A 276020-nucleotide genomic window follows, 5' to 3' on the forward strand; every position below is an offset into this window, starting at 1 on the left:
ACAGGAAGCATAATCTCTTTGAAGGCTGCCAGGTGGTGGTGGGTAGACAAGGGGAAGGACACCCCAGCAAAGACCCCCCAATAAGCATTTAAAGGGAACAGTAAGTGAATGAGATGAAGCCCTGCCCCCAAATGCCCACTTGGTAATCCCCAACCTGGAGCCCGCTCAGAGGACTAGGAAGTCCACAGGCATGACATTGCACCACTCCTGAGTCCTGCACCTCTTCTCGGTGATGGGAATCTAGGCTGTCTTTCCCTAGGGACCAGGCCTGGGAGGTTTCCTCAGCTCCCCAGAGCTCAACCAGAGTGGGTGGAACCTGCCCTTGCTTTAGGCCGGCTGCTCTGTTCTGCAGCCTTTGTCCACCCTTTTTTTTCTTTTGGTCAAGTGCTAGTCTCCTCCAGCATTGCTCTTTTGGCCCATCCACATGTGGGTTTGTCAGGCTAAGGAGGTGGAGGGAGGCAATGTTCAGCGATCCTCCGGTTGAGGTGCAATCCACTGGGTTTGAATCTTGCCTCCGCAATTATTTGCTGTGGATCTTGGATCTTGGGTAGTGATTTAACCTTTGTGTCTCAGATTCCTTCTTCAGACTAACTCCAAGGTAAGTATTGTATTGCCATCACCCCCAGAGTTGCCCTAGGGATTCAGGGCTGTGTCCCAGCAGCCTGAAGCAGGCTGGCAGGCAGGGGGTGGGGTGGACAGCGACTGCACAGTCCCCAGATTCCCAGGTTTACTTTGGTTTCCAAAGTTCAAGCCATGCCTGTGGCTCCCTCTCGCCTGAGATATGGGGACACTGCATGCACTAAAGCTCATTCTTGGGTTCCCCGGGCTCCTGCCACACAAACATAGGGCCTGAGGTCGCCCCATTAACCTTCCCATCCCAGGCCAGCTGCGTCCTCCCAGCCTGGCTCTGCGCCTGTCTCCAGCGCCTTTCAGCAATACCCAGGCACCGTGCTGGGGTCGTCTGTCCCTTTCTTGCCCACAACTGTGCCTTCCTCCAGGGCAAAGGGGGGTCCTCTTCATCCGGGCCTGGGCATCCGCAGTGCTGCTGGCGATCAAGGGCGTGCAAAACCCACGAGGACCCGCCCTCTGCGACTTCAGCGGCTCAAGCCAGCCTGTGCCCAGATACTGCCTCAAGGAAGTGGCCTTGTCAGAAAGGCCGCGGCATTCTCTGCCACCCGCGAGTAGAGGCGGAGAAGTTGCTGAGCATGGTGTGGACAAAGGCTGGAGGCAGCGGTGCGTCCTGTGTCCTTTGTTCTGCCCAGGCTCACAGCGACACTCTGCTGTGCCAATGCGACTCACAGTTGCCTCCGGAGGGAGGATGGGATTGCTGCCGCCTGTACAGTCCCCTCCTGGTCGCAAGGCCTCAGCAGAACTCCCTCCTCCCTCTGGCTGCACCCGGCGCCAGGAGACACAGGCGGCTTCTCCTGGTGGCTTTTGAACTGCTTCCTTCCCCTCACTCACACCCGAAGACTGACAGGTCTGAGGCTAACGTTGGGGCCTCTCTGTTCTGTGTGTTCCCAGTATCAGGTGCATCCTGTGAGCCTCTGGGGACATGGGTCACCCTATGTGGGGAAACCGAACCTTCACACAGGCTCTGGATTTTCTGTCCTGAGGCCTTGTCCTTGCAGTTAAGTTCCCACTCCCTCACAAGACCCGCACCTCCCCCCAAACCACCTTCGCGGGCCCTCCCTCAGGGCCACAGGGGGCCAGGACCTCTGCTGCCCAGCCCAGGCTGTGTGGCCATGTTGTGCTTGACTGGGTGTCTTCGCAGGGCCCCATTCTCTCCTGGCACCAGGCCTGGCTCCTGGTAATACACCAGGAAGGTTCTGAGGGTCCTGTTTGTGAGGAGGCCTTAGGCCTCCGTGTCAGCAGCTCCCCACGCAGAGCAAATGGCAGCGGCAGGCGGGAGGTTGGAAGAACCGGAGTCCCTCCCGGCACACAATCAGGCCTGGCATTATTTCACCCTGGGGGGTCACTGAAGCAAAGTTGGTGCCTCCCACCCACTGTCCTGGGTGCCTTTCCCCTTCCTTCTAGGCTATTCTGGCATGGAGAGGGGGCACAGCAGTGGGAAGAATGGGTCCCAAATCACAGGGGTAGGGGAGGAGAGCCTGGCCATTGCCCCTGAACTTGGTTCTCCATCCCTGTGAAATGAAGGCAGTAAGTAAGACCTACCCGGCAGAATTATCTTAGAGACTAAGCCAGGCATGGTGGCACACACTTGTAATCCCAGCCACCCCGGAGGCTGAGGCAGAAGGATCGCAGGTTCAAGGCCAGACTCAACAACATAGGACCTTGTCTCAAAATTAAAAAAACAAATGTTAGGGTCTGTAAACAAGTCAGGATGGCGCCTGGCATTTTGCAGAGGGAGTGGTTTGTGAAGTCACGCCAGCGAGCCATTAAGTGTGGAGATTCCTTATTGGTTGACTGCTGTATCGAGTTTATGTTAATGAAGATCAGCTGTGTGGAATGTATATCTACCCCTCCTGTCCTACAATAAACAGCTCCCACTCCTGCTGCATCAATCTACACAAGTTGCTTGTCACCCCCCCCCCTCCCGTTAGTTTGCTGCAGCCAGACTGCGGCAAATAAAAAGGACTGGAGATTTAGCCCAGCAGTAAAGCACCATGGATTCAATCTCCAATACTGTAAAAATAATAATAGTAATAAGGACTAGATAAACATGGCAAGGCCTGGCCCGCCCCTGGTGGGTGGCCGCTGCAGGAGCTCCTCCCCAGAGACTTTCCCTGTCTCCTCCCAATGCTACCCCACCCCAGCTCCTCAGGCAGGAAGGCAGGTGGTCCTTGCCATCCAGAAAACCCAGGGTGCTTTTGGACCCTGAAACCCTCCCCTGCCCTTTGCCATGCTCGGATGGAACCCAGGGCCTGGCATATGCTAGGCAAGCACCCTACCACCAGCTGCACCCCAGCCCTGAAGTCCTTTTCAAGGTGAAATTTATCCTGCTTCATGACCCTGAGGGGTGCCAGAGCTGCCAGGGTTTCCTCGGCTGTAGTTTCCGACTGCGGGGCTGTTTTGGGTGGGGAGGGGCCCAGCCCCTAAAGCTTGTGGCTCTTCCTCCTTCACCCCTGCCCTGAGCCTCTGGGCTCAGGTGGAATCTCAGCCCCAGCCTCCAGGCCACTGTGAGAGGGACTTTAACTGGTTCTGCGGCTGAGGCCCTGGGCACCTGTCATCACCCCTCGGGCTTGCTTCCCCACACCAGGGCCCTTCCTCGCTCACAGCCTTCTTTAGCCTCCAGTGCCCCTGAAGGCTGCCTGGGACACTCACTTCAGCCTGCTGATGGTGTGTGGTGTTGTGTTATTATTATTATTTACCACAGTTAACACCAGGCAAGTTCCAAAATGGCTCTAGGCTGCCTAGCCCACTCCCCAGCGGCACCTAGCCACGCCCCTGGGCTGTCTCTCCCCATCTTCAGCCTGACCCAGGGCCCCTCTTCCAGCCCTAGGCCTCTCCCTGGAGGCTTCTGCATCTACTTGGTCTGTGACTTTAACCCTGGGGGCCTCCCCCGCCTTCGCCTCGGGCATGCTCACTGGCCACCCCGTGCCCTCCTGCCTCTGCCCAGTCCCAGGCCTCCAAGGGCTGGTGAAAGCCGAGTGAGCCCAGAGAAGTTTCAGCTTGCATTTTAATAATTTAAGACTGACGCATGGCCACACACGGGCAGATCCCCAGCCCTTCTGGCCGTATCCAAGCCCAGCGTGGGAAGCACCCAGGTGGAATGGCCACGCCTGTTCTCTGCAGCCTCCCTGCTGCCTGCCTGCCCACCCACGGCTGCCACCAGGGAGGTCTGGATAGGGAGCTTGCAGCTGGGGGCAGGGGGACACCAGCTGCAGGCCTGTCTGCACGCTGGACAGGAGAACAAAGCCGCGGCCTTCCCGGCCTGGCTGCAGCAACTGGAGCAGAGGCGGGGGGCGGGGCGGACCCACGGGCCAGCTTCTGCCCATCTCAGCTGTACTTCCCTGAACTTGGCCTTGATTTCACTTTCCCCCTACATATCCCCTTACATATCATTAAAAAAAAATTCCTAGAAATTCTTAATGTTCTGGGTACCAGATAACATCTTCCAAATACTCTCACACCCTGACGGGGGGTGGAGTACTTCATCAGGCCACAGGTTTGAAGGTTTGGCTTGGGGTATCTGCTGGCTGGCTGGCTATTACTCCAGGATGCTGGGTCCCTTTCTGGATGAGGAGCAGAGGTGGTGAGTGGGAGCCAGGAGAGACACGGCTGATATGGCCTCCATCTTTGGTTCTGCAGTGTTGGGGACTAGGGGCACCTTTGAAGGGGAATGGGACCGGTTCTCAAGGGCCAATAAAGGACCCATGGAATCTCTCCAGTATGCCCCAACATGGGGCAAGTCAATGTTGCCATCACCTCGAGCATAAAAGGACATCAGGATTTTCTTTCCCCAGTTCTGCATAAATTAATAATCTTAAACAGATTTCTGGCCCTAGGGGAGTCAATCACAGAAGCCCTGCCATAGCCCGAGGGGCGACATGTCACCACCATCTGTGGTTTAAAACGGTCCACAGAGTATCTCTGCAGTGCATTCCAGCCATTCAATCCCGGGGCAGTTCAGAGCTTCCAGCTGCACTTCTGGGTCACCGTGGGACAGGCCTCTGCCGCAGGACACGTAGTGACAAACTCTCTGAGTGGGCCAGAAGCTCCTGGACGTGAGCCAGGCCTAGCCCAGCAACCTTGGCCCCATTCACCTCAAGGATCTCGTCCCCCACCCCGAGCAGCCCTGAGAACAGCTTGGCAGTGTCCAGGTCAGCCATCTCCTGCACGTAGAGCCCTGCAAAACAAGGCAGAATGCAGCAAGTGAGACCCGCGTCAGAGCTGGCAGCGCTGCAGGTGCTGTCCAAGCACAGGGGGAGAGGGCTGGTGTGGGGCACCGCCACTCGCACGCACAAGCGTGTGCACACACACGCACGCACACATGCACACACACCTGGTTCTATCTTGCAACAACTGGCTTTATACTGAGATAGAGTGTGTCTCTTCCACGGCATAAGCCCATTTCTCTGTCTCCTCTTTAAAAGTGAAAACACTTGAAGATGGTGTTGTTCATCCACACCCCAGTGTGACTGAATTAATCTTATCTTTTTTCCAAGATGTAACATAAAGAAGAAAATAATTTTTTTTAAATGCCTACTGGGTTCCTGGAACTCAGTGGGACTCATAAATAGATCCAGTTGCCACCCTGAGTGGCACAGGACCAGCACAATGGCCAGGGTGTTAGTGGAAATAGCTGAGGCCCAGTTGTTTGCCACATGGTACCTCCGGGACTGACCCGGCCTCTGTCCTACTCACATACAGTTCCTCACTTGGGATTTGGAGGCATCTGGGCAAAAGCCCAGGAAAAATACTTCAGAAGCCTTGATGGCTTACTCTTCTGTTTCACACACCCCCTCCCTTCCCCTCCATGTGACGAGGCCCCGCCTGGCCAGCATGATTATTGCCTGTGTCTAGAAGGTGCCCAGCAAGCACAGGGGACCGTGCTTCTCTGCCTATTGTCTGCCGCTGATTCTCAGGGAGCCCACATTGCTGAGGCAGGCCCTGCAAGACTTGGGCTGGCTTCCCCTGTCCTCTGCTGGCCAAGCAGCACAAAAGCATCCAGCTGGGGGCTGGACACCCTCTCAAATTCGCCATCAGCTGCTCCATCTGAGATTAAATGAGGCACAGCTTTTTCAGGGAAAGCTGGATCCCAGTACCCGTTTTCTGTACTGAGTGACCACAGGGGTCTAAGGGCCTAGCCCAACCTGCTGGAGGACTACAGGGGATGACCTTCAGGGACAACATTTGTGGAGCTGACCACACTGGAATTTGCTGGGCAGCCTAGCACAGCCTCCACCCCTCCCACTGCCAGCCCTGCCCAACTGGCTGCACATGGGAGACGTGAACAGCTGCCCACACACGGCCGTCTCCACTTCCTCTTCTAGAACCAGGTGCACAGCAAAAACCCGAAGGGGCATCTGGCTGGTTCTTCAGGGTCTGGTTTGAAACCATCTATGGCCCCTTGGATTAGTGGCCTGGAGGAGCCGGGTCCAGCTCGGCCTGAGTCTGGCTTTTCAGAGCCAGCCTCTGAGCCTGGGGTGTGTAGGAGCCCCTGCCCCTGTTCCTGCTCCGCACACAGGGCTCTGCACCCGTTCCCGGCCTGGGGTCTGGCGCTCCCTTTGGTTGCTTCTTGGACAGGCTGAACCTTCCCAGCAAGGCTCCCGTCTGCCCTCCTGGCTGCACGGGGCTTTCCGCCAGGCCTTGCCCTCTCTTTACTTCCTCTCTATGGCATCTGGGCAGCTGGCTTGCTCTTCTCCACACCTGTGGCATGGGGAGGGATGGGAGGGAACCCCAGTGACTCTGGGGAAGCGTCTGATGCACAGTGGGAGAAGCAGGTGGGGAGTAAGGATAGACCTCAAAAGAATGCTGACCGTACTCTGGCATTTGGGGGAGACGGGTAGGTGTCCCAACTCGGTCATAACCAACGTGACAGAGGCCGCTCTGGTAGGCTCTTGTTGTTCTCTGGAGGTGGCTTTAGTTGAGGATGCGGGTCTCTGTTACAGCAGTTATAAGCAGAGGCAGAGCCAGCTGTCCTCACGGGCTGGTGTAGAATGGGAGGTGACAGCCAGCAAGTTAACAGCGGCATCCTGACATTTTTAGCAAGGAGCCAGACCAGCCCCAGCTCACGGCCCTCTGAGGGAAGTAACTGCTGCTGGAGAAGGCCAGGAGCACCAGACCTGCCACGTTCCCTGTGCTCAGGGACCCCTGTGTGACACCAGGGGCCAACTGCAGCAGCAGGAGCAGGGCACACCTGGGAGGACCCGTGTGGTGAGGGGAGCAGGCCAGGGGGGCCCAAGGAGCCCTTGGTGGTTACAGACCCTGCCCATCACCGCTCAAGGACAGGAAGTGGGGGAAGGGCTCTCTCTACCTACAAAGGGGCCAAAGAGACTTTGGAGGGGGTAGGGGGGCATGCCCTTTTGTGGGTTCTCTGTTTCATGTTTGGTGCTGGGGATTGAGCCCAGGGGTACCCTATCACTGAGCCACATTCCAGTCCTTTTTATTAATTTCATTTTTGAGACAGGATCTCCCTCAGTTGCCCTGTCTGACCTTGAACTTAAAATCCCCCTGCCATAGCCCCCTGAGTGGCTGGGATTGCAGAGAGCCACCGGGCCCCGCTGTGTTTACCGTGGGCACATTGACAGCTGCATGCAGAGCATGCTGGTCCCTGTCTGGGGTTCTGTTCCCCAAATACACCTTCTCTTTCTGCAGAGGGAAGAGAAGAAGAGTGCTGGACACGTTCCTCCCAGCCTTACTGAATGCCCCTCGGACTCTTCCAGATTGGTTCTGTTATCCTCATCCCACCTGTTAGAGACCTGAGCTCAGAGGGGAAAGTTGCTTGCTCAAGGTCACCTCACAGCAGGGGCCCTGAAGTACACCCAGGCCAGGGCTCTCTGGCTCCGCAGGGCCTGCTGGGAGCCTTTCTGGGTTCATCTAAGGAGAGGGGGCACAGGGAAGGTGGAGCGGCCGACGGCTTGGGGAGGGCTGGATGAGGCTCAGTCTGTGCTCACAAATGCCATCGCCCCGTGAGGACTGGCTCCCCCCCGCCCCCAGGTCTAGAGTAGGGAGGACCTGTCTTCATGCTCATGTCCAATCCATCAGTGAACTTAGTCAAAACTACCTATAAGACTCCCAGAATCCACCCCTTGTAACCCTCTCGGTCTGGTGCCACCCCAGTCCGGGCCACCACCATCTCTGAAACTGGTTTCCAGGACGGCCTTTGTCCCACCAGACTCTATTCTCAACACAGTGGCTTTAGGCCCTTCTCAAGGGTCAATCTGAGAATTTTGCGCTTCTGCTTGAAGCCCCCCAGTGGCTCCCGTCTCACACAGTGGGAGAGCCAAAGTCACTCAGGGCAGCACTGCCACCACCTCTCTGAGCTGGGCCCCAGCCTGAGTCCCTGGCAGCTCCTCCAGCAGCCCACACTCCCCCTCCTCAGGACTTGGCACTTGCTGTTCTCTCTGCCCCGAATGCTTCTCCCCTGACACCAATGTGCTCCTCCTGTCTCTGCTCCGGTGTCATCTTTAAAAAGCGTGTCTATGCTACCTTACATTTTTCACTGAGGTACGCGAGGCCTGTAAGGTCACACACATACACATCCCACATCCGTGATTCTCAAGGCAGACCTTTTGTGAACACAGCCCAACTCCCTCCCTGGAATGTGAGCTCAGAGGCCGGGTTCTGTCTGCTCCACGTACTGCTGGAACCCGCCCTGGCAGGTGTTCAATATGTAGCTGCTCAAATAATGAAGGATGGGACAGGTGCCGGGGCTCGTGCCGTCTGCAGACTTGGGAGCAGGCAGATTTTTTTCCAGGCTAAACAACTTTGAGATAAAGCAAGCACTAACCCTCCCTGGCAGGGCCCCGTGACACAGGCCCTGAGAATGTCTTTCTGGGTCATGGCTCCCTCCCTCCCCTCCTTCCCCTTCCTCCGAGTACCTGTCCTCCTTCCCTCCTCACCTCGCCTGGGGAAGAGCTTTGAGCTTTCCCTTGCCTGGGCAGCACTCTGGGCCACAGACCTTGGGCAAAGGCCCACACGAATTGAGTTGCTCTGAAAGACTCCTGGATGGCTGGTACTGAGCAATGCCAGGGGAAGGTGAGGGCCAGGTCTCCCGACGGCCAGTGTGGCATCAAGACCCACAGGCCCCAGCCAGGAGTCTGGAGCCAGGGTCCACCTGACCATGACCCACAGAAGCCAGCCCCAAGGGAGGAACCTGGAGAGTGGCATGGGCAGGCGGGCGGGCAGGCGGGCAGGCTCCACATGCCCAGACAGACCCGGAGGGAGAGGGGAGCTGCTGAAATATCAACCACATCAAAGGGATAGCTGGGACCTGGCAAGTATGGGTGATTTCCCACCGCTCTCCTGTGAAAAGGTGTCCTTCCAGATTCTGATTTCAAGATGTCATTAGGTAGCAGCAGGGACAGCAAGTCAAACCTGGCAGCCCCACCCCCGGGCACTTCACCCCTCAGGGCTGTACAGCTGCCGGCAGGGTCTGCAGGTGCGGACTCCTGCGAACTCCAGTCCTGCAGATTTTGAATCTGCAAAGCTCCGCTGCTCAGCCAAAGGCCAGAAGCCACCCAACAGGAGCCAAGAGGCAAGACTGGGTTTGCTGAGGAAGGGGAGAGGCATACCTGAGTCCCGGCGCCCATCCCCAGAGGCCACACAGAAGCCAAAAGTGCCCTCCGAGGAGCGCTGCAGCTGCAGCTGGCTCGTGCCATCTGGGAACACCTCCACCACGCGGCCCACGGTGCGAGGCAGGCTGGGGGCACCCACGTCTTCCACACTGAGGGCCCGCCGGGGAGGGGCCTTGGCCAGCCTGCGAGGGGACCAGAGACACAGTGAGGACAAGGGCCCAGCCCTTCCCTGGCTCTAAGTTGACCAAGGCGTCTCAGACTTCAGAGTCCGGGACTGAAGGCTGGGGCCCCACTGACCGCAAGGGCAGAAAGAGCAGCCTGGGGTGGAGACCACGCCTGCCCCGGGCTCTCAGTGCCTCTGCGGAACCAGAAAGCTCCCCCACCCAGCGGTGGTGTCTGGACTTTTAGGTAGAGACTTCTGAGAAGCCGAGGAGCCGACGAAAGTTGTAATTTCCTATGACATTTCTAGGAGTTAACAGAGGGGGCACTGGGTGAGAGCACCTAGCCTACAGGGCCTCGGCAAAGAGGTACGTGTGGGTCAAGGGCCTCTCTGGGGGCCCCTGTCTCTGGAGGTTTAGTCAGATCTTTGCTAGGCTAAGAAAACTCTAGAACATCTGATTCCAAGATGTTGTCAGACAGCAGAAGGAGAGAGGAATCCAACCTGGCAGCTCACCCCTTCTGGAATCCCACACCTTCTCAGTGCCCCCTGCACAGGATGAAGGCAGAGGTGCTACTGCTCCACCTGGCCTCTCCAGACAGGGTTTGTTAACGGGGAGGCACAGGCAGCCTCTTAAAGGGACCATGATGCTGAGGCAGGAAGGAATTGAGCTTATAGCTCCACTGGCCATCTCAGAGTTTACTCTCTAGACCATCTGTGTCCACGCTTACCTGCCTCGTGCACTGGAATCTCCTGGCCCCTCTACCAGGTACAGGCTGGACCGGTCCCCCTTGCCGCTCAGCAGAGAATGGAGGTTCTGAAAGGAAGAAGCTTTCCGATGTTGGTGGGAGGGTGACACCTGGTGGAGAAGGCCCAATATTGCAGGTGAGAAAACCACCTGGGCAGGGGTTGACAGAGGATCGAGGTCCTCTTAAGAAAGTGATGTGCAAACTTTGCTCTCTACTTCCAAGCGCTCAGTAGGACCCACCAGAACTCACTCCTGCAGATGGGCCTACACTGAAGCATCAAGGTTGGTTATAACAACTGAAATAACAATTCAGTTTTATACCATTAGTTATCCCATTAAGACAATCTAATTTTCTCACTGATTAGCAACAAAGTGAAAGTTTAAAAATACAATTAAATCATATTTTAAGAGTTAAAGCCAAATATTTTGCGATTCTTTAGTATCCCTTTTATGATCACTTTTGTTCAAAAATTTGCTCTTTATGTACATTAAAACATGGTGCATAAAATGTCCAACAAGGCAATGATTCCTCAAGAGCCCACAAAATGTTGGGAGTGGGGATGAGACAGGTTGGAAGCTCTGGGTGTGTAGTGAGTGCAGGGTGCAAAGCAAGGGTGATGTGTAGGGAGTCAAGAGGGCTTCATCTTAGGGGTCTGGGGTCGCTGGGGGAGCTGGGAAGCAAGAGCTGTCCACGTAGAAAAAGGAATGAAAGGGCAGAAGATGGCTGCGGCTGGGGCGGCAGACACTCAGCTGATGCTCAGGGTTGGGCTGATCGAAAAGGACACAAATGGAGAAGTTCTGTGGGTGTGGTGTTACCCTTCCACGACAGCCACATTAAGGAATCTGCTGCTCAGAAAATGCTGTCTCACAGACGAAAACAAACTTCTCCATCCCTTTGTCTTTGGACAGTACAGGAGAACATGGTTTTATATCACAACAATTGACGTTCCAGATTCTTCAGTTTTGAAAAAGAATGTACCTGAAACATGGGAGTCCAGTTAAAATGATGGAGAGTTATATTGCAGTTCTTACCAAGGGGATCTGCCAGAGTGAAGAAAATGGCTCTTTCCTTAGCAAGGACTTTGATGCTCGAAAGGCATACCTTGCAGGCTCCATCAAAGACATTGTATCTCAATTTGGAATGGAAACTGTTATCTTACACACGGCATTGATGCTAAAAAAAAACGAATTGTTGTTTATCACCCTAAAATAGAAGCTGTACAGGAGTTTACCAGGACTCTGCCTGCCCTGGTGTGGCATCGACAGGATTGGACCATCCTGCATTCTTATGTGCACCTCAACACTGATGAGCTAGAAGCCCTGCAGATGTGCACAGGTTACATTGCTGGGTTCGTAGACCTGGAGGTGAGCAACAGACCAGATCTCTATGACGTGTTTGTGAATCTGGCAGATAGCGAGATCACCATTGCTCCACTTGCAAAAGAGTCCATGACAATGGGAAAACTGCACAAAGAAATCGGCCAGCTAATTGTTCAGTCTGCAGAGGATCCAGAGAAGTCAGACAGCCAGGTTATACAGGATATTGCCCTAAAAACAAAAGAAATCTTCACCAACCTAGCACCATTTTCTGAAGTTTCCGGTGATGGAGGAAAACGAGTCCTCAATTTGGAGGCGCTCAAGCAAAAAAGATTTCCACCAGCAACAGAGAATTTCCTTTACCACCTAGCAGCAGCCGAACAAATGCTGAAACTCTGACTGTGAGATAGGATGTGCGCTGGTGACCGCTGGAAAGCTCTCCTTCCACTCTGATTATCCATTGACTGTGGAAAATACTGGAGATAAGAGGAAATGCTATATTTTCAGTGATTTATCTGAAAGTATTGGGATTTGACCTGAAAAACACTGAAACACATGAAAACACTTTGTGATTTTCTTCCAGCTATTAGTTTCCTGCCTGCTGTCAGCGTCTGACAAAGTGCTGTCTGTAACTATTCCATGTGAGGAATGCCTCTGCCCAGTGTCCTGGAGTGAGGGGAAGCTCTGTCCTTGGGCAAATCACAGCTGATGCAAAACCCTTCATTATTAGTTCCCATGTGTCTCATCGTGTACCGTAAACTAACAGTTTGTTACCAGAAAGCTGCCTGAAATTTTGCTGTTGTAATTCTAGGAAGAACTTTCATTCCTCACAAGGAACTCTTCTTTCTGAGCCAAACTGCTAAGTTTTTTGCAGAACTGTCTAAAAGATCATTCAAGAGACCCTGCAGTTGCACTTTCTTATAAAAGAAAACATTTTTTCCCCTTGGCCTTTAAACATTTTGCCTATATTATGAGGGTTTTGCAGATTTTATACTTTAATAATCCATATTTATACTCCCACAGAAGTGACTGTTGGGCAGCTGAGCCATTAGACCTCTGCACCTAACCCTGTGCTAGCACTAGTCTTCAGAGGAGATGCCAGTCCTTATATGGTAGAGCAAATAACCCATCTTGAGTATTAGTGTCTTAGGACTGAAACAGTGATTTTTTTTTTTAATAGTCAGTAAAGGAATGTGAGAATCAGCTTCTTACAGGGGCCAAAACAAGAGAATGTCTCCAAATGACTTCAGTAAAAATAATTTGGCTACAGATCAAGGTGACCGTTCTTGTTCAGTTGTATACCTTCATAACTGGAGAACTTTAAATTGCCAAATAAGCCTAGAGGTCGAAATTATATACTTGTTATTTTGTTGTGTATATTCATATTAATTTTGAAAGATTACTTTTTACTCAAAACTGTTGTCCTTGAAATCTTATCTGGAAACATGTTTGCAAAACAGAAAAAAAAAAAAAAAAAAAAAAAGAAAAAGGAATGAAAGCCCCAGGAAGAAGAAAAATAGCATGAGTGAAGACATGGACAGACGTGAGCAAGCTTGGCAGGTTCTAGAACATATGTGTGGTCTGGGAGGGGAGGCCACAGAGTTTGTAGGAGATGGGCCAGAACACAGGCCAGCCCTGAAGGACCTCAACCACCCTGCTAAGGAATGGCAGCATGATGTTAAATAGAAGGAGATCAGATCTGCACTCTAGAAAATGACCCAGTGAGGCCCAGCACAGTGGCGCCTACCTGCAATCCCAGCGACTCAGGAGGCTAAGGCAGGAGGATGGTAAGTTCAAGACCAGCCTCATCAATTTGAGGCCTTAAGCGATTTAGCAAGATCTTGTCTCAAAATAAAAATAAAAAGGGATGGGGATGTGGCCCAGTGATAAAACGCCCCTGAGTTATATTCTCAGTACCCCCCCCAAACAAAAAAATACAACAAAAAGAAAGTGACACAATGAGGAGACCCTTCTGAAGGTGGGGGTGGGGCTGGGCTGATGGGGCCAGGCAGAGAAGCAGCCTTTTAAGTGAATGTCACACATGATTTATTACATTTGGAATCTCTGTTGCTAGGGTCTGAATGTCTGTGCTCCCTCCATTCACTTGGAAGGAGGCCTTAAGGAGGTGCCTGGGTTGTGAAGGCAGAACCTGGTGGGCCCCCAGACAGCCTTTGGGCTTTAGAGGGGGGAGTTTACAGTCACCCGAGAAAGCAGTTCTCCCTGTCACCCCCTGGGCCTCAGCCTTGACCTCAGACTCCCAGCCTCCAGAACAGCCTGGTCTATGGGATTTGTTGGAGCAGGCTGAATGGACTAAGTGATCTAAAGATGGCAGACCTATTATCCAGACGCCTAAGAGGCAGGCTCAAGGCCTCCTGGGAGGACAAGCAGACATTTCCTAGGGAACAGGGAGGAGGAAGGGAAGGTTTCCAGACACTAGCTCCAAGGGCCCTGAGAGGAGCCACAGCCCATCGGAGGGGTGGAAGCAGCTGGTGTGTTTGAGTATGAGGGCAGGCGACTGTCCACTCTGAGGCAAGAGAATCACAAGTTCAAGACCAGCCTCAGCAACTTGGGCTGGGAGGTAGCTTAGTGGGAGCGCTTGCCCAGCGTGTGCAGTGCCCTGGGTTCCATCCCCAGCACCACACAGAGAAGCAGCCACCACCCCACCACCGAACACGAGTGTGCCGGCCCAACACGCTAACTGGCGGTGTCTTCCCTGGAGATATGTCATAAATACTTCTGGGTGAGACAGACTCCTCTTTCCTCTCCTCTTTTCTTTTCTGGAATGTATCTTTCTCCTGCACTGTCCTCCTGCACTTCAGCCTGCTCTGTCCCCGCCAGGCTGCTTTCTGTTTGTGGGTTCGGCTTAAACCCCTCTATTTCACTAATGGTGTCATCGTTTCCCTTGAGGACTTTACAGAGATGGAAGCTCTGATGGCCGCTAATCTGGTCCCACAAATGAGTTTCTGAAGCACAAGGGCCCTGCGGTGGCCCTCTCCCCTGCTCGCCCTCTCTGCCTCTGATTGTCTGCCTTCCAGTCATTTGGCCAGCAGATATCTTCTGAGTGCCAACCGCGTACCTGGTACCGTCCTTGGTGAAAGAAAGCGGGTGGAATTCCCATTCAGCTGGCATCCTCTTCCCCTGCAGCCTGAGAAATGAAAGGCTCCCGTGCCCTGACCAAGCCACCCACCTGAGTCTGTCCAGGAGAGGTGGAGGTGAGAGGAGAAACAACACTGGACACTGCTAGGACAGGGCGGGTTCCAGAGCCTGGTCGGGAGCTAGTGAGCGGCGCGTGGCTGGCTAAGACCGTGGCACGGGGGAAGGCTGCCGTTAGCCACCCGAGTCCACCCCCTCAGCACGCGCTGAGGGCTGAGCTGTGTTTGCCATCATGAGAGGCCTCGGCCGTGCAAAGATCAAACGGTGTTTCCTCAATGCACTCAGCGAGGGGAGTGAGGGGAGAAAGCGGAACAGCCACGAAGGTGGCAGCACCCCGCAGAGGCCCTGCTCCGCCAGAGGACTGACCGTAATGGGAGATGGGCCTGAAGTACTGATGGGTGAGCTGCGTCAGCAGGTGGAGAAGGGGAGCCTCAGTTTAGGTGAAGACTCAATCCCTCCGTGTGTGATCTTACCACAGAAGTGCAAGGAGGTCTAGCATAACACGCCCCAGTGTAACTGGGGTTGAGCGTGGTAAGAGACGAAAGCAGACAGATCACAGAAACCCTCCGGCGACACAGAGCTGTCTCCACTTTATCTTGGGCATAAGTGATGAAGGACAGATGTTCAGAGGGGGTGGTGCGGTCTTTCCGATTTGCACATCTAAAAGACCATTTTTGGAAGCCATATGGAGAAGGGCCACAGCAAGGAGGCCAGTCAAGAGGCGTGAGGGAATCCAGGAGTGATTTGGGCCTGGATTAAGAGAGTCATTGTGGCCACAGAGAAGGTTCCAGAATAACCAGTGCACGCACTTCCAAAGACTTGTCAGAGTTAGCAAAGTTGAGGGAGAAGGAGAAGTCTAGGATGAGCCTAGGCCTGGGCAGAAGAACAGAACTTTGGGGTGATGCCTACCTGCCCCGTGCCCGGGGAGCCCAAGTCTCACGGATAGGCTGTGGGAAGCCAGTGGCCCCCCCTTCTCCGCGGTGGGCTCCCTGGGAGGCACCCTGGGCACATCTTTCTCCTTTCACCCTTCATTCCACCACCAGCCTCACAACCCCCGCCGAGGCCATGGACTCACCAGATGCAGGGACTGAAGCGACGGGGCTCTCTTCACTCTGGAGGTGCTGCTGTGGGAAGCTGGGCTAGGCACGGCGGGCTGCAGCTGCTCCACGCTGTAGCTCCGGGACTTGCTCAACTTGGGCCGGGAAGTCTGGCCGAGGACCGAGAGGAGCTTCTTCAGCCCCAGGGTGGAGGCCAGGCCGCTGCTCCTTTTCTTGTTGGCTCCAGAAGCAGCAGCTGGGGGCACCCTGGGCCCTGCACTGGCCTCTGGTGATGCTCTGAAACACAAGAGTGGACCTGAGGCGGGCTGCAGAGACCTGGGGGTGGAGTCAAGGCAGGCCGCAGCACCAACGCCTCATGAGGGGGACTGGCAATGAGTTGAGAAAGTAGACTGTGCCGGGTGCTCTGCCCCGGGGAAGGCGCCTAGGCCAGCCCCCGCCATAAAGGCAGCTAGGGTTCAGCCCCTGGTCCATTCCTTATTTCTGAGGACTTCCTTTGTGCCGGCCTCTTCCAGACCCTGGCTATGTGCTGTATAAGACAAACCAGGTCCTTCTCTCAGAGCTTATCAACAGCAGACCACTAAGCCAAGGGGAAAACCCTGAGTGACTGCTGAGTGCAGCAGAGTGGCCAGGTGTCTGGTTGAAACAGTGGCCAGGGAAGGTCTCTTTGAGAAGATGGCCTTTACCCTGCAATCTGAATGCCAAGCAGGAACCAGGCTGCCATGCTGGAGGTGCCTGGGCCAAGACGGGAAGAGGCGTGGGCTCAGGAACCACAGAGTCCAGGACACAGGGTGTGGGTGCAGGGAATGGGAGGAGGGCAGAGAGGCCAGGTGAGGTCAGGCAGGCAGGCCCAGGAGGATGACCTGGAGCACGGCCGGCCATGGTGAGGGGGTCTGAATTCTGTTCCAAGTGGGAGAAATAGCCATTTTAGGTTTTTAAATAGTAAAATAATGCCATTTAATAAAGGTTTTAAAAAGATGCTCCTGACTATCATGTGTGAAGAAGGAACCAGAAGGAACAAGAGAGAAGGTGGAGTAGGCCAGGGCTCCTGTAGATTCACAAAAAGGAGATCCCACAGCTGAGAGCAGGAGAAACGGCCAGGGGGATGTGGGAGGGGGAAGACTTGCTGCGGGTAGAGCAGATTTAGGGCTTGAGCCCGGTGGGGCAGGCAGCGTGGTAGTAGGCACTGGATGTTGAGTTCTTGGGACTGGCCAGATAGGCTGAGTTCTGGAGTGCACAGAAGGCTGGAGACGGGGAGCTGGAGACGGGGAGCTGGCTCGGGGTATGTGGGAGGCCTGGAGTTGCATGCAGTCAGTCACCAGGCAAGGTGTGTATGTGTGGCACAGGACAGAGGGCCCTGGCCAGAGCACCAGGCTCACTGCAGCTTTGAGGTCAGTCCACAGAGGTGCCCCAGGCAATGACTCAGACCCACAGCTGAAGAAGAGTAGAGAAACAGTTTCCCTCAGCATCCGGTTTCCAAGCCCGGGTCAGGAGCAAGTCCTTCCAGACAGCACCCAGAGGGCTGGGACTCCGTCAGCTGGGTCTGTGACCAGCTCAGTGGCTGGGGCTGGAGGCCATTCAGGGGATGTTCAGCAAATGAACAACAAGGTACATCAGACTAAAAAGAACTAAAAAGGAGTGTCAGGGCCGCCAGGCTAGGGCATGGTCTAGGGACTCCAAGGATCTGGGGGCAATGAGGCCAGTCATGCTACCATCCTGGGAGTCTCCTCCCCACCCAACACCCTCTCCTGCAATCAGGGCTCCTACTCCTGCCACTTACCCAGGTGGCATGTGCCCTCCAGAACTGGACTCTGTCCTCTGCAGACCTTCTTCCAGGTCCTGGCTGGACTCCAGCTCCTCTGAGGCCAGGGAGAGGGTAATGCCCATGGAGTTGACGACGGTGTCTGCCAAGCTGAGAGAGCCCTGGAGTCCTCCTGCAAAGGCCATAGCATCCCTCCTGTATCAGGCTGACCATTCCCCAGGCCAAGGTGGGGAGAGGACAGGCCCAGCCTCAGAGGCTGGAGAGCAGGAGGGCGGAAGAGGGGTGGGAGCCTCAGCAGAGCAGTGGAGGCAGTGGAGGGAGCAGCAGATGGAGGGGCCGGCTCTCGGAGGATTGGCCAGGGGAGTCATGGACGGGGTCCTGAGGCCTGCTATCAGCTCATCACCCAGGCCAGCTGCTGGTACACAGTAGATGATTAATAAGTGTTTAAGTGACGGTGTTGCTTGTGATAAGTCATGCCCCTTCTATATCATGGGACATAGTTGGAAATGGGGACATTTTATATTCCTGGGATAGAAAACAATTTGTCATCTACGATTTCTCACAGCTTTGACAACTGCCGCCATTTGGCGAGCATCTGTATGCAATAGGCAGTGCTGAGCCCCCTGGGGGTTCCTGGGAGGTTCCATTATTGTCCTTTACAGAGGAGCCTGGAGCATGGGGGAGTAGGTGACTTGCCCAGGTCTTGCAGCGAAGGCCTCCCCTGGCTCTCTGCTCCAGGCCTCGAAGGATGCCCAGAAAGGGCTCAAGATAGAAGCCCCTTGGGAAGTGGTCAGGAGCAAACCAGCCGCTAGCCTAGAGCCCCCTGAGGGAAGAGACGGCAACACCAAGGATTTGCCCCGGACGGGGGACCCCTCCCGAGGACAAAGAGGTGCTACCTACCCACTTCAGCAGCCTGCCCGCTGAAACCACCAGCCAGCCAGCCCAGCAGGGCCAGGGTCCTGGGGGACTCAGGCCAGAGGGCAGCCCTACCACACCCTACAGGAGCTCTGCCTGCTGGTCACGGTGCCCCCTGGGAAGCAGGTCTGACTGGCCACAGAAAGTCACAAGGGCAGGTCTCTTGTTGAAGCAGCTCACTTACATGTTCCCACAGCCCCTAGCACAGTGCTCAACACCGCTGAGTGACAGAGCCAGTGGGTGCGTGACGTGGAAGGTTTCTGCTCTGGGATTCCTGGGCACTGACTGCCCAAAGCCAATAGCAGATCCTGGAGCTGCTGCCCCTTCCTGCTTTATGGAGCCAGATTCCCATGAAGCCCAGCTGCCCGCAGCCATGGAGCTTGCTGCTGGGAACCACGGCCTCCCCATGGTCCTGCCTCCACTCTGGGCTAAGCTGAAGCCTGCCTCCAACCCCCAGGCCACCAGCTCCCCTGACACCTGCCGTCACTCTGAGGGGCTGCTGGGAGTGTGTGGCTGTGTTATCTGACCACTGAGAAGAAAAGCAAGTGAAGACTGAATGCCCAGAGTGTCCCCGAACTGGCCTGAGGCCGAGTCTGAGCAAGGGCAGTCTTACCGTCTCCGCTGCTCTCCAGGGGTAGATCCGGCTCCTGGCCACAGGGACCCCTGTCTGCCCTGCCGTGGTGGAGAGCTGCTCCCCAGGGCTCCTGCAGCCCCAGGGGGGAACAGTTGTTGCAGTTGTTGGTGGACAGGGCCAACAGTGGGTGCCTGACTTGGGGACTGCCGGGCCGAGCCAGCGCTGCCTTCCTGTGAGGCCCAGGGGAGGTGGTTTTCCTTGAAGTGGGAGGTGTTGGCACCCAGCCTTCAGGGCAGAGAGAAGCAGCTGGCTGCCGGGCTGGGCGGTGAGCAGAGGGCTCTGCATGGCTCTGCTGCAGGGAGGAAGTGCAGACAGTTTCGGGAGACTCGTGGCCTTCTATAACTTGGTCTGGTCTGCCTGGCCCCGAGGGCCCAAGCTTTGTGGAGGACGTGGTGACATAGGCTGTCCTGCAAGGAGCCCAGGAGTCCACAGGGTCCCAGTGACTTTTCAGTTCTTGTTCAGGTTGTTTCTCGGACCCAAGGGAAGACCTCTCAGGTTCCAGGGCAGGAGGCTTAGGGACAGCATCTTCTCTCAGAAACAGAGTCCCATCCGGTGTATGTCCCCTGCCTTCCTTCACCTCATCTCCCTCCTCCACATCGGGAACCCCATCCTGGGCCTCAGCTTTCTTGGACCACCTGTGGCCTCCTTGAGGCCTGGAGCCCTGCTGTCGGCGGCTGCTGCCTTGGGGCCGCCTGCCTGTCCTTCTGGGCTGAGAGGTCCCAGGTTCCTCACTGTCTGTCCGGCAGCTGTCTGAGGTGTCCGTGCTGTCCAGGGCAGAGTCCCCCTCCTCAGGGCACACAGTGGTGTCTCCAATGTGTGTTTCCCGGACCCATTCTGAGTGGAGCCCTGGCTCAGCAGGGAAGAGCTGGAATGGGGAGCTGGGGCCACAGGAGGTTTGGGGCTCCAGCATCACCCCCTCCACTCCACAGGCAGCCTGGAGTCCCTGGGCCACCCCAGGGCTGGGAGGCACCTTCCCCTCAGCAGGGCGTCCGTCCTGAAGACAGTGGCCACAGGCTCTGCACTTCCCCTCGCTGCCCCATGGGGCTGGGGGTGCCAGGAGGCCCCTGCGGTCTAGGCCACCCAGGGGCCTGGGGAACGTGCCCTCGCCCATGTCCCGGTTAATGTAGTGGGTGACATGGGGCTTGGAGCGCAGTGGCCCCTGGCCCGAGGCCGGTAGCGCTGTGCTCAGCACCTGGCGCTGGCGCTGCTGCAGCCGCTCCAGGTAGCGGGACTCAGCCTCACGGGCAGTCTCGTCCTGAAAGCGAACGTGCGAAGGGGACGTGCCCTGCTTAGGCCACTGCCCGCTGCTGGACTCCCCGCTGGAGGAGTCACTCACGTTCCCATTCTGGAGACTGTCTCTGCGGGCCAAGGTCATCCTGGGCTCCAGGGCTGGGCCTCTCTGGCCATCTCTAAAGAAGAGACAGGAGAGAGGTCACAGGTAGAAGGCTGGGTGTGGGGAAGATGGTTCCTCCCTGGGTACACCCTGGCCCGACCCTCACCACACAACCAGGGGAACAGTCTCCATGATGCTCTGGGATTGCTGTAACCCACAAAGTTACCCCAAATCAGCTTCCTGGGGCGTCAAGGCCAAGCCCTGTATCACAGGCCCATTCTGATTCTGATGCCCAGCACCAAACAGAAGCCCCATGTTCCCTCTGTGGCCTGGTTGGGCCTGAGCTGAGAGAAAATGTCATTAAACTCAGGACTGTATGGAAGGAAGACACCAAAGTCCTTCTGTGTGAGGTGTGTGTGTGTGTGTGTGTGTGTGTGTGTGTGTGTGTGTGTGTTCAGGAGAGGAAGTGGTCATCGTGCGATGCTGGTAGTGGTCAGCTGTGGAAATATGGACAACCAGTCCTCTATATTCACAGGCTCGAGTCTGTGGATCAACCAGCTGCATATCAAAAGCATTTGGAAAGAACACCTGCATCTCTACCGCACACGTAGAGATCTTTTTTCTTGTCACAACCCCCTAGATACTGTAACCCAACGACTTTTCACATCATATTAAGTGTTATAAGCAACCAACAGATGGTTGGAAGGAGTATGTGCACAAGTTATATGGGGTGTGTGTGTGTGTGTGTGTGTGTGTGTGTGTGTGTGTGGTGCTGGGGATCAAACCAGGATCTCCTGCATACCAGCTAAGTGCCCCACCACTGAGCAACATCCCAGCCCTAGATTATATCCAAATGCTACGCCATTTTACATCAGGGACTTGAGCATCGAGGTTTTGGTATCTGCGGGAGGTCCTGGAACCAATCCCCCATGGACACCCCAAGGGTACATTCACGGCACATGTGGTGGAGCCCTTATGGGGAAAGGGTGTTTTAAGTGCTGGGGAGAGTCGTCACAGCCATCAGCTTTGGCTTGGGAGGCACTGTGGCTGGGCTCGGCCCTCCCTGTCTCACCCCAGGCCCCAGGAGCCAGAGTTTCAGGCCACTGTGCAAGCGAGCCCAGACCCCTGGCTTTCCTCCTATCAGAGGCCCCTGTGAGGGCCACACTCTCCCTCCCCTTCCCAGCCTCCCGCCAATCCACTGCTGAGTGTGTGGGAGCCACTTCTCACACCTGGGTGGCCCCTTCTGGCCTCTCCACCTGCCTCCTGTCTGTGGCCCTCGGGAGCCCAGCTCTCTTCACACCCCACAGTAGGACACAGGTTCCAGCTCATGGTCTTTGAGGTGAAAATATGGTCCTCCTCTTCCTCCCGCCTTCTTCTCCAGTTCAATGGACCCCTCCCACTGGCAGGGCCTCCGGGCTCCTGCCCCTTCACCCCCACAATCCCCCTGCCATCGACCCTGGAGTCGTCCTTCTTAGCTGGCGTTGGGCTCCTACCTTTCTACATTTCTCTCTGCATACGAACCATGTGTGATGGTTAATTCAGTGTGTCAGTTGGCTGGGCCACAGTGCCCAGACACCTGGCCAAACACTATCCTCCGTGTTTCTGAGAAGACTAACATTTAAATCAAAGGACTTTGAATACAGCAGTGACCCTCCATAGTGTGGGTGGGCCTCACCCAACCAGCAAAAGGCCTTGAGAGAACAAAGACCAACCTCCCCTGAGCAAGGAGGATTCTGCCGGCTGCCTCTGGACACAGACGCAGCATGGCCCTGTCTCCAGCCTGCTGGCATCCCCTGCAGGTTTTGCAGGCTCCCACACAGGGAGGACAATTCCTTAAAATAACCCTCTCCGTATGCTTTGTCCTGTTGGTTTTGTTTCTCTGGAGAACCCTGATTAGAGACACCCCATACTGGTGTCTCCCTCCCCCGAACACCTGCACCCCTCATCTTCCCCCAGAGACTGAGAAGATGCTGAGGCTGAGAGTGACCGCTGAGAAACAGCAACCTCAGCCTCTAGAGAGAAGAGCCCCCCTACCCCCAGGACACAGGTGGACACCCTCCCCAGCCAGTCCACCTAACACAGGCCAGGCCCACGGGGGATCCTGGGCGTGGCTTGGGAAACCACCCCTGTACAGACCCCAGGGCCAAGGCCCTGCTCTGCTGAAGGAATGTGGACTGTAAACTCTGGCAAAAACGAAATAAGACCCCGGCTTTCCAGGCAGCACAGTCCTAACCCAACAAGGGAGCCCCCCATCAGGGCCCTTAACTTCTACACACAAGATGGCGAACGGAACTGTCCTAGGACTCACTCTACAGGGAGAAACATTTTTGTTTTAAAAGGAGGAGTGAGGCGAGTTGAGTCATATAGGGTGTTTTTCAAACCCAGAGTCCCCCACCCCAACGCAGTGGCAGCAGTAGTGTGAAAACGTGGGGAGAGGCCTTTAAGTACAGACAGCAGAAGGCACGCAGCAAGCAAATCCCACGGCAGCTGCCATCCCAGGTCGAGGCTGGCAGAGACCCCAGCAGCCATCCCTCCAGAACAGGCCTCTGCTGTAGCCCTGGAGTTGTGTGGCCTCCGTGGGGAGACCCTCTGGGGCAATTGCTATAATGATGCTGTCCTCGCCACACGAGCCATGTGTTGTGTCAAGCCCTACAGAGTCTTATGTAGCCACCATTTACAGGACAGCACAGTGTCACTATCCAGTGTGCCTTCTGCTGACATGTGCTGCCTTTTGGGATTAAGAACACCAATCTAGGTGCCTCTTCCAAGAATGGCAAGAGTTTTTGCTTCCAGGGGCTGCTTAATTTCTATGTCAATTTACTTCTAAAAAATGTAGCTGCTTCCCCGTCTTCACCTTCCAGAAAAGCCTGTGTGCTCATGCTCGCCCTGTGCCTCCAGCCAGACCCAGGATAAAAGCCTCCTGGAGACTGCTCTGGGCACCCCTCCTCTTCCAGCAATTCTCGCCAAGCTGCTCAGGGAAACAGCGATGCGCTGGGGCCGGGGCCAGGGCCTGCTACCTCTAGCTGAGGCCTGGGGTCTGTGCAGCATCCAGTGTTGAGTCTGCTGGCCCTCCAGGGCCCTCTGACAGAGCGTAACCTTTAGCAGCAGCCGTGGCAAGCCATCTGGCTCGGAGTTTGCAGCTATACCCTGGGAGGATTCCCCAGTGCTGCCAAGTCACAATCATTCTTTTCTGGACGCAGCAGCTGCTAAAGTGGGTCACCTTGCATTTCCATAGCATTTCCAGGGCTGGGGAAAAGGGAGCCTACTTTAGGTTAGGACTGGGGTCATCGTGAGGGGCTGGAGTCATCTGGAGAAGAGGGAGTGCCCAGGAGGATATGTGCGCAGGAAGTCAGCTTTACAGATAGTCTATTCTGTGGCTTTCCCATCCAGTATAATACCTGGGGAAAGCAGGACAGGAGAGGTCCTTGGAAGTCACAGGCTTCTCCCTACACATATGTGAAGAACAGGATGCCTCAAGGAAGCCATGCTAAGTACCCCCTGGCCAGAGGAAAAGGCATAAAATGTGGAAACAAAAGGGTAACCTGTTGGGCACATCTTATCAGGATTTAGGGCCTCCTGAGCCCTTCTCCTAGGAGCCACAGTGACACAATGACACTAAACACAGAGGATCTGCTCCCAGTGACCAATATTCCTTGAAGGTCCTTATTCTTGTTTTTCTTTTTTAGTGGTGGTAGTGGGGATTGAACCCAGAAGCATTTTACCACAGCTACATCTCCAACCTTTTTATTTTATTTTTGAAACAGTATCTTGCTAAGTTGCTGAGGCCTTGAACTTGGGATCCTCCTGCCTCAGCCTCCCAAGTTGCTGGAATTACAGGCGTATGCCACAGCACCCAGCTGGTCCTTAGCCTCTACTAAGCAGGTTCAGCACCCTGTCAAAGAATACATGGTCCAGGGCTGGGATGGTAGCTCAGTGGTAGAACACTTGCCTGGCATCTGTGAGGCACTGGGTTAAATCCTCAGCACTGCATATAAATAAATGAATAAAACAAAGGTTCATCAATATCTTAAAAAATATATTTAAAAGAAAGAATACATGGCCCAGTTTCACTAGAGTCCTCACTCGCTCTGATGTCACATATAATGGAGACAGACCCAGCGTGCCCACCATGCTATTGAAGTCACATGCCTGGTGGTTCTGCTTAGCCTGGCAAGATCTGGCATGGCCCACAGGAGGTTCAGGAGCCCTGCCAGGGCTGGTACTGGGTGCTGGAGAACTCCTTGAGGTATGAGCAGTTCTATAAGATGCTCCATACACAAAACAGGCACCGTGATGGAGGTGGGGCGTGTTGCTCAGGGGACAGACACTTGTGTCTGAAAGTTCCAGAACCTGCTCTTCTTCCATCTGTTCATCCCACATGAGGTCCTGTTCATGGCTCCAGCATCATGAAATGAGGGAAAATACTCAAGTTTCTCCTCTAAGTACCCTGTATGCAACTGCCTGGTGGACATAGTCAGCAGAGGCTCTAGGACCTGTCCTCCCAAGCCTGACCCTGCACCTGGGCATCAACCTGGCTGGATCTCACCAAATGCCTGGATGCAAGTCAGACTCTGGGCCATGTCCTGAATGCCTTCCACCCCCAGGTAATCAAATGATTGGCAGTCAGAGCTAACAGTCTTCTGGCACTCACTGCATGCCAGGCTCTGTTGTAAGCACATTTTGTATTTTAGCTCATATACCCCTCATGATGACCCTCATAAAGACAGGCACTATCATAACCCCTTCTTAAGGAAACCAAGGAACAGAGACTTCCCCAAAGGCACACAGCTAATAAGGCAGAGCCAGAATTCAAACCTGGCTAGTCTGGTTCTGATGTTACCTCTTCTCTGCTGCCTTATTTAGCCGGCTCACTCTGGTTTTGGGGGATTTCTGTGAGGCTTGCACACTCTCCTCCCCTGTACCTCCCACCAGGATCATGGCAACAGCCTCCTGTCGGCCCTCGTCCACCAGATCCAACACATCCCTGCAGCCAGCATGCATTACTGAGATGCAAATAAGACCATGCTCTCCACCTGCTCAAAGTCCTTCAGTGGCTCCTGGATATTACAGGAGAATCCAAGTTGTTTATTAGGCCTGGCGGCCTCACTAATAGACTCTGTGAGCTCTCTGGCCTCCCCACCAGGCATCCCGAGGGTCCCTGCTCCAGCCTAGCTGAACTCCTGAGCATGGTGCTTCCGCTTGTGGCTTCTGCCCTTAGGATGTTCACCCCTGCCTCCCTCATCTGCCCAGTGAACATCTGGACCTCTTTCAGGTCCTGAGAAGCCACCTCTTCTCAGAACCTCACCTGTCCTTTCTAGGTGGGGTTACAGGTTTCCAGCTGGGCACGCACATTTTTCCTCCCTACACCATAGTCCACAGAGCAGAGCCTCTGTTTGGCAGTCTTTCTCCCTGGAGACCTTAACCTCCACGCCCCCAGGAGCACAGGTCATGGTCATTCATCTTTGTGTCTCAATTCATGACACTCTAAGCCCTCAGTAAAGGGGTGTTGACTGGCCAAATGATCCCTACAAGTGCCTGATGTAGAAAACACACACACAGAAGGGAGGAGGCTTCCCCACCACGGTCCTCCCAGGCCAGCCTGGCTCCAGCCCCACTCACCGGCTGCCCTGAGCAATGGTGGGCACGATGTCATGGTTGGCACGGAGGGGCTGGGTCCTGGCCTTCATGCGGGCACGATGCAGCAGATGTTTGGCTTCCTCATGCCTGGCGCTCAGCATGGGCTCCGGCTTGGGACCAAAGGTCCTGCAGGGTGACACATAGGCCAGGGCAGGCCGAGGAGGGATTAGAAGAAAATAACACAGATTAGGAGGGGTTTAACAGTGTCAAGCACCAGCTCAGCCAGAAAAAGCCCTGCATGTGCGCCTCTCCCTCCAGCTCCCACCCAGGGGGAACCCAGCCTGGGGCCTGGGGCCTGGGGCCTAGGGAATGGCCCTGAGCAGCTCCAGACGAGGGATGGGGAGTTGGCCCAGCCTTGCACATCTGCTCAGGGGCTGGAGGCAAAGACCCAGGAGGATCTAGAAAAGGGTAGGGGAGTCTCCAGATTATTCTATTGTTCCTTCCCTGGGCAGACAGCAGGAGCTGTCTGGGGGAGGAGGGAGGAAAGGACCTGGGGTTGGGGGCTGGGCCTGTGCCCAGACAGATGGTCCTGACATGCACCACCTCCTGTCTCCTCTTGGCCTCGGTGCACACATGCACACCCACTCAAGCACACACAGCTCCGCCAGCTCCCACCGCAGACGCGGGACTCAGGCATCGCCCATCCCAGTTCTGGTCCTTTGGGGTAGTGACATTTTCACAAATCCTGCTATTTCCTTGCCTTCAACCTGATTCAAACCTGCACCACATCAGCCCAGGGCTCACAGGCTCCGAGCTGAGAGGGGTTCGGCTGGACTCAGACCAAGTCGGCAAATGGCTCCGTTTCCATAATAATAAGGGTCCTCTGGCAGCACAACCTACCAGATGTGCTGCTGCCCGGGCCAGTCCAGAGCTGCAGAAATGACAGCTGCCCTTTTCCAAAGCTGTCTCCCAGGTGGTGACATACCACCTGTGCTGGGTGACAGCAGTAACCGCAGCCCCTAGCCTCCTCCTGATAAGACTGTTTTCTCTGCAAAGCCCATTCCCCCAGGCAGGCTGGCCAAGGGCAGGTGTTCTCCCTGCTTGACAGATGAGGGTGTCCAGCACAGAGAGGACGCTGGCACATTGCTCAAGGTCGAGCATCCACTGAGAGCAAGCAGAGCAGAACAGAGGACAGCAGCCCCACTGCCTCCCGCGTCCTTCCTGCATCCTGTCCTCTCCCCTCCTTGAGTCCCCGGAGAGGTGGAGGATGTTTGTGGCTGAAGTCGGACACACTCTTTGATGTTAATTTCAGTGTTCTGTCACATATGCCCGGCTGTCCTCACAGGGAGGGGTTCACAGAGCAAGAACTCAGGCAGCTGGAGGCTCAGACAGGCCTGCGGCCCACACACCCGCCCCATATGCCATGTGGGTAAAGGGTCCTGGTCCTGACTGAGGGATGGAACCAGGCAGTTTCCTGATGACAGACGTGTGGGAACAAAGGCACGACTCTGGCCTCCAGGGAGAGGTGCTGCTCAGGCCATTCTTGGCAAGCTCAGGCAGACCACGAATTTCTTTTTCTTCTCTTCTCTCTCTCTTTTTTTTTTTTTTTTTTTTTTTTTTTTTTTTTTTGCATCTAACCCTGCTTTGGGGCCGTAGGGGGAGAGAATGGTGGCACAAAGGCACTGTCAGTGCTTGAGAACCCCGGCGGGGCCCAGGCACTGCTTCGGAAGGAGGAGGGCGGCACAGAAGCGATGTGAAAGTAAATCTCCAGGCCCGCTGCCCCAGGAGGCTTCCTTTGGCAGGAGAGGCCTCCCCTGCGCAGCTTCCAGAACAGGCGGCTGCTCCTCCATCGCGGCTGAGAGCAGCTGTGCTCCCTGGGGCTCCTGCTCCGCGGCAGAGATAATGAGGCTACCAGCCCGGAGAGGTGCCCCTGCAGCCGCGGGCCTCTGGCTGCCCGCCCGCACACTGGGAACCTTCCGGTGACAGCTGTGGTTCCCCGGCTGTCGGAGGGCATTTGTCACAAGGTCTGGTGGGCAGGCAGGAGGGCCCCTCGGCAGCTGGCCAGATGCTGCCGGGATCAGCCTGGCCCCCAGGTTTTTAAGCCATTTTCCAGCTTTGCTGTTTCCGTGCTGCTCCTCCATTTGAAGCTGGGTTCGCCCACCCCGCCCCCCTCAGCTGCTCGGCTGCAGTGTCTGGCAGACAAAGCTGGCTTCTCCACTGATTAGAAAAGCAGGCTTTCTAGGCGCCCGGAGGCATCATGCAGTAACACACTGAGCAGGGAGAGAGCGGCAGCCACCTTCACACTGAAGCCAAGGTCAGCAGAGCAGGCAACTCCCAGCCACCGTGCACCCTGGTGAGAGATCTGGTCTTCATCTGAGAAGCAGGGAGCAAGTGGGTGTGGTGTTTGGGGTGCTGAGCCTGTCCCTAACTGCCCACCTCCCACCATCACATCAAAGGAACACCAACCCTGCAGGAAGCCACATTCAGTCCTCCATTTTCTGACCCTGGCCTCTGCCCAGGGCACACAGCTGCCAAGCCAAACCCTTCTATTATGGACTATAGGAAACAATCAATCCCAGCTCTCACAGTTCCCCTGGCAATATCCTGAAGAGTGGGGCAGTCACAGTGCGTCCAGGCAAAGTCAACTCCCACCCAAGAATAGGCAGCTTTTGTTGCTGTCTTATAAGAGCCGAGACTTCTGAGCTCATTAGCTCTGCATAGGGCATGGGAACAGGTGGCTGAGAGTTGTTCTTCCCCGGGCCTCAGTTTTCCCTCTGTAACCAAGGGGATTAGAGATGGGAGGGGGCGCTCACTGCAAGCCTGTGAGTCTGGATCTTTGACCTTGTTGCCTATGGTTTGTGGTGGGAGGATCCTCTTCTGGGGTGCTCACGCCACAGAGTTTGGGCCCTCATGGAGCAGCAAGTCTACAAAGAGCTAATTGCGGGGGGAAAACTGGAGTTCCTCCAGTGTCCAGAGCCCTCCCTCTGCCCTCCTGTGTCTCCAGGACAAGGGCAGCATGTCTCCCCAGCTCTGGTTTCTGGTCTAGGCCAGGTTCCTGGAGGGACAGGCTTAGCCCTGCCTTTACCTCCCCTTGCAGCCAGGCAGGCAGGAGAACCACCACTCCTCTCCCAGCCAAAGAGGTCAAGGGGACAGAGCAGCCTTTTTCTATAGCCACCATAATCCTGGATTAAAATAAGAAGTTCCAGTGAGTCTGGGTTTAACCCTTCCATCTCAGGCATGTGAATCTGGAAATAATAGGAACTAGAAAGAGCACAAACTTCCCAGATTCCAGGGTGCAGCCAGTTCATGTATGCACAGACAGAGATCAACATTTTTCTTGGTGTGTGTTCCACTTTTGTATATTTTAAAGCTTTTGATGACCAAGGACAGAGCTTTCCTACTGTCATTTTGTGCAAGATGATCAGGTGTGCAGCAAATGGATTCGGGATGGCATGCTCCATAAGACCAGGGTCCTTGTCTTGAACTCACAATGTCATGCTTAGTGGCACAGGTGACTTCCTCCCAGGTATGCAGGACCCTGACAGAACAGAGCCTAGAGTAGTGATTGAGAGTGTGGCCCAGGGGTAACTGCCTGAGTGCCAAGCTCTGGACGATTACCCCCTACCTGTGCCACCCTGGCAGGCAACTTCAGGCGAAGCCCCACTTTGCTCACTTGCTAAATAAGGGCTCAGCTATGAAGACCATCACTTTTAACCCTAGCACCATTGTTTATAGATGGCTCTCACCCCTCCCTAAGCAATGGAATCCCTGAACATGAACTAAAGTCACCTGCCACCAAGATCACCTGCAGAGGAAAGGCATGTGTGGAAGAAACAGACATCTTGCAGCTGGAGAGGGCATTGTGGTTTTGCTCTGGATCTTCGAAAGCCTTTGACAGAGCAGCTTGGAAAGGTGATGTCTATGCAACAGGGAACAGGGGAAGTCAGAAGCTGCAGAAGGACCCCGGTGCCCAGAGGGGAAAGCTCTTCTCTCAACACAGAAGCGAGAGTGGATCCTCAAGATAGGCTGCTGGACAGAGCCACTTCATTTAGCATCTTTTTGAGACCTTGGTGGAGGCCTGCACTATTTCCTTAAGACTGTCACTTCTGGGGAGAGCAGAGCGGCCCTGCTCACTGTCCTGAAAGAGGCCAACGAATTCCAGGGCGCCCCTGCAGCCACACTGCCTGGGCTCAGGGTATGGGACATACAAGGCCCAGGTATCTGAGACACACCCCCTGCTGGGCTCTGGAAGGCCAGGGGAGGGGCTTCATTTTCTTGGATTTCAGCCTTGCTGCCCACCAGATGAGCGGCCTTAGGTAAATGAACTTCTTCTGGTAAAGATCGGCTTTGATGTGTGTGTGTGGTGAGCACGTGGCAGGCCAGCATCTGAGCATTCCAGGTGGCGCTGGCCTTGTACGGGGCTCCAGGGTCAGCTTCCCTGACCGCAGAGGCTCCAGAGTACCAGACACCAAGGCAGCAGGTTTTGTAGTAGAAACTGTTGAGCTGTTAAGCCTAATTATTTTTCTTTTTTGTTTTAATCTTGGTGGGACTGGATGGTAATGGATTCTCCTTTGTGCCAACCTGTCTGAGACCATGGGGCAGCACAGGAATGGCTGGGGGCTATGTAAGCAGGACAGGGAGGGCTCAGCCACTCTTTTAGTGACACCCTTGCCCTGGGGGGTCCTTAGTTATACCAGGAATCCTGGGGTAGGGCAGGAGTGTCTCTTCTCCCATGCTCACCCCAGGACTCATTATGACTCCCTGATACTAGGGCCTGGAAGATCTGGAACCTGACTAGTGCCTCAGAATGATCTCCAAACCCCCTCACCAGGCTCCCTGACACAGCACCAGACCCCAGGACACTGGGTCAGCCCACGCTCCAGGAGCTAAGATCACCCTGCTACTGGGGGGTGGGGGGGCGACATGAGCAAGATCCTTAAATGTCTCTACATTCCGATTAAAATAAAAATCCCACGGGTTCTCCATAAGTGGCCTCCACCCTACATCCTAATAGGGTCATCCACCACACATTCCACCTCAGACGCTCCCAGGCATTTCTGCAGGCCTCACCCGTCTGGAATGTCCTCTCCTGTTTCCACCCAGACCCTCGCAAGCCCACACAGGTCCAGCCCTCAGTGAGGCCTCACTCACTCCTTCCTGCCTGCCTCTGCCAGTTTTCTGAGCCTCCGTGCTGTAAGCAGCACAGTTCCTGCCCCCAGGAGCTCCAGGAGGAGAGTAAGAGCTACGGCTGCAGCGATGCAGGCAGTGGGCAGTGAGAGCAAAACACGGGCAGTTCCACCTGGGATCACACTGACATGCACACACAGTGCTCCACTCAAACAAGAGTCTCTGTGATATTATGATATACGAAATATACATTGGGTCATTGCCTCCGGTTCCCAGTACACAGCTCCTACAACCCTTGGAATCTCCAGAGTAATCAACTCGACTTTTGCAGGCAGAGGGCTTCCAAACAGAGACCTAGGCAGGATTAGAAGGTTGGGACTTGCAGCTCCACCTCCATGTCCCCAGGAGGGAAAGGGTGAGGGAGAGAAGGCTGAGCCAATCATAGTCAGCCAGTGATGTGATCAAGCCTGCCTACACGCTGAAGCCTCCATCAAACCCCAAAAGGACAAGGTTTGGAAAACTTCCGGACAGCTGAACGCACAGAGGTTCCTGGCAGGTGGTGCACCCAGAGGGGGTGAAAGTAAGGCGCCTCTTCCCACATACACACCTGGTCCTGCGCCTCTCTTCCAAAGATACTCATCTCTTCCCGTGGGGAGGGGAGGTGGGCACCTAGGAATTCTTCCCCTCCAGCACTCTAGCAGGAAAACAGCCCGACCCAGAGCTGCCTCCTCCCCACCTCCCCCTGGGCAGATCAATCATTAGAGCCCCTGCAGACTCTCTCTCTCTCTCTCTTACACACACACACACACACACACACACACACACACGGTCCAGACTTGAACCAGGGCAGCCTGGGCATGCAGCATGCCTCTCAGTGGAGACTGCCTGCTGGGGAGCCCCCCCCCCCCCCCCCCCCCGGCCACCCAGGCACTTGCATCAGCCAGACGCTCTGTGGCCTGGGGTCTGAAGCCAGCCCTGCATGGACTGCTGCTCCTCTGGTTTCACCGATTCCATTCCTGCTGATTCATGTGGGATCCTCAGGCACTCTGTAATCCCAGTGTGTCTCTCAGAGCCTCCGGGAAGGGACAGATGGAGATGGCTGTGGCCATTTTATAGAGAAGAACATTTTGGATCTAAGCCCTTGGATGCAAGTGACAGCACAGCCATCGGCTGCCAGGTGTGGATGATGGCAGAGGCTCCCCAAGCACAGCACCCATTCCCTGTTCTCCCACCTCTCTCCAGTGAGCCCTTTACACTCTCTGAGGCCCCAAGTCTCCCTGCATCCTCTCCCTCCCATCAAGACTCCAAGCCTGAACACCTCAGTGACACTCAGGAGACAACAAGCTTATTCCACGGAGACTCCTATACCTCAGTGCCCACACCCGAGGAGATTCAGGCTGGGGGACACACAAGATCCCCAGACCCCTAGCCCCAGGATGGCCTGTGGAGGGATGGGAAGGACAGTTGGTGGCCCTGAAACGTCGTGGTCTCTGTCAGTGACCCAGGAGCAGCACAAGGTCTGTCATTGGGATAAAGTGGAAGTGCAGGAACTTAGCACAGCACCTGTGCATAAGGCTGGAGAAGAGCAGCTGTGGGCCTGGCCTTTGGACTGGCCCCTGGGATGGTCCAGTCCTCTGGGGCTGAGCCTTCTCTTGCTTCCTAGTAGAACAGGACAACACTGAAGTTGGGGATGGAGGTCTCCTCCGCATCTGACCCTTTGCATTGAAGATTCTGGATCTTTGGATGGCTCATCTCAGCGGCTGATTCCCTAGGACTACCTCCCAGCAAACAGGGCCAGCCCACACCCCAAGTGCTAATTTGGGCTCTGTAGTCACCCTCATTTCATGAGCTTCTTGTCCCATTACCTTATAGAGCAGTAGGAAGTATGGACATAATGAAGTCCGTGGTGGGTTGCCTGGTCGTAATGGCTCTCTGGGTGGAGCAAGAAGCTGCAAGAATGTGGAGCTTGAGGAGGTGTGAGGAGGGCTGCTTATTCCTCAACCCTGAGAAGAGCTGAGGCTCTCACTCCTCCCTGAAAAGGCCCTGCCTTTTGCATGTCCCTGAATGTCCAGGACAATCAGCCATTCTCAGAGCACTTCTCTGCCAGGGGTCCTACACCACTTAGTATGGACACGAAGTCCAGGACCCTGACCTGGTGGTCCTCCAGGGTACAGAGCTGAGGGAAGCATGCCTTACCTCAAAGATCTCTTGTGAAGTCTGGCTCTACAGAAGTGATACCAGCAAACCACTTAAGGGGGAGACGGAGCCCTGTGGTGTCTTGGGGACACTTTCATGTCCACCCAGAAGGCTCAAGAATGGAGCCAGATATGGAGCCTCTCAGAGGGTCTGCCATGACATGACAGGACTTCTCCCTCCCTGAATCTGGCCATGTTTCCTGGCCCTTCAGCCTGGGTATCTGCCTAGGGGGAACGTGACTCTCATGCCAACTCTGTGTCCCTCTCTGCTAGGCATTTTTTTAAAAAAATATTTATTTTTTAGTTTTAAGTGGACACAACATCTTTATTTTACACTTATGTGGTGCTGAGGATCGAACCCAGTGCCTCACCCACACTAGGCGAGTGCTGTGCCTCTGAGCTACAACCCCAGCCCCTCTGCTAGGCATTTTAAGGGGATATTTTGTTAGTGTTGGAATGGGTCCTAAAGTTCACTAAGTCACCTCTCCTCCCCGATCCCTGACACACTTGCACCACCCATCATACACACACACACACACACACACACACACACACACACAAATCATGCAATACACATGTGCACAACCCTACGCAAACTCTAAAATGCAGCCCGTGGCTGCAGATGGCCTGGAAGGTTAGACATAGTCGGGAGCCCCCGACCTGAGGGGTCTAAACCAACACCACCTCCTCACAGGCCTGAGGGAAAGTCCCTCCCTACAGGGTCAAGGTCCTCCTTTAAAAGGAGAGGACTTTAGTAGCTGTGATCCAACGTGAAAGTCAGGAGCCCTGGCTTCTCTTTTCAACAGTCACCTCTGAGTGAAACTCCAGTGGCTGCACCTTTGCACCTTCCCCAGGGACTTTCTCCATCAAGGGCGGCGGGTGGGGGTGGGAGGGGCCGGGGTGCCACCTCCGCGGGACCCAGGTGCACCTGCCCAGGTCACCTCCTCTGAGGGCTCCACGGGGAAGGTGGGGCGGGGACAGAAGGAGGGCGGGGGAGTAGAGCATCCCCGAGGACCACAGTCCTTCCTGCAGTCACACTCCTCATGGCTGGCAGGGTCAGGTCAGGAGGAGACAAGAGGCTGACAACAATAGCCTCAGAGGTGGGAGAAGACTGAGAGGCCAGACATCCCTCTCTCCACCAGACCCTTCAGCAAGCAGAAGCCAAATCACCTGACTGGGCAGCCCCTGCTTTGTTACAGCAGAGTGCAGGACCAGGGGCTGCTCTGGTCCCCCCAACTTCGTATGTTGAATCCTAATCCCCAGTGTGATGTGATTAGGGAGGGAGGCCTTTGGGAGACAATTAGTGCCCTTGTAAAGGGGCCCCAGAGAGCATTCTGGCCTCCTTCTGCCATGTGAAAATATAGTGAGAAAGTGACATCTATGAGCCAGGAGACCTGCCTTCACCAGATACAGAATCTGTTGGCTCTTTGATCTTGGACTTCTGCCTGTGAGATACACATTTCTGTTGTTGTAAGCCACACAGCTGATGGCATTTTGTTACAGTGACCCAAATGGACTAAGACATTTGGACTAAGACAAATGGACTAAGAGAGGCCCTGCCCACATTTTCTGAAGGGCTGGTCAAACTAACAGAACTCATGCAGGGAGCGGCCGCTCGTGGGGCAGCAACAATGCTGACCTCTGCCCTCGGCAGAAACCACAAGACCCTGGAGAGGCTGACATCACTGTGCAGCTGGGGAAAAGGGAGCTGTTCCCAGCCCCACGGCCTCTCTTAGCCTCATGTGCCAAGAGTCCAGCAAAGATGGAGGCTGAGGCCAACCTCTGCACAGGCACAGCAGCAGCTCAGGCCTTCGGTGGCCCCTGCCACACTTTGTGCACACTCTTCTCTCCCTGCCTGGCTCAGGACACTGCCTGTGAAGGACGGGTGTCCCCAATTTCCCCATCACACTCCAGCACATCCAGATCCACAGAACACTGGTGGAGAGGCTAGGAAAAAAAGTCTGTAGACATCATAGTGAGGTTGGAGGTGAAGACTGACCCCAGCACATGCCCTTGATTAGGAAAAGAACAGGTGGAGTGAAAGCTTCGCATTCATGTACTTTCCCTACGACTGCCACAGCCATTATCGCATTTTTTAGTCTCACCATAACCCTGTGAAGTAACCCAACAACTACAATTCTCCCATTTCACTGATAAAGAGACAGGCCTGGGCAGGGGAAATGGCCCCAGGACACACAGCAGGCGAAGCTCTTTGCACACCTCTGTGCCTGGTGGTTTTGCCTAACTAGCAGGTAGGCAGCAGCCTGGGGAACTGGGAGCAACTGACACTTTTTATGGGGTCTCAGGGCTGATGATCCAGGGGCCCACTGTCCACCAGCATGGGGTTTGCTGTCTGGCTTTGCACAGTCTCCTAGTGTCCTGGTGCAGAGGAAATGGAGGGACAACAGTGAAGAAGGAAGGAGAGAAAATGCAGGCTCTGAACTCTTACCTGTTCTGGTCTGAGTCCTGCAGAGAGATGCCCGAGTCCCGGTCCACATCCCCTGAGGGTCGCTCTAGGGCCCAGAATAGAAGCAGAGATGAGAGAACAGAAGCAGAAATGGGGCTCTCAGCTGCCTCTAACTGACACCAAGGAGAGAGATTTCTCCAGTAATTTACCCCCAGATAAACCCAACAGCATGCCTGTGTCTCAGTCAAAGAAATGCAGGCACAGTCTGTCATGATGACTGTAGGTAGGCATGGTGTGGGCTGAGAGGACCACATGTGCCCTCAGGTGGGGGTGACACATGAGCTTATGAAGAAGGTGTCTGCTGGGTCAGAACCCTAGCACCTCCCTGCAGCTCCACTGCAGGAGCTGGGCCCAGCGGGTAGGACGCTCAGCCTCTTTGCTGGGAAGGTCTTCTACCACCTGGGAACACAGGGAGAATCTGACGTCTATGGTTCTTTGATCTTGGACTCCCAGCCTCCAGAACTGTGAGATACACATTTCTGCTTGCCCCAGAGGGTGATGTGGTCCACCAGGGGGTAAGGCATGTCACTGGAGCAAGTTCAAAAGGCCACCATGGGAAGGGGTAAAGACACAGGAAAGAAGTTATAGTAGCTTCTACCCCTAAGCCCAGAGGGTGGCTTCTCATTGATCTGGAGGGTCAGGGGGGGTTTTACCAGGCAGGGCTGCCTGTGAGCTGGTAAAGAACCTATGTCAAGGGCTGTGGCTCACTGGGAGAGTGCTTGTCTAGCATATGTGAGGCACTGGATTTGATCCTCAGCACCATATAAAAAATAAACAAATAAAATAAAGGCAGCCTGTCCATCTACAACTACCAAAAAATTTTTAAAAAGAAAAAAAAAAAAGAACCTATGTCAAAGCCAAGAGGACATTGATGATTTTGGTGACAGACAACTGTGCTCTCCTTCCTTCTCTGCTCCCAACCAAGCACCCCTTCCTTTTCCCTCTCACTGGACTCCCTTCGGCTGCCCCACCCAGACCTGCAGAATGAGCCTCACCTGGTGCAGCTGTATCCCAGGACGGAGTCCAGGCTGGAGTCTCCACCTTGGGAGGGCTCTGTCCTGAGACCTTCAGCATCTCCTGCAGCAGCAGGCGATTCCTTTCGACTCGATCAGACAGGGACAAGACACTGCCCCCAGTGCCCAGAGCCTCCAGGGCTCCAGGTCTCCAGAGCCCTGGCAGCAGGGCTGCCCTGGGGACAAAGTTCTCCTCAGAGGTCAGAGGAGTGCTGTCCAAGTCTCCCACTTCGACCAGACCATCTTGAAGGGCACATGGCCTTCCTTTCTTCAGGCTGGGCATGTGGGTGACTTTACAAGGACCAGGCCCCCCCAGGTGGCCAGGAGTAATTCTATGGGAGAGGCTCTCTTGCAAAGAGCCAGGCTCTGGTAGCAGACCCTTCTCACCATCAGGCAACATCCATGATGCTTCTGGAGACCACGGGCTCTGCCCATTCCAGCACTCCAGCCCAAGGGCAGGTGACCAGGGAGGCCTGGAGCCCCCATTTCTGGAGGGTTCCCCCTCATTGACACTGCGGTCCAGGGGCTCATTGGATGGGTTCTGAGCATGAGAGGCCACCATGCCCTCTGGTTGGGAACAGCCCTCTGGTGGGGCCTGAATCCCTCCAGCTTTGACTCGTCGGCATTTGGGTTTTTGGGGGGATGACTGTTCATGGGAGGTGGGGCCGGAGCTGGCCCCTTGTTTACTTGCTGTCATCTTCTCCTTCAAAGCCCTCACCTTGGACTCCAGCACAGAGGGGCCTTGGACCCGCACCCTCCATGTGCTGGGAGGCTTGGGGGCCATCAGGCTGGGTGTTCTGTCTTCCCGAGAGTTAGGCCAGGGTCTCAGGAGAGGTCCATTGTCTGGTTGTGGCTCAGGACCATTTCTCTCCACAGCCGAGGTCTCCTGCATGGCGTTGGCCGTTCTGCTTCCTGTGTTGGACCCTCTGGAGGAGAAAATAGACAGAGAGCCTGAGATTCAGCACCAGGATGGCTCCAACACACCCTCCCCCCAGTGTGTTGTCTAGAGTCCTATCCACACCAAGTAAGCTGGAGTCAGAGCAGGGTGGCCTCTGGACACTGTGAGAGCACTTTGAAAAGTGTAAATCATGGGAGGGTGAGTGAACTTTTACTTTCAACTCTGAGTAGTATTCTAGTATTTCTATCCCCATTCTACAAGTGGACATAATGAAGCTTCAAGCAGCAATTAACCCTATGCCGAATGTGGACCAGAGGGAAACCCAGGATGAGTCCCCAATCCCTGGCCTTCCTGCTTCACTGAAAGGTAGCCTCAGTGGGCATGTGGTGACTTTACACGGACCAGGACCCCCAGGCGGCCAGGAGTAATTCCATTAGCCAACATGCTCTTCCTTGTGGTTGAGGAAGCTCAGGGAGATGACAGGCTGGAGTTGCCTTTCAAACCACCCACCCGCAAGCCTCAGACCACAGCATGGGATTGATGAGGCTGTGCTCAAAGGGAAACCTTGATCAACCTTGAACTCCTATGGGGGCATCTGCCCTATGCTAGGCAGAATCCTTTGGAGTGCTTTCCACAGCACTCTCTCAAATAATTTGGACAGAATGCTGCCAGAATGATGTCATGACCCTCACTTGTACAGAGGGGGGAAACTGAGGCACAGATCACATCACACATGTGTTAAGAGGGGCCTGCCCAGTTTGGAATGCAAAAGTTTCTCATTCCAAGCCCAGGACTCTTCAAAAACACTTAGTGATCACAAGACCTCCTCCAGTTATTCTGCAGATGAGACCGTTCAGTCTACAAAGGTTAAGTGAGTTGCCGGCATTACACTGCTCCTCAGTGGCATGGCTAATGTTAACTGCTTCACAGGGAAAGAAAACATGCACCAGGATTTTATTCAAAGTGTTACCTGTGTGCATACATGCCACGAAGTCTTACTAGTTGCTCTGCTCTCTAGGAAAATGCTACTCAACATACATCTACATGTGTCCCACTTGAAGTAAACTTCATTTATGAAAATCCCTATGCGCATAAACTACAAATTAGGAGGAAATTATTCCCTTCACACATGGACTAAAAATTCACCACAAAATACTCTGAAGTAGCGATTCCCTCTATAGTTGCTTATTACAATTCAGCATATATACAACGTCTCAGGAATGTGTGTTTTGTACAGCAAAAGACACATATAATGCAAACTCTCGTATTATTTTTAAGCCAGTGAAGTTTGGGGACGGTCTTTAGGACAGAAACCATTTGCTGTACCGGTTAATCTAGAATGCTTCTCTTTCCGGCCCAGCCACCTCTTCCTCTCTTCTATGAGTCAATCCAGAAAACGGGATTAGAGTCTAATACAAGCAGTTTCGGTTAAATTAAAAGAACTTTCGAAGAGCCTTCCAGAGGCTCCTTGTCGGGAGACTAGGCTTAAAGAAGGGGCCCTCGCCATGAGGCACCTGGGCAGCCTTCCGGGAAGACGGTTCTGCCGCAGCCGTCTGATTCTATGACCCAAGCCTTGCATTTGCTCTAACTCAGAGAAGCTTAAATGGAGATGGACGTGAAGGGCCTCGGTTCGCGCTCGGTGGCGGCGGCGGCCGGGTCCCCACTCGGCGGCCCCCCGCCCCTCCCGCGCCTCACCTCTCCATACTCACTGAGGGCTGCCGCTGGCAGGTCTGGCCGCCGCCGCCTCCATCCCCTCCATCCCTCGGAGAGGCGAGGCCCTCCTCAGCCCTCTCTCCCTCCCAGGCCCGCTGCAGAACTCGGGGAGGGACTTCCAGCCCCGAATCCGAGCGGCGGGCTGGAGCGCGGCCCGCAGGCCTCGCCCCTCGGGGCGCGCACGACCCGGGGCCCCGGAGGACGAGGCCGGGCCTCTCCCGGGCTCCGCGGGAGCCCGGGGCCGGGTGGATGGGGCCGGAGCAGCCGCCCCGCGGGCCGCGGCCTGGGTCCAGGACGGGTCGGGCGGCGGCGGGCGCGGGCGGGGAAGGAAGCGCACCAGCCGCTAGTTCGTGGCTTCGCCTTGGAGGGGAAGGAGGCCAGGCCGGCGCCCGCCCGGCCGGGAAGAGAAGAGGGAGCAGGAGGGCAGAGAGGAGGGGCAGCGGAAGGGGCTGGAGGAGCCGGGACCTCGGCCTCCCCACCCCCAGCCGTCCCGGCCCCGGGCTCCGGCCAGGCCCCGGGAGCGCTGCTCCTCGCCGCGAGCCACAGCGCGGGCCTCCCGCACGTCAAGGGGGCGGAGGACACCGAGGGTGGCGCCCCGAGTTTGGGGACCATGGGGCCGGGCGCTCGGAGGGCCGCAGGGCCAGGGCACCCGACCGGACCCCTGCTCGGAGGGAACAGCGGTCCCGAGCCGGAGGCGCTCTCGGGGCGCTGGGTCCCCCAGCGCGAGGCTGGGGACGCGGCTCGACGCGGGCCGGAGCGGAGGAGCCACACGCTCCTGCACTCCGCAGCCGCCTGTAACTCTACACCAGGCTCTGCGCCGGGTGGACGCCGAGGAATGGCTTTTGTGTAGACAACTTTTTGGCTGACCTCTCGGTGGGGCCATCTCCGTGGTCTTAGGGCGCCCTTTCCTCCGAGGTCAAGGTCATTGTCTCCCGCCTTGTAGAGGAGCTAGAGTAACCCGCTGGGGACGTGGGTTCGATGGTCCGGTCTGCCAAGGCGAGAACTGGTACCTGCGTTGCCCGCTGCTTTGGGCGGGCATCGGTTCTCAGAATCCTGGGGACTCGTGAACAGACTTGTCACTTTCTCCATACCTGGGAGAAAGGAGCAGCAAAGGACTTAGCCTACAACTGTGATCCAAACTTGCGATGGACTTCTTTCTCTCTCCTGGAAGGAGGTGACCGAGTCTAAACTATTACTGGACCTATTTTTCCACAGAAGACAGAAACAGTAAGAGAGGATCCAGGAGATTCCAGAAATCTCTACAAAAAAGAAAGTGTTCCTTCATCCATCTTTCCTTTTCGTAAAAAGCTTCACTCTCAGGAATGGAGTACTTGAACCTGTGAACTGAGTCACCTCTCAATGGCAGGTATAGCAACAGGAAAGGCCATGGCAGTGTCAAGTGCATGAGCAGAGCATGGAAGGGGAGGTTCCCAGAGGGGCTGGCCTCGAGTAAGGAGGATTTCCCTGCAGAAGGTGGGGAGGGGCAGCTGGGCAGGCAGAGGCACCCAGGGCTGACAGCCACCATTGGGGAACTGCCAGTAGTTTACAGTTACTTGGCCTGGGGCCAATTTAGGAACCTAAGAGATTATCCAGGGTAAACCCTCTATGTAAAGGAACAGAGCCAGGGTCACATAGCTCTGTTATGGGTAGTCTTCAGGGTCTGTGACCACTTCCTCCATGTTTCTAGAGCTAGTGGTTCCTCAAACTGGGCATTTACTGCTCTGTTTATTAGTATTGATCCCATCACAATATAGTTATGGTACCATCTGTGGATGGTGTACCTTGCACCAAATGTATGGCTAAGCATTTTAATCCCATTGCAATCTTAAGTACTGTGGTCTCCCTTTCTTTAGATAAGGAAACTGAGTCTAGTTGAGTGTCCAAGGACATAGGACCAGTAAGTGGCAGGTCTTCTAGAGTTCAAAACCTTCAGACAACACACTGCACAGCACTGTCACCAGTATCCACAAGTTCAACATGGAAAGACAGAGTTTAAAAAAAAATCAAAGAATTTGTGAAAAAAAACATGAAGGGTTGTGATTCTAAAAACATGCTGCCCAGTGCTCTGGCCCGTCCTTTCTGGATTCTTTGATTTTTCCTTATTCTTGTAGTCCAGTGGTCAAATCCTGCACACCACAAGAGACCCCTTCTTTTCTTCTACAGGCAATGTCAAACCTAACAACATTGCTGTTACTATTACTGGGAACCTCCTATAAGCGAAGGCACTTCATAGAGGTTCTTCTAAATCTTTACAACAACCCTGTAAAATAAGAGTAATGGGTCTCCATTTTAGGGATAAGGAAACCTGGGACACAGAGAGATTGAGGGGCTTACCCAAATCCACACAGCTAACAGAGAGAGAATCTGGACCCAGTTTTGCCTGCTTCCAAGATTTTCAGAGAGGCTTCTCTGAACTCAGACTCCAAAAGGTAATTTCTCCATGACCCCTGCTCCCACCCTCCCCTAGAAGTTAATGATCTGTAAGGAATTTCTGAAAATTCCAGCGAAGGTTTAATGTTTAAAGGAAACCTGCCCCCCCCACCTTTGGGGATGCAAATAATCACCTTTGGTTTACTCATTAAATTTGTTATTTTGCAAGGAGAGGGATGGGGTATCACATCTATTCAGAGGCTATAAAAGTCACCCCTCCTAAAGATACCAATAAGCTTTGTAGGATGCTATCAGATTATCATGGCATCCACATTCAGAGGGCATTTCTGATTCATCTGTATTCTGCTTGGTTCAGCAGACATTTGTCGAACTCCTCCTGTGTCAGGGACTGGGGAACAACATGTAGCACCACAGATCCTGCCCTGGAATTCTGGTCAAATTGAGCAAGGCAGGGGCAGGGGCAGAGTAAGTGTAAGTGCTCCCACCCGGGTTAGCAAAGGGTGGCACAGGTAACTCTCAGGAACAGCTAGATTGAGGTGGGAAGGGTATGCTGGGTGGGATGGAGGTCAGGGAGAACTGGGTCTCAATGAGCAGATAGAGGGAAAGAGAGGGGTGGGAGAAGGCATTTCAAGCAGAGATTAGCATGTGCACCAACATGGAGGTATGCAGGCCTGATAAAAATGAAACCAGAAAATGCCCAGAAAGGACAGCATGAGACTGCGGGGCAGGGCTGGTGTGGGCCTGGTTGAGGCCTCAGGGACTCTTCAGGTTGAGAAGCTTGGTCTCCAGAGTCCTGTGAAGTGGGAGCCCTGGAGGGTGGTCTAGTCCACCCCCTCGCCTTAAGCTTGGTGCACTCTGGGCTGGGGCTGCTTATTTCCTTGTAGATCAGACTGTTTTGTTACTATCTTTTGGAGAGAAATCTAGAAGAAAAAACACATGGCAAATAGTGACCCTGTGCCCTCTTCCTTCATCTGAATGATCAGGGAAGGCCACCATCCCGAGAAGCCTCAGATAAAGCACAGCCTCCCCTCCTCCCCGCCTCCCCCAACATGCCTTGAACACTCAGCCTGAGCCAAGAGAAGCAGTGTAGCCGGTGAATTCAGGCCCCACATAGGATGAAGGGAGAGATGAGAGAGATGGCCTTCGAGGGCATGCAGTAAGGGCCCAGATGGGGTAGGAATGGGGTGGCAGGGACATCTCTGCCATGCCTCTACTGTACAGCATAAAGGAGTTTGTCCAACAGAAAACCCGAGTTTCACCGTCACTCACCTTAGCCATGGGCACGTGTTGCCATGAGAACAAGAAGGCTGGGCAGCCATTATTCACGGCTCCAGGGCCTTCAGCAGCCCCCATTAAGAGAAGTCAGGGCGGGTCAACCATGCACCTGCTTTGTCCCTGCTTGAAACCCTCCCTGGGCTCCCTCAGAATTCCAGGCTGGAGACTGCCCAGTTCCTGTGTATACTCTCTGGGGTGCTGCTTAAGGCTGATCCCAAGGTCTCACTCATGGAGATTCCAGTTCTGTAGGGTGGAGGAAAGCCCAGGAATCTGTTTTCCAATAAGCGTGCCAGGTGATTTGGAGGCCGTTAGTTTGGGGAGGAATAGGTCCTTGGGTCCTCAGCCTCATCTCTCACTGTCACCAACAGTGCTCTTGTATTCCCGCCATATTGAGTTGCCTCTGGTTCCCGACAGGCTCTGGTGGTGCTTGTATCCTTTCCTTTGTCCAGGCTTTCCTTCAGCCTGAAAGACCCTGCTTCATTCCCCACGATACACATCCTGCTATGACTGAATTATGCTCCCCTCATTCATAGATTGAGACCTAAGCTCAATCTTGGGTTCTTGGGAGTAAAGTGGGTCAAGAGGAAGGGGCCCCCATGATGGAATTAGTGGCTTTATTAAGAAGAGACACCAGGGAGCTTGCTCCCCACCTCCACCACTATGTGAGGGCACAGCAAAAAGGTGGACACTTGCCAGCCAGGAAGTGAACCCTCCTCAGAACCTGAGCAGGCTGGCACTCGATCTCTGAATTCCCACCTCCTGAGCTGTGAGAAACACATTTCTGTTGTTCAAATCCTCAAGTCTGTAATTTCTTATTGCAGCCCAAGCTGCCTAGCACACATCCCCATCCCAACTTGTCTATCTCCTGACCTTCCACATCCAAAGCTCCAATGTCCCCTCCTCAGGGAAGCCTACCCCCAACACACCCTTCAGTCTTAATACAGCACTCATTACATGGAGTTGTCCACACCTGGTGCTGTGTCCTCCATGATCCAGAGAGCTTCTTGGGTGAAGTATTGTGTCTGATCTTTATTGTGTCCCTGGTCCCTAACGTGTACTTGCCACACAAGTATTGAATAAATGACAGATGGCTTATTGAAGGAAAAAAAAATTCCCACTGGGTAAGGATGCTTAGCTAAGAGAATCGAGGCTACTTTCAATGGATTTGGTTTATCCATTCAGTGTGGCCACTCCTATCCCAGGCCCTGTGGCAAAAGTGACCACAGGCAGAGCCAGGACCAACCAGTACCTGGGCTTCCTGAACAACCCCCAAGTACACACTGATCACAGAGAGTGATGGGAGCTTTGCACTTTGATTCTGAGTGAGCCTGAAAATTTGGGGGTAAAAGAGCTCTCCGATGAGATGAGGGATGAGAGAGGAGATGACAATGAAAGAGAAGCACAAACAACAGGCTGGGAGAGAAGACCAAGATGAGTGCAGTCAGATGACATGACAACTGGACAGCCCCAGCCAGCAGCGCTATGTTTTCTTGCTGTGCCTCCCCAAGCACTCCAACACGCACACACACACACACACACACACACACACACACACCCCTCACTGAAACCACACCAGCCTGGATCCTCAGACCCAGAAGTATGGTTCTTACCTGGTCAGGGTCAGCCTTCTCCAGGCTGGCAGGAAGGAGCTCACTGTGAGGGGACAGGGACCTTCCCCAGGAACTTTAACTCCAGACCTTATTGCCTTTGACACCTGCTCACCCTGTAGGAAGCTGACTCTGCCAGGCATTGTTCCCTGGCCAGAACCCAGGCTGCAGCTTTTCATTTAATATCCTCATCCCAGGCAAAGGTCAGGATTGGGAAAGTATCGTAACACTCTCCCTCCTAGTTCACCATGCCTGTTCAGTGCAAGGTCATCATCAATATGAAGAGAGGACGTCTGAGTTGGACCTGTCAGTCACTATATCTTGGCCAAGTCAGTTTTCTCATCCATGACAGGGAGGAAGATCTTGTGGGATCACTGAGGTCTGATGGCATTTTTGTGACACCTTTTGCTCTTGAGAAAAGACAGAAAATGATCCATACCATACTAATGATTGGCTTGATACCCATGAGAGACTATGAAAAACTATATTAGTCAGATACTCATACCTACAGTTAAGTAAAAACAACAAATGCTTCAAGGGAAGCTGGAAGAATATTTGGCAAAATTCAATACTTGTACGGAGAGGTAGAAGCCTTTCTTAACCTGGTAAAAATGTCCTTCTCAAATCCAAAATGTAACAGCCAACATGTTACAAGATGGTACAACTCCAGGATAGGCCCATCTTAGTGAGAATGTTTCCCATCACCATATCCATCTATAGTGGTCTCTGAAATGTATCATTATTTAAAAGGAGTGGTAAAATCATACACTGTGGTTGATCTGATTGTTTACATGGAAGACTGAAGCAAACTGGACACAAGAAAAATGTTAAAATCTAGTTTCCCTAATACCAGCATTGATAAAGTAGAAGACAGAATTGAAAGAAAAAATACTCAGAAATATAATCCCCTATTTAGAAATAACCTTTATGCTAAGACATTTACAAAAATGTTAACAGTGACATTGCTCATAACATGAAAACCCTGAAGACAACTCAAATGACCATCAATGGTAGAAAGTATAGTTTTAGCATACATGAAAAATGAAATACAGTGCATCCATGGAAATGAAGAAACAGTAGCTATGCTGAAAACATGACTGATTCTTGCCAACATCTTGCTCAACAAACAAATGTAATGGATAGCATAAAAACAGACTCTAAACTTTGAGATATCTCTCTGATAAAAGGTATCTTTTAAAAAACATGAAGTTAATCTGATACTTTGGTGAGATTTTTGAACATTTCCCTAGTTCAGGTACAAGGAAAAGATGTTCTATTTCTATTTAATATTGTAACAGAGGTCTTCACCAGCATAATAAAGCTAGAAAGTATAAATGATGAAAGAAATAAAAGTGTGATTATTTGCAGATTACATGATTTTGTATGAAATCCAAAAGAATCTCCAAACTCTTAAAATTAAGAAGTAAACTATCAATTTTTCTGAATGCAAAGTCACAAAAAATCAATTATAATTCTATACACACTTGGCAACAAATAAATAGAAAATGAAATTTATAAAGCAATGCAATTGTCAGAAAACATCAAATACCTAGGGGTAACCTAACTAAAGGTTTTTAGCAAGACCTTTACAAAACTACATAACATTACTGAGAGAAATTAAAGGAGATAAACAAGGAGACAAATAAATGGAGGGATATCTCACATTCATGGATTAAAAGTACCATAAACTGCACGATTTAAACCACAGAAATTTATTGCCTCACAGTTCTGAAGGCTTGAAATCCAAAATCAAGATGTCAGCAGGACCACGTTCCCTCTAATGATGCCAGGGAGGGTTCATTGCAGGCCTTTCCCCTGGCTTCTGGTAGATGGTTATGGCAGCATGATTCCAATCTTCACGTGTCATTTTCCTGGTGTGCTGCTTGCCTGTATCCGAATTTCCCCTTTAGATAAGGACACAGTCATGTTGCATTAGGGTCCCACCCTACTCCCTTTATCTTAACCCACTACATCTACACAGATCCTGTTTCTAAACATCATCACATTCTAAGATACTGAGGGCTAGGTTTGTGACATATGAATTCTGGGAGGAAACAATTCAATCCATAAGAGTGTTAAATGTATTCCTGTGTTAGTCAGTTTTTTGTTGTGGTGACAAAAAATACTTGACACAAACAACTTGGAGGAGGAAATGTTTATTTTGGTTCACAGTTTCAGAGCCTGAGGCAAAGCAGAACATCATGGCAGAGGGCATGGTGGGGGACAGCTGCTCAACCAGGAAGGGTGGGGGAGACATAGTCCCCAAGGGTGTGTTCCCAGTCACCTGCTTCCTCCACTCAAGCCCCACCTGCTTATAGTTTCCACCACATCCCAGGAGTCCATTCAAAATATTAATCATCAAATAAATCGATCAACTGATAAGGTCCAGCTCTCCTGTTCCAAGCATTTTCTGAAAGCCCACCTCTAGACATTGCTGCACTGGGGACCACGCCTTCAACACATGAAGGGGGTGTGGGCAGAGGCACAAGTCTTCTTGAAGAAGTGAAATAGTTTTTACAGGCAAAGGGCAGAAGGGAGAATTCTCTGGAGAAATCAGCCTCATGCATGGAGGCAGGGAGAGATCTCTTTTTTCTTTGGTACTGGGGATTGAATCCAGAGACACTTTACCACTGAGCTGTACATCCCCAGTCCTATTTATTTATTTATTTATATTTTCAGACAGGGTTTAAGTTGCTTAGGGCCTAAATTGCTGAGGCTGAGTGATCCTCCTGCCTCACCCCCTGAGTGGCTGGGATTACAGGTGTGCACCACTGCACCAGGCTGGAGACATATCTTTCTTCAGGCTCATTTTGAGGGCAGACAAAGATGAGGTTGGGCCAGATCCCATCCTACACAATATAGGATTCATTGTAGCTAACATTTTAAATTACATAAAAGAGCAAAATTGAGCCTTTAGGTCAGAAGTATGTATTTTTGGCTTCTCACATCTCCTGGTACACCTATCAGTTGTGGCCCAGAAACTGCCCACAGCTGTAGAGGCTGGCTCATCTTGCTAACCTCCCCCTCCTAAGCTTCCCTCAGGAAGAGGAACCCCCAGAATCCTGGAGGAACTGCTGTTGAATACAGTAGACAAGGGAGCCACGTGGCTTAGAGTGAACTGAGGTGGACACAGCAGTGCACCGCCAGGTCGGAGGTCTGTCTTCAAGGAGGGCCTTGCTGGGGGGAGAGGAGCGCCATGAGCACACGGGCTCCACTGGCCACAGCCGCAGGGGCCGTCTCAGCAGACAGCCACTATGCCCCACACCATGCTACTTCTGGTGGCTATGCCCAAAAGGCACAAAGCCCAGCCATCTTGTCCCAGCACTTGACCCTTCCAAGGGGCAACACTGGGTTGGCTGAGGCTTCGTCGGATCTCAGTGCAGTTCAGTTTCTCCTTCTGCCCCACCCTGCTTCCTCCCCACCACTTCACAGGTGTTGTCCTCTAATAAACACTGCACACTGCACACCCCAAGCTCCTCTCAGTGCCTTCTGGGGAATCCAACCTGTGGGGCTAGGCCTCTTGCTTCTAATCCATCCTCCCACTAAAATCCAGAGTTTGTTTTTGAAAACACAACCATGTCATCTCCAGGCTCAACATGACATTTTTTTTCTACATCTATGTACCAGATATATTCCTCCTTTTTCTCATTGTGTAATAGCAGACCTGCCTTCTTCTAGTGATCAGGGCCAATTACCCTGCCAAAATGAAGTCACTGTCTGCCTGTGGTCCCTAGTCACGGGCAACCTAAAGGTCCTACCTCATAATGCAAAAGGCCCAGGAATTCCCACTCTGCAGCTCAAAGATAAAGGGACAGAAACAGAATTAGTGGCCATGACAGTGAGTTGGGCTACTTGGTCCACTTCATGCTACTTAGATCCAGGTGTCCGTCCTTGGGGGTATAGTAATGGAGTCCTTGATTCAGTGCATACACTGACTCTTGCAGAATGTCACTCATGCTCATGGAGTATTGTTCATGTCATCAGTATACCATTCGGTGCCTTTCAGATGGTGCATTATGTGCAAATCACTAAATCCCATTTTCATGGGCTCATTGTCACCTCACCTATGGCTGTCAAGTTGGTTCTCTGGTCTGAGGTGGTGTTATATGGAACCCCACAACAGTGGATCCAACATTCTCTAAGCCTTTGGAAGGTCCTTCAGGGTGAAGCTCTGATTAGGAAGAGCAAATGTTTGCCTGTTCTTGTGAGAATTAAGAACAAGCTGCTGGGCCTTCCAGGAGGGCAAGGTCTCATTTTGCTGATGAGACTTGGCTGGTTGGTTTTCTTGAGAAATTGTGTCATGTTGAGGACTTTGGTAGCAGCAGTAGACAAATTAGTGTCTTAGTAAATGACACTGTCTGCTGTTGCCTGTGAATAGTTACTCTGCCACCACAGCCACTTTGTTCATCTAACCATTGTGTCAACATTGGAGTGGCCAATGACAGAGGCTGGCTGAATCAGTGGGTTGAGGCACCACTTGGCTATTCAGTTTTTTGTCAGTGATAGCTGCATGACTTTTGGCAGGAAAAGAATCTTTTCCTGCTTCTGTAAGTCTGTCCATATACCTCTACCCCAGACTCCCTTCCCTGATCTACTTTTTCTGACCAGAAAGATGGGCCATTTGCCACTAATATGCAGACTTTAGGTCATTTCTTTTTCCGAGTGGAGGGGAGGTGCTCTATTCAAAGCTCTGACCACTGGGAGGATTGTTTTTTTAAGTTTTTTTTTTTTTTTTACTACCATCTGATTTCAGCTTGCAACACTCCCGTGGAGAGCTGACCCACCCATAAAACAAACTAAGGATTTTTTTCCTTTTCTTTCAGCAGGTCTTATAGGATCCCCCATAATGCCATCGGTGTGTCCTGAGGGAGGAGCTTTGGTGCAATAATTTGGCGGGTGACAGGGAGGTTTAGATATCTGCTTATGTCCTCTGATCCTGCTTGTGCTCAATCCTGGAGGTATCACTTCCATCTTATGGTGGATTGTGGCTGGATCTGCTGATGGGAAACAGCATTTGTTGGGAAGTTCTAGTCACTAGGTCCTTGGTGACCTATGATCAGACATTCTTTACCAGGTTAGGAGTTGTCTTTCAAAGGTATACAATTCTTCACTGCATGGCACAGTCTTGCTCTGAAGCCTGAGGGACTTGCAGTATGAGAGGCTTTCACTAGGGCTTGCCACAAACTCTATACTTTCCCACCATTTATACTTCCACAGGGTCTGTAGATCATAAGCTGCAGGATTGCTTGCATGAAAGCCTGGGCCAACTGCAGAGATCTTTCTTGTTCTCGATTCAAAGATGGGTCCCAGAACAAGAAAGAGCAAGGATGGTGTGCAATGTTAAGAACTTGAGGCTTATCTATGCTGTGCCACCTTCTTCATAGCAGGAGGTACAATTTAACAATTGCTTTGGGGATGATGTCTGATTACTAGACCCATGAAAACATTGACAGGTTTAATTTTCAACCCTCTGGCTCATGCATATCTTACTTGTCTCCAGCATGCTAGCCACCTCTTGCTCAACCCACCCAATTAACAGTGTCATTGATGTAATCAATGTGATATTCTGAGGATGTTCATCTGGTCCAGATCTCTTTGGACTTACCATGGCTTTTTGGAGCAAAACTATTAATGTATATTGTTATTTTCATGGAAATGTGAACCATTTCTGATTGTTTTGATTAGAAAAGAACACCACATCTGGTGCTGCATCTAATCACTCCCCCTAATTCATTCAGCTTCTTCAGGGACCAGATTTGTATAAGATGTGTGATCATTTCTATTCCTCTACCTCTTCCCGCACAATATGGCCCACCTCCCTTCCTGCACTGTTGCCACTTTCCTGACTGGAATTTCAACTTTGCTCAGCCCAGGCCATCACATTTTCCGTGCCTCCAGGGGCCACGTTAGTAGCAAGTTTGCACCAAATCCTGGGATCCTAGCTAGGGAGTTAAATTCTGTGTCTCAGGGGAACACTTCCATATAAAATACTGTCCTCTATCAAACCTGCTCTGCTCTAGTATTTGTTTCTTCATAAAGAAACTGCAATGGTTCATTAATCCCCATGAAACTTCAATGCTATCTATTTGGAAAATGTAAGACTACAGGCATTCAGTGTTGAGTATATTATCAAACTGTAGAAAGAGTGTTCAGTATCAAGTGATTCATATTCATAGCCTATCGTGACTTTGGCTTGGAATCTCCATATTAATTACATTATTGTTCAGCCTATGTAGAAATATAGGAAAAACAGAGCTTCTGGTATTAAAATAAAATAAAAAGTACCCCCCGCCCCTGCACTGGGGACTGAAACCAGGGGTGTTTTTTCATGAGCTACATCCCCAGCCCTCTAATTCTTTTGAGACAGGGTCTTGCAAACTTGCCCAGGCTGGCCTTGAACTTGTGATCCTTCTGCTTTGTGTGCCACTGCACCAGGCTCCTGAAAAGGCTTTAATGCTTTACAAATAAATTACTTTTCTCTTTTCATTTTTGGAATATTCATCTTATGGTCAGGTAATTTTATAATTTTTTCTAGACAGATCTTGGAAGTACTAATTAGTTGAGGAATTCAGCAGAAAATGCTATGCTCCCACATAGGGCACAGAAATGTTGTGACAAGTGTCCAGCTTTCCAAGATGTAATTAAACATATCATTTCACCTAATACTTGAGATTCTTTGTTTTGTGAGTTATTAAAAAAAAACCCACCAAATTTGTTGGATTAATCTCATTGCTTTAGAGTCATATCTCACGTAAAAGGCCCTTTAAAATTATTTTTTTAATTTAGTAAAATAGTTTTAAAAAAAATTTCACCATGGTAGTCTGTGTTCCCTAAACTTATATGCTAGTAAGTCCCAAGGGGAACCAAGTTCAAGAATTTAAAACTCTCAGGCCAGGCATCATGGCACATGCCTGTAATCCCAAAGGTTTGGGAGGCTGAGGCAGGAGGATCGTGAGTTCAAAGCCAGCCTCAGCAAAAGTGAGGCACTAAGCAACTCAGTGAGACCCTGTCTCTAATAAAATACAAAATGGGGCTGGGGATGTGGCTCGGTGGTCAAGTGCTCCTGAGTTCAATCCCTGGTACCAAAAAAAAAAAAAAAAAAAAAGACTCCCAGAGAGAAAAACACAGACGAACCATTCACTAGTGACAAAGGAGTCAGCAAACTATTGGAAAACAGAGAGCTTGTAATAATGAAAAAAGGACAAAGTTTTGTAACCAATCACTTATTTTCTTTTAAAAACACATAACCACATTAACTTTTGCTTTATACAACCATCTAGAAACTATAAAACAGTACCACATTGTGCATTTAACCTACTTATCAAGAAGGGAAATCCACATCTTAAGAATTCTACCCATATAAGAAGGAAAAAGGAGACAGCTAAGAGCACAGTCACAGATACATCATGGTCCAAGCAAGCATCAGTTCTTTGACGTCACCTTTTCCATTTACTAGAGTGGAGAGTAAGAAAGAAAGCAAGGGAGAAAAAAGAGAGAAAGAAGCACCCACAGAGGACTAATCACAATCCATAGTTACTTTGACAAGGGTAGTTCAGGGTTTCATAGTATCATTTACCACACAGCGTGGAGGAGGTTGGGTATGTGAAGGAAACAGAGGGAGAGGGTCTGAAAAGCAAAATACATTTTCCCACCCCATTCCTCTCCTAAATACTCTTCATTGATACAAGCTTCTGTGCTAATGCAGAAAATGGCAAGAAATTAATCTTTACAATCTGATAAAGCTTAGTTTTGTAGTAAATGAACTGAGTGGCTCACAATTTTACCGCACAGTTTGGAGCAATAAGTGTCATGAATAATTACTCTTCAGTGATTTCCCACAATTTCTCCCTGTTCCCACCATGCTGGTGTTGCTACAGACAATCAGGGAAATGCAGGCAGGGATCTGAGGTAACAATCAAGGAACAGTGAGGTGGAATCCTTGCTCCCTCTTAGAAGTCCACATCTATCTAGTAGTACTGCAGTCTGTCCTCTGATTTGCCATGGTATAGAGAAAAGGGAATAGAAGGCAAGTAACAACTGTTTTGAAGGTACACAAGGTGAAACTGTGTAGCTAGCAGACATACTGAATCCAAGGTAGACAATAGGTTATTTGATTGTCCTTCGGTTGATGGCACCGTACAAAAAAACTGAAGGTAGCATTGATTTAATAATAAATAGGCCAAAGTTTTGCTACAAGGAAACACACTTCAAAGGAAAATTAGCATAACGATTTTCCCCCCTTCAGGGAAAACTCTTGTCCCTCATGCTTCCTCTTCCACCCTAAGTAAGAAAGATTGTTCTGAAAGATTGTTTCTGAGGGGCAACTCAGTGCCAGAGTTTTGACAGTCGGTAAAAGAAAGGTTTCAGGAGCCATACCAATCAGCAGGTTCTTTCCCATTCCCAGGCAAGATCCTATGTTGCTTAACTTAAGCTTTTCCAAACCTAATGAGATGCTTTTACTTTTTCATATTTGTTGACTGGTGTGTGGTTAATGCTGGTTAGAAATTGTTGATCCGTAACACTGAACAGCAGACACTTCTTATGCTATAATACAATTAACTCTAACCCATATCACCATTGCCCTAACAAAAAGACTTGAAATACAATACAGAAAGTCAGGAGCTTTTAAGATTTAGTATCAAGACTGACATTTGAAATGCAGAAGTGTATGTATAAGTAATTGAGAAAACTTTAAAATGACGAGCAAAAAAAAATTTATATCAATGATGAAAAAAAAACTAAGCTGATGTAATTTATTTTTCTTTACCTTTTTCAAAAGTCCTACCAAAACTTCTATTTCACCTGGTCACTTTAGATATTATCTGTAATATACTGGTTTCTTGTTAGATTTGAGAAAAGTATGGTGATTTTGGTAGTTGAGAGAGCCACGGATTCAACATGATTTTGCTTTAACCTAAGAAGCTATTTTAATTTAAAAAATTCAATATGTTTTTTATAGTAAGAAGTACTTATTTTTTGAAAATTAGGCACCTTTTATGCAAACTGTTAAAATAACAATAACCTGAAACGTGTTTATCAAATATAGTGGTAATCATTTCCAAGAATCCCAAGTTTCTGAATAAAATAACACTATGGATAGAGTTATTTTTCTGAATTCTTTTCTTTAGAATAAGAAAATGTTCTAGTTACCTGCTTAGAACAATTTCGTGAATAATGCAAAGTAATGGAAAATAATGATAGGAGAGTAAAGGCAGCTCTTTCTGGGCAGCGTAACAACTATTGGTGAGGGATGGAGATTAACACCTACATACTAAGCTCACGTACCTCCCACGCCACCCTGCTTCTGCTGCCAAGGGCCAATATCCTCTTGTATTTTGCTATTTCCAAAATTAATTTACTCCTCTTCAACTAAAGGTCTGTTAATCTGCTGACTATTTGACTCAGTGACTTTCTTCTATTCTTATCTTGCCTTAGTTTATCACTTCAGAAATGGATGAATTGTTTTCTCTAATTGTGAATGTACTTCAGTCAAACCATGGTGCAAAGATACAACGTATCAACAAATTGCCATAGTAAGAGCTCAGTTAAATAGTAGAAATCTCACGTCTAGTATATTTAGGAATTGTGGATCCCCATTCTCCTTCCTTAAGGGTTTATACTGGTCTCTACTGGCATTCTCCTCCTACACCCTTGCTTCTGAATCTGAACTTAAGCAGTTTACTTAAGGAGTCTAACAACAAAGTACTGGAAAAGAAGGTTGCAGGTAAGGTTTCAACTTCTTTCCAAATTAAAAATGACCATCATGATTAATGATGACTTAATCTTTGACCATTTTATTCTCTCTATATGATATGAAATTGCCAATTATTTGTTATAATGGTATGGGCAGTCTTAAATATAGGCACTCATTTGTGCATAACAAATAAACCACTTTGCTGTTTTTCCATTTCTCTATGTACATCAATGCTTTCCATATTATCATAAAATAAAAAATGAATTTAAATTTTTTATTAAACACTTTCCTTTTCATTATTCTGGGGTAGGATTTTAACTGATATTAAAAATTGAGTGGCTCTCAAAAATAAAACTAGAATTTTAAACCTAAAATCAGATCGAGTTTCTTTCACCTTTGGTTAGACTGTAAAATGACTCTGTGACAGTTATTTTTAAGAAAGCCATTGAGAGTTTCAGTGTACAGGAGTCTCCAGTAAAATTTTAGGTAGGACAGAGCATTCACACTGCTTAGGCATATACAACTGAGGAGAGAAAAATGAATGTAGACTTTTTTGAAGGAAAAAATTTTAAATATATACTTTGTCTTCCAAAGTCTCTTGATGAGGGAAATTCCTTTTTTCTATTTATAGCTTTAAAAGGAATGTGGAGCTGTGTGTTTAAATACATATTTGAGCATCTGTCATGATAAGCTGAAAGTTACATATGCCTATTTTTGAGTAGACTATGCCAGTAGGACAAATGCAGCAGAGAATACATTTTATCATTGTATTTTATATTAAGAAGTAATGTGGATATGAGAGCCTAGAATCATAAGAGTTGGAGAAAGACCGAAACGGCTATAGGATACACTGAAGTAGAAACACTGGGGGATTGAAATACCAGAAGCTAAGTGTAAGATTGTGTGTGTGACATCATCTAAATTTACTAATAGAGAATGAAGCTGACAATTCAAATGTCTCTGGATACACATTAATATCACCAATTTTATTTGTATAAGAGATGACTGGTCATTGGACTTTCTCTATATCCTCAGGATAATTACTGCTATTGGTTGACAGACCAGTGATATCTCCCTCATAGTTTTAAGGTACAAAACCCAGAATAATCAGGGGGGGAAAATCCTAAATAGAAAAATGCAGTCTTTAATCCAACAAGGATCACTAAATTGGTACCACTGATTATTATCAAGGATTCAATTTATTTAACTTTTTTTTTTTTTTTTTTAAATAAGCACTTTCTCTTCAGTTTTGGGACAAGGGGCATACTTGGCAAAACAAACAAACAAACAAAAAAAAGCAATGGAGGCCACAAAATTGTATGATTTTTTTTCCAGAAAAAAAAAATCTTGATTCAGAAAGGGAACAAAGGGAAATTTTGGAGAGTTGTCAGAATAAAGATGGAAGAAACTCCTTTTAAAAGAAACTGTCAGTTAATTAGAATAATTTTGTTAATAACATTGACTTTAATGTAATCTACTGGAATTATGACAAGGGTTGAGTAAAGATTTATGATGCACACTAGAAGAGCTGGTGACAAAAGGGGTGAACTAAAGGGTAGTAGCCATTTGTTTTTAAGACAAAGCAAGTGACAACAGCTGCCTTCCTACTTATTTGTTCCTTTGACTTAAATGAAGCTGAAAATGACAGAAGTAAGTTCAAATTCAAGTCTATAGATGGTGACTCTGGAATCTTCACCTGTGTCTTGGAGGGGTAATTAAAACACACTTTACTTTTTCCTGGTATTTATGTTAATTTTGTTAGATAATGAAATGCTATTTTAAACTATTTTTGCCAGGCTGGAGACTGAGCCCAGGGTCCTGTGCATGCTAGGCAGACATTCTACCACTGAGCTACACTCCTCACCAGGCCTGAGATGATAGATTTAATGCTAATTATATTCAAGAAAGTAAAATGCCTTATAGTTTCAGGGCTTATTTGGGAAGAAAGGGAATAAATGAGACAAAAAAGTGAAAATGGGCACTGCATATAGACTATCATAGACTGAAATTTCTAAGAAATATATGTTTTATGTCTGACTAGTTTTAGGCCCTCAAAAATTTTAAAGCAGGCTTCTATCATGGGAGGGCATGAAATTCCTGCATTAACACTGCTGGGAGAAATGGCTGCCAAGATCTTCTGTATAAATGTAATATGAAGGAGGAAGGATAATTTGTTTAACATGCTCAAAAATATCCCATTAATGGACTTTTAATTTGATCAGACTCTGGCTTAAATGGGTGAGACCAGAGGAAAAACTGTCTAAAAAGGGAGTAAAATAGCCCTGCTTTCCAGAGTTAGTAAAGATTACACTACAATCACCCTACATGCTGAAGCATAATAAAGTGTAACTTCAGTTATTATGGTTGGAATATGAGTAAATATTCCTAAACGAAAATGTATCAGATTCTCTTATGTGAATTTCAATCAGTGGGGTAAAAGTGTGTGAAATACGTGCCTTGTTATGAGAGATACTCTACAGCAGCAACTTAAAATTTTAGTAATAAAACTTTGGCTTAAATTGAAAAGAAAAAAAAAAAAGTCAAACTGGTGCAAGTTGTCTCCCTAAAGAGGTATGTGGAACTGACCCTCATAAATGTCATCCACATTAGTTTCCCCCATCTTCTTTCACTGTTATCACTTTCATTGCACAGGAGTTATAGCATTCTTTTATGGTTAATTTCATAAATAATGAGAAAACTATATGTAACAAATACATCATATTTCCCACCCACCCAGCAACCCTTCCCAAATAAGAAAAGTTACATCAAATTAAAAAGTAGCTTCATGAATGAAGGTACTGCTCCAAGTTGCACTTTCCCTGCAAGTGCAGCCAGTGCCTTTGCGCTGGGTATGAAGGAAAGGAAAAAGATTCTCCACATAAACTGACAAAAAATTTAAAAACCAATGTCCGGTTTCAACCAGTCAAAACCGGGCCAAGCAGAAGCCAAGCTATCTCAGTACCATCCCATCAGAAGGTCCTTGCAGTGCCTGTTCTTCCTGATAGGTATCTGTGTCCTTGTGATTGTAAACAATCCATAAGGTACAATGTTTTTGTTCCTTAAAACGTCCTCTGATTGGCAAAATGAAGTAAATATTTGTTTTAAAAATAGAAAATTAAAATTAAACCAGAAGAAAAGAAAAGAAACACAGTGAGCTTGTTTGGAGTCCATAGGATCCGATCTGGAAGAGCTCGGAAAATGTGTTACGTGTTTTCTCCTGTTTTCAGCTGGAAAAAGGTACTAGAGGTTGCGTTGGTCGAGGAAAGAATTGTAGAGTAGGAAAACCAAGGATGTTAATCTAGACTTCAGAGAATTCAAGTGTTAGCTTCATCATCTGTGTCTTCTATCAATACCTTAGTGTCACGAGCCTTGGATCTGGTGGTAAAAAAGGGAAAGAAAAGCATTTAGTTCATTACTACATTATAAACACACTCACAATGTTAGGTACATTTCTAATCTCACCACCATTAATATATATCCTAAACAGGTACCATCTATTGCACAAGATGGTCTATTCCTGAAGTTATATGCTCAATTTCTGGCATTATTAGAAAAACACTAAGAGGATGTAATAAGAACAATAGCAGGACATGTTTAACAGAGAAGAAATTTGAAGAGGACCATCTGAGTTTGAGCACTGACTTTGATTTATGACATTAAATTCTTTTGAGTGCCCCTTTCCATATCTCTAAAGAAGGAATAAAAATAACTATTTCACTTAATATCCCTTTTACCTTATGTTCAGTATGCATATCAGGTGAGAAAATAGATGTAAAAATCAATAAAGCATAAACAAATAAATCAAAGACCTAAGGAAAGGCATGATAGCTGTTTGTCTTCAAATAGTTGGCAAAGCCTGATACAGAAGAGGGAGGAGACTCATGTGAGAGAGCCCAATGAGAATCAAACTGATGAAATCATAGTTTAATCATAAGGACATACATTTCAACCCAATATAATCTATCCACTGCTATAATTATCCAACAATAAAACCAGGTCCCTCAGATTATTATACAGTTCATTACCACTGTTGATTTTCAATCAGCATAAAATGATCATCTATTCATTTTATACAGAAGGGATTCCTAAACTGGCTGAAATATGGGATTAGGTAACATTAAAGTATTCTGGAACTTCTTAAGAGTCCATGAAGTCAAGTAGCAATTGGGGAAATAACAGTTAATATTCCTACTTGACAGAAGGGGAAATTTACATTCAAAAGGTTAAGGATGTGCTAAAGGTTGCATGAGTCATAAAGTCAGAACTAAGATCTTATTTTAGATTTCCTTCCCTCTCTCCATCACACATAACCTATTCCAATCTAAATGTCTTTCCTTGGTTGTAACCTAAATTCTCAACGTTTTCCCACTAAACACCTGAAATTGAATATTATTTTGCCAAAGGGTCTCTGTGTTTTTCAAACAGAAATAGTGTATGTTCAGATTGCCCTCTGCTGGTAACTAATAAGGATTAGACTTTCAAAATCAGGAGCTCAACAAGACTCTATATGCAGCATTTTCTTCCAGCCTGCTGTGCTACTTACCTTTCTTCTATGAAAAAAATGTGATTTTCCCCCATGTACGAGATCAAGCTTTTACTTTTTGATCTTTGATGATATTTCATCTAGTCAACTAAAATTTTCTCATTATAGTTCTGTCACATGGTTTTCCTTTCTGCCCCTTGTTTCTACCTTGATAGTCTTCACAGAGTCTCTAGCCTATTCAAACACTCCTTATCCATCTCCAAACTGCTGCTCATGCTTAAATCTCCTCCTTCATTTCATACTGTGCTATCCACTATCTCTAAACTTCAAATGCAGTCATCATATATCCTACATTTATTATTTCGGGAACATACAAAGTCAATGACTGATAAAAATATTGTAGGTATTTAATAAGATAAAATAGTCATTGCTTATATTTATTGGGGACTTTCTATGAAGGAACTGGAGTAAGTTCCATGTGATAATGAACTTAATCCTCTTAATCACTGTATGAACACAGGCTGTATTAGTCCCAATTTATAGAAGAGAGATAATATTAAGGAATTTAATCAAGGCTACAAAGATGACACGATTCCTACAGTTTATAACTGTATAAATTTTATACAAAACTACTGAAGAGTCAAGTAAATCCTTCCCCAACAATTTTGTCCCCAGTGTACCTTGTAATGTCCATTAGTGAACTAATAACATTTACTCTTTTTTAAGAAATATTTTTTAATTGTAGATGTACACAACACCTTTATTTTGTTTATTGTTAAATGGTACGGGATTGAATCCAGTGCCTCATGCATACTCAGTAAGTGCTCTACCCCTGAACTACAACCCGGCCCTATATGCGGCTAAGACATTCTGTAAGTTGGATCATATGAAACTGCTATTACTATTTTTTGTAGGTGAACAATGGTTAAATGCCTGTAATTTCATTCAGGCATTTAACCATTGTTAATTTGATAGCTTCTTAGTCTAATGTTACTTAATGCTAAAAAACAGAGGAATGCCTTACACCAGTAGCAGCTATACATACTGAGAAGCGAGGCGAGGCCGGCGCAGGGAGATGCTCTGGTTGTACTTCCATGACCGATTCTTCTGGCGGTTTCGTACCCCATCATCCTGATCCATCATCTGTTCTAGGAGTGTCTGATCATCTGCGTTCAGGGGGGCCACAGAGATGTCTCGCACAGCACGAAATTCACCACAGTTATTTAGATGTTCATTTTCCAAGCGGAAAAAGTTCCACACAAACCGCCTTAGCAAAATGGGGTAGAGCAAACACACTAATTATAAAAGTTGAATATACTACTACTATCTGGAAAGCTCCCAGAATATCAAGTTTTTACTGATGAAAACAAAACAAGGAATTAAGAGCTAGAATATTTAAATGAAATGGAGAAAGGCAGCATAGAGGTGGGAAAATAAGAGTGGACTATGCAAAAGGAAAGCAGTTTTAGACTACTCATTCTTTCACTTCATCCAACAAATATTTACTGAATGCCAACTGCAAGGGAGGAAAAGGCATTGAATGAGATAGATAAAACCTTTGTTCTTATTTTATGGTGAAGACAGATATAAAAATCAACTGATGAAAAGCTGGGGAAAGTAAAGCAAGAAAAGGGCACAAAGTGTGACATATGGCTGGTGAAGGAGAGTTGTATGCATCTAGCAAAAAATCTGAATATAAGTAAACAAGTCATGGAGAAAAATATCCTCATTGTGGGCCTACTCTTAAGAGTATACTGGGATCCCTGCTGCTTTCCTTCTCTTTCTCTGCCTTCCATCTGCCTGGAGGTGAACAGCTTTGCGCCATCACATGCACCTGCCCATGTTCTGCCTCGAATTCTGGCCTGGAAACCATAGAGTCAGGTGAGAGAAATCTCTGAACCATGAGCCAAAATAAATCTTTCCTGATTTAAGTTGGCTTTTGTCACAAGTGTGATAGCTTTAACTCCGGGAGACTGTCTAGATTCAAATCATGGTTCTGCCACTTACTAGCTATAATGATCTTGGATGAGTTTCTTAGCCTATGTTTCAGGGTCATTGGTAAAATGGGATAATGGAAGCTACTTCATAACATTGTTGTGAGGATTCAATAACTTATTAATTATAAAGAGCTTAGAACAGTGCCAGAGACATAACTGGTACTACATATAGTGTTTGCTCTATCATCATCATCATTAGTACAGTTATTAATAAAAATGGTATAGTTTGAATATTGGGAACAAATACTTGAATAGCAGATGATAAAAATGGAGAGAGAGAGAGAGGGAGTGGAGACAGGAAGTGTAGACATTTCTTGAAGAATTTTATTATAAAGAAGAACAGATAGATGGGCAAAGTTAGAGGGGGTAAGAAGATTCTAAAGTGTTTTGTTTTTGTTTTAAATGGGTGACAGAAAATTAAGCAAATGAGTTCTTTACATTTTTTTTAATTTTCTTTTTTATTGTTGCATTTGAATTATACAGAATTATAGGTTTCACTGTGGATATTCATACATGCAAATAACATACTTTGAACATATCCACCAAGCAAATGATTTCTTAAAGAAGACTACCAAGAATTTAAAAAAAACTTTAAAAAAAATTAAGATATATATTTTTTTAAATTTACAAAGTAGCATATGAAAAAAAGAAGTGGGTGGAAGAGATGGTGGCATGATGTAGGATTCAGGCCCTAGACCTAGATATTTGGGAGAGTCAAGAAGGGAAGGAAGGGGAAAAATGGTCTGGAGAGAACACTGACAGCTACAAGAACACTGATTCCAGAGTTATTTTATTCTTTAACTTTCAGGCTTTTAGTTTTATGTTTCCAGCTTTGATTACATTTTTATCAGGCAGTGTATGCCCACCCTGACTCAGAAATGTCATACACCTATCTGAGAATATCTTAGTATCATTTCATTTGTGAAAGATTCTCACTGGGTGAAGAGTTCTCATTTTCTTTTCCGCACACTGAAGATTTCATTTTAATGATTTCTGACTTTCATTGTTGCTGTTGAGAAGTCAGCTGTTAGTCTACTGCCACTCCTTTAAAGGTAATCTTTCTGGCTGCTTTTTTAAAAATAAGCATTTTTATTTTATATAATATACATATATAAAAGTTAGTAAATCATAAGTATGCAAGCTTAATTATCATCAAATGAAAATCTTATGTAATTAATATCTAGAAATATGAAATTTATTAATTACCATATAACTCACTGAAAGCTACCTTTAGAGCACCCTACTATGCTAACTTGATTTTGTACACAGTATACAGTAGAATTCAATATTCATTTTTTTCCATATGGATATCCAGTTGACTCATTTTTTTGAAGGGGTGGACTGGGGTTTGAACTCAGGGTGCTTTACCACTGAGATACATTCCCAAGCCCTTTTAAAACTTTTTTATATTTTAAGACAGGGTCTTGTTATGTTGCTTAGGGCCTCACTAAGTTGCCAAGTTTAGCCTTGAACTTGTGGTCCTCCTGCCTCAGCCTCCTGACTCCCTAGGATTACAGGTGTTAGTTGACTCATTTTTTAAAAAAGGTCTTTCTCCTATGTTATGTAGCTATTTGACATAAATCAGGCAGTGTCAATATATACATGGGTATAATGTCAATATATACAGTGTCAATATATACATGGGTCTAAATTCCCTGTTCTGTTTCAGTGGACTTTCCTTTCATCAACATAGTACACTATTTTATTCACTATAGTTACATGATCAGTTTGTATCTGAGAGTATAAATTTTTAATCTTGTTCTTTTCAGGATAGTTTTGGCTATTCTTGATGCTTTATGATTTCATATAAATTATCAATTTTTACACACATAAATTTTTCATTAGATTTATGTCTAGGTAATTGATATATTCTAATGTTATTCAAATGTATTCCTTGTATTGAGGGGTATGGAAAAATCTAATAATTTATTTGTAAATTCTTTTGAACTTTCTGTATATGTAATCATGTCAGTGAGTAGTTTTACTTTTTTCTTTCTAATCCTTATATTAACTTTTTTCCTCATTATACCAGCCATACTTAGAGCAAAATGTTAAATAGAAATGGTGATGGTAAATACCTGCCTCATTCCTAAGCTCAAGGGATATTTCTCATAGTGTTTTATGTGGAAATTTTTTTTTCATTAACAGGTGTTGAATATTGATTAAAATTTCTTTCTTTCTTTCTTTTTTCTTTTTTGAGACAGAGCCTTATTGTATTGCCCAGGCTCACCTTGAACTCCTAAGTGCAAGTCCTACCTCAGCCTCCCAAGTATCTGGGACGATAGTTGCACAGTCCCGGGCAGGTACTGATTTTTAACAATGGCCTTTTCTATATATAGAGAGGTTCTCTGCACCCTCCACCCTTTTATTCAGTTAAAGTAGTAAACTATATTAATTTTTGAATGTTAAGTATTATATTTCTAGATGAACCTAATATGCTGGATTCATTACCTAATATTTTATTAGAACTTTTGAGATTATATTGCGAAGACAATACAGTGGTTGAGATAGATTAGTATATTTTCTTAGAATATTTTTATAGGTTTAAGTAATAAAGTCACGCTTTTTCACAAAAACAAACTGGAAAGTGTTACCTTTTTTTGTCCTTTTTCTCTGAAGCATCTTCTTAGTAAAGAGTAATATTTCACCTTCAAATATTTGGAAGAATTCCCTGGGCCTGGAGTTTTTATTGTGGGAGGTACTTTAGTAAGAATTTTATTTCTTTAATATATTCAAGTTTACCAGCTTGTCTGTTTCTTCTTTATTGGTTTTGGTGAATTATGCTTTTTGAGGAATTTGGCCATTTTTGTTTAAATTTTAAAATTTAAGACATAAAGTTGCTTCTAATATCATCTTACTCTTTAAAAAGAAGTCTTTAGGATTTTTTAAATAATTTGTGCCTTTTTTCTTTATCCCATCAATTTCTATTTTTCATATTTTCTTCGTTTGACCTGCTGTTTTAGTATTTTTTTTTAAATTTCTTACACTATATATTTTTCCAATATACACACCCTCTAAGCCTGGCTTTAACTTCAGTTGACATTTTCCTTTTGTTATATTTTTAATTTCATTCTATTCAAGATATTCTGACATTTGCATTGCAATTTCAATTTTGATCCTCAGGTTATAAATTTCTAAATTTTTGGGAATTTTACCTTTCTGTGATTTGAATCATCTGAAATCTGTTGTGACTTCTTTTATTGCGCAATATGTGCTTAATTTTGGTAAGTGTCCTATATGCATTTAGAAAAATGTTTGTGTAGTAGTTTATGGATGCAATGTTCTATATATGTAAATCATGTTAACTACTTATTAATCTATATTAAAGGAAATACATTAAAATCTTCCATTAAAATTCATCTACCTATACTTTTTAGCAATGTCAACTTCTGCTTTATATATTTTCAACTTTTATTTTAATTATTTTCAAGATATGTTATTGCCAAATTTAAGTTGGCAATCACTCTGAATCCCAAAGCCATCAGATCTAGTAAATTTTTAGTAGTGCAAAAGTAGCTTTAGTGTTCTGTTTATCTTGGGGTTCCTATTTTCACTTAGATTTTGTGCTATTTTGGCAGATCACTGATACTTTCGGAAGACTTATTAAACCTTTTTTTTTTTAAATTTTTTTTGGTTGTAGATGGACACAATACCTTTATTTTATTTATTTATTTTATGTGATGCTGAGGATCAAACCTAGTGCCTTACACATGCTAGGCAAGCGCTCTACCACTAAACCACAACCACAGCCCCCATATTGAATCTTTTATCCAGCATTTTTGCCACTTTCAAGTGAGAAAGTTTGTCTGAATAACAGAGACTACCAAATTGCAAAATATAGTCCCAAATATTTAAATTTCTTTTTAACACCCAATTTTAATTTATCACTCTCAAATGAATTAAAAAAACTTTAAATCATCATCAATAATTATTTTAACTATAAGAATTAATCTCTGCTAGGTGTGGTGGTGCATGCCTGTAATCCCAGAGGCTCAGGAGGCTGAGGCAGGAGGATCGTGAGTTCAAAGCCAGCCTCAGCAAAAAGTGAGGTCCTCAGCAACTCTGTGAGATCCTGTCTCTAAATAAAATACAAAACAAGGCTGGGGATGTGACTCAGTGGTCAAGTGCCTTGAGTTCTATCCTCAGTACCAAAAAAGAAAAAAAATAAATAAAAAAAAAGAAAAAAGAATTAACCTCTAAGTCTTTTAGATAGGATTTTCCAACTCTGGGGCTGATGAGAAGTTTGAGAAAAGTTGGAAATTTAAACTTTTCAAGAATAAGTTATATTAAATTCTAATTTGTAAGTACTGGGAATCTTTTTGGTAGAAAGAATCTTTGATAAACTTTTCAATGGTTTGCTTACCGGAAAACCTCGAGAGGAGCAAAGACAGTAGCAATGATGTCCCCAGCATGAGGCAACAGAGTTGTAGAGGTAATTGAGATTTGGATAGTCCAAGCAAAGCGTAGTATCACATCCTCTATGATGGCACAGTAGTAGTAGGCCTAAGGAATAATAAACAAATTGAGTATGTTTTCTATTATCTTTCTCACAAAGAAGCATACCTACCAAAAGACTCAAGCATGTTCTACCAATAGGCATAGGTTCAAGAGGAAAAAGTTATATTCTATTTAATTTTGCATAAGTATATATTATATTTTAGGAAAAACTCATCAATTAGTTTTCTTCTTAAATGATGTGATATTCAAAACAAAATATTAATGAGTTTCAATAATCATTTAACAAATATATTTCATTCCCATATTATATACAAACTCTCTTCTAGGCTCCAGAAAGACAAGCTAGATGAGAAACTTGATCAATTGAGGTTACATTCTAGCAGCTACATGATAATGTCTTAACAGATAATATTAAGGATCATTAGCAGATTTACTAACTGTGCTTTTTGCATTTGTGTTTTCAAATTGCCTTACCTTGTATCTGAAGAAAGTTTTGCCTTGTTTTTTGCTCTAACAGCAAAAATGAAATTAAACTAGGATAAATTTTTTATTTGTTCTAATTAGTTTGGAAGAGTTTTTAAAATGATCTATTTTTTTACATGGAGAACATAGTACTCTACTAATACTTCCAGGTACTCAGCATGATTTAGGATTCTAGTTCTAGCTATACAAATGTCTTAAATATACAAAATGCCAACATATATTTCAGGGATTTGCTCATTATTAGTAAAAATTACCTCTTTAATACATTTATTTAAAGGTTGTGATATTTTGGGAACTAGAATTGCTATTTATTAAGATGTAATATTAATTTAATTTTAACAAAGTAATACTAGTCATTGTTAGGCTATTAACCAAAAATAAACAAAACAATTAACCTTGTTACCTTCCTTTTCCATTTCCTAGAGATGTTTTCAAAATTTGTAGTTACTCTACTAATTACCCTGTATATTTCTAAGTAATGCGTATATATGGTTTCATCTTGATTAATCAATTTTATACAATATCCATTTAATGCTGGTTATTTAGATATTATGAGGATTTTAACACATTCTCATCTCTCTGTATCCTTCCCCATCTTCTCTCTATAGTGATAATGCAATTTTTGGACAAATCCACATTCACTACATTCCTTCTAGACTTAAGCAAATAACTACAATTTCATGAACCTTTAAGAGTCAACTGATATGCTATCTATAGCTGAGTGCACTGTGAGCTTATGTTACCGAAAATGTGAGTTTTTGGGAGAAAACACAAAACTTGGGATAAAGAGACACAAAACTTAAGTTTGAATATGGAGATAACAAAAATGGTTCCTGGACCTGGGTGCTCAGTATGCACTGCTAATTTCTAGGAACTAATTAATTAATTTTTTTTTATTATTATTTTTTTATTGGTTGTTCACAACATTACAAAGCTCATGACATATCATATTTCATACATTAGATTGAAGTGGGTTATGAACTCCCAATTTTACCCCAAATGCAGATTGCAGAATCACGTCAGTTACACATCCACAATTTTACATAATGCCCAATTAGTAATTGTTGTATTCTGCTACTTTTCCTATCCCCTACTATCCCCCCTCCCCTCCCCTCCCATCTTCTCTCTCTACCCCATCTATAGTAATTCATTTCTCTCCTTGTTAATTTTCCCATTCCCCTCACAACCTCTTATATGTAATATTGTATAGCAATGAGGGTCTCCCTTCATTTCCATGCAATTTCCCTTTTCTCTCCCTTTCCCTCCCATCTCATGTCTCTGTTTAATGTTAATCTTTTCTTCCTGCTCTTCCTCCCTGCTCTGTTCATAGTTGCTCTCATTATATCAAAGAAGACATTTGGTATTTGTTTTTTAGGGATTGACTAGCTTCACTAAGCATAATCTGCTCTAGTGCCATCCATTTCCCTGCAAATTCTATGATTTTGTCATTTTTATTGCTGCATAGTATTCCATTGTGTATAGATGCCACATTTTTTTTATCCATTCATCTATTGAAGGGCATCTGGGTTGGTTCCACAATCTAGCTATTGTGAATTGTGCTGCTATGAACATCGATGTGGCAGCATCCCTGTAGCATGCTCTTTTAAGATCTTCAGGGAATAGTCCGAGAAGGGCAATAGCAGGGTCAAATGGTGGTTCCATTCCCAGCTTTCCCAGGAATCTCCAAACTGCTTTCCAAATTGGCCGCACCAATTTGCAGTCCCACCAGCAATGTACAAGAGTACCCTTTTCTCCACATCCTCGCCAGCACTTGTTGTTGTTTGACTTCATAGTGGCTGCCAATCTTACTGGAGTGAGATGGTATCTTAGGGTGGTTTTGATTTGCATTTCTCTGACTGTTAGAGATGGTGAGCATTTTTTCATGTACTTGTTGATTGATTGTATATCCTCCTCTGAGAAGTGTCTGTTCAGGTCCTTGGCCCATTTGTTGTAGGAACTAATTAATTTTTAATGAAGGTTCATTGAACTTCACAAATAGTTTCTTCACTTTTCAAGCTGGATGGATTTTTACCTCAATATTTTCCTTTTTAAAACTGAGAGGGATATGGTGATTTAACAGAACATTTTTCTTATAAATTTACAAACTAAAATACAGGAAAACATATTCTTTTATTTCCTAGCAACATGAAAATATATAATAACAAAGAAACTAAAAAGATTCTATTCATTTTTTAAAAAAATATTTATTCTTTAGTTTTAGGTGAACAGAAAATCTTTATTTTATTTTTATGTGGTGCTAAGGATTGAACCCAGTGCCTCATGCCTGCTAGGCGAGCACTCTACCACTGAGCCACAACATCAGCCCTATTCATTAATTTTATTACATAGAAACCAATGTCATAATTATTTGAAAAAATTAACATTTATTTAAAGATATAAATAGTTCATCTAAGCAATCATTATAGTGAAAAACAAATATAGCTCTAAGGCAAGAATAATATAAGCAGTAATAAAATACAACATTTTGTGTGCATAAAGGGCCAGTTTTATCTGAACTCATGCCTATTCTCTGATTACTGATTTTTTTTCAAATGAGATTTATAAAAATACGTCTGAGGTCTTGAGCATATGTAAATTTTTACATTGGGATTATTGCTATAGTTTTAGGTTTAAAAAAAAAAAAAGACCAACATCAATGAATGCCCACGCCCATCCCCTTCATTTGCTTATCTGAAGTTAACTTATATATACATCATTTATCTTTAGTTTCCTATCATTTATGTTTTAATCTTCAGGCTTGAAACAGCCCTCCCTACTTACCAATTGACACATTCACATACTTTTAAAAATATAATTTTGAGTGATTGAAGACATTTTGGTACAGTATAAAATATCTGTGGCCTAATCTATACTTTCTTACCATAGAGGAATTTCAGAACTGGAAATACCTAAAGAAATAATTTAATCTAACACTCTTACCTTTTAGAATCTTTTGTAGTCTGGATGCCCAATGAGACACAATTGGTTAGTCAGACAGCTGGGACCAGAATTCATGTGTCAGGATTCCCAATTCATTGTTTAATCTCTTTCAAGGTTACTAGAACATCTAAGTAAAGATACTTTTGGTCTTTTGACTTTTGAATTCAGCCTCTCTTGTCCTTATTTGTATGTAGGATTAAATAAATGAAAGGAGAGTTAGGCCCTCCCTTTCCTTTGAGTGTAGAGTTAGGCCCTCCCTTTCCTTTGAGTGTCCATAACACTGCTCCTTCAGGGATGTAAACATTCATTCATTGCATAAACACTAAGTGTACCACAGACCAGGAACTATGCTTGGCAGTGAGAAATAGAGATACCTAAATAGATAATTATAATACAATGTGATAATTGCTATAATAGAAGTTTATATAGGTCAAAAAGGACTAGTATAAATGGCTAAATATGCTAGGAAAAATAAAGGCTTTTTAGAGACAGTAACACTTAAACTGACTTAAAAAGGAGGAACAGGAATTTATAAAGCAAATAAAGAGGAGAAAGGGTACTTCAGGCAGAGGGAATTCTATCTTCAAAAACAAATCACAAACTGTAGTAAATAATTTATTCTTCTAGTCTTTATTTTACTGTACTGCAATCTATTTATCTGCTTAGATATAGCTTATGGCCTCCTGGAGAACCAAAATTTTGTTTTATTTTTATTTCTTATAGTGCCTATCATATAGTAAGCATTTGATACAATTTTGCTGACTGAAAAATTTAGGTAATTATTCTTCTACTGTATTAGTTTAGAATAATTAGGGACTGGGTCTATAATTTTGATGGGACTTAACTAATGATTATTTATTTTTTTAATTTTTAAATGAATACAAATACTTTGTACATACTTTTTGAGGGTATACAATCTCTTCTCGGAGGAAAGTGTTTTCTCCCGCATTCCTGTCAAAGAGACCCCAGTCCATCTTTAGATCCCAGATGAGGGTATAACAGGAACTAATGATATAAAAGACAATCCACAGGTAAAAGAATACCATGGTATCTGAGTGACCTCGTTCTGAAGAAGGAAAGGGGAAAAGGAGAAAAAGAGAATTACTAAAGTTAAACAAAATTCTTAACTAAATAAAACTATAATTAAACAGCTGATAATTTTTATAGTGCCCCATAAAGAAGTAAAACTTTAAATGAATCTCCTTAGTAGTATCACTGTTTAACAAAGGTTAATTAATACCATTTGTTCCCCTGTGGTCCAAAGTAATCATAAAATAATCAATGGGGCTGGGGATGTGGCTCAAGCGGTAGCTCGCTCGCCTGGCATTCGTGGGGCGCTGGGTTCAATCCTCAGTACCACATAAAAATAAAAGATGTTGTGTCCACAGAAAACTAAAAAATAAATATTAAAAAATTCTCTCTCTCTCTCTCTCTCTAAAAAAATAATAATCAATGAACATACAGAATTTGTACAATGTGAATTTGGAGTTTAGGAGGCTCTATACTGAATACATAAAAATCCAAATAACTGCAAAAGAGGTTTTAAAAATGTCATTTTAATTTTTACCATCAGGTGGCAGCTTAGGGTAAAAGATGAAAAAAAAAATTAGAAACAAAGAATGTGCTGCATTTGCTTTAAGCAAGTGTTGGGTTGTTTTTGCTTTAGAACATTTCCTTTGTACACTTACATCTTGTCAACACTTAATGTGGAAACAATCAAATAATCCTAGAATAAATGTCAGAAAGCAAATTTTAAGGACATATGAAAGTCAAATCACAAAGCAAAACATGATATTTTTATTTTATGGGTATTATTGATACAAACGCCTAATTTGGCTTTATCCCGGAAACATGATAAAATAACTTTGGCTTTATGCTGAGAACACTATCAAACACACTAAATCAGAATAAAAATATTTTTCAAATGTAGTTAATACAATTTAATTTTTTTTGGCTTTAAGTGTTTCACATATTCTCTAAAATATTTCTTTGGTAAGTTCTAGAGTCATCATGATGCTCTAAGTGTTCTTTAGATGCAGGATACAGGTATAAAAATACTAATTTGGTTCTGAATTACCAGAAAAAAAAAGATGTAAAACATCTAAATTTTAAAAAAAGTTTCAATTTTGATCAGTTTCTCAAAGGTAAAGAAAACAAAGTCTATATCATGCATTATCCATAATCTTTCCTATTTACCTAGATAAGCATTTATTAATCATTTTAAGGCTATTAATATTATGTACAGTATGATTTCAAAGGTAATTATTGTAAATTTGTAATCTAGTATGTGAAATAGACATGTTATTGATAATAAATTTGAGCTCAAAATGAAGCACACACAAAGTTCTGTGAGAACATCAAGAAGAACAGTGATATTTCCAACAGTAGGAAATGAGAGGAAGTAGCCTTTGAGTTATTTCTAGTAGAACAATACACAGTATTATAAAAGTCAGATGAGGTAAGATCATTCAAGAATGAAGGAAGATAAAGAGAAGGCATGGGACAGGAAAGCACAAATGTTTAAAAGGCTACAAGTAATCAACATCAAGTGAAGGTAACATACCGAGGATGTGAGAGAACTGGTATGATTTGAAATGAAAAGGAATTTGGGGTCTGACTGTGGAAGGCCTTCTTGGGTCTTAGGAAAGGGGGAAAGATCTGTATTTTGTAAAAATAACTGGTTGGTAGGTTACTTACATCTGTATTACTTAGTTGTTTTTAAAAAATAGATACCTCAGAGCTCTAATGTTATGTCAAAGTCAGTTTGTATCAGCTCATAAGAATGGATTTGCTGAATAAAAAGAAATTTTGGATGCTGGTTGTTAAATACAAAATTAAAAATCAAGTCACAGTGATTTATTATCAGCTATATTAAAAATAAAAGTAATAAATATAGTTCATCACTTCCTAATAGTACTAAATTTCACTATTATCTATTTTTTGAGGTTATATATATTTATTCTATTTGCATGATGGAAATACAGTGCTGTGTTCCTGTACACCTTTTCCTAACTCTATATTCAATGTTATTATTTTAGTGACCTAAAACTGGCTACAGTGGAAATATTTATACCATGGAAATCAGCAAACACTACAAATCAGTGCTCCCTATCACCACTCCCAACTAAGAGCTGGTTTGTTAAAGATATACTAGTATACATCACTGTTGAGCTTTTTCTCTTAGAAAGTTAGTGGTAGGGAAAAGCATCTGCTATTCAAAAAGTGGTTCACGAGTGATTCTTATGAACACCCCAGCTTGGATAAACATATTTTCAGGTTTAATTATTTCCATAAAAACTTTTCTTTATCAAAAGCATACTGGGAGTCTGGTGCAGTGATGCATGGATGTAATACCAGCAATTCAGCAGGGTGGCGCAAGAGGGTCACAGGTTCAAGGCCAGTCTCAATGAAATCCTGTCTCAAAAAACAAAACCAGCATGTTGCTGCACACATGTAATCCTTGTAGCTCTGGAGGATGAGGTAGGAGGATTCCAAATTCAAAGCCAGTCTCAGCAACTCAGTGAGGCCCTAAGCAACTTAGCCAGACCCTGTCTCAAAGTTAAAAAAAAAAAAAAAAGGGTGGGGGGTGGGAGCCGAGTTCAATCCCTGGAACCAAAAAATAAAATAAAAATAAAAACAACTAAAATATAGTTCAATGGTAGAGTGCCCCTGTGTTCGGTTCCTACTACCACATGCACGCGAACGCTCGCGCACCCACACAAATGTTGAATTGAATATCTATACGACATTGTATGTATGAATTATTAATTTAAAATGTCAAATTATTTATAACTAAATAGAGTTGGATGTATTCTGACACGTTTATTTCATTCTATACAGAAATACGGTCTTGCTGAGTAGAATCATTCAATCACTCCTATCATGGTTGTTTTAAAAAAGAATGCTATAATTCATATACAAAGGTTTGCAAAGAATAAAGTAAATTTAGCAACTTAATAAAATTCATTCTTCTCATGTTTCCACAAGATGAACACAAAGAGATGAAGACAAGCAACTTAACTATAAATTATACCAGCAACTTTTAAGCTGAATTCTTAGCATGTGCCACTTACTCTACAAATATTACTTTACTAACTTTTCCAACACAATGATACCATTTTGTCTGCTAGTACAAGTGAGGACATGAGAATAGAGTAATAGATACATTAGGTAGAAAATTACAAAATGACTATTTCTCAAATGAGCATATGCACTATCAAGTCCTACTAGTGAAAACTGATTCTTTCCTTCTTTACTAATTACTGAAGAAATAACTGAGTTTAATTTATCAAATAAAATGAGATTGTAGAAAAAGTGAAATAAAAACAATAGATAATGAAACTAAAAGCAATGTACTAATTTTTCAGTATTCCTAGATTTTTAATCCTATCCTTACAGTATAATTCTTAAAATGGCACAATGGGTCAGGTATTTCTCTTATTCAAGCCCATATTATTTCTGTGAAACTTTAATGAAATACACACGAGGAATGACTTTTAAATAAACATATATTCTTACAGAATATTTCACAGGAAGCAATATTTATCTTATGGACTTCCTCAACGATTAGCATATACTTGGTCTACATTTTAGTCTCATTTTAATTATTGCCCTCATTTGATCTTCCCCATTTCCCAAATGAAGACTGCCTCTCCCTGAAATCATCTGCCTTCATTGGTATTCAGAGGATATACTGAAAAGATATTATCACTTTAGGCAAGCAATTACATCTTATTCTCTCTTGGCTAACCCCAGTAGTCCACTTTAGTGATGTTCAGAATCACAGAAAATCAAGTCATTGCTATTCTACCCTAAGCTTATATCTATTACACACCTGCCACATTAGAAGCATAATTCATACTGAACATATTTATGGTAATAACATCTGCTGAATCAAAAACAAACAAAAATAAATTTCTTAGAGCTGTGTACCCACAGTCATTGTAGGAATGATAAAAGTGAAATAATGAGTCAGGAAAAGTGGTAATAGAGAAACCAGAATAATTACATACAGAAATCATTCTAAATCATGTTTCAGGAAAGAAATTTTGAAAAATGAAAAAAAGCAACACTCTGTCAAGAGAGAAAGTAAATAGTTTTCTTTTCACCTTATATCTTTCTGCTGTGGTAAGCTTATTAGTATTTAATCTGAAATTAAACACAAAAATGAGAGAGTAGACATAACTTTCAAAACCCCAGCCTATGATTGAGCTTTAATATCTGGCAAATCCTCAATCTATTCTTATAACCTAAACAAACAAAAAACTTGCTGAATTATAATTAGTGATGTTTTCTGAAAAATGAATTAATACACAATAGTTCCCAACTTATGATGGTTTGACTTCCAGTTTCTGACATTATAAGAGCGTGAAAGCCATATGCATTCAGAAGAAATCATTCTTTGGATTTTGATCTTTTCTTAGGCTACTGATGACAGGCAGCAGCAGTGAACACAGATATGGTAAACCATGAGACTGTGATTGTAAACAATTAACACTATATTATATTGTGTTTCTAAGCAATGATGTTTAGAAGGTTAGGTGTATTAAATGCATTTTTCACTTTGCAATAGTTTCTGTCTACAATGCGCTTATTGGGCTCCAAACATACAATAAGTTGTAAGCTAAGAACTCAGTAAATATTCTCCTGATCTTTACTGTGTTTTATTTAAAAGGGGAGATCACATGTAATTACTCCCTTGGTGATTACCATTTTTAGCCTGAGGGCATTATTATTCCCATTTTACAGTTTAAGAGTGTCAGTAAGTGGGAAGATAACTGAATTTGAAATCAGAGAAGACCTGGGTTTGAATCCAGACCCCAACTTTGTGATTATAGAAAATTTATACTCTTAAAATGATTGACACAAAAATGGAACTGATTAGGACTAAGTATAAAAGGGAGAACCAGAAATAGGAATCTTCATGCAAGAAGTGTTTTGTACTAGATGGTGTTGTTTCTCCATGTTCATCTTGACTTGAATACGAAAAAACAGTTTCACAAGACTATGAACATTAAAAACATTTCTAAGAGTACTGGGGGAATGGCTCAGAGGTCAAGTGCTTGTTTAGTATGCAAAAGGCTAGGTTTGATCTCTAGCATTGAAAAAAAAATTTAAGATAGTGTAGAAAAATTGAATTTAAAAGACAAGCACATGGGCTGAGGGTATATAATTCAATGATAGGGCACATGCTTAGCATGAGTGAAGCCTTGAATTCCATCCTTAGCACCAACCCACTTCATCCTGCCCCTCCAAGAAACCCGCAAAATCAAAACCCATACACAAACCCCCCAAACTATATATATATTATTATTTCACATTGTATGGAAAATTATGTCTATAGGAAAAGATAAAAGTGGTCATCCTAGATGAAGGATAAGATTAAAGGGTCTCTCTTTCTAAATTATTTGAAGTTTATAGTCATATATGTCTAACCATGTTTAATTGTATAATTAAAACTAAAAGAAACAGCTAAAGTTCAAGAAATAAAACCAAGAATTAATAAGTAGGATAGCAAAAATTAAAGTTTCTTCACAGCAAAGGAAACAAGAGCATGAATGGAGAGGCTAGAGTGAGACAAAACCTTTGCCAGTACTTTTCCAACAGGGATTAATATCCAGAATAAAGACTTCAAAAAACTTCACACACACACACACACACACACACACACACACACACACACACACACTCTCTCTCTCTCTCTCTCTCTCTCTTTCCCAAATAACCCAATCAAAAGACCTGTTTAGATATTTCTCAAAAGAAGAAATACAGATCACTAAAAAAATATAAAAAAATGCTTGACATCCTTGGCAATCCATGAGATTCAAATCAAAACTACACTGAGATTTTATCTCACTTCAATCAGAATGGTAACCATCAAGAATTTGACCATTTCTGATGAGGATGTGAAGGAAAAAGATAAACTTCTACATTGTTGGTGGGACTGCAAGTTGGTACAACCACTGTATTCCTGAAAACACTAGGAAATGGAACCACCATATAACCCAGCTATCCTACTCCTTGGTATTTATACTAAAGAACTAAAATCAGCATACCATAGCGATCAATGTTTATAGCAGTATAATTCACAATGGCCAAGTTATGCCTAAACAGCTTTTTTGTTTTTCTTTCCCTCTCACCTCCTCACCCATTCCTCTTCCTTTCTTCCTTCATGCCAGGCAACTGTTCTAACACTGACCCACATCTCTAGCTCCTATAATAGCCACATAATGGAACCAACCTCGGAGTCAATCAACAGATAAATGGATACAGAAAATGTGGTATATATACATACAATGGGCTTCACACTCTACTGCTGAGCCACAACCCCAGCCCTGATATATTGTTTTTTATAGTAAAAAACGGCATGTAGGTACTCCTTTATTAATCCAACAAAGGTTTACTGAGTGTCTACTATAAGCTGCTTTGTTTATCTATTTATTTTTGGTACTGGGGATTGAATCCAGGAGCTCTTTACCATTGAGCTATTATCACCAATTGTAAGGAAGAATTAAATTATGTCATTTGTTGGTAAATGGATGGAACTAGACAACATCATTGTAAGTGAAATAAGCCAGACACAGAAAGTTAAAGGTCAAGTCCAATGAACTTCTTCTTTTTTCCCCTCCTCTCCCTTCCTTAATGGATGTTAGCATCCGCATATCAGAGAGAACATTCAGCCTTTGGATTTTTTGGGATTGGCTTATTTCACTTAGCATGACAGTCTCTAGTTCCACCCATTTACCAGCAAATGCCATAATTTCATTCTTCTTTATGGCTGAGTAATATTTCATTGTGTACATATACCTCATTTTCTTTATTGACAAAGGGGAATGAAGGGAGGGGAGGAAGGAAGGGGATAGTAAAGACAGGAGAATGAATTGGACATAACTTTCCTACGTCCATAAATGAATATGACCAGGTAACTCCACATCATGTTCAACCATAGGAATGGGATCCTAATTAGAATAAATTATACTTCATGTATGTAGAATATGTCAAATACATTCTACTGTCATACAGAATGACAGTATATTTTAGATATACTGTCATGTATATCTAAAAAGAACAAATAAAAAATTAAAAAAAAAGAATGTTAAAGGTGGAATATTTTCTCTCATATGTAGAAGGGAGGGAGAGGAAGGAAGGAGGAGAAAGAGAGAGATAGAGAGGGAGGGAGGAAAGAAGGACACTGGGAACTACTGGGGTACAAAATCTACCAAATTATGCTATGTCTATGTATGAACATACTCCAATGAGTCTTGCATACATATATGAACATATACATATTTATAATCCATTAATGAATATATAACATGTATAGTACACTAACTAAAATAATAATAATAAAAGGGAGATTAGTGGATGAGGGAGAGGGAGGAGGGGAGAGAAAGTGAAGGTACTGTGGAATAAGGCTGATCAAATTATGCTATATATATGAATATGGCATAATGAATCCCAGTACTATGTATAATTATAATACACCAATAAAAAGAAAAAAGAAAAAGGAAGACAACGGACTAAAAGGAAACAGTTGTTATTAGGGTAGTTACATTAGTGATTTAAACAAGTCTTTAATATTGCTATATTGGTTTTTTCCCCTTCACCTTTACACCCATTGTATTGACACTGTTAAAAATAGCCAAAATGTGAAATCAGCCAAGGTGCTCAACCACATATGAACAGACTAAAGACTGTGTTATTGTGGTGAATAAATTGATATTACTTGTTGCTATACTGTTTTTTAAAAAAATATTTATTTTTTTAGTTGTAGCTGAACACAACACCTTTATTTATTTATTTATTTTTATGTGGTGCTGAGGATCAAACCCAGGGCCTCATATGTGCTAGGCAAGTACTCTACTGCTGAGCCACAACCTCAGCCTTGATATATTGTTTTTTATAGTAAAAAATGGCATGTAGGTACTCCTTTATTAATCCAACAAAGGTTTACTGAGTGTCTACTATAAGCTGCTTTGTTTATCTTATTTTTTTTAAAAGAGAGAGAGAGAATTTTTAATATTTATTTTTTAGTTTTTGGCGGACACAACATCTTTGTTTGTATGTGGTGCTGAGGATCGAACCCAGGCCGCACGCATGCCAGACGAGCACGCTACCACTTGAGCCACATCCCCAGCCCTTATTTGTCTATTTATTTTTGGTACTGGGGATTGAATCCAGGACCCCTTTACCATTGAGATATTATCACCAATTGTTTTTTATTTTTTATTTTGAGACAGGGTCTTGCTTAATTGCTGAAACTGGCCTTAAATTTGTGATTCTCTTGCCTCAGCCTCTAAGTTGCTGGGATTACAGGTGGTGTATGACTCCTGTTTCCTGTGATTTATTACCTAGATATAACACTTAAGATTAAATTTAAAGGAAAAATCTGCAACCTGGTATGTTCTGCAAACATTGGCTGAATGTCTACGGGGAAAGCAAGTATATTCTGGTGAATTAGGATGTACAGAAGAACCGTTAAGGGTTAAGCCTAAAAGAGGAGAGACAAAAACACAATGTTTAAATACAATTTTAGAACTATGCTTAGAGGATTTAGTTAGCCAGGCTTTTAGGAGGGAATATAGCTAGGAAAGGCTTCCTAAAAGATTTGTTACTTGAGCTGAACCCTGAAAGGACTTGAGTTAAACAGGTTTATGGAGCGGAGACCCATTTCCAGCAGAGTAGAAACCATTCATTCATTCAACAAATGGGCACCTGCTATATGTCAGGCACACAGTAGTGAATATTTTTCACAAAAGGGCAGACATATTCTCTGATTTACTGAGGCTCACTATTTATCATGGGTAGATAATCATCATATACACACACAAAAATCTAATATTTCAGAGAGCAGAAAGTATCATGATGAAAACAGAAGAAAGTGATATGATTGAGATGGGCAGAAGTGTTAAGGCACAGGCAGTGTTCAGGCAGAGAAGATCTTTTTTTTTTTTTTTTTTGATACCAGGGATTAAACTCAGGGGTACTCAACCACTGAGCTACATTCCTAGCCCCATTTTGTATTTTATTTAGGGACACTGTCTCACTGGTTTGCTTAGCACCTTGCTTACAGGAGTGCTCCACCATGCCCAGCAGAGAAGATTTTAAGTAGGGTCTTGAGGAAGAAAAAGGAGTCAGTTATATGAAAAACTGAAGCAAGAGTCATATATGTAATAATATATTTTTTTAGTGGCCATATTTGAAAAAGTAAAAAGAAACAGGTAAACTTAATTTTAATAATTTATTTTATTTAATTCAACATATTTAAAATGTTTTAATTTTAGTAAACATTTGATATACATTCAATGCAAAATTATTGAGATCTTTTACATTATCTTTTTTATACTAAGCCCTTGAAGTTGAGTTTGTACTTTATACTTACAGCATGTTTCAATTTAGACCAGGTACATTTTAGGGCAGGGGAGCTAGAACTGAGTGGTTGAGCATTTGCCTAGCATATATGGGGTTCTGTGTTTGACCCCACGCACTAGAAAAAAAGAAAAGAAAACTGATAGACTAAGCACATTTCAAGTGTTAATAGTTACATGTACTAGTAGTTATATCACCGAGCAGTACAGTTTAAGATATTGTAGGGGAGGGGCTGGGGTTGTGGCTTAGCAGTAGAGTGCTCGCCTTGCACACATGAAGCACTGGGTTCCATCCTCAACATCACATAAAACTAAATAAATAAAATAAAGGTATTGTGTCCATCTACAACTAAAAAATATTTTAAAAAAAAGATATTGTAGGGGAGATGAATTAGGGGGTAAAGACTGAAAGGGCCCTGCTAGGCAAATGCACTATCACTGAATTACATCCTAAGTACCCAAGAATGTTTTAATTATTATACTAATAAAGTTGTCAGTTCAGTGAGAGAAATGATGAGGACTAAAATTGAGCATGAGTATAAGGCACAAATATGGAAGGCAAAATCTGAAAAACATTTAGGAACTAAATGAAGGTGAGATAAAGGATGCTTCCTACTTTTTAACCTGGATAACTGAGTGGGATGGTACCATGAACTGAGAGACAGAATATGTCACCTAAAGCAAGCTTAGGAAAAAAAAATGAATTTTGTTATGAATATTTTGACTTTGAGGTATCTAAGGGACAACAAGGTGCAAGATGTCCAAAGATCAAATAGAAATAAAAATAAGAAGCTTAAAATACAATTTTGGGAGTCATACAGAGATTGTAACCATTTTGGAATTATCATAATAATTGATATTCTTTCAAGTTAACATTTCTGAGATAAATAAAAATTCAATAGTATAAGTTAGCAAAGGACAAAATGTAAATTTAGAAAGAATCTCTCATTCCTATGATATTCATTTTTGCACAGTACCTTATATTTCAACAAACATTTGGAGAAGGCAACAAAGATACTGAGCAGTCTACATATAATGTGTTCCTGAAAACGTGTATAAAATTAATGTGAAAAACACAATGAACAGACTTATATGTTACACAGAGATTGTTTCTCCAGAATTAAAAGGAAGTAACATAAGCTGAGCATGATGGCACATGTCTGTAATTCTGGTGACTCAGGAGGCTAGCAATGTTGATGTCAGTTTCAGAAATTTAATAAGACCCTGTCTCAAATTTTTAAAAAAGGAGGGGGTGCTGGGGATGTATCTCAGTGGTACAGTGCTTGCCTAGCATGAGCAAGATCCTGGGTTTAATCCCCAGTACTGTAAACCAACCAACAAACAAAAGTAATAACAAAATTTAATAATACTGGATAATACTAGGCTGGGGTTGTGACTCAGGGGTAGAGCGCTTGCCTAGCACGCATGAGGCACTGGGTTCAATTCTTAGCACAACATACAAATAAATAAAAAATAACAACTAAAAAAAATTAATACCACCATCCCTTGCCCTCTAGTACCATCTTTAATGAGATATTTCTAAAACTTTATATGCATTATTTGTTTTTCCCTTTACAACAAACTACTGTTGAACTTGAAATCCAATAAGTACCATATTGATAAAAAAAAATTTCAGATTTTTTAACGTCTTATAATTTACATCTTTGTTTTAATCGTGTTTATGATATTCTGTATACTAAGAATTCCCACGAATTTCAAGAAAAATGGACAAAATACAATAAATATTCAATTACATAAATTCATTAGTATTTGTGAAGAAGTGATGTTGCCAAAACTCACTAGTTGGCAGTTAGTCCTATGAAGCGAAAAAAAAAAAAAAAAAGAAAAAAAAATCTTAATCATAAGAGGTGTGTGTGTGTGTGTGTGTGTGTGTGTGTGTCTTTCTTTCACCCTCTTTCTAATCTCATAATACCCAAATGTCCAGGTTTCAACTGAAAATCATTAGTCACACCATTAACCAAGAAAGATCTCAAACTGGATGAAAAAAAAAAAACACAAATTAAAAGCTGTCAAAACTGAGATGCCAGTGATGTCGGGATTATTGGATAATGATTTTAAAGTAGTCATGATAAAGAAGAGCCAAATGGAAATACTAGAACTGAAAATGCAATAAACAATAAAATAAATAAAAAACCCAGAAACTCAGCAAAACAGAGGGGCTAAAGGAATAAATCAGCAAGTGGAAAGACAGAACAACAGTAATTACATAACTTGAATAACAGAGAGAAAACAAACTCCAAAACAAACAATGTGCCCCTGCAACTTGGGGATCAGTGAGAGCATAAAAAATGATCTAACATTTGTTTTATTAAGATCCTAGAAAGAGAGGAAAGAAAGGATGTGAAAAAGTATTTGAAGAAATAGTGACTGAAAATTCCACAAAATTGGGAAGAGATATAAACCTATATTTCAAGATGAGCAAACCCCAAATAGAATAAATCCAAAGAAATCCATGCCCGAACACATAACTGAACAATTGAACTTCTGAAAAGTAAAGACAAAACAATAACAACAAACAAACAAAAAAACCTCAAAGTAGCTTAGCACCCCCACCCCCATTGAGGAATAACCATTTGAATGACAGAAACCTTCTAGAGGCCAGAAGGAGGCAGCACAATATTTATCAAGTACTCAAACAAAAGTCCTGTCAACCAAGAATTTTATACCCAGTAAAAATATCCTTTAAAAAAAAGAAGGAAGCTAGGCGCGGTGGTGCACACCTATAATCCCCAAGTCTCAGGAGGCTGAGACAGGAGGATTGAGGGTTCAAAGCTAACCTCAGCAACAGTGAGGTGCTGAGCAACTCAGTGAGACCCTGTCTCTGAATAAATACAAAATAGGGCTGGGGATGTGGCTTAGTGGTGGAATACACCTGAGTTCAATCCCCAGGACCAGCCCCCCACCACTGCCCCCCAGCAAAAAGGAGAATTCCAGACATCTTCAAGATAAAGGAAAGCTAAGAGAGTATCACAGCAGCAGACATACTTAAACAAAACAAAACAAAACAAAAACTGTGGAAATTCTCCAAACAGAAAGGAAATACCAAGAGAAAGAACCTTAGGACATTAAGAAGGAAGAAGACAGTAAGCAAAAATATGGGTAAACACAATGGGCTTTTCTTATCCTAAATTCTACATTACACTTAACCATTGCAGCAAAAAATATAAACACTGTTTGATAGGGTTTTAATATGTGTAGAGAAGGCATTTAAAACCATTATAAATGGGCAGGGCCAAAGAGATCAAAGGGAGGTAAGATTTCTACCACCATTCAAACTGGTAAAATGATGGTTAACAGAACATTCAGTCATGTGTATTTAATGGAATACTTAGAACAACCTCTAGAAAAGCAACATGAAGAGGTATGCTAAAAAGTACTATACGTAAATCAAAATAGAATTATAAAACAGTATAAATAAAATCATAAATAAAAAATAAGAAAAAAAGAATATACTTCAACATCTAACATTCGATAATTACATTAAATGGCAATGATCTAAATACACCAATGTAAAGAGAGATAGGCTGAATGGATTAAAAAACATGATCCAACTATATTTTGTCTATAAAAGGTTGGATGTAAAAGAATGGAAAATACATATTATACAAACATTAATAAAAGGAAAGCAGAAGTGGCTGAATATATAAAACTATCAGATAATATAGACTTCAGAGCAAAGAAAATTACTAGACACAAAAAGGGACATTATGATACAAGAGTCAATCAACCAAGATGCAACAATCTCAGTTGTGTTTGTACCAAACAATAGAGCAACAAACTATATGAAGGAAAATCTGATAAAGAGAATTCAAAAAAGAAGCTGACAAATCCACAATTTTTTGAAATTTTGAAATTTGAAAAGTTTTGAAATTTCAACATTCCTCCTCAATAATCAATAGAACAAATATAGAAATAAACAAGGAAAACTCAACACCATCTACCAACAAGATCTAATCAATATTTGATACTAACTCACCCAATAAACAGAACATATTTTTCAAGTGCCCACAAAATATATACCATCATAGACCAAATCCAAAGCCATAAAACAAACCTTGACAAATCTAAAATAGTTCAAATCATACAGAGTCTCTTCTGTGATTATACAAGTTAACCTGAACTAGAAATCAATGAGAGAAAGAGAAGAGGATTTGAACCAGAAATTAGCAACAGACAGATGGTAGGAAAATCTCCAAACAGTTGAAAAGTAATCAGTATACTTTGAATTAATTCACATGCCAAGGAGGAAGTCCTAAGGGATATTTTAAAAATAAAGAATTGAATAAAAAGGGAAGTATGTAAACAGAATTTGTGGGGAACAGCTATAGTAATGCTGAGAAGAATTATTGCATTAAATAGATATATTAGAAGAGAGGGAAGTCTCCAGTCAAGAATCTAAGCTAAGCCCCTATCTGAAGAATCTAGGAGAATCTGCTTCCTGGTTGCCATGTCCTGAACTGCTTTCTTCCTCCATGTCCTTCTGCCATGATGTTCTGCCTCACCTTGGGCACAGAGCTACAGAGTTGCCCTATGGTTGGAGACTTCTGAAACCACTTGATTGCACCCAGTACAAAACAAATTAAAACACAAGAAGTCTGAAGAGTGGGATTTTTCCAGGAAGGCAAAACAGTATATGGATAAGAGTCCCATTTGCTCCCCGCCCTCCCAACTTACCTCTGGATCTTGTGCCCTATCCCGAAGCCAGGTCATCTCACAATTGTAAGACCATGGGTTCCCATGGACCAAAATCACTGGGCAATGACAATAATCACTATTGAAGATACACCCCAGAACAAGGAATGGAGCTCTGAACCATGCTGCTACATGGATGAACCTCAGAGACACTTGGAACTGAAGCCTGTCACATATTGATTAATTCCATTTATAGAAGATATCCAAAATAGTTAAATTCATAGAGACAGAAAACGCATTGGTGGTTTTGAGGAGGGGGAAGGGGAAACAACTCCTTATTAAGTACTGGGCTCCTCTGGGGATAATTAAAAATTTTGGACTAGATAGGTGGATGCACAACAGTATGAATATACTAAATGCCACTGAATTGTATATCTTAAGGGGTGAACTTCATGTTATCTGACATTGCCTTTAAAAAAAGCAATTTACAGATTAACTTTGTATGTGACTTCAGGATGTGGTTTGCTCTATAAACCAGTTCCAATGCTTTTGAAGATGGAGAAGTGAAAAGAAAAATAATGGTGGTGCTTGAATTTCCCTCAATTGAAATGGTACTTGGTGCAGAACATTCCTGACGTGAAAGCCACCAAGGATTTCCTCTATTTATTCAATGCCTATTACTTGGGTTTGGGGACTTCTTTTTTCCTTTGGTGCATTTCCATTAAAAAAGAAAAAAAAAAAGGTATCTAGGAAAAAAGAACAAACAAACCAAAAATAAACAAACAATAAGCAGAAGAAAGGAAACAATAAAGAGCATAAATTAGTAAAACTGAAAGTAGAAAAACAATTGAGGGGAAAAAAATCAATGAAATAAAGATCTGGTTCCTTGGAATGATAAAAATGACAACTTCTAGCAAGTCTGACAAGGAAAAAAAAAAGACACAAATGACCAATATCATAAATGAAACTGGAAATATCATTAAAGTCTCTGCAGAAATCAAAAGGATAGCAAGAAAATACTTAGAGCAACTCCATATACATAAATTTGGTGACTCAGATGGAATGGGATAATTCTTCCAAAAAACACATATAACAAATTAACAAATACTAAGTAGATTACCTGAAATAGCCTATTAAGAAAATCAAATATGTAATTTAAAAGACTCCCAACAACCAGTCTCCAGGCATGGATGATTTACCTTGAGTTTAACACTGTATCACTGGGAAAGGATCAGAAAATTCTATAAACTTAGAAAGCAGTATTGGGAGAACAAAAACAATCACAAGGTCTAGGTGTAAATTCCAGCTTTGACACCTACTTGCTATTTGATTTTGAAGCTATATTGTCTGCATCTAGATTGATATCCCAGGTTCTTCTACTTGTTAGCTGTATGAGTTAAGCAAATAACTTACCCATTCTGTTTTCAATTTCCTTGTCTGTAAAATGAAAATCAAGTGCTGACCTAAACTCTCTTTTACCTAAGTCTTACAAAGATTCTTTTTTACCTAACTCTAGTCAGACTTCTCTACCCTCTAGATCTCTACCCTGGCATCTTAGTGTCTGCATCAGCCAGTTGCATAAGAATCTTGCTAAGTCAGTTGAGAATCCTACCACACTGTTTTTCCACCCTAGGTATCTGATCACCATATACTGCCATCAGCAAGAATCCTGTCAAGTCAGTTTAGCCAGAAATCCCCCCAACCCTAATGTTTTCTTTTAGTGTTTCCCACCCAATGACCCTCACTCTGCTTCTTGGCTAGAAATCTCCACTTTTTAACGATACAGTTCTATGTGGAGACCATTTTTCTTCAAATGCAATAGTTCCTGAATAAAATGCCATTTTAAAGTTCTGTCCAATTCTGGTTTTAAGACCTCAGCTTTCTGTGAGCATTAAATGAATTAATACATGTTAATTACCTTAAAATAAAATATTCCATAAACATTAGATTTCAATAACATCACTATTCTTTATCTACCATTTGTACATGCTTTGCATTACTTTTTAACAGGCTACCAAATAATATTTCTGTTACTATAAATAAACTATTCTATTGCCGGACGCCTATTAGATGATTTCAGTTTTTCACTATATAATGCCATAGAGATACACTCATTTTTGCCAACTTTTTTACTTGCTTCTGGAGAAGTTATGGAATGGGAGTTACTAGGTCAGAAAGAATGAATGATTTTAAGACTCTTACCAGAATCTCCAAATTGCTTACCACTTTTTACTCTATCAATAGATTGAGGGTTCATCTCTCCATACCCTTGTCAAAAATGAGCATCAAAACGTCTTTGATTCAGTATTATTTTAACTTTCATTTCTTTGACTATTAGTGAAGTTTAATATTTTAAAAAAATTTTTAGTTATACGTGGACACAAGATCTTTATTTTGTTTATTTATTTTTATGTGGTGATGAGGATCAAACCTGGTGCCTCACATGTGCAAGGCAAGTGCTCTGCCACTGAACCACAACCCTAGCCCTATTTTTTATATTTATTAGATATATATATTCTGCAAAATGTTTATGTCCTTTGCCCACTGAAATCAGTTAAATTGTTTTCCACATAATAGTGGATTAGATTATTGCTAAAAAATAGCATCTGGACCACAGAAATATTCCACAAATGGGGGAAGATAGCAGATAAAGCAAGTACAGGTTTTAAATGTACTTGTGAAGTAGGACTTGTTTTTGTCAGTGACACTTGAGAAGCTTCCCTGGAAAAATGCTGTTGCTTTAGTTGGGGTTCCAGTATGAACACAGAACAGACCTGCAGTGAAGTGCCAAGTTCAGTTGAAAAAGAAGCTGGAAGCAGTGCTATCAAAATAAGCCCAATCTTGTTCAGTCAATTCCTAGCAGTCCTGAAGATGCCCAAACAGGAATAAATTATAGCTGTTTTAAGCTACTGAGTTTTGGGGTTGGTTTATTAGGTAAAAGTAGCAGATGAGCATACTTACCATATTAAACTATAAAACTCTGATGGAAAGAGATACATATATACTCGATTACTAAGTTCCCTAGAGTAACACATAATAGTTCTTAGCAGAAATTCAAGGCCTTATAGTACCTATTCCTTTGTTTCCTTTCTCTTTCTCTCTCTCTTTTATTTATTTATTTTTTTTGCTGAGAACACCTAGACACAATAACATCATTTGATGTTTATTCTGATCGCCAATAGCATTCTCATATAAAACTATGTATGATATAAAACAGTACATAATAAAAATTAAAATTCTGTTTTCAAGCAATGGTCTTCAAATGTCTTTCCAACTTTTAAACAACAAAATAGTATAATTTTTTGTGTATGAGTGTTTCAAAAGAACATAATTATACATGGAAATGCTAACTCTATCAGTTGTAAGAGCATTTAAGAAAACAAAGGTGACTAGAGAAAACACAACAAAATGGTAGCAGGGTGTAAGCATATGTGTCATTTTTTTTTAAGTCCTTTTTTAAAATGACAGAGCAGACACAAAGGGAATTTAATTTACTCAAAGCTATAATTTTTATTATACACACATATTTAAGCAGATTTTAAACATTTTTTAAAACATTTATTTTTCAATCATTTATAGAGAAACAATTTTAACTGATTTTAATCGGCAAAGGACATATATTTTATATATTTATTATTATTAATTTTTTTGTATGATTAAATCCAGCTTGAGCTACATTTCCAGCCCTTTTTTATTTTAATTTTGAGACAGGTTCTCACTAAGTTGCTTAGGGCTTCACCAAATTGCTGAGGCTGACCTTGAATTTGTGATCCTCCTGACTTAGTCTCCCAAGTCCTGGGATTACAGGCTTGTAATTAATACTTTAAAAGTTATTACTAGATATAATTATAACCATTTTAAAATTAGTACAATGCCAAGTAGATAAAACTTACTCAAAAAACATTTTTGAATTAAAATCAAAATAATCAGAAAAAAACAATTATCTTTTTTGGCTTTATGATGTCAGTAGGTCTCAAGCAATACTGTCAAGATGAATACTAAAACAATCCATTTCTTTTCTGCATTATTAGTCAGACTAGGACAATTACAGAAGAATATATCAAGTTCAGAAGCATTAAAAGTTTTGAGCTCCTTTCAATAATGAGGGAGAAATGGGAACATTTGTCCAAATGAGTTAAAAAAGTTTTTAAAAGCTAATGGAACAAAAATTTCCCTAGAGAATTAAAACAAAAAAATTACCATTTCTATTAAGACTAAAATTTGAAAATCTGGCATAGTAGCCTATTCCCAAGGGTAAAAAGAGGGTAACAAACTGACCATACCCCAGAGAAGAAGTACTTCTGGACTACGTGGATTCAATCAAACCAGTGAAATGGCTATTGCACTGAAGGCACTTGACTCCTGTAGAGGAATCCTTATTCGGTAGCACAAGACCCCTAGAGAATGTTAAACAAGAAGGGATCTAGAAGGGATTTGGACGCTAGAAAACAATCAACCTCTCAGATATAAATGAACCCGGAATGTGCACAGAACCTCTCTTTATTTTTAAGTATTTAAAAAAGTTTAATAGCAATGCCAACAACAAAAACAAACAAGAAGTCTATAGGAAAATATGTAGTATTTTTTAAAAGAAGGTCCCTTCACATAGTTAAAAAAATAGCAAAGAATTTAAAAATTAAGAATTTATAACTATTTGAGAATGTTAGGAACTAAATAAAAAACAGAAAATCCAAGAAGTGCTCTCCTTTAAAAACTGGTTAGAAGTAACAACATAATGGCCTTTTCTGTTATTGTACCTCCCACAGGCTTTTTCCTTGCCAAAGCCAAGAAACCTCAAGGACATTTAAAAAAATATTTAAAACAATTTCCTGTTTCCTCTAATCCCAATTCAACACTTGTGAGTTGGCTTCAAATTTAGCCATGTACTGAAATGTGAATTCTTAAATACAGAGACTGGCTGCTACCTAAATTCCTTTGCTTTTGAAACTCAGTGAAATATTTCAAATGTGCTTTCTTCTTAATATAACAAATGAGGACTGACTACAATATTATCATATTCAGTCCCTCTAAAATGGGTTGCCTAAACCTTTTCCTTCACTTTCTAAAAAATGATTCTAAGTGCAGAGCTAACTCTTATAACTCCATTAAAAAAAAAAAAAGTCATGCAGTATAACGTAAAATACAACCTTTGAAGCAATCTTGAAAATTCCCCTAATATAATGCTGTTACTATGGTAACTCTTGCAGGCTAGTTCTTTGACTAGATTGTTGAGTGTGAACAAGGTTACCTCACTATCTTTTATTCTATTCTTATGAAATTTTATCCTTTTAAATAGCACACACATTTAAAAGAAAAGTTATCTACCCAGTTAGCCATACTGAACCTATTCTTTTGATTCAATGCTTATTTCTAAAGTCTATGTTTTCTGATGACTTTTCTCCTTGAATACTATTCAAGAAAACAACAGAAATCAAATCTTAGTTGTGATCATCAATCAACGCCATATTTTCTGTTAGTCATCCCTCTGAGTTTTCTTTGTGACATTTTCCCATTCTAGGCTTTTTGTGTAGAAAATTTCAGTTATAAATATTAAATATGTAGCAATTCAAATTATTTTTTAAAATTTTGTTGTTGTTGATTGACCTTTATTTTATTCATTTATTTATATGCGGTGCTGAGAATTGAACCCAGTGCCTCACACATGCAAGGCAAGCACATTCTGTCAGTGAGCTACAAACAACCCAAGCCCTGAAAATATTTTTAAAAACATTAGGGATAGGATTAAGGTACATAACCAATGATTCCTTTTATTAAAAAGATTTAAAAAATTGATGGGTATGTGAATTGTGTTCAATGAGTAAACAGCTATATTACTTAGGCAAAATGCCAAAGACATTCCTAACTGATACTTACTTCCTCTGTGCAACCTCCCAACCCAGGGCAATCATGAGTTTCTCTTAAAAAGACTACAAAGGAAGACACTCATAAACCAGCTCTAGTCAGCAAAAGGAGCTATATTTCATTTTAGCCTAAATTCCACTGATGTAGTACATTATAGTCTATAAGGTAATTTCATGAGTACTCCCTTACTGAATCCCATGACCAATGTGTAAAGTATACAGGATAGGTACTATTACCTCCATTTTAAAGATGTGGCTTTGTGTGAAGCACCTCCCCTCCTCCCCCACTAAAAAAGCCCTAGCTGATGAACAGAAGTAGGAAACTATCACTTTTACAATGCACAAATCATATGGCTAGGTAGCTCCATGGCCAAGGATTGTCTAGCATACAGGAGGCTCTGAATTCAATCCCAAGTACTACCTATACACACACAAAAGACAAAATAAAAATCATGGCTTTGGGCAAAGCACATGATGAGATAATTAGAGTCCTCTTAATATAAACAATAGGATGTAGTTCTCACAGATGTTACCTTACATACATAGGTCTTCTCTAAACTTCCTGATTCTATGGCATACAGGGCTGGGTCAGAGACTTGTGTTATTGGCTCTTCTGGTATCTTGTTTCTTTCCCTGCATTCTATGTAAAGTTTTTTTTTTTAATATTTATTTTTTAGAAGTAGTTGGACACAATACCTTTATTTATTTATTTATTTTTATGTGATTTAAAAAAACAAAATTTACCATTTTAACAATTTCCATGTGTACAATTTGGTAGTGGTTAAGTATAGTCACATTGTACAACCAATTAATGCCTTTTCAGTTGTCTATTTTCCATTTTCCCCTGATAAATTATAATTCTTTTTTTTTTTTTGTAGTGCTGGGGATTGAACCCAGGCCTTGTGTATGCAAGGCAAGCACTCTACCAACTGAGCTATATCTCCAGCGCTAAATTATAATTCTTAAGGGAAGAACTATGCTATGTTTTTAGTGCATAGTACACCCTATTACACAGAATAGTCTTATATACTTCTGTGTGTGTGGGGGGTGGTACTCAGGATTGAACCCAGGGGTGCTCTATTTCTGAGCTTGACATTCCAAATCGTTTTTATTTAGTTAGTTTTAATTTTGAGACACAGTCTCACTAAATTTCCCAGGCTGGCCTCAAATTTGCAATCCTCCTGCCTCAGCCTCCTGTGTGGCTGGAATTACAGGCATGTGCCACCGTGCCCAGCTTAATAAATACTTTTTGAATACAAGTTTCTTTTGCATGTTTGTCTGTGTCTGTCTATCTATCCATTTACCTAATTCAGAATCAGAACTAAGGAATGAGGTATTTCCACAAAAATGATGCAAGTATGTTAACCAGAAGGAAAGACTTTTTTTGACTAGTTTCCCAATTAGGGTATGAAGAGAATTAGATTATGTCCCCCCAAATATGCCACCTTGTCTAAAGACTAAACTACAGCAACTGAAAAACAGCAGATGCAAGAGAATCTCTTTGCCCTCTTCTTTTCTGTCTAAAAGCAAGGCAACAGAAGTTTTCATTCAAAGTTGTCTCTCTCTCTTAATTATTACAGATGACTGGAGACACCACTTGAGTCTGCACAACAAACATTTTTAAAAAATCTTTTTCTTCCTTTAGTTTTCCCATAAATTTAACCTCCTACCATTTATATTCCCTAGAAACCCAATCACCTCACCCATGTCTACTTACTTTTCCACAACTTATTGCTCTCTGTAAAAATGATATATAAGCCCCTTGGTCTAACCACTTCTTTGGATCTTCATTTCTTTCCTATGAAGACTTCTTTATATATAATAACCTTTTCTCCTGTTAATGTATCTTCTGTCAATTTAATTTGCAGGATATCTGTCATTAATCTAAGTTTGGATCTGGAGTGTCCTCCAAAGTTTCATGTGTTAAAGGTTTGGTCACCAGTCTGTGGCACTAGTGGAAGGTGGTGGAAAGTTTAGGAGGTGGGGCCTAGTTGGAGAAAGTAGGTAATTGAGGCCATGCCCCTGAAAAGAAAAGAAAAACTTTTTTCTCCCCTTCAGGTAAATTGCAGATATTTTCATAAATTTGGATGAGTATAATCTGTAGTTTCAAGATTTTTCTCAAATATACATTTAAATAATGTGATAAAATCAAAGTAGTTTAGCAAACAGGTATTGATATTAACATGTTGCCAGGTATGGTGGCACACACCAGTTATCCCAGAGACTTGGAAAGCTGAGGCAGGAGGATTGCAAATTTGATGCCAGTTTCAGCAACTCAGCAAGACACTGTCTTAAAATAAAAAAGGCTGGGAATATAGTGCAGTAGTAGAGTGTCTCTGTCTTCAATGCCCAGTACTCCCACCCCTCCCTGCCAAATTAATATTTTAACTTTCCTATTATTTAAATATGTGGGGCTAAATAAGGATGGACTATTGTTGAGAAACTAAAAATGTTAATAACTAATGACTGGTTAACAGATCAATTTTTATTCAGTTTATGATCAATTCTTTGCTTTAATTTATTTCTAATTCTGTTTTCAATAAGGAAAACTTGCTTAGTATAATAATTCATAGACTATGTAATTTTGTTGGCATATAACTGAATTTGTTCAAACACCTAAGTGACATCTACAACATTCTCCTCTTCACAGCAATGTTAATAAGATTTTTCAGACTTTATCTAACTGAAAAAGGGAAAAGTAACATAAATTTATTTCATCAACAAATATTTATGTGCACCAGACACAGAGGCACATGCCTGTAATCCCAGCAATTAAAGTGGCTAAGGCAGGAGGATCACAAATGCAGGTCAACCTCAGCAACTTAGCAAGATCCAGTTTCAAAATAAAAAATAAAAGGGCCGTGGATATCCCTCAGTGGTAAAGCACCCCTTGTCAATCCCCAGTATAAAAGAAAAACAACAACAACAACAACAAAAACAAAAACAAAAACAAAAACAAAAACAAAAAAAAAAAAAGGAAGGAAGAGGAAAGAAAAGAAGGAAGTTTGGTTGACTTATGTACAATTTTTATTTTATTAAAACTTGTAATATATTTGTAAAGGTGCTTTCACTAACCATAGATAATAATCAGGATAAAAATAATTACAACCCAGAAAAGAAAACAATTAATCTTTAATCAGCACCTTATAAAGAAGTAAAGAATTTAATTTCAATTTATATACATACATAGATGACAAAAGTCATTAAAATATAAAAATGTATTACATTTGTTACATATAGTTTGGAACTGGAGTGTCCTCCAAAGTTTCATGTGTTAAAGGTTTGGTCACCATCCTGTGGCACTAGTGGAAGTGGTGGAAAGTTTAGGAGGTGGGGCCTAGTTGGAGAAAGTAGGTAATTGAGGCCATGCCCCTGAAGGATATATTGGGATCTCTCTCTCTCTCCCCCTCCCCTCTCCCCACTTCCTTCCCCCCATTTCTGGTTACCATGAGCTGACCAGCTTTGCTCTTCTGAACATTCCCTGCAATGATGTTTTGCCTGGTCACAGGTCCAAAATTGATGGGAACAAGCAACCATGGACAGAAACCTCTGGAATTCTAAACCTAAATAAATCCTCCTTTAAGTTGATTTTTTTTCCCCCAGGTATTTTGTCATGGTGATGGAAAGATGACTAACACAACATTAAAATAAAAATATATTACATTAAAATAAATGGGAAAGAGATAAACTTTCTATCGTAGACTGCTTCATTTTTTAATAAATTATGCTAAATATCAGACTTTTATTTAGGCAACCTGGATATATTTAGTAGAAATATTTAGCAGTTTTATTTTAAAATATGTTTTAAATGTACTAGTAATGACATATTTTGTATTTTTTAAAACTTCAGATGAAAAATTTCAGCTGTAAATTTAAAAATGTTCAAGAGATAATATAGTATATAAAATTAATTGTAGGGACTCATGAATGGCCAAAAATTTTTGTCTAAAGACCAGAAAACTATTAAAATTATTATTTTTCTAGCTTTGACTTTTTTAGATTCAGAGTGCCCCCCAATCTTACCTCCATACTAGGGATTTAACCTAGGGGCTCTCTACCACCGGGTCACAACTCCAGCCTCCTTTTAAATTTTGAGATAGGGTCTCACTAAATTACCCAGGCTGTCCTCAAACTTGGAATCCTCAGCCTGAGCATCTTAAGTAGCTGGGATTATAGAAGAATGCCACCGTGCCTGGCAGGACTTAAGAGTGCTTACAGACTTAAGGAATTCAGGTTTTTGGCTTCTTAATGAATGGTATTAGTATAGTCATAGCTACATTATGTTCTAAAATATTCAACCAAAAATACAATGTTTATTTTTACCTAGGAATGGGAGAATGGTTCTTAATAATTTAGTAAAAGGAATCATAAAACACCATGTATCAAATCAGCTGGCTAATTTATAAATTTATTATATCAACCTTCAAAATGATAATGTATTCCAACACTGAAAGATGGCATTTCTCAGCAAGAGTTAAAATTAAGGGAGCTATGGGGATGTGTTTCCTTCACTGAGGTCCTTAAATTATATCAGTTAACACGAGTACCTATTAGTAGTAAAATTACTGGCCACATTTATCACTACTACTCTAACCACAGAATCTATTGCAAAAAAATACAAGTATGTTATAATGTGTTCTGCTGGACCAAATCTCAAAGCTTACTAAAATAATGCCCTAATCTTTCATGACTATCAGACACTTTTGGTAAGTATTTTGTAGCATTGGCTAAGGCTCTTAAAATATAGACTCTCAATTAAAAAACAAAAATCACTGAAAAAATTTTACCCAAGTATTTAAAAATAACTACAATAATTTTAATTAGTTACAGTTCCTTTACCAACTACAGATGAGAAGCACAGTATCTAAGGTGTGGGCTAATACTGATTTAAATAGATAAAGAAGGAATGCATTTTAGTAAAAGGAAGTGAGATCGTTGATTGACATTTCTTGGAAAAAGGTTAAAAATTCAAAAGGAGTGACTGCATGTAGCTCAGAACTTAAAAGCTTTTTTCTCTTCCAAACAGAAGAGCAGGAGCAAGTAATAACGGGTTGCCATGGAGACAAAAAACTAGAGGGATCTAAGAACTCAATTTGCAGTTAAATGGGCTGGAAACAATCCTTACTACTTGGTGAAGGAAAGCGATTAAAAGTATACTTGATTGCCAGAGGGACTCTTTTTTACCTAGCCATTTCCCCACCTCATTAATGAGCAAGGAAGTCTAAAAAACCAAATGAAAACCGAAGGTATCCTTAGACTGAACCCATTAAACATAATTCAGGATTTCAAACATTATCACAATCCTTCCTATTCTAAGTGACTATATTACTTTTCAATGGTATTCATCAGTAAATATTAGAATGAGACTAAAATTACGTTTAAGAACAAACTGATATAAATGAAGGAACCATAATTGCAGTGAGAAAAAAGAACATGACCAATGGAAAAGTAACCAGAGTGAGAAATAGATTCAAAAAGTGAAAATTCAGACCCTGAAAAGACTCTTTAAGTCAATTATAGTATACCTTTGTGAGTGCTGTAAAGGGCTGCAAACGTCACCATGAAGAAAGTTGTGGAGTATTTGCCAGCATTAACTAAATGAGGAAAGGCCCTTCTTGTGTCACGGTATCGACGCAGGCACTGGATGAAGCGAAGCCAAGCAGGAATGCACTGAACAATGGCTCGCACACCATATGAATATTTATGGCAGATTTCTGGTTCTGTGAAGATTCCAAAAAAGAAAAAAATTACAACTAAAAAAAAAGCACGTTTACAACACTTAGTCATACAGGGTAACCATTAGCAAGTTCACAAAGGCAAAAGGCTTAGGGTTCAGAATTACTTCCTTCCTTGCAACTATTATATTCTCAAGCCTTTTAGTGGTAGTTAAACCAAGGAAAAGAGGTAAAAATCTATAGAGGGGACTAGAAGGAAAATCTGCTCTCAGATTTATGGATATGGGTTCTAGAATCACTTTCTTTGGAGTTTGACAGACCTTTAAGAAAATTTGAAAATGAGTACACTATAAAGAGGGGAAAACTAATTTGCTCTATAATTTGAAACATCTGGAAAACTAAAAAATGTCACATGTGACTTTAGATAATTCGATGAACTGCAAACAATCACAGCATAATACATCCAACAGTACATGCTCTTGTGCTAAAAACAAAACAAAACAAAACAAAAACCCCAACCAAGAATAAACGTTCTATTTTTAAATGAAAAGAAATAGTTAATAAATTGTTTCTTGAATTCTGGTTATATATTGTTGTGTGTTCAACATACAATAGGGTTGTGATCCACTGGAAATCACTGAAAATGTGTCTGGAACAGACTTTATCAAACTTTTACTAGTCAGATGTTACATAATCTATCTAGATGCTTGTCATGAACATAAAATTGAATTCCTGGCACAAAATAGGAGTGGGACAAAGAGCCAGAGAAAATCAAGGTCCCAAATAAGAATTAAAAGTCATTATCATGAATTACTTGAAGCACTTATTCTGATTCGATATAATCAGAATTTTTGATCGCTGGTATAACATTCTAAAGCATACTGTGATGACACTTCGTTGGCATTACAGTATTTGTGATATATTAGAGCTTTAAAAAATGGTTTTAGAATTCTTTAAGTATAACTTGTAAATCTCTTGGCAAACAGATGACTAAAATCATAGCACAATTTAAAAGCCAAATTATTTCAGATAAGGAATTGTTAACAGAGTGCCAAGTACATTTAGTTAAGTTTGTAATATTATTGGATGAGTTTTCACCATGACCTTAACTTTCTCAGTTATCATTCCCGATATTTCTTGGTTTACACTGGCAATTTTGTAGTGGGAATGCAAATTCATATCCTACCTTCTGAATCATTTGGCAACAGGCCCTTATTTTTATTCCATTCAAGCTCAAAACTGTAGAAGCAGATCATATATTCCAGGTCCATTAGAATCACTGACAGGCTGTTCAGCTGATCAGCCAGCCAGAAATCAGCAAAGCCTACCTTATGAAAGGGGGCAGTAAATACTCGAAACTGAGAAAAAGAAAGAAAAAAAAAATCAGAAAACACAGAAAGAAGAAAAGTCATATTAGATTTCTCTAATTCATGTCTGACTACTCAGCATTATTACTTTAGTTGATAAAATGAAAATCAGTGGACCAATCACAGACAAAGACAAGGACCAGGAAACTGGCTTGGTAGGGAAGGGAATGAATTCAAAGGACAACTAAGAAGGAAATGGGCGTGGAGGCAGGATTGTTACAGTTAAAAAACAAAGTGAAGAGGTAGGAAGAGTTGAAGCTGAAAGTGAAGAGTGGCAGATGGTATAAGTACTGAGAGGAAGTTTAATGTTAGGCTCTAATGGAAAATTTGCTGGACAGGTGAATATTTTGATCATTTCCAGAATGTTTTACTATCTTAGATAAATGAATACAAAGCTCTGTGCCTGCAAAGGACAGGTAGGAAGGAACACTATTTGAGGCACACTTTATTCTCTAACCAAAGTGAATTTCATTTCACTAATGTCATGGTAATAGTTGTGTTCACTTTGAAATCAGCCCTCTTCACACTGTTCTAAAAACAGTGATAAATGTATTGAACAAATTAAACATTAAGATAATAAGTTACAGGGCTTATGTGTGCTTTAACCCTCATAACAATTCTATAAGTTAGATACTACTCACGTTCTCATTTTCCAGAAGACCTACACAAACTTAGCCTGCCCTGTTCTGTGGAAGCCTGTTTACCATAGCAAAGGGGGGGATTAATGCAATCATCAGAAACAGGTTCAATCTGCACAGACTGCCTTGATAAGCCTGTGTGAAGTAAAGATGAGATGAAGGTAGCTTTATTCACTCTTGGACCTCTGCTATCTTACTACAACAGAAGAAATTGAACTCCTGAAACAAGGAATTCTGACAAGCAGCAGTTTTGAAAATGAGTAATTCTCTTGCTCCCTAGAAATCTAGCTATATATATTCTTTTAGTAAACAAAATCAACCTGGGAGTCTATGGCATTTCCCTTTCAGACTTTCTCCCCTAAATATTTCTCTTTATTATTTTAGGAGGATAAATAGCTATATATAAATGGCTATATTATGAATCAATCCTGGGTGTCAACTTTCTATGACAGATATTGCCTTGGATCCTTGGAGAATTGGAAGCTAGACCAGGTATTTGTGGGATACAAAGCGGGTTTTGAGATGTTATTTTTCTGGAGCTGATATATCTTGGTTCCATGACTCAGTCTCTTGATTACTCTGACACTTTTTCAGTGAATCTAATAAACCAGAGAGAAAAGTTATATTATTTGTGACCATAAGCTCCAGAAAATACAGAAAATTCTTTTGGATGGGTGTTGTAGGGTAGTGTGGGATGGTAGTTATCTATGCAAGTAGAGATTCTGGTGCCAGTTTTTATAATATTTTAAGAAACTCTAGGGTACAGGATAGACTTAAAGACCAAAGAGACAAAGACAGGAGGATAATTAAGGATATTAATGCCAAAAAAAAAAAAAAACCAGGAAGTTTACGCAATCTCTTTTTAAAAAATAAAAATATATTTTTAGTTGCTAACAGACCTATATTTTATTTATTTATATGTGGTGCTGAGAATCGAACCCAGTGTCTCACACATGCTAGGCAAGCGCTCTACCACTGAGCTACAACTCCAGCCCAAATTTACTCAATCTCTCTCTAGTTATAGACTTTAGTGAAATTCATAGCCTAGGGAAAATTCTTCTGACATAAAGACATTCTCTCACAATCTGTCAACCCCATCCTCAAAACATGGCTGATATAGAAAGTCTCCATAGGAGAAGCAGCAAAAGATAATGCATTAAACAAGAAGCCAAGGGATGGAGAGATAGCCTAGAAAAAAAGACTGGTATGAAAATTAAAATGAGAGGAAGGGAAATTTTACAGAAGATGAAAAGAGGAAGAAATGAGGGAGTAGTAAATGTTGGTTTAAGACAACTAATGAAGGAAAGAATGCAGTTTTAGTAATTAATGCATTTAACAAAGACTTATTAAGTATCTATGTCAGGCATTGTGGAGGTAGAGATAAATAAAACATAGTCTCTATCTTCAAAAACACACAGTCTAGGTGAGCAAATAAATACCCAGACATAAAATTATACCACCATATAGTAAGTGCTGTAATAGAGATAGACATATACTACCCTGGACATACAGAGAAGGGAACAAGTACATCTGTTAGAGGTAAGGTGACATAGAGAAAACAAATAGATAATACTTACTCTGACATTTACACATAGTCAAATTCATTTCAGATTTATCTGAACTCTCCTTCTGAGTGAGAATCTAGTAACTTGCCTTTCCTTTTTCTTGTTCTGGCTAAGGCCTTTCAATTTCTCCACTTCTACTTTGTGATTATGATAAAAAGGATAAAGATTTCTAGAGTAGTAGTAGTATGAAATTGAGAGTTCTGAATATCTGATGTTTTACTATATACATATAAAATACCAATAATAAATTAGTCTAAGATGAGTATTCCTTATGTGAAATGCTTGAGGGCCAAAAGTATTTCAGATTTTGGAATAGTTGTATAGATGTAATAAGATTATCTTGGGGATGGGACTCAGGTCTAAAGATGAGACTGAGATTCATTTATGTTTCATATATACCTTATACACATAGCCTGAAGGTAATTTTATATGACAGTTTTAGTGTGGCTGCATTCTGACTATGAAATGTAGAATTTTTTTCTAGTAGCTTAATGTTGGTGCTTGAAAAGTTTTGAGTTCTGAAGCATTTCAGCTTTTCAGATTTGAAATGTTCAGCCTATGCAAAGAATATGTTAACATGATCTTCTAAGTTAACATGAATAAACAGATAAGAAGACAAAGTTTTAATTTCTACTTTTTAGAGGTTTGTCAATAAATACAATACCTTTCCAAATTTGATTTTTATATTCCACTACTTTGATCCACTAGATCAAATAAAGTATTTTAGATAAAGTGACTAACAGGTCTAACTGCTAAATGTTAGTGTTCAATAGAACAGTTTATGGAGCCAGATGGCCGGGTTTCATATCCCATCTCCATTACTTACTATGTGATTTTAGGCAAGATGTTCAATTTTTCTGATATATAAAAAAATGGGGATTAATAGCAGCTCCAATCTTAGGGCTTATTAAAAAATTTAAATAAATTATTACATATAAAATGCTTTATTAACTAACAATACATCTCTATACACTTTTTTCAGTGCTGGGAAGGAACCCAGGACATTGGGTATGCCAGGCTAGTGCCCCACCATTGAAGTACATCCTGAGCCTTCTATTTTAATAGACATGTAAAAATTTTACTATAGAACTAAAGAAAATACTGTTAAAAACTGATTTCTAAATTATATAATAGAGAACTCTTAAGTTAAAAATGAATTAGCCTATTTTAAGTTCATGTTTTTGTTAGAAAATATGAGGCATTTTTTATGTTTTCTAATTGGATTTCTGATTGGGGCAAATACAGATTTAGAGAAAAGAATATATGATTTAATGGATGTAAATAATCTGCAAAAAAACCAACCTGCACTAAATTTGACATACAATATCAATATCAAAATAAGTCAGTATCTCAAAAAATTTTTCATCTTTTTTTGGGAGGTGGGGAAAGAATAGCATATATCAATTTCATAGACTCCATTATAAATATGAATATAATCCAGCTGCAGTGGTACATGCCTGTAATCCCAGTGACTGCGTGGCTAGGGCAAAAGGGATCACAAGTTTAAGAACAGCCTCAGAAACTTAGTGAGACGCAATTTCAAAATAAAATAAAATAAAATAAAAATAGGTTGGTGATAAAGCTCAGTGGTAGAGTGCTCCAGGTTCAATCACCAGTACTGGGGGAAAAATACACGCGCACACACACACACACACACACAGCACCAGTGCCTACCATTATGGTCAAGTGACAAATGGGTTTTTCCCACTAAAAATTAAAAGAGGGGGTAAAAAAGAGGAACTAATGAAATATAGTTTATTTTAGGATGAGGCTTTACAACATAACTAAAGTGAAAACATTCTTGTTAATTTACTAAAAATAAACCTGGATTTCTCAGTGAGATTTGAATTAAAATAAGTCAACAGGTCAATTGATATTAAATGACTTATACGTAATAACATTAATAACAATAATAATAACAAACCACAATGTTGCTTTCTGTATCTCACTGTTTTTTGAAGGAGCATTTTATTATTCTATTATTTCTTCTTATATCATCATTGCCAACCTGTTTCATAAACAAGTCCTCATTTATCAACAAACATACAGCAGATACATAAACAAATGTCTACTCAATGGGAAACCCTTCTCTAATAAGAGTAACTGGTCATGCATAAATCTCAGCTTGCTATTTAAACAAAGAAGAACGCAAGGGGGAATGTTCACTTCACACACAATGTACACAACTATATTATTATCTGTTGTTACAATGATGTAATTATAGAAACACCTGAGTTTTCTGAGTCTACTGAAATCTCGTTTTAAAATAATTTCCAGAGATTTCACATTGAGGCAAGAAACAATAGTGTTTATAATCTAAAAGATATTTCTCTGGAACTAGAATAATACTACATTTTTTGTGGAAATAACAGCTGAAAAATTCCAACTCTAATAATAAAATGACAGATCATCTGAAAGAAGAAAGGTAATCTAATATTAAACTGGCAATGACTTATTTTTTTGTACTATAAACCTCAAGACATAAAATAAAGGCTCAAATTTGTCTTCTATCTGCAAAAACAAACAAAACCACTGACAAAATGTATTAAAGAGAATGATTTTCTCATGACTGATCAAAATGCTTTTGTACAATTAATTTCCACAAGCAGAAGTCAAAGGTGGGTCTAGTGGTACTATTACACTTAAGGTTTATGCCCCACTCTCCAATGAAATGGGAGAAAATCCCAATTTGTAATAAAAATCTTGATGAAAGGTGAATAAATTCCTCCAAGAAACATAATAGAATTCAGTCAGCTTTGGAAAATAAAAGCCAAGGATCTGAGGTCCATTGCTTTGCTATAAACATTTACTTGTCTGTAACAGGGATTGGGCCCAGGGGTGCTTAACTGCCAGGCCACATCCCCAACCTTTTTTTGTTTTTTATTTTGAGACAGGGTCTCACTTGCTAAATTGCTGAGGCTGGCTTTGAACTTTCGATCCTCCTGCCTCAGCCTCCTTAATCAGTGGGATTTCAGGTGTGTACTTAACATGCTTGGCTTTTTTTTTTTTTTTTTTAAATCATAGACTGTTAAGGAGAAAACAAACAACAACAACAACAATAAAAAACACCACTACCAACTCCTCTGCTAACCCAGAGGGACATAAAAAAGGCAAACAAAACAAAATCCAAAAAACCCCTACATTTTTCAGGGAGTTATACTTGTGTGGTTAAAGAGAGAAGATAATTATGGCAATTCTAAAGTTTATATGGGGACTTGTCATTTTAATCACTAATTCTCACTCTTGCTGGTTACAGTTTACAATCTAAGAAGTAATTATATGGGCTGGGGTGGTGGCTCAGTGGCAGAGTGCTTGCCTAGCACGCATGAGGCACTGGATTCAATCCTCAGCAACACATAAAAAGAGATAAATAAAATAATGGTATTGTGTTCATTTTTTAAAAATTTAAAAAGAAGTAATTATATGACAGCATTCTTAACTGATTTTTAAACAGAGCTGGCCTAACTTAGGAGTAAGCAGAACAACTCTCCCAGAGCTACCTTTGTGCTACCACAAAACATACAGCTATCATTTTTGTGGACAACTTTATATGCTATTATTGAGAATAAATGATTTTGGAGACCATTAAGAAACAGGTAAAGTGGAAGAAATGATATTTATTACAAACAACAATCAAAGTTTGTTTCTCAAACTGAATGTGGTGATCTGATAAGAAATCTACCAGTTTTAGAAAACCAATCTTTCCTAAAATAAAGTACTGACTACTTGCATCAATAACAAGAAAGTCATAATAGTTTTAACAATTTTTTTAAAAGAAAGAAACTGACAAAGTCCTACATGTTATCACAGCTGGTTAAATAATCTGTATAATGAATTCATAAATCACTATAATTTGCAAAATCATTTCAATATCTGACCACTTTCCACTTCATTATAGGAAGAGGGGAAAAATGCATGAGCCCTTTTTCCAAGGGCTACCTTACTACACACCTTTGAGGAGTCTCTGCTACATACATTCTTTGCTTCTGAAGCTGAGGTGCCACTCACACAGACACAATGTGAATAGTGCCTCTGGAGTTGTACAACCACACAGCCTTAGTTTTATCTTAGAAGAATCCAATAACCAATATACTATTCTAAAAATACTACCAAGTTTCTGGACTTACCAGCAGTTTAAGCAGCCAAAATCGGGACTTATAATAGAAAGTTTTAGTGGGGTTGATAAGAAAGAAAACCATAAATCCATAAAGGGCAAGTGGATACACATATGTGGGGATGACACTAATTGGAGAAAAGAAGCATGCCAGAAGGCTCAGGCACCACAATATCCCCAGGAATCCAGCAATCTGGTAAAGGACAAGGAAGACAAAAAGAGAGAAAATTATTTCTATTTTTACCATTACTCAGAAATATCTCTAATAAACAAAAGTAAGAAAAATAATTAGTAATTAAGCCAATAATTCCTTTTAAGTAGAAGATGGATTTCAGTACTCTAATAAACTAGCTATACATATAAAGCAAACTACATTCAGGGGTCTAATGTCTTGCTTTGATTACCTCAAAGAGATGCTGATGAGACAAATTGTTTCTTGGATTAAGTTCAAAGATGAGCACATGATTTACTCCAGCCTGTCTCCAACCATACGTGTTGATGCCCAGTAGAAAAAGGAATTCGATCAGAAGAAAGCCACCCCGATAGATTCTTACCAAGGGCCATATACTTTGATTTGTTTCAAGTTTAAAAATAGCTGAAAGAATATTAATATATTAGTTAGTTATAAAACCCAAAAAGTCTCCTTTAGTTATTTTCTTCATTTTCAAAGACTCCGCTAGGAATTTTTCATAAATAAAACCCATACCTATGTTATTTCAAGAGCCTGATAAAGTTGCCTCCAGATTCTTTCCCTTCCTTATTTTACTCTGCAGAATATTATTACAATTTTTTTTTATTCCACTGGTTTCTTATATTAGAGTGAGGTATGGTGAAATAACTGAGAATCATAAGATCAGCTTTGTCAGTTGGGTATTTTGGGTATGCTACAAACTCTTTGGTTTTATTGTCTTAATGGTGAACTACAGTTGCACTAATGATGGGACTTCTTGATACCCATTCATACATGTACACATACAATATAATTGGGCCAATATCACTCCCCGGCATTTCTCCCCTCTTTCCCCACCTCTTACTCCCTGCTTCCTTTCCTCTACTGGTCTCCCTTTGATTTTCAAGAGATCCCTCCCTGCTTTTCTTTTCATTTTTCCTCTTTGGATTTGTTTTCTCCACCATCAAACTAGATAGAGTAATATCTACCTCACAGAGTTGCTGTATACAATAAATCTTTGCCCCCTGCACCTCAGATAGAGCATTAATCTCCAGGATATATAAACAAACTTAAAAAAAAAAGTTAACACCAAAAAAACCCCACAAATAACCTAATCAATAAATGGTCAAAGGAACTGAATAGGCATTTCACAGAAGAAGTAATACGATCAGTCAACAAATATATGAGAAAAAATTCAACATCTCTAGCAATTAGAGAAGTGAAAATTAAAACTACATTGAGATTTCATCTTACCCAAGTTAGAATGGCAATTATCAAGAATACAAGGAACAATAAATGTTGGTGAGTATATGGGAAAGATACACTCATACATTGCTGATGGGACTGTAAATTGGTGCAACCACTATGGAAAGCAGTATGGAGATTCCTTAGAAAACCTGGTATGGAACCAGCCAATGACCCAGTTACCCCACTCTTCTTCGGCATATACCCAAAGGACTTAAAATCAGCATACTATAGTGATGCGGCAACATCAATGTTTATAGCAGCTCAATTCACAATAGCCAAGCTATGGAACCAGCCTAGGCGCCCTTCAACAGATGAATGAATAAAGAAAATGTGGTATGTATGCACAATAGGATATTACTCAGCCATAAAGAAAAATGAAATTATGGCATTTGCTGGTAAATGGATGAAACTGAAGACTATCATTATAAATGAAATAAGCCAATCCCCACCAAAACAAAGGCTGAATATTCTCTCTGATATGTAGATGTTAACAAACAATAAGAGGGCATGAAAGGGAAGAATTGAAGTTCATTGGTTTAGACAAAGGGGAATGAAGGGAAAGGATAAAGATGGGAACAGGAAAGACAGTAGAATTAATCTGACATAACTATCCTATGTCATATATGAATACACAACCAGTGTAATTCCACATCACGTACAACCTCAAGAATGGGAAGTTATACTCCATGTATGTATAATATGTCAAAATACACTCTACTGTCACATATATCTAAAAAAGAACAACAACAAAAAAAAAAGATATGGAAAATACAAGTTTTGGTGAGAATATACAGAAATAGAAACTTTATAAATTGCTAGTGGAAATGGAAATGGTGTTGCTTCTACAGTTAAGAGTCTGGTGGGTCCTCAGAATGTTAAAAATGTACTCAAATCTAGTTAGATCCATGTTTGCAGCAGTATCATTCACAAAAGCCAAAAGGTAGAACTAACCCAAATATCTGTATATAAACAAATTGTGGTATGGAACTTTTTTCAGCCACAAAAGGAATGAAGTACTGACACATGCTAATGGATCCTGAAAACATATTTAGTGAAATAAGCCATAGAAAAATACCACATATTATATGATTCTAGTTATATAAAATATCCAGAATAGTTAAATTTATAGAGACAGAAATAAGATTGGTAGTTGTTAGCAGCTGTGAGGAGAGAAATTCAGGAGTGAGGTTTCTTTTTAGGGTGATGAAAATGTTTAGTTAGATTGCAAAAGAATGTCAATGTACTCAATGCCACTAAACTGTTCATTTTAAAATGATTAATTTCATATTACATGAATTTCATCCCAATAAATAAAAATAATTGCAGAGGGAAAAGTAATAGATACAGCTGAAGATGACATTACTAACTCCAATGCTAGGCACATGCTCTGAACTAGTAGTTGTGATAGATTATGATTCAAAATTTTCTAACTGTATCTAGTTCGCATCTGTGGTCATGGATAAAAAAAAGCTAAATAGCTTACTCAAGTATTTATAGCCCTAATAGCTGGAGTGTTGTGCTCCACATATGAAGGAAATTTCCATGAACAGGAAAATATAATACATATTTATAAAACCTAAATGCAGTCTGGCACAGGATGCACACCTATAATCCCAGCAGCTCAGGACACTGAGGCAGGAGGATTGAGAGTTCAAAGTCAGCCTCAGCAAAAGCAAGGCACTAAGTAACTCAGTGAGACTCTGTCTCTTAACAAAATGCAAAATAGGGCTGGGGATGTGGCTTAGTGGTTGTGCACTCCTGGGTTCAATCCTCGGTAACCTCCCCACCCTAAAAAAACCCTATTAAGTTCTACTTAATAGTATAAAAACTGGAAAATCTCTAAAGCTTTTAGTAACTATGATCTTGAATAAAATAATATCCTTGAATTCCACAATTGGTAAGAAAGTTAGTAAAACAAAACAAACAGCAACAAAATACTAAGGATTATTTGTAAAATAATAAATTTAAAAGATAAAGCCTTCTGAATGAAAATATAAAACTACATCTTGTAAATGAACTGATTTAGTTTCAAAATACACATCACAATCTTAATGATTCATAGTCAAGTTATTAATCAAAGACCAGAAACTTCAAATTGCTCAAAATATAAAATCTGAGAATATAGATTAACTTCTTTCTGAAGCAACATTTTGTAAAGGTACTGGAGATTAAACCACAAAAATTCTTGCTAGGATAATAATAGATAATCTGGGAAATTCCAATATATTAAAAAACAGAATGAATTAGCATCATTCTTTTAAGAATAAGGATATCATCTCTGTGATTCATTGTTCCACAAAATAAAACATATATATTGCTCCATTTCAAACTCTCCATGGCTTTATGAATTTTTAATTAAAAAACCCTAAAATTCATAAAGCATTTATTCTGGGCTAAGCAATGTGCTCAGTGTAGTACATGAATAATTTCATTAATTCTCACAGCAACACTCTAAATTGGTTTTCCTTAGCAGATACATGAAGAAACTGAGGCTTAGTTAAATTAGGTTCCTTGCCTAGGGCCACAAGGATATAATATTGGCAATGTGGCTCCAAAGCCTGCACTTTTAATAATAGGGTTATACGGTATAGAAAGTAATATGTGCTTACAAAAAAACAAAATAAAACAGAGGCTTATCCTAAAACTTTTTAAAAAACTAGTCTTCTCTTTACTGTACCAAGTTGCCAAATCAGTTTTCTTTAAAAGAACATTAAAAAATTTTTGAACAATTTTAAAATTAATTTTTTTTGTATTTCAGAAAAGGCTCCTCAAATCATTAGAAAGGAGATAAGAAGCCTCTTCTTGCTCTAGGTCCTATTCCCCTTTCCTGGAGGTTAACAATTTTGTTTATTATCTTCCAAGAAATTCTTAATGTACAGAGAAATACTCACTGAATAACTTTAAAAACAAAACAACTCTGGGCTGGGGATGTGGCTCAAACGGTAGCGCGCTCGCTTGGCATGCGTGCGGCCCGGGTTCGATCCTCAGCACCACATACAAACAAAGATGTTGTGTCCGCCGAAAACTAAAAAATAAATATTAAAAATTCTCATTCTCTCTCTCTCTCTCTCTCTCTCTCTCTCTCAAAAAAAAAAAAAAAAAAAAAAAAACTCACCAGATACAATAGGAAGCATGCTACACATGTTCTAAAACTTGCTTTATTCACTTATATTCTGGAATGACCGTATCAGTACATAAATTCCTTTCTAATGTAAAGTTCAAGTGTTACATGCATGTAGAAAAATGGATAAACCATAAGTACACAGTATAATGAAAAATGGGAAAATATATTAGGAACCAGAAGAAAAAACAGTACAGTACACTGTAGCATTCCAAGGCCCACTGTATATCCTCTTTCATGGTGCTATCCATTCCAAGGGTAAACATAATCCTTTCTAACATTGAACCAGAAATTGCACCCAGGGGCCTTACACATCCTAGGCAAGTACTCTACCACTGAACTATATAGCCCAATCCTTTTTTTTTTTGGGTGGTGCTACGGATTGAACCCAGAGCCCTTCTTAGTTTATTTTTCAGACAGTATCTTGCTAAGCTGCCCAAGTTGGTCTCAAACTTGTGCTCCTCCTGCCTTAGCCTCCCAAGTCGAGATGGAATTACTGGTGTGTACCACCATGCCCATATGTGTCTGGCTTCTTTTGCTCAATATCTGAGATTCATCCATGTTCTTATATGTAGTTAAATTTAATTATTCTCACCACTATATACTATTCCACTGGGCACAGATGTACTATAATTTATCCATTCTATGGCTGATGAAATTAGGCCTGTTTCCAGTTTGGGGATAATTATAAACAGTAGTGTTATTAATGTTCTCATACGTGTCCTTTGGTGAAAATATGTAGGCATTTCTATTATTAGAGCTGGATCATAGGTTACTATATGTTCAGTTTTGGTAAACAGTGCCAAAGCGTTCTCCAAAGTGCTATGTCCATTTTCACTTCTACCACTATCTCCTTTATTTTAATATCTCCATTGTATTTCATTGTACAGGGACAATATAATTCATTTAAACAGTTCATGACTGAAAGATATGTAAGTGGTTTCTAGGACTTTGCTATTATAAATAAAATGGCAGTGAATACCCTCCTTGGATATATTTTTTTGCAACCAAGTACAACTATTTCTGTGGGTTAAATTTCTAGAAATAAAATTACTTAACTGTATTTAAACTTTTTACATAGACTACCAAATCACCCTCTAAAAAGATCACAATTAACATCATTACCACTAGTATACAAGTGCCTACTTCACACCCTTGTATCTACCATAAATGGTCATACTAATAAGTGAAATATGGTATATTGTTATTACATGAAATTAAGGTTACTAGGAATCTGTAAGAGAGAGAAGTTTTTAAAAATTTATATGGAAAACTTATAATTTCCAAGAAACTAAATTCTGGAATATGTGATTTTTCAGACAAATTATCAAACACCAGATCATCTCCCCTTGAGAAACCATAGCAATTATGCACATAATTTTTTTGATGTGAGTGCTGAAAAAAAAAACAAAACTCATGCTTGTACATGCATTATTACTGCTGTGTTTCTTTGAGACTCTCCACACTTATCTTCTGAGCACCAGCTGTGAGACAAATAAGGATTGACAGCTGGTTTTCACAATATTTATCCCGCCCCCCCCCAGCAAGACACAAACAGAGATAGGTTCTGAGGTGAGAAAATACAATGCACAACACTAAATGCATAAATCACATACATTTAAAAAAAACACAAAATTGTATCACAAAAATATTCTATACTTACTATACAAAACTAAACCTCAGATTGTCCTGAATTAAAAAGATAAACCTTTCTTTTAAAAAAATGAAAAGAAAGAAGTTTGTTTTTTCTTATGTCATACTTAACTATGATGATGATAATACCACCATAGCATCTTGGAAATAAAAAACAATTCTACTCACAAATGATTAAAGGTGTTTTCCAACAGAAACAACAACCTCCACCACAAATACCACATATACCTTTTATTGATGTACTGCTCTGCAACTAAAAGCATATTTTACTAACACTTCTTATCTGATCCCTATTAACTGTTACCAAAGCTAGATTTTCACCCTTTTCAACTAACATTCCCTGCTGCACCCTAGGTGCATTTATCATTTTTCTCTTTGATAACCATTTGCTCCTCCTGTGTACCTCCGTTACCCAGGATCAACTAACTATGATCATTTCTTTCCTCCTCTTGGAATGCCTTTAATCCATTAATGTCTAGCATAAATTCCCTTTCTTCCATAAAACCTTCCCTAATGTTCTCATTTCAAAGTAATCAGGGCTAGCTTGGTGGCACATGCCTGTAATCCCAGCTGCTGGGGAAGCTGAGGCAGGAGGATTGTGAGTTCAAAGCCAGCTTTAGCAAAAGTGAGGTACAACTCAGTGAGACCCTGTCTCTAAATAAAATATAAAATAGAACTGGGGATGTGGCTCAGTGGTCAAGTGCCCCTGAGTTGAATCCCTGGTACCCACTCCCCTCCAAAATTAAAAAAATAAAAATAATCAGTTGTTGGGCTGGGCTTGTGTCTCAGTGGTAGAACACTTGTCTCACATGTGTGAGGCACTGGTTTTGGTCCTCAACACCAAATAATACACACAAAAAAATTAATTAAAAAAAAGTAATCAGTTGTTCTTTTGAACTGCTAAAATATTTAACATCTTCAATCTCATAGTGTATTATTATTGTTTTAATACATACCTTAATCTCTTTAGCACAACAAAGTTCATAAGGAAAGTGATTTTCTTTTCTATTTCACAGGTATCAAGTATAATCATGAGACACATAAAATTTATTTGTTGAATAAATGAATAAAGTCTAAAACAACCCTGTAAATTTAATATATTAAGTTCATTTAACAGATGAGAAAACTGTTTTTAAAAAGTTAAGGAATGTCCTTAAAGCCCAAACAACTAACAAACAGTGGAGCTGGGACCAAAACTCAGGCAGACCTTTCGTTGTTTCCACAACAGCTAGCTAGACAATCTAGACTTAGATTTTTATACAATTTCCATGTATTGCAAACATATAGATTGTGTTCACCCTAAAGAAACAGAACAAGCTTAAAATGTTATTATAAATTACATCAATATATTAAATCATAAGCTTAGGTGTATAATACTTATTAAAATTAATTTTTAGTAACTAGTCAGAAGAATTCAAATACAGGTAAAAACACACTATTAATAGGTAAAGTTCATATGTTCTCCAAAAGCATTAGAACTTTTGGGTTATAATTTCATAATGTAAAACAGACAGTCTTAAGAAGAATGATTATGAGGAATAATGAACTCTGCAAATTATTTCTCAAATATCTGATATATGCTTGGAACTTTAAATACAAAAATTTTATATATATATATATACCCTGCAAATCAAGAATAGGAATAGTGTGATAGTATATGAACCGTCTTTGTTCAGGTATTATTATGATTACTAAAAATCCAAAATGGAGTATAATGGATATTTATATAGTAATGTCTATTTTTAAATCATATTTCTTTGCAAACTTTACTGAACAGAATTTACTTTTATTAATAATCCAGTTATCATAAACCTAATTCTATGACTTCTGAGGTACATCATGATTACTTGCTCTTAAATTTGTAAGAAAAAAATACTTATCCCTGACAAGTTTCTTTCAGTAACATTGGTAGATATACACTTGATTCTTTACAGAGGAACAGAATTTGACACAGAATTAATTCAAAATTTAAACTACTTGCCTGCAAACACAAGGGTAATATTCAGCACAATGAATATTCCACAGAATAGGCCAACTCTAAAAGTAGTCCATGCTGGTGCAGGCTGTGAGCAGAAAAACAGAAGTGTAAATTTAAAAAAAAAAAATCAAATTCATTACTTATATGCTGTAAGTCAATAGTAATAGCCTCAAAATTTTATCACGAAATAGTACATTATGATCTGAATTTTTATAATGTGAACCAGAGAATCATTCACCCCTCATTATCCTATAAATAACTACAGAGTTGCCAGTTGAATTCTTTCACAGAAACCTGAGTCATGAAATAAGATTATAATCTTAGGCATCAAATTACATATACACTGCTGTTTTCTAATGAGATTTAAAAGTCATTTTATTTTTCCAATGTACATACCTCTAAAATTTCCCAAGTCATTATTACTCAGAGCTTATATATCTGGTACTATGAATAATTAGAGAATAATTAAAACTAAACATTTATTTCATGAATTTTCTGCTAGTATTTAATTATTATATTAGGATAATTTTAAGTAAAAATTTCAAGACATACTAGAGACTTTTGACAGACTGGTATATCAGAATACTCAAGAGTGCAGGTTCAAGTAATATTTTTCTTTATTATAATTTAATTTTATATTTATAATTGCCTTGAAAACTACTATTTTCTAAAAATAAAGAACAGAAAGTATCTGAGATTTTAAACATAAAACATGAGAAACACAGATAATCTTATGGACTTTTCAGAGGTGATATTATACTTCCTATATTTTAAATATTTTCTAAAAACTTTAACCCCTCTCCTCCCAAAAAAAAACATTGAAACTTTGATCTTTTTCAGTAACAGATATCTGAATTAATAGTTTCATAATGAAAGCATCCAAAAGGAAGATGGTCATAAATCTTAAAAAAAAAAGCTATCTTTAGTTTCAAAAACGATTCAACATATACATACAAAGGAATGTATTTAATGTATTTGGATTATAAGAAATGATAAATAAAATAAACCTATATAATGCCTATCACTCATCTTTTTTTATTTTTTTAAAATATTTTTTAGTTGTAGGTGGACACAATAACTTTATAACTTTATTTCATTTTTATGTGGTGCTGAGGATGGAACCCAGTGCCCCACACATGCTAGGCAAGTGCTCTACCTCTGAGCCCCAGCCCCCAAATATATATATATATATATTTTTTATTTTTTAGTTGCCAATAGACCTTTATTTATTTTTATGTGGTGCTGAGGATTGAACCTAGTACCTCACACATGCTGAGCAAGCGCTCTACCACTGTGCTACAACCTCAGCCCATCTTTTTTTAAATATTTTTTTTAGTTGTAGATGGACACATTTATTTTATTTGTTTATTTTTATGTGGTGCCAGGAATCAAACCCAGTGCCTCCCACATGCTAGGCAAGCACTCTACCAATGAGCCTCAACCCTGGCCCCCTATCATTCATCTTTAGAAGGAAAATATTTCCATCAACTTTGAAGGCCCTTATCCTCCCTTATTAAAAAAACCTTCCCTACTCATGGGAGAGAACTACGTCCATGTTTTCTTCAGCTTCACCTCCTCTAAATACATTCCTATTTTCTTCTTCTTCTTCTTTTTTAAAATAGTTTTAATTTTATATGAACACAATATCTTTATTTTATTCATTTATTTTTATGTGGAGTGGAGAATCAAACCAGTGCCACACATGTGCTAGACAAGCACTCTACCACTGAACTACAACTCCAACCCAATATGTTCATTTTTAAAAAGTTAATTTTCTCATTTTTAACAGCTTTATATTTATTCAAATATAAATGACACGCAACAAACTGCATATATTTAAAGCATACCATTTGTGTTTTTTCCTCTCTAGATGCTTTTAAGATTTTTCTCTTTATCTTTAGCCATTTGTGATATAGCTATTTTTTATAGTTTATTGAATTAATTGATATACAATAAACTGCATAGACTGTATTTAAAATATGCAATTTGATAAGTATATATATATATATATATATATATATATATAAACACCTATGAAACCATTACCATAATCAAGACAATGAACATAATAATGACTCCAAAGTTTCTTCAGGCCCTTTTATAATCCTTTCCTCTCAGCCCAACTCATCTGCATTTAACCACTAATCTACTTTCTATTATTATTGGTTTGTCTGTTCCAGTCTCAGTAAATGAAATCATGCAATCATCACTTTTTAAAAATTATTTATTTATTCTAATTTGTTATATATGATGGCAGAATTCAACCCATTTCATAGTAAGTACTTTTTTTTAAGTCTTCCTTCTTTCTTTCAGCATAATTATTTTGAAACTCACCTTGTTATATGTATCAATAGGTTATTCCTTTCTATTGCTGAGAAGTATTCTGTTGCATGGATATATCACAAATTGTTTATCCATTCACCTACTGATGGGTGTTACGGTTGTTCAGTTTCCGGCTATTATGAATAAAGTTGCTATGAACATTCATGTAAAAGTCTTTAATGTACATATGCTTAGATTTATCTTGAGTAAACACCTAAGAGTATAATGGCTAGATCATATGGTAGGTGTCTATTTAACTTTTTAAAAATTTTTTAATATTTATTTTTTAGTTTTCGGTGGACACAACATCTTTATTTTATTTTTATGTGGTGCTGAGGATGGAACCCAGCGCCCCGAGCATGCCAGGTGAGCGCGCTACTGCTTGAACCACATCCCCAGCCCATCTATTTAACTTTTTAAGAAAATGCTAAACAGTTTTCCAATGTGGTCGTAACATTTTACATTCTACCAGGGATATGAGATGAGAGAGTTCCTGTTCCTCTAACATTTAATATGACTGTTTAATTTTAGTTATTCTAATAGGTATTTTCTCACTGTCGTTTTAATTTGTGCTTTTCTATTGCCTAATGATATTAAGCATCTTGTGACATACTAATTTTCCACCTGTATATTTTTTATGAAGTATCTGTTCAGGTCTTGCCCAGTGGAAGTTGTTTTCATTATTGAGTACTGGAGTTCTTTATATATATTTTGTATACAAGACCTTTATCAGATATGTTTTGTAAATATTTTATCCTTTTCATCCTCTTAACAGTGAATTCTCTTATATAATTATTTATTTATATGTGGTGCTGAGGATTGAACCCAGGGCCTCACGAGTGCGGGGCAAGCGCTCTACTATTAAGCTAAAACCCCAGCCCTTAACAGTGTCTTTTAAAAAGTGTAAGTTTGAGCAACCAAAAATCACTAGGATTTTCTCTTACATGTCCTTCTAGAATTTATAGTTTTAAGTTTCTTTTAGGGCTATGGTACATATAGAAACACATAATGTAAAATATGGATAAAAGTTCGATTTTTTTTTTGCATTTAAAATCCAATTGTTCTAGCACCATTTGTTCAAAACACTGTTCTTTCTCTAATGACCTGCTTCTTTGTATTGAAAATTAGTTGCTCATATATGACTATGTTACTCTATTTTTGGACTCTATTTTGTTCCATTGAAGTATTTGCCTACCTTGATACCAAAAAAAAAAAAAAAAAAAGAGTGTGATATTAGTATCAGAGATTGAACCCAGGCAGGGGTACTTCACTACTGAGCCATATCCCCAGCCCATTTTTATTTTGAGACAGGATCTCACTAAGTTACTTAGGGTCTCGCTAAGTTGCTGAGGCTGGCCAAACTCCTGCCTCAGCCTCCCGAGCTACTGGGATTACAAGTGTGTGCCACTATGCTTGGTTCACACTCTTGATTACTGCAGTTTTAATAATAAGCTCTGATACAAGGTAGGCAGTGTGATCTTCTAACTTATTTGTTTCAAAGTTGTGTTGGCTGTTCTAGGTCCCCTGAATATCCATATGTACTTTAAAACTAGCTTGCCAATTTTTATATGCATACACAAAAAAATGCCGCCTGCTAAACTTTTAATGCTGAATTGTTGGTATCTATAAATCAATTTAGGAAGTAACATCTTAAAAATACTGGGTATACCCATTAAATCTACATGAACATGATATGTTTCTCATTTAGGTTGACAATGTTTTATAGTTTTCAATATAAAGATCTTTTACATCTTTTGTTAGAATTCCTCCAAAATATTTCCTATTTTGATGATATTATAAATAGAATTATTTTAAAAGTTTTGGTTTTGTAATTTTTTTTTTTTTTTTTGGTATTGGGGATTGAACTCAAGGGCAATTGACCACTGAGCCATATCCCCAGCCCTATTTTGTATTTTATTTATAGACAGGGTCTCACTGAGCTGCTTAGTGCCTCGCCATTGCTGAGGCTGGCTTTGAATTAGTGATCCTCTTGCCTCAGCCTCCCAAGCCACTGGGATTACAGGTGTGCTCCACCACACCCAGTGATTTGTAATTATTCTTCCTAATTCACAGATGTACAACTGATTTTTTTTTTTTTTGTAAATTGATACTGTATTCTGCAATCCTGCTGAACTCTCTTATTGATTCTAATAGCTATTTTATAGATTCACTGGATTTTTTACATGGGGAAAATTTACACTGGATTTTTTTTACTGGCAAAACAAACAAACAACAAAAACCCAATTCACCAGTTTCACTTCTTCCTGTCTATATAGAATCACATAATGTAAAATATGTGTTTCTATATAAAAATTTGAATGCCTTTTATTTCTTTTTCTTGCCATATCACACTGGCTAAGTCAGTCCAATGTTGGATTAAAAGTAGTAAGAGTAAATATGTATTTTTATTTCTAGTCTTGGGGAGTAAGTTCTTGGTGTTATACCACTAAGTTTGATAGTTAGGTTTTTTCATAGATATCTTTTATTAGGTTTTGGAAGTTCTTTCTGTTATTAGTTCAATTCCACTCTGGTCACAGAGGATACCTTGTATCAGTTAAATTCTTGAGACTTGTTTCTGATACAGTCATGTTTCATTATCTAAACCTTCCATACCATCAAAAAATCTCATCTTAATGGTTTAGCGAGACCAAGAAGTTCACATGTTAATAAGAGTAAACAAGAGAAGGAGTACAGAATAACAGAAAAGCCGGAAGGAATTTAAATTTGTCATGAAGCAAAAGCTGACATCTAGTTGTTTAAAAACTTGAACAACAATAGTAACAACTATTTATAAGTTTTGGCTCAAAAAAATGTAAGGTAATAATGCCAGTTAACAACCAGATTGTGCTGATTATTAAACAAGCAGAAGCAAATACTAACCTGAGCAGCTCCCAAAGGGGGGACACGTAAACGCTTCATAGCCTTTTGTCTGTCACCATCTTCAAGTTCATTGGTCACTACAGCCTAAAGAAAAAAATTATTAAATTTCAAAGCAAGTTATTCTATTTTTTTTTGAGAGAGAGAGAGAGAGAGAGAGAGAGAGAATTTTAATATTTATTTTTTAGTTGTTGGCGGACACAACATCTTTGTTTGTATGTGGTGCTGAGGAACAAATCCGGGCTGTACACATGCCAGGCGAGCGCGCTACTGCTTGAGCCACATCCTCAGCCCCCACAAGTTATTCTATACTTTGGTAATGCATAGATAATTCTGTACCATTCTTATAAACTATATTTTGATAACCTCTTGATTAATGTACACTGACATAAAGCAAAAGAAGACAAATCACAAGTAAGACTATACATATCCAAAGCTAACAACTATTTACAAAAGAATAGAAATACAGACCTCTTTCTTTCAAGTAAGACATGAATATTATTGAAAACGTGTTTAAAAAGCTAGGATTATTATACCTCAGTTTCAGAGATGAGCTGGTTGATTTTTTTGCATGTATAAAATGGAGCCACTTCTACATGAGCCACTCGCCAATCTGCTCCACGAGAAGTTTCCAGGATCTTGTCATGCTTTTTAAGGATTTTTCTAAACCCTGTAAAATTCAAATTCTACAAACAAAAAAAAAAAAATCAGAAATACAACTGTAATTCTTCACCATCAAAAAAGATGAAAAATAAAAATCACTAAGCACTGACAGAGGTGACTGGATAAAGATTGAGTACCCAGGGAGATAGCAATGTTTTCATAAAAGTACTCACTACTAAAAGGATAAGATTCTTCTGTCTTATTTCACTCACTCGTTTCAAAGTAGTATGTTATTAGTAACACAAAGAGACAAAGAGATACTGAACTACCAACAATTTCCCTTCCAAGTAAATTAATTAAAGACCTAAACTGAAAACATTTTTAAAAATAGTTTTCTTTAGTTGTAGATGGACACAATGACTTTATTTTTAGTTATTTATTTTTATGGGGTGCTGAAGATTGAACCCAGAGCCTCACACATGCTAGGTGAGTGTTCCACCACTGAGCCACAACCCCAGCCCAACATTTTTACTTTCATATTTTTTATATACAACTATTGTCAAATTAGCTTAATTCCATATTTTTTATATACAACTATTGTCAAATTAGCTTAATTATGTTACTTTACTGCTTTGGTCAAAAATATTTTCAGAAAATGCTTTTTATTTATTGTGCTCAGAACACATTTATTTAGTACTTTGCTTTTTGAAGGACTGGTATAGAAGTGCATTTTCTCTTCTATCAAGTAACCCATGTAAGCACGTGCAAGGAAAATGGATGCTCATTTAGTCTGCTCAACTTTCCTTTTCCTTTCATTAATCTCAGATTGGGGATAGGAATGAAAAAGTCAGTAGGAAGGAACAAGTGAACTCAGTTGATAGTGTAGAAATTGAGGAAAAGTGGGTTCGTACCCTATAAAAATAGTATAAACACTAAACTTTTCCACATTTTCAAATTCTGTTGTTTGCTCATTGTTTGAAAAAGCTAGAAATCATGGATTTCTAAGGCTAGATCTATAAACTAAACATCTCTCAAATCTGATGATTACACACTTCATTAATAAAAAAGAATGAGCACACACTCCAAAATAAGCTCTGCTTTCGTATTTTAAAGATTTTTTTCCCTCTCAGGCTGGGAGTGTAGCTCAGTGGTAAAGTGCTTGCCTAGTACTTGTGAGGCCCTGAGTTCAATCCCTAGTACTGGAAAAGAAAAATTTTTTTTCTTACCATATTTTACTGTTTGATATTAAACTCTCCTTGGGGTACACATATTATAACTTGGACACCACTTTTAATTTCCCCTTTTCCCTGATTCTCAAAATAAATGTACTCTTATAGTATAGAAACTCCCAACGAATAGAGACTAGAGCAGAACTTTCATGATTAACAATTACTTTTGTTTTCCCAAGAAGCTTCTTTATAATTTCCCAAACAAAAGTTGCTGGAAAAAATTGATAAAACAAAATTTAACAGGGTATTTTCCTGTAACACAAAAGCATGTTAAGGAACTATGAAATATTGTTTTTATAACATATGGGAAAGCACTTTGTTTCTTTTAAAGGTTAAGTTATGAACTATAAATTTAAAAATTAAAATTAAGTTATAAAGCTATGGATAAAGCTTCAAAACAAAGGAGTTTATCATTATACATATTTTATTTCTTTTCTACTGTTATTTTCCAATTGAGTTCTTCTTTAAATGATAAAATATTAAATCATCAAAGAAGGTAGAATTATGAAGGGGCAAGTTAGAAATAAGTATATGCATTAATGACAGATTACTATAAATATGGGACTTTAATTATTTTTTATTTTAAAATTCGAATTCTTATCTTAGGCAATACTTTTGTTGAACTATCTTTACTTTTTGCTTGTTATTACATCCTATGATGGTCTTAACCACTCAATACAATAATCACAAAACTAAAATGAAAAACAAATAGTACACCAGATCTCTCTAATTAGATGCATATGCTTATTTAGAAGTTTACAATTGAAAACAGATTTTAAAAAAAAAATATTTAATTTTTTAGTTGTAGATGGACACAATGTCTTTATTTTATTTTTATGTGGTGCTGAGAACTGAACCCAGGGCCTTGCACGTGCTAGGTGAGCACACAACCCTAGCCTTGAAAACAGATTTTTTTGTTCAATAATCTTTTATAATTTAACTATGTGAACAAACTTATAAAAATTATAAATGAATAAATGCTCTGTATTTCCATAATTTAGCATACTTGGAAGTTCAATTTTTTTCAGACAGGTTTTTAAAATATTAAGTGATATAACAGCTGAGATGTTCAGCCTCAACACATCTGCTATGACTTAATTCCTCTCTTTAGATTTTTTCTTTTAATTTGGTTATACTGAAGTCTGTGAGCAATAAAATTGAAAGGATTCTGTTAGTGGCAATCTGAAAAAGTCAAGATCTTTTGTTTTATTAGTGCTAATTGCAGGAATGTTAACTTTCCAAATTTTTTTTTGTGGAAATTTTGCTGTTGGTTAGCAGGAACATAAATGCTCTTACATAGCCCAAAATGGTTAGATAGATTCTACCAGAACTGCTTTAAAGAATAGAGTGTAAACTGTTAGTCCCTGAGTCAAGGGATAACCCCTCATGTAGAATGCTTTTTAGAAAATTAATGTTCAAAAATACAAGTCTTTCCTACCATTTTTTTGCTCCATGGTTTTTAGTCAATAAGAACATCTAAAATCCCAATAAGAACATTAAGAATAATTGTATGCTAATGACTTTCCTTTTTGGATTGACTCATTCGTATAGTTCAAGATAGTTCTATTAAAATTTCTCATTTACTTAAAAATACAATTCTCCAAGATGAGAATCTAAGTACCTGATAGTTCTGCAGCAGGATAAGACTGAGGTAGAACTCGCTGAAGGCCAGTTTAAGGTCTTTAATATTCCTATGTTGGACACGCTCTTCGTGGGACAGGTGGAAGACTGGCTTTCTGCGTTGTCGCAGTGTAGTAACACCAGTACTTTCTTTCTGGGCATCCAGTGATGACTGAAGCTCATTCTGAAGTGTAGCAAATCTACGCTGAGCCTCTGCGAGTTTCTCTATTAGAAATAAAACAGAATTGTCAAATCAGTTAAGGTAAATATTTGATTGTAAGAGTTCTCACTGGCTTATGAAGTTTTATTAATTATTATAATTTGCTTTCCTAGAATTTCTAGGGGAAAAATGTTACATGTAATATTTAGAACTAGATAGAAAAAATATTTTAATGTAATATATTTTTCATTCTACCCCATAATTCACTTCAAACAAAAATGCTAGTACCCTTTCTTTATACAGATGAAGAATAAAATATAAAGAGTTACTAAGAGTCGGAATGAGGAATGGTACCTCCATTCTGAAATTTGAAAAACAGTTTGACTGATCTTAAAAAGTAAAACAGAATTACGATATGATTTAGCAATTCCACTTCTAGGTATATTACCTAAGAAAACTGAAAACATACACTGAAACAAACAAATACACAAACTTGCATTCACAATAGTCCAAAGTGGAAACAATCCAAATGTCCATTAATTGATGAAAGGATAAACAAAATGAAGTGTGTGCACGCATACAGACACACACACTCTCTCACAGGAATATCAGCCAAAATGGTATTAATTCATGTTATGTTGGATAAACCTTGAAGATATGCTGTGAAAGAAGCCAGACACAAAATATCACATATTGTATTATTCCATTTATATGAAATGTACAGAACACAGAAATTCATAGACATAGAATATAGATTAGTGATTGCCAGTGGCTTGGGGACACGGATATTGGGAAATGACTGCTACCAGGTATGTAGCATCTTTTGGGGATGATGAAAATATTTTGGAATTAGATCATGGGGATGGTTGTATATCCTTGTGAATAAAAATAAAACCACTGATTTATACATTTTAAAAGAATATCTTAATTTAAAAAAACTAATATGAAATGTTTCTGGTTGTACAGTTTAGTGGAGAAACAGGATTAGAATTTGGGGCTTTAGGTTTTTAATCTTGTATTTCCTACCATGTATTATTACTTCTCTAAAACAGGTATTCTAGGAAAAGACCAAAACTAAAAAAAAATTATGTGTTTAAAAAAATTAGGTATATCTGGATGTATGTGCTTATACAGTTGTCCCTCAGTATCCCTCAGTATTTACTTCCAAGGACATACCGGAAATGATTGTGGGGAAATGACTATGGTACCCCAAATCTGTAGATGCTAAAGTATCATTTAAAATGGTATAGTATTTGCATATAACATACAATTTATTTCCCAAATACTTTCTTTCTTTGCAGTGCTGAGCATTGAACCAAGGGCCTCATACATGCAAGGCAAGCTCTTTACCACTGAGTTATATCCTCAGTCCTTTCCCATAATATAAAGTGTCTCTAGATTACTTGTAAAAGCTAATACAATGTAAATTATTCATTATACTGTATTTTATTTAGGAAATAAGAAAAATGTCTGTACATATTCAGTACAGATACCATTTTCTCCAAATATCTACCTATTTATAGCTACATATCTAAAATATTTAATTTAAAAAATATATATTTCTTTTTTGCAGTGCTGGAGATTGAACCCAGAGCTGCACTTATGCTAGGCAAGCATTCTACCACTAAGCTACACTCCCAGCCCTCCTAAATATTTTGGACTTATAATTGGTTAAATTCATAGATGCAAACCCACTGACGTGGAAGGTCAACTGTATTTAAAAATAATACTCTGGGGGAAAAAAACCAGAAAAACAAACAATTACAGCAATTAAGAATAAAACTCTGTAACTTTACTTCCAAGGACATACCGGAAATAGGTAAATTTGGTTTCAAATCTTTGACTCATTAACTAGTCAATTTTAGTCTAGAGATTTTTTTTTTTCAATTTTTCTACTCCTTTCATAGGTGAAAGAGAGAATGCTAACTCCCTCATAAAATGGTTGCAAAAATGACAAGGAACTTGGCACTCAGTAAATAATGATGTTAATAATTATGAAATAAAAAGCATTATTTATGACTCCTTTCTCAAGTTCTTCCGTTCCTTTTTTTTTTTTTTTTTTTTTACTGTTATATGATCTTGTCTTACCCTAATCTTTAGTACTGTTGTCTTATCTGGCATTGCTTCTTTATTATTCATTGCTCTCTTTCTTTCAGTATCTTTCCTTTTTTGGGGGCAGTACTGGGGATTGACCAGGCCTCACATGTGCTAATAATAATAAGCAAGCCTTTTTCACTATCATGGTATTCCACGTAGTCTTGCTTTTAAAGAAACTATTTACATAGCAAAGGCAACAAAGCCATGAGTTCATACCCATGGAATAAACTAGTCACAGAAGAACTTATTTCTCATGTTAATGTCTGTATGTGACAACCCAAAGCCAAAGTCATACTGAACAGAGAAAAACTGAAAACGTTTCCTCTCTAATCATGAATAAGACAAGGATGTTAACTCTCAACTCTCCTAATCAATACAGTTTTGAAACACAAACCAGACCAATCAGACAACACAGAAACAAATTAAAGGGATGTGAACAGGAAAAGAAGTCAAATTCTCTGTTTGCTGATGACATAATTTTATACCTCAAGGACCCAAAAAAGTCCATCAGAAGACTTCTAGATTTGACAAATTCAGCAAAGTAGGAAGATACCAAATTGACATACAAAAATCAATAGCTTTCTTGTACTCCAACCATGAATCTGTCAAAAACTAAATCAAAACTACTCCATTCATAGTAGCCTCAAAAAAAAAAAAACTTAGGAATAAATCTAAGAAAGTGAAAGATCTCTATGAAAAGTATTATAAAACAGCAAAGAAATATATTCAAGACGACCTTAGAAGATGGAAAGACCTACCATGATCATGGATAGGTAGAATTAATACTGTCACAAAGGCCATATTATCAAAAGCAATCTATAGATTCAATGCAATCCCTATCAAAATGCCAATGACATTATTCACAATGTCAGAGGGGAAAATCCTCCTAAAACTTATAGAGAAGAACAAAAGATCTAGAATAGCCAAAGTAATCCTGAGTAGCAAGAGTGAGACTGATCTCCAATTATACTACAGAGCTAATAAATATAGCATGCAATGGCATAAAAACAGATGCAAAGATGAATGGAAGAGACTAGAAGACAGAAAAATCCAGTTATCTAATCCTCGACAGAGATGCCAAAAGCATACACTGGAGAAAAAATAGCCCTGTGCTCGGAAGACTGTATGTAGAAGAACGAAACTAGATCCCTACCTCTCATACTGTGCAAAAATTGACTCAAAGTGGAGTAAAGACCTAGGAATTGGATCAGAAACAGTGTAACTTCTAGAAGAAAACATAACTCCAATATACTGGCACAGGTACTGACCTCCTTAATAACTCCTAAAGTTCAAAAAATAAATCGACAATCAATAAGTGGGATGGCATTAAAATAAAAATTTTAAAAATACTGTGAGAATCAAATAATAATAAAAAAGGAATCAAGAGCATGAAGAAAGAATATATAGAACAGAACAAATTCTTTGCCACCTACTCTTCCTACAGGTGATTAGTAACAAGAATATATAAAAAAACTCAAAAAGCTTAATCCCCCCCAAAAAAAACTAATAACCAACTCAGTAAATGGGCAAAAGACCTAAAAAGACAATTCTCAAAAGAAGAAATACAAAACGTTCAACATCCTTAGCAACTGGGGAGATGCAAATTAAAAAACCTTGAGATTTCATCAATGGCAATCATCAAGAATCTAAATAATGAAAATTGTTGGCAAAAATGTGGGAAAAAGTATGGTAGTTTATACATTGCTGGTGGAATTGCAAATTAGTATAATTAGTTTGGAAAGCAATATGGAGATTTCTCAAAAGAACAGTAATGGGACCACCATATGACCTAGCTATACCACTCCTCAGTATTTATCCAAAAGAATTAAAATCAGCATACTATAGTGATACATGCACAACAATGTTTATAGCAGCACAATCCTCAATAGTCAAGTTATAGGTACCCATCAGTAGACAATTAGATAAGGAAAATGTGTTATATATACACAATGGAGTTCTACTCAGTCATAAAGAATGATATTAGGGGCTGGGTTGTGGCTCAGTGATAGAATGCTTGTCTTTCATGTGTGAGGTACTGGGTTTGATCCTCAGCACCACACAAAAAGCTATTGTGTACATCTACAACTAAAAAAAAAAAAAGATTTTTTTTTCTTTTTGCTAGATCCTCAGCCCTTAAAAATTAAAAAAAATTTTTTAATAAGAGATTAATGCTTTAATGGAGGTGGCTGTGGTAAAGTTTTTCTCCCAATCTGTAGGATTTCTCGTCACTTTATTGTTTCCTGAAAAAAAAAAAAAAGAAAAAAGAAAAGGCTTTTTAACTTGAATCCATCCCATTTACTAATTCTTGATTTTACTTCTTGAGCTTTAAGAGTCTTGTTAAGGAAGTCAGATCCTAGGCCAACATGGTGAAGATTTGGGCCTATTTTTTCTCTATTAGGTGCAGGGTCTCTGTTCTAGTGCCTAAGTCTTTGATCCACTTTGAGTTGACTTTTGTGTAGGGTGAGAGATAGAGGTTTAATTTCATTTTGCAACATACGGATTTCCAATTTTGCCAGCACAATTTATTGAACAGACTATCTTTCCTCCAGTGAATGTTTTTGGCACCTTTGTCTAGTGTGGCACCTTTTTTCTAGTATGACATAATCACATTTATGTGGGTTTGTCTCTGTGTCCTCTATTTTGTACCACTGTACCACAAGTCTATTTTGGTGCCAATACCATGCTGTTTTTATTACTATACCTCTGTAGTATAGTTATGATGCCTCCTACTTCACTTTTCTTGCTAAAGATTGCTTTAGGTATTCTGGGTCTCTTATTTTTTCCAAATAAATTTCATGATTGCTTTTTCTAATTCTATGAAGAGTGTCACTGCGATTTTAATAGGAATTGCATTAAATCTGTGTAACGCTTTTGGTAGTATGGCCATTTTGACAATATTAATTCTGCCAATCCAGGAACATGGGAGATCTTTCCATCTTCTGAGGTTTTCTTCAATTTCTTTTTTTAGTGTGCTATAGTTTTCATTGTAGAGGTTTCACCTCTTTTGTTAGATTGATTCCCAGGTGTTTTTTTTTTTTTGTTGTTGTTGTTTGTTTTTTTTTAAAGGCTATTGTGAATGGAGTAGTTTTCCTAATTTCTCTTCCAGGGGATTCTTTGCTGATGTATATGAATGTGTTTGATTTATGATTATTGATTTTTATCCTGCTATGTTGCTGAATTCATTTATTAGTTCTAGAAGTTTTCTGGTGGAATTTTTTTGATCTTCCAGATATAGAATCATGTCATCAGCAAATAGTGATAGTTTGAGTTCTTCTTCACCTATTTGTATCCCTTTAATTTCTTTCTTCTGTCTAACTGCTCTGGCTAGAGTTTCAAGGACGATGTTGAATAGAAGTGGTGACAGAGGACATACTTGTCTTGTTCCAGTTTTTAGCGGGAATGCTTTCAATTTTTCTCTATTTAGAATGATGCTGGCCTTGGGTTTAGCAATATATAGCTTTTACAATGTTGAGGTATGTTTCTACTATTCCTAGTTTTTCTAGTGTTTTGAACATGAAGATGTGGTGTATTTTGTCAAATGCTTTTTCTGCATCTATTGTGATGATCATATGATTCTTGTTTTTAAGTCCATTTATTGATTTCCATATATTGAACCAACCCTGCATCCCTGGGATGAATCCCACTTGATCATGGTACACTTATCTTTTTAATGTGTTTTTGTATGTGATTTACCAGAATTTTATTGAGAATTTTTGCATCTATGTTCATCAGGGATTTGGGTCCAAAGTTTTCTTTCCTTGATGGTCTTTGTCTGGTTTTGGTATCAGGGTGATATTAGCCTCATAGACTGAGTTTGGAAGGGTTCCCTCCTTTTCTATTTCATGGAATACTTTAAGGAGTCTTGGTGTTAATTCTTCTTTGAAAGCCAATCCCACAAAACCAAAGGCAGAATGGTTTCTCTAATATGTGAATGCTAATTCACAATAAGGTTGGGGGCACTAGGGAAGAATAGCATTACCTTAGATTAGATAGAGGGAAGTGATGGGAGGGGAAGAAAGAGGATGTGGGGATAGGAAAGATAGTAGAATAAAACAGACATTATTACTGTATGTATATATATGTGACTGCATGACCCATATGATTCTGCAACATGTACACTCAGAAAAATTAGAAATTATATCCCATCTATGCATATCAAAGTGTATAAATGCATTCTACTGTTATGTATAACTAATTAAAACAAAAAAAATTTTAAAAGAATGAATTCATGTCATTTGCTGGTAAATGGATATAATTTGAGAATATCATGCTTAAGTGAAATAAGCTAGACTCAGAAAGTCAAAGGTTGGGTATTTTCTCTCATATACGGAACCTAGAGAGAAAGAATAAAAAGGGGGCTCTCATGAAAACAGAAGGGAGATCAGCAAAGGCAGAGACCAAGGGGGAAAGGGAGGAAGGAAAAGAAAGAGTAAGAAGCAGGGAATGAAGTTGGTCAAATAGTTCTATGTGCATGTAAGAATATATCACAATTCATCCCAATTTTATATAACTCTAATGTACTAATTAAACAAATAAATAAACAGAAGGAAGACGGATAGAGTAGAGGAAGATGATTAGAAGAAGGGATGAGGGAAAGGAAAAAGAACATACTGTGGGGTGAAATGAAGCAAACCATGTTACATGTGTTTATGAATATATCAAAATGAACCCAACTATTATGTTTAACCATAATGCACTAAAAAAAGTTAACCAACCTTACCTGTTCTTTGCTTTTAGAAAACAGTTATTTCATAATTACAAGCTATTTTCTGAAGAGCAAAGCTATTATATTTTTAAGCAAGTAAAAAATAATTCTTTATAAAATAAAGTTAGTGTCTAAGAATACTTTTATTACTTGTCTACCAGTCTTGCAATGTTATTATCTTGCTGATTCAATTTATGGACTTCAGTGTTGAAACCTATAAGAATGTTCACCTTGTTATATTACAAGCAATGTTTATACTGCTTTCATCTGAAATTCTTACCACTTGATACTGTACAACTCAAACACCAAATATACCAAGAAGAATTCTTAGTCACAGATTAGTAATGTTTCTACCACAAAGGCTCCCCCTCCTTTTAAAATTCCCTGCTCCTCTGGTGGTATTCAAATACTAAAATACTTTATCTATTAAGATAAATAAATGCCCAATCCTTATTAACCAACAACATAATAAAAAAACAATAACTTATATCAGGTTTCCTGAATATTGACTGAATATAGCCTTTGATTTGTAACAAGCGGAATCCCAGAGGGCTAGGATCATTTTGCTCATTTTATAAGCAAGCACATGGAGGCCTAGGGAGTTTAAATAGTAAACTTCTTCTAAAGAAAAAAAAAACAACATAAGATTCAAAAATTCAAATTGTAGATAATGACAGGTACTTTCATTCAGTTTTGTTTGGCTTTTTGAGTGTGATTAGAAATAGAAACAATAAAATGTAATTTAGAGGATATTTAGAGGAACATGTCACTTAAAAACTGATCATTTTTAGATATAAATAATTTGGTAGATGTAAGTGGATGGAGGTAAGTTAATATTATCCCTATATTATTTATTATCCCTATATTATTTATAGTTTTTCATGTGCCCTAGAGTCTGAAGATTACAGTCTACAAGACAATCTCCCTTAGAGACGGCAGCTAAATAAGAAGCAAAATGATACTGTTTACATCAAGTGCCAAACTCTATTTCTGTCAATCATGTCTTCATATTACCCATTACTTCCTGACCTGGCAAAAAGTCAGTCTGTAGACTATCAATTTATACCTACTCTGATGACATCAAGAGATACGCCCCAATAGCCCTGCCAATACACACAAAAAATGTAATACATCACAGCATCCAAATTTTTAATAGCTAGCCTAAAATTATTTTTAAGAAGTGGCCTAGTCTAAGACACCATTTTTCAAATTGAGTGTTACAACCCGTTATAGGGTCATAAAACCAAATTAGTGAATCATAACCAAATGTAAAAAAATAAAACAGAAAAGTATGAAAAACAATATATTGCAAGTAGTAAGGGTAAGCATCTTTTCATGAAAAAAATTTAAATTATTTAAATATATTGCATACTCACAAATATAAATGGACATAAACATACATAAAACACATTTGAATATACGTACTGAATCATATAATATGGATGTATTTTATTGTACCTCAAAATATAAAAATTATATAGTGCTAAAAATAAACATTCTTTGTAAACCAAGAGGCATTATCTATAATTTGCGATATAAATCATCCATTTAGAAGTAGGATCAAAGATCCTTCCCAAAAAACAGCACAGTAAAAGAAAAATGCTAATCCAGGAGTGCTCAACCAGTGAGCCACATCCCCTTCCCTTTTTGTATTTGGAGACAGGGTCTCACTGAGTTGTTTGGGGCCCAGCTAAATTATGGAGGCTGGCTTTGAACTTGTGATCTTCCTGCCTTGGCCTCCCCAGGCTCTGGGATTACAGGCCCTTGTGTCACCAAGCCTCCAACAGCCTTTTCTTAATTTAAACACTCTTTCCAATGCAAATACCTATTGTTTTAGTCATTTCTTCTTCTGCCCATCATTCCTGCCCTCTAAGGCTGGTTCCTCCTTATCCTTTTACCTCCTAATTGTGGAAATTATTTGTCCTTGGAACACTGCAATTCCTTCTGCATATTTTTCCTTGTAGAAAACCTATCTATTTGCAAATAATATTTCTATTTTGTCTTCTATTTTGCTTTCCTAGGTATTTGGAATGTAGCAAAAAAGACATGCATACACACCACAGCTTTTCATGGCTCTCTTTGCACTAGTTGTTCCCTTTGACTAGGAAGAAGCCTAGCCGTAAATGAAAAATAATTATGAGGATACAGAATGAAAAAATTTGCTTGTTTACTTTTGTTTAAAGGGAGTGACTTGCTAAGAAGACCAAATCAGTAAAAAGAGGAGTTTAAATAGATTTATATTGAATCATTCCCAGAGGAAATCATTATTAGAGCAAAGTCTTAGAGTTGTAATTCAGTCAGTAGATAAAAAGATCAGCTATAAAATAAAGAGGGACAGCTATTCTACAAAGATTAGAGAAAATTACATAAGGATGAGAATGTTTATAGGTACTTGGGGAAAAGGTGGAATACATATTCATGATATTATCCATCAATAGAAGTTGATGTCCTTCATTTATATTTGCAATGTGGGGGGTATAATGAGCATGAAGAAGACGACAGTGGAGTTAAAGAGTTAAGGAGACCATTTATGTACAATGTGTCAAAATGTATTCTATAGTAATGTATAACTAATTAGAACAATTTTTTTAAAAAATTAAAAAAAAAAAAAAACAACAACTAAGGAGAGAACCTGAGGTATAGCTCAGTGGTAGAGTGCTTGCCTGCCATGTTCAAGGCCCTGGAATCACCCTTAGCACCACCAAAAATAATGACGATAATAATAACAATGGTGACAATTCAGGAGAAAGGGTTATGGTTTATAAAAACACATTGAAAAGAATACTAAGGAGGATTCACAGGCAGTTTTGAGGACATAGTTAAGGGTGCAACAATGAATTTATAGTGGTTCCAATTTGTTCTCCTGTTTTCCTAAGCAGTTCTAGAAGTATGCATGAAAAAGGCAAAGGTTATAATGGTCTAGTTTTGCTAGGCATATGCAATATAAAGCAATGAGGGTAAAAGGATTAAAAACACAATGGACAAAATGGCTAAAATGATTGATGAGAAGGAATTAATTCTGGGAGGGGCATAATTGACTAGAAAAAACTGAAGGAGTTAAAGAAATTGAGTTCTGTGAGACTGAAAAACAGATGCTAAAGGAACAGGAGGATTTAATATTTTAAAGCAGAGCAATTCTGGGCAATGGGTGTGGCCATGGGAGTATATAGCCAAAGTAGAGTGGAACTAAATATGGATTGGAAGTCAAGAGTCTGAAGTTTTCAACGGGCAACCAAAAAAATCAACAAATGTAAATGTAGAACAGCTCAGAGTAGAAAGCTCTATAAAATAATGAATGCTTAGGAAGTCCATTTTTGTATGAATATGCAGAAATACTGATTTAGAACAACAATGGTAGCTAAAAGAATGCTGGACTTAGCTTCTTGTGTTTTGGTAGGTTCTTGTTACTGCCATTTCATAACCTCTCTCCATGTCCCCTCTCCCACTATGTCATAAAAGAATAATCAGCCTGCTTTGAAAGGGCTGCCAAGAAAGGACACCTGAGTAAGATGCTTCCAGAAGTTGTAGACAAGCTAGGAAAATAAAATCATCCTCTGAAAAAGAAACTAGTAAAGGCATGAAACTATTCATCCTTTGACTAATCCATACTAGTATTTGGTTTATGATTATATGTGTTAAGATTACGGTATTTCCAAAGTTTTTGCCAAGAGATGAGGGTATATTCTCAATAATCATGGCTGATATAAAATTTAAATCTCTTCTAATTTAATAATATTTAAATAGTATTGATATAATTTGCATATTAAATACCAAAAAAGCAACATTATAGCTTGATATCATAAAATATAGAGCAAAATTTATTTATCCATTGCTATGATTTGAATATAGCAAAGCAGGCTGAAGATTAATGTCCCCTCCAAAACTCATGTTGAAGATTAATCCCTACTGTGTCGGGGGAGAACTTAATCCAACTATGGTATTTAGAGGTGGGTCCTTCATTAAGTGTTTAGGAATAGACGAAGTCTTCAGTAGAGCCCTTGTGATTGAATACTAGTGGCTTTAAAAGAAGGAGAAAGACTAGAAGATACATACATGTGCATGTTCCCCATTTCTTGCCATGGATTATTCTGCATTGCTGTGAAACAATGCCAGCAAAGCCATCAACAGTCGTGGCTCCTTAACCTTGAATCTCTAGAATCATTAGCTAAAATAAACTCTTTTCTTGAAAAATTAGTCATGGTATCACGTTCTTAGCAATAGAAAACAGACTAAGAATTCATTACTGCTTAAAGCATGGAGATATTATACCCAATAGGTATTCTAGTTATTAGGGTATAAACTCAGCAATATAGGGATTACATGTAAGTTTTTTCCCCAGAGTCTGGATGAAATGGCCCTATGAATCTAACTCACTTTTTTTTCTGATTCTGTACTAATGAAACCATCTTATCATCACCTAGGTTTCACAGGAATTATGATGTTTAAGGCAATACTAAAATTTTTCATCATAAAGATATTGTTTTACTAATCCATATTATGTACCTTGCAATATATATACAAGTGAAATTTTAAAGGGTCAGACATAAGTACGTAGAAGTTCTAATATTTTCTTCCAACATTCCAATGGCATCTTGTAGTCAGCACTCTGGAGACCAGTGCTCTAGAGAGATAGGGATGAGTGTTCTAGGCAATGGCAAAGGCAAAAAGTTGACATAAGTGATAATCTAGAACTGTGCTAACTCAGCTCTGTGTAGTATGATAAAATCATTCAGCACTGTGTAAAACGATAAGATGATTTTCAAAGGTCCTGAAATCTATACAACTACAAGAGAATCTAGGCAATGGACAAATAAAACTTTAACACTGAGGAACCAGATGTGTCCTGTTCCAGCTGAACAAAATATTCCTTTATTGCAATATAACAAAGAAAGCAAGTCTCAACCAAACAATATAAATATGGAAGTTTAAAAAGTGCTTATAGAATCTCTCCCCTCCCTAGCAACAGGGAGTAACTAGTAACTAGTAACTAGTAACTACTCACCTGAATAAAATGTGTTGATTTTGGCAAGTTCTTTTTCACAGGTTTGGAAAAATTTTTCTTCAAACTTGGCAAAATACCTCTTTACTGTGTCCTCATCTGTAACTGAAAGGCAAGAAAAACTACTGAATATAATGTCAGAAGGCCAACTTGGAAAACTAGAAAAATAAAAATTTACATTCTAACTTTCTTAGTCTTTAAAATGGCAATTATATATGTATTATCAGAGAAAATGAATTGTAAATTATATTAAGAAGAGAATAATCAAAGGTCTTTTCACAGGAATACAACCCTTAAGTTGAATGAGACTAAATCTCTACTACAATAAAATTTTTAATGTTGAAGAAAAGTATTCTAAGATGTCAGAAGAGGAAGAAACGTCTACAGAAAGAGATAATCTGAGCTGAGTAGGATTCGTTCAGCAAGAAAGTAAATTAATTATTTCAGGGAAGAAAAAATATAACAGCAAAGCATGAAGACATAAATGCATGGTATGTTTCTGGAAAAAACTGATTTTGTTCTATGTTAAATTGCTACCTAGTCTTTGTACCTCAGCTTCATGAAATACAGAAAAAAAGTGTAGACTACTCAGTGTAAATTAGATGCTCCAAAGTATCAGGGGCTTGATAGGTAACATAAAGGAGTTGAGCAAGTAGATGTGTCAAGTATAGTGATAAATGGTAACTGACACCTTCAGGATAAGGAGTGGTATGGAGTCTGGCAAACTAGAAAGTACACGTCTGTCTAATTGCTGCCATGTGGTGATATGGGGCCCACTTTGTCAGATTTTCCAATTTTTTAGGAGACACCATTAGTTCAGATATTTTTAAAACACTGTGTGGGTCAATCAATATGTTTCTGCAGGACTGATCCACTTTGTGTTGTCTTACTGAATACTGTTATGGTCTAGATCTTGAATGCCATCCCTTCACCCCCTGCCAAATAATTCATGTGTTGAAGGCTTGGTCCCTAACTGATGGTGTTATTGGGAAGTGATGGAAGCTTTAGGAGGTGGTGCCTACTTGGAGAAAGTAGACTATTGAGAGGGTGGTCCTTAAAGGGTATATTGGGTCCCCAGCCACTTTTTTTTTTCTCTCTGCTTCCTGGCCACTATGAGGTATACAACTTTGCTCTACCATGCACTCCCCACTATGATGTTTTGCCTTGCCACTGACCCACAAACAATGGAGCTAAGTGACCATGGACTGAAACCTCAAAAACTGTAAGCCCAAATAAATCTTTCTTCCTTTAAATTGATTTTCTCGGGTATTATGGCATATTAATGGAAACCTGACTAAAACAAATATCAATCTACTAAATCCCAAAGTACAAAATACATGTAGCTTCAGGATTCCTAAGAACAAAAGGGTATTTTTCTTCCCCCAGTGAGATTCAAATAGACTCTTCAGATGGTAATCATAATATATAACTACCTTATTTCTGGATCTCTTGGAGTACTCTAAGCTTGAAATATGTAGAAAACAGGTTCCTTTCTCTTCCCCTCATCCCCCAAATCTTAATGTAATCCCAGAACTCTTAAATAATGACCTGAGAACAAGGGAAATGGTATTTCCCTAAATAACATGCAATATACACATACATACAAATTCATAGTACTACAGATATTTTAAAGAAAAACAAAAGCTTTAAATAAAATTCTAAAAAACATATCAAATATATTTGTTAAAAAATTAACATTGTGTAAAATTTTTATATATACATGTCAACTTTTCTAGACATGGAGAAGATATGCTTTAGATCTGAGCACATAAAGCAGGATATTCTACTGATTTTACAGGGAAAGGGGGGGGAATGGCCACTTTTATGTTTTTCATGAAACTTAACAATTTGGATATAATAATGAAGTCAATTAGCTGCTGAAAGCCACTGAGAATTACTTTCTTAAAGCATAAAACAGGCCCCAGCTTTCTAAAACAGCTGACCTTGAGTTAAGGAAGCTCCAAGGTAACAGATGTGGCACATATTATAACAGCATCTAGCTATAGCTGATTTAAAACAAGAAGAGTTATGATTATTTTACTTAATTATCTCCTTTTTCATTTTAATTTTGTTTCCTATTGTTAAGACAATTCAAAATCAAAAACATGGGCGTGTTCAAAATAATATATTTTGCTTTCCTATTAACAGGCAACTTTCATTAATATAAAGTGACTAAATTAAGTTGTTCAGCAAAATGACTTAAATATAGTTTCTGTTCTTGAAATAATTTTAATATAAGTCATTTATATAGAGGTTGCATATTCAGCAATATATACTATATAAAATGCTACTAAGAACTTAGAAATCAAACATGTAAAACAAAACATGTATTAAAGTGGGACCATTCTACCCATGAATCAGTTTCCTACGATTTCATTTCCTCACTTTAGAGATTTTTTTTTAATCTAAAATGCCAACAGTCTGTTATATAGTTTCCTAGTTCATATACAACTTAATAGCCATAAATTAGAAGATGGTATTATAATGTTAAAATAACCCTAAGAAATAATAGCTGTGAGAAAAGAAGAAGAAAATCACAAATAAAAACAGCAAGAATTGTATAACTAATTACAACAAATTTAAAAGACGAAAAACAGTAAGGATAGCTGTGCAAAATAAATTAAATGAATAATAGTGCTGTTTATCCTCTCAGATTTCAAAAGACCTAGTCAACTACTAAAACCGAAAGTATACTATTGGTAAAGGAATTAGCAAAATACAACAGAAAAAAATAAAGTCCAGAAATAGATCTGCATACATATGGAAATTTAGATTAAGATAAAGGGGCTTCAAGTCAGTGAGAAAGGAATGGATTTTAAACAGAGAGGTTATTTTTAACACTACACAAAATACAAAAACCATGAAAGGAATGACTCATACTTTCACAAAATAAAAAGTCTTCATTCCACAACATACTATAAGCAAAATTAAAAGAGACAGGGAAAACATACATCTGCAACATTTAAAATAAAGGATTCATATACAAAATATATTTTAAAAATTCTTACAAATCAGTATTAAAAAGACATTCAAGTTCATAAGAAAAATGGGCAAATTACAGCAATTCATAGAAAGAGAAATAAAAGGCCAACAATGAAAGGATGCTCAATATTCAAATGTCATACAGATGCAACTTTTAAAAAATGAAATACAATTTTTCAACCTCAGACTAGAAACACTTCTAAACAGTGTTATCATTTTGGCAAAGATGAGGGTAAACGAACATTCTCACTCCCTGTCAACAGATATGAATTTGTAAAGTCCTTTATGAAGGCAATATGGCAATAGCTATCAAAATTTTCAGTATGTTCAATCCCAGATGTAGGAAACATATTCTAAAGGAATTTTTGCACAAACAAATGCAAGGATGTTCATAGGCCATTATTTTTTTTCAAGTGATAAAACAAACTGATGTCCAGTAAAAGGGGGGTTGGTTAAACAAATCATGTTAATATTACATAACACAATAGTCATTACACCATAGTAATCATTTAAATAAGTGACATACATACATCCTGACATGTATGAAAGAATCTCCACAACACACTGTGGTGGAAAAAAATTTAAGTAACAGAAAAAAAAATATATATATATATATATATCATGATTCCATTTATAAAAAAATATGGTTATAAATATTCATCTATACATTCATAGAAAGAAGATTGGAAAGAGGCATAACAAAATGCTAATTGAGGTTACTTCCCTTGACAGAGAAGCATAAAAGGGATTCTCAAGTTTTGCTATCTACAATTATTGTATTGCTTATAATTAAGAGGTATTCATGAATACAGATAAATCACTTGTATAAATAAATGGTATTATATGTTAGAAGAAAAAAAACACATGTCACATCCAACCTCTACATTATACATAGTAAAAGCTAACCAGCATAGCTAGTTAAAATGACTGTATCAGAATCTAGAGGTATTTAGAATGATTATACCTTCCATTCCATTATGGGAAGTTGGTAGAAGGCTGACTTACAGAATATAAACTTCTGTTATACAATGCTTTCTAAAACATACCTACTGAACAATGTAGAAAAACATTAACTCTGAATTGGAGAATCAAAGAATTTCAGAGTTCAAAAACTAGTATAATGTCCTTATTTTGTAGGTGAAAAAAACTGAGGTGTAGATAGCCTACTATGAGAGAGGATTCCTCCCTCCAACAATAACAATATACATTTTATAGAAAATCCCTCTATTTTCTTATAATAAAAAAAACTATCTACATATCAACTAAATGAAAGTGACCACTAAGTGTTATATGGGTCTTATGGCTTGAATATGTGCCTCCTCCAAATTCATATGTTGAAATCCTGACGCTCACTGTGACTGTATTTAAAGATAGGGCCTTTAAAAAAAACAAAAAAACATGGTATGGATATCTTGCTATTAAGCAAAGAAAAACAAAATTTTAAATAATTTACTACTTAAAAAAAAAAGACAGGGCCTTTAAAGAAGTAATTAAGATTAAATAAGACCTTAAGGTTGGGCTGGGGATGTGGCTCAAGCAGTAGCGCGCTCGCCTGGCATGCATGCGGCCTGGGTTAGATCCTCAGCATCACATACAAAGAAAGCTGTTGTGTCCGATGAAAACTAAAAAATAAATATTAAAAAATTCTCTCTCTCTCTCTCTCTCTCTCTCTCTCTCAAAAAAAAAAAAAAAAAAAAGAGTACCTGACTTGTAGCATGTACTCAATTAAAATTTAAAAAAAAATTTTTTTTTAAAAAGACCTTAAGGTTAATGGGGCCCTAATCCAATAGTCTGGTGTCCTTATAGGAAAAGGAAGAGACACTTGAGTCCTCCTCCCTTCCTCATTACCTACAGAAGAAAGGCTATGTAAGGACACAAGTCTGCAAAAGTCAGGAAGAGAGGCTTTACCAGAAGCCAACCCCACCAAGCATGGACTCCAAATCTCCAAACATTGAAAAAGTAAAATTTCTCTTGTTTAAAACATCCCACCTGGGGCTGAGGTTGCAGCTCAGAGTTAGAGTGCTCACCTAGCTCCCGTGAGGCACTGGGTTCAATCCTCAGCACCACATATAAATAAAATAAAGGTATTGTATCCACTTACAACTAAAAAAAAAATTGAAAAAAAAATCCAACCTGTGGTATATTTTTATGGCAGCCTGAGCAGACTAATACAATAAGCTAAATATGTCAACCATTAGTCACTAAAGTCACAAAAGACTAATTCTAGTTCAAAGAGAATTAGTGTTTAAGTACAAATGTTAGCAAGATACAGTAACAACAAGAACAGCATCAACAGAAAAAGGGAAGACAAAAGGGTGAAAAAAAAATCCAGAATTGGTGAAGAATGATTCAGAGAACACTGTTAGAGAGATCCCTTTCCTGAGTTAAGTAGATATAAATTCAATCAATTATACTAAAGGGGGAGGGGAGAGCAGGAGGGAATACCAGAGTGAGAAACAGACATTGATTTCTTTGTCATTTGTATTGTGGTCTTATCTTCACCTCACATTTATGGATGACAATTTTTTTCTCATCCATCCCCCTAAATGACTATGTTAATAGAAATTACTTGAGAGCACCAATCAGGGCAAAATACTGCTACTGCATAGAAATCACCACCAAGTGCTTTTTACAGCAACTTTCAGGAATATTTTAACTTTTTATAACATAAATGTCACCTAACATTGTCTATCAAAAATCCAATTAAGATTTAATGCAACTGCTCTTTCTACAGCATAGCTTGTTGATGATGGAAATACCAAATACTGTATTATTTGCAACAAAAGTTAAACTTGCGCTGCTATACACTAACTCAGAAATTTTGATATTTTCATTAACTTGACTGATTAAAAATTTATGTAAATTAAAATAAATAAAATAAAATCTCCATTAAAGCTGATTCATAGTGGGATAGGGAGTGGGAGCATGGAAGGAATAGACAAACTCTAGATAAGGCAGAAAGGTTGGAAGGGAAGGGAGGGGGCATGGGGCTATTAAAAATGGTGGAATGTGATGATCATTAATATCCAAAGTGCAGGTATGAAAACACGAATTGGTGTGAATATACTCTGGATACAACCAGAGATATGAAAAATTGTGCTCTATATGTGTAATAAGAATTGTAATGCATTCCTCTGTCATATATTAAAAAAAACTCCATTAACTCCATCACGTATGTGATGTTACATTCAAATTTTTTTGACTATTCTCAATTTCCTTAATTTCCAGATCTATGAGATATTGAGGGTAGAATTATGTCTATTTTATTTTTATAGATCCTATACACAACATAATGTCTTGCACACAGTATGTGCTCCAAGATGGGCATGGTGTTGCATACCTGTAATCCCAGCGACTCAGGAAGCTGAGGCAAAAGAATCCCAAATTTGAAGTCTGCCTAGGCAACAGAGCAAGACCCTGTCTCAAAATAAAATTAAAAAGGGCCCAGAGGCAGAAAGCTCCTGGGTTCAATCTCCAGTATTACCAAAAAGCAATCATCAAACACAGTATGTGCTCTATACACTTGTTTTTTAAACTGCAAATTTGATATAATATTAATATTTTGTGAAAAGTATGATTTATTAAAGTGAAAAAATCCAGCAATTCAATAGTCATACACACAAAAAAACTGAAGACGGATCTCTATCATACCATATACAGAAATTTAGTCAAAACGTATCAAAGACCTAATGAAACAGCAAAAATTATGAAACTCTTAGAAGAAAACACAAGCATAAATCTTCCTGACCTTTGACAAGGCAATGGTTTCTTAGATATGACACCAAAAGCACAATCAATAAAAGAAAAAATAATCAATAAACTGGACTTCTCAAAATAAAAAAAGCTTGCCTATTTAAAAAGGCAATATCAAGGGGCTCAGGATGTGACTCAAGTGGTAGCATGCTCGCCTGGCGTACGTGAGGCACTGGATTCGATCCTCAGCACCACATAAAAATAAAATAAAGATATTGTGTCCACCTAAAACTAAAAAATAAACATTTTTTTAAAAAGGCAATATCAAAAGAAAAAAGAGTGTCAGAATGGAAGAAAATATTGTCAAACCACATAGCTGCTAAAGCTCTAGTAGTTAGATTATATAGAATTCTTAAACTCAACAACAAAAAGAAAACCCAGTTTTCAAAACAGGTGAAGGATCTGAGTAGACATTTCTCCTAAGAAGATACACAAAAGCCAATAAACACATGAAAATATTTCAACATCATTAGTCACTAGTGATATGCCAATCAATGCTGCAATGAGATGCTTACTTCATATCCAGTAGCATAGCTATGATAAAGGCGGGCAAACAATAACAAATGTTGGTAAGGAAATGAAGACATTGGGACCCTAAAATATTGCTAATAAGAATGTAAAATGGTACAACAACTTTGCAAAACAGTTTGGCAGTTACCCGCAACAGTTAAATATAGAGATACCACAGAATTCAGTAATTACACTTCCAGGTATATATACCAAAAGAAGTAAAACCATAAGTTTACAGAAAAACTCATATCAATGTTCATGGCAGCATTATTTAAATAGCCCCAAAATGGAAACAACCAAAATATCTATCAAAATGTGGCATACTTATACAATGAAATATTTTTCAGCCATATAAGCAAGGATATACGTAAAATGCTACACTGCAGATAAGCCTTGTAGAGAAAAAATGGGAAAGCCCTACATTACAAAGGCTGCATATTATATAGCTTCACTAATATCAAATGTCCAGAACAAGAAAACCCAGAGACAGAGAACGAGTCAGAAAGGAGATTAGTGGTTGGCAAGGGCTAGGGAAGAGGGAGATGAAAAGTGATGGAAACTATCAGTGGTGATGGTTGTACAACTTTGTGAATTTGTTAGAAACCACTGAACTGCATAGGGTGAATTTTATGGTATGTGAATTATTTATCAATCTCTATTTCTCGCTCTCCCTCTCTAAGTGTATACACACATACACACACACACACTCACATGCACATTTTTTGAATAAAATTCAAACATCTTAACATGGCCTTTGTACATGAAAGTCCCTTGTCAACCACCCTAACTTTACTCTATCATCACCTGTGGTCAGACAGTAACATCATTAGCTTTTTTCAATTGTCCGTCATGTACTCAGAAACATGCTGTTTCCTCTACTGGAAACCATTTTGTCTTTGCTTTTTCTTACCATTTAGGTTAAGGTCCCAGATTAAACATCATCTACTAAAGAAAGGTCTTTTCTGATTATCTCTTACCCTGTCAGAAAGACAGTATCCATGTGGAATAGATAAAAGAGAAGAATTCTGTCCTTAAATAAATTTGGGAAATGTGTGATAAACAGTTACACTGATTTCTTTAAATTAGTAGTTCCTAATGATAGGCAAGTCTGCCTCCCAGGGCACATCTAACAACGTCTGGAGACATTTGTGGTTGTCAAAACTGGACATCTGGGAGGATGTCATTAGTCTAATGGAATAGAAGCCAGGGACAATGCCAAACATCCTATAATGCCAGGGACAGCAATTCCTTCTTTGCCTCCTGCCCCTCCAAAGAATTAACCTGTCCAAAATGTTAATAGTTTCAATGCTGAGAAAATCTGCTGTCAGGCAAAAGAAACTTTAATATGCTGGTATACACTGTTACTCTATGAACTGGGACATAGCATACTGTATTTCCAAAAGTTATGTATAAGGAAACCATCCTCCTTGGATATGAAGAGGGTAATGGCAGGAGAAAGATATGGAAGGGGATAGAGAGCATCAATCACAATCTCCAGGAACACTAATCTGTGGAATACTTGAGAGACATTAACTTCAATATCACCATGACTACCTCTTTGCATTTCAATTACATTCCATATACAATAGTTTCTATGACTTTAAAGTTTCTCCTATTTATGAGAGATGACAAATAAAAATTAAACATGTAACTATGCTCCATCAAATATAGAAAGTACTTAGTATTACTGGTTTCATGTTTTAAGAAAAGGGGGTGTTTTTAAAATTTTTTTAAGTGTGAATTATAACTGGGAATAGCTAACTTGAAATTTTATTTTTTTCCAGATACTATTACATCAACAGATGGGGGGGATAAATTACATAAAGCATATGGCAAAGATGATTTCAAAGATAAAAATGTTACTCTGAAATCACTGATGTAGTAAAACTAGGGATAATTTGGGAATCATTCACTTAACAAATATTGAGTCCTTCCTATGCACCAAAGCAATCAATGTAGCAGGAATAGAGATAAAATGATAAGCAAAATGAACGCAAATTCTGCCTTCAGAGATTACAGTCTACCTAGGGAAAAAGACTTTAATTAAAGGATAAATTACACAAAGCATATGGCAAAGAGATTTCAAAAATTAAAAATGTACCTCTGAAATCACTGATGTAGTAAAAACAGGGATAAATTGGAAATCATTCATTTAACAAATACTGAGTCCTGCCTACACACCAAGCAATGTGGCAGGCCAAATACACAAAAACTCTGCCCTCAGAGATCACAGCTTACCTAGGGGAAAAGACTAATTAAAAAAAAAAAGACACAAAAATACAAAATGAATTTTGAAGAAAAAATGAACATTAGAAAAAAACAGTACTTATGAAGAATAGAGCGAGGAGAGGTGTTGGAGTCCCAGAAGAAGTGTCACTTGAGATGAAATCTGAAGGATAAACAGGCATTTGTTAGAGCAAAAATGGTCCAAATAGCAGGAACGACATGTAACAATATGTTATAGAAAGAAAGAAACATGGTACATTTGAAGAACTGAAGAGAAGTCCTATGGAACCAGTCCCAGGGGCAAAGGGGGACAGTAATGGCTGTTAAGGCTAGAGAGGCAAGGGGCCTGATTAGTTAAGGGCCAGGAAAACAAAGGGTTAGCCTTCATCCTGAGATACATGAAACATCTTTCAAGGACATTAAACAGAGGGATAATTATGATCAGATATGCTTTCCAGAAGAGGGGATGTCAGGAGACCAACCAGACTTAGCACAGCAGATATCAAGTGACAGATCATGATAGCCTGAACTAGGGTAAAGGCACTGGAGACATCAGTGAAAAAATTCAAGAGATATTCTGAAGGTAAAATCCACCTATTTTAATGATCAACTGGATATAGTTTTGTTGACAATTACCTATGTGAGCTTCAGTAAGTGATTTTTTGGCACTGTGTTTTCTCTTTTAAAAAGGAGAGCATGTAAATAAGCAATCCTAAGTTCTCTTTTAATGCCAAATCATTAAAACTGCTAATTTCTACAAAATGATTCTGAATCCAGCCAGGATTAAGTGATCTCTAACAATATTTTCGGATTTCAGTCTATTTTGGAGTTTAATGATACGAGGTTTATTTCACATATACCCTCATAAATATTCTTTTTTTTAATTGTTGGTAGTTCAAAACATTACACCGTTCTTAATATATCATATTTCACAGTTTGATTCAAGTGGGTTATGAACTCCCATTTTTACCGTATACAGATTGCTGTATCACATCAGTTACACTTCCATTGATTTACATATTGCCATTCTAGTGTCTGATGTATTCTGCTGTCTATCCTATTCTCTACTATCCCGCCTCCCCTCCCCTCCCCTCCCCTCTTCTCTCTCTACCCCCTCTACTGTAAATCATTTCTTCCTCTTCTATTATTCTTCTCTTACCCCTCCTTTCCTCTTATATGTAATTTTGTATAACCCTGAGGATCAACTTCCATTTTCATGCAATTTCCCTTCTCTCTCCCTTTCTCTCCCACCTCTCATCCCTGTTTATTGTTAATTTTCTTCTCTAGCTCTTCGTCCCTACCCTGTCCTTAGTTACTCCCCTTATATCAATGAAGTCATTTGGCATTTGTTTTTTAAGGATTGGCTAGCTTCACTTAGCATAATCTGCTCCAATGCCATCCATTTCCCTCCAAATTCTATGATTTTGTCGTTTCTTAATGCAGAGTAATACTCCATTGTGTATAAATGCCACATTTTTTTATCCATTCATCTATTGAAGGGCATCTAGGCTGGTTCCACAATCTTGCTATCGTGAATTGTGCTGCTATGAACATCGATGTAGCAGTGTCCCTGTAACATGCTATTATTAGGTCTTTAGGGAATAGACCGAGAAGGGGAATAGCTGGGTCAAATGGTGGTTCCATTCCCAACTTTCCAAGAAATCTCCATACTGCTTTCCAAATTGGCTGCACCAATTTGCAGTCCCACCAACAATGAACAAGTGTACCCTTTTCCCCACATCCTCTCCAGCACTTGTTGTTGTTGGACTTCCTAATGGCTGCCAATCTTACTAGAGTGAGATGGTATCTTAGGGTAGTTTTGATTTGCATTTCTCTGACTGCTAGCGATGGTGAGCATTTTTTCATGTACTTATTGATTGATTGTATGTCCTCCTCTGAGAAGTGTCTGTTCAGGTCCTTGGCCCATTTGTTGATTGGATTATTTGTTATCTTATTGTCTAATTTTTTGAGTTCTTTGTATATTCTGGATATTAGGGCTCTATCTGAAGTGTGAGGAGTAAAGATTTGTTCCCAGGATGTAGGCTCCCTGTTTACTTCTCTTATTGTTTCTTTTGCTGAGAAAAAACTTTTTAGTTTGAGTAAGTCCCATTTGTTGATTCTAGTTGTTAACTCTTGCGTTATGGGTGTCCTATTGAGGAATTTGGAGCCCGACCCCACAGTATGTAGATCATAGCCAACTTTTTCTTCTATCAGATGCCATGTCTCTGATTTAATATCAAGCTCCTTGATCCATTTTGAGTTAACTTTTGTGCATGGTGAGAGAAAGGGATTCAGTTTCATTTTGCTGCATATGGATTTCCAGTTTTCCCAGCACCATTTGTTGAAGATGCTATCCTTCCTCCATTGCATGCTTTTAGCCCCTTTATCAAATATAAGATAGTTGTAATTTTGTGGATTGGTTTCTGTGTCCTCTATTCTGTACCATTGGTCCACCCGCCTGTTTTGGTACCAGTGCCATGCTGTTTTTGTTACTATTGCTCTATAGTATAGTTTGAAGTCTGGTATCGCTACCCCACCTGATTCACACTTCCTGCTTAGCATTGTTTTTGCTATTCTGGGTCTTTTATTTTTCCATATGAATTTCATGATTGCTTTATCTATTTCTACAAGAAATGCTGTTGGGATTTTGATTGGCATTGCATTGAACTTATAGAGAACTTTTGGTAATATCGCCATTTTGATGATGTTAGTTCTGCCTATCCATGAGCAGGGTATATTTTTCCATCTTCTAAGGTCTTCTTCTATATCTCTCTTTAGGGTTCTGTAGTTTTCATTGAATAAGTCTTTCACCTCTTTTGTTAGGTTGATTCCCAAGTATTTTATTTTTTTTTGAGGATATTGTGAATGGAGTGGTTGTCCTCATTTCCATTTCAGAGGATTTATCACTGATATACAGGAATGCCTTTGATTTATGAGTATTGATTTTATATCCTGCCACTTTGCTGAATTCATTTATTAGCTCTAATAGTTTCTTTGCAGACCCTTTTGGTTCTGCTAGGTATAGAATCATGTCATCTGCAAATAGTGATAATTTAAGTTCTTCTTTTCCTATTTTTATGCCTTTAATTTCTTTCATCTGTCTAATTGCTCTGGCCAGTGTTTCGAGAACTATGTTGAACAGAAGTGGTGAGAGAGGGCATCCCTGTCTTGTTCCAGATTTTAGAGGGAATGCCTTCAATTTTTCTCCATTCAGAATGATGCTAGCCTGAGGCTTAGCATAGATTGCTTTTACAATGTTGAGGTATGCTCCTGTTATCCCTAGTTTTTCGAGAGTTTTGAACATAAAGGATGCTGTACTTTGTCGAATGCTTATTCCGCATCTATCGAGGTGATCATATGGTTCTTATTTTTAAGTCTATTGATGTGGTGGATAACATTTATTGATTTCCGTATATTGAACCAGCCTTGCATACCAGGGATGAATCCTACTTGATCATGGTGCACAATTTTTTTGATATGTTTTTGTATCCGATTCACCAGAATTTTATTGAGGATTTTTGCATCAAGGTTCATTAGAGATATTGGTCTGTAGTTTTCTTTCTTTGAAGTGTCTTTGTCTGGTTTCGGAATCAGGGTGATGTTGGCCTCGTAGAATGAATTTGGAAGTTCTCCCTCTTTTTCTATTTCCTGAAATAGCTTGAAAAGTATTGGTATTAGTTCATCTTTAAAGGATTTGTAAAACTCTGCTGTATACCCATCCGGTCCTGGGTTTTTCTTAGATGGTAATCTTTTGATGGTTTCTTCTATTTCCTCAATTAATATTGGTCTATTTAGGTTGTCTATATCCTCCTGACTCAATCTGGGCAGAATATATGACTTAAGAAATTTCTCGATGCCTTCACTATCTTCTATTTTATTGGAGTATAAGGCTTCAAAATAATTTCTGATTATCTTCTGTATTTCTGAAGTGTCTGTTGTGATATTGCCTCTTTCATCCCATATGCTAGTAATTTGAGTTCTCTCTCTTCTTCTCTTCATTAGCATGGCTAAGGGTCTGTCAATTTTATTTATTTTTTCAAAGAACCAACTTTTAGTTTTGTCAATTTTTTCAATTGTTTCTTTTGTTTCGATTTCATTAATTTCTGCTCTGATTTTAATTATTTCTTGCCTTCTACTTCTTTTGCTGTTGTTTTGCTCTTCTTTTTCTAGGATTTTGAGATGAAGTATGAGATCATTTATTTGTTGGTTTTTTCTTTTTTTAAGGAATGAACTCCAAGCAATGAATTTTCCTCTTAGAACTGCTTTCAATGTGTCCCATAGATTCCGATATGTTGTGTCTGTGTTTTCATTTAACTCTAAGAATTTTTTAATTTCCTCCTTGATGTCTTCTAAAACCCATTGATCATTCAGTAACCTATTGTTCATTCTCCAAGTGATGCATGATTTTTCCTTCCTTCTTTTATCGTTGATTTTCAGTTTCATTCCATTATGATCAGATAAGATGCATGGTATTATCTCTACTCCTTTATATTGTCTAAGAGTTTCCCTGTGACATAATATATGATCTATTTTTGAGAAGGATCCATGTGCTGCTGAGAAAAAAGTGTAACTGCTTGATGTTGGGTGGTATATTCTATATATATCAATTAAGTCTAGGTTGTTAATTGTGTTATTGAGTTCTATAGTTTCCTTATTCAACTTTTGTTTGGAAGATCTGTCCAGTGGTGAGAGAGGTGTGTTGAAGTCTCCCATGATTATTGTATGGTGGTCTATTAGACTCTTGAACTTGAGAAGAGTTTGCTTGATGAACATAGCAGCACCGTTGTTTGGGGCATATATATTTATGATTATTATGTCTTGTTGGTGTATGGTTCCCTTGAGCAGTATGTAGTGTCCCTCTTTATCCCTTTTGATTAACTTTGGCTTGAAATCTATTTTATTTGATATGAGTATGGACACTCCGGCTTGTTTCCGCAGGACATATGAGTGATATGATTTTTCCCAACCTTTCACCTTCAGTCTATGTATATCTTTTCCTATCAAATACGTCTCCTGTAGGCACCATATTGTTGGGTCTTGTTTTGTGATCCATTCAACTAGCCTGTGTCTCTTAATTGGTGAGTTTAAGCCATTAACATTTAGGGTTATTATTGAGATATGGTTTGTTCTTCCAGCCATATTTGTTTATTAATGTTACTAAACCTGATTTGATTTCCTCTTTGATTATTTTCCCCCCTTTACTGTCCTACATCCCACTGTTGGTTTTCATTGTTATTTTCCATTTCCTCTTCCTGTAATGTTTTGCCAAGGATTTTTTGCAGAGATGGTTTTCTAGCTGCAAATTCTTTTAACTTTTGTTTATCGTGGAAGGTTTTAATTTCATCATCCATCCTGAAGCTTAATTTCGCTGGATACACGATTCTTGGTTGGAACCCATTTTCTTTCAGTGTTTGAAATATGTTATTCCAGGAGATGGCAGCGGGGAATGAGTGAGCCGCTCTGTGCTCCGCGCCACCGCCACCGCAGCGTATGTTGCTGCTTCTTAAAAGAAGAAGTAAAGATCATTAAAGGAGATCTGTTGACAAGGATTCAGCACTGTGTCAAGAAAAGGGCCTAGATGGAGTGAATCCGCCACAACTTCAGCGCGAGCAGTAAGGCTGCAGCCCCCGAGCTGCCTGGCTCCCTGGGCCCCTTCTCATTCCCCTCTCCGCCTCTCCGCTTCGCTTCTCCCCCGCCATCTCTCCTCCCACGCTCACTCCCTAAATCTAGATCTCAATCTCTTTCCCCCACCCCACCCGCTCTCTCGCGTGCCCAGTACCCGGCCCGCGCGGGCCCCGAGGCGCTGCCTCCCCTCCCCCAGCCCGCACCCCCTCCACGGGGGTCCCGAAGTCCACAGCTTTGCCAACGCCGCCGCCGCCGCCGCCGCTGCAGCCACCGCCGCTGCCGCCACCGCTTTCCGCGGAGCACCTTAGAACAGACTCTTAACCGCGAGAGTGAGCTGCCGAGTAAAATGGAACAGCTGATAAGATGAGTGACAATTTAAAATCTAAATGATCCAACATGGCGGCGGACGCGGAGAGATCAAGTCTCTAACCCCTTCAGCTGCATGGGCATAGGGAGAAGTAAACTGTCAAAATATTGTTCGCTCAGGACCACTAGGCACGGTTGAGCTGAAGTGGACCCCGGGCGAACGGTCTAGCCTTCTCAGAACACACCGAGCCCGAATTGGCTGCATTCTAGCTCAGGTTCGCCTGCTTCATGTGACTCAACACTAATGATCCCGCTGAAATAACTAGTCGGCCCGCCTGAACTCAAAGAGGTAAAAGCCAACTGAGCACCACAGCCAGACCCAGGGAATCAGGAGTGACGCAGGACTAGCGGCGCAGAACTCCCAGCTATTGCTATCACCAGTGCTGACAACAGGTCCCTTGCACCAGCTATCAGGGGAGTTGCTGCTACCTGAGGGCAAACAAATTCGCTGGGGGCCCTCAGCCCCAAGCCCTACAAACTTAGGGTCTGAGGGAGGCAAACAGAAAGGGTGTGCCCAGGCACCCATGAAAACAGGGCTCCCAGGAGCAGCAGACCTGGCATGTAGTCAGTATTGTGGTGAGTGTCACAGGTGAGCGGGGCCTGGCTTGAGGAACCACAAGAGAAGGCCCTAGGCACTCAGGATTAGAGACCCACACAGTCTAGGAAGAAGAGCTGAGGCACAGTGATTGGTTCCCACCGATCAAGAAGAGAAGCCTGGCCCAGTGGGCATAGCTCCACCAACTGGATGAGAAGTTAATCGAGCTATATGACTGCATTTATTATTATTATTATTTTTTTTAATGATTATTATTAATATTTTTATTTATTTATTTATTTATTTTATTTTCACTTTTTGTTGTTGATGTAGTTGTTGTTCTTTAATGTTCTTATTAATGGTTTCAATTTTTTTAAATTCTTTTTATTTTATTAGTATTACTATTATTTTTTAAACTTTAATTTCCATTTTTTTACTATCATTATAAAATTTTTTCTTTTTTTTTTTTTTTGGTTTTAAATTTTTATTTTTGTTCGTTTCTTCTTTCTTTCTTTTCACTTTTTTTTTTCTTTTGTCTTCTCACTTCTTTTCAATTTTCCTATTCCCCCTTCCTTGAATTCTACCTGCCTATACTCATTCTCTTTAGTGACTTCTTCCCTCCCCTTCTAATATCTCTCCTCCCCAGTGCCTGCAAGCTAGGCAAACCTGCAACCCACGGGCGGGTCAGGACCAGCAACCTGCCGAGTGACAGAACAGCTACACGTGTCTGCAGGGAACTCGGACAGGACCCAAAAGTAGGACAGGGCCAGTGGCTTGCTGAGGGGCGGAACCGACACCTCCCCCAGTGCCTGCAAGCTAGGTGAACCTTCGACCCATCGGGAGGTTAGGCCCAGCAACCTGCGGAGTGACAGAGGTGCCCCTCGTGCCTGATGGGTAGGTGGACCTTTGACTGACCACTAGGACAGGTCCGGCGGACGGCTGAGGGCTAGGCCCGTCCCCTCCCCCCGGTGTCTGCAGGTAGGCGGGACTGTGAACACCAGCAGAGCGGGCCCAAAGCCTGCTGAGGGACGGAACCGGCCCCTCCCCCAGTGCCTGCAAGCTAGGCGAACCTGCAACCCATCGGGAGGTTAGGCCCAGCAACCTATGGAGTGACACAGGTGCCCCTGGCGCCTGCTGGGTAGGTGGACCTTTGACCGACCAGCAAAGCAGACCTAGGGCCTGCCAGCATGGTAGACGGATCACACTAATTGGAGGAGGATTACAGCCACTACCTGCCCTGCAAGGGTGATTTTTCAACTATACAAGAGCAATATAATTAAATAGAGGGGGAAAATATCAAAGACACAACAATTTCACCAAGCAGAAAGAAACGCCAGCAGTATGAAACGACAAGGAAAGAAAGGACCACAGGCAATGCAGGTCAACTCAACTTTAGAAGAGGTAATAGCTGCAACAGATGGAATGTCAGATAGAGAGCTCAGGACATACATTCTTCAGATGATCTGGAGTCTCAAGGAAGACATGAGACAGCAAAATCAGACAATGAAAGATCATATTGACAAACAAATCCAGGAAGTAAAAGATCAATTTCACAGGGAGATAGAGGTAATAAAAAACAAACAAATAGAAATACTAGAGATGCAGGAAACAATAAACCAACAGGCGGGTGGACCAATGGTACAGAATAGAGGACACAGTAACCAATCCACAAAACTACAACTATCTTATATTTGATAAAGGGGCTAAAAGCATGCAATGGAGGAAGGATAGCATCTTCAACAAATGGTGCTGGGAAAACTGGAAATCCATTTGCACCAAAATGAATCTGAATCCCTATCTCTCGCCGTGCACAAAAGTTAACTCAAAATGGATCAAGGAGCTTGATATTAAATCAGAGACATGGCATCTGATAGAAGAAAAAGTTGGTTATGATCTACACGCTGTGGGATCGGGCTCCAAATTCCTCAATAGGACACCCATAACGCAAGAGTTAACAAATAGAATCAACAAATGGGACTTACTCAAACTAAAAAGTTTTTTCTCAGCAAAAGAAACAATAAGAGAGATAAACAGGGAGCCTACATCCTGGGAACAAATCTTTACTCCACACACTTCAGATAGAGCCCTAATAACCAGAATATACAAAGAACTCAAAAAATTAGACAATAAGATAACAAATAACCCAATCAATAAATGGGCCAAGGACCTGAACAGACACTTCTCAGAGGAGGACATACAATCAATGAACACGTACATGAAAAAATGCTCACCATCGCTAGCAGTCAGAGAAATGCAAATCAAAACTACCCTAAGATACCATCTCACTCTAGTAAGATTGGCAGCCATTAGGAAGTCCAACAACAACAAGTGCTGGAGAGGATGTGGGGAAAAGGGTACACTTGTTCATTGTTGGTGGGACTGCAAATTGGTGCAGCCAATTTGGAAAGCAGTATGGAGATTTCTTGGAAAGTTGGGAATGGAACCACCATTTGACCCAGCTATTCCCCTTCTCGGTCTATTCCCTAAAGACCTAATAATAGCATGTTACAGGGACACTGCTACATCGATGTTCATAGCAGCACAATTCACGATAGCAAGATTGTGGAACCAGCCTAGATGCCCTTCAATAGATGAATGGATAAAAAAATGTGGCATTTATACACAATGGAGTATTACTCTGCATTAAGAAACGACAAAATCATAGAATTTGGAGGGAAATGGATGGCATTGGAGCAGATTATGCTAAGTGAAGCTAGCCAATCCTTAAAAAACAAATGCCAAATGACTTCATTGATATAAGGGGAGTAACTAAGGACAGGGTAGGGACGAAGAGCTAGAGAAGAAAATTAACAATAAACAGGGATGAGAGGTGGGAGAGAAAGGGAGAGAGAAGGGAAATTGCATGGAAATGGAAGGCGATCCTCAGGGATATACAAAATGTCATATAAGAGGAAAGGAGGGGTAAGACAAGATAATACAAATGGAAGAAATGATTTACAGTAGAAGGGGTAGAGAGAGAAAAGGGGAGGGGAGGGGAGGGGAGGGGAGGGGGGATAGTAGAGAATAGGACAGACAACAGAATACATCAGACACTAGAAAGGCAATATGTCAATCAATGGAAGGGAAACTGATGTGATACAGCAATTTGTATACGGGGTAAAAGGGGGAGTTCATAATCCACGTGAATCAAACCGTGTAATATGATGTATTAAGAACTATGTAATGTTATGAATGACCAATAAAAAAATAAAAAAAAAAAAGAAATATGTTATTCCAGGATCTTCTAGCTTTCAGAGTCTGTGTTGAAAGATCAGCTGTTATCCTGATTGGTTTACCCCTAAATGTAATCTGCTTCCTTTCTCTTGTAGCTTTTAAAATTCTCTCCTTATTCTGTATGTCGGGCATCTTAATTATAATGTGTCTAGGTGTGGATCTCTTATGGTTTTGCACGTTCGGCGTCCTGTAGGCTTCTAGGATTTGGGATTCTGTCTCATTCTTCAAGTCTGGGAAGTTTTCTCCTATTATTTCATTGAATAGATTGTTTATTCCTTTGGTTTGGACCTCTATGCCTTCCTGTATCCCAATGACTCTTAAGTTTGGTCTCTTTATGTTATCCCATATTTCTTGGATGTTCTGCTCATGGCTTCTTAACAGTCTTGCTGAGCTGTCTATGTTCTTTTCAAGTTGAAATACTTTGTCTTCATTGTCCGATGTTCTATCTTCTAAGTGTTCTACTCTGCTGGTAGTATTCTCAATTGAATTTTTAAGTTGGTTTATTGCTTCCTGCATTTCTAGGATTTCTATTTGTTTGTTTTTTATTACCTCTATCTCCCTGTGTAATTGATCTTTTGCTTCATGGATTTGTTTATGTAATTCATTGTCAAAGTGATCTTTCATTGTCTGATTTTGCTGTTTCATGTCTTCCTTGAGACTCCAGATCATCTGAAGCATGTATATCCTGAATTCTTTGTCTGACATTCCATCTGTTGCAGCTATTACCTCTTCTAGAGTTGAGTTGACCTGCATTGCTTGTGGTCCTTTCTTTCCTTGTCTTTTCATACTGCTCGCGTTTCTTTCTGCTTGGTGAAACTGTTGTGTTTTTGAAATTTTCCTTCTATTTATTTATATTGCTCTTGTATAGTTGAAAAAACTCCCTTGCAGGGCAGGTAGTGGCTGTGATCCTCCTCCAGTTGGGGTTATGTGTCTACCACGCTGGCAGGCCGCTAGGTCTGCTCTGCCGGTCAGTCCCAGGTCCGCCTACCATGCAGGCACGTGGGGCAGCTCTGTCTCTCTGCAGGTTGCTGGGCCTGACCTGCCGGTGGGTCGCAGGTCCACCTACCTTGCAGGTGGGGGGGGGGGGCTCCGCCCCTCAGCGGGCCGCTGGGCCTGATCTGCCGGTGGTCACAGTTCCGCCTACCTTGCATGCACTGGGGGAGGGGGTGAGCCTGCCCCTCATCAGGCCGCTGGACCTGTTCTGCTGGTAGGTCGCAGGTCCGCCTACCCTGCAGGCGCGTGGGGCAGCTCTGTCACTCTGTAGGTTGTTGGGCCTGACCAGCTGGTGGGTCGCAGTTCCGCCTACCTTGCAGGCACGGGGGGGAGGGGGTGGGCCTGCCCCTCAGCAGGCCGCTGGACCTGTTCTGCTGGTGGGTCGCAGGTCCGCCTACCCTGCAGCTCTGTCACTCCTCAGGTTGCTGGGCCTGACCTGCTGGTGGGTCGCAGGTCCGCCTACCTCGCAGGTGCGGGGGGGAGGGGGCGGCTCCGCCCCTCAGCAGGCCGCTGGGCCTGATGTGCCGGTGGTCAGAGTTCCGCCTAACTTGCAGGCACAGAGGGAAGTGGCGACTCCGCCCCTCAGCAGGTCGCTGGGCCTGATGTCTCGGTGGTCAGAGTTCCGCCTAACTTGCAGGCACGGAGGGAAGTGGCGGCTCCACCCCTCAGCAGGCCGCTGGGCCTGATGTGCCGGTGGTCAGAGTTCCACCTAACTTGAGGTACGGAGGGAGGGGGCGGCTCAACCCCTCAGTAGGCCGCTGGTCCTGATGTGCTGGTGGTCAGAGTTCCGCCTAACTTGCAGGCACGGAGGAAAGTGGCCTCTGGGCTATTTTTGATATCTTGAAAACCCTATTCAGTATTTCCTTCGTTATTTTCTGTGGTGTCCTGTTATTTAAAAGAAACAGCATAACAAACAGCATAAGCATCTGCATATTTTCATCAGTTTCTTTTGTCCTCATATCACATGGACTCAGATGATGCTTGCATGATTGGTGGGTTGCATTGTGAAAAAGAAACTGAACACCAGGACACAGGTATTTGTAACTTCCAGGAGTTTTCAAAGTTCTTTCTCTTAGATTTCTAAATTCCAGCGTCAATTTAGCAGCAGAAGCAGTTACTGGGAGTAGCTAAGGTGTGTGGAGTTGGAAGAATGAGTTCAAACTTCCCAGACCACTATTTAGCATTTAAAAGAACCAAGTTCTTCCAAGGATCCCCACCATGGCTTCGTGGTCGCGGGGAGAAGACGGCCTGCCCTCGCACCTCTCCCGGCCGCCTCCAGCGCAGGGCAGGTTTGGGAGTCCTCTTCGGCCTCCTGTACCCGATCCTTATCCATGGACTCAAAATTTCAGCCCCAGCTGCGACTACACAAAGCCCATAAATATTCTTGAAGGAACTACACACACAATCTTCTAATCCATATTAGTGAAACGTAATTGAGATGAAATGAATCTCACTGACACTGGCTCTTATTAATTACCCCCAATGAATAGTTACCTAATGTCTTGCTAGCCAAAGAATACCAACACTAGAAATACTGATAAATAATTCAAAGAAGGGCAATAAATCAATAGTAAAGACAGTGGTACATATGAGTGATTTTTCAACTTTTTTTTGCTCTTGTAACCTCTAAACGAATTATGAATCTTGCATGTACAATGTGATTTCTGTTGCACTATAACTTCAAAAAAAATGTCATTATTTAAAACATATAATGGAATTTAAATGCCCCACCAATTTGGTAACTACCATCATTATCAAATACATTTAAAATATTATATATCTCTCCACACATATATATGTGTATGTGTGTGGATATATATATATATATATATATAAATGTATATGAATATTTGATACTAGGGAAAGAACACAAGGGTGCTCTACCAATGAGCCATATCACCAGTTATTTTTATTTTTTGAGACAGGAACTCGCTAAGTTGCTAAGGTTGGCCTTGAACTTGTGATCCTCTTGCCTGAGCTTCCCAAGTAGTTGGTGTTGGTATCCTTTAAACCTCCCCTTTAACAACTGGAAAATAAATATTCCATTTTCTTCTTTAATTTTTATTCCCAGTCTACTTAGATTACAGAATTTACCCTGATATGTTTTCATGTTTGAAAGCTGTTTATGAAATATAGCATCATACATTAAATATGTATATAAATTAAAATTTAAATATAAAACTTTCCTAGCCATAAAGTTAAATATTAAAAATTCTTTTGCATTGGAATATTATTACAATTTATTAGAATATACTGCATCAAAACAACATAAATATTTACAAATATTAAACATAAAAAATTAGATATTATTGGAAACTTTAAATCTCATATTTAAATAGAGCATTTTCCCCCAATTGGCTCACATTTCAATCGACAAATGTTACATTATTAGAATGATAAATGTTACATCATTTGCTAGAATACTAAATACTATAGACAATTATTCATTTCTATCCCTATTTTTCAACTTATCCATGTAAGTGCAGAGAAACTTCATATACATAAATAAGTAGATCAAAATGGAAGTTTATTGTAGCAATGAAATGTCACCTTTCCACATATTTAAAAAAAAATCACACAATAATTTTAATTCTTAAAATTAGTTTTAAGGATTTTTAAGCTTCATGATTAAGTCTTCCTTCAATTTCACTGAATACAAAAACACGGACTTCAGTCCAATACCTGCAATGAATACTGGAGTACAGTCAATCATCATGATGAGGCAGAGCAGGAAGGGTATTGAATCCTCTACCAAGGTTTCTCACCTAATGCAAACTGCTTCCAAAAATATGTTTCCACCACCGATCAGGTTCAGAAACTGCTGACTACCCTCCCAAGCTTTCCCATAATCCCCGCATACACAATATGCCTGAACTAGATTGATAAATGACCTTCCTTGGATGGCAACAGCTAGCACCTTTACTATCTTTTATAAGCCCCAAAGAAAAACCTAACATGCATGCACAGACTGTCAGTCAAGTGCAGCCTCTGATGCTGAGAGCAAAGAACTGACAAGATGTGCAGAAATCCTGAGATCATGTATAATAGCTACCTGCGCAGCTGTGCAAACTCACCCTTTGTCTATATGAACTTTGCTCAAGTTGGGTCCAGGAGCCCTATCCCACACAGTGTCTTCCTTGTGCTCATGTATAAGCCCCAATGAAGTCTCACTTAGATGTATTGCTAGCACCTTCATGATTTCTGCCTTGAAATAAGGAAAAGAACCCTGGGATGAGCTGGTAATACTAAAAGCTAAGAGCTGGTAACATCAAAAAGAGCTGCCTTTTACCTTTTTGTGACTTCTATCCTGAACTGAACCAAAGAATCCCACATTTACTGGTAACAACAATGGGATTCATTCTGAGAATGACATTAGTCAGTTCCTTCACTGTGCAAATATCACAGAGTGTACCTCTACAAACCTAGAGAGTAGAGCCTACTATATACTTTGGTGATATGGTAAATTTTGTCATATATGGAATCTATCATTGACTTAAATAATGTTAAGCAGTGCATGACTAGATAGAAAAGTATTCTTTTGCTTGGAGGCCAGAGTGGCAAAGTATATACCAAAACTCAAAGTGAGTAAAAGATGAGTTTTTCTTTCATAGAGTAAGGGAAAAGCAATAGGAAAGGGAACATCTTGACTGCAGGCAATTCATTATTCAGGCTGAAAAATTCCAGGAATTAGTATATATGGAAGATCTGGAAATAGATTCTATTAAAAGACAATAATAAGAACTTCTTCCAGCACTGTTCTATATTTAACCAACATGACAAAACTTGTATATAGATGATATTTTTAAGAGAATTATCTATTCTTTATTAAAAGATTTCCATCCACTAATTCTGTTAGCTAATTAATAGATCCACCTTTTTAGAGGATCCAAGATGGCGGGCTACAGGGTGGCTGCATGCTGTGTCGCTTCAGGGCCTGGGAGTCAAGTAGTGGGAATATGTTTCTCTGTGATTAGAGGACCCCTGACAGCTGCTCCAGTGCAGGAAACATGGCCGCCAAGCCATGCAGGTCTCCAGGTCTTAGTGCTAGCACAGGACTCCTGGCCACTCATCCTTGCAGGTCCTCCGGGTGCCCGAGTAGGACCACCAGCATTAGCACCCACGCAGGACTCCTGATCGCCCACCTGTGCAGGAATCACAGCTGTGCTCCCAAGCAGGATACCCAGCTGCTGCCCACATGCAGGAAGTCTGGCCACTCCCGTGTGGACCCCCATCTACCAATGTGGGGCTCCAATGGTCCCCTTCATCTTGGGGCACTGCAACTATTGCCAGTCCCTAAACAGGCGGTGGCACCTTCATGATTTCTGCCTCGAATTAAGGAAAAGAACCCTGGGATGAGTTGATAATACTAAAAGCTAAGAGCTGGTAACATCAGCCGCCTCCATCTTGGGACACCTTTGTGGCCATCTTTAGTTGGGGCAAGTCCCAGCTTGGAACACCGGCTGGGGCTTAGAAGCAATATCAAGGTACCAAAAGTCCCCAACTCCCCACTCTCCTGGCAGCCGCTAACCCGGCACAGTGCCTTGGCTACAAGGTTGGTCCACAGCTCACAAAACCTTGTCCTGAGCTGCCCAATATAAAACAGCTTTCTGTGACAGCTCCCAGAGTGCAGCCCACAAGGCCTCTGCAGAGAAAGGTTCCTGATTGGGAAGTAGAAAGGAATGGGGATGAGTGAGATACAGTTTAGAGACTAAAATAGAGAGCAGGAATTGTGAGGTCTGCAGGCGATATAAGGAGATAAGAGCAGGTGTCCACATCACATGAGTGGGCTCCAAAAGAGAACCTTGAACCAACCCTCCTACCCTAATAACCTCACCATCCTGAGGGTGGAGATATCAGTAAACAAAAGACAATCCCACCTATTGGATGAGAAGGAAGCTGGAAAGATACTGATCTCCAACAAAACAATCCTTGTATCTTCCTTTGAGATTTTCTCTCTCTTCCTTCTCCCACCATCATCACATCCCCAATATTTGTGAAACCAAGTACTTTTCATGAATTAGGCTACTGAGGACTGAAATGTCTGAATAGTATATTACAATGGTGTTGTATATTCTTTTATCTCCTATTTATACATTTTTATTTTTCTTAATTTTTATATTTGTTTTCTCTCTCTACTGTCTTCCCACTTACTTGTCTCCCCAAAATTACTCTCTTCTCTTTCTACTAACCAACTTCTTTAGATTCCTCTTTCACATTTTCTAAAATCTAACATCTCTATATCCTCATCTCCTACCCCCTCAACATCTCATCCTACAATTCACTCCCAGTTCTTTGTCCACCATCAGAAACTGCAGACCCTTTTACAAACCTTTTGTAGATAATTATTGGACTTACCTTTTCTGTTTACTGTGATAAACTCATAAACGTCTTTATAGCAGCTGTTTGGTTTAAGGTTGTATATTGTTTGTATTGGGATCTATTCACATTGTTCTCCCCATTAAAAGAGAGGTATTAGAAACCTTCAGGGATACTATAAGCCTATAGGGTAAAAACTGTAACACCTTGGATCTGCAGGGCTAGAAGGGAAGACACATGAACAACATGAAAAAACAAGGGAAGAAAATACCCCAAACAAACCAAGATATTATATTATTAGAATCCATGGCCATCACAACAAACGAAATGACAGAGAAGGAGTTCAGGATGTACATAATTAAAATATTCTGTGAATTAAAGGATGATATAAGAGTACAAATACAGGCTGTAAAAGATCATTGTAATAAAGAGCTACATAAGCAAATACAGGAAGAAGAGATTACTTCAATAAGGAGATAGAGGTTCTGAAAAACTATCAAACAGAAATCCTTAAAATAAAAGAAACAATAAACCAAATTAAAAGCTCAATAGAAAGCATCATTAACAGATTAATCACTTGGAAGATAGACAATGAAAACAAAATATATAATCTTGAAAAGAATGTTGACCACACACTGAAGATGGTCAGAAACCATGAGCAGAACATTCAAGAATTATGGGATAACATAAAAAGTCCAAATTTAAGAATTATTGGGATAGAGGAAGGCATAGAATTCCAAACCAAAGGAATGAACAATCCTTTCAATGAAATAATTATCAGAAAATTTTCCAAACACAAAAAAATGAACTAGAAAACCAAATACAAGAGAGGCTTACAGGACACCAAATACACAAAATCAAAACAGATAGACACCGAGGCACATTATAATGAAAATGCCTAGCATTCAGAATAAGGAGAGAATTGTAAAAGCCACAAGAGAAAGGAATCAGAAGAGGGAAACAACCAATTATGATATCTGCAGGTTTTTCAACCCAGACCCTGAAAGCTAGAAGATCCTGGAACAACATATACCAAGCTCTGAAAGAAAATGGACACCAACAAAGAACCTTATATCCAGCAAAATTAAGCTTTAGATTTGATGATGAAATAAAACCTTACATGATTAAAAAAAATTAAAAGAATTTACACATAGGAAGCCTATAGAACATCCTCAGCAAAATATTCCATGAGGAGGAAACAAAAAACAACAATGAAAATCAGCAAAGGGAGGTATTACACTAAAGGAAATACTAGTCAAAGGAGAAACCAAGTCAAGTTAAATATCAAAAATAAACAAATATAACCAGGAATATAAATCATGCTTGAATGTTAATAGCCTAACCTCACCAATCAAAAGACATAGACTGGCATAGTGGAATTTTTTTTAAAAAAAAAAGATCCAATAATATGCTGCCTTCAAGAAACTCTTCTCATAGGAAAAGACATCCACAGACTGAAAGTGAAAGGTTGGGGAAAAAACATACCACTCACATGGACTGCAGAAACAAGTAGGAGTTTCCATCAAATAAGTAGATGGAAATAAATAAGTTAATCCAAAGGGATAAAGGAGGATATTTCATAATGCTTAAAGGAACCATTCATCAACAAGACATAACAATAATAAAATTTATATGCACCAAAGAATGGAGTGTCTACATTTATCAAACAAACTCTTCTCAAGTTAAAGAGTCAAATAGACCACAACACAATAATTCTGGGTGACTTTAACACACTCTTTCACCACTGGATATATCATTCAAACAAAGGCTGAACAAGGAAACTACAGAACTCAATAATACAATCAATAACTTAGACTTAACTGACATAAAAAGAATATTTCATCCTTCAATTAATAAATACATTTTCTTCTCAGCAGCACATGGATCCTTCTCTAAAACAGACCATATATTAAGCCACAAAGCAACTCTTAGCAAATATAAAGTAGAGATACTACCCTGCATTTTATCAGATCATAATGGAATGAAATTAGAAATCAAATCAATGATAAAAAATAAAAGCTACTCAACTAAATAATATGCTGTTGAATAAACAATGGGTTGCAAAGAGATTAAAATCAAAGAAGAGATTAAAAAATTCTTAGAAGTGAATGAGAACACTGATACAATATATCAAATTCTCTGAGACACTCAGAAGGCAGTGCTAAGAGGAAAGTTCACTGCATGGAGTTCATTCCTTAAAAGAAAAAGTCAACAAATAAAATGACTTCACATTACATCTCAAAGCCATAGAAAAAGAAGAACAAATCAACACCAAAAGCAGTAGAAGACAGAAAATAATTAAAATTAGGGCTCAAATCAATGAAATTGAAACAAAAGAAACAATTGAAAAAAATTGACAAAACTAAAAGTTGGTTCTTTGAAAAAATAAATAAAATTGACAAACCCTTAGCCATGCTAATGAAGAGAAGGAGAGAGAAAACTCAAATTACCAATATCCATGATGTAAAAGGAAGTATCACAATGGACACTACAGAAATACAGAAGATAATTAGAAATTATTTTGAAAACTTGAGCTCCAATAAAATAGAAAACATCGAAGGCATTAACAAAATTCTAGGGTCATATGATTTGCCCAAATTTGAATCAGGATGATGTACACAAGATAAACAGATCAATTTCAAGCAATGAAATAGAAGATGCCATCAGAAGCCTACCAACCAAGAAAAGACCAGGATAGGATAGATACACAGCTGAGTTCTACAAGACTTTTAAAGAATTAATACGAATACTCTTCAATTTATTTCAGGAAATAGAAAAAGAGGGAGCACATCCAAACTCATTCTATGAGGCCAATATCACCCTGATTCCAAAACCAGGATATAAAATCAATACCCATAAATCAAAGGCATTTCTTTATATCAGTGACAAATCCTCTGAAAGGGAAAAGAAGAAAACTACTGCATATATAATAGCCTCAAAAAAATTGGAATGAACCTAATAAGAGGTGAAACAAAATAAAAGACTTCTACAATGAAAACTACAGAACACTAAAGAAAGAAATTAAAGAAACCTTGGAAGATGAAAAGATCTGCCTTGTTCTTGGTTAGGCAGAATTAATATTGTCAAAATGACCATACTACCAAAAGCATTATACAGATTTAATGCAATTCAGATCAAAATCCAAAAGACATTTCTCATAAAAATAGAAAAAGCAGTCATGAAATTCATCTGGAAAAATAAGAGACCCAGAATAGCTAAAGGAATCCTTAGCAAGAAGAGTAAAGCAAGTAGAATCCCTATACCAGACGTTAAACTATATTACAGAGCAATAGTAACAAAAACAGGATGGTATTGGCACCCAAATAGACTGGTAGACCAATGGTACAGAATAGAGGACACAGAAACTAACCCACATAATTACAGTTATCTTATACTAGACAAAGAATCCAAAAACATGCATTGGAGAAAAGATAGCCTGGCAAATAGTGCTGGGAAAACTGGAAATCCATATGCAACAAAATGAAATTAAACCTCTATCTCTCACCATGCACAAAACTCAACTCAAAGTGATCAAGAACCTAGGAATTAAACCAGAGACCTGAGTCTAATACAAGAAAAAGTAGGCCCAAACCTCCATCATATAGGATTAAGCCCCTACTTCCTTAATAAGACTCCTAATAGCACAAGAATTAAGAGCAAGAATTGATAAATGGTATGGCTTCAAACTAAAAAGCTTCTTCCAAGCAAAAGAAACAATCAGTGAGGTGAACAGAGAGCATACAGCTTGGGAGCAAATTTTTAGCACTTGCACATCAGATAGAGAACTAATCTCTAGGATATCTAAAGAACTGAAAAAGCTAAACACCAAAACAACAACAACAACAACAAAACAATCATTAAATGGGCCAAGGAACTGAACAGACACTTTATATACAATCAATCAACAAATATAAAAAAAATGTTCAACATCTCTAACAATTAGAGAAATGCAAATCAAAACTACTCTAAGATTTCATATCACTCCAGTTAGAATCGGCAGCTATTAAAAATACAAACAACAGTAAGTGTTGGCGAGGATGTGGGGAGAAAGGCATATTCATACATTGCTGGTAGGACAGCAAATGGTGTAGCCAATATGGAAAGCAATATAGAGATTCCTTGGAAAACTGGGAATGAAACCACCTTTTGACCCAGCTATACCACTCCCCTTGGTGAATACCCAAAGGACTTAAAAACAGTATACTCCAGGGACACAGCCACACCAATGTTTATTGCAGCACAATTCACAATAGCTAAATTGTGGAACCGACCTAGATGCCCTTCAGTACATGAATGGATAAAGAAAATGTGGTATATATACACAATGGACTAATATTCACCATTAAAAGAGAATAAAATCATGGCATTTGCAGGTAAACGGATGGAGTAGGAAAATATTATCCTAACTGAAGTAGTCAATCCCAAAAAACCAAATGTTGAATGTTTTCCCTGATATGAAGATGCTGATCCATAATGGAGATGGGGGTGGGGAGGAGCATGAGAAGAATAGAGGAACTTTAGATAGGGCAAAGGTGAGAGAGAGGAAGGAAGGGGACAGGAGGGTAGAAAAGACAGTGGAATGAGATGGACATCATTACCTCAACTACATGTATGAAGAACTGAATGGTGTGACTCTACTTTGTGTACAACCAGAGACATGAAAAATTGTGCTCTATATGTATACTTAAAAGCAGAGAGTAAGCCCATACTGGACAACAAACCTGCTGCCACTGCCTTGATTTTGATCCTAGAAATAAACTTATTTCTATTATGTATAAATTCCCCTGCTGAGAGCCATTAGCCAAGTAGGTATGACAATTTCCTTGCCAGCGTACCCCATGTTGCTTAGAGGAACGTGGAAATGGACTTGCCTTGGACATTCACAGTGACATTGCATGTATGTTTGAGAAAGCTGACCCTGCTCAAGGACCAGAGTGGATCCAGGTTTAGGGAGGATCTTACTGGATTAGGGCGGATCCAGGTTTAGGGTGTATCCTGCTGGTTTTAGGGAGTATCCCGATCCTTGGGTTTAGGGCGGTTCCAGGTTTAAGGTGCACCCTGCTGGGAATAGGGCATATTCCTGCTGATTAGAGCCTGGTGGAAGCCTGGATTTTGCCTAGAATGTGAATTTCCCCAGAATGTGAATTTCCCCAGAAAGTGTTTGTAGAGGGCCGGTGTAAGTTCGGGAATAAAGAATTGCTGTTTGAATCTACAAGGCTGTGAGTGGCTCGTGATTTGGTGCCCAGCCAGACTGAGGCATTCCCCAATTTAAAGTATTTTATTATAGAAGCAGGAATGAACTAAGACATATAACTAGAGAGAATACATTGCTGATGAATACATTTCAATATTTCATTCAGATATGAAATGTTAAGAAACAGAAATTTATTTTAAAACGAGAAAGAGCACACAATTGAGACTGAAAAATCAAGACATGGTTTTCAGCCTTTGTTAAACTCTTTGTTTTAAAAACATTCCTCAATATTTCCAAAATTTATTGACTTCACAGCAATATTCCAACTTAAAAAATTAAATTCTTAGCTTGAATTCCCTCAAAGCCAAAGTTGTGTATGCTTCCCCCAACCTCAACATTCTGGAACATTTTAATATTCTTCAAATTAGACTAAAGAGGCAGCCACTTATTTGGTAAAAGAATACTTCTACTGACTGAAAGAAAACTGACAAATTGCATCACAAAATCAATATATGCTAAGAAAGATGAGAGAACAAAGAAAAAGTACATAAAACAATAAAATTAAGACATAAAAAACTGACTACAAAAATGCAATTTTAAAATAAGCCTAGTGGTTTTATATCAAAGACTTGGACAGGTATTAAAGTCTCTATTTTCTTGAGAGTAAGAGAACATATATAATTCAATTTTAAAATCTTAACAATTTCCGATCTAAAAATCACTGTTTTGGCTCTTAATCACATAAAGATAAACTGATCATATAACACCTACAGCATACTTTATAGTTGGATTACTCTTAAAACATGCAAGTAAAACATGCCATCTTAGATAAGAAGGGAGAAAATAATTCTCAGTATTTCACTGACACATTCATTGATTCATATAACTGATTAAACTAATCTCTCTGAGACTCTTTTTAAAGAAATTATGTCAATACCTTTGTAAAATTATATGGGATACAAAGAAGCATAAATACAATTTTGTCCTTTTTAAGTCTAATAACAAAAAGTTATGCTAAACATGCTTTTCCACTGTAGAAAGGAGGAAGTAAAGGGAGTATAATTATTCAGCTTAAAATACTATAATTGACTCTATATCTCAACCTATATAGCTATGCTAAGCTATTTTCAGTTCCTGGACTCAATGATCCTTTCCTTACCTCTTGAGCTTAACGTAGGCCATTTTTCTCCTAACCACCTTCTCCCATTCCCAATATTCATATTCATTTATCTTCCCAGTTCTCAGATACCCTCTTAAGTAATCCTTCTTAAAGACATTACTAGCCAAAACAAACCTGAGCCTTATTAACATACTAAATAAGTATTTACCAGTCTGTATCTTTTGACACAGAACTATCAGGTAAATTTCAGGCACAGAAAACATGAAAGAGTATTGGGAAACTATACCTTGAGCTGGAAAAGGGGGAGAGCTATAATAATTCTTGTATGTTAGAATGAAATCAGAATTCATGGTAAATGGGTACATGCTGATTGGCAGATACAGAAATACAGGTAAGTATATGCAAGGTTAATACACACACACACACACACACACACACACACACACACACACACTTCCTAGCTCAATCCACTTTCCAGTTTTGGAACAATGATACTCTAGTAATGCAAAACCCTAACACTCAGACCTTGGTTTCTAAATACCATTCTCCAGTAAGAGAACTTAGGAATCTAAGGAGATGAAACTGATTTCCAGAGCTGAGAAGGGGAAAATACAAGATATAAGACATTAAAAAATAAGATATATTCACAAAAGGATGGTGATATACCAAAATGACATAAAATGAATTCAATCAATATGAAGAAACTTCCAGTGGCCAAAGCAATAAAACAAATGATGTAATGGATTATAACCCATAAAATATGCATATCCATTTTGATATAAAAAATTGAATAATAGGTCTGGGAGGAAGGATAGTTCTTCATTACAGAGGAATTCTAATTAATAAATGTAGAAGGAATGACAGAAATACAAAATCACCATCAGGCAAACACCACAGTATTATCTGTCAAAAGCAAGATGCATTCATGGATGCTACAATCAGTGTGCAAAATTTTTGAGGAGCAAGAGGATATTTATCAGACCAAAAGGAAAAATAGTAACTTTACAGGGGATAAATTGGGCATATACCAGTTTGAACAGATAATCAAGGTTAACACTAATAATAAACAGACAATAGACAGATCTACAACACGTGGTCCCTGAAATGATGCACTGTGAAGGACACAACATCACTTCTCTGAAACTCTTGATACAAGTCATAACCTGAATCTAATAATTAGAAAATAACAGTCAAAAATATACTGAGATATTATATAAATAAGTCATCAAAGTACCAAAGACATGACAAAGGAGCTGTCTCAGATTGAAAGGAGTCTAAAGAGAAAAGTCAACTGAATAGGAAGTGGGATCCTAAATTGGGTCCTGGTACAGAAAAGGACATGAGAAAAAATCTGGTAAAATTCTAATAAGGTCTATAATTAAGTTAACAATGAACATGTTTCTTTCCAGGTTTTGAAATCTGTTCTGTAGTTATTAACATTAGGGAAAACTGGGTGAAGAGTATACGTAAACTTTTATACAATATTGTATCTTAGTCTAAGTTTAAAATTATTTCATATAAAAAAAGTTAATTGGAAATTTCTAGGCCTTGAAAGCCTAGAAAATTTAAAAGTAAAAACAATTCAAACCTCATTAAGAGACTGACTTAAGTATAATACCATCCCCTGAACTACTTCATAAGATTATCTAATAAGGTGTCTTAAATATCAATTTTATATATTCAATAGTTAAGTGGTGGTGGAAGGTATAGGGATTGAACTCAGTGGTGCTCTACCATTAAGCTATATCTTCACCCCTTTTTACTTTTTGGGAAAAAAAAGTCTAAGTTGCCAAGGGTGGCCCCCAAGTCGTGATCCCCCTACCTCAGACACTGGAGTCACTGGGATGGTAGGTATATGCCACCACACCCAGCTTCAACAGCAAGTTTTTAAAAACTGTCTACTATGTGCCAGGAACTGTGTTACTGATGAAGGACACAGTGATGAGGAAGGTGAATTTAGTTCCCCCACTTCAAGAGAAAACAGATTGAATAAATAAGTAGAAGAACAAAGTAGTAATGAAAAGGGAAGCACAGGATGGGAGAAGGGCACGCCAATAGGCATTAACCCCTAATAAAGAGGTCAAGCAAGTCTTCCTGAGGAAGTGACATTTCAGTTGAGATATAAAGAAGGAACTGAGGGATGAGGAGCACAAAGAGTTTTTGTAAAAGTAAGAACTGAGAACATGGCCCATGTTGTGGTTTGGATATGAGGTGTCCCCCAAATGCTCCTGTGTTAATAATATAGGAAAGTTCAGAGGTGAAAAGATTGGATGGTGAGAGCTGTAATCTAATCAGTCCATTCTCATTTGGGTGATAACTATAGGAAGGTGGGATGTGGCTGGAGGAGAGGGTAACTGAGGATATGTCTCTGTCTTTCTGCTTTTTGGTCATCATTAGTGAAGGAGCTTTCCTCCACCACTCCATTCCACTAGGATGTTCTGCTTCATTCTGGGACCAGAGCAACGGACATGGCCAACCATGGACTAAACCTCTGAATCCATGGAGCCAAAATAAACTCTTCCTCCTCCTAAGTTGTTCTTGTCTGGTATTCTAGACATAGCAATGAAAAGCTAACTGACACAGCTGACTTGAGAGAAATCCAATATTGTTGAACAATACCAGAAAGTAATACAACATGAAGCTGAAGAGAGGCAGGGGCCAGAGGAGGGTATTATGTAAGACTCAGTAAGGAGAGTAAAATGGCCTGATGTACTTTTTAACAAGGTTATTTTCAGCTAAGGGTAAAGAGATTGAGACTCTAATTTCTGGAAACAAGGGAGACACCATACCCTAAACACATAAAAATGCTGCATGAAATTTAAAAATCATTTAAATTTTAGTTCCCCAGTTCATATGTTGAAGCCCTAATACCCAATATGATACGATTTGGGGCCTTCTAGGAGGTAATTAGGTTCAGATGAGGACAAGGGGCAGAAGTTTTTAATGATGGCATTAAAAAGAGGGGCAAGATCTCACATAAACAAACCAAGGAAATGCCATGTGAAGAAACAACCAGAAAGAGTAACCTCACTAGAACCTGACCATTCTGGCACTCTGATCTTGAAATTCCAGCCTCTGAAACCATGAACAATAAATATCTGTTATTCAAGCCATTCGGTCTATGGTAATTCGTTTTTTGATGGGGAGAGGGAATTGAACTCAGGGACACTTGACCGTGGAGCCACATCCCCAGCCCTATTTTGTATTTTTATTTAGAGACAGGGTCTCACTGAGTTGCTTGGTACCTCACTGTTGCTGAGGCTGGCTTTGAACTCACTATCCTCCTATCTCAGCACCCCCAGCCGCTGGGATTACAGGCATGCACCACCACGCCCAGCCCAGTCTACTCATTTTAGCAGCTTGAGTTAAACCAACATCTCTTTAAATATGTAACTATAAGAAAGCAAGGGACAATTTCAAAAGGCCAAAACTATGAGAGAAAACAAAATACAGAAAGGTTACTGAGCACTGAAGCAAAAGATTACATCTAGGATGACTGTAGGCTGATATGCTGACTAATAAAATCATTCAAGTTAGCAATAGTTATATGTAACCATAGTAATAAACTCAAAACCAAAGCAATTATTTGGAAAAAATACTGAATTAAAAAACATATATAGATGTCCTTTGTTATAGACAATTTTATATTCTCCGAAAGTAATTAAATGATTTGTATTGCTAGGAGTACCTAAGTTGACTGAGATTTGTTTGTGTTTTGGTTTTTTTCGCCCAATTGATCTGGCTTTTCTATTCTTTCAATTCTATGTGCTATCATAATATCCCTAAATAAATCCTCATTTTACTTAGTCATTCAACTTCAGTTGCTTGAAACGAAAGAACCCATTGATACTTATTTCTATAACTAAAGTAAATCAGACATCCATGCAGGTGAGTAAATTTCTACCTATATTTACAATCTCTGTCGATAAGTGAAACCACACTATTGTTTGGGAAAGTCAAAACGAAATGTTTAAGCAACTTAACTTGAAAACATGCAAAGGAATAAACTCCTTAGTATAAATGCACCTCTTCAGGTGATTTAGCTATTATAATAATATTCAATTAATCTAAACATCTTTTAGCTTTCACTTTTGTCTTACGCCAAGGGCAAAAGACTTTATATATTCCTTGGCTTGTGGATTCCTCCCAGGGATTTGTGTTAGCATATACTTATTGTTCAGTAAGTCCTAAGAGAGATCATAGTTGTTTTAATCAAGATTACCCTTAATTTAAGGGTAGAAGGCATTTAATCCTATTTTTGCTTTGTCACTCTCACAGTAATGATCTGTTCTTTGCAAAACAAAAGGACTCTCTAGGTTTAACCCTGAAATATGTATTTTAGTATCTCACTCATTCTTTCATAGGAAACAAACTTTTTAAAAATACTTTAAAAAGCATCAATAAAAAATAAACAATTGATGTGATTTCTAGGAAGCAACAGAGTGGAAATTCTCCTTTTAAAAAGAACAAAATCTGTGCAGAAAGAGTTCCTAAAACACAAACAAAATCAAAGATAGCCCTAACACTGGTATTAATTTTTTAATGTTTATTTATTTATTTATTTATTTTAGGTGTAGATGGACACAACACAATGCCTTTATTTTTTATGTGATGCTGAAGATCGAACCCAGGTCCCGCCTGTGCTAGGCGAGCTCTCTACTGCTGAGCCACAATCCCAGCCCCAACACTATTATTCTTTATCAAAGGTTCCCCAGAAGAATACAAGGAATTCCTTCTGCAAATAGATGTAAAATGTTATAGACTCCAGAGATGGTCTATATTTTTCTTAAAATATTTAAAGTGATTCATTTATCTTAAAGAAAGTTAAGACCCACTGCTTCAAATGTTAAAATCTCTAAAGAGAAGCAGATACACAACTCTAGTCTATCTTCCCTGTTCCAGAATGCCTGGAACAAATTAGTCCAAGCAGACTGCAGTTGACTAAACTTACTGAATGTTAGCCAGTGAAAAAGTGTTGCTTTTCTGAGCTTATTGAAATCTGTAGCCATCGACTTTTTTATTCACATACAGGGAAAGAAAGTTCTTTTATTTGGGTAAGATTCAGAGAATCAGTATGAATAGACAGCTTAGAGCCTTAAAGATATTGAGAAAGAGCTCATGTAACTAAATGGAAGGACTCTAACTTGTCTAAAGAGGTTGGAATAGCAGCAGTGGGATAAGAAGCCTTTGGTTCTGGTAGCAAAGTTTATGCATTCTGCAGACTCATGAGTTCTACATTTAACATTTTCTATTTACCTTTGTTAAAGGGTGGTGTGGTCAAACCCTGTAAAGTGAAATAGCTATGATTATGATTTCATTGTACAAACCTCTTCAGAAAAATCCTTCTCACAGTCAAATTATATAAATGAAATCACAGTCATGTTGCCAATGTAAACTCACCTGGCATTCCCCGAAAGATTATAAGAGAATTAAATGCCATTATGGGGCTTTAGGATCTCATACAAAAGCATCAATTCTAACAGTTAATTTTTGATGTACAAAGTCCAAAAGCATATGAATCTTCTTTGAATGAAGTAGATCCTCCTAGAAAACTACATACAACTTACAGTACACAGTCTCTGGAGTTAAAGAAAGCACTCTAAATAAAACTCCATAGTAAAAACCTTAGTTTTAGATCACATCTCTACTCACTAACTTTAAACAAACAAAAAACTTTTTAAGTTTTTGTGGTAAGAATAATAAACCTTTGCTATCAGTACGTGTAACACTTATGACTTAGTTTAAGTCACTATCTTCTCCCCTTTTTTTTGGTTACTGGGGGGATTGAACCCAGGGATACCCCACTAAGCCTCAGTACCTCGCTGTTGCTGAGGCTGGCTTTGAACTCCTATCCTCCTATCTCAGCCTCCCCAGGCACTGGGATTATAGGCATGCACCACCACACCCAGCCCAGTCTATGGTAATCGTTTCAGCAGCCTGAGTTAAGCCAAAATATCTTTAAATATGTAACTATAAGAAAGCAAGGGAAATTTTCCAAGGCCAAAAATATGCTGACTAACAAAATATCCCAGGGCTGGGGTTGTAGTTCAGCGGTAGAGCACTTGCCTTGCAAGCGTGAGGTACTGGGTTCAATCCTTAGCACCACATAAAAAAAAATAAACAAAAATAAAGATATTGTGTCCATCTACAACTAAAAAAATAAAATAATAAAATAAATAAAATATCCCAGGCCTTTTTATTTTTCATTTGAGACAAGGTCTTGCCTAATCTAATGGCCAAGGCTGGCCTTGAACTTGTGATCCCTCTGCTTCAGTCTCCTGGGATTACAGGTATGTGCCACCACAACTGGCCATTTTGGCACATTTTTCCTATAAATACATATTTATGTACATGTGTTGTATGGAATTGGGATAACAATTTGTAGTGTGTGGCTTATACTGAATACTTTTATATAATACTGAATACTTCCCCATGTCATTTTATCTTTTAAAAAGCAAAATTTTAATGGCTTCTTAATGTTCTTTCACATGAAAATTCTAGAGTTTATTTCATTTTCATTTCAATTGGAATTTACATTGTTTTGCTATTTAATTTTTGTTTGTTTTGCTACTTTAGACAGTGCTGGAATAAACTGTTACCCATGCATTTTTTGCTCATAAGCTGATTAGGATAATTATAGTAAAAATGTATGTGAATATTTACGATTTTATTTTATCTTATTTTATTTGGTACTGAGGATTGAATCCAGAGGCACTTTACCATTGAGTTACGTCCCGAGTTCTTTTTATCTTTTGAGACAGGGTCCTAACAAATTGCTGAGCCTGGTTTAAAACTTGTGATCCTCCTGCCTCTCCTCAGTTGCTGGGCTACAGGCACCTGGCAATAATATTTACAATTTTAAAAGGGGACCTTGAGAAAATGCTAGCACTTAAAAGTCACAAAAATATTTCTAAGAGGCATAACATATTGCTCAAAGTGATAATTCATTTACAGTTCCTAAAGAATTTATCTTTAAATTTCCTGCTCTATTCTTATACTGGCTTAATATTCTTAAATAAAATTACATACTGGACTTAGAGTAATCAAATAGCAGAACCAAAACAGTGGTTGAGTCACGGTGCTACTTAATAAATGGATGAGCTCAAATAAGTCACTTGAAATTCCCTGAACTTCAGTCTGAGAAGCACTTGCCTAACATGTGTGAGATGAAAAATTTGTATGAACTAGTGACACTGAAACAGATATAACATCCTGATATATTTCATTACTCACATGTTTGTGGTAAAGCTGCTAAAAACAAATGAATTACACTGCCAGTCATATAAAGGAACAGCACAAATCATTATGTACAGTACACAATATTTGATAATGATAATCAATTATTATGTTATTGCTTTAGGTATTTATATGTACAATGCTGTACTTTTAATCATCATTTTAAAGTGTACTCCTTCTGATTAAAAAAATACTTATATTAGTCAACTTTTTATCACTGTGACAAAATACCTGAGAAAAGCAACTCAAAGGGGGAAAGATTTATTTTGGCTCACAGTTTCAGAGGTTTTAAGTCCGTGGTCAGCTGTCTTGTCTGCTATTAGCCTGTGATAAGGCATACCATAATGGCAGAGAGGGACTGACAGAGCAGAGCTTCTCACTTCACCACAGCCAGGAAGCAGAGACAGAGAGAAGAAAAGGCTGAGGACAAGAAATGTCTTTCCAAGTCACACCTCCAATGACCTACTTCTTCCAACTAGCCCCAACCTCCTATAGTTTCTACCACCTTCTAATAACACCATCAACTACAAACCCATCAATGAGGTCAGAGCCCTCATGATCCAATCACTTCCCCAGAGTCCACCTCTGAGCACTGCTGTATTGGGGATTCAGTCTTCAATATGTGCACCTCTGGGAAACATTCCAGATCCAAACCATAATGCTGTAAAATAATATAGTGTGTTGCAGCAGTAATAGCCTCATACTTCTTGTGTTCACCTCATTTTTGTTTGCTCAAGAGGCCACATCAAATGACTGACCTTTAAGTACTACAAGATGTTTGCACAAGAAAAAAGTAGCCTAAAGGACACACTTCTCAGAAGTATCTCTGCAGTTAAAAGACATGATTAACTATTATAAGTGCTGGTATAACAATATAATTTAGAAAATATACTTAAAATATCCTGGAAATAATAATTCTAAACAATGACTAATTAAAAACTCAAAGAATCAAGCTCAATCTTGTCCTACTGAATTAGCAGATGTTGCCTGCTTTTGTTTGGAATGCATGTTATTTCATGGAATTAATTATTTAGCTAATATTTTCTTTCTTGTAAAATCTGGTGTTAATTGGAAATCAACTTTTGTTAAGTCTAAACAAGTTAAATGGCTAGAGAAAACCATAATGTAATATTCAAATCTGTTTTAAATCATTTAAAAAGACAATCAGTTTTCAAACAGATTCGGACTATTAAATTTAGAACAGACACAGTCTGTCTAGCAATATGCATCTCTGGACTGAAGTGTAAGTCTGCACTAGAACTTATTCAATGGATCTAGAGTAAAACCATATTAAAGACTAATTATCCCTCTGAGTAATGAAGGGAACTAATTTGCATTCCTGTGAGGAACGGCTCATTCTGTTTCCAAATAAGGGCACTTGATGGGTCACAAAATGACATCCCTACTGCTATAAAGACATTGGATCCTATGCTACATTTCACAAGTCTGACCACTCAGAGTTCTTCACAGTACCCCCCATTTTGATTTCCAAAATAATTCATGGCAGGTTCTTCCAACTAAAAACTTCCTCCTATTAAAGACTGAAGTCTAATATGACAAAGACTCCAAAATCTTTATCTCTAGTCCACCACTTTATTGGGCTCCAGACTGATATACCACGCTGAACATCTGCACTGCACCCATAAACTCATCCATGGTGCCCATATGCACCTTAAACTCACATGTCCAAAACCGAATTAAGCAATTTGGAAGCATAATGATTAGAAGAAAAGGTTCTAGAATGAAGACTACGTGGGTTTAAATCCAGCCCTGTCCCTTTTTTATTAAATGCCTGACCCTGAAGAAGAAACTCCAGTCTTTGTTTTACTCCTCTGTAAAATGAAAATAATCATAATTATCCTGAGAGGACTGGTATGAAAATTAAATGAAATAATGTACGTAAGCATTTAGAATACTTGGCATATAGGAAGCAATGAAAATATCATCTTCTACTCCTCATCAATCAATCTTCTGGTTTCCCTAATTCACTTGTCTATACTGACTATGGATAATGCCTAAGGAAGAAACCAGAAAGTTATCCTTGACTCCTTCCTCTTACTAATACAAAATAAAAGTCTGTCTTCTCTAGTTCTTTTAAGAGTTCTTAAATCTGACCATTGCTCTTCACTTCTACTCCATCGACTCCAATTTAGGCCCTCTTCACTTCTTGTTAGATTATTTACAGAGACTCTCAACTGTCTTCTTGTTTCCTGTTTAGCCCTTCTATTAATTACTGTCAAACCCTCCTTAAAATGGTTTATTCCCACTATTAGTTAAAACATTTAGCTTGGTGCATACCTCTATACAGTGCTTTTTATCTCTTCTATATCTATCAAGTCTGTCACTGAGAGCAAGAGCCAGAGATTTGCTAGGCAGTTAGGGCAGAAACCATGAATGCAACAATACCATATTTCTTATCCCACCATGCCCAGTTTCATATACAAAGTATCTGATGTCAGACAGCAAGCACATGATCACCACTGTGATCAGAGGCTGATCAAACATCCTATTGGACAAGGAATGTAGGAACACCACATGTCTCACTCTGGATATAGAAACTCCCCTCCTTAAAGTCATTAATCAATAGCTTTAAAGGTCATCTCCAGGAACTACTAAAAACCTCTACACAATAGCAGCCCTCTCTGTTCCCTCCTCTGTAGAAGCTCTACTTTTTTCTGTTTCAAAAATACATTCTCTTACTTTGCTCTCACCCTCTATTATCCATGGATCTCATTCTTCAGATCAGGAGAAAAAGAACCTATACTTTGCAGCTTCTAATCACAATACTGACTGTATTTGCTTTTACTCAATCACAAGGGAAAAAACAAGGAAATTATTCAATTTACAAGTCACCTTATAATTTCAAAGTCAAAAGAAAATTCTTATAAAAAATCACACCTATTATACCAATTTTTTGCACATAATGTTTAACTATGATGTACTTTTGAATAGTCAATTTTAAAATTTTACTTAAAATTCTAAAAATATTTAGTGACAAAGCAATAAGGAAAAAAATGCAAGCTTTTTAGAAATCTTACAAGGTTTAAGCATATTACTTAAGATACAAAAGAATCTTGAGAAAATACATTAAACAGAGTAAATTGTTTTAGTTATCAAGTTTGATATACTAAAAACAAAATGCTTTAGTTAAGAAATCCCAAAAATATTATTTAAGGGGCTGGGGCTATAGTTCAATGGTAGAGTGCCTGCCTTGCACATGCAAGGCACTGGGTTTGATCCTCAGCACCACATAAAAATAAATAAAGATATTGTATCCATCTACAACTAAAAAAATTTTTTTTAAATATGATTTAAGGGCTGGGGATGTGGCTCAAGTGGTAGCGCGCTCGCCTGGCATGCGTGCGGCCCGAGTTCGATCCTCAGCACCACATACCAACAAAGATGTTGTGTCCGCCGATAACTAAAAAAAAAAATAAATATTGAAATTCTCTCTCCTCTCTCTCTCTCTCTCTCTCTTTAAAAAAAAAAATAAATAAATAAATAAAATATGATTTAAAATTTTAGTAGAATTATGTAATAGTTTTGACCTCTGGTGTCCTCTCAGCAGGTCTCAGAGAACACAAAGGGGTAACTGGACAACATTTTGAGAACTCCTGACTTATAGATTCATTAAGAATTATATGCCAAAAATTTTGTTGAATATTTTATATATATCATCTCATTTAATTCTTAAAGCATTTTGAAGTAGTTTATACTGTACTAGGACTCTCTAAGATGAGAGTGCTAAGGCCCAGAGAGTATAAAACTTGTCCAACAGCATGCAGCAATTAAGTGGTAGAGCCAGGATTTCAATCCTGTTTTTCTTATACTGATGCCCATACTTGTGACTTATTTATAATATTTCCTGTAATCAAGGATGCCAAAAATTCAGATTCACTTACAACAAGAGTGTCCAAATTGACAGATAATATATCTAGGTAAGTTCAAAAAGACCTTGGTAACTTTATTCTTATTCAATAAAAAGAGTTAATACATGTAGTCTTTTCCAAGAGAATGCAAAACCATGCTCTTCATTAAGTCAGAGTGATGTGGTGATAGTGTTTACCTATCACTAAATCATTACACATCCTTTCTTCCTCAAATTTTCACTTTCTCTTCCTATTCCTATTCTCAGTGACTTTCATCAGGAAGACCAGACAGATTAAAAAAAAAAAATCACACTAACTTACTGGTTCTCAAACTTTCCAGTTTTAAAAGTAATTTTTAAAAATGCACATTCCAGGACAACTCCTAATCAGGTCCTCTCTCAACCTTCAAGAATTCTCTCTTCTTCCCACTTGAATAAATCCTACTCTTTTACACTCATTCTTCCTAGTCTGTGGATTTCATTCTTTGGATTCATGAAACAAGAACCCAGAAAGAAGAAATTGTAGGTGAGCCGCTGGGGTCTGCTGTGAAACTCGAGTGCATAAGCCATCATTAAGAGCTGCAACATGTACCTGAGAGTGGTGGAGAAGAATCCAGCTTTACCAGCTGTGACCCTCAAGCTGACAGGGGCAGGAATCCCCTACCTTGATTAGCTGCTAACACTAAAACAGGTTTTCTCAGCTGCAAAAGCCTGCAGCTTACATAGACCCCACCCACCAGCAGAAAATTGAGTTTAGTTCAAACTCCAGTTTCAGCATCACTATTTGAAAGCTTACATAGTTATGTATCCAGTTCAGCATAATATCTTACATATCCTCTAACCAAGAATCTCATTGTATGGCTCGGAAGAAATTGGAGCCACTGAAGCATTGTGCAGTGGACTTACATACTGTTCTTCACTCAGAAACTTAATAATGATGATAAAAATAAAATGGTATAGCCCGTTTAAGACTCAGAGAAGCATCAAGTCAGTGACAATTGCTGCTGGGTTAGATGGTCTAGCATGAAAACAAATTAATTTTAAAAATGCACATTTCCAAACTATATCCACTGAAATCCTCATTCAATAAGTCTTGAATATGGTTAAGTCTTGAATGTGGTTAAGACTTTAACAAGTATGTTTTAATGTTTTTAACAAGAATCCTCAAATAGCCAATCCTCTGAGAAACAAAGTGTTGAAGTAAAGCCTTATCTCAGTTTTTCTAATTTATGCTTGAATACACAAGCTGTCTTTTCAGAATTCTTACCCAGGATCAAGAATAGTCAGGGTCTGCAATGTTCAATCCTTGTTTCACTCTGGAAGTTCATTCTATGTCTGTTAAGATGTGATCTTTATGACAATGAGTTTGTGAAAATGAAAAACTACAGTCTTCTTAGAATGAAAGATGTATTCTCCACATCACCACATTGCATACATCTTACAATGTTTTGTATTTTGAAAAACTAATATTAAATTGATGATAACTGGGGAATGCAGATCTTACCTCTCAACACAATAATTATTTCATTGACTAAACTAGTGGCATCTTAGGAGTTTGTTATTTATTAGTTCTAGCTAAGTGCTGTTTATTTTTCTAGTCATTGTTGTGCTTCAAGTGGTAGTAGCATGTAGAAAATAAACAATATTTAAGTTCCTTAAAATGAATTATGGTTTACTTATCAATTTCTTACTTCAGGTTTTGCCAATCTTGGCTCCTCACGTTCACATATCTTTACTTACTCTTCTAGGCAGGGGATATTATAACTTTTGCAAGACCTAGGCACTTGTGCCTTTGTAAGCCATAAGCCACTTCCTCCATTTAAAAATATGCTAAAATTATATTTTACAACCACATTAGTACAAAGATGAATACAATTCAGGCTGCATTCATTATTACATATCCATCCCATTCACATTCATTTTTTACTGATTCTAAAATAAGTTAAAGTTGAAACATATTTTGTGGGCCCAAGGTACTGTTTTCTATGTCTAATGGATGATGGCTCTGCTTCTAGGCCCTGTGGCCCTGTTCAAACAAACAAACAAACAAAAAAAAAGAAGTCAGCTCCTCTAGCTATTCTTTGATCTCTTAAATGTAACCTCAAGAAAGAATGCCACTCTCATACTTTTATAAGAACACTTGATTCTCTTTTCTTACAACATTTATTTCAGAGAACCCACTCTTCTCTCCATCTTTATAGAAAAAAGGGCAAAAATAAGAATTTTAAGAACAGAAAGAACTGAGGAGCAGAAATGGTGACACATGCTATACAGATAGAGCTTTTCAACACGTCATCACAAAATAGCCAAATGTCTCATGAGGCAAGCTAATTGCCTCTCCTAGTAAATGAAGAATAATTTTATAATAATTTGTTAGTTAAATTAAATAAAAAAGGAATATAATGAATAAAAAATTGATAGTTTTGGATGACTAGTGTAGAGAGAAGATTCTAAAAGATGAAGATACGTAAAGGGAAGAGAAAAGGAGTAGGTTATTTTACTATCACTATCTTTCTCAATAGGATTACATTATGTCCCCTAGTTTCTAAATGAGAGTAAGTTCTCAAAAACGTGCACTCTCAAAAGGATACAAGTAGTTCCTGCTACAAGGAAGAGACTTAAAGTAGTTTATGCATGGAATTTTATTAGAGAAGACAGCTACTATATTTAGATTCACTGAAAGAATTTCATTTGATATTTGGATATATTTTGTGGCAAAATAGCATTAGTATAATCATCAATGCATCAACTCTAAAGTTACCTATGTAATTAATATACAAATGAATTTAAATCTCCCAAATAGGTGCATATGCTAAATTTCAGGATTTCTTAAGTTTTAAAGTTTTAGCATGCAGTATAGCTAATTTTGGAATGAGAGAATATAACATCAAAGTTTTAATAATGTATGAAGCTATAAATTTCTACAGGGTTAGGCTGTCTAAAAAGAAATTCCTATAAAGTAGAAAGCCAAAACTGGAGAGGGAAGTGGTATTTAACATTTGTATACTCTTAAGAAGACACAGCTGGGGATGTAGCTCCTTGAATAGCTTGCCTAGCACATAGGATGCTCTGAGTCCAATTCCCAGGACCAGGGAAAAAAAAAAGAAGGAAGGAAGGAAATAGTCTTTAAATATTGTCAATGACAAAGCTATGTGGTTTATCAGTTAGCCCAAAGCTCTGAAAATTTCTTTATAGAGGCGATCTGCTGTGCTGGAATGTAAAATTAAAGAGGATGTTCACCATCCACCTACATACTTATTTTATTCTTTTAATTACAAAAACTAATGATAAAATGAAATGCATTCACATTAAAGGTCCTGGGGGACATTTAATTCTACTAATCTATGTAAACACACCACCTGTCTAAAACACACTACTCTATAAATAATCACAGCTTTCCCCATCTCCAAAATGGAAACATTTCAGGAGGAAAGCAAAGCAAGAAAAACAACTGTATCAAGTTGAAAAACAGTCTGAATGCTATTTTAGGATCGGTATTCTGATGGTCAAGCATTTAGTTTTATTACATAAGTAAAAAGTTAACTTATCAGATAATAACAAAACTAATGAAATTATATTTGTGTTCAATTAGGTTACATTATATTTCAGATCATTTTATACTATAGGCCAATATGAAATGTCTATAGTTATTTCTAATATAATTTCTCATTTTATTTAGACCTTTCTTAAAATGAAGGTTCTAAATAAAATCAAAACATATAACTAAGTGTAAACCAATTAAAAAGGAAATTAAGTTAATTTAAAATGACAATTTAAATTTTAAACACTTCTAACTCTTCTCCTTGAACTTTTTTGTTCATAACAAAACACAAACACTGTGTCTTTGAAAGACACATACATTAAAACATGACTTCCAAACTGTGACCCCACATAACCAGAGGCCAAACAACAGATCAGTTCCTGTTCAAATGGCAGGCACAATTTCTTCCCTTACCTTCCTCAAAGACCTAGTTTGATACTAGCCCAAGTGATATTCCAACCAATTAAGAACAACTACCTAGGCCTACCCTAGTGTGTTAAATGCAACATTTGTTGACTAATGTCAACAAATGATATCAAAAAAAGTAAAAAAATGGAATGATAAATTTATCTAAAACACCAAAATCTGACAATCTAGATTTCTCTAGTGTCTGAGCAGAATGGAGGAATTTTTTTCTAAATTCAAATGATATATAAACATACCATGCTCTGATTTCATCCTCTGATCAATTCTCTTTTTGAAACATTCTTATATAGGTGGTATAGGTGATTAAGATGCTCTATAAGGGCAATAATGTTAAACAGTATATATAGAATTTTATTTACTAACTGGTACAACAAAGGGCAATAACATTTAAAGTCCCTGGTTTAAAACTTAAGCATACCTTTGAAGAGACTATTAAAACCACAGATAGCTAGGACACTAACCCAAAGTGTCCTAATTCTGGTCTAGGATGCCATCCAAGAATTTACCTACCTTTCTCTCCTTCCTTCTTTCCTTCCTTCCTTACATTTATTATGCTACCAGAATCATACTTAGGGGCCTCACACATGCTAGGTAAAACTCTGCCACTGAACTACATCCCCAGTCCCTGCTCCTCAAGAAATTACATTTCTAACAAGTACTCAGGAGATACTGATGTTACTGGTCCAATGACCATACTTTGAAAATCAATGATCAAGCAATGTTAAATTATTTTCATGTCATATAAAAATTGTACCTCAGATTGCTCTATCTCACCAATTTAAAAAATTACTTTATGCCAACAAGTTTTCAAATTTTCTCTTATTAGATGACATACAATTATCATGGATATATAATTATCATTGTCTATTTCTTTTAAGTGTTTTATGCTATTCCTCTACCAAAAGAAAAGTCTCCTAAAAAGCTAAGAGACCATGCTTTAAGATGTTGGAACTTGAAACTTCCCCAGAAATTATATCCTATGTCAATATATTGTTGTGTTTGCCAATCCTCATTAATCAAGTTTATTCTCCCAAACATTTTGGTTTAGTTTAAATAAACACATTTATTTTTGTCTTACTAGTTCTTGGAATGATGTTATGGTTTGGATAAGAGGTATCCCTCAATAAGCTCATGTGACCTATGACAATGCAGGAATGTAAGAGGTGAAATAAGATTGTGAGCAGATTATGCTAAGTGAAGCTAGCCAATCCCTAAAAAACAAATGCCAAATGTCTTCTTTGATATAATGAGAGCAATTAAGAACAGAGCAGGGAGGAAGAGCAGGAGGAAAAGACTAACATTAAACAGAGACATGAAGTGGGAGGGAAAGGGAGAGAAAAGGGAAATTGCATGGAAATGGAAGGAGACCCTCACTGGTATACAAAATTACATATAAGAGGTTGTGAGGGGAATGGGGAAAAAAAACAAGGAGAGAAATGAATTGCAGTAGATGGGTAGAGAGAGAAGATGGGAGGGGAGGGGAGGGGGGATAATAGAGGATAGGAAAGGTAGCAGAATACAACAGTCACTAATATGGCATCATGTAAAAATGTGGATGTGTAACCGATATGATTCTGCAATCTGTATTTGGGGTAAAATTGGAGTTCATAACCCACTTGAATCTAATGTATGAAATATGATGTGTCAAGAGCTTTGTAATGTTTTGAACAATCAATAAAAAAAAAAGATTGTGAGAGCTATAACCAAATCAGTGGATCAATCCATTTGATGTATTAATAATTTAATGGAATATTGGGTGGAAACTGTAGGCAGGTATGGTGTAGCTAGAATAAGTAGGTCAATGGGGGTATATCCTTAAGAATTATATCTTGTCCCCTTGGCTTCCTGCACTTTACACATTCATTCCCCCCCACACACACACACACTGTTTTGTAGCTGCCATGAGTGAAGCACCTTTCTTCTACTACACCCTTCAGTCTGTTCTGCTTCACCTTCAGCTTAGAGCAATGGACTCAGCCAACCATGGACTGAAACCATGAACCAAAATAAGTTGCTATTGTGAGGTATTTTAGTCACAGCAATGAAAAGCTGCCCAACACAAAAGATAATCTAATAACTGTATTTTGAAATTCTCTATCTCCTAGCATTCACATTCCTCTTGTTTATTTTAGAACCACTTACCTTTTTATAAACCACTTTCTTGATCCCTACAAAATAAATATTAGTAAGATGCTAAAATATATCAATATTTCTTAAATATCACATTCAAACTATGGAAGAGATTTTCTCAGGTTCAGAAAAAGACAACATGAAGCCATCTGTATCAATGTGAGCTTTCCATAACTCAGTTACAACATTGTTGCTACTCTACAGTACAGAAATAGAATGCCTAACCAGGAAGATATATTACCTCATGTGAAACAAAGAACTGGTATGTAGAAGAAAACTAATATAGTCTGGCTGCCCTAGCCTTTACATAAAAATGAGCTGAGCCTGTGCCCCACAAATAAACATACTGCTTCCTGCTGAATGCCCTGGTGTCTAGCATCTCTGTGTGAGAATTCTGCAACAAACCTAGACCAAGTTCTAATTTGCCCTCCAACCTATCTTTTCAGATTCTTTTAAACAATCTCTATGTCCTTGCTAGTTTAACTGCTAAACCTTCCAATAGATTTCATCCTTCTTAACCATAAAGTTCCACGGTACTCCTTTTATCAATTAATATCACCTTTAAAACAAGTTTGAGCCAAGTAGTAACTCAATTTTCCTTTACTTTATTCATTTCAGTATTCTTTTATCTGTAAATATATAGTGAGTTTGAACTATGTTATTTTGTACCTTTCAAAAAACTGCTTTTTTCAGTCACTCATTGTATATTTTATTAAAAAAAACTATGAAGCCCTTTGATTTCTTTCTTTCATTCCTTCATTTAAAGAAAACTATATTAATATAAGAAGGCATGAAAGAAGTGTGTACGGAAGATAGTGACTTTGAAATAAGCAAGTTTACTAAATAGAACAGAAAAGAGAGCTTACTGATATGACTGTATTTCCTCCTCTGCCTGGGCACACAAATGAATTATGTTCTTTAAGGTTTTTTTTTCTAATTAGATATGGCAATGTGACAAAGTTCTGGAAATGATATATTCCACTTCTAGGCATAATACACACAATATTCTTTGCAATATATATAATATATAGTATATATATGTGTATACATATACAAAAACAATATCCTTTTTTTTAAAAAAATACTTCTGTGGTGACCCTGGAGGTCACAGACTGAAAATGGTAGAAATACATGAAGGATCCTGATCAGGACTTCGTGTAAATGAGAATTAAACTTTCACTGAAATTTTAATGAACTATTACAAAATTAGTACTACTTACACTACAACCAATCTTTGTATATTCCCAGAAATTTAAGTTAACTACGCAATGTCCTAAATATAATCTGGGAGGATTAATAGACTTTTTCATGCATCAGTCAATATGTCTTTCCTATGTTCATGTTACAGTAGGTTATGTGAGAAGATAATTAATTATTTGGGAGGTGTGAGTAAAACCCCAGTTCATAAAACAAAGTGGTTACATTTATTTTTGACACAAATTTAAACTTTTCCCTGCAGTTCATATATGGATATGTGGACAACTTAGATAGCACAGAGTATAATAATTAAATCACACAATTAAAGAATGAAAGAAATCTATGAAGTGATTTCTGGTAGGCAACTAATTACACAATACACCAAGAGCAAAGTCACTGAGCTGAAAAAGACCATACAGAATCCTCTTCTCTCATTTGATTCTCTGGATGAAAATATTGCACTAAACCTTACAGAGAAAAGCACTTGATATGAAAAATATTAAATTTGCATAAATTAGTCCATTCTTTCCATTGTTACATATAATCTTCCTTCAGTTTCCCATCTCTATAATATGTAAGGTATGATTATTTTATAATAATTAAATAAAAATAATAATAAAAGTTATGGTTGAATTTTATTATAATAAATTTTTAAACAAAGGGTAGTACTCTTTTTTTTTCAATATTTATTTTTCAGTTTTCGGCAGACACAACATCTTTGTTTGTATGTGGTGCTGAGGATGGAACCAGGGCCGCACACATGCCAGGCGAGCGCGATACCGCTTGAGCCACATCCCCAGCCCCAGTACTCTTCTTTCTTGATTGTACTGTCTTTCATATCAACATGCCAATTTTTTTAGGTATCTGATAGATTTAGCTAAAGAAATATGATACTCATAAAATACTTATTTTTTTCCATAATTTCTTTAGCCTCATTATGCAAAAACAAAGTAAGCCAGATTAAAACTATAAAAATTTCTAGACATGTTTGAAAAACATATTTAACTCTTCTATTATACATTAAAATAACACTTAAGAATTAAAAAAGAAAATGTTTGTAAGCTGTATTCACTACATTTTGGGAAACAGTGCTTTAAAATATATATTAGTCTATGTGGCAGGATGTAACTCAAAACCACTTACCTAGACTAAATTCATGAGTAACCGTTAAGAATAAAAATAAAGAAAAAAAATGAACATTACACAAACCTTGAAATTATTTGTTGAACTTAAATAAGGAACCATAAAGACTCTTGAATAGTGCCATAATTAACATAATGCAATAGTGTCTATAAAATAAATTTGTTGAGCATCTATGATATAAACAGAGGGTACTTCCTTCAAATATCTTATAACTACAGTACAAAGTTGGTCACTGTCATGAGGAGAAAAAAAGGCATTAGGAAAATATTATTTTAGCCTATAAGTATTACAAAAGGTTTTGGTTGAGACATTTTAAATTTAGAATTTTTATTGGTAGATATAGAAAGACAGTTATGTTTATACTAGAAATCAGAGACAGCACAAGCAAAACTCAATGAACTAAAAAAAATGCTGAGTTTTCAAGGAATAGTCAGTAATTTAGTTTAACTTCATAGAGAACTAGGAGCTCTGGCTAAAACGTTAATTTGGGGTAAACTCATGTGAAAGACATACAAACAAGTAGGAGTTCTAAACAACAGACAATAAAAGATTTTTTGAGAAATAGAATAATAAGATTTGTTTTTAAAAACATAATTTGGCAGTTAGAAAAATCCAATTAGGATACTATTACATTGTCCCAAACAGGGATTCTCAAATCTTTGGTCTCAGAACCCTTTAACACTTAAAACTTACTGAGAACTCCAAAGGACTTTTGTTTATATGGATTATATCTACAGATACACATTATGTTAGAAATTAAAACATACATTTAAAATATTTACCTACTAATCCATTTAAAAATAACAAACCCATTACAAGTTGACACAAATAACACGTTTAATATTTTGTGAAAAATAATTATACTTTCCCCAAAAAAGGAAATTTAGTTATAAGACTTTAATTATATTTTTACAAATGTCTTTAATGTATGGCTTAATATAAAATGACAGAAAACTCAATACCTGTTTCTATATTTATTCTTCTACAGTATGTTGTGATTGAAAATTATAGTTGGAAAAAGTGGAAAAAGAGAAGAGTATCTTGGTATTCTTTTCAGTTACTATGAATATGATCTATTGACACTATATACAAATATTAGCTTCTTAAAGGTTAGTTGTACTATGTATCTTTTCCCATATTGTTAACATTATAATCCATTTGTGTAACCTACACTTTGAATAGATTTTTGCATCACTCATTATTTTGTAAAATATTAGTCATCTGGAAAATATTAATTTGCTGAATTACCCAATACTTCCAAAAATTGACATAATTCCATTATATAATATTTTTAAAATATTTTTATTAACTGAATATTTGTGTGCACACAAAAATTCATTTGTAGAAATCCTAACCTCCAATGTGTTTGGGTTATTGGGATATGAGGCTTCTGGGAGGTAATTTAGGTCACGAGGTTAGAGCTCTCATAATCAACACGAGTGCCCCTCTAATAGACACCAGAGAGCTTTTCATTCCTCTTTATACCATGAGGAAGTCAGGTATCACCAACCCAGAAGAAGGCCCTCAGCAGAACCCAACCACACTAGAACCGTGATCTCAAACTTCAGAACTCCAAAATAATAATAAATAAATTTCCATTGTTCATAAGCCACCTAGTCTGTGGCCATTTGCTGTGAACTAATACAATGACATTAGTAAATACTACCACTTGTCTCAAGAGAAAAAGTGTTAGGAAGCTATTAAACTTACAATGGCAGATAAAAGTTTCTGAAAATTTTAGCTTTTTTTAAAAGCTCAAATATTATTTGCAATAATACTGTAGGTTTTTCTTGATGTGACAGGCTTACATTGCTCATTTTTGAGAAAATGTGTGCCAAATATCGAAATATAAACAGCCATAGTCTGCCTGTCATTTGTTACTGTGATTTTTAAAAAATACATATCATTGAGAAATTTGTTAATGGTACATTTTAAGTAAGATGTAAAGGTATCAACAAGATATTTGTAAGGTGAATGAATCATTCAAGGCCACATTTTTGAGAAAAATAAAAATATCTTTCAAGATATTTTCTTATGATCAATAGTAAGTCAGCTGGGTGCAGGGGGGCACACCTGTAATCCCAGCTGCTTGGGAGGCTGAGGCAAGAGGATCACGAAATTCAAAGCCAGCCTCAGCAACAGCGAGATGCTAAGTAACTCAATGAGACCCTGACTCTGAATAAAATACAAAACAGGGCTGGGGATGTGGCTCAGTGGTTGTGTGACCCTGAGTTCAGTCCCTGGTACCAAAAGAAAAAAAAATTGTAAGTCATCTCTCTTTGAAGTGTGGAATAGGGAAGCTAAATGGATTGTGCTGATGTTAGCAATCAAGACTTAAAGGAACAGATTCTAGAACATGGTAACATGAATGCAGGCTTCCATCTACTCTACTCCTAACTCCTATGTGACTTTCTTGAAAAAAAAGATTGCTGTGACTCATGAGAATTAAGTGTAAATGAGGCTTTAAGCTGTCTGGAGGTCTTTGCAGAGGTATTTGGTGTGCTTTCTTCTCCTCTGTGGCCTGGTCAAGCAACTGTAGAAAAGTACTGAACCTAAAGAAAAGGAAAAAAACTAGGGTTCTATGGGAAGCCCTCAGCATTCAAAAAACTGGAATCCTGAGATATAGACACCAGACTTCTATTAATGGTCCACATCTCCGTAACCTCCCCCAAATAAAGAAAGAAATGGATGGACTGAGTCCCTCTATACAGAGTACAGAGAAAAGGAGCAAACAATGGATTCCTCTGGCTATATCAAAAACACACTGACAACTTGCTTGTCTTTTACCACCACAGTTCCATGGGGGTGGGAATTCTTTTGCTTTCAACTACTATAGTATTCCCACCAATTCATATTATCCAAACTTCAGTCCTAAATTCAAAAGGCCAATAAAAGACATGGAGATCTAAAAGGCAGAGGAAATAATGATAACAATATAGAAATAATCAGAAGATCCAGTGAAATAAAATGCTAGAGAACAGTAATGACAAACTGGAATGGAATAGACAACTGAAAGAAATCTGTGTAAGAACAAGAATTATTTTCAATTTCTAAAAATTATGAGTTCCTTGATTAGTGATAAAGTAAATATTTAATATCCAAACCCAAATTTACAGACTTGAAAAGAGTGCAATAAGTTATCTCTAAGCACAGGAGAAAACATATGAGGATATATAGTGAACATGAAAGAAAAGTTAAAAAGACTTAGTACCCAGCATGAAGAGATCTAAATGCAATTAATAGGTACCTAAAAGGAGAGGCAACATTTAAACAAATAAAAAATGTAAAGACTTAGATATACAGACCAAAAGGACTCACTTATAACTGGGGGGAGAGGGGGCAGAATTCACATGTAGACATAGGTAGAATTCCTATTCTCTAGGTGCTATATCTGCCCCAAAATTCATATGTTGAAATGAAGGTGATAGTAGTTAAGAGACAGAGCCTTTGGGAGATAATTTAGGTCAAGAGGTGGAAACCTCATAAATATAATTAATGCCTTTAAAAAGGATCTTATTTGGGGCTGGGGTTGTGGCTCAGTGGTAAAGCACTTGCCTAGTGTGTGAGGTCCTGAGGTGAATCTTCAGCATCATATAAAAATAAATTAAAAAAATAAAGATAAAAAAGAACAAGATTTGAATTCTTAAAAAAAAAAAAAAACACTTGAGACAGATGGGCGGCAAGAGACAGGTGACAGAGACAAGAGATAGGGAGCTATGGAAAGACAAATAGGGAGAAACAATGTATGGATTGGGGGAAAGAAATGAAAAAGAAGAGATGAAATGAAAATGAAAAGAGAAGAAACAGTGATAAACAGTCAAGGAGGCCGAGATACAATGGAATAGATGTAGACACAGGAGAGAAGATTAGACAAAGGTGAAACAAACTTAGGAAGACAAGGAGAGATAAAAGGAGAAGGGAGTGGGTGAGAGAGGAGGAGAAACTATTGGGGAAGAAAGAAAGGCAAGGAAAAATAAGAGAACAGAGGAAGGACACATAAAAGGGAGAAAGATTAAGAAATAGAGAGGCAGTGAGCATACGAATGAGAAGGAAAAAGGAAAGGAGACAGGAAGAAAGGAACTCAGAGAGGGTGGAAGGGGAAAGAAACTTCCTTTCACACCACCTCCACCCAGGGAAACAGGTATTGCATTCATCAATTCATTACTTAAAAGCATGAATCCTATAGTCCACTAGTGCATGAAAAAAGAACTATGAATTATCAAAATCATTATTAATGACACTGAGTTCTGTACACTAGGGGGTTTTCTGACCAGAGGGGAGACTGCTGTGCGCTCTCTCTCTCTGGCTCTCTCTCTCCTCTCTCTCTCTCTCTCTCTCTCCATATGATTAGCAAGTACAATCTGCAGTCTCTTACTTCAGATATTAACATTCTCAGATTTTTAGAACTTTGTAGGGTTCCATGGTTCTCTGCTCCAAGCACACAATACCATGTGCCAGTAATTTGTTTTTCCTAGAAATATTATAACCACATAAAATTACACAGGAACCAATTTTAAAAGGGGTACATAACAGATTTTATTTTAATGCATTTTGTCTTCAGGATATGCCTGCTACACATTCCCTTTCATTGTCATAAGACTAGAACTAATTTAGATTTTTATTGATTTTTTTAGCTTTTTACTAAAATTTCAAAACTAATAAAGCAGAAAGTAGAATAACATAATAAGCACCAACATGCCCAGCACCCAGTTTCAACAATTAACCTTTTGCCCATATCCTTAGCACATTCTATCCAAAAGAAATAAAACTCTAAATATAATCACAACTTTTTTCTTCATTGTTTCATAATTTTTTGTTTATTACAAAAGGAGCTTTAAAGTTATAGGTGTCATATAAACATATTGTTGAGAATCTGTAAAACTGACAAGTAAAAAATAATCACTGCACAAACATATTATCATAATAAAACTACTGGCATATGTTGATTCATCTTGACTGTTCCCTTAGGATGTTTTCCCCGAAGAATTAATTGTTAAATCAATGTCTCTATAGTTTAGCATTTCATTTTACTCATACTTGAAAAGTAGATTTTATGGAAACACTTTGAGAAAGGGTTGGGGATTGAACCCAGGGCAGTGTGCATGCTAAGCATGAACTACTGAATAATACTCCCAGCCCTGGAAATATTTTTTAAAATAAAAATTATCAATATACTTTAAGATCTCAGTAACCACAGCTATTTTCTGGCTATCATTAGTGCTATGCTATTATATAAAGCAAGAATCCCTAAAGTCTGTTCCTAAAGTCCCTAATCCCATGAACTTTTACTTTAAAAAATAATAAAAGATAGAATAGACAGACAAAACATAGTCCTGGGAATACAGCCCAGGGACAAACGTACTTGGCAATTTAAAATCTAACACATATTACACATTTTCAACAAGGCTACTTCATGGAATACTTGCTTAAATAGATGGAATGAATAATGATCCAAGTTGTGTTTTTTTTTAAAAAAAAAAAAAGGTCCTTTGATATTAACACTTTTTATCTGCTAATTCTGTGACTAATTTATAATCCTCTCAATTTTTCCTCCAATATCTTAATTGTGAGTATCTCCAAGATTGTACCTTTGACTTTCTCTTTTCTACTAACTTCTTCTTAGATCTTAGCACACTTGCCATCATTTATATGTACATAATCCCCAAATCTACATAACTGGAGCTTCCTGACCAATGCTCTAGTCCCAGAGTTTCCAATTTTCCTGGTCACAATCTCAGATATCCTGACCCATGGCCATTACTCATGCTTATATTATTCTAGAAGCCTCCAAGCTATCCTCTCTGACTCAGTCTCCTTTTTAGCAGGCCTTGTCAAAGTTGTTACTTCATAACTTTAAATGTATTTTTATTTTAAAATGGTAAAAAAAATCAATTATCTTGCTACTAATCACTATGAAATTATCACATAAACATTTACTCAGTGTTTCCAGAATTAGAACCTCTATTCTGGGATTGAATTAAGTCTATGTCTAAGCATTTCCTAGGTACCTATATATCCCTGAAAGTTTTATATTTATTTTACAAATTAAAATTGCTCAAAATTTGTTCCAGGAAAACAAAAGTACTGTCATTGTATGGTCAGAAGTATAACATAAAATTAAGTTAGAAAACTCATAGGATTTATATGTATGTTATCTGTAATCATGCTACCATTCTTACTCTTCTACAGATTTTTTAAAAATATTCTTTTAATTGTCGATGGACCTTTATTTTAGTTATTTATATGCGGTGCTAAGAATGAAACCCAGTGCTTAACACATGCTAGGCAAGCACTCTACCACTAAGTTACAATCCCAGGCCCTTCCTATAGATTTTTTAAAGTTTGCATCTATTCAATTCTATTAAATTTAACTAATAGTGTGCTTGTAGTTGTTTTCTGGGGTGGTAGGCTGATCTGTATGTTTATCAATTTCTGGATTGTAAATACTCCTGCTGTTAGAGCTAATTTCAAGCCACCAACACTGAACACAGAATTTGCAAAGAGATGTAGCAGGAAAGATGGTGGAATGAGATGGGCATCATTACCCTACGTACATATATGACTACATATATGGTGTGATGCTACATCATGCACAACCAGAGAAATGAAAAGTTGTGCTGCAATTGTATACAATAAATCAAAATGCATTATGCTGTCATATATACCTAGTTAGAATAAGTAAATTAATTAATTAAAATATTTTCCATAAATACGAAGTCTGGAGAGAAAACTATAGAAAAAGAAAACAGATGTAGACAACTATCTCAAGTTTACGTGAGATAGCTCAGGGACACCACCAAGTATAATTCAACATTCTTAGTCAGAACCTTCCATTACACTCTCTAAAAATATGTTTGATAATAAAATTTCTCAACACACCCCCCAAGATTCTGATACAGTAGATACAGACTAGGAGTCAGGCACTTGTATATTTTTAACATTCCCAGATAGTTCTGAGGTATACACTGACTAATCACTTTCAGCTGCCGCAAATCTGTTAACACTCTAAGGTTAAATTCCCCTAATTATTTTATCATTCATCTCGAATTTCTTTCCTTCTTCTGTAAGCACACCCTACTGGGTTTTTAAAAACTGTCTTCTTGAAATTTTATGCCTATGGCATTTTCCTATTTAATTAGGAGAACTAAGAACTAATTTTCAAAAGAAAATTAGGTGAGCAAATCACATAATTTGCTTTTGTGAACTAATATGAACTGCTAGAATATAAGCAAATTACTGAATACTCAAAATTAGTCCATTTAAGAGTCCACATTTCCATGTAAGAAGTGGCTAGAGATCAACTGCCATTCATGTTAATACCAAGGAAAACGAATTTTTGGTCTCACTGATTTGCTTAGTGCCTTCCCGTTGCTAAGGCTGACTTGGAAATTGACATTCTCCTGCCTCAGCCTCTCAAGCTGCTGGGATTATTAGGCATGTATCCCCATGCTGGCAAAGCAAGAAAACGTTTTAGCAAAGACAAAAGCTTACTTACACACTTACACACTTACACACACACACACACACACACACACACACACACCCCTCAAGAGAAAACAGAAAAGGGTAAATCAGACCTAAAGAACATAAAAAGGAAATAATAAATCAATTAGGAACAGACAAGCATTAAAAAAAAAAATGATGATACAAAAATGTGTACCAGAATAAAACTGATAAACTTTTGGGGCTGGGGTTGTGGCTCAGCGGCAGAGTGCTCACCTCCCACATATGAGACCCTGGGTTCGATCCTTAGCACCACATAAAAACAAACAAATAAAATAAAGGTATTGTGTCCAATTACAACTAAAAAATACATATTTTAAAAAACTGATAAACTTTTATTCACACTGATTAGGAAAAAAAGATAATACACAAAATTACCAACCTCAACATGAAACAGGAGATCAGGAGATATCACTACAGATGCTAGAGACAATAAACTCAATCAAGAATAAACATTACTCCTACTGAAGAAAGTGAAGCTCTGGAAGGGAGGATAAGGCAAGGAAAGGGAGGATGTCAAGGAAGCTATCATGGCCACGCAGAAGAACGTGAACAGAGCCCTTTTGGATCTTCATGCCCTAGGTTCTGCCAACATGGACCCCCATCTCTGTGACTTCATGGAGAACTACTTCTGGATGAATAAGTGAAACTTATGGAGAAGGTGGATGACCACCTGACCAACTTTTCATAAGCTGCCAGGCCACAGGCTATTTGAAACACAAACAGGAGCCTCCAGAGTTCAGCAGCTTTTGAGGGGCTCCTCTGCATCTCCTGCAATCAGGGCTTCTGCCTGAACCTCTACCTCCAACCACTAGAGGCAGCTTTTTAATTACCCTGGAGCCCTCTTCCAAACACTGGATCAAATGAAAATAAAGCTTTGTGGGTGCTAGGATGCGTGCCAGTTGGAGGCAGGAGTGAAGTAGGGGTGTAATTCATCCTATCAGCAAAAGAAAAAGAAAAAAAAAAGCCACACAAACAATTGTCCAAATAAATGCAAGAAAAGCATTTGAAAATGTCTTACATTCCCTGCTGGTGAAATCTCTGATAAAACAGGAACAGAGGCAACTTCCTCAATGTGATAAAGAGCATCAAAAAACACCTGCAGTAACTCATGCCACCAGTATCTCTACACTCACTTCTGGGACTTTACATAAGTATTACTTCAGAATGATACTCAGAAGGTACATAACAGATCTGAAAAACAGAGTGATAGCAACAGTAATAACTATAAAAATAAATTATAATTATACTGTTTTACTCTGCAAACTGCATCATTATCTTATTTGTAGAGCAAGCTCATTATGAGAGTTAGATGACAGTAAGCCTCCTTCTAAATTTACTTGCTGCTTATTGTCTAACATCTTTTTAAAAATGTTCTGGTATTCTGATCTAAAACAGTTTGATTTCATCCTCACTTCCTACAGTAAAAACTTTGAGAGGCCAAGGCTAATTATTAGCCTTGGAGTGAAAGATCTTCTAAATCCATGAGGTGGTTTGTTGATTAATGGATTTAATCCGTTGACATTCATGAAGACATCAACACAAACCAAAGGAAACCTATTAAATTGCACTTCTGGCAGACTCAATAAGCTTACAATATACTTGGGGAGATAATCAAGTAAACATTTAAATAAACATGATATAACTACTTTAAACAACAAATAAATAAGTACCAAAAGTTCAACCTAATCCATAGGAAAAAAAAAAAGCCCTGAAACATCCTAGACCTAAAAAATATTAACAGTAATAATAATAAGCTATTTTTATTTAAATGTCTCCCAAACTTTTTTGGCCACAAAACAATGCTTTGCTCATAATTTATTCAATATATCAGAGAACATTCTTTACAAAGTAATGGATCACTTAATCTCTAAAATCTATTGATTATTTACGTACATGCATCTAAGTTTATATTTATCATACATACCACTAGACACATCACCAAATGGTAAAATGAGTAGAAAGTATTCATTTTAACACTCAAATACATACAAAATGCAATGAAATTCGGGCTCTAACTTGGGGAAAAAGGACTGGAGTAGAACAAAAACACTCTAGAAGAAAGTAATCTTCTAAACAAAATAAAGTATTTCTTTTTATAAGTTAGAAATAACAAAACTTTCCAGAGGTCTTGTTTGACATGGGGACTGGGGCTGGGGAGGGAATGGCCCTAATGTGGGCAGGAAAAGGTAATCCTTAACCCTGCCTTAGAATTGAAGAATGTGCCTCTTACAAACCACCCCCTGGGAATTTCAAGCTGGTATCAGCACTATTTTATTACTGGGGGCAAAGGTTTCAGCAAGAATGCTCATATTGGTGACTGGCAATTACCAAAGAAACGCAGATTCAGAGAGAAACAACTGCACAATGAATGTAGTCAGAGGTTTATGTAGTATATGGATACATCTATGACATTCCACTCTAGGAACTGTCCCATCTCTCTCTCACTAACTACCTCTAAGAACTGGGAACCATGTTGACAGCTCAATTTTTTTGTTAAGATTAGAACAACTTCTCTAACTTTTGGTTGTTGATCACGGATTTTTTCTCATGATTTCAAGAGCTCTAGCAACAGTCTTCTGAGCCATATTTTGATGACAAGATAGCTTAGTAGAAAGAATGCTAAAATGATCTCTAGAAACTTGAAATCCAATCTTCAACATTTATCACTGATCATTTGTTGTTAACATTAGATAAACAGTTTCTGGTTTTGTTTCCTAGCTGAAAAAATAAGGAAATCTCTAAGATCTATAGCTCCTCTAATATCCTACGATTTCCAGAATTCATTATCACATGGTTTGTCCATTTACAAATTTGTTTACCCTAGAAAACTGTTATAGTGTATCTGAATTCTTAAGTTTGGTGCTCCAAATTAGAATCCAGAGAGTCTACTGAATAAAGAAGAATGAAATCATTACTTTCCTATTTCTATTTACAATAATAAAGACTTTGATCAAGTTTGATTTTCTAAAGTAACATTACCTTCAAATAACTATACCTGGTATCTAAACAAATTAAACTCAAGGAAAGCAAAAGAAAGGCAATAATAAAGATCAAAAAGGAAATCAAAAATCAATGAAATCAATAACTAGTTCTTTGATGAGAATAATAAACTTGATGACCTGGATTGATGATGATGGTGGAGAAAGAGAAAGGGGGAGAGAAATGTAACAAAACAAACTGCCAACAGGAGAAATGATAGAAATCATTAGAAATGATTTCTATTTCTAAGGATATAGAAGTGACAAAGTACAGATTCTATTGCCATTAAAAAGATAAGGGGACAGGCATGGTGGCACGTACCTATAATCCTAGCAGCTCAGGAGGCTGAGGCAAGAGATCACAAATTCACAGTCAGTCTCAGTAACTTAGCAAGGCCCTAAGCAACTTAGTAAGACCCTATCTCAAAATAAAAAGAAATTTTTAAAGGGTCTGGGGATGTAGCTCAGCGTAAAGTACCCCCAGGTTCAACCCCCCACTACTCCCCCCCCAAAAAAAGGGGAAATATTATGAATAACTCTGTGCCAATAATTTTGACAACTGAGATTAAAATGAACAAATTCCTTTTAAGGATAACAACAGTTCACTCAAGAAAAATGGATAACCTACACTTACCTATTAAAATCTTCCCACAAAGAAAACTCCTGACTCTTTCATTGGTGAATTCTATCAAACAGTTAAGGAAGAAAATACCAACTCAAAACAAACTGTTCAAAAGAAAATTAAAGAGGAAAAAGAGGTTTCCCAACACACACCCTCTCCCTTCCTCCCTCCATCCTCATTGGGACTAGGAAATTAAACCCAGAACATCATGTGTGCTGCAAGGACTCTGCCACTGAGATACAGGGTCTCACTAAATTGCCCAGCTAGCCTCAAATTTATAATCCTTCTGCCTCAGTCTCCTAAATATTTGGGATTACAAGTATATTGCTACTGTGCCTGGCCCAACTCATCTATGAAGTCAACACTACCTGATGCCAAAACAAAATGAGACACTATAACAAAAGATACCTAAAAATATCTCCTATAAATATAGCAAAAATGCTAATAAAATGTTAGTAAACCTAATTCTGCAATAATATAAAGGCTATACAATGACCATGTAGGGTTAATCCCAGGTATGAATACTCAATTAGCATATGAATATCAAACAATGTTATTTACCACACTAACAAATTAAAAAGAAAAAAATTATGACCATCTCAAAAAATATAGGAAAAAACTCTTAAAAGGAGTAGAAGAGATGTCACCACTTCCACCATAGATTTTATTGGTGATTTGGCCCAGTGAAACTGGGCAAGTAAAAGAAATAAAAGGCATCTGGATTGAAAAGGTAGAGATAAAAGTGTCTTCAGTAACATACAACATGGGAAAAAAAACTACTAGAACTAATAAGTGAATTTTGTAAGTTTTTAGGATTCAGGATCAATATATAAAAATCAATCTTACTTCTATTTTTATATCCTAGCAATGAACCATTAGAAATTGAAATGAAAAAACAGCATGATTTATACCATTAAAAATTTAAACTACTTAGGGATAAATTAAAAGATGTAGAAAACTACAAAACACTATTGAAAGAAACCAAATGAAGATACATATCTTCTTCACAGTCAAAAGATCAAATGTTAAGATGCCAATGCTCCCCAAATAGATGCTAGAATTTGATACAAACACAATCAAAATCTCCAGAAAATTTTTTGTAGAAATGGACAGTATATTCTAAACTTCATATACAAAGAATCTAAAATAGCCAAAACAATCTTGGGAGGGGGGGAAAGCCAAACCAGAGGACTAAAACTGCTTGATTTTAAGACCTATTATTAAAGCTACAGTAATCATGAAACAGATACACAATATATAAGGATAACTGATTTTTTGACAAATATGCAAAGACAACGTAATGGATAAAGGATCATCTTTACAACAAATGATTCTGTAACAACTAATATGTATATGCAAAAAAATGTACTTCATTCCATACCTCACATCATATACAAAAAAAAAGAAAAGACCAAAATGGACATGGCCTAAGTATAAGATCTAAAACTCTAAACTTTTAAGATGAAAAAACAGAAGAAAATTTTTGTGTCCTTGATGAATCAAGCGAAGAATTCTTAGATTAGACCAAAAGCACTGTCTTATAAAAGAATTTAAAACTTTCACTCTTATAAAGATTCTTCATGAAAAGACAAACCATAGATTGGTAGAAAAATCTTTGGAAAGTCTACATCTTTCATCTAAAATATAAAAAGAACTCTCAAAACTCAAGAATAAGAAAATAAATTGGGTGTGGTGACACACACACCTATAATTCCAGCAACTCAGGAGGCTAACAGAAGGACTGCAAATTCAAGGCCAGACTCAGCAAACTTAATGAAACCCTATCTCAAAATAAAAAGAAAAGAGAGCTGGGGACATAGCTCAATGGTAGAATGCTCCTGGTTTAAACAGAGAGGAAAGAGAGCAGTGAGGCTGTCAGGCAACACAATTTTTAAAATGGACAAAAGATTTGAATAGACATTTCCCCCAAAGAAAATACATAAATGGCAAATAAAAAGAAAATCTTCAATATTGTTAGTCATTTGGATAATGTAAATTAAAAACATAATGAGATATCATTACATTCCTATTATAATAGCCAAAATTAAATAGAGTCTCTATACCAAGTATCGGTGGAGGCATGGAAAAATGGAACGTTCACAAATTGGAGGTGGAAATGTAAAATGGCAGAAGCACTCTGGAATCTGAAAATAATTAGGTTGAATGAAAAAGTCAGAGTAACAAAAATTCATAAAACTTTATAAAATGGAAACTAATCCACACTGAAAGAAAGCAGATAGGTAGTTGACTGAGGAAGAATAGGATGCAATTATGAAAAAAGTTTGGAGAGTGATAGATGTTTACTATCTTAACTGGTGATTGTTTCACCAGTGTATACAAATATCACAACTTATCAATTGTACACTTTAAATGTATACATTTTTAGTATCAATTATAACTCAAAAAAGCTGTTAAAAGTATATTTACCTGGAAATAAAAACTGCTTTTCTTGACACTACATGCCTATAAGACTACAGCTATTTAAAAATAAGGTTTTTTAAATTATCTTTTTAAAATGTACACTAGACATTTCATTCTTGGGGAAATTTTTCTTCAAAAACAAATGCTTAATTATACAAATGCTTAATTTGCTGATAAAGGGCAGATCCCAAAAGGGAAAAAAACACAACTATGAGAATCATTAGAAAAAAGGACAGTAGGAGACTACATGGTACCATAACTGAAGTCTGCATTCCTCTGTGAAATCAGTTCAAAATAGCACTAAGCTTAAGTATTTAAGGATTCAAAGAACTCACAAAAGTCTCTAAATTCAATCTGCATTAAACTAATGAACCCTAATGTCAGAGTACACTAGTTTACCAAATAAAGTTCAACTTCTTAAATTATTTAAGACCCTTGGTAACCTGGCCTCATATACTCACAGCTCACTCTTCTCCTATACTAATTCTGTTCATTTAAAGTGTTCTAATAAATCTTCCCTGAATGTCTCATATGTTTGTACCCCTTTGGCTTTGTTCTATTTCTTTTCTGTACCTAGAAGGTCCTCCCCTTCAGCTAGAACAACCACTATGAAAATCGGTATAAAGATTCCTCAAAGACTAGGCATGGAATCATATGATCCAGCTATACCTTGTCTTGGTATATATCCTAAAGAATTAAAGTCATCATACTGTAGTGATACATGCATACTCATGTTTACAGCAGCACAACTCACAATCGGCAAACTATGGAACCAGCCTAGTGTCTATTAATGCATGGATGAATAAAGAAAATATGGTACATATAATAATGAAGTTTTCTTCAGCATAAAGAACAATGAAATAAAGTAATTTGAAGAAAAAGGGATGAAACTTGAGAATATTATTTTAAGTGAAATAAGCCAAACTCAGAAGGTCAAGAGCCATATGCTTTCTCTCATATGCGGAAGCTTGAGAGAAAAATGAGAGAAAGGTGGCAAGAGGGATCTCATGAAAATCAAAGGAAGATCAGTAGAGGAGAGAAGGAGGTCCAGGAGGAGAGAGAAAGGGAGAGCAAGGGGAAACAGTGGGAAATTATATTGGCTAAATTATATTGTTATGTTGTGATTGTGTCTTTATAGGTAATGATTTTATAATATAATTTTCCACAGAAAGAGAAAGATAACTGTGCTCATTTAAAAAACCTTAAATCCCTTCTCCTCCTTTAATCATTCTCTTACTACTTCATTTATAAAGATTATTTTATAGTCATTATGAATAAACTATTTCTGAAGATATCTACCTAATATGATATGTTATTTTTGTGTTCTTAAAAACTCCTGTTTTAAACTTATTTACCTCATTTATTTCCTGTGTTGAGTTAACCATATCACATTTCCCTTAAGTGAAAATGAGTCACAGTCTTTTGGAAAGATTACAACACATTTTTTTACTAACATGCAAGAGTTCTATATTTTTCTGTATTTTTAACATAAAACAATAAATTTTACAACATAAATTATTTTATTTTGATCTATTTTAAAGGAATGCACAATATTAGCTAATTCATTTTCTTACTATAATGACCCATTCTGACAAACATGTTTTAGAATTAAACAGCAATTCTGAAACAATAGAAACTCTTAAATATACTTAATAACACTAGATTTCCAATGGTTACAGATATTTCAATCTCAAATAAGATTCATGTGCCTCGGGTGTATATGTAAAATTAATTGCATGTGATAACACACCAATATAAATTCAATTTCCTTTTCTAATCTCACTGATTGCATCTCTTGGTACAAGCACATAGCAGGTCAATTTTTCATCAGGAGCTACAAATTGGCACTCAATCTCCTAGGTGATAAACAATGCTTCACCTCTCAACCTTCAACTAAGAAAATGAAATTTTAATCAATATACATTCCCCACCCTCAACACTCTAATCCTAAAGAGCTGTATCTGTGGTTGCCATGCCTAAAAACATTATTCAATCCTAAGCATCATAACGTCTCAGCTAGAGCAGATGCTTATTCAAATCCAAAGCATATTTATTAAAAATCCAAACTATAAAGAACAATGTATTTTATCTTTAATTATGTACATGCTTATCTGTGTGTGTGTGTATATGAGTATGCACGTAGAGGTATATATGCATGCATTCATTTCTATCCAGTTACAAAGAAAGCTAAAACAAAGAATAACCCAGTAGCAATGACACTTCCAAAGCAGTGCCCAGTACACGGCTTCTAAAGGAAGTAAGACTCCCTAGTAAATCACAGAAGAACTAAGATAGGTCCCAGACTGGAAATGCAGTCTGGAAATTTTTGTCATATCAGAAAGAAAAGCTGTATTTTTGGTATCGGGGATTGAACCCAGGGACACTTAAAACATTGAGCCACATACCCAGCACTTTTCTATTCTTTTTTTTTTTTAATTTTATTTTAAGATAAGGCCTCACTAACTTGCTGAGGCTGGCTTTGAACTTGTGATCCTCCTAACCTCAGCCTCCTAAATTGCTGGGATTACAGGCATGCACCACTGTACCCACCAGGAAAACTTTTCATAAAAGACTAGTAGGATTATATCAAAAAGGACCAGAAAACCATCTGAAGAAAAGTGAGAATTTGATCATGAATGGGGATAAAACAGCAGTGGACAAAAAAATACCAAATATGCTTAAACATATAAGTTCATTAGAATACTTTAAAGAATCAACATTATATTGATAACTGTAAATAAAAGAAATAAGCATTGATCTTACCTTTCCTACACAATCTGTATCTAAGAGTAACTAAATCACTGACAAAACGGAAATTGCTCTTAACAGCAGAATTCTAACTAATGAACACAGGTACATGAGAATATAATCATTTTATAATCCTAAACAAATTAATGGTTTTAATGGTAGGCAACAATCATCATAGCCAATAGCATGACAGAGAAAACCTGATTTTTTTTTTGAGAGAGAGAGAGAGAGAGATTTTTTTTAATATTTATTTTTTAGCTTTCGGCGGACACAACATCTTTGTTTGTATGTGGTGCTGAGGATCGAACCCAGGCCACACACATGCCAGGCGAATATGCTACCGCTTGAGCCACATCCCCAGCCCAGAAAATCTGATTTTTATTTATGAAAATACATATGCCCCTCCTGATGGAAGTACACACTGGCACTCATAAAGGGTGTTTGGGGGGAAACAACATATGCACATAATATCTAGTCAGCATTAGACTGACCCTCTAAATTTAAATGCAAATTTATGGTACAGCACAGGACTATAATCAACAAAATCCAGACTCTGGTAGATTTTTTAAAAAGCCAATTTGTTCCATCAAATATTGTTATTATAATAAAAAATTAAAGAAAAATTAAACATGCAAGAAAAAAGAATTGGAGGAAAAACCTATAGATAGGCTCTAACAAAACTTTCTGTGATCAGAGAAATGGGTCTGTACTGCCCAATATGAGACCCCAACCTCATGTGGCTTCTGAGCACTTGTATGTGGGTTGGTTAAATGGGGGCCAGAATATTTCGTTTTCATTTTAATAATTTAAATAGCTATATGTGGCTAATAGCTACCATATTTAATGATGCCAATACAGATCAAGAGAAAATTAAGAGACCATGGATCTTATGAATCCCTATTTAAATTGATTAATCTTAAGATATGTATAAAATGATTAGGAAACTAGAAACCCTATCAGATATTTAGCCACTATAAGCAAATCTTGTTAATTTTTAAAAATGTGGTAATTATATTTTTTGTAATTAGGGAAGGACAGACTCTTCTTTTAAAAAAATACTAAAAATCTTCACAGATAAAATAATATAATTTCTGGATTTTGTTTCAATACTTCCAGGAGGTGGGTGGATTGATCCTCAGCACTGCAAAATAGTGGTGGTGGTGATGACGATGATAATGATGATGATGGGTAAAACAAGATTTAGTCATTGTATAGATATTGGTTAAAGCTCTCTGTTTTCATGTCTTTGAAATTTTCCATATTTTTTTTTTAAAAAACTGGTGAGAGTTAGCATTTAACCTCTATACTAAGAAGAAGTTTGCTTTTTTGTTTTCCCCAGGAAAGATAATAAAAATAAAGGACTTAAGGGAAAATCTATAATATTTTATAAGGGAAAATCTGTAATATTTTATAAGTGACTCTTGTTAGAGGCAAATAAATGGTCCTTTACAATATTTTACGCACTCAAGCCTGTTCAATAGTGACTAGTTTATTTTTCACTTTCTGAAAGTCATACCTGAATTTTCTCCTTGACACCGTTTGTTCCTTTAACAAAAGAGTAGACAGTAATGTTCATTTGGATCTCTAACTCTGGTTTGAAATTTTAAGAAAAAAAAATTTTTTTTAAGTTTAACTTCTATTTCAAAACATGGCAGGCAAAAAGAGAGAGAGAGAGAGAGAGAGAGAGAGAGAGAGAGAGAGAGAGAGAGAGAGAGAGAAAGAGAGAGAACACCTGTAACTCCCAAAATAGACAAAATAGATATCTATGTCTAATTCCTAGAATCTATGATGTTATACTATTTAGAAAGGAGTATTGGCAATGTAGTTAAGGATCTTAAGATGAGATGATCCTGCATGATCAAGGTGAACCCTAAATCCAATGACAAATGTTCTCAGACACAAAGAAGAGGGCAGAGGACAAAGGCAAAGAGAAAAAGCAAAGACTGAACTTAAGTGGCCACATGCCAAGGAAACCAGCATTCTTTTGGCTAGAAGATGCCAAAAACAGATTCTCCACCGAAATTCCAGAGGGCAGCCCTATACATACTTTATTTTCAGGCTCTGGCCTCTAGGATTCTGGGACAATAAATTTCTGTTGTTCCATGAACCTGATGGTTCATGGAAAACTTTTATGGTAGCCACAGGAAACTAATTCAAGGGATTGTCTAATTTTTTGATTATTGACCATCTCTTTCTTCATATTGCCTCAAGAAGAAGTTGTTCCTCCTTTTTTTTTTTTGGAGAGAGAGAGAGAGAGAGAGAGGAGAGAGAGGAGAGAGAAATATTTTTTAATATTTATTTTTCAGTTTTCGGTGGACACATCATCTTTATTTTATTTTTATGTGGTTCTGAGAATAGAACCCAGCGCCCCGTGCATGCCAGGCGAGCAAGTCGCTTGAGCCATATCCCTAGCCCCAGTTGTTGCTCTATTAAATGATTTTTCGAGAGTGATAATTAACTTGAAGGAAGGAATTTTTCTTTTATTCAATAATATATACCTAGTGCTGGAAAACTATTGCTGGTTATAACTTCTTATGCTTCTTTCTACCTTTTTTCACTGTTTCTTCATCAAACAACTAAAGTAGCCTTACCTAAGGAAAATGAAAGGCCAAAGAGGAACCTGTCTTACTTTAAACTTCACCAACTTTAAGCTTTAACAATTGTTCTAGCTTTCTAATGGCTAGTTTAGGAAATTCTACCTGAAATTATCAGATTCATTCACATGGTTGTTATCTTTTTCTCCACAGTTGAGAGTCTACACCAATAATTCCCAGAGTTTTTTTGTTTCATGATTTAATGTATTATAGTTATCCTTTCTTTATTTCATGACCTTCCCTCAAACTTAATAAAAGAAATAGCACTGTGATAATTAATGATTTTTTAAGTTTTAAATTTTTATAAGTGAAAATTTTAAACACTGAAGATATTTATTAAGTGCTCAACAGTGTCACAAAATAAATTATAAGCCTGTATTCAAAGCTCTTCATTTCTTTCAGCTTTCCATCTGCATGCTACTCTAGGTTGAATTTATTTTTATAATATAATTTACTGTTCCTATTATTATCTAATGTCTAAGAATGAGCATTAAATTACATCTGATTCTCTAATTCTAAAGTGAGGTATATATTTTTTTTATTCAAATAGTAATGCTATTTGTTCTTTAGAAGCATACCTTTCCTGTAAGTGAGCTACACTGAAGTTGGCAGTAGCTTTAAATACACAAGTCTGTTTTTTAAGGTAATAATCCTTGTTATCTGCAAACTGTCATTTAGACAATACAAATGAATATGCAATCCTTCTCTAACATAAACATGAAACAAGGATCAATAAGGCACACCCTTCAGAAATAACTCCATTACATGACTTCGAATATCAATCAGGTCTTTTCATCCCTTTCACAGGAAGCTAATGAAAGAAAATATGTCATTCTTAAAGAAATGACCATTATCTTGCTGGCTCAGCTCTTCCACTCTTAGCCATCTATATTTCTTTGTGGTTCTCAAAACAAAGTTGCGGTGGTTAAAGAGAAATTCAGCATTTCATTTCAGAGGATTAATTCATTACCAATCCCTGGCATAGTCTTCTCATGCAACATTAAACCACTTTAAGTAGAAGGATTTTTTTAAAGAGACGATAAATGGCTAATGCACAATACCAGCAAAAGAACACTAACAATGGATTGGGGTTGAAGCTCAGTGGTAAAGTGCTTGCCTTGGACATGTGAGACCCTGGGTTCAATCCTCAACACCACATTGATAAATATATTGTGTCCATCTACAATTAGAAAAAAATTTTTAAATAAAAAGTAAATAATAATAATAAAAAAACACTAACATAAAACTTTTAGAAAAGCTACCCTTCACAGTTACCCAGTTAAAAATGTAGCAAATTAATACAGCTTTCCCTATTATAAATATCAAATGTTTTTATTTCTGGTGAGAAGTCATGTAAATAATGTTTTTGAGTGAGAATGATGCAGCCTAACAAAATGGAAAACTGGGGAGAAAGGACAAGATTATAGCTAACATGAAAAGGAAATGTATTATGTATGTACATATTTAACAGTAATCCTACACATGCAAAAACTATTTCATTAACTTCAAAAATGCAATCCAATCTTCCATTCTCCAGAATCTAAAAAAAAAAAAAGTTCATATTTGTTAAAACAACAGAGATCTGGGGACATAGGAAACGAAGAAGATGCCTGAAGTAGAGTGGACTCTGTTCATTCAAGCGTATAAACAGAATGAATAATTTACAAGCATACTTTCATCTTCAATGTCACTAAAATCTGAATTCTAAGGAGCTCAGGAAAACTGTAAGATATCTGCTAACCAAGGAGAATAAACAGAATGAACCTAAGTCAAAATGTTCCTCAAAATTCTGTACTCAAGACTGAGGAGAAGATGGGGAAACTAAACAAGAAATGGCAGAAAAATAGCAAGAAGCAAAATATAAAAGGAAAACTATCAAACAATAAATCTTTTTTCTTTCTCCTTCCTTCCTTCCTTCTATCCTTCCTTCTTTCCCTTCCTCCCTCCTTCCTTCCTTCCTTCTATCCCTCCCTTCCTCCTTCCTTCCTTCCTTTCTTTCGCAGTGCTGGGATCCAATCCAGGGCCTCATACTGGTTAGGCAGGTGTGGTACTATAAAGCTATATCCTTACCCTCAAACAATAAGTCTTTCTATTTTATTTCAAATAGAATCCAAAATTTATTCAACTGAGTAAATATAATATGAAACAAATCCTCAAACAGCTCACCCAGGCTCTTTTAAATCATCTATCTTTGAAAGAAAAACATGAAAAAGTGGTTTAGTGTCTTGTTAAAAAAAAAAAAAAAAAAAACACATGTCCCTCAACAGTTTGCAGAATGAGGTTTCTCAACATGACCTGGCATCAAAACAACACAATGCTACAAAAACACAAAACCTTTAAAACTAGAATCTCACATCATCTACTCATTTTAAAGAATACTACCTTTTGAAATTACAGGTTCAGCAACAAGATGTTTAAGCATCCAGTCAGCAGGTAAAATGCTATACCAAAAAGTGTTAGATCAGGAGAATTTTAAAATGAAAAAAAAGAAAAAACCAAAACCACAAAGAAGTCAGGTTAATTTACTCTTTTTAAAGAGTTAATTTACTCGTTTTTTTTTTGGCTTCATGTAAGACTGAATGTAAGGATTCATTTTTATTACTACTCATTGTTGTGCTAAGAAGTAAATATATAAACTTCTTGCCTCTTTGAGATACTAGATATGAAACAGTTAAAAGATAAAAATCCCTGGTCTTGGGAACTGAGACTGTGGCTCAGCGGTAGAGCGCTTATCTGGCCATGAGTGAGGCACTGGGTTCAATTCTCAGCACCACATATAAATAAATAAAAAATAAAGGTCTATCAACAACTAAAAAATATTTTTTAAAAAATCCCTGGTCTTAAGACACTTATATTCCACAGAGATACAGAATTAATAAATCAATCTGAAAACATGCATACCTACAGAAGAGATTGGAAAGTGGCAAATGCTATGAAAAAAAAATAAATGAAACAAGGTGATGTAATATAATATGATTGAGTGACTGACTACGTTAGACTAGATATTCAGAAGGCTCCTGAAGGACATAGCCATGAACACTCTAATGATTCTCAAGAGTGGGACAGAGAAAAGCTCTAATGCAAGGGTAAGCTCAGCCTGATTTAGATACAAAAAGAAAAGCAATGTGATAGGATCCTAAAATACAAGGGAAGAAATGCAGAAAGTTAAATGGTTGGAACAGGACCAGATGAGGAATTTCAGGTCACAGTAAGTTTTTATATTACCTCTTTGAATTACAAGAAGCCAGCCTTCATGCATGCTTTTTGTAAAACTGTTATTGGAGATACTATTATCACACAAACCAAAGCAAAAATGTTTCTTAAATCTCAGGTTCAGTAAAAGCTGACCTTTCCTGAGGAGCTGGTATAAATTTACCTTGTGTGAATTTCTTTTAAGGTATAGTTGTATCCTAACTTTTTTTCCTCCCCAGTCCTGGGGTTGTAATCCAGCGCCTCACACATTTATTTTATTTTATTTTTAGTTGTTGACAGACCTTTATTTTATTTATTTATTTATATGTGGTGCTGAAAATCCAGTGCCTCCCACATGCCAGGCAAGTGTTCTACCACTGAATCACAATCCTAGCCCCCTTATGTGAATTTTGAAATCATGTTCTCCTCTATCCTCTGAACTCTAAAAATTCAGTTAAATTTACAATTGGCTTCTGGCAACTATATAAATCATTATAGTATCTACTTTCTTTTTAAATAAAGTATTTACTTACGCACAGTTTTAGATTTACCAAAAAATTCCAAAGATAGCAGAGAGTTCCCATACGTTCACTACCCAGTTTCCCTATCATTAACATCTTCCAAGAGTATGATACATTTGTCAAAATTAATGATTCAATAATGGTACCTTATTATTAAAGTCCATCATTTATTTAGATTTCCTTAGTTTTTTAACCTGATATTCTTCTTCTCTTCCAGGAACTGATGGTATCTAATCTATCGTTATTTCATCTTCATTTTCATGTTCTCCTTGTTTTAAACTCTCTACCTATTGTTACCTAATGTATTTTATCTAATTATAGAATTAGATAAAATACACTACTTCTGGGAACTATATAGAGTAATAAAGTTAGCAGAAATCAATTTATTTATTTTAAAATTCAGTTATTTTTATTTTTCATTTTGGGGGAATTTTGAATAAAGTTGGTACAAATATTAATATATAGGTTTTCATGTAAACATAAGTTTTCACTCCTTTGTAACGAATGCTGAAGAGAACAAATGCTGGACAGTATGTTAATTTTGGAAAATACTGACATAGACTCTTCTGGAGTAATTATACAATTTTTTATTTTCATCAACAATGAATGAATAATCTACTTTTCTTGCTCCTTATGAACATTTAGAAATTTTTTTATTATTATATTCTTTCCTCACTTTTGATTAATGCATTATAGTTGTACATATTAATGCGAGTTGTTATTACATATTCATATATGTACACAAGGTAATAATAAAATTTGGCTAATATCATTCCCCAGCATTTCCCACTCAATTTTTGAATAAACTTGTTTCGATCTGGAAACTATAGATAGGTTTGGGGAGAAATGAGTCTACTATTTTGAGTCTTCCTCTCCAGTAACATGACATGTCTCCATTTATTTAGGTTTTTGTGATTTTTTTTTTACATCAGTAATTTATAATTACCAATTCTGTGCATATTTTGTAAGATTTACAATTAAATGTTTCATTTTATTTAGAAAAGTTGTAAATGACATTGTATTTTCTTTTTCATACTACAGAATCAATTTATTTCTATGTATTGATAACAAACAGAAACTAAAAAAATAAGTTATGGATAGTCCCCAACTTAACAATGGTTCAACTTACTGTTTTTCAATTTTATATTGGTGTAAAAACTATATGCATTCCGTCAATTTATGTCCTAAAAGATAAAATTAGCTTTTTTTAACCAATAAGTTAAATAGTCTAGTACCATGCAAAGTAATGTTTATAAAAACTTTTTAAAAATACAGAAACTCAAGGAAATGTACAATTAAAAATTTTATTCAAAGATAACATTTGGGGAAAAAGGTAAAATCAACATACAAAAAAAGTCTTATGCGTCTAAAAGGTTTAACCTCTAAAATTCTCTTTTGTTGACACATTGATCAACAGTAATCCTGTCATTATTAAGCCATGCAACCTTCACTTGGTCCCAGAAGGCACAAATCTAAAATGATCTCTTAAAATCCCTTTCAATTAAAAATATCAGTGACTTTTTTGTTTCAATCCTGTGACCTAAGTTGAGTGTTAAAGAGTTTCATGTTTTTATCACAAATCAACATTGAAAGATATTAATGTTTCCAAATAAAAGAGGCTACCTTTTTCCTCTAGAGCTAGGGATTGAACTGGGGCATGCTAGGCAAGCTTTCTACTTCTGAATTGTGCCCCTAGCCCAAGACACTTAAAGATCGAAAAAGGAAGTTTAAAAGTTCCCTTGAAATTAATTCAGAATGAAAATTAAAATAGATTTAAATATAATATATAAATTTTATACATCTGAGTTCAAAAGTATCCTTGGGGAGGGAAGAGGGCAGATCATTTCCCCCAACCACAACCACCACCACCAAAAAAGGTGTGAACATTTATCCAAGTAAATTAATTCCATAAAGTAACTCATACACCATTGAGGAAGAAGAAAAAGGTAAAAAATACAAAAGCTTTATTTTCTACTGTTCTTTGTCACTGAAAATTTTTAATATTTCTAATGTCAAATGAATACTGCAATTAAGAGTTCTATTTTCAGCCAGGCATGCATGATAGAACACACCTGTAATCCTGGCTACTCAGGAGGCTAAGGAGAAGGATGGCAAATTCAAAACCAGCCTCAGCAACTCAGTGAGATCTAACTCAAAAATAAAAAATAAAAAAGGGCTGGGGATGTAACTTTGTAGTAAAGTCCCCCTGTATTCATTCCCCAGTACCTAAGTACTAAGAGAGAATTCAGTAAAAAACTAAATATTTTCAAATCTCAAGTGTCTTGAGTTAAATGTTGAAGAAATAAATACATTATAATCCAAAAGTAAGTGAAATATTATAAAACTAATACCTTGCTGCCAATACCTAGCTGGTTTATAATAGTAAGAGATAAAATCTTGACATGCTGTGAAGAAGCACATTCTTAATTCAGAATGTTTCAAGATGAAAAACATGTATTTCTGTGTCATTAAACAAATAAGATTTATATTTATAGAGCTATAGTCTTACTAAATACTTTAATCATCTATCATATGTCATAAAAAATAAGCCTCTAGTAGCATGCCCCCAGAATGACCTCAAAGAATACTAGTGAGCTCTCATAAAAATATTATCCAGGATGCACTGTAAGAATATTCTTAACAAATATGTTTTCACATCATTCCCCTTAAAAAATCTGATGCATACTTTTAAAAGAATATCCAGCCTCAGAAGGAACACTCTCTCAAGCATAGTTTCTAAATTAGTTCCTAATTATTTCCTGACACAGAACTCATACAACTTTTACATGCATCTCTCCAAACCTATCAAAACAACCCTATAAACAATAAGGTAGTGAGTAGAAGCTGAGGTAATGAAAAAAAAAGATTTAATAAAGATAATTGGAGAGATAACCACTGCTTTCATGTCAGTTGTTTTATAACTATGCACATGCTTGCTTACACACACACACACCCAGTAAACATCCTCCATTGTTTTACTAGTCCCACTCTAAAGGTAGTACATACAAAGGAAAAACTTGCTGCCCTAACCAATTATGAATGAATGATTCACTGAAGGATAGATTGATGGTTGAATGGAGGACAGATATAAAAATACACTGAAGGATGGAAGCAAGACATAGATAAAACTTTGATTAAAGTAATAAATGAGTCACAGTTCTCGGATGACATACAAGCATAATACAAGATTCACCATAGGTAAATACGAATTAGAAAAAAATGGATTACATTATCAAAAGCAAAAAAGACAATGGGTAAAGATATATTGGTTTCAGACTTTGCTGTTTATCACAGCTTTCCTTTTAAAAAGCTTTTATGTCACTAACCCTAAAGGGTAATTCATCTTACCTTCCACTGAAGGTGCCTGGTCCTGAGCTGAATACAGCATTTCCTTGAAAGCCTATCAGAAAGAAAGAAAAGCAACACATGAAATAAATAGTAGAGTTTATATCAAAAGCATCTGGAGCTAAACACTTCTTTTTTAAAAAAGAAAATTTATGTTTTAATTAGTTATATATGACAGTAGAATGCACTTATATATTTTGATATATCATACATAGATGGGATATAATTTCTCATTTTTCTGATTATACATATTGTAGAATCACATTGGTCATACAGTCACATACATACATAAAGTAATAATGTCTGTTTCATTCCACTATCTTTCTTATCCCCATATCCCACGCCTTCCCCTCCTTTTACTTCCCTCTACCTAGTCTAAGGTAATGCTATCCTTTTGTTTTTATTACAATTCTTAATACACATATTTACTTCTTTTCCAATATCCAGTATAATGACTACTTATAGCTCCTTAAATTGAGAATTTAATGAAATACATCAATTAACTTTACTAATCCATTAAATATTATCCAATCTTTAACAAGAGAGCCAATTTGTAAACTTTAAAATTAAAGGGCATTTGGAAAAGAATGAAAAAAATCACCTGAGAGATCATAAGCCCTTTAGACTAAGAAAAAAGAATGAAATAAACTGAGAGCAAAAGTCCTGGGGACTGCATAAGAAAATATGAAGAACTGGACACAAATACAGTTTTTGAGTGGGGAAGTAACATTTATATAACATAAAATTCAACATCTTAACCATTTTTACATGTACAATTCAGTAGTGTTAAGTATATTCACACTGTTGTGCAACGTATCTTTAAAATTCTCATCTTGTATACAAATACTTTCCAGTAGAGTTCTATAAGGTCCTCCAGAAGAGTTTAGAACTATAAAGATACTACAGGTTTTATAGTTTTCTTCTTAGTTAACAACCATATTTAAATAATTTGGATAGTTACAGTTTGTTCTCTCAAGAAGTAGTTGGGCAAAGGTGTAAGAAGTAGTTCTCCCTATCAATCAAAATGGCTCAAGCAATGAGTAGATAAGGCTCCAAGGCTGAGAGGTTAGTCAAAAGCTTAGTGACTTTATCCGGTACCATTGCTTCGAATACAATCTAAACACTGACAATTCCCCAAAGGACCTATAGCAGGGTTCCTTCACCTTTATTCTTTAGGGGTAGGGAGTGTTGTGCATTCTAGAGTTTTTAGGGGCATCCCTGGTGATTAGAGGCACATTAGATATCACCTCCTAGTTCTGAGATTACCAGATATCAAATATCCCCTGGGAAGGAAAATTGCCCCTCCTCAGAACCACTGGTGTACAGTTATTCAAGCACATATGTACCAAAAAGGAAGAAGTAAACCTCCAGGGTAATCTACTTATAATCTACTTTTTTTTTTAAGTATTCAAGTCCAATAACATTTTTCCAAGTGAATTTACTATTTGTTTTCAGTTAGTGATCAACCTGTTAGTACCATGACTAACTAAGCCTAACAATGTACAGTAAAAAGATTTCCAATGAAACAATGAAAATTAAAATATTTAAATCAATTCATGTCTGTTCATTCTAACTCATTTTATGAAAGTGTTTGTAGGAAAAGTATACATCTATAATATTTTAATGTTACATATATTTAAATTCAAAAATATTCAATAAGATTCACTCTATAGAATTTAAGGCAATATAGTAATGCAACTGTGGTATAATAGAAAATAAATATTTGGTCTTTGTGTCCAGTTCCTGGCATAGAGCTCCTAAAACCTTTGGAATGTATTGTTTTACTAATGAAATGGATCAATGGTGGGAAGGACCCCAGATATCTTCTGGATAAGGACTGGCCACCAGAAAAAACAAGCGATTAGGACATTACAACTTGCCAGGCACAGTGGCTCATGCCTGTTAATCCCAGGGAGTTCAAAGCCAGCCTCAGCAAAGGTAAGGTGCTAAGAAACTCAGTGAAACCTTATCTCTAAATAAAATACAAAACAGGGCTGGGGATGTGGCTAAGTGGCTGAGTGGCCCTAAGTTCAATACCTGGAACAACAACAACAAAAAAAAGAATATTACAACTTAAGCCCCACAACCAAACTTCTGAAGAAGGAAGAGGTGCTAGAGATAGAATTCAATCACTAACAGAAATGATTTCAAGTCTGTATAATGAAACCTCCATAAAAGCCTCTGAACATCAAGGTTCACAGAGCTTCCATATTTGTGAACACATCAAGGTGAGAAGTGTGCGTGGAAGCTCTTATGCCATACTCACCATTATACCTTGCACTATGCTTCTCTTCTATTAGATTGTTTCAAAACTGTCCCTTTTATAATCCATCTGTTGCACTCAGTATTTTTCTGTGGGAATTATTCTGGCAAATTGTCAAATCTGAGGGAGAGTTCTGGGAATCCCCATATTTGCAGTCAGACAGGCAGAAGTCTGGCACCCCACTTGTAGCTGACATCTTAAACAGGGACAGTTATAAAGAACCCTTACTAATCTATGGAGTCTGTGCTAACAACAGGTAGGTAATGTCTGAAGCGAACTGAATTGTCAGACACACAGTTGCTGTTGGAGACCTGGCTGTTGTTGTCAAAAAAGAAACGCATTTGGTGTTAAAAGAAATGGTGACACAAAACACTACACCACACTATAACTCTTTAGAAAACCTTTATTAGTCAAACACAACTTTTCTAAGATTACATTTTAAAATTATTCTCTTTTTTACCAAGCACTTATTCTTAAACTTGTTTGTAATCAACCCTAGGTGACAGTGACAAAAATCTGGAACCTCTTTTAAGAACATTACATACACACTCAGTATTTTCTTTACAATTTTATGTCTCAGGGACCACTAACTTCTAGATTAAAATAAGAAGTTATTTCTAAAGAGCTTATCAAACATTAAAAAAAAGTCTTTCATTCAGCTGACAGATTTAAATTTTATATCGAAGTCCTATACAGGTAGAGTATGGTCATATTACTGTTCTCTGACAGGCTATTTCAAGAGGATAAATGAGTAAAAGATTGATGAATGCAGAACAAATTTCTACAACTAAAAAAAGTAGCAGAAAAATATGAGGAAAAAATAATTTTAAAAAGCTAGCCAGAGAATAGTTACAGAAATAAATCTATCCCAACAAGTAATATCAGAAGCTCAAATGTCTGAATGAAGATTTACTATTTGTGCGGTATAACAGGAATGTGTGCCAAAACTAAATAATGCTAACAGGAACCAAATAAACTGTCAACAAGCAAAGTGACTTGTATACAGTAGGAGCTTAATAGTTCTTGAATTCAAAAGAGTTTCCTCTCTGGAGAAAATTAAAAAGGATACACAAAGCACACTAAGTAGAATTTCTGACATGTGATGAAAATGAATTAAATTTGCAAAAGCAAAGCTTACCAAATTAAGTTCATGTAAATTAAAGTTTTTTTAAAAAGACAAATTATAATAGTCTTCATTCAGATTAATTAAATCAAGACAAATTTCAGCGAAATCACTGCTACTTCATTTTCCGCTGATTTAAGAGACATTCTATATTTTTGGTAGTAACACTGTCTAGAGAACTCCATATATAGGACCACTCTATAGCCTGTGATAATCGATAGTCCACATCAGGAACAGGGAAAAAAAAACTTCCCGGGTATTGTCTACATTAGTACTTATGGACTGTTCATCTGAGTCCATTCAAAGCACTTATCTGCACTTGGAATTCAAAGGAGTTTCTTCAATTCATTTTTATTTTAAAGAAAATCCAATACTTTTATATAACTCTGAATTTATATAAGTCAATATGAATTCATGTGCATTCCTGAAGTTTTTTGATTTTCAAAGGCTTAAAAGCAATCTTTCATATCATTTGACTCTCTTCGAGTGATAAATTATTTTTATGTTATTGAAATCTATAGAAACATAAACTAGGACAAAACTCCTAGTGCTTAAAACAACTCATGTTAACAGTAAAATCTTACAAATTAAATAAATAAAAATAGCCACAAACCAATACTATACTACCAATAATATTAACATAAAGGAAAAAGATTCACAATCTGTTGTTGTTTCTTGGTACTGGGGATTGAACCCAGGAGCTTATATCCGCAGCTCTTTTTATTTTTCACTTTGATATAGGGTATCACTAAATTGCTTAAAGCCTACATTGCTGAGGCTGTCCTCAAACTTGAGATTTTCCTGCTTCAGCCTCCCAAATGGCTTGAATTATAGGTGTATACCACTGCGCTCAGCTGAAAGTGATGACTGACACAAATATACCTTCTTTTGAGTTTGGAATGCCTATCCTACTTTGATATAATTTTCTAAGCACTTAACTATACAGTAAGGCAGCACAGCAGAGTGGTTAGAAGTTTTCAAGTCAGAAAATGTGTATGAAAAACAACTCTTAACACTTAGGAGTTGTGCAACCCTAGGAAAATAACTATCTCTGTACTTCAATAGCCTCATCTGTAAAACAGGAATAGTGATTACACATAGCTTACAGATCTATATTAAGAATTAAAAACTCTCAAAACATAAATTCTTATACTAATTTTGACTCACAATCATACATGAAGAGTACTTAGGACATTGCCTAGAACATAAAAATATGCTGAAAAAATGTTAGCTAATAATAGAATTTGAACAATGACAAACTACATCATACCATGGGCTAAGGCAGGAATAATATCAATCATGCATGAGATATGCCTCAACCAGTTATGCTGTTGTTGCAGTGCTGAGGATGGAACACAGACTTCACAAATACTAGGCAAGCATTCTTTTTTTTTTTTCTTTTTCTTTTTTTTTTAAAGAGAGAGTGAGAGAGGAGAGAGAGAATTTTTAATATTTATTTTTTAGTTATTGGCGGACACAACATCTTTGTTGGTATGTGGTGCTGGGGATCGAACCCGGGCCGCACGCATGCCAGGCGAGCGCGCTACAGCTTGAGCCACATCCCCAGCCCTAGGCAAGCATTCTTAAATTCAGCTATACCCCCAAGTCACCAGTTGTTAACAACTCTTAGTAGTATAGTTAAACATGGAGCTAATATGATGCAACAAGCATAAACATAGACATTGCAATCTCCTGGCATTGCTAGTTTATAAAATAGTAATCTAGATGACCTAGAATATGTTCCTATTTTATTTTCAGATGATTAATTATGTAACCACAAAATATTTTTAGTTCTCATAGGAAACCTACAGACTCCTGAATATATGCAGATTCCAGTTGAGTATGCTTTCTTTCTATAACATCTCCTAATTATTCAATATAAAAAATTTAAACTTTGTACAATATAATATAAATTGGTATAGTTCAAACTTAACATGTATGTTTAATGAGAACATTAAAATAAATTTCTTAATGCTGTTAATTTTTAATAACCCAAAATAGATAATCTCTAATCTCCTTTCCAGAACACAGAGAGCTTTCACAGACCTACTTCCTACTTCCCCATTAGGCTCATATATAACATATTATAAATATTATCACTGCCATCAATAAAAATATCTAACTTGGGGTTGGAGATATATCTCAGTTGGTAGAGTGCCTGCCTCACATGCACAAGGCCCTAGGTTCAATCCCCAGCACCAAACACACACAAAAAAAATTTAACTTCTCATTTCAACATTCATTTAAACTCAGCACATCACAATCTAGTGGATTAATAGACAATAAAATAAACAACAGGCATTTGAAGAAGTGCAAGGAATATTTGTTTTCATAAACAAAGTAGTCATAACCCATTAATATTTCCCAATGTGATGAAATTTATAGACACATTTTTAACTGAATCAATTTACCAAATGCAGCTCTTAAATAGAAATTTAGATATATTCTTTTTTTTTTTTTTTTAAAGAGAGAGTGAGAGAGAGGGGGACAGAGAGAGAGAATTTTAACATTTATTTTTTATTTTTTCTTAGTTCTCGGCGGACACAACATCTTCATTTGTATGTGGTGCTGAGGATCGAACCCGGGCCGCACACACGCCAGGCGAGCGCGCTACCACTTGAGCCACATCCCCAGCCCTAGATATATTCTTTAAAATATATATTTTATATGCTGACCTACAGGCCCCTAGAAAAATTCTCCAATTATCTCTTTTTCAGTTTCCATTTCCTGTTTTTGCATTCCCTTTTAGGTTTATTTCACCAGAAATACTGGATAGTCTGTGACTAATGTGCAAGTCAATTACATCTAACATAGTTTATCTCGTCATCTACAAATTAAGTGTTTTCCTGATGCTAAAACACACAAAGCAGTCTGTAAATCAAATTATAATCCTCAAAAGCAGTAATCTAGCATTTTCTCATGTCCTGTACAAGAATCAACATTTTTTTAAATTTTTATTTGTTATATATGGCAACAGAATGCATTACAATTCATACTATACATATAGAACACAATTCAACATCTTAAATTATATTCATTTCTATCCCTTAACAAAAATAATCTGTTTTGGTTATAGAAATAATCCTTAACATCAATAAAAGCCTAACATAAATTCTTATAATACTAATTGAAAAGTGCTTTTGTACATTAACCTAAAGCCTACAGTATTATAAAACATCACACACATTAAAAAATTTTTATGACATTTGAAAGTACACAGTAAGAGGCAATTTAATATGCAAAAGTTGTTACAACATTAAATTGTATTGACTTTATTAAATTAAATGTATGTTAAATATATAAATATACATAATTTGTAATAAGATGAACTAGTTTGGAATATGTCATGTTATATTCACGTTTATAAATTTCTGCACTATATACTTTAACACCCCCCTACATGGTTTTCACTATTTCCATATGGACATCCCTGAATGTATTTTCTTGGCTACATATCCAGCAGCACAAATTCACAATGTTCAGAAATTTCCCGCAAAACCTGATGTACTCATGATCTTTATTTCTATTAATGTCATCACCAGTATCCAAATCACAGATTCATAATCTCATTGTGAATAATCCCAAACTGGGATTGTGGCTCATGGTCTCATTCATTCCAACAAAAAATTATAAAGTCCCTACTGTGTGCCAGGCATTGTTCTAAACAGCTGAAACATATCATGAGGAAAATAAAAGTCTCTATCCTAGAGAAATGCACATTCTTAATTTTTTCTTATTTTCACTTGTGCATTTACAGATCTGGTTCAGCCAATTTTGCTACCAAAACTTCTCCTGCATTCATTCTCTTCTATACTTTTATCTAAACTATTTCAACAGACTCTCAACTGGTTTACCCACCTATAAATTTTCATTTCTTTAACTCTTTTTAAAAACTGCTGCCAGACTGGGATTGTGGCTCAGTGGCAGAGTGCCTCCCTAACACATATGAGGCACTGGGTTTAATCCTGTGTACCACATAAAAAACAAATAAATAAAATAAATGTATTTTGTTCATCTACAACTAAAAAAAAAATTTAAAAAACCTGCTTCCAAATCAATCTTTCCAAAATACCAAAGCACTAGTCTGATTTTTCTGCTCACAAAAATAAAGTCCATACTGGCTTTTAAGTCACTCAGAATGATCTCCACTCTACATCTTTCCAGGTTTATCTTCCAAACCGGTTTCATTTTTACAATTTGACTAACTTTTTTCATTTTTACAATGCAACTCCCAAGCCAAAATGAATTATTATTTAGAAACCTCAATAGTTCTTCCATCTGTATCTTTGTTTACAAATATTGCTTCCACTTGAAACACCTTCTCCTTAACACTGTTTTAAATCTAATTTCCAAGAAAGGATTCTGAGAAGATGGAGTAGAAGCACTGGTCTCTCTATACAACTTCAATGGCAAAATCTGTCTGTCGTAACTATTTTGGAACTTTAGAGTCTACTGAAGGCTTAGATAGTAAACTGGAGCGAATCCTAATCAATTTCGTCGCTTAGCACAGCAGAAGCTATTCATTCCTCTCTCCTGGCCCTATGGCAGGCAGTTGTGCACATGTTCCTGGACCAGGGTGCAAACACAGGCCAAAAGGACACTAACCCTACAAATGTCAGGGATCTATGCTGTAATTATTCATTGTGTAACAAAGACTTGGAACTGGTTTTGCTAAAAACTCTCTTACCTTGGGCCTGCAAATGTAAAAACTCTAGCATCTCTGTCTCATTTTGTATCTGTTTCCTTTGCTTTGAGTCAGTCACCTTGGATTCCAGGAACAACAGGTCTGATCAATAAACATCTTGTGATGATGCAAAACTATACCCCAGACAACTTACTATCACTGCTTAACCAATCCTGAAATAATGATCAACCAGACCATAATCTGACCAAGAAAGTTTACACTTCTAGTCCCTTTTTATATATAATCTTGGAGTTTATGTCAGTACTCCCAAAGAAAAGGCTGGAAATGCTGGTGCTTCCCAGTATAGCTATACTGATTAAAATTCCTTTCCTGTTTTTTTTTTATTTGTTCTTTATAGTACATGACAGTGGAGTATAATTTGACATATTACACACAACATGGAGTATAACTTATTCTAATTAGGATACTTTCCTGTTTTTAATGAACTGGAAATACTATAAAATAATTCAATAACAAGAGCTGACATTAAAATTTTAGCAGAGAAGCTGATTTTAAACATTTAGATTTTGCAATAAGAAAGTCTGTGCAGTTTACAAACATGTTTTGAACTTGTGCTTTGAGAGATGCTGTGGCCTATAAAAGTTGAAGTAAAATTGCTCTCTGTCCTCACAGACTTTATAACTGATACTATAATAATGTCAGAATGAGTTATATAGATTTAATTAGTACAAGAGAAAGACCGAAACCTTCTCCTCTAAGATCAGGAACAAGACAAGGATGCCCACTTCGTCCACTTTTATTCAACATAGTAATGCAAGTTTTAGCCAGAGCAATTAGGCAAGAAAAAGAAATAAAAGGCATCCAAATTGGCAAGAATAAAGTAAAATGATCTCCTTGCAGATGGATCTTATATATAGAAAACCCTAAAGACTCCACACACACATACAAACACACACACACAAAAAAAAGTACTAATAAATGAATTCAGCAACTAGTTGATCAAAGTCAAAGACAAAGTCATGCAAAAATAAGTTGCATTTCTATATTAACAAAATAATTTGAAAAGGAAACTATTTGAAATAACAACCTAGAAACAAATTGATTCTATTTACAATAATACCAAAAACTAAAATAAAGCATTTAGAAAGTGAAAGACTTGTACAAGAAAACTACAAAACATTGTTGAAAGAAAATTAAAGAAGACATAAATAAATGGAAAACATCCCATACTCCTGGACTGGAAGACCTAACATTGTTAAAATGTAAATACTACCAGAAGTATTCTATGAATTCAGTGGAATCATCTATCCCAATATTTTTTATAGAAATAAAAAAACCTATAATGAAATTCATAGGGACTCTCAAAAGACCCTGGATAGCCACAACAATTTTTAAAAGATTTTAAAACTGATTTTAAAACTTACTACAAAGTTATAGGTATAGTAATCAAAATAGTATGGTATAAAAAAACACTAATAATTTTATATTATATAATATTTGCTGTTCTTCAAAAAAGAGTTTTTAAAAGATACTATATGAGCCAGCAATTTCATTTCTGGATATATACCCAAAAGAGTTAAAAGCAGGGTTTAAAATATTCATTTTCACGGTAGTCTTATTCCCAAAAAGTAGAACACAGAAGCAACCCAAGCATTGAACAACAGATGCATGGATATTATTCACTCAAAAAAATGGAAATTCTGCATTATGCCACACATGCATGAACTTTGAGAACATTATTCTAAGTGAAATAAACCCCTCACAAAAAGATAAATACTGTACGATTGGTACTTTCAAGGTTCTTAGTCAATACCCTAAAGACAATGTAGAATGGTGGACATCAGGAGCTGAAGGGAGATGGAAATGGGGAATTGTTGTTTAACAAGGGAAAACCTTCTTTTCTACAAGATAAAAAGTTATAAAGATGTATGGTGATGGTTCCAAGATAATATGAATAAACTTATGCTGCTAAACTGTACATTTAAAAATGATTAGGATGATAAATTTTATATGTATTTTACCACAATTTTTTTAAAAAGCCATTGGGAAGTAAAAGAGCATTTTAAGAAGGAAGACATATTAAAAACTATCAAAAGCTGCTTACAGACCAAGATAATTAAAAAGAGGTAATAAGATTTGAGGATCATTGCTCACTGGTGACTTTCAAGAATTACTTTCAGTAGAGCAATGGGGCCCTACTGAATATATGTGAATATATGTGACAACTAAGTATACGATAGCCACAAATACTGATGAATAAGAAAAGTAATACTAGTTAATTTATTGAACATCTACTATCAGATATTGTTTGTAAGCATTTTAAACACACTACTTTAACACTACTCTCTAAGGTATAAGACTCCCATTTTACCAACTAACGGTTAAAAGTCCTTTGCCCAGATATTACCAAGTACTACTCTTTTGACAATCCATACTTCTTCAAGAAAGACAACAACATTTCAAAATTTACCTCTTACTTTGGGCTCTTACATATTGATATTCTCCTATTTATTTCCAAAACTTCCCTATACTATTAGATTTTTATATTCTATGTAATAACCAGCCTCTGAGATGACCCCCTGATGATTCTTTCCTTTTGGCAGTAACACTTCAATACTAAATAGGGCTGATCTATGTAATTAAATGGATATTGCAGGGGCTGGGGTTGTGGCTCAGTGGTAGAGCACTTATCTAGCATGTGTGAGGCACTGGGTTCAATCCTCAGCACCACATTAAAAATAAATAAATAAAATAAAGGTATTTTGTCCATCTACAATATATATAAATATGTGTGTATATGTGTGTGTATGTGTGTGTATATATATACACACACACATTTTTTTAAAAAATGGCTATTGCAGAAATGGCAGAATACAACTTCTAAGGATGGGTCATAAAAAACACTGTTTTTCACCTTGTTATCCCTAGGATCACCCACTCTGGGGAAAGCCAACCATGAAAAAACTCAAATAGCCCTAAGGAAAGATACAGTGGTGAAGAACTGATACCTCTTAAAAAATGCTAGCACAAACATGCAAGCCATCTGAGTCATCCTAGAACTGGATTCTCCAGCCCTGTGAGGCTTTATAGCCCCAGCAAACATCTTGACTGCAACCTCACAAAATACCCTGACCCGGAACTACTCAGTTAAGTGGCTCCCAAATTTTTGCTACACAAAAACTGTTAGACAAGAAATGTTTATTACTGTTTTAAGCCACTAGGTTTTGGGGTGACTTGCTATACAACAATCGATAATTAATATAGCAAGCTAGATTTGAAAGACATTTTTGTAGTTATTAGATCATAAGCAACATCATTGATTTTTCTCAGACAAAGTAGTTCAAATTTTATTCCTATAATGAGTAAAAACTATGGAAAGAAATACTATGACATTCAAGTGATTTATTTGGCAATAATAAAGAAAATCACGTTCCTATGTCAAAGTCACCAACAGTATGATTTAACTTAAATGTCCTTGAAAAGTCACACAGTCACACTCCTGAACTGGAACAGATCTGACAGAAGATTAAGTCAGCTTCTTCTCTATCAAAGGATCTTACCCTGATAAAAAAATAAAACTTTAACAAAATGCTCTCTTGTACTAATTAAGTCTGTATAGCTTATTCTTACATTATTACAGTACCAGCTATGAAGTCTCTGAGGACAGACAGCAAAATAACCTCAACTTTTATAATCCACAGTATCTATCAAAGCACAAATTCAAAATGTTTACAAACCACACAGACTTTACTATTGTAAAAATCTAAGTGTCTAAGATCAGATTCTCAGCTAATTTTAAATGTCAGCTGTTGTTATTTTTATTGAATTATTTTATAGCATTTCCAGATAATGAAATATCAAACTACAAAGTCCCTTTTCATTTCTCCCAAATTTCATTTATATTTTCCCTTTTTGTACAAAATTCATGACTCTTTCATTTGCTAGATACAAGAGAAGTTCTTCATGTTTTTGCCTTCCAGCCCTCCTTAACATATAGAAAAGTTCATCCAGGTTAGTAAAGCATGTTGATTTTGCTCAAATAGAACAGCTGACACAACATAACATTCATTCTCGTGCTCTCATTCTTTTCTCTGAAAGAAAACAAAAAATAATAAAAAAATTCTGCAAAGTTATCTCCTATGTGATTATAAACATGATTTTTAAAAAATATTTTTAGAAGTTGATTAACCTTTATTTTATGCATTTATTTATATGCAGTGCTGATAATCGAACCCAGTGTCTCACACCTGCTAGGCAAGTGCTCTACCACTGAGCCACAACTCAAGACCCATATAATGGGTATCAGACCAGGTTTTAGTCAGCTTTTTCGCCAATGTGACCAAATGATGAGCAATTTTAGAGGAGGAAAGTTTACTTGGGGACTCATGGTTTCAGAGGTCTCAGGCCATACATGGCCAACTCCGTTGCTTTGGGCCTGAGGAGGGGCTAAACACCATGGCAAAAGGATGTAGAGGAGGAAAACAGTTTAGGCCATGACAATCAGGAAGCAGAGAGAAAAAGAGAGAAAGAGAGATTTGCTCACCAGGTACAAAATATACATCCCAAAGGAATACCCTCAGTAACCCATAGCCTCCAGTCCTGTCCTACCTGCCTTCAGTTACCAGCCAGTTAATCCCTATCAGTAGATTGATGCACTAGTTAGGTTAAGGCTGTTATAACATAATCTTTCACCTTTAAATTTTCTTGCATTGTCTCATACAAGAGATTTTGGGGGATACCTCATATCTAAGCTATAACAGACCACTTCATTGCAAACCTTTAATAAACTAACCATTATCTATTGGCCAAATAATGTTTCCTACAAATATGCTACTGCATTACAATATATAAGATGTTTGTATTAATAAAATACTGTTTAATCAAATCTAAGATACTATTAATTGTTAAGGGATATCATTATTTTACGTACAATTAAACTATGACATCCAATATTAATGGTGTTTGGATATGGAAGAGGGAAATGTGCCTCTTAGAATCTATGAAATAAAGTGACTCATTTTGTCACAATGTAGTTTCTGAGGCAATGGTGAGTTTTATTTCTGTAACAAAATACCTAAGGGTAAGAACTATATTTTTAAAAGAGATTTATTAAGATGGACTTATTTAGGAATGAATATGCTCGAGATGCAATAGTATGGAACTAGTACTACTGAGCTCTGGTAAAGATCTTCTGGTTACATCACAACATTGGCAGATGGTATCATGATCAGAGTGCATGTAAGAGGAAACAATCACATGGTGAGAAAGGAAGCCAGTAAATCAGCGAGGAGCCTGGCTAGCTCTTTTGATAATAACACTCTCATAGGAATTAATTAGCATCCTATGAGAATTGACATTAATCCCTTCCAATGGTAGGATCCCAATAACCTAACCCCCTTTCTCTAGGCCACACCTCTTAAAAGTTCCAACATCTCAACACTACCACACTGGAGACCATGCCTTCAACACATAAACCTCTGAGGTCCAACCATATTCAAAACATACCAAATGAATTCTAAATGTCCATCTACAATCATTTGGTTTTCAAGAAAATGCATGACCCCAAAAAGAGGTTTGGTTATACAAAAAGATTGAGTATCAACATACTAAAACAAATATCCATTAAATATACAAAAAGTTATTTCCATGGCTATTTTTATTGATATAAAATAATAACTATAAAATGTATCAAGTCAGGCTTTCCTGTATTTCAGATATTATTACATCTAATTCTCACTACGGTCTTTTTTTTTAATATTTATTTTTTTAGTTGTAGCTGGACACAATATCTTTATTTTATTTATTTTTATGTGGTGCTGAGGATTGAACCCAGGGCCTCGCAGGTACTAGGAAAACACTCTACCACTGAGCCACAATCCCAGCCCCCTCACTATAATCTTGCAAGGTAAATATTATCCCCACTTTAGGCACTAGAAAACCAAAATTTGGAGAAATAAACTGGCTTTTTAAAAGTGTCATAGCCAGTAAAATGAAGAAAATGCAATTTAATCAACACATTTAGTTAAAATTAAAGCTACTTTATCACCTTCAAATATGAAGATCTCATATAACCTGAAAGAACTTTTTGTTTTATTCTATTCATTCCTAAAAGTTCATCCTATCTTCCTTACCATTAGTTGGACAAATTTATCAACAAAGAGTACCTATGTTTTGTCTCAACGCCCGTAACCTCTTAAAATCTAAAAGAAAGCAAAAAACAACTGTGTTCTGAATTTATCAGCAAACTCTTTTTGTCATATCCAAACCAGTCAGTGTACTCATTTTTGAGAAACACTACTCAACATTTTAGAAATAAGACCCTGGTTCAAGGCAGATGAACAGGCATTTCACAGAGAGGCCTAGAATCTTGGCCTCTGCTGTCACAGATGCTAGGAATCCCAGAATAACCAAAAAAAAAAAAAAAATTGTAATCACACAGAGACAGTGCAATAAAAGGAAATTAAATTGAGATAATTTGTTCTTCTTGCCATGGTTGTAAACCATCTAAGTTTTAGAGGTATCCAGTAGCTGCTAGTGACATGTTGCTATTAAAATTATAATTTTGAGTAGCTAAAATTAAAAATTCAGTTCCTCTCTTTCATTAACCATATTTCAAGTACTTAAAAGCGACATAACTAATGGCCACATATTGGAAAATGAAGATTCAGAACATTTTCTGTATCTCAGAAAGCTCCATTATATTCTATAGTTTGTCTATCAAGAACACAGTAAGATTGTCAGTGATAAAACCTATAGTAGTCAAGTGCCTGGTCTGGTTTGATAGTAAAATAACATACTATTATTGCCTACAAGATATAGCCTAGAATGTGAATGCTAGGTATATTTCCCATTGTGAATTAGTAAACTGGCACATCACTCCGTTGTAAGCTTAATAACATTCAGTAAATCGCTTATTAAATACCTACAATATCACAATTGCTGAGACAGTTGGTCATTTACACTGTTCTACACATAGAATCTGAAGCTCAGAAAGGTCTTACATCTAACAGTAATAAAATCAGAATTCATATTAGTCTTTCAAAGTCCAACTAAACTCTAAAAGCAACATACAACATATTAAAAGATACATGCAGAGTTATGAAATAGTATGGACCCATACAGGTAGTATTAAGGTTTTTTTAAAAAAAGAAACACAAGGCAGGGATCAGAGTTAGGAAGGTCTCAAAACAAAAAGAATGGCAGCACATTAAAAGCATCATACAGGGGCTGGGGATGCTCACTGGTAAAATACTTACCTGGCATGCATGGGGCCCTGGGTTCAAATCCCAACATGATGAAAATGAATAAATTCATTCATTCATTCATTCATTCATTCATTTATTTCTCCCTAACATGATGGGGAAAATGGTGTGTGTGTGTGTGTGTGTTATATCCAGGGAAAAAGATATCCCATCAAGAACCTGACCCATCCAAACACCATAGGACCTTGGCCAGACAACATTACATAAGGTGCTTAACTCTCCCTTTCTAATCACATACTTAGTCAGTCACTTTCTGGTTATCATTCATCTTCCCTTGTATGTTGGTGGAAGGAACAGGGAAATAACTTGGTGATAAGAAAAACATTTGAGCCTAGAATGTGAATGCTAGGTACATTTCCCATTGTGAATTAGTAAACTGGCACATCACTCCCTTGTAAGCTTAATAACATTCAGTAAATCACTTATTAAATACTATTGCCCAAGCCCATCAATCTAGAGTCACTGAAAAGACCAATTCTAATCAGAATTTGAACCACAGTGAATTCACCAAGATAAAGATATTCTATGAGGCTTCTTGGAAGCCAGTGAAAGGATGTTCTCAAGAATTGTGCTGATCTCAAATAGTACCTTTTATCCAAATTCCATGAGTATTTATTAGTCCCTGTAGCAAATGTTCTGACAGTTCTGACTACCAAATTTATTTTAAATCTATCCTTCCCCTTCAACCCTTCTCTTACCTCAATGGAACCACAGCACAGAAAACCTACAAAATGATAAAAGATTAGAATCTGGAGCACAGGCCTTGGTTCATAATCTTGATTCCACCACGAACTAGTAGTGTGACCTTGCCTAATTACTTAAATGATTTTTTTATATAAAATGGGATATAAACATACATCAACAGGCCTATTGTAAGGATCACATTCATGTGAGTTACTAAATGTGACAAATGCTAGATGACTGTATCTACTACCTTCCTGACACCCAGTAACCATTCAAGAGATGCTATATATTGTTACAAACACATTTCACCAAATCTAAGATACTACTAGTAACTTACATCATTGTTGGATATATATACTTCTAAGAATGAAAAAAGTTTACCAACTTAACTATGACATAGCATTAATTGGAAGAAAATCTGATTTCAAATGTTAAAATGTGAAAAAGTACATATAAAAATCTATTAAAATTTTAATTTAAGCCTTCATTATCTTAGGATATACTATTTGGTTTTTCTGTCTTTGATGTCGATCTCTCCAAAATCATACATCTTATTTTGAACTGATTCCTCTCCCTAATCTTTTATTTAAAACCCTCTATAGTTCACACCCAGGAAAATGTTTAAACTCCTTAACATAATATTCTAAGCCCTATCCCCCTGATCCTTCCAGCTCCTTTCCAACTTCATTCTGCTGGCTCTTCAACATATCCAGTGAACCAGATTTCCTTAACCATGTCTGGATATTTCCACATATGCCTTTGCTCTTTCCGTCTAGACTGCCCCCAATGTCCTTTTTCCTCTTACCCATGTGATAGAATCACACTCAATCTCTAGTATCCAATTTATATATACCATTACTATAGATACTTCCAATATAAATGCTTTGCTTTCTAGGGCAAAATCAATTAGCTATTCCTCCATAACATAATTATAGTAAACTATGATCAAAAACCCAAAGTTAAGAATTCCTCTAATACAAGGACTAAACCTCACTTATTATCTCTCTACCACCTATCATGATTCAACAGTATAACAGCATGTTAACAACCCAGTCTATGAAATAAGACACATCTGTGTTTGAATTCTAGGCTCTACCACTTACTAGTTATATGACTTTGGGTAGCTTAGTCTAAAATTCAGGGTCTTCTGAAAAGGAGGATAACAAAACCTAATTTAGAGGGTAAAGATTAAATGTAAAATGGCTGCCACGAAAGAACACCCAATAAGCATTCATGAATACTTAATAAGCAGGTTTAATACACAGTCTGATATTCTCTAGACGTATTTGCCCTGACTTTGGCTTGGCAATTTAGGGTATAAGGGGTAACACATGTAACCAGTGCTAAAAGTCAAACACAGGTGTATAACCAAATCTTCCTTTCACTGCTACCTGACTTCTCAAACCTTACCATAATTCCTTAGTTCTGTCTCCTCAATATGTGTTTCTACTTGTGACCATACCTAAATAGAAGAATGGCTAATTCTATGTAGGTGAATAAAGAATAACACTGTTGGCATCTGAATCTCATAATTCACTCAGTCTTTTAATTAGCATACAGAAGAACCATTTTATATTGCTAATGTGATCTAATGGATGATTAGATTCAGATAAATGTATTAGTGCAGAGTATTTGAGCAATCATTTACCAAAACATTCAAATCCCTACTGAGTCTTACAAAGAAAATTTATTCTTAAAACTTAAAAGCAAAGGAATGTTTATATGGCAGTAATATGCCTCAGCAAGGAATAGCAGTAAGTAGAAGACCAATACCCCTATACCAGGTTTTGCTATCAGCTAATTTTAAGACTGACCACATATCTTGCCCTCTATAATTTATTCATCTATAAAACAAAGGGGTTGAGAAAGTCTTTTGCAATTCTAAAACTAACTGTAGAATTAAATATTAAATTTTCATTAGAAAATTGAAAAGAACTAAAATTAGATATACCTGAAAAAATTCAAATAACTCACTTAAGCTATATTTAAGAATACACATCTGAATATCACCTGTTTAAAGAAAAGAATTCAAAGACACAGGCTATAATCAAAATGAATACAAGTTATAAATGACCTGGACAACTAATTGTGACCAAGACAACAGCTACATAACTGTTCTCATCTGGTTTTCTTACTATACACAAAAAGGTTAAGAACAATTTATTAACATGAACATACCCATAAGCAGAAATATTAGTCAAAATCAACAAAACCATTTTCCAAGAAAATCAACATTGAACACCCTAAAGGCCTCATTTCTCTCATATCAATAATGTTCCCAATCATTATGTAATGCCACTGAGCTCTATATAAGAAATAATTTTAATAGCAAATATATTGCTTTTACTATGTACCAGGTGTTGCTTTAAGAACTTTTCACCATTTTAACCCATATAATCCTCACACCAGTCTCATAAGTACTGTACTATTATTTTTCCCATCTTACAGATGAGGAAATTGAGGTACAGAAAGGTTAAATGATTTGCCTGAAATCACTCAGCTAATAAGTTGGTAGAGCTGAAATATGAACACAGGCAGTTAGATTTAGAGTCTGTTGTCTGAATGTGTTATCAACCTACTAACATATGCTATAAATTAATAAGCAATAAAATGAACCAGTGTGACTGTATTAATTCAACCACTAACTAGGCCACGTGACCTGATTCACTTAACCTATTTGACCTATATTTCCCATGAAAGTTAAAAAGGAAAATTGAGCTAAATATTCTCTGAAGTTTCTTATAGATCTGATATTCCATGACCTATAATCCTAAAGCCACAACTATAGTACAGCAACAGCTTTAACCACTGTTAGCTTCCTCTTTTCACCCTTATCACTACATCTCATTGCCTTTTTCTTATGTCTCATCCTCATAAGGTCCTCTATCAGTTGCTTGTTCAGTAATAGTTACTATGATAATCTTAAGGAAAATATAAGTCACAGAGGGGAAGTCTATCCTACTGACCACACTGTAACACCTTCTAAACCCTGCAGGCTGAGACCTGGAACTAAAAATAACCCAGCCATTATTGCACCATCCTACCAAACAGATGCTACAGAACAGTCAGTGGTGCTTGAGAACAGGTGGAACAGGCCTAAATGTATATATTTATAAAGAGATGGTTTATTTACTTTTTATAAAGCAGTATGATGTAGGACTTAATAGTAGGAGCTCTTACAATCTCATTCTACTGTCCACAATTAGCAGTATCAACATTATCAGTTACTTAATGGCTCTAAGACTCAGTCTCCCTCTTCTACAACAGTGATAACAACCTATATAAAAAGCTTGCATAAACAGCTTTAGTTCTTTTCTCAAAAATAAAAAATAAAAATAGGGCTGGGTTGTGGCTCAGTGCTAGCGCACTCGTCTAGCACGTGTGAGGCACTGGGTTCGATCCTCAGCACCACATTAAAAATAGATAAATACATAAAATTAAGGTACTGTGTCCATCTACAACTGAAAACATATTTAATAAGTAAATAAAAATAATCGGCTGTTACTGCCACTACTACCACCACTGATATATTTACCATTCCTGTACAAAAGCAAGAGCTCTAGAGTCTGACAGATTTGATTTCAAATTCTGGCTCTACTTAGTTACTAGGTGTATAGCCTTGAGCAAATTAACTAATTTCTCTAAGTCTGGGTTACCTCCTCAAGTAAAATGAAGATAATATCTATCCTGCAGAACTGTTGTAAAGACTAAATGAAGATAACATAATGTAAAGCAGATGACACCTGGTTCCTAAGCACTCAATAAATATTATTTCTTTTCTCCTTAATGACAAGCTGACCACATTTCTGCTAATTCAATTCAAAGAAAGGAAAGTACAGTTAAGAATCAGATGAAATCCCGATAAGCCAACTTTTTTCTCTCTCTATTGTTCTTTGCTGTGGAAAAGGTATCAGAAAATCCTCTTGCTATGGTTTCTTTTACCTCTTATGGGATTCATAGAACTAGAGAGGGATTTTTCATGGCATCTCCAAACTTCCCTTGGGATCCTCAAAACCCTCTCATGGAATCAAAGATGTCAAAAGTATTTTCATAATAATACCACAACTTCATCTATTATGATTCTACTGGCTGGTAAAAGGTGCGCTTGAATAATCTTGTGGGGTTTTTATTGTTGCTGCTATTGTTGCTTAAAATGGTATTTGTATGTGTGTATGTTTGTTGTTGTTTGTGGTACTGGGAAGCAAACCCAGGGTCTCAGACATGATAGACAAGCCCTCTACTACTGAGCTACATTCCCAACCCTGCTCTTGTGTTTTAAACATTTCTCAGTTTTAGTTTCTAATAGAGTATATATTAATAGACATTGAAATCCTCAGTATTTTTAAGAATTTCAAGTGGTTCTGAGAGGAAAGAATTTGAGAACCACTACTCTTACTGCTCTTAAAAAAAAAAAAAAAAAAAGCCCACAAAGCACATACTCTGTGAAATTACAACTTTATCAATTTAGCCTAATAAGTAACTCACACAAAAATCTAAATATGTCCCACTTTCCTCTATGATTATATTCCAGTCTTTCAATCTTCAAAAAATCACTTGTCCACTAGCCATCTGTGAAAAGTCAATATCAGAGCTATGTCTTAGGATTTATCTCCACATTAGCCTAAGGTCTTTATAATACTGAAGGACACCTTCAATAAAGGACTATTTTCTTAATCAACATGTTAACCTTGTTGAGGGAGTCAGGTGCAGGTGGGGCACACTTATAATCCCAGCAACACAGGAGGCTGAGGCATGAGGATGACAAGTTCAAGACCAGCTTCAACAACTTAGCAAGATCATGTCTCAAAATAATAAGGACTGGGGATATAGCTCACTGGTAGAGCACCCCTGGGTTCTATTCTCAGCAACAAAAATAAACAAACATTGATTTATTACAGAAAATTTGAAAACTGTTATGTTTACAAAATAAGATTATTTATATCTTCCTTTGGCCTCTATCAAATAAACAATTTTTAAAGGATTTTCTGATCTGTCTGAATATATATTTGGTGACAGGAAGAATAGATGGCCATATTTCAATCTGACTAAACAAATCAGACTTCAAGATATATAAGCATCATTTACAATAGTGATCAAAATGTATAAACACATTCCAAGTCCCTAATCGACCATCTTCTCGTTCTACACCATTTTAAATTTTGGAAAACACCAAGTTGACTGAAATACAATACCAGAAAAACACACATGTATTTCATTTTTTCCTCTATTTTTTAAGGTTATGGGAGAGCCAGAATCTATCAGCCTATATAGTAAATAATAAAGTTCTATAAATATTTGTTGAATGAATAAATGATTTTTAAGATTTTTGTTTGTGAACTTTGTGTACTTGGCTTTTTTTTGCATTTACTCAGTAAGAAAAGATCTGAAAAAGCAAATACACTGGGCAAGAGAACCCTAGTAACTTTTAACTCTCTCTCAATCCTAAAAAACGATTCAACATCAGGCAACCCATAAACCAGTTTTGGTTAATCTTGGGCAACATCTTCCAAACTTCTATTATGGCACATGCCTACCCATTCTTTTTAAAATTTTATTATGCACCTCCAGTATATGTATATCTATTTATAACTTATACCCATCTACAACTGTGTATGCTATAAAACAAAGAATTTTAAATTTTTTTAGTTGTGGTTGGACACAATATATTTATTTTATTTATTTATTTTTATGTGGTGCTGAGGATGGAACCCAGCACTTCGCACGTGCTAGGCGAGCACTCTACCACTGACCACAGCCCCAGCCCAAAATAAAGAATTTTTAAGTTAAAAGTTTTACAAAGATGAAACAAGGATAAAATAATTTTTATCTTTCATTCACAAATAGTACAAAAATACTTTATATCTAAGAGATTATCAAAGTATTTCAAAGGTCTAATTCAAAATCCAAGTCCATTTTGAACTTAATTATAATGGATACGAACTGAAAACTAGACCTTACAAGGCAGAATATTCATAATATATAACACAGAGTGGAGTTAACTGTGGATGACAGTGGATGTAACTTTATTTCAGAGTTATCCTAATGTCTTCATAATTTTGAAATTTCTCAGTAAACTTAGCATTAAAATGTTCTTGTTTATATCTGTAATTCGGATGACCAAAAGCTAGTACTAGAAATAGAACTGTCAGTTCTGTTATTGTCTTCTTGTTTACTAGTGCTTGGTATTGATATTATTATTTTGGCATCCTTTTTGTTGTTGTTGTTGTTGTTGTTGTTGTTGTTGTAGTTGGACACAATACCTTTATTTATTTTTATGTGGTTGTGAGGATGGAAACCTAGTGCCTCACACATGCTAGGCAAGCACTCTACCATTGAGCTACATCCCCAGCCCTTGTTTTGACTTCTTTAAAGGGACTTTTTAAGTTTTGTCCACTTCATAAGGTTAGTTTGGTTAAAACTTAATAATATTTATATATTAACTTAATTAGGCTCCCATTACTGGATTAATTGCTATCTGCTGAAAGAGAACAAGTAAGAAAAACATGGGCAATCCTGTTTCCCTCAGAATTCTTGTGTATAGGTTCCTTAGCAAGAGTACTACATCAATCCACTTGCTAAATATTAGTGAAATTTTATTTCTTCCTTTCCATATGCATAAAAATAAATAAAATGAACAGTTCTAATACTATCTTATTTTATTCCATGGAGGTACTGGGTATACTGCTTTGGGGCTTTCAACTCAAATATACCTGAAATCACTAGCATGACTCGACCAGTCTCTCAAATACTTTCCAGAATAGGACGAAGTTTGAAGCCAGGACTAATTTTTCCATGGTCACCTCAGGTCAAATAAGATTCTTAGGTTCTTATGATCTGGGCCTTCACCCAAAAGTTGATCCAAAACCAACCTTCAGGGATGGATGGACAAGGATAATCTTACTAGCATACTCACCCTCACATACAATGATAATAAAGAACAGTTACAGCTTCCTATCTCTACAACATTCATTCACTCATGTAAGAAACATTTATAAATGCCAGACATCTCACTATCATAGTCATTTACAAGTGTTATCTTAAATATACTATACTGTACTTTCATTTGCAGAAGTTCCTTAGAGAAAAAGTGTGGCTTGTGCCCCATCGGGTGGCCAAACTGGAAATTTCAAACAAGTTCCAGCAAGGCAAGTTAACCCTAACTAATCAACATAGTACCTTTGAGAAATTGAAGCCTGCAACACAACTGGCCTCATGGGAGAGTTCTATAATTGAAAATCATAATGTTATTTCAATGTTTCCTTATATTTAAAAATAAGAAAGTACAGTTTATGCAGGATCTCTCCTTTCCCAAATCCTGCAATTAAAAAAAAAAAAAAAAAAGACCAGCCTTTTTTAAGTTAAAAGAGTTTCATTGGGTTAGCTTTCTATTCAAAGATCAAAACCTCATCAAAAAAAATTTTTAAAGGGTATTTATTAACTTAAGAAGATGATTTATAAAACAATCCTTTAAGTTTTACCCTTTCATGAAACAAACATGATTAAACTATAATAAAGCACAAAAATTTAAAGTTAGATGGGTCCTTAGATAATAAGAGTCTGTGAGCTTAGAAACCATCCAGTTTAGTTCTCTTAGCATTATAGATGAACCTTAAACAAGCCAGTGAGAAAGTGATTAAGTCAGGGTTACACAGCTAGTGTGACCTGACTCCCGATGCTTATACATCTAAAGCCAAAGAGACTAGGTGTGTATGTGTGTGTGTGTGTGTGTGTGTGTGTGTGTGTGTTGGGGGAGGGGTGTGTATGGTGCTACTTGATTGGGGGCAGTGCGCATAGTGGGGTGGGGGTGCCATACACTAACCAAATGGCTGAACCTCTTTGGACCTAAGTTTTCTTGCCTGGAAAAACAAAGAGGTAAACAATCTTTCAATTCCCTTTCAGCTCTAAAATTCTGTAATGTAAAGGCCTCATCATTTTATTATCTTACACAACTACAGTATACACTGGAGGAAAAAAAAAAAAAAAACATTCTGAATTCCTGAGAAACCAAAAAAGCACAGGACCCTAGGGAAGAAAACAAGTCAGCCACTTAAGTCACCAAATATGTTTGCTTCTTTTGCTAATATTCTGTAAAATATTAACATGGTCATACTAGTCTATTTGGATGAAACTGGTCTAAGTTAATTTTGATTAATCTATTACAGAGCTCTAAAAAACACAATCGCTGATTCTAAATCAAAAAAATCTGATAAAGACATATTTGTGTGTGTGTGTGTGTGTGTGTGTGTGTGTGTGTTGCTGGGGATTGAACTCTGCATGTGAGGTAAGTACTCTACCAACTGAACTATATCCCCAGCCCTCTATTTTATATGTTGAGATGTATAATCAAATATATTGCTGGGAAACAGATAGTCTCTGCTCATTTATGTTGTTTCTTCATAAAAATTATTCATAAATGCAAATAGATTTTCTTTACATGGTTTCTTCATGTTGTTCTATTCTTTTATGCTTTTATGCTTATTATTTTCCTATTAAGACTAATCCATGAACTCCACATTTTAAATTACAAACTTTAATAATTTCAGGATATTGAAGGGCTACAATTGTTAATAATTTTAACAATCCATTAAAAGTGTGGTGATGCATGCCTATAATATTAGCTACTCAGGAGGCTGAGATAGGAGGAGCACAAGTTCAAGACAGCCTAGCCATCTTAGTGAGATCCTATCTCAAAATAAAATAATCTAGGGATATAGCTTGGGGGTAGAAAACTTGCCTACCATGTGTGAGGCCCTGGGTTTGACCCATCCTCTCTCACACACAAAATAGTTAAGTAAAAAACTTATGAAACAGAAGAGACCTTGAGAACTTCTGGTCCTATACTCATTTTTTTAATAGAAAAGAGTTCTGGAAAGACAAAAAGATTGTCCCAGGGTCTCAAGGCTAACAAACACAAGAACTAGCACTTATTATGCCGCCATGTATGTAAAATGTTGTATATAACTATTACATAAAATTATAGTTGTGAACAAAATTTTCAGCTTCTATCTAAAGCTCTGCTTAATTCAAGTAATATTTAAAATAGTAAGATGACATAAAAACCAAAGAAGCTGAATAGGTCACATTGGTTCACAGCACTAGAAAGCAACCTAGGCTAGAAATCAAGAGTAGTATACCAAAATGTCATCACCAGTGCCTGAAAAACAAATCCAAGTGTCTGTTCTACTAAATGTGTTTTAGGAGCATCATGTTCAGACATGAGAAAGTACATATCACTGAATTATGAGAAGGTCCTTTTCTCTAGCCAAGTCCTTTTTCCCTAAACTTTTAAGCTGCTCACATTCCTGGAACCTATAAATGTGCTCACTCATATCCCTTTATTGTTTTTAAAGGAACAGCATCAACTCTTCAGAAACAATACAACACAAAGATTCCAACCCTCTACAAATTTCTCTAATGATTTCAATTAAAAGAAAAATGCCCCTTATTTAATTTTGCCTATTAAACAGTAAGTTTTTCCAGGACAGGAGTCACACAGTAGGAACTCTCTATAGAATCAAATTTCAAGTAATTATAACTGAAAGCAAATTATCCACAATATGTGAATTTAAAAAAAAATACAATTTGCCTCAGAAAGATAATGAAGTCACACATAAGCTCAAGAATTTTGTCCCTATGTGTCCAACCAAGAGTAATCATTTAGAAATAGCATCCAAATGGAATATGTGAATGAGGTTACTCTAGGTACAAAGCTGACATTACAAATCAAGAGTTAATTCCATTTTCAAACTAAATCTTTTGCTTCTCCTTTTGGCTCCAGATATTCCAAATTAATTCTATGAAACAGTGAAGTGTTGAAATACTTAAAATGAATCACAGAATATCCAGCCACTGTAACTTCTGCTCAAATCAAGCATTCCACACTATGTAACAAGAATAAACTGTGGTTCAGCATACTCATGTCCTAAGCCTCTATGAAGAACTGGCAGTGGTGCTGAAAATTACTACTAGAAAGATGGAAGACCAATACCCTTCTTTCAATAAAATTCATCATCTGGACTCTAGCCAAGGTTTTAAAACTAACCGAACATATTACAAACAATAAATCAACAACTCTACAGATGGAAGTGTTAGCCCCTTCTCTTACAAAATGTGGTCACAAAACACTACAAGAAAATTAAGTGACAAGAAGGCATTGATAATTCTAGAGCATTCTTTTCTGACAATTATCAAATACTCTGTTATAAGTAAATTTAAAATCTTTAAGATTCTGTTTAACCTACCTACATCTTTTTATCTATCTTCTTCAATTATTAAAATGAATAAATGAACTCACTGCTGTTACCTAAACATCTTATTATTAAACTTATATAAAAATTAAATAGAAAACTAAAATAGTTCGATTCATAAAATCTGGCTAGTATATATGTATTCATATTGATTTTATACTCTTTGTTCCTGCACATAACATAAATGTGAATTCCTGGAGGTTACAGATAAGTCTTTCTCTATCCAGGAGCTGAACTAGCTACTGAGAATAAGCTATTGCAATGCTTAAAGCCCTTCAGGTATCTTACCTTCTAAATATATAAATATATTCTAAACATATAAATGGTTTCATTATCTTTACTTTTTCCTGTACTGACATAGGTTCCTTATCACTAATGAATACCTTCCAGGAGCTGTTATCACAGAATCTGGGAGGAAAGGGGAGCATAATTTCTGTAATACATAGGTAAGATACAGTGTTTACAATATAGTAATAATCTCCCTAGCTAACAAAAACAGCAGACAAACTGAAATTTTTTTATAATTTTTCCTCCCTCCTCATTCTTCCCTTCAACCTAAGAGCCCAAACCAAAGATGTGTGATTACTCTGTACACTTCATGCAATCAGTAAAAAGACAAGCCACTGTCTTAACAAAACCGAATCGCTGGTTACAATACGTTTGTAAACTATAACCACTGCATTTGTGATATACATTTAAACCAAGTTTCAATCCTGTTACAAAGCCTTTGTCAACATTGGCCAAGTGGGGGAAAGCCCAAGCGCTCCGCTCGGTGGAATGAAGGAAACCAGTGGAGGGGCTAATCTCAGAAAAGCAGGATTCCTTGGTGAGAGGTGAGCGGAGAGAAACGAGACCTAACCTTGTCGAGGGGGCGCTCGCCCAGGGTGGGGACAAGAGGTCAGGGTGAGCCGGGAGGAGGTTAGCGCGGAACCGCGGCAACCCGGGGCTGCCCTCTCACCGCGACTCCCCCACCTGCGGCTCGCCCTCCCACTAGCCTGCCCCGGCCCCGGCCCGGGCTGTGCCCTTCCTCCCGCCGCCGCCAGCATATCCGTTACCCCGGCGGCAGCGGGCTGCGGGGGAGGGGAAGGACAGCGGGGCCGGCCGCGGCGGGGATGCCGCAGTGGCTCCCCGCAGCAGCGGGTCAAAGTCCGCCCGGGCGCAGGGAGGCAGCAGGCGCGGAAGGCAGCGGTGGAGGTCAGGACTGGCGAGATGGTGGCCCCTCAGAGTCCTCCCACACCCCGGCCGCCGCGGGTACCTCATACTGGATGTACTGCTTCCTCCACTCGGGAGTGATGTGCGCGGAGAGGTGCTCGGCGAACTTCATTCTGCCGTTTCCCCCTCACTCCCACCCGGGTCCAGCAGCTACAGGCGGCGGCGGCGGCGGCGGCGGCGGCAACAGCAACTCCGACTCCTCCCCACATGGGCCCCGGCGCGGCGCGGCTCTGCGCTTCTCTCCTCCTCCGCCGCCGCCGAGGTCTCCTCAGAGCCGCCCTCCCGCCATCTTCCTCCTCTTCTCCATAGCCCCGCCCCGCCCCGCCCTCTAGACGTCATCGCCATGGTAACCGCCTACGCCGCACCGACGAAGGGGCAGGGTAGGGGGCGGAGCTTGGGTGAGTTCCTTAATTCTCCGCCCCTTCTGGGCCGGACGTACTGGAGGCACCTCCCCTGACCTCTTCCGTCTGGCTCTCGTTGGCCTACAGCTGCTCTGTGCCGCCTGCCTGTGAAGCATCAGTGTTGTTATTGTAATTAATATTAATACTGTAGCAACAATAATCCACGCAAGACGTTTATATTTGCAAAGAAAGAACTGTGCAAATGTTTTTCTATTTTAATACGTATTCTCCATAAAACCCTCAAGGATGGATTAGCATTAATCCAAATTGAGTACTTAAAACAGGTAAGGGCCAAATGTATTTAAAGAAACAGTATTATGTATGCTCAAAAAATGCTTGTTGAATTTAAAAACAACACCAAAAAGTGCATGATGCTTCCGAATTTCAGTGTAATTTTTAGTCCCAGGGCTACCAAAAAGCTAATAATAACCTGGATCCAACCAGTACTGGGGACACCAACTAGATCTGTGACTGAGCTTCCTGGATGGTTGGGAGTGAGGGTTAAGAGGAAAACTGATGCTGGGGGGAAAGAGAATTCCATAGAAGTACAGTATCTAGCCCACCCCTAGTGAGACCAGAATTGGCCCAGCCACCTAATTCCCAGGCTTAACTGTGTCCCTGGGAAACACAGGGAAGAGATCACTCATGCAGTTCAGCACTACATTGAATGTGGGAGTGATTGTCCAGAAGGGCCTTATTTGAGACAGAAACCCAGGTCCCGCCCTGGGTGGAGGAACCCTGGATAATATAATAGTTTACATTTATTGGACACTGTCCCTGTAACCACTGCTCTAAACCCCTTACATGTACTTTGACTTTTAATTCTCACAATTTTAATGAGACCCAAGATTTACTAGGAGGGTATTTTGCCTGGAACGATATCCTGAGATATAAATCCTTGCTATTGGCTTCTCCCACCACCTCCTCCAAGTATCTTTCCCCTTTCTCCCCCACTAATTTATGCCAGTGGGAGTTCTGCAATTGTTTCCTCAGGGGAAAGATGAGGCATGATGGAAAATAGGCATAGGCTTTGAGTCTTTCTGGGTTTTTATTATACAAAAGCCTCACTCTCTAGTGAAAGAGTAATGAAGGACAAAAACAAGAAGAAAAAGATGAGAAGAAGCATGAAGTCTCCCCTCACTTTAGCCTCGTATTGCCCCCCACTATAAAAATTCCCTTCTACTGGGGGTGAACATCCTGGGACACAGGCAAAAGAGAGAGCTAAGCTACCAGGATGGAGGCACACCACAAAAGGAAAATGACTGCCTGGTGTCGTTTTCTGTCAGAAGACAGAACAAGGCCAGCAACAAGAGAGATTCTTGGGCCTTTAGTCAGATATGACCTAAAATGTGGACTCTTTACAGCAATCTTTATAGACCATGGCACACTGCACCCAGCAGTATAATATCTGCATGCCTTAATTTCACACAGATCCGTGGCTCAATCAAGGGAAAAAGGAAATCCTCAATATTAGCTCTAAAGCCAATAATTCTTATTTTTTCTCATACCTAATCCAGAGCCTTGCCACCGATAGACATGAAAATTATAACTTATCCACAAGTAAATTTAGTAATAATATTCCTTATTCCTAGCAATATTTCAGATATCTCACAACAAAACCATCAAATAACATGAATGGTTTTTATCGAATACCCACTCTCTGCAGAGCATCATGCCTCGTGCTGTGAAAGACTATCCACATAGTTTTACTTGAATCAGAAGAGCTTTTTGTTTAGACTTCCATTTTTGAATAGGCAAATAATTATTCATTTGATAAAACTTTATTACGTACTATAATATTACAGTTATTCTACTTTGGGAATGAAGGACAGTTTGAAAACATTTAAGATTCTGTCTTTTCCTTGGAGGAAATCACAATCTAGTCAAATGGTGGGCATATAGATCAACAGCTAGGCTACTATGTGATACATTCTGTAATTGCTTCAGCAAACAAATGTCCAGGTGACCAGAAAGTAAACAATGGTATCACAGGGAAGGTGATTTTGAAATCCAGGCTTAGACAAAAATTTGACAAGGAAAGGGACACCTCAAAGATCTCAAAAACAAAAGGTAAGATGCCAGGAGTGTGAAAAGACTTAACAAGAAACCCAGGCACAGTGGTGCATGCCTAGAATCCCAGCAACTTGGGAGACTGAGGCAGGAGGATTGAAAGTTCAAAGCCAACCTCAGCAATTTGGCAAGGTCCTATTGTCTCAAAATAAAAAGGGCTGGGGATGTAGCTCAGTAGTTAAGTGCCCCTGGGTTCAATCCCTGGTAACAAAAAAAGAATGACAAGAAGTTATCTGACTAGAATATCATTTAAGGTAGCAAAATTTCCCCTCCTCAGTGAAACTTTTCCTACTCTGTCCCTTTCCCCAGTCTGGCTCCTACATCACCCTACTGTATTCCCTTCAATATATTGTCATTAATAAGCTGTATCAGACCATGCACTCCTTGAAGACAAATTGCTTATTTTTCTTGTCTACAATTTAGTATACTGCCTGGCACTCAAGCATTCAATAAGTGTTGAAGGAACAAGAGAAAGGAGGAAGAAAAGAAAAAAGGGAAGAAGGGAAGGGCAGACCACATGGAGGGAAGTTGCAAGAAATGTGAATTAGAACAAAATTGTGAAGGAATTGATTGGCATAGGCATAGAGGTCTTTGAAGAAGTTTAAATGGTAAGTGACTAATGCAGGATTGGGAAAGCGGTACATATAGTGTAACTTTCTAGTTTTGAACACTGACTCTGGTAATAGACAGACCTGAGTTAAAATTCTAAATCTGGCATTTACAAGCTTTGAGACTTGGTCAAAGTTCATTAACTCTTAAAGTCCCAGTTTCCTCGTCTCTCAAATGGGGACTAGTACACCTCCCTTGCTGATTATTTTAAGGATTAAATGAAATTATGCATATAAAGCATTTAGCATGATGACTGGCCCCTAATTGAACATTTGATAACAAGTAGCCCCTCAAAAACTTCTGTCAGCTGTGTGATGGATACATGAGAGTTGGGACAAACCCAAGATCAATTTATTCATAAGCACTCACTATGTAGGAGGTGCTGGCCTAATAACTTTGCAAATGCAAACTTTGTTTAATCCTCACAAGAACCCTCAGTGGTAGCTACTATCATTATCTTCATTTTAGGGTTGAGTAAACTCAGAAAGAGAAGTTACGCATCTTGCACATGATCACCTACCTAGCAGGTAGTACACCTGGGTTTGAACCCCGGCAACTCAACTCCAGGGTCCTTGGTCTTGAACACTACATTATGTGATTGTTGATGTAACAACTCAGGTCCATCATGGTAATGAACTAAAGGAGATGTGACATATGACTCTAATGACACTGTAGATGCGGCTGCTATGAACTGAGATAAGGAACACAAGTAGAGAGCAGGTTGGGGGCATTATCAGATATATTAAATATTTAGGAATCTATGGGACATGGAGTACTCCGGTTGGATATACAGATCTAGAGCTCTAGAAAGAGAGGTTAAGACTGAACACTAGGGAGCCATTCACATTTAAGTCATAATTAAGTCTGCTTAGTCTGCTTGAGGAGAGAGTATTGAAAGTGAAATGGAAGAGGCTAAGAGAAGATCCTGGTGTGGGCCAAATGGAGAAGATGGGCCAGGGAAGGAGGCTGAGATATGTCCAGAACAAGCAGCAAGACAATTGGAGAGAGTAGTGTCAAGGAAGCCATAAAATGATGAAAGTTTCATAAAGGAGGCAGTGATCCATAAGTCAAATGTCATTGAGAAGTCAGCGAGGGTGACTTCTAAGCCACTGTGTTTAACAAGTTGAGAGTCATTAATAACCTCTGGAAAAAAATGGTCCAGACAGCATGAAGGATCGCAGAAGGCTAAGCAATGAACAGTGTTTTGTCTTCAAAGATCCCAAATTGCATTTATGCTGGTACATGTTGTAGGATGACCAGGAGTGAGAAGTAATAGCATTTAATCTCTCAGCAATTAATCTAGAAATCCATAAGTGCTGAGTTGGAATGCTTTATATTTATCACACATAATTCTAAGTTTTAGAACAGTTATACTTACCACAAAGTAACTGCTTTAAAACTTAGAATTATGTGTGATAAATATAAAGTTAAACTGTTGCTTGAAAAAACAAAACTAGTGATCATGCTGAAAGGTGAGGAACTGACCTGCAGATAAATCAAATCTTAATGTACACATCCCACTTAAGCTGGATAAGCTACCGTGTCACTAAAGTAAAGATCATGTTCAAAATACAGCCTAGTCACAATTATTTGGGGCCCAGTCCAGCTTTAAAATATGATAGACTTATAAACCCAATAGGATTCAGGAGATGAACTTCAGATGGTCTGTGACTCCCCTAAAATCACATGCAAAACTTCATGTGCTCCTTGAACACGCTTCTGGAAAGGTTCCACCTACATCACTTCTCAAAACTTTCTACAAATCAAAAACATTCAGAACAAAAGTACCAGAGTACTAACTTCCACTTCCTCCCAGTGGGGCGGAGGGGGGGGGGGCGGGGAGGGCAGGGGGGGGCAGGGAGGGAGGGCTAATAAAGGATTCACAAATGAAATTTCAAACTACTATTCAATTCTGCAATTTTTAGAAATACTTTTATTTTGACACAGTTTAGATTAAGTACACCTCAAGTATTTGTTTTTAAGGATTGAGGTTATTTTGCAAGTTATGAAAGAGCACTTCTAATCTAGGGATGAATTAGTAGTGGAGTGCCTGCTTAGATGCACAAGGCCCTGGGTTAAATACACATCACCAAAAAAAAAATTATAATATTCATTCGTTCTCTCAACAAATATTTGTTGAGCAGCAACTACTTACCAAGCACTCTTCAGGGCACTGTGAATGATGGAGCAGCATCCAAAATTTCCTGACTTCATGGAGTTTGCTGTCAAAGGAGAGAATACATACAATAAGCAAATTAACCCTATGCAGCAGGTTAGATGAGATACACATGTTAAGAGGAAAAAGGGTGGGATAAGAGTTTTCTATATGATTTTATATAGGGTAGTCGAGAAAGGCCTTATGAGAAGGTGATTTTTAATCAGAGATCTGAAGGAAGGGAGAGAGAAAACTATGTGAATATGGGCTAGAGATTGGAGTGGGAGGTGAGAATAGAATTCAAAGCAGGGGAATCAGCAAATGCTAAGGCCCTGAAACTAGGAAGTGCTGAGAGTGTTGGAAGAACAGCAAGAATGCCAGTGTGGCTAGTGTTCCAAGGAGAAAGAGAAGGTCAGACAGGGAATTAGGAGCCATATTGCTTAGGATCTTACAGGCCAAGATAAAGATTTGGGCTCAAAGTGAATTGAAGCCTTTGGAGATTAAAAAAAAGGAAGAAAATTGTTTTGGATTTTTGGAAATTCGATGTGTGTGTTGTGGGGGGGGTCTTTTTTTTTTTTTTTTTTTGCCTTTATAGGTGCCACCTTACTTCAATGCATTTAGAAATTGCAGCCTATATATATAAAACATAAAAGTTACGGTTTCAATCATTTTTATGTGTAACATTCAATGGCAGTGGATACAAGTCAACCCACACTACAGAGATACTCTATGGACACTACTAAAATGATCAAAGTGAGAGATGATAGCAATTGGATCAACATGTTCACAATATTGTACAATCATCACCACTATCCATTTCCAGAATTTTTCATCATCACCAATTAAAACCTTACACTCATTAAAGAATAACTCGCTATCCCCACTTCTCCATGTTCCTAGCAATCTCTACTTTCTGTCTGTATGAATTTGCCCATTCTAGGTACTTCATATATATGAATTTATACAATATTCATCCTTTTGTGTTTGTTTAGTTAGCACAGTCTTTCCAAGGTCTACCCATGTTGTAACATGCATCAGAATTGCATTCCTCCTCAAGGCAGAGTGGTATACTATTGTATGGAGGTACACACTCTTCATCTATTTATTCATTGATGAACATTTGAGTTGTTTCTACCTTTTCATTATGGTGAATAATGCTGCTATGAACATTGGCATATAAGTATCTGCTTGAATCCCTGCTTTAAATTCTTTTGGGCACATATCTAACAGTGGAGTTGTTGAATCATATGGTGTTTCTATGTTTAACTTTTTGAAGAAATGGAGACTTTTTGAGTGATAGCATCAATCAGATAAGTCATATATAATTTTTTGCTGTGTGGTGGAAAATAGTCTTCAGAGGAGAAAAGGATGGCAAAGTGTATTAGTTTCCTAGGGATGCCTTAACAAATTAGCACAAACTGCTTAATGCACAGAAATTTATCTCTCACAATTCTGAAGGCTAGAAGTCCAAAGTCAAGAATTCAGTAGGTGGGGCTGGGGTTATGGCTCAGCGGCAGAGTGCTCACTTAGCATGTGTGAGGCCTTGGGTTTGATCCTCGGGACCACATAAAAATAAATAAACAAAATAAAGGTATTGTGTCCAACTACAACTAAAAAATAAATATTTTTTTTAAAAAGAATTCATCAGGGGGTCTGGGGTTGTGGCTCAGTGGTAGAGCACTTGCCTGGCACATATAAGGCACTTGGTTCAATCTATAAAAACAAATAAATAAAATAAAGGTATTTATCCATCCAAAACTAAAAATTAAAAAAAAAAAAGAAGAATTCAGCAGGGTTGTGCTCTCTTAAAGGCTCTGGTGCAAAATCTGTTTCGTGCCTTTCTCTGAGCTTCTGTTGTCACTGGAAATCCTTGGTATTTCTTGGCTTGCTGCTGCATAACTCCATCTCTGCCTTCGTTGTCACATGGCGTTCTGACTATGTGTATTTCAGTGTCTTCTCAGGGCATTCTCCCTCTTGTCTCTATTTTCTCTTATAAAGACATCAGTCTTCTTGGGTTAGGACCCACTCTAATTCAGAATGAGTTCATATTAACTTTATTACATTAGCAAAGACCCTATCTTTAAATAATATCACATTCCCAGGTACTAGGGATAGGATTTCAACATATCTTTTTGAGAGGATACAAGTCAACCCACAACACAGAGACACTCAATGGACACTACTAAAATGATCAAAATGAGAGATGATAGCAATTGGATCAGGAGGTAAACAGTGGAGGTAATGAGAAGCAGATGGAAATTGAATATATTTTGAAAGTGTAGCAAATATGATTTGCTGGTAGGTTAGATGTAGAATGTGAGTAAAAGAGAAACATCAAGGTCTACTCCAAGGTCGTTTGCCAGGGTAACTTGAAGAATGGGGCCAAGGAATGTTGCAGAAGGAGCATGTTTGGGGTGGAGAGTGGAACTCAAATGTTCATTTTGGGATGAAATGTGTTAGGGATGCCTGTCAGACAACTTGGAGTCTGGAGGTGAGCCGAGAAGCCCTGGATGGAGATATAAATTCATGAGTCAACAGGATAAAAATGGTATTGAGAGCCATGGGACTCCATGAGATCATTCAGGGAGGGAGTGTGGATAGAAAAATGAAGAGCTCTGAAGACAGATCCCTGGGGCACTCTTGTGCTTAAAGTTTGGGAAGATGAGGAGGAATCCACAAAAGGACTGGATCAGAGGAAGTCAAAGCAGTGAAAATTGATCATTCCTTCAGGAAATGTTTTTATAAAGGGAAGCAAAGTAATAAGGTGGTAGCAGGTTTAGAATGTAATAATAGAGGTCTTTTTTTTTCTTTAAGATGGGAGAAATAACAGCATGTATACAATCTGATAGGAATGATTCAGTGTGGAAAGAAAAAAAAATGATTATACAGGAAAGAAAAGAGACATAGGTTTTCTCTACATAACATACCCATATGTTTAACTAGTAACCAGACTCAAGAAGGATGTTCAGAATAATTTTCTCTGGGTTAGAGATTTCGAGTGATTTTTACTCCTTGGACTTTTCTGTGCTACTTTTAATTTTTATAAAACTGCATTAATCAAACTACAACAAGAGTTCCATTTTAATAACCTCAGACCAGTGATGTCCAATGGGCATGAAAAGATGTCTGGAGCATTTGACCCTGCAAGCTGCAGGGGAGAAGCCAAAGATGAATGGTCAAGCAAGGGCTCAGAGAAGGCCCTTACAAGGAGGCAAAACCTGACATCATTTCAGGCTTGGAGGTAGGGTTGATAATAATAACCAGGGCAAACAGGTAGTAGTAGAGGTACTCCATGCATAGGAGGGAAGCTCAGGGAGGTTTCACATAGACCCTCCCTTTCCTCTCAAAAGCGGAGGAGTTCATCCATTTGCTTGAGCAGGAGGCATGAGAGCAGTCCTGAAGGGCCTCTTGAGTTTGGAAACCTCATCTGTAGTAAAATCAACTGGGATGGTTTCCTAGTTATTCCAGTATTCTAGAATAAGGATTGAGAGAAAGGACTTGTGGGATTGATCCAAGGTTAGGAATTTTGAAAGTAGCTTCAGCATAAGGAAATAAAGACATTGGAGTGGTAACATAAACATTAACAAGGAAGATTTATTATATTTCATGGGCATTATTTAATCCTCATAGCAATGGATAAAGATAAAAGAATATTAAGATAAATATCATAGCAAAGGACAAGGATTTTAAAAGGATATTATTATCTCCATTGTACAGATGAGAAAACTGAGACTTAGATGATATAGAAGACATTCATTAGGTCTTGGCTGTCTACATTGGAGCTGTCATTTTCAGGGATGGGGTGGTACCAGGAATTGAATTCAGGGGCACTTGACCACTGAGCCACATCCCTAGCCCTATTTTGCATTTTATTTAGAGACAGGGTCTCACTGAGTTCCTCAGTGCCTTGCTTTTGCTGTCTTAGAACTCACCCTGGAGTTGTCTTTCCAGGTAGTGGGATCTCCTATCTCCTAAGTCTCAATGGGAGACAAGACCCCAGCTCCTACTAAGCTTAAAGTGAGCATATGTCCCTATCTTAAGCCCTTGACAAGAAGCATGTGGCCCAGATTTGGCCAAACAGATGCTCCTGCCACAGATTTTGCCTTATGTTGAAATACCCAAAGACACAGCAGTAAGAAGAGCATATTCTCAGAGGCTGAAACTGATTTAAGTGTCCAGCAGTGAAAATAGCAGAGTGTCTGAAGTTAACTGCCAAAGGTAGGAAACTACCCTGACTTATCTCTGGCCTGACTTCTGCCTTGTCCTTGGCTATGAGCTTTCCTTGGCTTCCACCTTTTTCTTAGATTTGTTTACCTGCCCTCACATTAATACTGCAGACTTCCCAAAGCTATCCAATAAAATCTATTTCTGTTTAAGTAAACAGAGTCAAATTTTCCTATTTGTAGCCAAGAGCCCTGGATGGGTCGTAGGGATTAAGAAATTTGTCCATAGCTGTTGCCAAGAATGTATCCAATAATCAGATACACAGAATGATTTTCTATAGATGTCAATCAGCCCCTTTTACACCCCCTGGGGCTTGGCCAAGGAACTCATAAATAAACTGGCCACAGTAGAAGGGATATGCAAGTGGTTTTCCTTACCAAGGCTGTTCTGGCTAAGTGTAATTTTCTAACCTGACAGCAACAGGGACCAATGCTGAGCCCTAATTGAAGCGAGTGGAGGAGGTAGACCAGTCAAACACAGGTTAACTACATTGATCTCTTTCCATCATAGGGGTGGGGGGCAGAGGCAGTGATTTATCCTCAAGGGAAGAGATACTGGTTCTAGACATGGATCTGCCTTTTTCTGTCAGCTATGTTTGCATCAGTAATATGTCTGTGAACGCCCTTAATCTCCATTCAATATTGCTCCTGACAAAGAAGAGAAAGAAAAGATGAATTTCACTGGTCTCACCACGTGTCCCATCACCTCCAAGTACATGCTCTTACAGAATGATGGAATAACCCATTGAATACTCAGCCATGGTACAACAAGGAAACATCACTCTAATGTTGGGGGGTGCTGTGCTATAGAAAGGGATAATGATCTAACCAGTAGCTGATATATGGTGTGGTTACTCCCAATCTGATGGAAGGGTCTGGAAACCAAGAAGTAGAATGGTAGAATGGTAGTATCACCTTCCATTATTACAGATAAGAACACAATCACCAAGTTTTGGAGTCTGTTTCTTATCGCTCTTGGCTCTCTTGTAGTTTAGAAGGCTTAATAACCTGAGAAAGATTGCTCCGTCCTGGGGATTCAACAATGGTTCCATTAAAGTGGAAGTTGAGGCAGTCATTTGGCAGGTAGGGGTTATTCATGATGCTAAGTCAACAAGTGAAAGGATTTCCCTGTGTTGGAGCGAGTGATCCTGATATTCAAGGGGAACCAGATGAAAATGAAATGGATGCATCAAAGTCTAAACCCAAGGGGAATCTCCAGAGCACCCTCTCATGCTGCTCTGTCTGGTGGTAAAATACTTGAATGTATACCAGCCCAAGAGCAAAATTACCAAGAGTTCAAACCCCTTGGGATGAAGGTCTGAGTTGTCAGGTAAAGAACATGAACAGCTGCAGTGCTGGCTGAGGGTAAAAGAGGAACATGAGAAGGGAGTAGAAGAAATTTATAATCTCAACTTTATGGACTTGGGAGCAGGTGCAGAAATAAGATCTGTCTGAGGGACCCCAGTTTTCTTTCCTTGTTTTGTTATGCATATCGTAATGAATTTCCTTTGTTTACTCTTTCTTTCTCTAGTGTTTTATATTACTATGTTGGAGGTGGTGGAGTTTATAAGTTAGACCTCAGGTTACGAGGTATGGATGGCATTATGACTAGAAGAGGAACAACATCCCTTTGGAGCCAGGAGTCCCTTTTAGGGCTTTCCTGATTTCTCATCTGGCAGCCCACCCATCTAGCCCTTCCATGAATTTGTAAGCAGCTAATTCCCTGTATTCAGCCCTTTCTGCTTGAAATGGCTAGAGTGGTTTTCTGTTATCTGCAGTAAGCCCTGGCCAAAAAAGCAAAACAAACAACACAACCCCCACAAAGAAAGAAAAGGTAAAAGACAGGGTTGTTTTGTTATCGAATTAAACTGATTAGGGAATAGTGGTTTAGATTATTTGCTTGGGTTACTTAAAAGAACTTTTTGCTTTTTATTCAGGCTATAAAAATTGCTGCAGGCCATTATGTAGCTCACGTTGACATGGCTTTGTCTTTTATTAGTCTCACAGATGTCTTGATCAAAGAAGAATCACTACTTTCTGCCAAAGCTTTAAAGTTGGAGGAAAAAAATCTTTCCCAAATTGCAGCTGGCTCCTTAGGGACAGGAACCTTATTCTCTCTTAACAGCACTTAACACAGCAGATGCTACATAGTAACATAAACAGGTTCTTTAATACATGTTTGAAGTTGTTGTTTCCCCCCCCCTCTTTCTCTTGAAGTGATTAGCATGACAGTTTTGGGATCCATATAGATCCATTCTTATTTTGGAAGCAAATTGTCAGAATCTGGATTCTCTTTTAACACTTAGGATGACCAGAAACTTAAGCTAGAGTAAAAAACCTGTAAGCAATGGGGGAGACAGATTCTAGAAAACAAAAAATCTAAAGCTTGCAGGGAGTGGGGGTCTTGAGCCAGTGGTATCAAATTTGCAATGGGATCCCAAAGTCCTATTGGGTTACATAACAGTCTTTGTATTCAGTTGCAAATTGGGTACAATTAAAAAATTCCCAGTATAAAAAAAAACTTGGATTGGGGGTGTAGCTCAGTGACAGGATGCCTGCTTAGCATGCATGAGGCCCTTGGTTCAATCTCTAGCACTGCAAAGAAAGAAAGAAAGGGAAAGAAACTGAACGAGAGACATTCCCAATCTCAGGGAAGCCTAACTTTAAATTTGTTTTTTTTCCCTTCAATTCTCAAATTAATACACCCTAATTATAGAGAATTTAGAATGCACAGGAAAGTGCAAAGAAGCATTTAAAAAAAAAATCTCCTCCCCAGAAGGAACTGATGTCAACATTTGGGCATATTAATTCTGTCTTTTGAAATGAAAATAGTGTTGTTTTGTTTTTTTGCAGTGTTGGGGAATTGAACCCAGGACCTTACCAAATGCCAGGCATGCACTCCATCACCCTCAGCACAAATTAACATTGTTCTGAAGCTAGGCAAAAGTGAAAGTTTAGGAGCAAAAGCATAATCTATCTCTCTCTCTCTCTCTCTCTCTCTCTCTCTCTCTCTCTCTCTCTCTCTTGTCCCTGATATCGGGGTTCATGTTTCTGAGGCAAGAGCCCCTTCACAAGACTCCTCCACAAGCTACCAAAAGCCTCTGACTTGGATCTTAAAACAGAGAGTTACTTTGTCTTGACTGTAGGGAAAAGGAGTTCCTCTTCTTTGCATGACAGATTGATATTAGGAAAAACCAGTTAGGGAAGCCCTATCAACTGGTGAGGTCCTTCCCACCAGTTTATAGTGCATTCCATCTCACATCTCTCCAACTGTTTTATGAGAACCAGGATCTAGGCAGGAGGGAAGGAGAGGGCCTGAGAAGGACCAGTTAGATCCTGGGAGTTAGGAGAGTACATCCATGTGACCATATGACTGGTAGTACATCAGAGTTCAGACTTGGGTATACATTGGGCAGGTATATTTAGAAGATAACTCCTGCAGACTCTTGGTAGTGAATGTCAAGAAAGAAGCAAAGAATGTGGAGGAGACTGCCAACTTAATTAAAAAACACATTAGTTACTTTCTACTTCCCTTTTCTGTATCTCTATTCTCAAAAGCTGGATTCAGATGACAATCACAAGTTTTTTTGTTGCTTCACTTTCTGAAATCCTGAAATGGACCACAAAGCTCCAGGCAAAGCATACACTGAAATAAAAACCAACTTTTCAATCTGTACATGAGTTGGGAGTTAGGTCTCACTCAGTGGAATATCCTTGAGAAACACTGGAACAGATTCTCAGTGATGACTCCAGTGCTAAGCAAGTAATTCATTTCTAGGTTCTTTGGATTAACACCTAAATAGTTCAGTCATCTATATTTATTAATGCTTTCATTTCATACTCCTCTAGAAAGAAACTGGTTGACTTTACCTCCAAAATGTCTCGTGAATCTGTTTTCTTCTTCCAGACTCCACAGCACACCAGCCACTGGCTTCTCACTTCAACCATGCTAACAGCCTCCTAGTGTCTTCCCAGTCTGGCCCTACTCCATTGCCCACAAACAGAATGATCTTTCAAAACATAAATCTGATTGTGCTTTTTTTTTTTCCCTTAAAACCCTTTGATGTTTCCCATGGCACATGTGATAGAATCAGAATCTTTACCATGGCCATTCGGGATCTGGACCTTGCCCTCCCTCTTCGTCATCTTTTCTCACTTTCCTCCTAGTTGGCTGTGCTCCAGTTTAGCTAGCCTTTTTCCAGTTTCTTTAAGGCATCAAACTGTTTTCTACTTCTATGCATGTGCTGCTCTTCTGCAGAAGATGTTACTCTTCCCCCTTTCTTCCCACTCACCCTTCAAACCAGAGATTAAATACCACTGACTGTCCTCGCCCAATCTAACTGAAGTTCTCCCTATCACACATAGCACCCATACAGTTCTTTTTAAGTTTATAGTTCTTCTTAAAGTTTGTGACTATATATTTCTAAGACTGTTAAGGATTGGGTCCTCCTTCAGACGATGGATTCTAAGAAAGTACAAATGTTTGCTCTTGCTCTATTCCCTAGTGTCTAGTACAGTACTGATACACTGAGTTGATGTTCAGTGTTTCTTGGATGGAGGGCTTAGATAGTCTAAGTTTGAAGAGTCTAAAATTGATAATTAACAAAAAAAGTAATTTGCTATGTCAGTTTTCTGCTAGTACAGGATACATAAGAAACATTTAATAAACATTTGTCGGTAGATTAACTGCAGGTTGAGATTCTGGGTGGGAAGAGGTATCACACCTAGAGGTAAGCAGGATCAAGGTCACTTAGGTGTAATTAGAGTCCACCCTTATTGTGGTGAAAGTGAAAACTGTCATGGTGAGGATTAGGTACAAACATTTATAATTACTTTAATGATAGGGGCATTCATAAGAAAAAGAAATCAAGACATGTTGTAGCTGACTATTATTGGGCATGGTTGTGTTATCCACAGTAAGAGGCTATGACTGGCCAGAAGGGGCTGTGGGCTGGAATTAAACATTTTAGTGAATTTTGCAGACTTGGAAAGAGAAGGAAAATCAACATTAAATGTGAGGGGCATGGAAAAATCCTTTTCTAAAAGACAGAAGATGGTGTTTGATATCTTCAGCAGCAGCCCTAATAAATAGCACAATTTATTGTTATTGATCATAACTGTAATTTTTGTGAAAAATTAATTTAAATATATGTCATAGGAATCCAGAGTCTTGGCTAGAAAAGCTAAACTACCCTCACCCTCGGATTCCTCTTGACACTTCCAGGCTTTTATGGGTATAGCTGAAGTTTTATTTGTACCAAAGGGCACCATTACAGCTATTGAACTGGGGAGAGATGTGAAGCTCACAAATTTGTTTCAAGGGCCCTGGTTCAAGGTCAGTGTCAGCAGGAGAGATGATTAAGCTTCAAACAGCATCTGCCATTATGAGAGTCCTCTAATCTAGCTGAGCTTAGGGAGCAGGATCTGTAGAAGTGTGGACAGTAACAATCATAACACAGAAAACTACTTTGGATGGGGAAGAACAGGTATAAGAAGTGTAAGAATTCAAATTACTTCACGGCCTATACATTTGCTTTTCTTCTGCAGAAGATGTTACTCTTCCCCTCATCTTTCAAACTAGAGATTAAATACCACTGACCGTCCATGCCCAATCTAACTGAAGCTCTCCCTCTCACACATAGCACCCATACAGTTCTTTTAAATGTATAATTCTTCTTAAAGTTTGTGACTTATATATTTCTAAGACTGTTAAGGATTGGGTCCTCCATCAGGCGATGGATTTTAAGAAGGTACGAATGGATCAGAGAGGGCTCAGGTGCTTTTTTGCAGGCTTATGAGCATTTGCAGCAGTACATTGACCATGGCAGCAGCACAGGAGACATCACTATAATAAACCAAAACAGGAGAGGAGAAATGCTTGTGGAAACCAAGTACTAATCCATGACTACCTGGGAGGACTCCTGGGCATTTTCAGAGCTAATTGGAAGAAACGTGTTACTGGTTACATTGTGTGCCCTAGAAAAAGAAATGTTGGAGGCCTAACCCCTAGAACCTCTGAATGTGACCTTATTTAAAAATAGAGTCATTACTGATGTACTCAAGTGAGGATGACAAATCAGGGTGGTCTGAGTCCAATATTACTGGTGTCCTTGTAAGAATAGGGAAATACCATGTGAAGTCAAAAACACACAAGAAACTCATGAGATGACAGAGGCAGAGACTGGAGTGTTCAGCCGTAAGCCAGGGGATGCCAGCCACCACTAGAAGACAGGAAGAGGCAAAGGAGGAGGCTCCTCTACAGAGTTCAAAGGGAGTCTCTCAGCAACCACCACCAAACCTATCAACCCATATAGATCCATGGCTGTCCTGGATTCCCGTTGTTTGGTACCCTGACTCCTTTCTATTCCAGATGTTCTTTCTTTATTCTTCCCACTTCTCCATCCACACTTTCAATCCATAAGCAAAATTTACTAATTCTACCTCTTGCCAGTCCACACACTTTGGTCTGTCTTCATGACCACCAGAGTGGCCCATGCAAATCTGATCATCTTACTGTCCTACTTAACATTTTTCAATGATTTTCTATTGCTCAGTGGATCGAGAAAATCTTTCACATGTTTACAAGAATCCTAGCCTGGGTCCCCCCTAATCTAAGCTCTATTAACTTTTCTCACCTCACCTGTCACACTGCTCTGTATTCCTACATGCTGCACCTAGACACCTTCAAAATACCTTCACTCTCTTGTTAAAAGAACTGACATCTATATAATGCTTTCTATGCACTGAGAACATAGCAACTCATTTACAAAGACCATAGTGAGATTAGTACTGCTGCTCTCTCCCAGCGTGGAACAGAAGTGACTTGCCCACAGTTACAAGGAAAGTAGTGGCAAGACAGAATTTGAACCAAGAACATTAGCTGTTCAATGCATGCCACTGTGCCATTCTCTGACCTACTCTCTCCCCCTAGATTATTCCCTGGGCCCCAGCGTTCATCCCACCCTCTTCATTTGGTTGGTTTCATGTGTCTGGGGAAAGTCCCTTCCTCAGGATGTTGCTCAGTGTCCCATGTCTTCTTGTCCATCCCTCGTTATTATTAATATCTATTTTCTCTCCTTGACTGTAAGATCTATAAGACCAGGGGAAATGTCTGCTTTGTTAATAGCCACACCCTCACTTTTAATCATATGCCTTACATAGCAGTTGCTTATTAAATATTTCTTGATTAAATAAAAGAATGGATAATTACTAATCACCTTGAAGAACTATGTATTTGGGGCACTTAACACAATACCTGGCACACAGCATGTACATAATAAATATTTGATTCTGGGTTCAGGAAATGGCAGGGAGTCCACTTTGACTAATATCAAGGGTTCGGAAAGGTTTAGAAAATGGTTCAGGTTTGTTTAGTGAGCTAAGAAAAGGAGATTGCTGTGTGATGAGGGGGTTATCAGCAGTATGTAATCTTGCAAAGGCAAATATTAGCATTTCAAAATCCCTCCTTCCCAGCCCAAGATGGTTTTGAATTTTTCTTCAACCACACCATCCAACTGTGTCGTAGCAGACTTCAGTAAAATGTAATTGGTATAAGCAGGGGACCTTGGCATAATCAGAACCACGCACTAATGACCCAGGCAAAAACAAAGATCTACTGTGGTGTACTCTGACACAAACAGCTACCACCTCAAAAAAGGTCTGGCTATCTAAAAATCTAATCTCTGTGAGCACAATTGAAGATTTTCTATTCCTATCTCCTTTGAAAAAAGTAAATAATTTATTACCCTCAAAAGGCTTCCTGGACACTGGGTTAATCCTTTTAAAAGGATACATCTGGCCACCCTAACTTCATTATAATTCTAGACTCAAACGCTACCAGGTACATTTTTTTTCTTCCCCAAACTGAGTGGTGCCAGGGAGTCGAGACAGCAGTCAGCAAGCCAGGTTCAAATCATTGTTTCTTTGAGGCTGTGTTTTGGCAGCCGCAGCAACAGCAGGCTCAGCCTCCGCGGAGCATAAACTTCTTGTCACCCTTGAGTGACCCTCTATGGGAAAACCGGAAAGAGAAGAGGATGACTTCAAGGGAAAACAGCTGACCCACCTCCTGCACAAATATGCACCTCGCTGGCCTGCCATGAGAGTCCTCTGAGAAGCGAGTTGGTGAAACCCAGGAATTGCCAACATGTGGAGTCGAGCCGCGGCACTCCGCGCGTGCCAGGACCACAAAAGACCTCACTCTCTGCCAGAAACCACCAGCATTACAAAGCTGCTTTATTCCAAACCGTTTTGTAAAATCACATTCCCACCAACTAAGGGTAGTGATTGTACAGGGCTCTTGTCATAGGATCAGCGTATTTGGTTCTATTTTCACACCACAGGAGACATCTACCCGTTTACAACATTCTGATCTCTGGCTAGCTCTTAATTATATTGGCCGCCAAGAACCAGTTAATGAAGGGCTATTTCGTGGCCCTGGGCAGAAACCTCAGACTCAGCAACCAAGGTACTGAAAGCCCTGACCTCAAGGCAATCTCCACACCACACTCCTGCCTGATGCATATTTCAAAGGTTTCCAGGTTTTAAAGCATGGATTATCTTTTCAAATGAAAAATTGAACAAGCAAAAGCATTTAGTGGCATGTTATTGCAGTTCCAATGTTTTTGAAAAGGCTTTTCCATTTAAGTAGAGACAGAATTTCAAATGAACATAGAAATAATTATCCTTGATTTTTTTCCCCACTATTTTCTGTTTACTCAAACCATGATTTAAAATATAGTACATATTGATTCCCACCTATGGTTTCTTGACATTATGACATGCATATATCAACCTACTGAAAAATTATGCATATTGATAAAATAGCTAATAGCTTCAGGGGCATTCAATATCCAGCCACCCCCTACCCCCCAATTGTTTGTTTTTATCTAGCTAGGATCTTTTATGGTAAAGCTATTTTAAACTTCATTCAGAAGGTAGTCTTATTCTTTCAAATATTTCACACTTTTCATTTATGAAAAAAAATTACAACAGAAAGTAAAAGAAATCAGTGTTATCTTCACCCTGAGAGCAGTTAGTCATCACCTGCCAGGTAGGTGACATTTTACTAGATACCATTCATCACAGTGCATTCATTTTATATTTGTGATGTATCAGGTACATCTTCAGGTGAAAAGATAACAAACATGCAATCTCTGCCCTCAGAGAACTCAAATCTAAGAAGAGAAACCAACAATTATAACAAAGTGGCAAATAGTATAGGAGCACAATAAGTATTAGTAGATATATAAATGTGTAAATGAAGGAATAAATGAATGGGTGCATTAACAAGGATATTTACAGTGCATTTAAAAATCAAAATGGAAGACAAGCAACAAATATATAGCTTTCAGCAAAAAAAAAAAAAAAAAAAAATGGAGCATGGAATATTTTTTAATGCAGCATTTAAAGAGAATTCTAAACCAAAGGCTGAAGATGCAGGGTTACCAAAGAAATGAGAAGTTCTGCCGGGTGTGGTGGTACACACGTGTAATCCCAGCAGTTTGGGAGGCTGAAGCAGAAGGACTGGAAGTCCAAAGCCAGCCTCAGCAACTTTGCAAGGCCCTAAGCAACTTAGTGAAACCCTGTCTCAAAATTAAAAAGAAAAAGGAGCTCAGTGGTAAAGTGCCCCTGGATTAAATCCCTAGTCTCAAAAAAGAAAAGAAATGAGAAGTCCTACATTCAATTTACCATAAGGTGCTGATAAAACCAGATAAACACAAAACACATGGGACAGTGAAGAGCTAAACTGCATAACATAGGAAGAATAACAGGGATGGGAATCAGATTGTCACCTAATGGTATTGTTACTCAAACTGTAATTTTTGGTTTATGAGTATTTATTATATTCAATTGCCATGACATTCTCATATTAATTTCTCCATTGTTGCTGCAATTAACCACAGTTTAAGTCAAGTGAAGGCTCTGGAAAGAGGTAAAAGGCATAATCAGGCCTTGAAAGTACAATTGAAAGTGCAATATAATATCATTTTCACAACAAAAGGAATAAATCCTCATTTTTCACTCCCTCAGAAGAGAGAGAAAAAATGTGTACATCAAACCAAACTTTTCAAGGACTTCTTCAGGCCCAAACTCAATGACAAAGAAAAGAAAGAAAATGAATATGAGTTTGTGCCCAGAAACCTGGTAAGGTTTTGGTTTAAAGAGGCCATATGTTGTGATAAATTAGATGTTTAGGAAGTGTGTTCCAATGTTATTATAATTTTGCTGTGTGATCTCAGCCTCCATTGCCTTGTCAATAAAACAGGAATAATAATACATGCCTATGTACATGATAAGAATATATGCTTATCAAATAAAATAACATTTTTGAAATGTTTAAAATATTGTAAAAATAGAAAAACTCCATATTGAAATTTTTGCACATCTGAATGATAAAGTTCCAACAGGATAGTAGTTTTTCATTTTTCAAGATAAAAAAACTTTTACTATATGGAAATAAAAGCATATTATAATGTATATAATATCTTCTAACAACCTGTGCAATAATAGAAATGAAGTAATAGAAATAGACGTGCATCTATTTCTAATCTAGGGTCGTTTATTTCTTCATTCCTCTTCCCCCCATCCCCTTGCTAACCCTTTCATAATGTTTTCATAAACATTTCTTTTTTTTTTGCTTTTCTTTAAAATATTATTTTGATTATTAAGTCTTAGTGGAAAACGTGAAGGAAAAAAAGATAAAACTGTTCTTTCCTCTAACAAAGTCTGGCCTGGGTTCTGCCAAGAACATCTAGAAGTTATTAAAAATAGCACAATTCTTTATTTGGATTCAATTGATTTGTACTCCTGTGGACCTGTCAAAATGTTAAATAATAAATTGTTATCTCTGAACAGATTATTCCTTGCCCAAGATACGTCGAAATGCGTGTTCTGCATGAGTCATTTAAGTGGAATAATTTCCCTTTGGATTATTAGAGTCATGGGGGGGGGGCGGGGAATCAGAACCATGTGAGTAATTTTCCATGTGTCCAGGGTTCAATATCTCAACTGTTTTTCTGGCCTTCAGCATCACAAGGCAGCTTATTTAAAAATATGGGCACCTCCTCCTCTCTGCTTCTCCATGTCCCTTCCTCTTTAGCAGCCGAAGGCAGGCTCGTCAGCGATGAACAGTGTCAGCCAGGGCCCCTTGTGCTTGTGTGTCACCATTCTGAGCTAGGAACAAGCATGTCTGAAAGAGCCAATGCTGAGAGCCCTCCTCCTCCTTTCCATCATCATCCTGACCTTTAACAACAACAATCATAACCACAAAAATAACAAAAGTTATTAACAACCATCAAAACAGCGTGTGCACAATACAAAGGTACAACTTCTGTAGCTAGATAAAGCTGCAGCCAAATAGCCACCCACACATTTGCTGCTGTTAACTGGGGAAAAAAGGGAATGTTGCTTTGGCTCAAAGAAGAGGTGGAGGGAAAGGAGGGGGGAGGCGGAACCCTGCGTTTGACAGCAGTGTTCCAACTGAGAAAATCATTTCTCACTCCCAGTAAGGAGCAGGTGAACCAGAAGCAGGAGTGCATGTTGTTTGTGACCTCTGCCAGAAATTACAAGGAGATCCGGACACTCCTCAGGAGGGGTAGTGCCCTACGTGGAGACTCAAGCTTTGTTTTTTGTTGTTGTTGTTGTTTTTGGTTTTTTTTGTTTTGTTTTGTTTTTTTTGTTTTTTTAGTAAAGGAGACATTAAAAAAAAAAAAAAAGGGTTAGCCATCATTCCATCTTACTATTGTATATTGCGTGGATGCTCTGCTAGGGAAACTTGATCAATATATTAGATTCCTGGCAGGAAGATGCTATCAGACAATGCATGTATGCCTTGACATAGCTCAATTTCCATCCATCCAAGAAGGTATTGATTTTTCTCTCACGGAAGTGCACACATACATACTAACAGCACTTGCGGAGGAGGAGGGTTGGGCAGGCACTTACTCGAGAACAGATAGCTCTGCCATTCCCCAAATGCATTGCAAATACCCTCTGGCTTGGCAACTTAATATTTGGATGATCTATATTATCTCCTCACATCAGGAATAAATCAATGGCTGATGAGCAAAGACAGTATTCCTATGCTCACTCTTTGAATATGGAGAACTCTGTCAGACTCTGGAACATTTCAGCAAATGTGGCCCCACTATCTGTCTGTCTGTCTATCTATCTATCTATCAATCATCTATCTATCTATATTTGTCTATGTCCATATCCATCCAGAACCACATCTATATGTATATCTCTATATATCTCACTGATTCTGTTTTTCTGGAGAAACCTAATACAACATGCTTCTTTTTTCTTTCTCCCCATGTTTCTGTGTGATGGAAATGTACTGTAATTAGGTAGTGGCATTGGTGGACAGCATAGTGGGTATACTCAAAACCACCGAATTGTATACTTCAAAATGATGGATTTTATGTTGTGTGAATTATATCTCGACTTTAAAGAAGAATGGGGTAGATATATTTGTGCAGGTACAGAAAAATGTTAAATGAAAAAAAGCAACCCGCAAAACGATAGGGACTTATGAAAGGAAAACAATGGATGTGTTTGTCAACCTATAGGGGATAGTCCAGAATAACACACACCAGTCCATCAGTAGAGGTTTGCACCTCAGAAAAAAACTTATTTGGCAGAGAGAAATGAAAGAAAGGCTCATTTTTTGCTCTACACACTTCTGTGTGAATTTCTTTACAATAAGCATATATTGCTTTTATAATTTTAAAAGTAACAGAATGAAAACAAAAAGCACTTTAACATAAATATGTGAGTGAACAAACTTGTCTCTGAAAATAAACAATAGGTAACATTAATAGAATGTCATTGGAAAGCCCCGGACTTATAGCTAGGAAGGAGATTATCCCGGTCCAACTCTGCCTAATGCCAAGACTGTCTTTAGAAAATTTGTTTGGCCTCTCTGGTCCTCAGTTTCCTCATCTGGAAAGAGGGCTGGACTAAATGACCTCCATGAAGCTTTCAGCTCTAGTATCCTTAGATTCCACACAGGCCATTCTCCCTCCTTGCTGCCAAGGATATTTGAAGCTCCAGCCTTTCTGACCATATTTTAGACAAGACATCAAATATGGCCATGAATTTACACACATTCCAAGATCATAACCTTGAGGGGAAAAGATCATCGGCCTCATTGCTTGACTTCTACTTAATTATGACCCTTTTTGTTTTATCCATTAGCAGTTTGTTACATGGACCTTATGACTGAATGGAGTAATAAAATAATTCTTGGACAAAGACAGTAATTGGCCAGACAGTTTACATTTTGTTTAATACATTGAAATCTCATTTCAGAAAACATGCTACCCTGAAATAAATTATTTTTCTTTCATCATGTACATGACCTTTCAGTTGTCTTTTCATTAAAGTCTGCTGTCCCTGGACAGAAAAAGAGGAAGTTAAAAGAGAGAGAGAGAGAGAGAGAAGAAGAAGAAGAAGAAGAAGAAGAAGAAGAAGAAGAAGAAGAAGAAGAAGAAGAAGAAGGAGGAGGAGGAGGAGGAGGAGGAGGAGGAGGAGGAGGAGGAGGAATTGCCCTGGGAATTCAGAGGTGCAGAGGAAGAGGTTTCAATTAAATACTTATATGAATGAGCAAATATATATAAGAGGAGGGACATTGCTGTCCCCGTTTCCACCAGCTTTCCAGCTGTTCTGCCTGGTGCTAAGCCTGCTGAGGTGCACAGTGGAGATTGGGAACATATCTGAAGGGCTCAGAAAAGGACCCTCCAGAAGCAGAAGCTCCTTCTCCAACTGCTGGACCAACACCATCAAGCACAGTGCTGGCCCCCTAGATGTTCAGAAAGTGCAGCTTTCTACCCCATCCCATCTTCCCCACCAAGGCCTCACCCATTTCCTTAACCTCATTCCTTTAGTTGTTGATAGACTTTTAATTTATTTATTTATATGCAGTGCTGTGAATTGAACTCAGTGCCTCACACATGCCAGGCAAGTGTGCTACTGCTGAGCCACGGCCCCAGCCCCAGTGCCCGGACTATTTTTAAGCTGACAAGTCTTCTTGGCCTTTTTGTTCATAACATAATTGTGTTAGTCACCGATTCTGAGACAAGATCAAGCCTTATCTGCGTGAGGAATTTATGAGATGCAGGGCTGCCTACACAGGATGCAGATTATGGCAAGGTCGTGCATTGGCCCATACCGGGCCCATCAAGAATCTGAAGGTACACATTATCAAAAATGTGACAGTTACTCTTTGATCCTCTGCCTTGACCAACAGAGTCAGATTTGGAGCAGTCAACCCAGGAAGGATATGATATATTCTGATAGGCAGATAGCTGTTTATTCAGATCCACATGCAGTCAATAGCAAAGTCAAGCTGCAGAACTCACAGGGCCTTGGCCATGAGATAACTTTGGTCCCGTGAAACCACAGGGGTGCCATTCTCAGGAAGGTAGATGGACAGGCAAGGAAAAGAGGTGAGGTCCCTTCAATCCTGGTTGGCTTCCTACCCTGCTGAGGAAACAGGCAATTCTTGATGGTGGAGGTGGTGTTCCCTGAACAGGGCACCCTTGTGTGGAGTGGTACTTCATTCCAGAAAGTGATAGTGGCTGTGCTGTCAGCCCCTGAGAATTCTCAGACAGTTCATCATGGAGGGGTCAGCCAGGCTGTTGGAAGTGACACTCGAAGCAGCAGCACTATTCCAGGCAGGTCTTGGGCCAGGATCCAGAGGCCTGCTGTGGAGTGGCTGACATGATCTTAACCTGCCCGAGCTTGCAAATGGCCCAGCCAGTGCTCTCCACTTGGATCAAATTTCTGCACAAGAAGCACAGCTTACCCCAAAATGCATCATGTTCTGCATGGCAAAGAGACCAGGGAAGCCACATGCTCAGTTCCACTGGAAAATAGGCAGCCTGGGTCATGAGGATCATGAAAGTTTCCAGCGGTAGCTGGGGGGAAGTAGAGTGGATCTTGATCAGGGCTCAGTCAGGACAAAACTGGATAGGCAGAGAGTGAGGAAACTGACCTTGGTCAAAATTGTAATTTCTCATATAATCTACTACTCTCCCCTCAAATTCATGCATGTTGCCTGCAAGGTATCTACTCCCTTTCACAGAGCAAAGAGATGAGTTGAAAGGGCCATTAGGATTCTTCCATTTGGACTCCTCCAATGTTCTAAGGATAGTGCATTTGACCCTTGGGCTTCAACCATGGCAGGCCTGGGAACTCTGGCCTTCACCACCAGGACTGATGACCTGCCTGGATCATAAGACATGGTCCTCATGGGCTAAAGTGAAGCAGGAGGAAACCACACACTTGGGTAGAAGGCCTGGAATCAAGTGTCATATCTCTAGCATCCACTGGCCTAACAGTGTTACTCAATAATCCTGATCCTTGCTTAAGTCGCTTTACCTTTTTCCTGAGTGACCATCCAAATTGTCACTAGTCTTCAAACCTCTTGCCCAATCTCCATACCCCTTGCTCTCAGGGGAATCCTCACCCACAAATTTAACTGCACCCATCTTGACTGTCATCTCATATTTTAGAGGGTGAGTTTTCCCATCCTTTGGCCAAGGCCTCTACCCATTTTCTTAACCCCCTTCTACTCAGAATTCTATCCCATCAATCACCCACTTTCTGCCTTGAATGTCATCTAGTGGTGCTCCCCTTTAATTAGTCTCAGAGTGAGACCCCTTCTTTGGCTCTATTCTTTTCTGTCATGTGCCTTAAATATCTCCCTATGAATCGATTCTGCTTCAAACTAGGGCTCAGGAATTCAGGGACCAGGACTGAGATGCTTATCTGGGAAAGAAGTAGGATAGAGCCTCAGGACATGGAACAAAAAGGGAAGTGCAGGCGACATCCCAAGCCAAATAGGGTGAGAACCAGAGAGACAGTCACATACTGTATCAATCCAAAATATTCTAGGCAAAGAGGGGGGAAATGGTGGGAGTTAAAGAATCTATAAGTAGGGATCAGAAAAGAGAGTCAAAAGTTTCAGGAGGCTGGGGGAGAGGCCAAATAGGAAGATTTCTCAAGGTGCTGATGCTTAGAGTCATGCCTCCATTTCTAGGGCATCTGTAGTCTAGCCCATGGGTGGGTGGACAGGGAGCATTTAAGGATGCCAAGCCTGTCTGGAGCTTCCTGCTCTACAATCCCCTTAAAAGTGTTATTAGTGATTACTGTTCTACTCTCTTGATTCAACTTCATTTTGAAACATACAGCCATCTGAATTCTGTGTCTACCTTCCCACCAAAGCCTCTTGGGAAAGGATCAGGAGTGGTGTCTATGCTGGACTGTTCTCTAAGTTTCTCCTCCTCCTCTGCTGCCCAGCGTGTATTTATATCTGCCAGGTTTGTTCCAGGCCCTTCCAACCACACTCACAATCACTGGACATTTTTCTCTATTCTTGTGGATTTTTTTATATTTATTTTTTAGTTATAGGTGAACACAATATCTTTATTTTATGTGGTGCTGAGGATTGAACCCAGTGCCTCACGCATGGTATCCGAGTACTCTACCTCTGAGCCACAACCCCAGCCCCTCTTGTGGATTTTAAATCAGCAGTTATGTTGTCAACTGACAGATCTAGATCTCTGGTCCCTACCTCTCTCCTGGATACGACACATACATCTGAATTGTTTGGCTCTGAGATCCCTCGAATCTTACTTGCTGATCAAGTGTGTCGAGTGGTAAGGAGGAAGAGTGGGAATCACTGCAGAGCCAGGAAGGATCAGGATGGTCAGCCAGAAGCAAGCTGCCGGAAGAACTTATTTCAAAAAAGTAAAAGAGGATCTTTGAATGACCTCACCACAAAGAAGTGACAAATGTTTGGGCACACACAATGCATACATGTATCAAAATGTCATATTGTACTCCACAAATATGTACAATTATTATGTGTCAATCCAAAGTAAAATTTTAAAAAAGATACAGTGATGAAACAATATGTTAAAAAAAAAAAAAAAACAGAACTTTAAACTTCTCTCCAAGATGCATTAGACACTGCAAAGCCACTTGTCTTGGAAGACTAAGTGAAAATATGCTTGTATATACGTCTGACTTGACTTTTTCGCTAACTGTGGGAGCAAACATAGACATTGTCACAAAATTGTCCCTTTGGGATACTATCCACAGGAAAGTCCCTCAGCAAGTGGGTTCCTCTCTTCAATGGCAAATTCTTTGATTCTATTAGTTTGATTTCCTCTGAAAGAGAATCTGCTTGGCCCGGTTAATCTTTACATGCTAGGCTCCATTAGATGGGGCACCTTGGGTTATTTTACAGCTTGTTTTGTCTAAGACTTACAAATCCAAATGCAGTAATGATTGTTACAATACATTAAATTCAAGAAACCGAGGCTTAAAAGTGTTAAGTCATTTATTCAAAATCAAACTTCAAGTATAATAGGGGGAAAGACTTGTGTCTATGTCAACCCCTCTAATTCCTATGTACTTTTCTCCAGACCAGACCAGGATAACTCACAAGCCCCAGAGAAACAGTATGCTAGATCTGACATAATTAATTGATCTATGTATCACTAATTGGCCATAAGATACTACTGAGCAACATCTGACATATTCTAGCTGAACATTTTCCTAAACTGAGGGTTTAGATTATGGAGCCAAAATAATCTTTGAGTTTTAAAAAGTTTTCTAAACAGATTAAAAAACAAGTTTATTTTCAAACAAGTTTATTTACTTAATGAGAAATACCCAAAGGAAATTGACTCTACAGAATTTGTCTTTTCCCCTTGCCCTGAGAACACACGTACACATATCTACACACACACATCTACACACACAGACACACAGATTTCACACACACACATCTATATACAAATACATATTATATAGAATATTTATTAATATATAACAACGCCATCTTCTATATTATATACTGTTCATTCGTCGCTGCTAAACTACTCATGTTTGCATAGTTAGCTCAGCCAGTTTGATTATAAGCTAAGAAACCAATTTAATCCTTCTGAGTAACTTTATTTTTGCATCCCCCTTCCCTTTCGGATTGGAAAAGTAACAGATGCTTATGTAGAAAAGGCAAACCATACAGATGTCTTAGGAAGTAAAAAGCCCTGACAATCCCACCCCCAGACTAACAGCTATTAATAATGTGGTGCATAGTCTTTCAGATTTCTCCTATTCATATATTAACACATATTATATTTACACATGTTTTTACATAAATGGGATCTGCCATCCACACTACTTGGCAACTTTTGTTTGTTTTTGACTTGACAGCTTCACTATCTTTGTCAGTACCTATAGGTTGGTTTCAGCTTTACAATGGCTTTTTTTTTGTCAATGAACATTTATTTTATTTATTTGTATGCAATACTGAGAATCCAACCCAGTGCCTCACACATGCTAGGCCAGTGCTCTATTACTGAGCCACAACCCCAGCCCTTTATGGGGACTTTTGACAAAGGAAAACATTTCATTTCACAGAAATAAACAACATTGGAAATATTTTGCCCATGGACAAAAATAAAGCAAGGTCTAGGAGAGAAAGTGGAGGTAATGCTATCCATTGCATCCGTAGACATTCCTGGAAAAAAAATTGAAGTAGATTAATAGTTGTTACTATAAAACAGGAGATTATTATATCTAACTCAGCCTTTGAAAAACAGCGAGGCAATCACATCTACTTTTTGAAATAGCAGCCAATGGAGCAGAGCTGAAATGAGGAATGTTTGGAAAATCCCCTCCCATGGAGTCGCCTTCAGGTGGTACAGGGTGAGGCTCCCAGGCATTTTCGACAGCTTGCCGTCAGCTAGAAACACACTTCTCAACACCTCGGCACTGATCTGTGAAAGCCTCTCATTTAGTGAGAAACACAAGACAGATGATTCAGTGTGCTGGGCAATTCATTAACCCGTCAAGGGCTTTCTCCCTGAGCCGGGGATAAGAGGCAGAAAAAGGAATGTAATCCTTAAGGAACAACAAAGGATGCAGCTGGAGGGTCGGGAACACACACAGGCAAGACGGGAGATGGGCTTTCCTTTTCCATCTGGAAGGACCAATCATCCCTTGAACTCACACAGATTTTTACCATAGATCGATCCTGCCTGGCAGCAAAATAAGGTTGTCCCCCCCCCCCCCCCAGCTGTCTTAGAAATGGAAAGTGATATATCTGATAGACCACATTCACAGAAGGCAATGTGTCCAGTATCCCAGGGCTTGGGCTGTCCGTAAAGAGCCAAAGAAGCAGATAGAACCCTGACAGAATTTTACAGGACACTAAAGTGAATCCAGGTCCTCAGCCGAGCCACAAAAATTAGCATTAGTCCAGGGACTGACTACCGGAAGTTTGATCTGCTGGAACTCCAGCCAGAAGCCTCAGAAAATTGAATGGGCCCATGTTCTTTTTTTATCGCTTTCATACCACTTACGGGAGTATCAGGAAATGCTGTAGCTAGAACTGTAGGAAACAAACGTTTTCTGACAATTTTCATTACTATTTTCCAGAACATTTCCCCCTCTTTCCATAGTGTTTCTTTGTTCCATGAGATCCTTTGCCATCCAAATATGATCCTTGGTTTGGGTTCTCTTTTAACTGAGAAGTTTAATAGTTCAAACTATTTAAAACTGAATCCTCTACTTTTCTTCCTAAATCTTTTGTTTGCTGTCATTAACCCAAGATCCAACAAGTAGATTTCTGGAATATTCATATACTCTCAATGTAACACTGTGAGAGTAGGAGAGTAAGTTGGAAGAATAGAAGAATAATTGAAATTTCTTAAGCTATTTGCAGACCTGTTTTAAATTTATAATGATCTTATTCTCATTAATAATGTTTGTTTGTTAATAATTTTTAGGGTGATCAACCATTCCAGTTTGCACAGGATAATCTTAGTTAATGCCTACGGACCTAGAATAACAGTCAACAGCATCCACTTTCTTTCTCAGAAGTGTACTGGTTTGGATGCTAAATCATATGGTCCCTCTATTAACTATATAAGATAACACTTCACTATTACAATAACAATAGATTCATATAACAACTATTTATATTGAGCTATATAATAACTGTATATTAAATAATGAGTTTTCCATTAAGATTTTATGTGCACCTATCATTCACCCTTCTAGGATTCTATTCTACAGAAATTATCCTATGATCAGAAGACACACAAACAAACATATAAGAATCAGAGAAAACTGGAAAAGATCTAAATGTTTGTCAATAGGAGATTAGTTAAATATGGTGGAATTCTATTATCGAAGAAGGTGGTGGATGGATATGTGTTGGTGATCTGTGAAATGTTCAAGACATATTTTAAAATCACAGCAGGGAGTTGTGGAAGCAGGCCTTCATGGCAGGGCTTGCAGTGGCTGGTTCCAGGAAGCCTTGAGCTCCTTGCACAATCTCCACCAGCTCCCACCCCACAACTCATGCCAAATCACCATTAACCTAAAAACCATGTGCTTACTATAAAACTTAGCTTCTCCCCTAGCCTTCCCATCTCACCAGATTGCCTCCTGTAAGCCTCTCTGATCCAGAAATTCTGGAGATGCCATGAGCTAGAATATATCCTGTTGTAAAATATGAATATTGGAAGAAGATCCACAAAGCTGTTGACTGTGATTACTTATGGGGAATGTTATTGCCTTCTGTACTTTTATTTTAATTCATAAGCATATATATCGCTTACAATTTTATTTAATCCCTAAGCATCACTTACAATTTTAAAAATCAGTTGTAAAGGAATATATATATAGAGAGAGAGTTTGCTCTATACAAATATATATGCATATATATGAGAAAGTATATATATATAGATATGTGTATATATATGTATGTATATAGGCACACACACACACACACATATATATATATATATATATATATATATATATATTAGATTCATCTAGGGCATCAGGAACACTTCATTTAGAGAGAAAGACTAGAGAGCCAGATCTCTGGCATTTTTCCGGTAGCTATGCTTTGGAGTGGATGTGGCATGCTGTATCGTTATCTCCCAATTATCAGGCTAATTGAGGAAAGGGATAGCTTGAGGACATAAAGTCCAAATGTAGCTTTACATTTCCAACTTTCTCATAGTCATTTTAACCAAATCAGTTAAACAGATACATTAATTGTTTCCTCTGAATATCTTCGAAAATAGATTATAAAGCATAAATCAACCACTTAAAAAGGATCGGATTTCACCCCCCTCCCCCTTTCATTTCTCTGATCTGGCTCCTAGAACTAGTGTAAATCCAAAAAGGCTAACCGCAGAGGAATGAAGATTTGAAGAAGCTCAACTATGTGAAATTAACAGGTCAGATTGTACCATTTCCATTTTCAAGGGCTACCAAATGTCATATCCATTTAATTCCGATTTTAGCATTGAATGAAAACAAAAGAAAAATAAGCTGATGAAAAATATAAAAATCTAGGCCTGGGGGTCATAGCTCAGTGGTAGAGCACTTGCCTAGCATATGTGAGCCACTGGGTTCGATGCCAGGCAGCACATAAAAACAAATAATTAAAATAAAGATATAAAAAAACACATTAATATATATATCAAGAGTTGGAATTCTCTTTAGTAGATGGAGGAGCTGTGGTCTCTTGTGTCCCCTTTCTCACTTGCCATTCGCCCACTCTGGGGTTTCCTGCTCCTCCCTGCCCCAAGCTTCCCTTCCCTCCACCCACCCTATTCCCACCTCCACCTAAGTCCCAGCAGGGACCTTAAGCCCTTTCCCACCTCTGTTCTCCTGTACTGTCTTACAGGACTTAATTATTTTATTATCTTATTTCATCATTTACACCAATCCCCGTTCCCGCCCTAACTAGATGATAGCTTCCTTCAGAACAGGGCTGAGCCACATTACAAGCATCAGTTCCTGACACAATGCTTGGCACATAGAAGGTACTAATAGACATTTGTTTACTGAATGAAACCTGGAGAGAAATAAATATATTTCCATATCCCACAGGTGTATATACAATTCTACCTCTGCTTCATGGACAAAAAATAGAAAAAGAAAGGCAATGAACACTGTCCACAGGTGCAACCTTGTTTTGAATTGACTCACTGGCTAAAGGGCAGAAGCTGGTCTGCATTTCTCGCCCTGTCGGGTGCTGGTTTGAAGTGCTTTTTGTAGCCGCTTCACTTTGCAGTTTCCTAACCTTTTTTCCTGGTAAATTGGAGTAGATTTTTGGAATTAATGCAGGAGACCGTGTGTGTTCTGCATGCACCTATTGTTATTTGTTGGCTTCGCTGCGGACAACATTCTGGATAAGCTGGCTTAGGAGACGCAGTGACTCATGTCATTTTTCTCCGTAACCAGGGTGACCTGGAGCACTTCGGGCCGGGAGGAAATTGGTTTCTCGCACTCCAGCTCTGTAGCTCCAACTGCAGATGAGTCTGGGCACCATCTCGGCATCCATCAACATGACTGAATTAGTTGCTGCTCTATCTGATATTAATAGCGATGGCGCCTAGCTACAGGAAACCTTCCCTGCTTGGCTAAAAGAGGTTGTGACCTACTTGCACATGGATTTAATGGGAGCGTGAAAATCTGCATTCGACTATAGCTTTAACATCGCCAATTAGAGACACAGTAACGTGAACTGGGCAACCTCTTTTAAAACCCAGTGAATATAAGCTATTAGCTATTCAAATATTCTAAATGAGTTTAATATGTATTGGTTCCATTTCAAACATCTAACTGAGATCCACCTGGGAAGTCGACACTGGTGTAGAGGGTGGGAAGATGGAACAATATAGAAAAGTGCCAGGGGGGGACGGGGCAGGGGATGGGGAGAAAAAAACAGATTTGGAAGCACAGGAATTGGTTACTAAAGACCACACACCTGGTACTGCATAGAGGACTACAGGATGCAGGGAGGCTGTCCTGAGCACTTGGGAAGCAAGGTAAGTAGTAGAGAAGTGTTTAGAAAAGAATTTTGAAAGACAGAATCAGAAGGGCTCTCAACTGTGCATAATAGTGATCCCTTATCAGTACTTGTGATCTCCTGGGTTTAGTAAGATGAAGACTACTAGGGTGATCTAAGGTGGGACTTGCACAAAACACTAGTGCTAATAATATGGGGGAGATGGATGAAATTATGAGAACCTTTCCAATACAGCATAGTGCTTTTCTTTTCTTTCTAAAAAAATTTTCATCTTTATTTATTTATTTTTATGAGGTGCTGAGGATCAAACCCAGTGCCTCACACGTGCAAGGCAAGTGCTCTATCACTGAGCTACAACCCCAGTCCCTCTTTCTTCCTTCCTTTTTCCTTCTGAGAAGTAATGCAGAAAATTTGGAAAACAAAATAAAAAAACACCAGGAACTAAAGAAACCAACAAAATCAGGAGTAATTCCACCCCCACCCGGAGATAATAATCTTTGCCACTTGGGACACACATGCTCCTGGTCCTTTGTCTGTGTGCACGTTCACACACATACAGACCTTTCTTAGAATGTAAGCCATAGGTTCTGCACATAGGGTCCTACAGCCCAGACACAGAATATCTTGGCACATGCTGGTAAGCTGACTGTGAGCAATTGTTTCTCTTTCCGCCATTCTGTACCCTCCGTCCTCCCACCCCACCTCACTCCCCGACTGCAGGACTGAGCCCATGCAGACACCCTGTCGTAGACCAACCAGGGGCCTCCTGTATATTGGCAGGTGAAAGAGCTGCACTGAGAATAATGACGCGGCTCTGCTCCGTACATTCCTTTGCATATATTTTCTTTCTAAGAGGCTTTTAAGTTAGCATGTAAGATAAAACGAAATAGATTGATTAGTGTAATCTACAGCCTAACATTCAGGGAGTCCCATTTGTGAAACTAAACCATGTAATCACAGCCTGGGGTAAGAAAGCCGACTCCGCACCCAAAGAAAAAGGCTGAGATATGCGGACAGGAGACACATTTACGGTGTACCAAAGGTTCCCACCCTATGCCTTTTTCTCCCTCTTTTATGCTTCATGGTTTAAGGCTGGCCAGAGAGCAGAAAGTGTGGAGCCTGAAAGTTTCTCAGTGGGCCCCTTCTCTTGCCCGACCATTGCCTGCACTGCCCTCTCTTGCGCGTGGGTTACTGCAAAAGCCCCAGACCTTGTCTTTTTGCCTCCAATCTTACTCCCTTCAACTTCCTCTTTATCTTTTGCAGCTACATGAACTTTCTAACATGAATATATCTCTGTTCCTGTTGCCTATCACTGGGTTACAAGCCACTCCAAAACTTAGTGGCCTGATACCACCACCATTTTATCATGCTCACAGATTCTGGGGGTCAGGAATTCAGGTTATACAACTGTGTTTACCCAGGGCTCAGGTGACTCTGAGAGGCTGGAACTGGCAGGTGTACCCCTCATGGGCTTCTTCACTGTGAGCCCTGCGTCCTGGCCTGCAATGGTAAAGAACTGGCTCAGCCGAGACTCCCACCATCATGGCCTTGGGGTAGTCCCATTTCTTCCCTGGTGGCTCAGTGCTTCAAGTGCCAGTGGCCCCAGGAGCACAGTGAAAGCCTCAGGGTCTCTTATGACGCTGCCCTGTAAGTCACAAGCTTCATTTCAGCTGTATTCCATTAGTCAAAGCAGTCACAGCCTGCCCCAATTCCAGGAAAGGGAACATAAACTCCACCCTTGAAGGGAGAAATGTCTAAAATTTTGTAGCTATGTTTTTTTAAAAAAAAAAAAAAATATATATATATATATATATATATATATATATTTAGCTGTAGATGGACACAGTACCTTTATTTTATTTGTTTTTTAAGTGGTGCCGGGGATGGAACCCAGTGCCCCACACATGCTAGGCAAGCGCTCTACCACTGAGCCACAGCCCCGGCTGTGTTTTAGAATGGTCTGTCTTTCTGCCTAGCTAGAGCTTCTAGATTTGTGTAACCATGAAAGATGATTTTGAAGGATATACACCAAACCACTCAGGTTGAGAGGAGGAAAAGAGACGTTACTGTTTAACCCCTGCACTCTAAAAAAAGGAAAGAAAAGAAATACTAGTGGGATTATGGGTAATATTTTATTTTGTAAATAAAATTCCAACTTCTATTTTCTGAAGTCTTTAAAAACTAAGAATTCTATGGTAAGTCCCAAGTTGGCACATTCTGAAAAGATGTGCCAGACCATAGAGCTATGTGTTGGGCGTGCAAAGAGATTGTGACATGGGCTCATTAATGAAAGCCTGCTACCTACCTTCAGGAAATGGAAGACAGCCAGAAACATCCCTTGGGAGGTTTAAGAGACCAAAGTCAGGGCTTCTTTTTAGGGAGTGGCCTTGGTGCTATTTTACAAACCACCCCACCCCTATCCTGCCAAGAGACTTACCCTCTCATCTTAAATCAAAAAAGGGGGTTTCACAAAGTCATTTGGAGGTCTTGACCTGTATCTCTTGGAGGTGGGGGATCATAGCACTGGTGACTGATTGTCACCAGAGGAGCCTATAGGCGAGAGACTGGAATAGGATAAAGAAAGAGGACTCATTGGCAGACAGCCACCCTTTTGCTGATGGGTGGTCCACAGAAGGAGGCTATCTGCTCACAGGCAATGTTAAAAGGGATACCACCCAAGATAACCACCAGCAGGGAGAAGTGACCTGGCAGAAGGTCAGGATAGCCAGGGCCCTGGCAGAAGAAGCTGCAAGGTATAAATGTCACACCATACAACAGCTGAATTTATCACATAAGGGTGGGCTATCTGCCCCTAGTCCTTCCCCAAGGACCTGGTTAGGGAAACAGCAGCTAGTGGGAGAATAGAAAGAGAGGAAAAGCAGACCATGTCCTTCTTCTTTACTAGAAGCTTCCAAGACTGAAGTGAGCCTGGCCAGAGTGTGGAGAAGAGTTTTAAAATTGAAGGGTTAACACTAGACTTGACATAACTTTGACCATCCTCGGTCAAAAGCATGCTTATGACCAAAAGGACTCAGAGAAGCTGAGGATTTCACTTCAGAATGGGTTCTCTCGAGTAGCAGGAGAAAGAATTTAAGAAGTCCCTTCTTCCCAGAGTCATAATGTGTCCAATACATTAAATAAACCTTATACTTTTTTGCACTTTTCTGATCTTCAAAATCTTACTTGGAACATATACTGTTTGTTATTATTATTTTAAAGATATGTTCTGGATTCACCAAGTAGGCTTAGAAATGCATTTTTAATAGAAACATTGCTCACTGCTCCCCCTTTTTAATGTTTTATTTTTTAGTTGTAGATAGACACAATATCTTTATTTTATTTTTATGTGGTGCTGAGGATCAAACCCAGAGCCTCACCTGTGCTCTACCGCTAAGCCACAACCCCAGCCCATGTTTGTTATTATTTAAATACTCATCTAATTATATCATTTCTGATGCCTTTGTGCTGGGATCAAAACTAAAACTTGCACATTATCAAAACTAACCTGAAACATGGCTTGCTTGGCTTGTCATGACCTAGCCACCACCTGCCCCTTCTCTCCCAGCCCCACCTCAGCCACGTTCCTCCTGCAGTCCAGCCATGTGGTCATAAAGGTTCCAAATGCATCAGTTTCCTGTGTCTCAGCTCAGATTGTCCTTTGGCTTGGAATGTCTGAGTCTCCCTCACCCTCACCACTGTCTGAAGAGCCAACTCTGTCCTGACCAACCTCAGGCTCAGGCACTACCTCTGCAGACCAAGCATCAGTCAGGGAGTTCCGTTAGGTGAGAGGTTGGGCTTCCCAGTTGGTACCTCCAGTGCCTGTAACCAGGTAACACCTAGACACTGTTTACAACCCTGTGAACAAGCCAGCACTCAGAGGTGGGTTGGTGCTCACTGGTTAGTATGCAAGGTAAGTCAGCCAGCCCCAGAAGCATTGTTGTTTATTGTCTGACTGAAGATCATCAAAGGAGTTAAGTTCTTCCCACCTTGCTTGAAGGAAGAGAATGGAAGGCTTTGGAAGGAAGAAGACTCCCCAGAATTGCTGGAGGGTATCTTCTGCCTGAGTCCAAGCCTGACCACTGATCTGCCCACTTTTACTTGAACTAGACCTTGAAATCTGAAAGGTTTTTTCCTTGCTGCTCTGTACTAATTTGGTCTCAGTAAAACTGCTCTTTAAGTTTTCAACTTTTCACTCTTTCACTCAAAACCTGCTTGTCCACTTAGAGAATTTGACCATAGACATGGGGACCCCATGGAATCTCATATAGTTTTGGTAACTGATAATTTTGCTTAGAAAATCATGCCACACCTGTATTGCTCTCTCTCTCTTTCTGCACTTCAGTCTAATAAAACACATTAGTGTTTCTTTGTTTTTGCTTTATGCATTTTGTTTGCCAGAGAACCATTATTTTCTTATTAAATAGAAGGTTGTTACTTAGTCAGAATCCTCTGCTGATGTTGTAAGCTTTAGTTCTAACTTGACGTAGGTCTGCTTCTTGGTAGCCTGTTAATTTGAATGGGTAGTTATGGACTTCTCAGATTCTCAGATGAGGAGTGTTATAATACTTCATATTTGTGAACTATTTAAAGATTTACAAATATCCTGGAGTTTAAAAAATGCATTATATCACCAGAATTTCACAAAAACCTATAAAGAAAGCTTTTTAAAGATTTATAGATGAAGAAAGCAAAAACCAGTAAGGTCACAGAGTTTGTCTGAAATTGCAGAGTTAATTAGTGCCAGGTCCAGGTCTAATTGTGCTGGCTCTGCTAACACCATAACTTTCTCTATCTTGGTTAGTATATGTCAATATGATAAGGTCATAAATAACTGACTGTATAGATTCCTGTGGTTAAAAGTTCAGAGTAAAATCAACATTGACTGTATCTCCAGGATAAATGTTTCAAAACCCTTCCAGGAGGCAGTTAGGTTGTGAAATGTCCAAGAGAGTAAAAATCATATCAAAAGGGGCTGGGGTTGTGGCTCAGTGGTGGAGTGCTTGCCTAGCATGCTTGAGGCACTGAGTTTGATCCTCAGCACCACATAAATGTAAAATAAAAATATTGTGTCCACTTAAAACTAAAAAAAAAAAATATTTAAAAAGGTGTAAAATTAAAAAAAAAAAAAGTCGTATCAAGAATTGAGTTCAATTCCAGCAGCTCCAGAGGCTGAGGCACAAGTATCACAAGTTCAAAGTCAGCCTCTATTTTGGGGGGCCATAAGTAACTCAGGGAGACCCCAGTCAGCCTCTAATTTAGTGAGGCCATAAGTAACTCAGGGAGACCCTGTCTCTAAATAAAATATGAATAGGGGCTGGGGATATGGCTCAGTGGTAAAGTGCCCTTGGATTCAATCCCTGATACTGAAAAAAAAAGGAATTCACTTAATGTGCTGGGCACAGGGACACATAATACCACACATACCCATAATCCCGGCAACTATGGAGGCCGAGTCCAGGAAGACTGCAAGTTCAAGACCAGTCTGCAAAGTTTAGTATGACCCTATCTCAAAAAGTAAATAAATGAGTAAAAAAGGCTGGGGATGTTGCTCATTGGTAGAGTGCCCCTAGGTTCGAAAGAAAGAAAGAAAGAAAGAAAGAAAGAAAGAAAGAGAGAGAGAGAGAGAGAGAGAGAGAGAGAAAGAGAAAGAAGGAAGGAAGGAAGGAAGGAAGGAAGGAAGGAAGGAAGGAAGGAAGGAAGGAAGGAAGGGAAGGAAGGAAAGGAAAGAAATAGGATTTACTTAATGTATTTTTCTTAAAGCCTGCAGAGTGGTTCAAATAATTTTTTGATAAATTTGAAAGCATGCCCTGTATCTTTTATGAACAATCACATTCCCTTTCTTTTCCTTTGCAGCAGAACTTGGCCAATGTCTTATTTGAAAGAGAGTTCTACTTCCACAGAGGGCTACTTCCAGCCCGTCCCCTCAGATAAATTTACAGGACAAAGTTGGGAAAGATTTTTATGATGGAAAATTCAACATTAATTCATTTACTCTAGTTATGCATTCTTGTTTTTATTTAAAGATCAAATACATTTACTCTAAATAAATGGAACAACAAATACAGTGTGTCAAATAAAATAGGATTCAAGTCCCTGTTTTGACAATTTCTTGCAATGACCTTGGGCTAGTTTCCTAAGACCCTTCCTCAGTTTCCTCATCTGACAAACACTTAAAAAGGTTATGAAAATTCTGTACTGCCAGCATCTCCACACACATACCCCCACCCGGTTTCCAGCTGGGACTGTTTCTCCCCTGTTCTCTATCCCTCTGGTCTGGTTGGGGCTTCATCACCTTAATTCAGGAATGCAGAACATGACCCTTAAAGCCCCTGGCCACGAGGCCAATTCAGAGCTGAGCCCATGACCCTGTCTAATTAGAGGGCATCTGAGCACTCAGGAGGAAATCGAGTGCTGCCCCTAGTGCTGCTCTCTTTTTCCTGCTCAAACGGAGACACTGGAAGACTGTCTGGCAGCTCCAGCCACCTGCCCCCATAGGGAACCTGAGAACAAAGCCAACACACAAAGGAAGGTGGAGCCCAGCCAGGAGACAGAGGCTGACAAGGTTTTGATGACATTGTTTAGGTTCAGTCTTCCTAATATTTTTAAGGCAAAGCTCTTTTATTTCAGTTTAGAGAAACCATCAGCTTTTCCTCCACATTTGGAAGGCATTCTAGTCAAGAAGGCAGCGGCAGAGGGCATGGCCACCATTGGTTGCTTGCTCTTCTGGTGGAAAGCTGCCTTGCCCTCCTCAGAGTTGCCCACAGGGGTGGAAGCATGCAGATGATACAGCTGCTGGGGGCTCCCCATCACCAGCTGGTTCCCCCTGATCTCCAGCAACAGCCTCAGGTCTCCATCCAGTTGTGGGAGGTCGGGTACCTCCAGCCAAAGGGTAAGGTAAGGCTTCTCAGGTCCTCCCTCAGCTGTCTGGGAGCCAGGGGCACACAGGCTCCCCAGCTCTTGGATCCTAGGGCTACTGGGAGCAGATGTTCTGCTGCAAGATGGAGCCTAGGAAAGGCTGATTTTTTCAACATGTGCTGTTCTGGATTCAGCTACAAGCTGCATTTGTCCACAAGGTCCTTCCTGGCAATGGTGACCAGGACTCCTGCAATAAATCACAGTTCTGCCATAAACATTGGCCTTTTGCATCCAGTTGAGCCTGTGACTCTCCCAGATACATGGGGATGCAAAACCAGCTTGGTCTTCCTCCAGCATTTGAAGCAGCTTGTCCTGGATCATGTCACTGAAGGAGGGGGTGGAGGGAGAGTGACAGATGTTAATAAAAGCCTTCCTTTCTGAAGAGTTGGTCTTTATGCAGAAACCAGGTTGGGGCTGGGTCTGTGTA

General features: G+C 38.8%; 2 protein-coding genes and 2 pseudogenes across 2 annotated transcripts; 1 reads left to right on the forward strand and 3 right to left on the reverse strand.

Annotated features, from left to right (window-relative positions):
- Window positions 1-4067: 4067 nt before the first annotated feature.
- Kiaa1614 (KIAA1614 ortholog) lies at window positions 4068-39320 on the reverse strand. The gene is made up of 10 exons (XM_077802762.1): window positions 39261-39320; window positions 36636-37579; window positions 35623-35686; window positions 25894-26037; window positions 18921-20350; window positions 17411-17564; window positions 15651-15909; window positions 10089-10216; window positions 9198-9382; window positions 4068-4807 (listed from the first exon to the last, which is right to left on the reverse strand). The coding sequence occupies exons 1-10, from the start codon at window positions 39308-39310 to the stop codon at window positions 4614-4616; spliced, it is 3552 nt and encodes a 1183-aa protein (XP_077658888.1). The 5' UTR covers window positions 39311-39320; the 3' UTR covers window positions 4068-4613.
- Window positions 11072-12833, forward strand: LOC144256904 (DENN domain-containing protein 10 pseudogene; annotated as a pseudogene).
- A 17647-nt stretch (window positions 39321-56967) lies between the features above and the next one.
- Xpr1 (xenotropic and polytropic retrovirus receptor 1) lies at window positions 56968-236638 on the reverse strand. Its single transcript, XM_077802388.1, has 15 exons — window positions 236415-236638; window positions 208939-208990; window positions 131617-131718; window positions 119654-119877; window positions 116737-116886; window positions 116204-116287; window positions 111005-111086; window positions 103237-103427; window positions 102846-103025; window positions 96335-96506; window positions 94999-95193; window positions 69492-69658; window positions 65075-65214; window positions 59760-59981; window positions 56968-57606 (listed from the first exon to the last, which is right to left on the reverse strand). Exons 1-15 carry the CDS (start codon window positions 236481-236483, stop codon window positions 57546-57548), a joined length of 2091 nt encoding a protein of 696 aa, XP_077658514.1. The 5' UTR covers window positions 236484-236638; the 3' UTR covers window positions 56968-57545.
- Window positions 236639-275296: 38658 nt separating this feature from the next.
- The window catches only part of LOC113182535 (PIH1 domain-containing protein 1 pseudogene), an 850-nt pseudogene continuing 126 nt past the window's right edge, over window positions 275297-276020 (reverse strand).

The sequence above is a fragment of the Urocitellus parryii genome, chromosome 9, assembly GCF_045843805.1.
Source record: "Urocitellus parryii isolate mUroPar1 chromosome 9, mUroPar1.hap1, whole genome shotgun sequence".
In the NCBI taxonomy this organism is placed as follows: domain Eukaryota; kingdom Metazoa; phylum Chordata; class Mammalia; order Rodentia; family Sciuridae; genus Urocitellus; species Urocitellus parryii.

Bases quoted from the DNA above. Each gene is read 5' to 3' on its own strand.
- Kiaa1614 (XM_077802762.1), bottom strand. From the start codon at position 39,310: ATGGAGGGGATGGAGGCGGCGGCGGCCAGACCTGCCAGCGGCAGCCCT. The intron at 10,217-15,650 runs GTGAGTCCATGG...CTTCTCCACCAG, and splicing joins CGCTTCAGTCCCTGCATCTG to GTGTCACCCTCCCACCAACA. The intron at 9,383-10,088 runs GTAAGCGTGGAC...GTCCCCTCGCAG, and splicing joins GATTCCAGTGCACGAGGCAG to GCTGGCCAAGGCCCCTCCCC.
- Xpr1 (XM_077802388.1), bottom strand. From the start codon at position 236,483: ATGAAGTTCGCCGAGCACCTCTCCGCGCACATCACTCCCGAGTGGAGG. The intron at 116,288-116,736 runs GTATAATAATCC...TTTTTTCTTTAG, and splicing joins AGCTCATCTCTGAAACTGAG to GCTGTAGTGACCAATGAACT. The intron at 95,194-96,334 runs GTAGGATATGAA...GAATCTTCACAG, and splicing joins GTTGCCAAATGATTCAGAAG to AACCAGAAATCTGCCATAAA.